At 36.8% G+C, this 288,358-nt stretch overlaps 1 protein-coding gene across 1 annotated transcript; it reads left to right on the top strand.

Annotated features, from left to right (window-relative positions):
• Positions 1-60,607: 60,607 nt before the first annotated feature.
• Positions 60,608-265,179, top strand: KCNH8 (potassium voltage-gated channel subfamily H member 8; the record flags this gene model as incomplete). Its single annotated transcript, XM_081971642.1, has 16 exons — positions 60,608-60,683; positions 146,255-146,488; positions 163,159-163,290; positions 170,795-170,922; positions 177,460-177,700; positions 194,483-194,640; positions 207,525-207,729; positions 223,295-223,492; positions 227,585-227,784; positions 228,085-228,334; positions 236,482-236,696; positions 249,107-249,145; positions 252,936-253,291; positions 258,710-258,816; positions 260,351-260,427; positions 263,806-265,179. 16 exons carry the CDS (start codon positions 60,608-60,610, stop codon positions 264,496-264,498), a joined length of 3,309 nt encoding a protein of 1,102 aa, XP_081827768.1. The 3' UTR covers positions 264,499-265,179.
• Between the last annotated feature and the right edge of the window lie 23,179 nt (positions 265,180-288,358).

Raw genomic sequence — 288,358 nt, 5'->3', positions numbered from 1 at the left:
TGTTCCAATTGTAATTGAAGCCCTTGGAGCAATATCTAAAGGGCTACCTCACTATTTGGAAATACTAAATTTACCTGACTTGAACATTCTGATTCTACAAAAAACCACCTTACTTGGAACAACTTATATCCTCCGACGTTACCTTAATAGTTCCTAGGTCCTTGGTTAGGATTCGAGCTGTTGAGCTACCAACCAGCCCCAAAGGCTGTGAATCTCACCAAAGATGATGATGATGATGATGATGATGATGATGATGATAATAATAATAATAATAATAATAATAATAATAATAATAATAATAATAATAATAATAATAATAATAATAATAATAATAAACTCTGGTGTTGCCGGTCCCAAGCCCGGAAGAGAAAGGAGGAGGGTTTAAAAAAACCACCAACCCATATAACATGGTGAAAGAAACAAATAAAAATTCTATACCGCATCGGTCATTGCGTGGGTTAACAAGGGCCGCGGCGGATGTTGAGGTCCCTGGACATCCGTCGACAAGTGGGCTACAAGTGGACCAGCCAACAAAACGACAAAAATATAGTGCAGATGAAAACCGTGCCATAATGGCCTCTTACTACAACTCAGAGCCTGGAAAAAGAGGTTAAATACCAGGACTTAAAAATCGAAATCCAATGATTATGGCACAAACCAGCAGTGGTAATTCCAGTGGTAATCGGCACACTGGGTGCTATTCCAAAAGCACGGGAATTACATTTAAAACAGTTAAAAATTGACAAAATCACCATCAGTCAAATGCAAAAGGCCGCACTGCTTGGATCCGCACACATATTACGAAAATATGTTACGACGTCCTAGGCCCCTGGGTGGGGCCCGACTAGTAATTAATGCCAAATCCGGCGAAACAACTGGCTGCTGTGATACAATTCTGTTGATGCAATAATAATAATAACAATAACAACTCCGCCGTTGCCGGTCCCAAGCCCGGATGAGAAAGGAGGAGGGTTGGGGTCAGGTTGGCAACCTGGCCCCATAAAAAAACTCGCCAACCCATACAACATGGTAAAAGAAAATAATAATAATAATAATAATAATAATAATAATAATAATAATAATAATAATAATAATAATAATATAGTGAAGTACAATATAATACATATATTTGGTGAATCAAAGTATTCCTAGTCCATTTCTGTTTTTCTCAAGTTCCTTCAATCATGTTATTTTTTTTAATGCATGAAAATTCATATTCAATGTTCTATTTAGATCATTTTTTTAACCACTCTCTCCAAATATGCAATTTTAATGCATTTTTCTAAAACATAAATGTTGAATTATACTTTGATATCTGAGGTATCTAAGGCTAAGAGTGTTTTAGATAATTCAAATATGTTTAAAGTCCAAAATTAGTCCGAAAAATGTGAAATTAGGTTGGTTCAGTGAAATCCTGGAATATTCCTATGTGTCTGACAGGTAATTCTTAGTGCTGTAGCTACACTGTCAATTTCATGTAAGAAAAGAGACATAACATAACAATTAAAGAAAAGCTATGTCTATGTTACCATCTTTCATTTCATTTATATCATTATATCTGATTAGGAAGGACTAAGGAAATCAAATGGTGTCTTAGCTCCCTATTTTAAATTAACATGCCCTATAGTAGAGAAGGCTTGCATTAAGATCAACTGTGTAGGACTTCAGCTCATGTGTAAAGTTTTCTTTGGGAAGTGATAAATATTTACAGTATATAATGAAATTTTATATCAGGAATTTGATGGCATTTACCGTGTTTTAATAAAAGCAGATCTGAAAACATTAGCTTTATTAAAGAAAATCCTGACATATTGTTAAAAATATTGCCATTTTCATGTTTGCTTTTTCTGCTGAGACCTGATAGACAAAGGCAGCTTTTCAGCTAACATCGTTATTATGGGAATTAGTCCCAATATAATGGAAATAATACAAAAAATACAATCCCTAATACATCTTCATTCAAGCTAGTATTCACCTATAAATTACCTTCTTTTCAATAGTGCTTTTAATTCTTGCCTTAGTTGCTTTTTTAATAGCCAGAATTCTTCTCCCCCGCCCTCTACTTCTCTCTAGGTTTCCAAGAACGGGAAAAATGTTTATTTCAAAGGACTGCCATATATCCAGAATTGTTACACTCAGGTTTCTACACATATTTTCCATATAATATAAATGGATATATATCACTCAATGTTATCCACCAATCTACCAGCAGAAAGGCAATTTAATCACATGTATTCTGAAAGCATTCCACATCAAACAGTTGATTCTGTGCCCAACTTTATGTGTGCAGCTATATCCTACATATACTTTGGAGAACTCCATAAGTTCAGAATATGCGCAATATGGTAATTGTCATGGATAATGGAAATTGCAGTCAAAATATTTGAAAGATATCTAAGAATATAACATTATGTATAGATGTATATGTATGTGTGTGTGCATATATATACTGTGTGTGTGTGTGTGTGTGTGTATATATATACAGTATATATACAGTATATATACACTGTATGTATGTATGTATGTGTGTGTGTGTGTGTGTGTGTACGCGTGTAAGTGTATATATATAATAATATAATGAATAAAATTAATACAGTATAGTTACTAAAAGTAATATATTACAACACACAGTTGACTGGTATATAGATTACCAAAGCATGACATGATCCCATGCCTCTTCAATGAAGACAAAAGTCTCAAATTCATAATAGTGAATAATTACAATTTCTTATCTCAGCATTATACAATCATGGTCTAAGGCTATCTACAGCCTGCTATCTACAGTCCTCTATCTGCACCTGTTACAGATATGTTGTAGGGATAATATGGAAGAATACCTTTGCCTAGGAAAATAAATGATTTAAGCAGTACAATGGCTTTGGAAGCAGGATCTGCTACTCATGTATAAATCTAGATATTGAAGTAACTGGGAATAATGGCTATTTTGCGTATGTGAGTGGAGTCAGATAATTCAGAACCTATTTCTACAAATAGGTTCCTTTTGCATTTTATTTAAAAAAATTAAAAATAAAATCACTGCAATACTAATTGTACGTATACATAGCATTTCATTTAATCCTGATAATGAATTCCAAGAATGCTTATGGACCTCTGGTGCATACATTTTCCTCTGGTAATTTTTATCTTGGCATATTTCTGGACATAAACCCCTTTGAATGCTGTAACATCAACTGAAATGAATTAAACGGTACCCTGGAAGGCAAGATCTGTTCCCAACTGAGTGCCAATGGCAACATGGAAATCATGTAAATGTCAACAGAGATAGAATCAATTATTATTTTCCAGTACAAAACAATGATATTTTATTTTGCTGTTGGATTTATTTCATTTTACTTGAACAACATTTTAACATACAAAAGGATTATAATTAGATGTTCTTCACAGATGATCCAGTAGGCTCCAAGTATTTCTCTTTCTCATAAGACTAAGATTTATATGCTTTGTAAAGCAACATCTTTCAGCTTTTGGGTAGAACCATTTATTTCAAAATAAAGTAAAACAACTAGTCTTCCTTTAGTGAGAGATATGTAAGAGATGAAGCTGGCCAGCTATAGTTGGTAACCTTTTTTAGGTACATGGGTGGAATATTGCAATATATAATACAATATTTCCTTTGATGTGCAGTATTGTGTAAGTATTTCCCTTGTCTCTTCCTAATGTGAGACTCCCTCACTTGGCATGAAGCCAGTTTTGTTCATTTTCTGCAGCTGGCATGAAAGTAAACTCATTTTTTTACAGAACTGACCCCCATTATTTCATTTCGGCTAATTCTAAATGTGTTGATGAGCTATAATGCAAAGCAGCACAATTAATTGTATAAGGCATGTTCGGTTAGCATGGAGTTGGTGATTGGCAGGTAGGGAGGAGGAGGAAGAGTTAGTCAACTTTAATGATGAAGCAAACATTTTCTAGGAAATTAACAGACATAAAAGGAATGGAAATATATAAAACTGTAGAAATGAATGGAAAACAGGACTAGAGATCTATGAAAAAAAATCATTTCTTTTAGGGTTATATCAAAGATGGCATGTCTTGGATATATCCCTTATATCAAAGCATATACCAGCATGTACCATATAAATTCAAAAAATCTATACAACTGCTATTTGTGTGAAATAATATTGTATGAAGTTATAGACTATAGGCTATATAGATAAATGACCTTATGGGATATCAAAAGGACAAATGAAGGAGTATATGGAGGTCCTTTCTGTTTCCAATGATCATCAGATATTTCTACATAAAAAGAAGGTTTGGTAGTAAGGCTTGAATTACATTACCTGGTTGATAGTCATTTCCTTTTGCCTGGAGTTTACTATGAACTGTTCATCCCTCACATAAAAGAAACATAGTCGTAACATGAGATACTGACAGAATGCCTCTATATGGCTGTACCCTCCATGCAGGGCCAAGCAGCCAAGTCTTGACAACTTTTTGAAAAGCCAAAAGATTGGGGACTTTTCTCACTTCTGAGAGCAAGATGTTCCACAAAGCATGGGCAGCATTGTGGAGCATTACTGATTATTCCTTTCCTTTTTTCTTTAACAACAACTATTGATTAAATATCCAGGAGACAAAAAAGCTACACAGAGGCAAGCTATCTATGTAGCTTAGAACAGTGAATTGTAGCCCCTTTCCTATCACTCATTGCAAGTTATTATGTAAGTTGAGCCCCATATTGTGCACTTCATTTACAGTAATTGTACAACAGCTGTATAATAGGTATAGTTTAAGGTATGAGTGTTGCTCAGAGTGTAGCTTAAATGTCCACTGTGAGATATGAATATGAATACGAATAATCCTGACTGCATAGTAATTGGTAGTATTACAGAAGAGAATGGGAAGTTACATATGGATTAATAGACGAAGCCTGTATGGGTTGTAACACAGGAGATAACGGCAAATTTTATTTCCTTTTTTTTTTTACTTCAAATAAATAGCTAGACAAAACTGAAAATTTAGGTTCTTTGAATTTAAACATATAGCCAAAGAGCTGTATATTATAAGACATTACAGTATTAAGTTTCAGGTATTCCTTACATGAATGAAACCTTTGAATAAATCCTTGAATCCCCTAAAAAAACTTTTTTTTCACTCGAATCATCAGCTGTAAGGATAATCAGGGATATTTTATTATTTACAGCTTGTTGTAATACATAAATGGAATATCTGAGCATATGTAATTTATATATATATATATATATATATATATATATATATATATATATATATATATATATATGTGTGTGTGTGTGTGTGTGTGTGTGTGTGTGTGTGTGTGTGTGTGTGTGTGTTGTATTTGTGCTGATAAATAAATAAAGGGAGACTAGTATGGATCCATTTCAAGCTATTTAGGTCTCATCAGCTAGCCATACCCTTACTGGGATTCGAACCAGGGCTGTATTGCATATTAGGCCGATGTAATTTATTTATTTATTTATTATTTATTTATCAGCACAAATACAACACAAATATAAAAAGGCAAAATAAAAAATAAAAATATGGGTTTCTGTCTGGATGGTTTTCTGTGATGAGCCGAATGACAGAAAGAGGGAGTAGTGAGCTCCCTCCCATATTTGGGCATACCAAGGGTTGTAACACAAATACATACATACATACATACATACATACATACATACATACATACCAGTGGTGGGTTCCTGCCGGATCGCACCGGATCGCGCGCGCTCCCTTTCAGCGCTCCACCTGGCTCGCACGCTCCCTTTCAGCGCTCCACCTGGCTTGCACGCTCCCTTTCAGCGCTCCACCTGGCTCGCACGCTCCCTTTCAGCGCTACACCTGGCTCGCGCGCTCCCTTCCGGCGCTAAAACCGGAAGTACGGTCTTGCCCCGCCCCTGGCGAAGCGACGACACCTGCCTGCGCTCCACCAGCTCGGCTGGGAACGGAGATGTTTCCTCTCGCTAAACATCTCCGTTCCCAGCCGAGCTGGTGGAGCGCAGGCAGGCGTCGTCGCTTCGCCAGGGGCGGGGCAAGACCGTACTTCCGGTTTTAGCGCCGGAAGGGAGCGCGTGAGCCAGGTGTAGCGCTGAAAGGGAGCGCGCGAGCCAGGTGGAGTGCTGAAAGGGAGCGCGCGAACCAGGTGGAGCGCTGAAAGGGAGCGCGCGCGATCCGGTGCGATCCGGCAGGAACCCACCACTGATACATACATACATACATACATATGCATGTTTTATGTATTTGTATGTGTATATACATACACACTTGAATGTCAATCTTACATTTATTGCAAAAAAAAAAACCCTCACGTTGTGCTTTACTCCAGCATAATGGAATGATCTCTCCAGTTTGAAAACCTGATTTCTTGTTCCTTTTCTCCAAATATCTCATTTTCATTTTCCTTTCTCCTATCTCTCTTCATCATCATCATTGTTTCATCCACATTCTTCTCATTACAATTTAAATTTAAACAAACAAATACTCCAAACTGTCCTGCATTTATTTTATTTCATATATGGATTTAGTAATGGAATATAGTGGAATAATTCATTTAATAGACACAGTTTTACAATGAAAAGGGATTGGAAATTAATTAGAGATTGACACACCCACCCCATTTGTCTTGAACATCTAATTGAATAGAACTGACCAATCTGAAATAAAAAAGGCTGGGTTATAAATTAATGGAATTTATTTGGGTAATTTGAATGAGAAAGTGTTGGCCTTTGATAAAATTAAAATTAACCCTGCTATTTATAAATTATCACATGCCAATACAAATTAGCACATGCAAGTTCCTAATAACAAGTTTATGTAGGACAGTGACTTGAACCATCTTAACCGATAGGACCTCCAAAATTTATTATCCTTAGAGTAGAAGGGATTTAGAGTGGAAGCTTTTTGAAGACTGCCTTTGGCACCCTTTCATTTAGAAATGTCCTTTGTAGAGTAAGAAACATGAGCATCATCTTTCTTTTGCTCAAAGAAAACCATCATCTTGGCTAGTGCAGAACAATCTGAAGCTAAAATGGATAGAAGAAAATTTACCTAGTTTTTAATGCTTATTGCATATCAAGTGGGAGAAAACATATCAGGTCCTTAGATAGTGCTTAGTTGGGGTAAAAGGCAAAACCATTTGGCCATTACATTATTATACAGAAACAGGCCTAATATCAGAATATGAAACCCATGAACTCTTAGTTATTTATTGACTCCAATCCTCTACCTGTCTTTTATTTTTTTCTCTGGAAATTGCTTTTTTAATGATGTCACAATCAGAAAGTTCCTTTTTCTCATCACCTGACACTTTTTCAAAGGCAGCCTACTGGAACCCATCAATTAAAGGGGGAGATTAACAAATGTTAGTTTGTTAAGAAACAGACATCCAAGAACCTATCTTCTTCCCAATGTGAAAATTTCTGTTTGCTTTGCTATTATTTAAAAAATACCTTCCCTTCATCTAGAAATTTTTGTATCACCTATTCTTTGATATATATTAGTTAGGATAAAAAATGTGGCTGCCCTTGCTTAAAAGCAAAAGCAGCTTTTAGTAAACATGATGCAGTTTCTTCCAAGCTTTCTGAGCTTAAGTTTATATTTATGTCTTTATGAAAGGATAAATCTCAGAGTAGGTTTAGGTAGTGTTATGCTGGTTATGATTTGGCCTGAAATGCCTTCATTTGTTATTTTGATTTTCAGTATGTCAGTAGAACATCAAAATCTCTTTGTCTTATAGTTATTATGTCTTATTTTGCTAGAGATAAGTACTGTCTAAAATAATGAGAATATGATACAAAACTATACCTATTTATGAATTCTAAAGAATAAATGCAGCAATATCAATTACAATTATTCATGTTGTTCTTCAAAATGACAGTACATGAAAAGAAAGGGAGGGTCACTTACTCTCTCTTGTTGTAAGGCATTCTTTGTTTACCTACTCTTCTAGTGATGACAAACTAGATGGTACATTTGCATAGGATAACTAACATATACAAACCATTTTCACGTCTGCATATACACGTGAGTTGCAGTAATTACACGTGACACCAATTACTCTATTACTTTGTATTAAATTATAATGGAAAATTCCACTAGAGAATTGAAACCTAATTGCATCTTAATTTGCATAATTTTGCATATTAATTACATCTCAGATGAATAATAAATTTCAGCAGATTTTTAATTTATGCATAGACACAAAACAAGTGGAGAAATAATTTAAACGGGGGGGGGGAGAGAAAGAAATAATATTACTTAGGGCATTTGACTAATTTTGCTTAGTTTAGCAATACAAAACTTGGTGTCTTTAACACAGCATCTTCAGTCTGATTGCTGTATATTTCACAATTCATCAGTCGTGAAAGAGATGCAGAGATTCATTTTCATTTACATCATTTTAAGTCTAAATACATTAAAATATTTCAAATAAAATACAGATTAACTAATACAGACATTTGGGATATATCAGCTGGACATGTACTTTATATAATTTCCAGTACAGCCTCGTAATGAGGCCTTTATAAAAATTGTAAATTGATTGTACTAATAAACAGCTTGTTTTTTTTTTGTTTAGAGGCAATTGCTTACAGAGTATAAATAATATTCATTTCAATGACATCATGGTAAGAAAACTGCTTTTTTATATATAAGAATTTAGATGAATAATTGACTGTATTAATGATTGCCAACAGGAATGTTTGTAGAGTCCGATGTTTAAGTTATTGCACTGGTCAAAATTACAGCTAGTTCTTTCATCCATCCCTTTGAACATAACTCTAAATTCACTTACTAAAGCACTTTTTTTGAATCAACAAGATCTACACATCTAATATTAAGAACAACTTTGGAGTAAAGCTTTATATGCTACCATTTATTTATCACAATTCCTCACATAGTCATTTCACATTCCAAAGAAACATATTGGTATACTTGCTGTGATAACAAATTGTGAAAAAATTTCCTACGTGTGAGTAGCTTTGCTTTGTAAAACAAAAAACCCAAACCAAATGACAACAAAAATCCTTTCCGACAGTGGGAGCATCATGCTGTTAGAATTTCCTCCCAGGACCGGCTATCATAATTGTCAGCCTACTTATGTTTCTTCAATCAAGTCTCTGAAACGGAAGTCCCAGTTCTGCTGTTAATTCACCTAAACCCCTAATCTGGTATTATTTCCTTTTATACCTGCTGCCAGAGTCAATCTGAAAATGACTGCACCAAGAATAAAGCTATTGATCATTTGCCAAGTGATACAAAAGAAGCAGACGTCAACACTGTAATAAATCAGGAAACTGCCAAGATCAATAAGAATAAAGCTCAAGCATTTTGCTGGGGAGGGAACCATCCATCCATCCAAAATACATACATCTTCAGACTTTTTTTTATAGTTTTCTTACTACATGAGCTGGATGAAGGACAAAACAATGCAAAATTCTTTGAAAGACCATTCTATATATCTTTCATCAAATCTTCCGGGTAATTTCTTTAAAAAAAATTGTAACAGGCCAGAAATGGTAAACCGGAGAAAATGGATATATAATATTAATGGATTGTAATATAAATATGACAGTTTTCTGTATCACTTTTCCATGAAAATTTCTCCAAATATCATACCAAATTCTTAGAAGTACTAAGCCTCCTCCCAACTCATTTTCCAGAAACAATCTATAGGTTTTATAATTGAACATCCAAATATTATTTTACTTTCTAAACATTTAATATTATTCTAGACATGCTTGGTGACATTAGAACAGAACAATTGCCAACTCTTAGCCAATGGATCCCTCTCCTGGTCATGGATGAGTCCTGCACTATCAGTAAGGTTTCTTTTTTAAAAAAAAAATCACGTGAAACAAAAATCAAGTTAATGTTAAAACGAATATTATTAATCTTATTGAGAGAGCCGAATATTTCATCACTGTCTTAGAACCTATTTTCTTTTTTTCAAGGGGAGGGAGCTTCCAAAAGGAAAATAAAATGTTCGGTTTTCTGTAGCAATATTTTTGCATTTTGTCATACCTGATGTTTATTTCTACATTTCAGTCAAATTATAGTACAGAATGCAACCTAATACTACAGAAAAGTTCATTGTACTGTGTCCAAACTGTATTTGGTTAGCATTTGAAACTCGGTGAGTTGACTCAGTGAGCAAAACTGTGAATCGATCATGGCAGCTTTTCTTTTAGGAAAAATAGTAAAAGGATCACCATGAGAGACAAAGCCCTCTTCAGTGAGCTTTTTAATAACCAAATATCAAGCATATAGTTAAAATTAAATTTCTGTGTAACATACCTACTTTATTATGAAAGAGTGGAAGACTTGGGTGAAGTCACAACAATTCAAAAGTAATCTGATAACTAACATTACACCTCTGCTTTGTGGTTTATATTGGCCTCCAGTAAACGTTTAGATGCAAATCGAGTTGCATGCTATTTGTGGGAATGCTTATCTTACATTAGTTACCATAATCCCACTAGATCCAACAGAATTTATATACTCTGGATCCTTTCTATTAAGTATTATCATTGATAGGATTCAGGAAACATGCCTTCTCTGTAGCATCTGTTTTGTGGAATGCTTGTCTCAAAAATTTAGATATTCCCAATCTTACAGAGTCTTTTTTAATATTCTAAAGACTTGGCAGTTCCTGCGGGTATTAAGCTAGAATATTGAATTAAATAGTGTTAGGTATCTAAATAATGTAATAGTAATATTGATTGGTGGCCTTATCTGCCAATCTATTTTGTTTTGGTACACGTTGTTTTTATGATGGATTTTGTTTGTATACCACCCAGAGATACTGTGTGTTGGGTATTTATATATGTACATTGAAAATATATAGTGTTGACAAATAGAAGTCAGGAAGAATAAATGAAAAGGAATTAGCACTGCAAAATTGTGCAAATATTTCAAAGTTTACATCAAGTCACATAGTTGAGATACAGGATGAATTTGAAGACCATTCATTTGAAATGTAGGTGGATATGAATGTGCACATAAAGAAAGCATGATTATACTTCCTGTCCCATCCCTGAAAGTTGTATTGTAATCAGACTCAGCTCATGTGATCAAAATTTCAATCATCATTTCTAGGTGTTCAGAGAAAGCCTAGCTCTGTATGTCATGCTATATGTGCTCAATATTTCTATCCTATGTTTTAAAAGGAAAAAAAATCCACTGGAATGGATTTTCATAGTGATCATTGGGCCACCTCAAGAAACAACTAGTTATGAAATGTGCAGTATATATGAAATTGTTTTCCACAACTCAAAGACAATATATACCATACAGAATGATATGTGCCAACTTCCAACCCAACCAATATAGATTGTAGAAATAATTGCTCATGTGATTCTTCGTTAAGTAAGATTAATTTGATGCCTGCCCTCATTTCTTTCTACTCTCCATACAAAAAAGGTAGACATTGCTTGCAGTTACATCTACAATTTTCTTTAATTATATAAAGGAAGGACTTTAATTTGAATTGTAACATAGGTTTCTTTTTTTTTCTATAGGTGTATAGCAAGGTGAACTTCTTTCATAGTTTCATACACCTGTTTCTTCCAATTTTGTTGAATTACATATACAATACAATAGCAGAGTTGGAAGGGATCTTGGAGGTCTTCGTGTCCAACCCCCTGCCTATTACATATGAATGATCTGGTTTAGGTATCACTGTCCAAGATTATCTCATAACTATTAAAAATGTGAAATATAAGGTTAGAAATACTACCACTGCTTTTATAGTTAAGATTTTAATATTACTAAAGTCCCCTCTCATGATAGTACATTTCTTCACCATATCTTCAATATATGCCTTTGTTTCCTTACTTAAACATACAAATGTATTATTTATTTTCCAACGTTACAAAATCTCATTATGATAAAAGTGTGATCAAGATGGTGAAACATCATAGAGATGTCTACATATAATCCAAAAGTGTTTTATAACCAAATAACTTCCCAGTGAAGATAGGAGCTGAACATTTTTCAAAGGAATTGTAATTTGGTTTATCATTTTATATCAGACTATAAGTAGTAGAGTGACCACATGGGATTCTATGATTTTTAAAATTCACAAGAGGCATGTGAACATTTTATCTATTCCCAAATCCCACAAAAGCAATTTGTCAGATGAAAAATATTCTTCAATCATTTTCCCATCTGCCAGTTTATATACGCTAAAAACAAGGAATGAAAATCATCCTGCAGATTTCAAGCCACCTCAACAAACCTCACTCCTATTTCATACCAATGGGCAATGAATATTTCTGTTCTCTCCATCTTACAGTTCCTTTTATATGTCTGGCTGTATGAAAATAAATCAGTTCTTCTGAAGAAGGAGAAAGCAAAAATTTCTCAAATCATCTTTCGCTTTGAAATACTTGCTAGCATGGCTGCAACCTAGCAACTGGGAAATCAAAAAAAGGTGAACATTTCTGCGAGAAAATTACCTACCCACAAGCTCCACGCAATTACAATTGTAAAAAACCAAGCTAATAGTTCACGTCTATTCACTTGTTAGACTGAACCAGTATGGTCTAGAGCTGGTTTGGAGTGGTACAAATATGACATATAGATGGTGTTAGACAGGCAAAGTATGAACACAAAAACAATTACAAAAGTTCCATCTTTTGCAGTTGATTTGGCCTCCCTTAAAGGTAATGTTTTATCTTTTCCATTTAGGCACATATATTAGTAATTTTGTCACCTATCTCATTAGGATGCCCAGTAAACTAGATAAACATTTAATATTAACTAAATTAATACATTATAAGATGGACTTTATTTATTTTTTTATCTTCACTTTGCTAGAGAACCAAAGACTCAGAAGAATAAGAAAAGATGGAAACAAGCTGATCTGAAACTGATAGAACACTTTATTTTTTTTCCCCCTGGTTGCTTAGCAGCTTACTGAACTTTTTAGTCTCCCATATTGCAAATAAAAAGAGTGTTTTAAAATTGCATTTTTTCTTCTGAAAACACCTTTAAAAAGACTCCATTACTTTAAATGATTTAGATAATTGTGTTCAATGGTAGCCATTATTTAAAAATATAATTAGTTGCTGAACTCAGGAAGGGAAACATTTTGCAGGTGTTTCTCATTATTTGCTGTGCATACAAAATACCTGCATAAATTACCTTGATGCCAGTGCAGAGAAGAGACAATGAAGCATTAGCCGAGAAAGAAAAACAGGGTTGACCCACAATCTGGCATGGTTGCATGGCTGAAGCATGCTTTGCTTTAGATCTTTAGATCCACGTGTGAAATAATATCTAAGATTGAAGATGGGAGGTAACACCTGCAGTACGGCTGAGCATACAGCATGAGTCTACTGTGGCAGTATTAATAATGCACACAATCATGCACATTCACAAACTCTGCAGTAATATCCCAGCATGTGTCTATAAATCTCTTTTTGTCACTTGGGAAATTATCAGCATTGATAGAATAGAGTGTTTTCTACATGTCATTTAAATAATGTTTCTTTGGATAAATTTTTCTTTTTCACTATAAAGCCAAGTTTGTGATTTATTTTCATTCTGACTGGAATTCTACAATAATCAACAAATAAATAGAAATATGTAGAGATAAACCTAACAGAATTAAAAACCAGGGTGTTGCAGACAAATTGCATTGAAAGACCTCATAAACTGGTGCTGGCTACACTATGCAGACTGGATTAAGAAGTGCTTTGCAAGAAGACTACAACTACTTTTATTGAAACCGGTTATATTATAAGAATATTCCAAGTCTGATTATATTGTACATTCTCGTCCTACTACTAATATATCAGTTAATTAGGTAGGTGTCTTTATGAGTTGCTTCTGAATATTATTTATTATGGATTTAAACTATATCAAACCCCTCTTATCCAGGCAATGGATTTTTCATATCTCTGTCTAGGTCATCTCTACTATGAGCTAATAAGGTCATTATTCGTCACTGAAAAATTAGTACTGTTAATAGTGTGCCTGTCTTATTTTCGGGGAAACACAGTAGGTGTTTACTGATTAGTTGCTTGATAATCTTTTCCAGAATCGTCCCTGATATTGAGGTCAGGCTGATAGATTTGTAGTTTCCTGGATCTATTTTTTTTCTTTTTTGAAGATGGGAACCAAATCAGCTCTTTTCCAGTCCACTGGCAGTTCCCTGGTACTCCCAGATCTCTGAAAGATATAGTTCAGTGGTTCTGAGATCTCATCTGCCAGTTCCTTCAGAACCCTGTGGTGTAATCCATCCAGTCCTGGTGATTTGAACTCATCTAGGATAGACAGGCGCTCATTTATCATCTTCTTCCCTATTTTAACTTGTGTTCCTAATCTGTTTTTTGTGGTGCTGCTTTTGATAGGTTGGTTGGACTGTTTTTCCCTTTGTGTAGACAGATGCAAAAAATGAGTTAAATAGTTCTGCTTTCTCCCTGTTGCTTGTCACCTTCTTGCCACTTTCTCCCAGCAATGGACCAATTGTTTCCTTGCATTTTTATATTAACACCTGGAAAAGAGGCTGCTTAGACAACCTAGCTCTTCCTATTTACTGGTACAAGCTGTGAGATAACAAATTTCCAGCTGTAAGTCCAATCATATAAATTATTTTCCTCTTTTGTCATAGCAGGTGCCAAGCATCTGCTAGACACTTAATGTGTGTTCATATCTAATCTTAAAAGGGAACATTTGTAGCTCAGGGTTGAACTGTGGGGTTCTTAATGCTTTCTGACTTTTGTTTTCTTGCAGATATTTCATTACCCAACTAGGTTATATGATCATTAGTGCATTGCGAGGACTCCACATATCTAACCTTCCTTTCCTGATGCCTATATAAGGCAGCTTTGGGGTGGAGGGGGAAGTGAAGTTGCAGGGCTATAAAACTTGCCAAATGGAAACAACCATTTTGTAAGTCAAATTCCAGAGACCACTTTTACCATACTGGATCACCATGACTGATATAGGATGGTCTCTTGATGCTGAATGTAATTAATATGGACAATGCAAATAAACATTTTGCTATTTGTCCCAGGATCTCCCTACGTTTTCTTCTGCTTCTGTAACCATCCTTCAAAGTTTAAATTAGCCAGTAACACAAGCATGTTGTCTGTTCATGAAACTTGTGGTGCTTACTTTTAGTAAGTAAAATGGCTTTGAAAGCTTTCATCAAGTGTCATACAATATATATCCCTCTTCAATAATAATGGGTCCATCCTTCACAGTTACAAAGCTGAGGATAAGCCTGTAAACAGAAGGAGTCTGGAGACTGTTGCAGAAGAAATGCTAAGTCTAAGTAAATTCCATAAGAATATCTGAGCAGTAGGGAGAAAGCAAACATGGGTGACAGTTGCAACGTAAAATAAAACCACAAAACCCCTATCTACTGGTTTTAAAGTTTCATACTGGAAATGTTCTTTTCTGAAGATAGCCTGAAGGAACCACAGAAAAGACAGCTAAGAACTGAGGGGCTTGGGATAAGAAAGTTGGCAAACAAAGTCACAAATCTTTTAGTGGAAATCTCTCAGTGGTGAGATTCAACATTTTTTACTACCGGTTCTGTGGACATGGTGTGGTGTGGCATGTATGGTATGGCATGTATGGTGTGGTTTTGTGGACGTAGCTTTGTGGGCATGGCAGGGGGAGGATACTACAAAATTCCCATTCCCTCCCCAACCCACTAACCTGCTTTCCAGCTCCATTCTCCTGTTCAGGGCAACAAAAGAAGATCAGCTGGGAGGCAGTGGGGGCAGGGCCAGCCTATCTGCCGGGTCTCCGAACTACTAAAAATTTCTGCTACCGGTTCTCCAGAACCTGTCAGAACTGGTTGAATACCACCTCTGCCTGTTCTACATTAGGAGTAAGGTTAGGAATGATTGTAGATCCAACCTGCTTTACAAAGTAATAAATAATAATAACAAAACAAAAAACTCATACGGATGTATTGGAAGAACAAATTTAAATTGTAAACTCTTTCTCCTAAAGAAAGTTATTTTTCCTTAAAAGAAGAAAAGCAATGAAACAGCCCATAAATATTATCCTAGAATGGGGGCACAGCTGCATGGCATTGGGGAAGGCATAAAGAGCCATCACATAGAAGACTTATTCTTTGCAGATGTCATGCCACAGAAACAAGGTCAGAAGCAGAATTAATTCTGAAGTTCATAAAAGAAAACCTCTGGATGAATTCCAAACTAGAAACAATATAATGCAGAACAATCCAGGCAAGTCAGTGAAATCACACTGAAAACCATAGATTACAGAACACAGAAAAAGGTACAAGAACGTGTTTCTGGTATAGACAGGAGGCCACTTAAAGAAAGACTGTTCCATTTGAGATCAGGACAAAAAAAAAAGTCTTCACAACATGGATGTGGATCAAAGAAAAGATTTATTTGAAAGAGAAGCAGACTCATTGCAGAAAAAAATGTGCATGATTTTTTTAAATGGCTACATTATTAAGTATTCCAATGAAAGATATTGTGTAAGTTATTTGGTAGGTTCCCAGTCTGCAGAATGTGCTCCCATCTGTTAATCACTGGCCAAGAAAAGTCCTCACATTCAATTAAAGGAAGATAAGTACACAAATTATAATGGAAGAGAAATCTGGGCCAGCATAATGGTTAATGGAATTGCCTTATTCATACATAGGAAAGCTACAAGTAAAGTTCACTGTGCATAACCAATCTAATACCTGCATTTACTTGGGGCTCAAATATCTGAATCATGGAAAACATAAGACAATTCAGGTGCAATGCATCTGAAAGGAAAACTCAAAGAAAAGCTGCTTTGAAGTCAAGCCAGGCTAGTGCTTCCAAACTATTGGACTTCATATTGTTGGAAGAAAATCCTCGGTTCAAATCTAGCTCGGTCCATGGAACATAAAGGGCATGTCACTGGGATCAGAGGTAGCTTATTTTGACAGCACAATGTGAAGTACAGCATCAAAAAATAGGCTATATCAATTGAAAGGGCAGTAATATTTATTAAAAGAGAAGGCTTTGATTGTGAGGTGCATATTCATATTGATTGAAGAGTTGTTGCTATGAAGTTGTGTGAAGTTCAAGAGAAAAGTCATTTCTCCCCCTGCAGGATGTGTTGATCTTTTTAAAGTGTGTAAATCTTTTATTTGTGTGGAATTTTTATGGGAAGAGAGTGTCTGGCATTAGGGATCTGGCATGGGTGTGCAGTATTGTAATTTAGGAGGTTTCCATTTTGTGATTTAGGGGATCTTGCTTTTTGATTGATTTGCTGGTATTGGCTGGCTGTGCTTTGTCAATTTCAGCTAAGAAAAGGCTTTAAGTGGTTTTTATAACCTTGCATGAGGGTCAGAGGAGGCTTTTACCTGAGGAAGGTGAGAAAAGGGCAGTTTGATATGTGGCTTGGCTTGCAAGATGTCTTACGGGTTTTTATTTTCAAAAAATACCTTTGATTATATATTGTCCAAAGAAGATAAAATATCTAGGACAATATAGATGAATTGTGATCTTCATAGATGACTTTACAAGATACATTGTAATTTATCTTAGGAAAAATGGGGAAGAAATATTGAACAAGAAGCAAAACTACATGGACATGTCAAATAATAGATTTCAGTGTATGCCACGTGTCAAACTGAGAAATTATGTGAGCTTCTAGGAAACAAAATGGAGGCCTTTCTGGCAATCCATGGAATAGATCCCAAAGTCTAAAAAGTCCATAAAGATCCATGTTCACCACATTCATAACAAAGTGAAAAAGCTGAAAATAATATCACACTTATTGTAGTGGTCAGGTGCATGCTACAAATTCAAGACAACAGGAGGAATGTTGGTATAGTGTGGTAGTCATAGTCACATAGCTACAAAATCAGTATCACCAACACATGAAGACCTTATATGAACTATGGCACAGAAGAAAGCCTAAGGGCTTTTTAAATTAGATGAATCAGAATCATTGCCACCACCATTTTATCACACTGACATCATTCCATTCTGTCAGAGCCCATCCAGGGTTGCTGGATCAGTTAGTCAACCATCAAGTCTGCCATTACATCTTTTGCTATAGGATAAATACTACAGTACACAAAAAAATAGCTAATTATAGAAAAAGAGCTGTGGTGGCACAGTGGTTAAAATGCAGTATTTTATTTTATTTATTTATTTTCCAGGATTTATAGACCGCCCCCTCTCCCCGAAGGGACTCGGGGCGGTGTACAGGCGTCTCATTAAAACAAATACAAAAGATAAATATCCTATCCCCTTAAAAACGAATTAAACCTGATACAGCTGTACAGAAAAGTAAGAATTAAAAGCAACTAAAAAGCATACCCCTAAAAAACTTAAAAATGCAGGCTTGAGGGACTAAAATTGGGAATTAGGCCAGGCCGGCTAAATTGAACAGGTGGGTTTTTAGCTTCTTACGGAAGGAGCGGAGGTACTGCAGGCTAACTGAAGGCTAACTCATTGTACTGCAGGCTAACTCATTGTTCATTCCAGGAATATGATTCTGAGTGGTTCAAGGTTGACTCACTTTCCTTCCGAAGTCAGTAAAATGAGGACCCAGATTGTTGGGGGTAATTAATATGCTGACTCTGTAAACTGCTTATAGAGGGCTGTAAAGCAATATGAAGCAGTACATAAGTCTGCTATTGCTATTGCTACATTGCTACATCCTACAGTTATTGTGGCAAACACAAGTATACGTTTCACATATGTAGCTCACCACTTGGTGATGTGGTTACTGGATATTAAACATGACTTTTTCCTAAAATTGAAATTTTACTAGCAATGCATGAAATTCAGAGTTGATCTTTATTTGTTTGTTTGTGTGACTTTGTCACGTAGAGGTTGCTCTGAGAGGTTTGAAACAGAAAACATATAACAGGTCTTCTACTCCAACCTGCTTCCTGTAGGCAGGAAACCCTACAATGTATTGCTTCAATGTTTACAAACATTGAAGCAATAATAAAGCATAATCAGTGGTGGTATTCAGCCATTTCGGACTTGTTTGAGCGAACCAGTAGTGGCGACCTGTGGGTGGGCCCATCCACCTGCCCTGGTACTATGCTTTCCTATTTAGCCATGCTTTCCAAGCTGTGTGCATGTGTGCAAGCCATACACGTGAGTAAAGTACCGGTGCAGAAGGCACACACATTCACAAAGTGATCATAATAGTAATAATTGATCATAATAGTAATAATTTATAATTAAAAGGTGGAAAGGAAGGAGCAGGATACACATGGATAGAACTGAGGTCTTGTCTTAATTTGTCAGCCACCTCCAATATAATGCACTCTCATTGGGGCCCTAGGCCATCTGGCAGAGCCAGGTCTTTAGGCCCTTACAGAAAGTCAAATGGTTGGGTGCAAATGTTGCAAAAGGCAAGAGCCATGGAAGAGAAGTCTCATCTCCTGGATCTCACCATCAATAATTCCTTGACCAACAGGGAATTGCCCCTACTGCCGGCATGAGTGGGGCAAGCCAATCCCATCAGGGTGAGAAGGTATAATTGATGTAATTCACATTTTTCTCATTAATGCTAAAATTATGAAGGGTTTTTTAACACAATTGCTTTATGTTAAAAGTTTGCATGTTCTCCTAGTAGTAGAATTTATGAAAAAAGCAAGTATTTTACATATATATATATAATTTTTATTAAGAATTTCTAATGGGAGATAATGAATTCTACTTGTCCATTAGGTATGAAAGTCAGCCAGAAGACTTAGAGATAGTCATTCTCTCTCAGTCCACAATGTTAGATTTGAGTGACAAATGGTCAATCAATTCCTGTTACAACTAATTAAACAACACTTTATTGATCTGAAAAAAAGGAGACCTTACACTTATAGGAAAATGCTAGTTGTCAACCATCCCATTTGGCACATTCAACAAAAGAAACTGCTGGCTCTTTAGGATTACCAAGAGTGTCGCTTTACTGAAAGATCCATCTAGGCACAGCAGAAACAAAGTCAGTTCTGGGATTTTCCTATGAAAACCACCATAGATAAAACTTCTTCCCCCCCCCCCCCTCTGGATCACCCAAAGTTCATAGTTCATCAATTGAGTTCAATTCTTTTGTTTTGAGAAAAACTGTCTGTGCTGCTCAGACAATTTTTAACTTTAGTGCATAATGCATCGCCAGCAACAGAAGGCCCTCATGTATTCCATAGCCTCCCCACTCCCAAGAATTCACCAACTCCCCTCCCATCATTGTTTGGCGAACTGCGAGCAAAAGCAGGTGCAGGCAACTATGGAGTCAAGTCAGATTTGACCTGCTGACCCTCCAGAAGAATTATAGCCCTGGAAAAGAAAACACAACAATGTACTCAGCATGAAACATAACTGTCCTCTTCTAAGACCTCCCTCACTTCGGCTGACCTGGATGCTTGGCATGGAACCTGCAGACTAACCTAGCTGCCTTCACATCTGTCACTGCCACCCATTCTCCATTAGCTAAAGGATAGATTCTCCATAATACTAAATTCTGTAGTTTTTCTCCATGATACAGGGAGTTAAGAATTTTCTTAATTTCGACTTCCGGTTCCGGCGGCTGACGGCGACGGGCAACTCGCTTGCCCGCTCTGGCTCCCCAGTGGGCTTCCCCACTCCTTGGGGGGCACAGGACGCCCCAAAGAGGTGTCCTGCCGGAGGGGTGGCATTGCGGGGGATTCCTGCATCGGCGGCGGCTGGCAGGAGGTCCCCTGCGCGCTCAAGGCACCGGGGAGCAGATCGGAGGGTGCGTAAGGCGTCTTCGCTGACAGGCTGTCCGAAGTGTAAAAGAAAGCTGAAGGATGCGGCGGTGGAGCGGTGAGGTGTAGACTCCTTTCATTCCTGTTACCAACTTTAAAATTTGCCAGTTGTGCAAACTTGAACTTTTGGCTAGAGTTGGAGAGGTGTGGCTGGAGGGGAGGGGGATTCCCCCCCCCTTGGACAAGCAGCTTGAAACAAGAGCTCTCTGCCCCAAGGGAAGGAGGAGGGGGAGAGCTAAATCTAAAGATGTCACACTCCTATTAAATGGATTTTCAGATTTTAACCTTTAAGGTTTAAGATAATGAGATCTGGAAGCCTTGGGAACTTTGAATTTTGAAAACTTTATTGTTGCCTCAATACCCGGAGCTGGCAGGGCAAGATGGCACACTTCCATTGTCTTCATGAACTGTGAAATCTGACTCCACCTTTTAACTTCAGGCTTCCGGTCTTTGTCTCCGTGCTACTTGGTTGACTCTCTTGTGGATTGTTTGTTTTTGAACCCCCTGGAGTGAAAAACGACTGCTCTTTTGCTAGGGTGATTAGAAAACTCCCCTGTGCCTGGACTCTCTGCCTCCTGGACTCTCTTGGCTGTTCTGTCCTTCTGATTGATTCATCTTTATATTGACTGGACTCTCTATTTCATAAACAATGGCATCTAAAAGACCACCTCCTGGAAAATCAGGCTTTGCTGCCTCTGCCCCAACATCTGCAACCTCCAGTCCTAGCACACAGTCAACGTTAACAGCCTTCAAGCAAACTAAATCTACGGACTTGGAGCTTTACCAAATGCTTCAACAACTTCTACAGGGACAAGAGGAAATAAAGAGACAATTGAAGGAAATGGAAGAAGATATTAGAGAGAACTTAAAAATTAATAAGAACTCACAGAGACTGGATCTTTTTGGAAGATGGGGTGGCTGAGATGAAGGGGGGGACAGAGGGTGTGCAGAGGGGAAACAAAGAACTTGACACCCAACAAATGAAAATAGAGTTTGAGAGAATGTCTTTTTACCTTAGATTTCAGAACGTGATGGAGACAGATGATGAAAATATAAGGGACATCATGACAACCATTTTGGCTGAGTATATTCAGAGGGAAAAACAACAGATGGGGTGGGAAATAGATCTGGCCTATAGAGTGAACTCAGCATATGCTAGAACACACAATGTCCCCAGGGAGGTACACATTAAATTTCTTAGGAAAAGCACAAGAGATGAAATCTTGAATGCACAAAGGGGGCAAGCTTTGACATACAAAGATAAGGAGATAACCATTCTGAAACAAATCCCCAAGAAAGTGAGGGAGAAAAGAAAACTTTATTCGCAATTGGCGAATAAACTATACCAGAAGGGGGTGTGGTTTCGATGGTTACTGCCTGAAGGTATGCTAATATTCTGGGAGGAGACAAGAGTTAGAATTAATATACCCATAGAGGTGCAGGCCTTTATGGAAAAAAATAAACTACTCCTAGAAAAACCAGAAACAGTAGATGTACAAGACACGGGAGGGGCCGGAGCACTGCCAGCTGGGGGAGATGGGGCGACATCAAGAAAGCTCAGATCACACAAATAAGTAAGAAAATCTTTGTGATATAAACTGACCAAAATTACCAATTGAATTTACCACACTGACTATATGCTATTATGTAATATTTGAATATTATGCAAATGTATACTATGAGTTTGGAGGGGGGGGTGCACCTACTGCTTTTCGCGGCTGCCAAAATTTGTAACCTTTCCCATACCTTTTCCCTTTGAAAAATACCAAAAAACCAATAAAACTTTGTTTAAAAAAAAAAGAATTTTCTTAATTTCATAGTGCTCCTCTCCTTTGACCAGACTGCGGGGAGGAGGAGGCACTTCTGTGGCAGGTCTTAATCCCTGTGAAAAGGTTTTAGCAGGCTGTAGTGAATTACTGAGTGGATTTCCTAAGGCTCTTTGGCAGCTGCAATTCTATAGTAACTGGATTTACAAACCAGACAATTTGGAAAAGTTCTGCATACTTGGTACCCAGATTTTTACAAGGCTGCCTCAGGTTGAGAAATTTTGTAGACAGGTATACTTTATTTCCTACCATGAATTTTGCCCTGTGGTGCCCTCTTCTTGTCTGCTTGCTTCTTTTATGTCTCTGAAATACTCTGCATATTCCATGTTTCCTTTAAAGTTTCCATCCATTCAGCCAATGATAGTGAGGATAGTTGTCCCTAAAGGGTCTCTGGCATTGGTACAAACTCCACCCCACTAGCTATCTTGAAATGAATAAATCCTATGCACAGAGTTATTATATGCCACTTCTGCAAAAGACAGGAACTTAGCCCAGTTGGTCTATTGGCAATTGACATAGTACCTCAGGTACTGCTGTAATACTAAATTCACAGGTACTGGGATGGTAGGTGAAACTAAGGCCCTGAGAAGAGCCGATCAACTTAAGGATTTTTTTGTGGTGAACTGCACCCCACAGTCTGGGATGATGTGTTTTGGGACACTATACACTCTGTAGATATGTTGAATGAACTGCATTGCCAACGATCTGGTGCAGGGAACCTTTGGGAAAGAAAACCTCATGGTTTTCACTTTCACTTTTTTAGCTACAGGCACAAAGTGGCTCTTTGCACTTTCCATGGCTCTTGCCGGTTACTGGCTCTTCTTTGCATCTGCCACTTTTCTCCATGCCAGCTCACAGAGGGGTTCCACTTATTCTACCAAGCCAGTCCTAGGACCATGGGTTCATCATCTTGGAGACTACAATAAACTTAACAGTCTCTACCTGACCTTTGAGCTGAATTGGCTTGGTTGACAGGTGGCTGGTACATGCCTAATATTGACCCATCTAATTGGGAAAACACCGTGGGCCACCTCAGTTTTCTTAGCCTCAGCCTCTTCACGACTTGGGTGCTGACCATCCACTGGATAAATCCAAAGTCCAGAAAGACTGTGTTAGTCCCCTTGCCCCTGAGGAAGGCACTGCAATATCCACTCTGGCCATCATGGGAATAATGATGCCACTTATCTCCTTGCTGTCACTCTCATAGATGACTGGACCCATTTGGGGTTGATTGAAGTTCCCTCCTTCTTGCTGGACTCAATGAGTTGCTGCCTCATGCATGCCTTCTCCTTTGGCTTCACCTGGGGTCTCCACTATGGTGGAAGCCATGATGCAAAGTATTCAGCTGCTTGATGATTCTTCTTTCCACAGGCTCCTGGGACTTGGTGAGGTCTACATTTGCCTATAGTGCTCCATGGGATGTCATGTCTGGGCTAAGAAGAGAGCCCAAACTTGCCCAAATCCCAGACTGTGAGGAGGGCAGTGGCAGTGGCCACTCAACATTCACCATAATGTACCCAGGCTGTAGGACTACTGCAGCCACCGGGAATGGATATTTTCAGGCCAGCCCCACAGGCCGGATTTAAGCACAGGTTGTCTTGAGTTTGACACCTCTGATTTAGAGAGAACACTTTTAGCTTTCTCTTTAGCAGAATATATGTTTTGAAATGGTTATAAAGTAATTATTTTTGAATTTATTTATATTCATAAAATAATAAGGTGGCAGCAACTGGCTAGTCTTGGTTGATCTTGAAAAGCTTATTAGCATTAATATTGGTTAGGAGATGACTAGGAAACCCTAAGGCTACCCTAGTCTAGACTGAGAAGTTGAAAAAAAGATTCTGAAAGAAGCAAAAGCAAATCAGTTCCGTACATTGGCCAGAAAATTAAAAAGAAGTTCCTATGATGTCACTAGTAATAAACACTATTCAATCTAGCAGCCCTAGCAACCACTTAGTTAGTATTCTTATCCCCAAACTTCAGGGCAGATTTCTTTTTTTCCCTCTTGACATTTGGTGCTGTTCAATTTGGTGTTCTAATTCAATGTTTTTGAACCTTAGCAACTTTAAGGTATCTGGACTTAATTCCCAGAATGCTCCAGGCAATATAGTGGCTGAATAATTATGGAAGGTGAAGAAGGCCAAACAAAGTTGCCAAAGTTAAGACACATTGATCTATGTGAACCCTCAATTTATCAATCCACAGGTTGCCCATACTCTGGAGCTGAGTTTGACCCAATGGAGAGTTGATTTTTCACAAAAACATTGATTGTGTGTACCATACAACATTGCATTAAGCCATAATGTGGCTTGTTTAGAGAGCTGTACAAATCTAGCAATTGTGTCGTATAATGTATGCTTATGGCTTTGAATGTTTATGTCAGTTTAGGTCAAGGGTGTCAGATTTACATCAACATGTTGTCATCACGTGATGTATCGCAACTTTTTGAATTCATTAAAATGGGCGGGGGGAGAGCGTGACGCATCTGGCTACAGGTTTAACACCTCTGGTTTAGGTTTTAGCAGTATATACTTTAAAACTAAGAGTATATACCTTTATGTTGTGCATATGTTCCCAACTCTTTTATTTAATAGTGGAGTCTGTGCCTTATTATGCAACTTGTATTATTGGAGCTTGACATAATATATCTGTTGTTCATATCTAAGACATCTGTGGGATAAATAGCATTCTCTATTGTCAAAGAATTAGTAATTCCCTGTTGCCAGTCTTTGATGTTTCAGTGCTTCCATGCCCTGCAGGTTTATACTGAAAGCATATTGATGTGTAGCTGCTTATTTACACAAGCTGTATATCACAGGATATTACTAAAACAATGTGCTCATTATTCCTCATGTATTTATGCAAGTCAATGGCTGAAATACAATTTGGGAATAATTAATAAAATTAAAAATGGATACAACTAGATATTGGAAGTGTATGATATAGCTGAATCTGGTTGCAAAAGTTCTGGCTTTATAATGAAAAGTTAGAAGAAGCTACTATTAGAAATTTTGCAATACCAAAGCTGAGATGGATAGAAATACAAATTTGACATAGTCCTCGTTTAATGACTGGCCTCTTAGTAACCATTCAGAGTTACAACAGACCCCTCCCCAAAAAAGATATATACAACCAGAAGTTCTGATGTCTGCCTCTTCCTTGTAGTGATCATATTTGGAAAATTGGCCTACAATTATGGTCATTTGGAGCATCCCATAGTCACGTAACTGCAATTAATAAGATTTTTTGCTGGAAATCAGTGTTTACTTCTGGTTTCAGTTAAAAAATGTCCATTTTGAAAAAAATTAATGACTGCTACATTCACTTTATAATTACTATATTTGCTTTATGACTCTTGCAAAAAATGTAAAATTGGATCAGACATATGATGATCTGCTTAATGATTGGCATGAATTACAACCATAATTGGACATAATTAAGGTTTAAATTGAGGACTACCTATACTATCAGTAGAAAAAGTGAAGTTTCTCAGAATGGAGCCTATTATTTAACATATCTTGGATTCTATTGGAACCAATATTCTGCCTTTTGGTGAATAATGTTATGATGTAAATGCCTTTTGAATTAATTCACTCATTAAATTCAAAATGAGATAATCAGTGTAAACATTTGAGGTACTTCTGGCTCAAATATTTGATCTAAAAGGTTATGAAAGAAAAGAAATGGATTTTTTTTATTAATACAGTGAAATCACTATGCTATTTGTTATGAATCTCTACTGGTTTTGGTTTTATGGAAATATGGCAGACATCTGCTGTTGTTTACATAAAAGAGAATATGTAATGATGGTTGCAATGAGGGACCTGGCCACTCAACACCTCCCAGCCTAATAATGAAAGGGATGGGTGGACAAATAGACAACTAGAGATTCTCTTTATATGCCTTTCTGTGAATTGCTATGCCTGCTCTTCATTTATGTGATTATTACATCACATTCTTCTGGTTTTCTTCCCAGGCACATGTGCACACTCTAAGCCTCCTCCTAATATATAGATTAAAAGAAGCAAGTGTCTGGGTATTTCCTATCATATAGTTATTTAAATATATTTTTAAAAATTATACTTTAACCTCAGAAGAGAATAATGGAGACCATTTCAAGAATGTTTAGTTGTAAACATATAGTACATGTTTTCCAGCAATGATAATATGAAGCCAATTTACAGACTTTGCCAACAATGTATGTACAAGTTTCAATTGTGGGAGTGGAACATCCTGATCCATGATGTTCATAATTAAGCATTTCAGAATGGACATAAAACCTAATTGAAATAAGAATGGTCTGGCTGGGTAAAGGCACCCAGATACCAATCTACCTCTCTACAGTGGAGTGAATTAGGATTTTTTTTTTCAGATTTCATGATACTTTTCAAATATAACAGTTTTGTGTTCAATGAGCTCTCATCTTCCCCAGCCAGATAGCTGCATGCAAGGGCAGATACTAAGTCTCAGAATTCCAAATTAGGAAATCAGCATAAAAATGTTTAGAACAGACTTCTTCAATCTAATGTATTGATTATCTCCAGTTTATATCAGTGACGTGCGGTGAGGTTTATGGCTGGTGAAGCTGGTGACGTCATCAGGATGGTGGGGAATGGGACCACGTGTGCAGGAGGCTGAGGCTGCCTCAGCCTCCTGCACACATGGTCCCATTCCCCGCCTTCCTGAGTCAACATGAAGGGGACCGCGGAGCGCGCTCCTTCATGTTGACTCAGGAAGGCAGGGAATCGGACCACGTGTGCCTTTTCCCTTTCCCCCTTTTTTTTCTTTTCATGATGAGAGCGGTGAGGCTCTGCCTCCCCTGCCTCCCCTGACCGCACATCCCTGGTTTATATCACTCCTTTATAACCTGCCTACTCAGTCAGTTCATAGATTTATAAGGTCTGCAGATATCTGACAATCTGGAATAGTTAGTTCCGCAGGCAACATAATATTTTCTTGAACAGAATTTGACAGACTACACTACTTACTTACTTACTTACTTACTTACTTACTTACTTACTTACTTATTACATTTGTATCATGCCTTCATTATTTTTGCAAATAGCTCAAGTGGCAAACATATCTAATACATCGTGCTCCTCTTATTTTCCCTGATAACAACAATCCTGTGAGGTGAGTCGAAAGACAATGATTGGCCCAAGATAACTCAGCTAGCTTTCATGGCTAAGGTGGGACTAACACTCACAATCTTCCATTTTGTAGCTGGTGTCCTAACCACTAGACCAAACTGGCTCTCATGCTTATAACTGGAATGCAGATATTTTCATGTAACCGTTTTTCCTAAAATAATTGCCCAGTGCAAAAATGTATAATTATAAGAATTCTCTATTTTATAAAGATGGAACAGTAATACTTTGCATCTCTCAATTAAATTCTATGAAAAAGTACCAGGGATGTAATAATCAATACCTTGGTCAATCCTTCCTGGACGAGATTATATTTATGTATCTTCAAATGATGCAGCCCCAGATTTTTTTACTCGGTTTTTTTCCAGTGCCTGCATGATTAACTATTTTTCATTTTCATTTCACAAGTAAGCATTGCCCTAATTATCTGTGTTTCCCAGAAAATAAGACAAAGTCTTATATTAATTTTTGCTCCAAAAGACACATTAGAGCTTATTTTCAGGGAAATACAGTACTAAATGTATCTGTCTGGCTGACAATTTTAACTGGGGCTTATCTTTTGGATAGGTCCTATATTACGAGCATCATGAAAAATCATGCTAGGGCTTGTTTTTCAGTTGGGTCTTGTTTTCAGGGAAACACTGTAGTCATTTAATGTAGTCTGCTATCTTTTTTATTATATTTAATAAGTAAGTAATTAGAGGAAAAGGTAGGCCTTCTAGAGATTTTGTGTAAAATATAAATTGGGGTGTGGCAATAGGGGAAAAATCTTTTCATGAAAGATTTCAGAGCAGAGCTTTGGATGTTTGCTGGTAGCACTAAATATATCTATATTTTCAGATAACATATCACAGATCTGTGTATTACATGAAGGTCCCCAATCCCCCGGTATTTGGACCAGCATTGAGTCACTCATGCCAGAACTGGGCCGTACAAGCAAAGCCCCATCCACGGGATGCAGGCAGCACATGAAACCATGCCCCTTCCAGTCCATGAAAAAACCAATCTCCATGGAACTGGTCCTTGGTGCCCCAAAGATTGGGGTCCACTGTATTATATCATCAAATTATATTAAACTATATTCTGCAACAGCAAGATAGATGACCACAATTATGACTGAACCATTGGAAGATCTGAAGGAACAGGTTGGGGACAGGTTGTCTTGGAGAAAATCTATATCTGTGTTGCTAAGAGTTGACACTGACTTGATAGCACATAGTAGAATTTAACATTCAATCTACTTTATTAATATCCTAATCTAATGGCTTCATTTTAGGGATAAATATGTGTGAATGTATAAGTGCTCTTGGAAGTAAAATATTCCAATTTAAATTTATTCAAAATCCATGCATTACTTCGCATTCAGACCATAAGTTATCACAATATGTTATCTTTAATGAAGACTTCTTGTTAAGTGTTCCTTAATTGTTGAAGGTAAATTATATTCTTAGCCACACTTGACATTAGAGCAATAAAGCCTTGCAAACAAATGTTCATTTGACCTGTTGCTGATTAATTTGTTTCTCCTGATCTATCATTGAAGTACTTCCAATTACCCAAAATACAAGTTTACTAAACTATTATAACTCTGAGTAACAGTTTAAAATAAAGCATAGGGTATTGTAAGCACGAAGAGGTGAATTACTATCTAATGAAAAGCAAAAGGCAGCAATCAATTTAAAATGATAATCTGCAGCTACTTCTGTTTTAAAACGTATTACATAATAAAAGTGCTTCCAGAAGTGATACTGTATATATGTCCTGAAACAAAACTTTTGCACTTGCAAGTAAAAACAGATAATTGGAAGTCAACATTCAAATACCATTTTCACAACAAACCAGAGCTATTTGCCAATGAAGGAATTCATTCAAAGAAAAAATATATTGATGATCACTTATATGCAAGAGAGGGGGCATGATGGCTCAGCAGCTAAGATGCTATATATGTGTGTGTATCTGTGTATATATCAGAAGTGGGTTGCTACCGGTTCACAATGGTTTGGTAGTGGTATATTGGCCTGAGTCGCAGAACTGGCAGCAACCCAGGTTGGCCACACCCCCAAACCGGTTCTCTGATCTCTGCTGACATTGCCAGCAAGGTTTTTATTAGTTGCTAATGGTCCTTGTGCATGCGCAGAACAATTTACATTGAACTGCGCATGTGCGAGCAATGCACTGCGATGCAAACTGGCAGCAACGCTGACAGCAACCCACTCCTGGTATATATACATATGTATTCATACATATTTATATACATAATGTGTGTGTGTGTGTGTGTGTGTGTGTGTGTGTGTGTGTATATGTATGTATGTATGTATGTATGTATGTATGTATGTATGTATGTATGTAAACAAATACATACCTATTCCCCTGGCCTTGCTGATAAGGAAGAGAGCCTGTGACTTAGTGGCAATTACATCGGCCTAATATGTAATACAGCCCTGGTTCGAATCCCAGTAAGGGTATGGCTAGCTGATGAGAGCTAAATAGCTTGAAATGGATCCATACTAGTCTCCCTTTATTTATTTATCAGCACAAATACAACATTACACACACACACACACACACACACACACACACAAAGGAAGATAAAGCTCATTTGGAATATTGTTATTTACATTTCAGTACAAAATAAATATTTTGTCAGAGTGAGCTTCCTGTCCAGTCTTCTTTGCCACAATCATTTGTTCTCAGCTTTGCACAATTAACTGCAGTGCAATTGCAGCTGCCAAATATAATAGATGTGATTCTACACTTTTTAGTTCACTGCAGAGTTTATCACAGCAGGTGGAAGCACTTATGCTTTTGAAAAATCTAAGCAAAATTAACACATTACTTCTTGGATGGGAGATTATCAGTAAATCCCAATACACTAAACTAAACTAGGAAATTCAAAAAGCAGTCCAATATACTTATCTGTTACAAAGCATCATCAGGTCCAGAAAGTCATCAGGAGCATGGCTCAAAGAAAAAGTTACTTTTTGTATCTATATTTATCATTTGAAAGCAGCTGCTAGGAGCTTCATATATGTTGGCTGATATGTCTTCCTGTCTCACAGACCCCTCTCATTTAACACAAAAAGAGTGCTAGCCCACTGCCCATTTTTTAACATCCAACCATATGTCAGAGCCACATTCCCTCTGAGTCTCATGGAAAAAAATGGTATGTTTCCCACTGTGCTGGTACTGTTGTACTCTGCTTTTACGGCTACTGGGATGATGCAATAGTCAAGCAACCAATATGTCTCAGAAGATCTTCCCAAATAGCACTCTACAGGCATGGGCTATAAGAGTCTGTAAACAGCTCAGCTGTATTGGTGGTTGCCTTAATCATTTGTAATTTGCAAGCTTCCCAGAGTAAGCTTGTTGGGGAGATGGACAGCATAGAAATTTAATAAATAAATAAAACCTTATTGATCACAGCAGTATCTGGAAGCAACTGAATCAAAGACAAGTTTCTTCATTGTGAAAATTCAAGCAGGAGTAAGAATTAATACTAAATAGAAAATGTTCATAGCAGCAAACTCTATCTACAGTCCAATGTGTATACACATTTTCCATTAAAGTATCTCAAGCAAGGTTTCTATTATTACGTCAATCAATGCCCTGGGAGAATCATTTGGATGCAATCAAAATGTACAATGCATTTCAGTAAGTTTAAGGAAAGATTTTCAAAGTTCTCTTTAATAGCAATTCATCCATTTACTTCTATGGCAAACCTATCCTGCAGTTGTATTGTTTTTATAACATCCACTCCCTAAAAATAAAAGAGAGACAATTTATCATTACTGAGAGCACATCAGAAATGCATAAATAATTTATGATAGTCTGGGATAGTTTAAAAGTTATTAAATAAGAATGGAAATACAGAGCCTATCATAATAACAAAGAAAGCAAAAGATAAAATTTGAAACAGGTGTTGGCTAATTTTTTACCTGAAGTCTTAAAAATATGTAACTACCCATATCCATTTAAGGAATTCTGCTTTTCATTGGAATACGTTTTAAATCCTATGTGCCTATTACCGAATATTTTAAAATATTGTGCTTCTTTTTATTTAAAGGTAAAACATAAGTTAATGCATAATAATTTAATATGCATTGTATTAACTCAACAGAAGGGAAACTTGAAAATGTATCTTTATGTTCTAATAATTTAAAAGCGTCAGGACAATGTCAAGAATTATTCTGTATTCTTGGAAAAAGTAAATATATGTATGTGTGTGTCAGTGGTGGGTTTCAAAATTTTTTAGAACCTATTCTGTAGCTATGGCCTTTTTGTGGGAGTGGCTTGGCAGTCATGTGACTGGGTGGGAATGGCTTGGCAGTCATGTGACCGGGTGGGCATGGCCAAGTTGGAAAATGTGGTGAATTTCACTTAACAATGCTCTTGCTTAGCAACCAAGATTTTGGGCTCAATTGTGATCATAGGTTATCTCCCTCTCTCCCTCTCCCTCCCTCTCTCTCTCCCTCTCTCTCTCCCTTCCTTCTTGTGGCTCTCTACCCCACTTATTTTCTTTCTTTCCCTTCCTTCCTTCCTTCCTTCCTTCCTTCCTTCCTTCCTTCCTTCCTTCCTTCCTTTTTGTCTCTCTTTCTCTAACTTTCTTTCTCTCTCTTTCTCATTCTTTCTTTCTCTCTTTCATTCGCACTCACTCCATTTCCCTCATGTCTGTCACTGACAGCTCTCAAAGAGAAGGAAGGACTCCTGCCTTGGGAAGGAATTAGACTAGATTACCTCCATGTTCCCTTGCATTCCTCTATGTTCTCTGTCCCATTTAGTCACAAACAGCCCCATTCACTTTAAAGTTGGTCGCAAACTCCACTCACCCTGCACGCGCCCTGGTCCCACCCAAGGAGGTGAGCTGTGGGGAGGGGAAAGGGGGGAGTCTGTGGCTCCACGTCTTTCGATCTTCTTCCCTGCCTCGGTTGTGCGGGTGGGAGGTGCTGTTGCTAAGGCAGCACGGTGGTGGCGGCAGGAGTGGCGGGGTGCTGCACACTACCCACAGCGAGCCCAGGAGCAGTAGCCGCCACCCTGTGCTGCCATCACTCACTCCCCCTCAGGCCTTCAGCCAGGCAGGCAGAGGGGGCATGTGTGGTGACAGCAAGGGCAGCTGAGTGGGGGCAGCACTTTGGTGGGTAAAGAAGAACCGAGATGAGATGAAAAAAAGCTCTGCCGGGCAGGGGAACAGGGTGGGTGGGAGCCTTTTATTATTTTTTTCTCTTCCCCTCACAAGAGTTGCACCAACAGCAGTGGTGGCAGGCGGAGCAACAGCCTGGTGTGCCCTCCCGATCTGGCCTGCCTGAGGAACAGGAGGGGAGTTCGGCTGTTTAAAAAGCCCCCACGTGGAACTCCTCTCTTGTTCGTTCTTTTGCTGCTTGAACAGCCATGTAGGGCATGCTGCCTTGTCTTTCACAGCCCTTCATTTCCAATTGGGGAAGGGAGATCCATGGAGAGGGAGGGAAAAGATGGATTTCTTCTTCCCCCCCCCAATTGGAAATGCAAAGCAAGGGAGCGCGCCCTACGTGGCTTGTTCAAACAGAAGAACTAACAGGAGGGGAGGAGGGCCAAAACCTCCCAGAAGGCTTCTACTGGCAGGCGAGTGGGGGGAGGGGCAGGCCAGGGGAGGGACCATTCCAGTTCTGGGCCCCAGAAGCCCCGGTATAGGAAGGCACACCAAATTCTTTCAACTGGTATGGGCGTACAGGTCAGAGCTGGATGAAGCCCACCTCTGGTGTGTGTGTTCTATTGTGACGTCACTTCTTGCTATTGAGTAAAGATTGAAACTCTGCTACAAAATATTGTAATTGGGGTTAGAACAGAAAATAAAATTGATTTGTTTTTGCCTTTATAGTAAATGTTATAGATATGCTGATTTTTGAAAGGGTACTTTAGTTCAACGATTGATATTCCCCTCAGATGCACAGTGAAATGGAAGTCTACTTCTGATTTTTGGAGCAGAACAGTTGTTTCACTTCAATTAATAACAGAGCATGAGTAGTGAATAAAAATTCCAATAACTTTTATCAAATGGAATTGGTCAATTGAATGAAATTATCTCCATTTTGTGGATGTGAGCCAAGTTGATATATTGATCATATCCATATATACTTGTTAGTATGATTACCTTCCAACTGAAGTCCTAGCACTGCATCGCAGGTTGAGATCCTGTCACTTGCCTCAGCTTCTGTTTATCTCGCAGTTCAAAAGAAAGTTCTTTGCAAATAGATAAATAGGTATCACTTTGGTGCTCCAACTTGTCAGATTGCAGGCAGTCAGATTGTGGTCAGATTCCTGCTAGGTCTGAATCTTCCTGGTTGCAATATCTGTTTGTGAGGTGGATCTGGTAGAATGATGGAGCCTTGGATGACACTGCAGGAAGAGCCACTCATCTTTCTTTCTGGTGTGAAGCTAGCTCGCCCTCCTGTGGCACAACTTGGGAAGCATGCAAACATGTACCCATCAGAGCTGGTAGATTAGCAGCCAAACTACTACTCTGCAATAGCAGTGTAGTCTCCTGGCTAATGTAACAATGCCATACACTGCATAAATAATATATCCAAAAATTATGTTTGGTAGGAAAATTTGGAAACAGCTAGAATTATAGTTCAAACTTTTGGTGACATCATTAGGACCTAAAGATTTATTTTGTGCAGGAATGAGAAAACTGCCCATCGTGGACCATAAATCGGCCCCAGCAGGCAGCTTTACTTTGTATTACTGAATTTTGGCAAAAGTCTGAATTTGGGGAATGTTAGCATAAGATGAAGTACTATTTCACTTTCTAGGGCACCAGTGAAACAAATAATAACTAATCTTATTTCTTCTAAATAATACTTATTGGATTGTCATGCAAAGAGAACTACCATATTTTTTGGTCTATAAGATGCACCCCCCCCCCCAAAAAAAAAGGTGGGTGAAAATGTCTGTACATCTTATAGAGCAAATATTGCATCAGCTGGGGGTTTGCCATACCTGGAGGAAGGGAGTTGGTGCAGTAGCGGCAACAGGCAGCAACCATACCCGCTGCCTGGAACAGCTGATTGGTGGTATTCCAGGAGGCTGATCCAACTGCCAATCAGCTGCTCAACTGCGAATGCTCCAGCATTTGCACAGGTGGGATTCAACAGATTGTTCACTTTGTGTGTGCAGTTCGGAGAAGTGGCTGATCCTATCACTGGCTGTCCTGGTGTGCTCTATGTCTGCCTGCCCTGCACGAGTTTGTCAAGCAGTTCACCAAGGATTCCCTGCCACCGCCTGCCCCCCCCCCGCCGCAAGTGCACCCTTCCCGGCCTGCCTGGTGGACTATGACACCGGGTGAGCTGAGAGATAAACAGAAAGAGAATGGATGACACTTGGCTTTCAGTGCTGGAGAGGATGGCCAAGGGAAGCGTCTTTCATTGGGGATCATGTAGTGAGATGGGGTTACTCTTGACGTCCCTTTCCCTTCTATCTCTGGGCATGGCATGGCTTCCTGCCCCTCACTTAGTCATTGTGCAATTTGGGGGTGGCAGGTGAGGATGGATGGGGTGGGGTGGGGCAGGGGAGGAAAGGAACCCAACTCCCGGGCCAACTGGCTTCTTCTCTGCAGTTCTTTCTCTGCCTTTCAGCATTGGCCATCAAAGACAAGGCTTTTGTGGGCAGAAGAGTTGCACTGCAATGGAGAAATGGGCAATGGAGCAGCCAGCTTGAGGGAAGGAGTCTGCTTTCTCCTCTTTCCCTGCTCCTCATCTTTCCCTCATGCCGGCTTCTCCATTGCAGTGCAGAACCCAGAATCTGTTAGCCAAGGGCAAGCAGTCAAAGCAGGGTGCAGCAGGGAAGCCTTGTGCAAAAATGCACAGGCCTGAAAGGCGAGTTGGTGATTTCAGTTTCCTGGCTCATGAAAGACTTTCGGGAGGCATGCTGGTGCTTTTGTGGTAACTCCAGCAGCAATGGAAGGCAGAAACACTGGGGCGAGCAAGAGAGGCAGTCCCAGCTGCCTGATCATTGGAACAAGCATCCATTTAAGCAAGTGTCCAGCAAGCGTCCATTGGAAAAGGTCTCATCTGCTCACCTGGCATAGTTCAAATCTGAAATCTGACTACCATTCCAATCAGCCATTCCTTTTTTTAGTTTCACTCACTGACACACAACACATGCACACACACACACACACACACACACACACACGGATGTAAGGGAGCACTGCAGAAACAAAATACTATGGTACCTCCTCAAGCTACATACAAAAATATCAAAGTAGAAAAGACACACATATAAAATTTATTTTAAACTGGAAGTAGTAAAATATGCTGAGAAAGATGGAAACAGCAGCGGAGAGACTTTTGGGCCACCTCCAACTGAAAAAATGATAAGAGAGTTGAGGAAACGAATCGGCTGCAGAAAGTAAAAAATAAAAGTAAGCAAAATTTTTGTGGCCATGCTGCAAAGTGGCACAGTTAGAGGTTGACATGAAATAATGGATCACATGTCACCGAAATAATGGTTTCTCAGTTTCTACAAAATGATAATATATGAAGCCAAATGCATTGCTGTAGACAAAGGCGTTCAGGATTTTACTGGATCATCATTGTGATGCTACATATTTATGAGGCGATGTGGTCTTGCTATGCGCACCAAAACTAGAATTGTGCAAAAAATGCAGAAGAATATGGATCTAATATTCTGTCTTTTCATACATTTGTTATTGATGCTAGGAAGCAAAATGATTTCGAAATTTGCCAGATTGGTAATATGGATGAAGTCCCGCTAACCTATGATGTGCCATATAGTAAGACTGGTGAACTGAAAGGTGCAAAAACCATAACCGTGAAAACCTCAGGACATGAGAAAATACATTACACAGTTGTGTTGTCCTGCTGTGCAAATGGCACCAAATCGCCACCGATGTTAATTTTCAAAAGGAAAACCTTTGCAAAATAATTGATTCCAAAAGGAGTAGTTGCCCATTTTTATGAGAAAGAATGGATGGACAAAAATGGAATGAGAGTATGGGTTGAAAAAGTGGTCCAAATGTCCTGGAGGGCTTCTGAAAAACCTGCTTTATTAGTGCTTGACCAGTTTAGAGCACATATTAGCGAAACCACGAAAAAGAGATTTAATGATGTGAAGGAAATATAGATGTGACTCATCTAGCTGTAATTCCTGGGGGGGTCTTACCAGCCAGTTGCAACTTCTTGATGTTTCCATCAACAAACCATTTAAAGTCTATATGTGAGAAGAGTGGGACAAATAGATGGCTGCTGGTAATCATGATCTGACACCTACTGGACGAAGAGACCCACTATCACTCAAGTTTGTGAATGGGTTAAAGCATCATGGCACTCAGTGAAGCACGAAATCGTTGCATAATCATTCAAAAAATGTGGCATTAGCAATACCTTAAATGGAACTGACGATAGTATCATATATGAAGATAGCGAAGAAAGTGATATCAGTGATTGTGAGCAACCGAGCTTCCTAAATTCTGACACTAGAGATGATGTGTTCTTGGGGTTTTCAGAAAATTAGAGGAGTGCTTGAACCTTAACGTTTTTCATCATTTGTTAATGACAGTGATGATGGTTCTTAATACCGCTGTTGACTTTACATGGTTGAAATATTATTCTGCTATATTTTATTAAATATATTACTACACCATTTGGTTCAGAATATTTTTTTTCTTGTTTTCCTCTTCTAAACCTAGGTTCATCTTATGGTCAGGTGCGTCTTATAGTCCTAAAAATGTGGTAGTTGCTTTTATGTTATTGAACAATTTTGCTGTGTGCATTGAAGGATCAAATAATCATTGTGTGTAAAATTCCCAGACATAGATTACTCATGCCATTTGTAAAAAACTTATAGCATCACTAGCTCATTTGTTGCTCAAAAGTCAATAATCAAGGAATATATGGGAAGTTGGAGGATAAGTAGTTACTTGTATAAACCAAGAAAAAAAATGACCATCTTCTTCCATCTCCTTTTGCATTAGTTTGATGAATTAAACTACTGACAATTTAAAACACTATTCCAGCAGCCCTGAGCTCATTTGTAGTTTTAACAAGCAAGGCCATTTAACTCCATCTTAGTTTTTTCACCTTAACCACCCTTAATTGTGTTTACACATTACATTTTAGTATCTGCAAGACACAAAAAGCACACTAGATGGCACTCTTGTCACACTGGCAACCATAACTCTGCTTTCTTTCTAACTCCACAAAAATGCCACTTAAAAAAAAACCCTTTGACATATTCATAAAATCAATGCTGCTGTTGTTATATTACCAGAAAACAGTTTTCTCACTTGGAACAGAAATGTCTGATAGTTTTGTAATTGCTAACCTGAAGCAGTTGATTCCCCTGAATCTTCTTTCTTCAGTAATATGTTGCATCAATGGATATTTTTCCTTTTTCTTAAATTCTTAATAAAAAGGTTTAATAAAGAACATTGGAGCAATATTATGTCCAGCATTCATTAATATTCATGCATGCATTGTCAATTATCTTTTTTTTTTATCAATCAGGCTTTCATTCCTGCAGTGTTGCAAATCAATCATGCCAGGTGATCCAAATCATCTATGTTTAGGGGGGGGGGGGGGAGAGTGTTAATTCTGTGTATTCTTCAAGCGCCACCTTAGAAAGCAAATAATTAAGGGAGGGAATTTTAAAACTAAATATAGCCCATGGTTTTTTAAAAGGTAAAAATTCTTCAGTTAGACAAGGATTCTTTTAAGGGTTGATAAATCGTACAATTCCTTTTTAGCTTCAGTGTCCAGATATCCTTTACAATGGACAGTCCTTCCCCCCCCCCAAAAAAAGATGTTTTTTAATTTAATTTAATTATTTTTCTCTGTTTTGTTCTTGAATTTTTCTTTGTAAGGCAAATTACAAAGTTATAAACATAAACAATTATTTTAATGAACATTAAAAAGGGGGAAATTCAGATTTCCCCCTTTTTCGGAGTTATTTATTTTGCCCTCGAAAATATGGACAGTGGGTTTTGAGGTTATTATTGGGCCTTTTATCTGATGCAGGCAGAACCGAACTTAGAACTGAATTAAAATAGATCAAAGACAAGTGAGCTATTTTATTTTCATTTGTCAATTCTTTCTTTCCTCTCTTTTCCTGATTCTACTAGTAATTGTAATTCCCAGTAATCAAAATAAAATTTAAATAGGTAGATTGTAATCTTGTTAGAAATCACCCAGAATTTAAGAAAGGAATCATTCAATGTTTCTATTCTCTTTTTTAACTATTCAAACAATCTAACAGTATGCATGCAAGAGGTACCACCCTGTAAAAGGCTTATAAATCAAGGAGTTAAGAAAGAAATACATTTTTAATTATCAACATTCATAGCTGCTGTAGTCAACCTGGCCAGTCCAAGTAGTTATTTATAAGGAAAGAAGCTTATTCTAATTCCAGGATGCTAACTGGAGTCGTGTATCCTACATATCTTTGACATTTTTTTTAAAATAAAGAGAGAATATCTTGAAAGAAAATTGCAGTTGCTGCCTTTTAGGATTTTGTAAGAAGGAATAGGCACCAAATAGGACTTCACAGTCTTTGGCCCTACCAAATTTTGGGATTTGCAATTCTAATGCACTTCTTAGAAAGGGGTGAAAATTACTTCAGAAGCTGCTGAAACCAAAAGTCATTTTTTTCTGAAGCATGGTTGTCACAGAATTCTCTTCAGCAAGAACTAATGTATCCCTATTACCTTGGACTTTTTTCCCTAGCAGTCTTCTGATAAACCAGCAAACTAACATGTGTTTTGCTGACAACAGAGTCACCTATGAATAATTGCTTAATAATAATGTGTAGGAACCAGCTCTTAGACTATAGTTCAGAATAGCTCTGAGTTGGCAGCTTGGCTTGGCTTTTATCACATACATTTTGCCCCTTCCAGTTCCATGGCACAGGGCCTAGCTACCTGCGGGATCGCATCCTCCCACACACATCCCTGCGGCCAATTCACTCTCACAGGGAGGGGCTTCTCCTGGTGCCGTCCACTAGGCAATGCCAACGGGCGACACTAAGGAGTAGGGCCTTCTCTGTGATGGGCCCAACCCTCTGGAATGACCTCCCCCCCGACATTAGAACCACCACTGACTTCCGCTCCTTCTGACAGAAATTGAAGACACACCTGTTCCGACTGGCTGGCCTGGTATAATTATAACGTCTACCTCCTGGCATATATATTTCTTACTGGTTTTTTAAGGGGATTGTTCTTTTAAATTTAATTTTCTAGGATATTTGTTTGGGGTTTTAAATTTTTAAATTTTAAATTATTTACTTAGCAGTACAGTTCTGTATATCTTTTTATCCTCCTCTTATTTATTTATCTATCTACTTAATAATTTTAATTGTCTAAATTTTATAGTTATTCATGATGTATTTCTGATATGGACTGTACACCGCCCCGAGTCCCTTTCGGGAGAGGGGGCGGTCTATAAGCACTAAGAATAAATAAATAAATAAAATTTAATCCTTCTAAGAATGTATAAGATTTAAACCCCCAGAGTAATTGCTTTGGAGGTGCCCATTCTGGAGTGGCTCTGAGGCCCAAAGGACTGATGGTAGGAAGCAATTTTTAATGACTGCCAGACTACCCGGTTTCTTAAAAATAAATATTTGATTTTAACAAATCAATTAGCTAACTGCAATGTTGCAGAAAAAAACACTATCTTCTTGTATTACTTTTGTAACCAATTGTGCCTCTGTTTCTCTACATGAAGTCCCTAGGCAGTCTTAGAAAATAACAGTGAGGCTGCAACCAGTTCTTTGCTTCACTTCTAATTCACCTAAAGAGAAATGTTGAGCTGGTCCTGCAAATTAGAGATGGTGGGTAGCAGATTCTCTATCTTGTCATCTCATACATCATTCCCACCCTAATATCTAATTTTGTATTACTAAAATTTTTCTCTTGGTAACCATTTATAAGAACCTGTATGACAAACTTTGAAATATACTGACCAGAAAACCTTGGTGACTGCATATTTAGAAATTATTGACCTAGGTGTGAACTGATATGGTCATGAAAATGTTTGCTGCTTTAATTTTCAACCCATCCAAATAAAAATAAAATTGTATATTGTTTGATTTCATTTTAAAACAATGTTTTTCAATGATGATGTTGGAGTTGTATCCTACTTTTCTACCCAAAAGGAACTCAAAGTCATTAACTCTAAATTAAGAAGTACCAGTAAATAAGAATAAATGAACATAATTTTAAAAAAATGATTAAAAAAATAAAATTTAAAAAAAGATTGATTTAAGTGATTTATAGGGTGTTCCATATTAGTTTATTGAAAAATTAAGAAAGACAGCCTAAACAGAAAACAAAACAAATTAAACTAGATCAAACTAGTTTTCAGCATGATTCCCTTCCTAAAATTCAGAATGAGTGCTGAATAAGAAGATAGCTTTCTCCCATATGTGGCTAGGTGTCTGAACAAATGAGGGTAAATTAGAACATTTTTTTAAAGTTACAAAAAACCCTACTAGTAGTTCCTATAAATATTTATTATCAATAAATCAACTTGATAAGCACATGTTAAGAGATGAATGAAATAATGAGTTATTCTATATTGCCTATATGTTGGGAAAGTGTCTTAATTTTATACCTAGAATGTCAATGGATACTACAGACTTATACAACAAAAAATTATTTAGAATTTATTGGCTTCTATTACATTTGTATAGAAAAGGATTGCATAGGATAGCATTTAATTGAAGATATAATGTGGATAATGGTTCTTTAAAACACATATTTCTATAAGATTCTGGGAGAAAATAGTAACTAGTATATAAATGTGACTATGTGACAAAAGTTAAATTTTTCAGAGGATAATATACCCTCAAATTACATACCCAATATATGGAATTTGACACTGAGGCAACTTAAATGGATTTCCTATGTCCTTATTAGCTAAAAGACTGATATTTGAAACATTGGAAATATAAATAATATTGTTCCATTTACTCAATGGATTGAAGACTTGATTACATTTGTTAGTCATATAACTGCTTGCTGTTCTAACATAAAGGCTAGAACAGATAAAAGAAAAACTATAGAACAAGAAGACCAAATAATACCCAATCAAGATATACTATCTAGAAATAAGTATTATTAAGAAAGCACTAGAAATAATAAAGCAGAAAATAATAAAGCTATAGTAGCCCAAACGATCAGCAGATACAAAGCTCAAATTGCAAATTTTAGGCATACTCTCCAAATTTAATCCAATCAAAATATTTCTGCCAATCTATCTACTAATTACTGAGTATTGGAGAGACCAAACTGGCTTACAAGAAACTCCAAATGCAGAACAGAAAACAGACAAAAGAAGACAAAGTATTACATGGCCAGTACATTATAAAAATAGTTTGCAAAGCAAATAATAAAAATATATGATAATGGTTAAGAAAGAAAATGGTGATCCAAAAGATAATGTTCTCTGTTCTCTGAATTTTCCCATAAAATAATGTAAGTCAAAATGACAGACCCAAAATCACCCTATAAGTTTCTTTGGATTTGGATCTCAATCTTATTCCAGGAGTTTACTGGTATACTACCTGGAGTGTCCTGTTCAACTGGAGACATGAAATAATGGGACACTTATTAGGATTTTAAAAATAAATACATTTTGTTTTAGAAATAGCTTCTACATCATTTATGGGTAACTTGCAATAAAGCACAAGGATTTCTCTTTTTTTTTGAACAAAATTTTATTGGTTTTTAAAAAAAAATATTCAAGGAAAGGGGTAATGGATGAAGTACAAATTTTGACAGTTACATTATGCAGGAAATGGCCCTCCCCCCCATTCTCATAATATTCATTTGCTAATACATTAGATTGTTATTACTTAGTAATATTTTGTCAGCATATAAACTTTTATCTTAAAATAGTTTCAATCACTTTATATCACACAGATTTTCAAGTTCATTTTTGTGATCTGAGTTTTCTCAATGTTGCCTCTTCTCCCCCCCCCCCCCCCGCTGGCAGAGCTCCGGCACCTCCCGTGTCCTGTATGTCCGGTGTAATATCATCAGGTTTATCTAGGAGGACCTTGTTTTTTTCCATGAAGGCCTCAGCCTCTATGGTTGTGTTGATTCTAACTCTCGTGTCCTCCCAGAATATTAGCATACCTTCTGGCAACAGCCATCTAAACCACACCCCTTTCTGGTATAATTTATTCGCTAAGAGCGAATATTTTTTTCTTTTATCTCTAACTTTCTTAGGGATCTGTTTCAGAATGGCTATTTCTCTATCCTTATATTTTAATGTTTGCCCCCTTTGTGCACTCAGAATCTCGTCTCTTGTGTTCTTTCTAAGAAATTTGATGTGTACCTCCCTTGGAACATTGTGTGTTCTAGCATATGTTGAATTTACTCTATAAACCAGGTCCATGTCCCACCCCATCTGTTGATTGTCTTTTTTAATAAATTCAGCCAATAAATTTGTCATAATATCCCTCAAGTTTTCATCATCAGTCTCAATTACATTTTGGAATCTAAGAAAAAAGGACATCCGTTCAAATTCCATTTTTATCTGGTGGTACTCAAGTTCTTGATTTCCTTTCTGGATCCCTTTCACCTCTCTCCTCATCTCAGCCATCCCCTCATCCAAAAGTTCCAGTCTCTGTGAGTTTGGGATCGCATGATCTTGATTCTCTCTAAGCTGCTTGTTCATTTCCTTCAGTTGATTTTTTAAGTCCTCCTGCCCCTTCAAGAGTTGTTCAAACATCTGTTGAAAGTCCACCTCAGATGGCTTAGGTTGGAATAAAGAAGTTGGTGTCTGTTGTCCACTGGGGCTGGACGTTGAGGATGTTGGGGTGGAGCCTGCAAATCCCGGCTTCCCCGGTGGTGGTCTTTTAGGTGACATTGCAATAATCAAAGCTCAGAGATAAAGTTGTCAGTACAGAGAAGAAACAGCTGGGGAGGTGAATAGCCGAGAGAGATCGCGAGGCAGGGAGCCCAGGCAAATAGTGACCTAGGCAATAAAGCAATAAAATCCTTTGTTCCAAGTTCAGGATAAAATGTAACACGAGACTTCTCTGAGTGCCACAGAGACAAAGACAAGATGCCAGCAATTTCTGTGGGTGGAGTCAAACTTCAAAGTACATGAAGATGACGGAAGTGTGCCATCTTGCTCTGCCAGCTCCGGGATCCAAAGGCAAAAGTTTTCAAAGTTTTCAAAAAAGAACAGATCATCACCTCATTTCACAATTGCAGTAAAGGAAATCTGTTGTTTGCTCCGAGGGTGATCCCATTACAGGGCTCCCCCCCTCCTCCTCTTCTGGGGGCAGGGAGCAAAACCGTTTCAAGCCGCTTGTCCAAGGGGGGGGGAAATCCCCCTCCCTCCAATCACACTTCCCAGCCACAAGTTGAAAGCCTTTCCAAAGAGCTGACAATCTTTTTGTTTTCATTCAGTCATCAAAGGGAACGGGGGGAATCTCCATCTCACCACACAGCAACTGTGTCCTTCAAATCCTCAAATCCTTCATCCGGCTGCCTCAACGCAAAGACGCCGCGGCGCCTCCCCTCTTGCCTCCCGGTGCCTAGGGCGATGCGCCCCCCGGCTGCCACCGACACAGGAGATCCCCTGCTACGCCGCCCCCTCGGCAGGAGCCCCTCCAGGGCGTCCTGTGCCCCCCTGGTCAAAGGGGAGCCCACCAGGAGTGCGCGGGGTGAACAAAGCTGCCCGTCGCGAACCGCAGCCGGAACCGGAAGCAAAGCACAAAGATTTCTGACTCCCATTTGTTTAACTATATTCTCAACTAAATATACCTCTAGAGTTCAACTCAATTATCATATCTGTGCTGCAAATTAAAAAGGGCAACAAAATTACAGAAATCTTTACATTAAATAAAGCAAGACTGAATTGACTAAAAATTGGAGTTCTTTTGTGGCATGACTTTAAATGTATACATTATGGACTGAAGAGTAGATTTGTATAGAATTTTATCAGAGATTTTTACACAAGTAAAAGATAAACATGAAAATACATAAATAAAAATAAAGAAAAGAAAAAGTGCAGGAAACAGTAGAGATAAAAAGAATGAAGCAGTTATTATCTGTGCATTATAGTGTTACTGGGCTGGAAAGAGACCCCTCTTGCATCCGACTTTGTATTTTAGACTTCCAAGGAAGTGACAACAAATGATAGCAACAATACACACACACACACACACACACACACACATCAATACTTGACAAACAATAAGTAATAGAAAAGAAAGTGGTATGGAAATAGATAAACACTAATAGGTAGTAGGGAACTCTTCCATTTAGTGTACGTTTAATGGATGCTAATGCGGAAGGTCTGAACCAGAGAACAGCATAAAGAATTTGCATTTTAGGCTATCACTTAGGGATTATCCTGGAAATCGAATATTGATGTGAATTTCCTGGATTAATTATGCCTCTTCTTCCCATCTGGAAAATTCAGTATATGAAAACTTACCAAAGGCATATAGTTATACTAACAATCATGTTTGCTTGATGAGATTAAAAACCTTAAGAGCAGAGCTATAATAGCTAAAATCCAGTAAGCAGGAAACAATTCAATTAATATACACCGAAAATATTAATTACAAGGACATAACTAGTCTTATTTCTTTTCCTAGATTTTTTACCTAAACAGATTCAGCTTTTAATGTTTCTGGAGACATAATTTTGAAGTGAACACCCACAACACACTAAATGGGAAATTCTATTGCCAAGTTAGTTTTTTCTGTTTAATTGCTAGTGTTCTGTAGTTTTCCACATCCAAGCAAAGACAGATTTAATTCCTGACAAATTCCTACAGATCTTGTGGGAGGAAGAAATTGAAAAATCTATCTTATAGAAGGATGTTTTTAGAGATAAATAGCTATGTCTATATCTGGAACTCTGCTTAGCTGCTTCTATATATGTTTTGAGTTGTCTTCTAAACATATTCTGGCTATGTGTCACTATCTAAAATTATAGGGAAAGCCCTGATTGCATTGAGTAATTATTTTGCATGGAAAGTTATTCCATGACCTTGTTTTTTTTCTATTTAAGACTAGCACAATTAAAGAACATTTTTGCTCAAATAACTGAAGTTTCTGTGCTGAATTGTTAGTCTACTTCTACTGCCAAAGTGGAAAGTATTCTTAAAGGATGCTTAAAGAAATTTTTCATCATTTCATTATTCTAGATTTCAGAGCTCTGCATCATAAATCATAACCATGTAATTTCAAATAGCAAGGCATTCAGTGACCCATATCCAGCAGACTCAGGTTTGCATTAACTAAGTAATGGAGCAATGTAAGTGCTGATAATGCGTTGTTCATACTGTATGTTTTCAGAACCAAAACTTGATGTTCCCTTACAAATTTGAAATGTGCCGTGATATGATTAACTGGTTGAAAGGTACAATCCAATCAAAGTGGAACTTAAAAAAAAAAAAACCTAATAAACTGGGCGGATGAACACATAAATTGTCTCCTATTTATTTCAAGCTGTAGAATCTAAGTGCAGTGTATTTGGATCCCATTGACTGAAACTGAAATTCTACACCATTTACCCAATATAAATACCAGTGAATTCAATGGACATATGGATAAATAAATACATAAGGGATTATTGTTTTTGTTGTTTTAAAATAATGTCTCATCTGATTCCAGCTCAAGTTCTGTTAGTTTAATTATTTTATTTTATTTATTTGTATTATTTATTTTTTATTATTTTCTTTTATTATTATTGTGTTTACCTCTTATTCTAATGTACAATCAAAGAATTTCCTGGTGGTCTCCTATCCTACTACTATTCAAGCATAATACTGCTTAGTTTTCTGAAATCAACCAAGTTTGTCTCATATGCATGCTTAAATAATTTTGTTAGTAATAGCTTAGCTCACTTTTTAGCATTCTACGTTCTATTTCATATGGTAAATGAAGTCCAGTATGCTGATATTAGAGGTAACAGTGGCTGCTGTGCTAGTCTTTTGTTATGATTAGATTTTTAGTAAGGGATGGTTATTCTAGCTGCAAATGTCTATAATTTCAGTTTCCCAGACATTTCTCATATATTTTTCTCAATTGTTATTTGTTATGTCTATAAAGAAAGTCTTAACATTTTTGCAACAAATAGTCAGAAGCTTTTCAAAAACAATCAGCACCCTAAACTGTCCCTGTAGTTATGGGTGCTACTTCGATCCTTAAAAAACTATGTAGATAAATGTATTTAAAATCAAGAATTTACACATGCTGTTATTCCTAGATCTGCTATATATGATTAATTATAATTGGTTAAAGGAAATATTTATGCCAAGTGACAAGCATATTGTTAGACCCTGCAAGTTTCTGACTTACTACAGAAAAATTATGGGGGGAAATATCAATTCAGAAACATCTCAGAAGCTATTTCTACTTTAATAGGAATATACCAATATTTATTGTTGTCTTTACATAAAAGTTATAGGGTAAAAATTATCCCATTATGATTTTACCATGTCAGAAATTCAGTAAGTAAATTGGCAGAGAATTAAATCTGATCTTGTTTTATTGGGATTAATTTTATTCCACATTGTACCCAGAGTTCATTTCTTTATATCACAGCATAGTGTTTCTCAGCCTTTAGAGTAGGACGTAAAGTGAGATTTGGACATAAGAGTGAAATCATTCAGGGATGGATTGGATGACCTCTAAAGGTTCCTCCATCTGCTATTGTAAGAGATATTTTCTGAGTCTTGAAGAAGAGCAGGAAATTTGAACACAGGAAGTTTGAAATGTCAAACCACAGAGCTAGTTTTTCTCACCCAGCCAAACTACATAAGTCAATATTTCCTGCATGATAATCAGCTTCTGCCTATCAATAAGGAGCTTAGCCAATAGAAATGTTTTAAGATATTTCCGTGTTTTACTGCTTTTGAACTATAAAACTTGTGTCTTAATCAAGATCTTTTGGTCAGTCGTTAAATGTGGATTTACACTGTCTGAGCCTTTTGACCAAAATAAAGCTTCTCTTGATCTCGAAGTCTGGGTCCTTTGATTTTCTGCAACACCTTGGAAGCTTTAAAAGTGTAGACTTCAAACTCTGAGAATTCCCATATCTGGGGAATTCTGGGAGTTGAAGTCTATATACTACAAATATGCTAAAAGAGGTGCTCCATGGGCAGAAGTATAAATTTGCTATTTGATTAACTAAGAGTGCTTCACTTTCTAGCCTGAAAACATTAAAAGTAGTGACATTTAGAATATACATTTTAAAGTATTTGTTGCTGTTGTTGTTGTTGCTGCTGATGCTGCTGTTGTTGCCTAATAGTATTAAAGACTGGATCAAAATAGGAGTTTAACAACTCTTCGTTTTTATTTGTTAACTGTTGGCAATTTTCAATGTGCAATGAGTATATTGATATGAAATATATACATGTACATGCTGTCATTTGTTCTGTAATCCATGTGCAGGTCTTTCTATCTTATCTTGCATGTATCTTTCCATGGCCCTTTGCACAATTTGTAACTTTTATATCAATTGTTTACAATATCATCAAGAGAATAAATGAATTGAAATGGAAATGGGCTGGTCGCATAGCAAGAACTGATGGCAGGTGGACCACAGCAGTCATATAAACTAATGTCATGGATCCAGTGACGTGCGGTGAGGTTTATGGCTGGTGAGGCACTGACACAGTGGTGGGTTTCAAATATTTTTAGACTTGTGGACTTCAACTCCCAGAATTCCACAGCCAGGCATGCTCAGTTCCGATTTAAAATGACAGCATTTGTTTTTCTCCTTTGCAAAATGTTTCCTTTTTTCATTTTCTTTTTCTTCTCCCTTCCCCTCTTTCCTCCCTCTCTCCTTTCCTCCACCTCTCTCAAACACACACACACACACACACACACACAAAAGTTGGATTGGATTATTTCTCCTACCCCCTTCCCTCTCTCACTCACTCTCAAACAAACACACACACATACACAAAAGTTGAATTGGATATCTTTTCCAGTGGCTTGAACGCAGCTCCTCTACAATCCCCCCATTCCCCTGCTGCCTTCCCCAAACACCTCCACCATTGCAAATGCAGCCTGCTGTCTGGGTGAGAAATGTCTGGAACACAATAAAGCCCACCCACTCACCTCCTGCTGGCAGGCTGGGGTGAGAGGAGAGGCAGAGAAGCCAGAGGGGAGCTGATCCGAGCCTTCCAAAACAAAGAGGCTGGGGGAAGTGTGTGTGCTACAGCATGGCTCTTTGCCTGGCTTCCGTGGATGACTCTGCTTAACTGTTAAAAAAAGCCTCTAAAAAGTGCCCTCTACTATGAGGCAGGAGAACTGTGTGCTTCACCTATGTCAGGAATTTTTAGGCTTTTAACTCTTGCTTAACTCTGCTCAAGTGATCATAAAATGCCTAAAGTCAGACTAGAGGAGGCATGCTGTTCTCTTGCCTCATAGTAGAGGGTGCTTTTTAGAGGCTTTTTTAAACAGTTAAGCAGAGTCATCCACGGTGAGGCAGCAACTAGCTCAGCTTTTTCCTTTTCCTTTTTTCTTTCTTTCCATGATGAGAGCGGTGAGGCTGTGCCTCACTTGCCTCACCTGACTGCACGTCACTGCATGGATCCCACTTGATAAAAAGCATCCACAAAAGAGATCTAAAACAAGATAGATCAATGACATCAGCAAGTATAACAGGCCCAATTGGCAAAAGAAGGCTCAGAACCGTATTAGTTGGAAACATGCAGAAGCGGCCTTCATCCTGCAGTGAATAGACAATGGCTAAAATGTTGATGAAAACACACACACACACACACACGTCTGTGTGTATATATGTGGACGTGGGTATATATATGTATATATATATATATATATATATATAGTTTTTCTTTTGCACATTTTTGAAGAAAACTTTTATTATCCTTAGTATTATCACTAAACACAGCTTTCCTCTCCAAAAGCTTTTGTTCCTGACACTGCCTTTATGCTCTGAAGCTTTCTGCTGCATAATCATTTTATGTCTGTTGATATTTACTAAGTATTTTGTATAGCTATATTGGCATTTTGGGAAGGGGGAGGGCAGAAGGAATTGTCTATTTTCTTCTTATTTAAATTGTTTGTAACTGTGCCTTTAGTATTACCATATAAAATGAGTCTTTTTGACATTAGTTTTCATACTCTGGTATCTTATATATCATTGCTTTAAATTTATTAAAATTGACTTTTTTAAAGACAGTGTTTGACTATGTTCATTTTTTTCTTTTTGATTCTCTTAAAATGAAACTTTCTGAATTATACAGATAGCTTTTCACAATGTTTCTGCTATTTCTGCTTCTTCAACAAGAATTCTTTATTGATTTGTATAAAAGAAGAATACCTGGTTGCTTTTTATATTCTTCTATCCTCCAGAGGAGAAAATTGTGAGCAAGACAAGTCACACATTTTCTGGAAGTACCACAATCGGCAGAGTGTGTCAGGGTAATTAAAGTCTCCTATCACTGCATTTTTATGTTTGTTTAAAAGATCAGCAATTTGTTTTTGGAAGGCAATATTCATACCTTATTCTTGTTTTTGCAATAGTATTTATTGTATTTCATTTCCCCTTATTTCAAATCAGATGCTTTTCTATTACAGTGGCAAGTTCACTATTTTGGAATGCTGAGTTGGAATGTACTTTTTAAATATCTTGTGCAACTGCTCCCTTCTTTCTGTTAAATTGTTCAGTTGTACAATAGTACAGTTTCATTTATAAGATTGCTTCCATGAAAGTGATCTGACCCAATCTCTATTATACCCATTAAATTAAGTTTGTCTTTCTGGAGGCTCAGTTTTGGGTGACACAAATCTCCATAAATTTCCTCTCACTCAAGAGCTATCCCCCACTCTGTTTTGTTAACAAGGCTGGTTGTTTGCTAGATTAACAGTTTACTACACAGAAAGTTAAGGTGAAGTGATCAGTGGATCAAATAAGTTTTTCTTGCAACAGGAAAAAATCCCTTGAATTATTCTAATGAGGGTGATGCTGGGGCTGGAGGTTGAAGAGATTTTTGACTTATGACTATAGCAATGGATTTAGCCATTGAAAACCCGATCTTCAAGATGGATGGATGATTTCTACTCCTTCAGTACCAAGAATTTCCATCACACTTTAGATCATCTGCAATGCGAATCCATGTGGAATTCTGATGGAGATTTTCCTAACTCTGTGAGTGTCTCATTAATGTATCTTGTACATGGAATTTTAAAAGTTAGGACTTGATTGTGATCATACTCTCTCCTCTAAGATGCTCTCCAGGATGTACTGATGTGCCATATGTGGAACGAAATTGGAGGACTCTCATTTCAGCCACTACCCTTCCTCCAATGCAGTGTGTCATCTTCTCTGTAAGTAGACCATGTGTTCAGGAACTGATGTTGGCTGAAGTAAGAAAAATTATCCCCACAGGAGGTCAGTTGGAACCTTCTTATTTTCACTGAATTGATATAAATGCTTCCTTTTAATCAGCTAAAAGATGGCCACTCATTGATCCAGTACTTTGACTTATTTTTAAGCACATCTAGAAGCTTGCATTTAATACAGATATATCTTTCAGGCAGGAATATAAGCATATTACAAACACTGCTATTGATAATTGCAAATGGTCCATTCATTTTCACTTTTGTTTCACAGAACACTTTTTATTTCTTCTTACTTGTTTTTCAGGTTTTCATGTTGGCTAAGTACAAATTCTTTACTTAAGGGAAAATGGATACACATATCTCCCTTAAATTCCCCTTGCAAAGTACCATTAGCTTTCTCTGATTATTCATTAGCAAGTCTACTGCTTAAAATATGGCTGCTGCATATTCTTTTTACAGACTCTGCTTACTCAGGAAGCATTCAATCAGCCAGACTAAGCAATCAACAGCTCTAAGAAAATACCCCTTACAACAAGCAATTATTTAGGATATTACCTTCTATTCCTTATAGCTTAGAAGTATGCTTCTCAGATATTATCAGTTTTGCAAAAAAAAAAAAAAAAACCAGTTTCACAACCACCAGAGCAAATAGATCAAGAAGATTTAATAACAAAATTGGATTTGTCATCTTTGATTAATGTATTTCAGCATTTTAATAAGTAATGATATGTTTTAATTATTTTCTAAGGAAGCAAGGCTATCCCACTTACTTAATAGTGAATTAACATTGGTGCCTACTTTAGTTTTACAGGGAAAATTCTCCATTTTTACATTGTAAATTTTATGGATGCAGAACCATCACTTTAGTTTGCTCCAATAGACTAAATCTTTAAGATATGGTCCATGTTTATAGGTGATATAAATAGACATGATATATTAATATGTCAAGTTTTTAAAAACATGAAATCCATGTGCAGATGCTTACAAATACTTACTATATTTTGTCAATGCATTCTATCTCTACCCAGCCCTTCTAAGACTCCAGCATTTAGCTGAATTTAAAGATGTGGAGAAGATGCAAAAAAAAAAAAAAAAACCAGAGGGTCAGTAAAAAAGGCACAGATCCCAGCATGCCTCTTGATCCTCTCAACACAAGGCAGGTACTGCTACTAAAGGCTTTGCAAAGCCTCATTGAAAAATTTTAGGCAGCTGCCTGTATGCCCGGGAGACAGTTCTGTTGGGTTAGTCCATAAGAAGCTTGTCCAGTCAATTCCATGAGGACCTCAAAGTAGCCTCACTGAGACTTCAAGTGGCTACAGTTGCTTTTCATACAGGACAAATGAATCATGTTTTGCCTGAATAAGAATAGTCTTCTCAGACTGTTAAGATGCATACAAAGCAGAGATGAGATTTGTAGTAACATAAATTATATTACAAAAGAATGGATGCAAAATGCATTTAGAGAAAATTGCACCTTAACATATCAAGATTAAATTCCCAAATCTCTCTTAAAGAAAACATTTGTTTGAAAATTCTTTCCTTCACTATCTAGTACATCATTACAGCATTACCTCAGTCACGACATTCTTGACCAACAGAGCAACAACCATGAAAATTGTGCTTTCTTGTTCTAGGAGATAATCAGCTTTATGTATCTTTTTGGTCTATTTTGTCAAGCTACAGCATGTGTTTTATATATAGAGATGAAGTTTGCTTCTTCCTTTTTACTGCAAGGGTGGGAGTAGCTATGAATCCATTCCTTTAACCATTGTTAAGTTTTCTTGGGTGATCTTATCTCCCACAGGGGCATATCACCTGGATATTTTGGGCTATTAATATCTCTTGTCAAGTTAGGTTCCACTTACAGAAATGCACAGAAGCTATAGATATACTGGAAAAGAAGCATGCATTTTTAATAACTGCTAATAGCAACAACTTTTATCTCATAATCTAACCTGAGCTATACTCCATATCAGGAACTGTTTCTTTGGAGAGTGCTATACCATTTTTGTTTGAAGGACAAGAAAATGAAACAGTCAAGCACTTTTTTTTCATTTCAGCTTTAATTGGGAGGCACATTCCACACCAGATACACAGAGGAGTACCTTACAGGTAGCTAACTACTGAAAGGGGAATAATAATACTTATTAAAAATTTCCTAGCTGCTGGGGAGAGTATGAGAGGCAGACTGATTATCTTCATTCTTCAACTATTAATGGATGAGGATTCTGGTTGAGAAGGAAACTTGGATGATTGAAAAAAATAAGTCTGCATAGTGAATGCCCTTGGACTGAATTTCTTAGGATAAGCTTAGATTGGTAAAAAGAATATTAGGTTGCAAAACCCAATGGATAAATGTTATATATGCCTGAATAGTGTGCATGCATGCATGCGTGCGTGCGTGTGTGTGTGTGTGTGTCTGTGTAGGCATGAACACACACACATACACACACACGCACACACACACTGGAATGCATGACCATACATCGGCAGATAAATATGGAATTAAACTGAATGAAAAATGTAATGGTAGACAGTCTGAACAACGGAAATATTATTGAAATAATGTAAACAATCTTGGGTCTAATGTTCAAATGTAAGTGGTAACAATACAATAACAATAAATAATCTAGGACAATATTTTTGAAAAGTGTGGATGTTCATATTTAAGGAAAATTTAGTCCAGTTGAGTCTGGAATTCTATGGACAGTTTTTGACAGTTATAGAGAAGTAACTTTCTCTCTTCCCAGTTGCAGCAAAGAAGGAAAGTCATGGGAGAAATAAAATGGACAGAAGTATCTTGGAATACGAGACAATGTTAGTGAAAAACAAGAGCCTTATTCTCCCTACAACTTTCCCCGACATTTTTGTGAGTATATATGCCACCTGTTGGGGAAACAAAATGTTTTTTATTTATTCAGAAAATGTATGGGACCACCATCTGACTGACTTACTGAGTGGCTAACAACCAGTTCACAAAAAACTAAATTAAGAAAGGACACTATAACTGAGGAAAGATTTAGTGAAAAAGATGCCAATTCTGAGAGAATGATGCCTCATTTTTATGGGTGTACAGGCCTTCTAGTCTGGGATATTGTTAAGATTGAACCACTTTGCTTCTTTCAAACCTAATGCTTTCCAACTTGCCAAGGAACTGGGAGGAAGAAAATGGAATGTGGAGAATGTATTCAGAGATCGGGAAAGCATGGAACTAGCAAGTTCATTGCTGCAGTTGCTCAAGAAAGAGATGGATCATTCTCATAACAAAAGACCATCTCATAATTGGACAATTTGATCAACCAGTGGTGGGGGGAATGAAAAGTATGGTTTAACCGGGCAAGCATTTATTAATCATTTTTTTATTAATCATTTTTATATGCCGCACCCTCTCCACCAAGGGACTCGGGGCGGCATATAAAAATGTACAGTACGTGGGAAGCCAGAGTTGGTTTTGTTTCTTCAGTATCAACATGGTGTATCCAATAAAGTTTTACTTTTGAGAATTCAATTCTCCCGAGAGTGTTTCCTTGTTTTGGGTTTGCTAATTGGACAGATTAGTTGACAGATCCTAGTTGACAGATACTAACTGAAGTTTCCTTGGCAAGATTTTTCAGAATTGGTTTGGATTTTCCTGCTTCCTAGAGCTGAGAGAAATACTAGCTCAAAAAGTCACCCAGCTGATTTTGTGTCTAAGACAAGATCGGAACTTGTGTCTCATGTTTTCTACACTGATGCCTTACCCCTGCACCAAACTGATTCTGTCACCAAACTGGCTTTCTATCAAAAAGTTAAAGTTATAAAATGACCAGTTGTAGGAGACCCAAAATGTCTACTCAAAAGGCTTTCAGTGCACCTGAAGATGTTGAAAGGTTAAAGGTTTTACCAGAAAAAAAACTTTCTCTATTTGACCGACATAAATTTATTGACAATTTCTATAAAAAACCCTTCTTAATTCTAAATTAGAAAATAGATAGGATTAGGAATAGATTAGTCTAATGATCATATCATAATCCACAATTGTGTATGCTTAGAAGCCCTTTAGATTGAAGACCTGAATTCAGAAGGAAAATTGCTTTCACTTAGCAGTTTGAAAAGTAAAGAGCTTTTAAGAGCTGTATTGTTGAAGCTTGAAAAAAGGAAGCTTGAGTAGAGTGCAGCAAAGTTAGTCATGCTGGCCAAGTGGCCCTAAGAAAACAAAACTGTTTTTTCTATATCTACATTATAACAGTATGTTGCTTAATACAGTAAAAATCCTTTGTATTGAATTGTTTATTAAATCCTATGAATCTACAGGAAGTCCCAGTTACAGGCAGAATACAAAAAATTGAAAGAAAAAGAAAGTAAGTAGTGGATGTGATCTGCTTTACAGCATTCTCTATATTTCTGATGTTCGAAAAGGGAACATATATGAATATTAAATGACAATTTAATTGTCTTCAAACAATTATGGATGTGACTATAGATGAGGATGAAATTATAATCTCATTTGATGTCATATCTATGGATCCAGAATTAGCCAAATAATCCATTACTGCATTGCTTCATAGTACACTTGACTTAATTTTGATCTTAATGAAGATCAAAGCATCCAGGATTATGGATCTCATAAATATCTGCTTGAATTTTCCAGTTGATGGCCAAATTTATCAACAAATTAAAGAGACACTTATCATCACCTTCAGGACTTATAGTGGAAGTTATCAAACAATATCAAGAAACCATAGCACTTATAAAACCAAAAATATGAATCAGATATGTAGATGATTCACCATAATAAAAAAACCAATTAGACAACACTCACAGAACCAACAATAGCAATAGCTTAAACTTATATACCGCTTTATAGCCCTCTTTAGGTGGCTTACAGAGTCAGCATATTGTCCCCAACAATCTGGAAATCATTTTACTGACCTTGGAAAGACTGAGTGAATCTTGAGCCGGTGAGAATCAAACTGCCAAACTTCAGGCAGCCAGCAATTAGCAGAAGTAGTCTGCAGTACTGCATTCTAACCACTGCAACACCAGGGCTCATAACATTTTTAAAGGAATTCAGTTTACTAGAGAAGAAGAAAACAACAACTCACTACCCTTCCTGGACATCCTGATCAGCAGAGAGCACAATGGCAAGCTAGAAACACAAGTCTACAAAAAAAAACCACCTATATTAATCAGGTGCTCTACTACCAAAGCAATAACCCAATCTCCCACAAGAGAAAACATGTAAGGACTTTATTTAAATGACACCAAACACACTGCAGCAACCCTGTGCTGTGGTTTCTTTACATTCTCTTATAATACACTGATTTTGATCTTTATGTTTCTTAATTAAAATAGTAATTATCCCCAGCCAGACCTTCCATTGAAAAAAAGACGTTAAAATAAGAATTTTTAGAAATTGGTTTTTTTTGTGAGCAATCCCACAATTACCTATGAATTAATTCCAATTAGATTTATGTTTAAATAGACATGAAGAGAATTATAAGGTCAGCTCGCTTTCGTTTGTTTTTTTAATTTTAATTTTTCATAATTCAAGACTTCTTTCTGTGCTTTTATGCCTTGTGTAGTATGTTAAATACTGTGATTTTTAAAATAAAAATTCATTGTAGTTCATGTTGTCTATATAGTCTGGATGTAAATTAATAATGCTAATCGAGAGAGTAGCTTATTTTAGTGCAAAAATAGTTTGTAATTGTAATTGGATGTTACAATTCAATTTCTTTTTCTCTTCCTTTTAATTTACAATCAATGATCTCTTCATTCCATGTCCCCATCTCTTATCGATAAAAAATCCATAATTTTTTGTCATTTAAAGCCTGGTCTCAGCAAAAGTTTATTGAAGGTTTTCCCTGTCCAGTTGTGACCAACTCAAGGAGATGGTGCTCATCTTCAATTCTTAGTTCAGGGAGTCTTTTGTTAGCTGATAGATATTGGTGGCCAGTATGAAAATACAGAATTCAATAACCTTTCCAGTGTATCTATGGTATCTATTTACCTACTTGCATTTGTATGCTTCCAAACTGCTAGGTTGATAGGAATCCATTAAGGGTTGTCAAAAATAACATTTTAACCTTGATCAAATAAACCAAGTTTATTTGATCTTTCTACTTCTAACAAATGTAAAATCTATTCAAGTAATGTGAGAGAACTTGTTTTTCTTTTCATTTCTTTTTTTATCCTTCCACGTAAGATTTATCTGAGCTTTAAACCCATTTGTAAACCCAATATGAAAGAATTATCTAAGTCACTCTTTGGTTTATTATATTTAATTCCTTTTTTATCATTAAGCATCAACCACTTTCTTTTGTATATGTAATTAAACGTTGTTTATGTCATACTTTTAGCATGTCATTTGTAAATTGGCTTTTGATGCCATCTCTATCTTGTCAGATAAAACTTGTTCCTCTTCTGTCATTTCTTCCAAAACATTTTTAGGACCCAGTCTATCCATAGAGCAAACATTGCTACTAACATTGTTGATGTAATTCCATCTTTCAAAAATATTTTTTGATATTAACAATGTTATAATTGATTGATTTTGCATCATTCTATCACTGTTAATTAGCTTTATTTATTCTTTTCTTTAATTAAAACAGTTAGTTCTTTCTAGTGTCCAATTATGAAATTGGTTAAATCTTTTATGTTCAAAACAAATTGATTTTGCCAAGGAAAGGAATATTTATAATTAATTCCAAAATCATATTTCAAATTTATTTTGATTCTTAATGTTTGTAAATTTCTAAAAGCAATTTTTATTAGCTTCTTGTTATTTATTTCAACGTCTAAGTTCTTAAGTTTGCAGTTTATTTTTCTTTCATTAAAAACTGAAGGCAAATTTGTCAATCCAAAGATTTCCAACAGCTGAAAAGTAATTAATAAGCAATGTATGAATATGATTAAAGACTGTAGTTTGAACAAGATGGCTATTCCCTTTTTTGCCAGTGCTCAAAACCTTTCAGGGACTTCTATCTCATAGTTTCCTCAAAAGCAGCAACTGTCTGGAGCTCTAGTTACCAATCTCCCATCCATAGCTGGAGTTCTTCCTTCATCCACATTCTGCCATTTCTTTCTACAGAAGTAACATTATTCCTTTTTATGTACTCAAGGAGATGACATTGTTCAGGCTCAATTTATCTCAGTTATGACAACTGTGTTAGATTGCCTAGGGCTAAATGAAATTGATCAGCCCAAGATAACTTTCATGGCTAAACTGTGATTTGAACAGAGTTTTTTTTAACTTTTATTCTGATATATCATCCTCTAATTATTGCAGCATATGTAATGTTTTTATTTCTCCCTCCAATGCACTTATAATTACTAAGTATACTCTTATGTCTCATAGACTCTTTAGCACAGATATAGGATAGAAAGAAATAGGAGTAGGACCAAATATACTTCACAGTCTTGCAGAATATGAGACTAAATCTAGATATTGTTGTGTATACATGATTGATCCATAAAACTGTAACTCCTTGCTAATGCTTTGGAGAATAAATCTCACTGAACTCACTGGGACTTATTGCCAAGTAAACATTCACAAAAGCCACTACAAAGCTATCTTACGAATCTGCATGAATGTGAAGAATACAAGAAAGGTAGAAAAAGAAAAGTTTTGCTACATAATCTAAGAGACAATGGACTGATACTCAAAAAAACACATGATGTATTCTTATTTATCATTTATTTGTATGAGTATGTTATTGGTTGACATTTATTGTGCATATTTTGATATTTGGTTGGGATATATAATCTTAGATATAAATTTAATAAATAAATAATATTGCCCTCCTGTCCTCCCGAAGAGAGTATGAGACCTCTTTTCACAGATAAAATTTCAAATTTAGTAAAGCTTTGAGTAGCAGACTTAGTTTAGCAAATTTGAATACACAAAATCAGTCTGAACAAAGTCATGTTTCTTCTTGAAATGGAATTCATTATCAGTATTTTTTTCATATTCAAATGTGTTTTGGGGCTCCAAAAATCCTATTTGCCATTTGGTTTTAACAAACAAACTATTTTACTATTAAATCAAGGTGCAATTATACATTAAACTAAGAAATTGTGAGAAGGGTCTCAAACTTCAACTACATTCTGGCATGCTTTCTTATTTAGGCTTGATTTTACTTGTACACAGCCCAGAGTCCCTGGGACATGTTCAGTTATGAAATTTGAGAAAAATAGATAGAGATAAATTTGCATGAATGAAGTCTGAATCCTGGCACTGCAAATGGACTAGATGAGAAAAGTAGGAATGGTGATAATTTGTAACAATTAAAATGTACTCTGTATATGCTCAGTAGTTCTATTATGCATGAGTTATAATCTAAGTTTTGGATACTTATTTATCCAAAATGCAGTGAAATATTTATTATTGAATTGCTATGGCAGAGGAGAGAGGAGCGCCTTTGGTAGAGTTTTATGCCATTGCTTTCAAAATAAGTTAGTTGGTCTTTAGTTTCTAAACACTCAAATTTGGGAGGGGTGGTGTACAGTATCAAGACTCCAAATAGAGCTGGACAGGAACATGGAGGTCTAATCCAACCCCTTGCACAAACTGGAGACTCTGTACCATTTCAGATAGGTGTCTGTCCAATCTTTTCTTAAAAACCTCTAGTGATGAAGCACCTACAACCTCTGAAGGCAAGCTATTTCATTGGTTAATTGTCCTCACTGTTATGAAGTTTCTCCTTAATTCCAGGTTGTTTCTCTCCTTGATTAGTTTCCATCCATTGTTTCTTGTGTTGCCTCCTGGTGCTTAAATGTATTGACAGATTCAGACAGAAAAATGTTTTCTATGATTTTCATCGAAGATGATTCTCCCACAATTAAAAATGAAGGAAAAATCTATGTGACTATAATATAGTCCTTTTGGGGGGAGGGGGGAGAATGACAATTTTTTATTAGTGTACTTTTCCCCCAAAAAAAATATTTGGCACCATCTGGAAAAGTTCAAATAATTTCCTGTTTGCCAGGGTCTTATACTAACTGTCTAGGGGCAACAATAAAGGAACTATCAACGAAGGCATAATGACTGTCTACTATTCTACTCCACCTTCCTATATAATTTAATTACAGTTATAACTATGACCCTACAATAGATTCTCCACTGTATTGTGAATTGTTAACTTTGTGAATGTAAATTAAATAGTGGCTGGTCAGGGTGAGGGAATGTTTCCTCCACAGGCTCCCTCTTCAAGAGCTCTCGCTCCTCCACCAGAGGCTTTTAACGCCCGCCATTTCTCCCTCCCGCCAAAACGCATTTCTTTCTCTGATTACAGGCAATAAGTATCCCGGCAATGCAGAGAGCATGGCTTCTCCAGATGCCGCCCAGAGCGTCTGATCCCAAGAGCTAGGGGTACTCAGGGCAAAGCGGGGGCGAGGTAGGGGGCGGTGGTTAGTTTGAGCGCGCGCGCAAGCGTGTTCGCGGCATTGGTAAGCCGGGCGCTTTTGTCGGCTTGGCTAAAGTCGGCAGGAGCGGCGGCAGCGAAAGTAGCATCCATTCCCGATGCCGGAAAGTCCGCGGTGCTCCTCCTCCTCCTCCTCTGCCCTCCTCCGACAAACCATTCTTTCCTGGCAAACTTTGATGGAGAATTTCACACCGTGCTGTAAAAATGCCTGTTATGAAAGGATTACTGGCACCTCAAAATACCTTCTTGGACACGATCGCGACTAGGTTTGACGGCACACGTAAGTCTTGCAGGGAAGCCTTATCTCCTTATCAGAGGCGGGGAGATTCTCGTGGTACAGAAAAAGAAGTATCCTGCTGCCTCTAGCCCAGGGTCCAGTTGTGGTTTGGAAAAAAGGGATCCATGAAATAGTCGGGAAATAGCTTGGATCAAACTTTACTATTTATTTGTAAAGGGTCTTTTATTATCTTCATTCTCGTTGAGCTCTTAGAAACGTTGGCTTACACAAAAGAAACTATGATCCAAGCTACGTCCCCTCCCCGTTTCTCCTAACCTCCCGTCGCCCACCTGAGCACCGGTTTTAGATACAGCGTGTTTAATCTGCATCTAAGTATGGTATATTGGGTATGGGAGAGGTACAAACGAGCACATTTGAATTGCGGATTTGATTTTTTAAAAAAATCAAAATCTCTTAAAAGATTAATTCTTAGAAACTAGATTTTATATTGGCTAGACAGCTGTTGTCGGAGATCTGAATGAAGTCCATATCCGTCCGCTTAATGAATAGGTTTATTATGGCAGTGGAGAAAGAGAGAGAGAATGGCAAACATTCAGGACCCTGGATAGTTCCAGTCCCCACACCCACAACCTATATGTAAACCTATCTTTGTCAAGCTTCTTTGTACCTTTGTTTAATATTCTAGCTGTTCTTAGAATTTTTGTTAATGAGTTACAAAGACATTTTTTCTTCCATTCTGAACACACACTGCTGCTTCAGTTCATCTCTATTCAACTGCTTCCTTTTGATAAATTGAATTCATATACAAAAGATATGCTTGTTTATGTATGTCTGAATAATTGGACACATACATAAGCTGACATGCACATCCATGCACATTTTCAATGTATACCTATTTTGTTGTTATCAACCTTAATATTTTGGGTGTAGCTATTTAAATAATAAATAACAGTGCATACATAATATTGGTAATTTCATGTTTGTTTCTGAGAACAATCATTATTAATGAGTTCCACTATTAAAAATGCTATATTTCTTAGAGGGACAGTTGGCAATGAATATTGTGTTGAAGTTACCATTCCTAATCAATAGGTGATACCGATACTGGTTCTTTTGTGAGTTTTAATATGTTAATTGCTGTCCTAAGAGACAGAAATCAGTTGTAAAAATGAATTGTATTTTCTACTAATTTTGGAACAGTAAAATTCAATTAAAACCTTAGGCTTTTATTTTGGCATAAAATAATCACTTTGTTCAATTTGTTTCAGTCTTACTCCATTTTCATCATTTTAGTTTAATTACAGACTATACCCAAGTATTTCTAACTGGAAGCTAATCCATACAGATAAAATCTTGCAGGATTTGACAAACTAGTGAAGCATTGTCTATATAGTTAATATTCATGCATTTTGTTTATCACAAAAGGGAAAATATAAATGCTACACACCAAGTTAGATTTACTTACATATGTACATTAAATTAACATATCCACATTAAGTTGTGTAGAACTATTCAAAGAAACTTGATTCTGAAGAATTGAATGCTGCATCACAGTTAATTTAAAGGACAATATATCTACAGTGCAGCTAAATATAACAAGTTACTTGACTTTGGATGGACTGCCTACTTCTGTTTCTAATGTGACTCGTAAATATTAGTATTGAGGGTGGAACATGATTCAATCAAAAACACTTTTTACATATTTCAATGGAGAAAATTTAAAGACACAAACAACTCTAAAATGAACATCAGTGTGAGATATATATTTTTAAATTCAAAAATTGGTTTCAGGATAAATTTCAGTTCTTCATTGATAATACTATTGTGATGCTGTAGATACTAAATTTAGATTATATAGTAGCAACATTGCTATAATTAATGGAATTTCTTTTAATTTAAACCTTTGGGGGGATATATTATGTTGTCATCAGTAAGACTCTAATCCAGCAATACATCTTTAATCCAATGGAGAATTAATTCTAATTCTGGGCAATGGTATAGGAAACAATTCTTGCTCATGTTGAAAAGTATGTTCGGATTGATATAGCACTATCATTAAAATATAATATTATGGGGGAATAGAAATCAATGATATAAAAATCAATTTTACCTTTTTTAACCAGCATGAATTTCTCACATCATAACTTGAGTCAAATCTCTTGAATTTAATTGAAATGGTGTAGACAGCAGCAGAGTCTAATAAGTGAAATGTAACACTCATCCATAAAAATATGGTAATTTATTAGATGAGATGAAATATCTTCTTTCCCAAAGGCCATTTGAGAGATAGGCCATACTGATGATGTCCCCCTACTACAGTTTGAAGATTTTATTGATATCTAATATTCCCAGAGGGAATGCCGTGGTATGCAGAAATTTGAAATTCATATAAAAACTTTTGTGACAGTTATGGTCTCAAATTTTCAATATGGTTTCATTTGCAATAACATGATACACATAATGCCATAATAGAATTTTATTGTACTAATTGTTCATTTTAATTATGTTGTTTAATTGTTTGCTATCCCGATCCATTTGGAGTGGTATGGCTGAAAAATGCTAAGGAACACTAGTATTAATTGTATAAATTAAAAGTAGTTTGATTCTCATGTTATGAACCCACTTCTTCATATGGATTGATGCCACATCCAACATGTGGCATCTGGTGTCACATCCAACATGTGGCATCTGTAGCAGCCAAAGAGCCATATAGTTCCTTGAAAACAGTACCTACCATCTGTTTGAGTTGAGGCTGTTTTGTTCTATCCATGTTGCAGCTTCCAGATATTGGGTCAAACCTATTTCCAGCATCTGGAAGGGCAGATGTAGATGTAAAATTAATTATATTCACCACATAAAGAAACTTCAACTTAAAATGATGAAAATAAGTTTCATAGAGATGTTTTAAAAGTATAGGTGAATCTTTCAGATCCTAGTAGTCTCTCTTTCCATATCAATATTGGCTGATGCTATTAAATTAGGAAGGAATACTGTTTCCTACTCATAATCCTCGGGCAATCTACTAGGATATCAGGGTCCACAATATTGAACATTGCTAAGAGATCTGGAGATACCCTATTATCTAGGTTCTATTTAAATTATTTATGAAAACTTAATGGTGTTCTATTTCATTTCTAGATTTCTTATCGAAAGCATCCAAGCAATCTACTTCTTCTAGAGTACTTTGTGGGCGAAATAGCCCTGTTTTCTAAAGAACTTTTCCTAAAAATACCCTGTTTCCCTGAAAATAAACCCATCATGTTTTTACATGTGTGCCTAACAAAAAAATACAATACTGATCATTTTGGGCACATTTTGCTCAATATGCCATAATCAGAACTAATATAGGTTAGTTATGGAATAAGTTTGTTTAAGGCTGAACATTTGATGTAGGCATAATTTTACTTTGTCTTCCCATAGGTGTCTGTTTAAAACAAAGATGGCCCAGTTCTGTGTGGAGTTGAAATTGATTGTCCTTGTATCTTAATGTATCCTCTAGAATCCTCTAATTAAAACTTCATTTTAGTCACTTTTCTCTTTTCTGATATGTGTGAGAATTAAACTGAAGTTCATGTTATTTGTTTTTTTTCTTGTGAAATACTAGAAATTTAGACTGGACAGAATTATTTTGAAACATTTAAAGGCCTCTTTATTTTATTTATTTATTTATTATTTATTACTTGAACTTATTAGTCGCCCCCTCTCCCCACAGGGACTCGGGGCGACGTACAAAAGTATTATATAGCGTACAGAGGAGGTAAGAATAAATAAATAAGTTACAATACCTAAAAAAGTTAAAACCCCAGTGAAATTAACCCTTAAAAACTAAAATTACCAATTAAAAATGCCCTGGGCTGGAGAGATTGTAGTATTATGCCAGGTCAGCTAGTCGAAACAGGTAGGTTTTCAGCTTCATACGGAAGGAGCGAAGGTCGGTTGTTGTCCTGATGTCTGGAGGGAGGTCATTCCAAAGGGTGGGGCCCACTACAGAGAAGGCCCTACTCCTGGGCGTCGCCCTCTGGCACTCTCTGGAGGACGGCACCCGGAGTAGTCCCTCTCTGTGTGAGCGGACGGGTCGCAGGGATGTATGGGGCAGGACACGATCCCGCAGGTAACTAGGCCCTGTGCCATGGAGCACTTTGAAAGTGGTAACCAGCACCTTGAAGCGCACCCGGTAGGCCACAGGAAGCCAGTGCAGTTCGCGCAGGATGGGTGTTATATGGGAGAACCTCGATCTCCCCATAATTACCCGCGCGGCTGCATTCTGGACCAACTGCAGTCTCCGGGTGCACCTCAAGGGGAGCCCCATGTAGAGAGCGTTACAGTAGTCCAGGCGAGACGTCACCAGCGCGTGAGTGACTGTGCGCAAGGCCTCCCGGTCCAAAAGGGGCCGCAATTGGCGCACCAGGCGAACCTGGTGGAACGCCCCCCTCGCCACGGCTGCCACGTGATCTTCCATAGACAGCCGGGCATCAAGGAGGACGCCCAAATTGCGCGCCCCTTCCACCGGGGCTAATTGATCGTCCCCGATGGCCAGCGATGGCATATGCTGGTTGAACCGGGAAGCCGGAAGCCACAGCCACTCTGTCTTGGAGGGGTTGAGCCTGAGCCTGTTGTCATCCATCCAGACCCGTACGGCTTCCAGACACCGGGACATCGCTTCAACAGCCTCGTTGGGGTGGTTTGGGGTGGAAATGTACAGCTGAGTGTCATCAGCGAACAGATGGTATCCCACCCCAAAACCACGGATGATCTCGCCCAGCGGCTTCATATATATGTTGAACAGGAGAGGCGAGAGGATCGACCCCTGTGGGACCCCACAGATAAAGGGCCTCGCGGTCGACCTCTCCTGCCAACACACATTGCGTCCGGCCAGAGAGGTAGGAGCGGAACCATCGTAATACGGTGCCCCCGACCCCCAACCCCTCCAGACGGCGCAATAGGATACCATGGTCGATGGTATCGAAGGCCGCCGAGAGGTCTAATAGGACAAGGATGGAGGAACAACCCCCATCCTTTGCCCTCCAGAGATCATCCACCAACGCGACCAAGGCTGTCTCCGTGCTGTGACCGGGTCGGAAGCCGGACTGGCGCGGGTCTAGATAATCAGCTTCCTCCAGGTGGCGCGGAAACTGCTGAGCCACCACACTCTCAACAACCTTCGCTAAGAAAGGAAGGTTGGAGACAGGACGGTAATTTGCTAGCTCCGTTGGGTCCAAAGAAGGCTTCTTGAGCAGGGGCCTCACCACCGCCTCTTTCAAGGCGGTTGGTAAAAGGCCCTCACCCAGCGAAGCGTTCACCAGCCCCAGTAGCCAGCCTCGTGAGCCCTCCCAGGAGGCCAGTACCAACCAGGAGGGACACGGGTCCAATAAACATGTGGTGGCTCGCAGTCGCCCACGCAACCTGTCCAAATCTTCGGTGACAACAGGGTCAAACTCCTCCCAGCATGGTCTCTCAAGACTAGCCTCGGACGTCCCCACTGGAGCACTGAGGTGGGTCCATCTCCTTCGGATCCGATCGATTTTATCCTGCAGGAACTCTCCAAATTCCTCTTTGACAACAGACAAGCATTAACACAATTCTGAAATTGTGCTAACTGAAAATATGCTAACTTTGACAAATCTTAATTAATTTTCTGAGTAAGCAATTTCCAGTAAGCTGAAATAAATTGCATAGGAATATTAATATCAGAAATTTTATAAGGATCTACTGCTGATAAATATTTCTTAGCATTTTCAGGTGGTTTATTTCATCCTAAAATCCTATTTTTTCTATTCTAGTATTTTAAAAATCATCTACTTTTAAGAGATGGAAGAAAAGTAATAAATGCAGCTTTTATTAAACCCACACCAGTTTACTCAGAATTAGTGCTCACTATTTTCAGTAAACATTTCTTCAATGAAATTGTAATAGAGTTTTTAAAAATAGATGTTGAAAATAACATTATTAGTACATTCATTAATAAAATGAGCAAATATGACTTTCATGTGACTTGCTTTGGCTTTCAGGAAGCCAGCAGCATGTTGTGCTTACGATCTAGACTAGGAGTAAAGACATCCAATTACTTGGCCAAATCAAGTTAGCATAGACAAACCAGCTTTAAAGAAAACATATCCTTGTAGCTTCATTCATATAGCAACACCAAGTGGCTCTTGTCATCAAGTAAGTCAAACAGAAAGAAGAACTTTCTAAGAGTTTTGAAACTCTTAAATGAGGGAATTAAAAATAATGCTTTAATTGTTTTACATTTTAAGCTTTTTTTCTAAATCTTAGATACCTCTGTTTTTATATAAAACAAGCAAAGAAACAAATCTTTGTGTAGATCCAATTTATTTAATTGCATCATAGATATCAACAATCAGAACCTTTTCAAGAATGCAGGTGGATACATTAAAAATTACAGGTCTCATTACACATTTTAATTTGAACTAGGTCAGCATATATTCTGCTATGATTATATTATAATATTATATATTATATTGTATAGCAGCCAATCAGAATTAACAGTCAATCAGAACTACAACCAATATGTAAGCAGAGGTTTCTTAGCCAACAGGGGCTCCGCTACTGCAAGTAATTGATTACCTCACACTTTTCTTTTTCACACTATAAACACATTTTCTTTTTCACACTATAAACACAAATTCTTTCGCATCATAATGGCAACAGAAGCTTCTGATCTCTTGGCATGGCAATACTTTATTCCATTTACTTCATTTTATCTCCTCTATCAAATCCTGATAACTAGTTCTTATGTAAGGGGGTCACAAACTCAGATTTTATCATGATAAAAAGGACATAAGGACAAGGTTGATTTTTTGGTAGGAGATTCAATAATTGTAGAAGCCTTGTCTGGTTATATTTCTGGCCCCTTAATTTCTCTACTTCTCAGGGAATTAATAAATGGCTTCTTTGGATACCATTGTATGTGCTGTATATTTGCTGCTTTAATATATAGGGATAATATCTTTTAATGTGGAGGATATGCAAACCATTTTTTTCTAATAATAGCCCTTCCTCTCCATTAACACTGTAGAACCATCAAACAACAGAGCTACCAGATGCGGGAGCCAATTTTTTTTTCTGAATAGGAATATATAGGGCCAGCTGATTTTTAAACTAATTTTAATATTAAACCAGTTTGGTATATGACATAAAGATTGTTGCTGAAATAGTAAAGAAAGTAAAGAACTAATCAAGCATGGGTAAGAGCTTTTATTTAGAATTAAACTGCAGTGATCAGTGCCACATGATTATTTTCCCACTCCTTTCATGTCTGTAGATGGGGACAGCAGCACTGCCAAAAATAAGCTAGACCTCTAAGGTAGGGTTGGCCCTGAAGAATTTGTCACTATGAAAATGGGAAAACACTTCAGTTTAAGCAACCAATACAGAGCAATTGGGTTTTAAGCATGTTGGGATCTGAAGACTTTCTATTTCTAATTCTGGACAAGGCTATTTTCTCATACACAGAACTGATAGATAATTTGGCTTGTGGTTCCTACTTTAAAAAATTGTGAAGTTAGCACTCATGCCTCTCTCTTGCATTACTGTAATGCATTGTACATGGGCAGTCCTGGAAGAAGAAGCTACAATTGGTTCAGAATACATAGTACACCTAGTTTAATCTGAATCCATCAGATTAGAGCTGGAAGAGACCTCCTGCTCCAGCAGGAGGCCCCATACAATTTCAGACAAGTGGCTGTCAAGTTTCTTCTTATAGACCTCCTGTGATGAAGCACTCACAAATTCTCAAGGCAAGCTGTTCCACTAGTTAATTGTTGTCACTAAAGTTTTTCCTTAATTGCTTGTCTTCTTGATTAGTTTCCATCCATTGTTTCTTGTCTTGCCTTCTGGTGCTTTAGAAATAAGCTGACCCCTTTTTTTTGAGGCAACTCTCAAATACTGGAATACTGCTATTATGTCACCCCTAGTCCTTCTTTTCTCTAGACTAGCCAAACCCAAATCTTGCAACTGTTCTTCATATGTTTTAGTTTCCAGGCCCTTAATATCTTAGTTGTTGTTCTCTGTACTTTTTACAAGGTTTCAACATTTTTTTGTAATGTGGTGACCAAAACTGGATGCAGTATTCCAGGTATGGTCTTACTAAGGTTTCATATAGTGATTCTAATATTTCATGTGATTTTAATTCTATGCCTCTGTTTCTGCAAACAAGGTTTGTATTAGCTTTTTTGGCAGCTGTTGCACACTGCTGGATCTTCCACTAATTATATAACGCATTTATTTTCTGGGATGCAATTCAAAGTGTTATTTATCATTTATACAGTTATTCATGGCATAGGGCTTCTGAGATCACCTATGTCAGTTCTGTTCTGTTCATCCCTCCCCTCCATGAAACAAAGTTATCTATGGAAACCAGAAGGTATGCCTTCCTTGTCATTGTGCCTGCCTTTTGGGATTGCATAACCCTGTGATTTAGATGTCCAACTCTTTTGGCCTTTAGTAAACCTGCAAAAATTGTATTTTCCCCTAACCAGTGGGATTTTAGGTGAGCCCATCTAGAAAATTGGTTTAGGATTTTGAATAGATGCTTTTAGTCCTTATGCTATTTTAAAATAAGTGGTTGTGAGTTTTTAGGTTACCTTGTTTTGTTTATAGATCTATAAGAGTCACATTTTGCAAGTTGAGTAGCTATACAAATTGTGCAAAAAACCCAAACATCTTGTACCCTTATTTGAAAGAACAATATAACAGGGTAAAAGATTAAAATCAATTAAAGCTGTAAAACAAAATCTGAACCATCTCAAAACATGTTTAGACTGTTTTGCCTGAGTATTTAAAGCTTGTCTTTTTTTACTTTTTTTAAAAAAAGTTTTTTTATTTTTTATTTTCAAAACAAACACAACACATCCTTCTTTACATACTGTAGAAAGTGTATCCGTTGGTTACAAAAAGGCTTACGTGCATCTCTTCCACAGTCATCAAACATAATTCATATTAACTCAAGTATTTTAACTCAGATATTTATATGTTACCATCATCATACCTCCATTTTCATTTGACTATAATTGTTTAAACGTCCTTCATCATAAAATATACCAAGATTTAATACATAACCACATACTGGCATTTCATTTACTATTTCTAAAATCCTCCAATAACACTAAATCCTTATGTCCTATTCTAGCTAAACATCCATAATATTTAATAACAAAGTTTTCTAATCCTTCTTTTCAAATCACTGTTTACAATTTACATCCCATTTCCTTATGTTGTACCCATACATATATATACGTTGTTATCATTATCCGTCCTTTATTTAACTGTATCCTGTATCATATCATTTCCCCCCCCCCCCTAATAATCAAGACTTAACTGTATCTAACTTAATTCTTTTTTAATTAACCTTTATATATATATAATCCAAAAGGGTTTCTAATCTTTCTTTCACGGGTACCATTCAATATTCATATCCAGTTATTACTTATCATAACATTACACATTGTATACATTATTATCATTATCAATTATTTATTTAACTATATCTATTGTTACTACATTTCATTAAGTTTAACTAGTTTTAAATTATACTCTTCCATCTGTCAACCTGTATCTTTCCAGTAGCAAAACAGTCTCATATCTTCTGCCATTTGTGGTGTCAGTCCTCTAATCATCTCCTTAATCAATTTTGTATGGACTCGTCTTAGCAACTCTTTGCTTATAAAATCTCTCATGTAATTTCGATGCCCTTCTTCTGTTTCCTTAATCAGCTTATCTTTGATTGTCGGTAGTGTTATCAATGATATTGCTAATAAAATTTCTCTCTTTAAATCCATAAATTCTTTTGTTTTCTCTTCTTCTATATCTTGCCTTCCGGGGTAGATTTCCCCTCCATTTAATTCCTCTTTCAGTATTCCACTCTTTCCCTTTTCAGAGACAAATCAATCCCCATAAATATCAGCAATTTTAATTTCTTTATATTAATTTTCCTCTCCCATTTTTAGGACTTTAACCACCACTTTTATCCGTTTGATTAACATCTTCAACTTCTTCATCATATTTTTCTGTTAGATGCACTAAGTCTTCCAACTTCTCTATCCTCTCATGGGTATCTGATAATTTCTGTATTTCTGAGAATATCTTTTGCAGACTTAAAACTTCTTTCTGCTGTTGAAATTGTGCCATTATCTCCAGCTAACAAACACTGCTGCTCTAGTTTAGAAGGTTTTAACAGGATTAAGCATAGATTCACAATAACATTTCACCTTTCTCTGGTTAAAAATACACTTCAAATGAACATGTATGCTTTTCTTCTTATCACTCTCTATAAACAAGCTGTGAGACCTTGAAGTGCCAAGCCAAGATAATCAGTGAAAAAAAATAAAAGTGTTTCGTTTCCAATACACAAACCTCCAGCTTTTGAGTAGCAGTGTTATTGTTGCAATGTTGCAATTTTCTTTATTTCTTTTTGTATCTTTTTTGTATTTCAAGTTTTAAAAAAGTCCGATTCTTAAATGAGTTAGAAAAACATCCACAGTAATGAAAAAGGAGAATTTTAGTCCATAGATTACAAAGAATAGTGAAAGAAAAGAAATAGAACAAGGAAACTTAACCCATTCGTTTTATAAGGCTTGTATAAATTCCATCTGTAAAGATAGCATTTAAAAAGTAAGATAACCCACTGTCCAAAAGCATTCCAAATTTAATTCCGCCCCTTATTTCTTCTGTTCTCCAATTTAAATTAATTTTAAGTTTTTTATAGGCAGTCAGTTTTAAAACAGTAAAAATTCCTCACCAGCTGGAAACACTTTCTCTTTCCATATCCTTTTGTTTTGGAGCCACCCCGACTTCATCAGCCAAATGGCTGGATTTTTTGTCCCCGGTTTGAAAAACTTCTCTTGGATCAATCAGGGACTTTGCGATGTCCCTGAGATCAGCAAGACGTATGCTTCCTGTTCACCATCTCTGCGGGACGGTTTAGGTCCGTTTGGACCACCCAGTGGCAAAAGTATCGACTGCGATCTCAGAGCATTGAGATCGTACATCGTCTCGTTGTGACTTCGGCTCCTCCCCTCACCTTTTTTTTTTTTTACTTTTTGACATTAAATTCCTCCAAATTTCTCCAAGGAAACAATCTATTTATTTCACCTTACAATAATCTGGAAAAATAAATAATGCTGAGAGAAATGAGTGGTCTATGTGAAGTGCCCACTCTTCATTTATGGACGACTCAAAGGGATCCATAAACTTTGGAAAGCTTTGCCTCAGCAAATCTTTGCAAATTCAGATAGGTGATCAGAGACTCCTGAATGAGAATTATAGATCATATTAGCATTTGGTTGGCTGCCTAAACAAGATGGAAATGACCATCTGATCTTTACCCAGAGACCTTCAGAGAAGAATTGTCCCATGTGTTTGTCTTCATTGCACATCTGCAGTTACTGAGTAAATAACATAAATAAAATAGTAATTCTTCAGTCCTAGTCTTATTTTCATATCTTCCTTTTAGTGAGTGGGTAGCTATATTTACTGTAGTTCTTAAATTCTTGAATAAGCACAACACTGCTTCTAAATTCCTAAACTTAGATGGGAATTATATTTTAAATTACAATTGATAGTTACTTTCCATTTAAACATGAAGATGTTTATCATTCTTTTTATCAATTGCCTTTGTAATTATCACAGCAACCATTTAGTGCTTTCTTTAGTGCAGATAGCAAGAGAAAATCATGGCTTTCTGTAATGCTTACAAAATTGAATAGTTTAATTAATATTAAGATAAAACTGTTTGCTCCTCTAAATCATTGAAAGAAAATTCTTAAATAAAGATAATAATTTATTCAATGTGATTATCATTAATTTTTTCTTTACTGAAGCTACAAACAAGTGTTCTGTAAATAAAACAATCTTAGTTTTACTATAATTAATTTCTAATAATCACCTAAAGCTTGTAACTTCATCAAAGACCAACCCATATAAGAAAGCCTTTTATTAAAGTATAATTCCATAATGAAATAGTGGAGAGGCAAAATACTTCCTTATTTTCTCATTACATGGTCAGCAGGGACCTCAATTACACTTGCTGTAATCTGATTAACACATATGCATCTTTACGGAGCAACACAGTTAAATTGACAAGAGAGTGATCCACTTTCCTCATGTATAAAAAACTTCAGCGTTATACTTAGGTTTGCTAACTATCATGGAAATAGCTATATCTCTATTGCAATTATGCTATTCGGGGGCAGAGGTTTAAGTATTGTGCTTTACAATGCACACTTCTAAAATAGTAGAAAACTGGCAGGTAATTTAATCCAGGTTTTTAAGAAAAATGTTTCACTCTCTCATTGCTTATCAAATACCACCCTGAAACAGGAGTAGGCTGCTGGGAGTTCGCAGGGGTTCAGGAGAACCTCTAGCTAGGATTCTGTGCAGGTCAGAGAACCCTCAAATTCCACTCCTGGCTGGCCCTGCCCACCCCTCCCAGGAGTCCCCACATAGCCCATTTTGGATGCAGGTAAGTGCAGGGTGCATGTGGAGGCTCGGGGAGGGTGAAAAACGGTCCTACCAGAAATTCTGGGGAGGCTAAATTCGCCCTCCTGGAGGCTTGAGGAAAGCCTCTGGAGTCTGGGGAAGGCAAAAATACCCCCCTGTCATGGTGCAGAAGGCTGATTAGACCACACCAATGATGTGCGGTGAGGTTTATGGCTGGTGAGGCTGGTGACGCCATCAGGAAGGCGGGGAATGGGACCACGTGTGCAGGAGGCTGAGGCAGCCTCAGCCTCCTGCACACGTGGTCCCATTCTCCACCTTCCTGAGTCAACATGAAGGGGACCACGGAATGCGAGCCGGCAGAGCGCGCTCCGCGGTCCCCTTCATGTTGACTCAGGAAGGCAGGGAATCGGACCACATGTGCCTTTTCCCTTTTTTTTTCTTTTCATGATGATAGCGGTGAGGCTCTGCCTCCCCTGCCTCCCCTGACCGCACGTCCCTGGACCACACCCACCATGGCCCTACCCACCCAGCAACCAGGAAGAAAACCCTTGCTAAAATTTTTGAAGCCCACCCCTGCCCTGAAAGTGAAACCCTGAAAGTATATCAGTAGAGATATTTGCAAGGGTCAGTCCCTTGAAATATTGGTAAAAATAATTTTCTTGGTGGGGGGAGGAGGTGATGGGGAAATATTTAACTCTTTTAATTATCCTCTGTAAGCTAGACATCTTAGCCAAACATTTTTCTTATTGTGAATCCTTGGCTCAATTTATAGTAATAATGGGGCACAGAAAGCTATATTTATTTATTTTATTTATTATTCGTATTTATAGACCGCCCCCTCTCCCGAAAGGGACTCGGGGCGGTGTACAGTCACTAAAATGCATTATAAAATACATACATAAAACAGTTAAATAATTAAATACGTAGGTGGAGGAGGTTGCAAGACTGTATATAGAATAATAAATATAGTACATTAAAAACTCTAATAACCCAAGAGTTAAAATATTACCCAAAATTACCCATTAAAATATATCCATCGGGAGGTAAAAACTAAGAATGTGCCAGGCCAGCTAATCGAAACAGGTGAGTCTTTAATTTTTGATGGAAGGAACGGAAGTCAGTGGTAGTTCTAATGTGGTAGTTCTAATATGAGAATTGAAGGAGCACATGCTAGATTTAGATTCACAGAAATCTGAATTTATAATCAAACTCGACTAGGATGGAGTTTCTCACTAATGTAATAACACTATTATGAATATACCTTTTTATTCTTAATTACTTATATAACGTTATTTCCATTTCACACAGAAGAGTGCTGATACTTGACAGGATTTTTTTTCTATTCTATTCTTTTACTTTCCTCCCTTTATTAGATTACTATGTAGCCATAGTTGTCAAGTAATGGAAGACTAACAAGGTCACATTTGCCCTTGTGCAAAAGCCATTTCACATTTTGTTGAGCTTCATTACATCATAGATGGCCCTTTGAATTAATATAGCCCCCATCTCCCATACAAACTCCCAGCTCTACAGCACTGCTGCAAGAAAGATGCTATATTGCTCCTGCTAATGGAAATTCTCCAGAAATCTCTAAAAATGTTGCAAAATTTTTCTCAGTCACGATAGCTGTAAGAAAACTTGGGGTTTAAATAGGATTGGTTAGATCAGTTTTGTATTAGTTTTCTCTTTTATAATTTTAACCCAATTGTTTTAAACCATCATCTGTTTAAAACTGTTGCTGTATTATGCATCACATGGAACCTTCATCTATGATTACAAATAAATACATATCGGTATCTATTCTGATAATAAAGCATGGAATGGAAACAGATGCCAAAAGAGGATAATTTTAAATGGCATGGCAAAACAAAGAAAAGAAATGAGTGTGATTTTAAAAAATCCAAATATAATAGACCATCTAGGGAAAGAACAATGAAATCACCGCACAAGTTCCTACAGTGACAAATGAATAGCATTAGTTTACTGTGTAGTAAAAATAAATGATTTCCTATAATCAGTAATTTCAACATTATCTTCAGGAGCATCTTTTGGACAAAGAGTAATATACTTGTTCTCACTTAAATAAATGTTAGTTTTAGTTTTTCATTACTGATGAATCTTAGTAAACTTACTTTCTTCTTTTTTGCAATCTTTTTTCATGTCACGAAACACAAAAGGGAAAAAAAAAACCTTTTTTTCACCCTGATCACGCATATATTTTAAATGACCATATCTTTTTAAATGAAATAAACATAATAATATTTGGGAGTATTTATATGATTATTTTGGTAGAAGAAGTGAAGAATATATTAAATGAAAATAAGTTAAAAATCTGGCTCAAGAAAATTAAGTCATTAAGGAATGCTATTTATCTATACAAATATAAATAAATGACTATCACAGTTACTCACCTGCAAACAAAACATGGAATTATAAGCTAATAAAGTGTATTAGAAGTATAATTTACAGAATTTCTTTTAAAGAGTCATTTCCAATGAATCTGAGATATTTAAAATCACTGTTGAGTTACTTAAAGGAAATATAGAACTTAAGCTTCTCTCAGCTCACTAGTATTATCACAGCCAGGAACTCACTAAATCCTTTGTATGTTTTGAAAAGGCTACATTATTTCCTCAAGTTACTTTGTTGTATATAATTAAAAGCAATATAATCATAACAATTACTCTAATGACACTTTTCTTCTCAAAATTCAGTTAACAATAAAGAATTCATGCAACAGCTGATTTTATTGCACTTCTACTAGATTTCCAGACATTAAAATTTAACATGTTATTGCTGGTCCCAGCAAAATGATTATTTTTAATGTTGAAATTATTGTAACAGTTTGAATGGTGGTTCAATTTTTCCAGTTCATTTACTATCCTTAATTTGTGGCTTACAGCATTAGTTTGTAAATGGCACAATTAAGAAAAAGCAATAAGAGGACAGATTGCCACAGAGATTAGTTGCCTGCTGATACTACTGGTTGAGAATCTAATTCAATGGAAAATATATATCAAAGGTTTTTTTTAAAGCATTAAAGGTCATAAGGCTTTTGAAACAGCTTTTACCTTTCTAAAATATGGAATTGCAATTCAAGTGCTAAATATAAAAACAAAGAACTTTATATGATAACAGAAAGAAGTACACTTCAATTTTTAATATATAGAGATGTTTCTCAATAATTCATGTGGAAGAACTTATTTTGTGGGTATATTTTAGATTACATCAAACTATCTCAGAACATTTGGTTAAATGATCTCAGAATATGTTTTTCTGCAAAAAAAATCCTCTCATCGATATTCAATCCAACATATCTAATTTGATATATCTTCAAATGTAATTTTATAACAGCTTTGTTATGTATAAGCTGCACTGACTTCAGAATTGAAAGTTTCTAAATTTGTTATTTTCAGTTTTTAACTTTGCTTCCAATTCTTACATAGACAAACAGCCATATTTTGCAGCTTACTTGGTTCAACTTATTGGCTCAATCATATGTGCCTTAATGTTACATATTCATAATATTTTAATAAAACAAGTCGGACAACATGCCTAATATAATCTAATATTATTCTTCATGGACTGTGAATATGTTACACTTTTTAATAAAATAACTATAGTAACACTGACAGGAAAACAAATTCAACCAAGATGATTAGGGGTGGGGATTCAAAAAATTACAGTAAGCAAAATCTGCTAACCACATGTTTACTGAAGAGAAATTCAAATATACATAACTTTTTATATATATATATATATATATATATATATATATATATATATATATATATATATATATATATATATATATATATATATATATATATATATATATATATATATATTGAAGGACATTGATGAGAGCTAAATAGCTTGAAATAGATCTAAACTAGTCTCCCTTTATTTATTTATCAGCACAAATACAACACACACACACACACACACACACACACACACACACACATATTGTGAAGGGCATATTCATTAAGGCATGAGTTGCCAAGGACCAGGCATAAAAAATGGAGGGGGGGGGGGAACTGAAACCAAAATATTTTAAACTTTATATGCTAAAATTACCCCTTTATTTCTTATTTCCCCATCTTCTCTTTAATACATAGTATATAATAATTTTAAAGTAATATATATTATCTTAAGAGAACTTGAAGAGCATCCTATGTGCCGTATTATATATCTATATCTTTCCCTTTATTTTGAATTACTGTGTTATCATTGTTCATCTGTATTTTTATTTTAATATTTCTTCCTTTTGTTTTTAACATACAATATATTATTTATTTTGTTTGCAATATTTGTGATATCAAAAACTATATATTTTTTCTTCTTTCTACCATGTTTTGAAAAAAAATGTAAGCAGAGAAAGGAGAAGAAAGAAAGTTCCCTAGCTTTTGAATCTTTAAATGATTTTTTTAAATTGTCAAGACGTAAAGAAAAATGCATCAACACATCATCTATCTGTGATAATAATAAAAAATAATATTTTTGTAATTTTCATTGGGAATAAATAATATCTTATTGGAGGTACATGATTGTCTCTTGTCACTGCTTCATACGAACACAGTTGTTTATTATGTCCACTAATATTCCTGATTGAACACATATTAATTATTTTTTACATTGTAACTAAAAACAATTATAAGATGCAATGTGATATTTGTTTGAAAAAGAGAGATGGAGAAAGTAAGCTCTAGTTTGTGTTAAGCTCATATCAGCTCACATTCTATTGCTGTTAACTGGATATTCTTTCACTCCAAAACTGAATCAATATCTTGCTGAGAAGGAAAATTTTCAGGTCTTGATGCCATTAGGAAAAAGGATAGCCAGAGTATGTATGTATGTATGTATGTATGTATGTATGTATGTATGTATGTATGTATGTATGTAATACCACCTTTCTCTTTCTTCAAATATTTATTTCTGATTGCACCCCACATACTTATACATTGACATCACCCCCCAATAGGCTCTATCAAACCTGCAGCCCCTGCACAAACCACGCTTCTTTTCCCACCCACAGCAGCCACTCACCTGCTGCTGACCTTAGACATATGTTCCTGCTGGCTTCTCCATTGACTTACTCCCTGTAAACTTTCCACAAATAAAGTAAATAGAGAACATGGCAGAAATAAGAAGGGAGGAGGCAAAGAAAGAACAAAATTAGAGTTGGAGAAGAGTGGGATAAGGTAGTATCTCTGAAACAATAAGGGATAAGTAGTCTGTTTAAAATATTAGAAATGATTTTTTTAAACCACTGGAATAGGAGCAATTGGGCTTTTGAAATTCTCTACCAAACCTGTGGGTATAGAAACTGGCTGATTTCTCTGAATTTTTCCAGGGGAAATAAAACATTTCTAGGAATTTCTCAAAGACAGGATTGCCACAGTGCCTCTATTATTTAAAAACCCCTATGAGAAAAGTTATCTCAGGCTGTCTTCCCTTGGGACTGAACTGATGAATAGTGAGTCAGGAAGGTTGCAGACCATTGAGAGATAATTGTATAATGCAAAACAAGATATTCATACAGACTTCTTGGCCACGTTATAATGAAATAAGCACAACACCATATTCCATTAATGAGAATTTTAGTGGAATGAGAGCTGATGGGAAAAGCATTGATGAAAAATCTGTTTAGCTGATTGCATAAAATATGCAAACTTGGGATGAAGGAACAGTCTTTTTTCCAAGCCAGTATTGATTATTATTTCAAGAAGGTCTACAGTATGGTATGCCTGCATAAAGATGCTGCACTTCTTTAAAACCAATCCCAGATTTTACCATATTGGCAGTGCTTGAGAAGGAGACCATTTATTTCTAGCTTAATTTCAGGATGTTGAAAAATTAGGCAAGTAAGTATTTTGTTTTTCAACAATTGCTTGTACACCAAACTGGAAGTAATGCCAGCAGCAACCCACCCCTGGTCCTGTCTGTAAAGAATTGCACATAATAGGATTTAGAAAAAGGGCCTCCATAGTGGTTCCCTGTCTCCAGAACAACCCTTCCTCAGAAATAAGGTTTCTCCCCCCCACCACTACTTTTCCTAAAGTCCTTGAAGACATAGTTTGGTCAATGGGTCTGGGGACCCCAGCTGGATTGGAGTTGATCAAATGACTTGCATGATCATGTTTGTTGTTGCCATGGAGGATGGGGTGAGGATTTCTAGGATTTTTATATTGTTAATTTTTAATGCTGTATATTGCCCAGATATTGTGTGCAAGTTGGTCACATAAATCTATTTAATAAATAAATAAAATAAATACTTCTTTATTTATGTTTCATGTTTTTGCCTATGCAAAGAAATAGATTATATAACCATATTCTATCATTGATCTGACAGAAGTGAACAAGCCTGTTTAAGTCTTTTTTTTAAAGTATGCTTCCCTAGTTTTGTTTCCAACCCAAAGATAAAGAATAAAGGGGAGATGTTAACTTTTTGATCATATCTGTCAAGCGGATCCACAAATGTTAGAAGCCTCATAACAGGAAACAGGCTTTGCATGCTTAAGCTTCCAGACAAATTCATCCTGGAATAAGAATGTACAATGCTTTCTAGTATATTAGTCATCCAGGTGACACAAGAAGAATCCCAGTAAAATAATGATGATCCAGGGTCATTTGGTATTTTCTTTTCTATCAAGACTAACCAGATGCTTTTGGAAGCTCATTCCAAGTACTTGAAAACACCTACCATTTAAAACCCTCCCACCTCATACATAGGCATATAGTGTCTTCTTCCTCTTAATCTAAACAATGTAGACACTAGCTACTGGGAAAAAAATGTTCGTGTTTTTTAGCAACTCATGCTACTCTCAACAGCAGCGCCCCCCAACCTTTTGGGCACCAGGGATTGTTTCCATAGACAGAGGTTTTTCCATGGCCTGGAGGGGACATTTTTTCATGTGTTGCCTACATTCTGCAGATGGCTTTGCTTATTTCCGTGGCCTATTTTCTGGCATGCTGCGGACCAGGGCTTGGGGACTCCTGCTCAAGAATATCTGCCCACCTGACAAGGTCCCATAGGGAATGCATGCTCCAGTTTTTCTTTTCTTAAATGTTGCCACTTTATTGGAGCTAGGAAATGTGCCTGCTCAGTAGCTGCTCTTGTTCTCTGAAACAATTTCTCTTCAATATACAGTATGATAGTCCCCAATGTCCCTTTAGGAAAAGTGTTACTGCTTGCTTTTAGGAAAGCTATTTAAGCCTGGCTTTCTCCCAGGTATTTGGGCTCAATTGAGTGGATACTCTTTTGGGTGTTTCATTTATGTGTTTGGTCATTATCATCTTTGAGGGAGATGGGTGGTTTAGAAACATGAAATATAAATGAATACATTGTATATCTTGTACAGGTAGTCCTCAACTTACAACAGTTCATTAAGTGATTGTTCAAAGTTAAAACAGTACAGAAAAAAGTGACTTATGACCATTTTTCACATTTGCAGCATCCCCCTGGTTCAGTGGTGGGTTCGGGCTGGCACGCCCTGGTATGGGTACCAGTGCCTGCTGGAGGCAGCAGGCACCATTCTGGTATGGTGCTTCGGAGGGCCCACCTGCCCACCCACTTTCCTTACTTGTATTTGACCCAACCGGGCCATTTGCTCATGCGCATGTAGTGTACGGCACCTGCACGACGCTCTGCTGAGCAGCTGGAGCATCACAGGAGGTGGATGCGCATGCACATGGTGGATGCCTGGCCCCATTGCAGCGTTCCAGTTGTGACGGGATCCGGAACCCACCACTGTCATGGTTATATTATCAGAATTCAGATACTTGGCAACTGACTCATATTTATGCCCAGTTGCAATGTCCCAGGGTCACGTGATCCCCTTTTGCAACCTTCTGACAAGCAAAGTCAATGGGAAAGCCAGATTCAGTTAACTGCCCTGTTACTAATTTAACAACTGCAGTGATTCACTTGACAACTGTTGCAAAAAAGATTGCAAAACGAGACAAAACTCACTTAACAAATGTTCCACTTAGCAACAGAAATTTTGGGCTCAATTGTGGTTGTAAGTTGAGAACTACCTGTATATTGGACATATTTAAATGTTTTTGTGGTTCTTTCAATTCATTCCTTGTTTTTCTTTTATATGTTTTCCTGAGTCACATTGTCTCATACAACTTTACCAAAGACTATTAAGGTTGTTTTTTTTAAATGAGCTTAAATCACTATATTCGCTATATTTCGCTATATATGAGTTTTTAGAATGCCCCCTCCAAAAAAAATCCAGGGGAGCAAGTGATGATTTATATCTGACTCAATGGCTATGGATTATTTTTCCTTTAATAAAGGAAATCAGAAAATAATTGAACATTTAATCTGTTGGATTTTATTGACACACAGAAATCTAACCTTTAATTTCCCCAAAGTTTTCTTCTTCTCCTATGAGAGAAGTTCTGTTTTACAATTTTGGTTTGGTTGTGTTTTAAGACCTTAACGTATTGCTGAAAAAAGGGGGAAGTTTGGGTACTGCCTCTGATTTTCTATTCCATATTTTTTGCGCTTGTAATTTGCCTGCAAGAAATTTGAGAACTCTTTAACTCTTATAACAGAGGTGGGTTGCTCCTGGTTTGGCCTGGTTTGGCAGAACCGATAGTGGAATTTAGGCCTTGGTCACAGAACGAGCAGCGACCCCAGGCCTGCCACACCCCCAAACCAGTGTTCCCTCGCTGATACTGGGCTGCCACCATTTTGGTTTTTAGTGACTGCACGTGCACAGTTCACTGTAAATTGTTCTGTGCATGCGCAAAGAACAATTTACATTGAACAGTGCACGTGCGCACAAGTGAAGCGAGCGCAAGCACACATTGCGCGCAGGTTGCAAACTGGTAGTGAAACTGGCAGCAACCCCCCCCCATCTATAATCTAACCATATTCCGTTATGTACCTCATTTAGTTTCAAATCATTATTGTACATATGTTAATATCAACTTTAGAAACATGCAGTGCAGTAGTTAAAAATTCAAATAGTACAATCCAAAAACCTGAGAAGGTTTGCTGGCAAACTTTTTGGATTAACACATCTTATTAAAATACATGCTTGTGTGAGATATATCACACTTCCTTGTCTTTGGTGGAGTTGCTAAACTGATAAAAGATTTAAATTGGTGTGGGATAGAAGGAGGAAACACAAGGTGAATGTCAACTTTTCTTCTGATTAAAAATAATAATATTAGAATTAATACATGTAATAAAAGTACAAATAATCAAAGGAAAGTTAAGGAAATAAAGATGTAGAATTATGATTTCCATCCTTCTTTCTGCCAAGTAGTATCATTTTATTATTTCCCCTTTGTTCTTTTTAATTTCCAAATGAATTCCCTTTTTAATTCTCAAATGAATAAATCTTCAATTCAGTCTTTTCTTTTTTTCAGTAAAAAATCCATATAAGATTTCAGTCTTTTCTACCCTAACTAAACTGGTCAACTTTGCCATTTCTACAATTTTGTAATGCAATCTCTCACTGAATTTCATTATTCTTCCATATGTATACATATATTGTTGCAATTACTATATATTTTTTCCTTATTCAATGTCTATAAAACTAAATTCAATATACTTGTTCTGCATGTATTTCTTAGAGTAGTTTGAGACCCTTGGTATTCACTGGAGACTTTCAGTACTAACCAGGCTCTATCTTATTTATCTTCCAAAAACAGACATTGTCTGGTTAGTTAGAGGATGCCATTTGCTGAGATACATTTTTCTTCCCCATGTTCACACTAAAAATGTTTCTACATTTAGAATATGTTAGTGCCAAGCAGCGAAATCCCAGTTTGCTGTATGTGCATGTTTGTGTGTTTGGGGATGCATGTATGTTTTCTAATTAACTTTTCTTTTTGTACTTTATTTCAGGGCTACATATCTGCAGTATGCATTTTTCTTGTTTCTCTTGATTTTATATTATCTATTCTATAAACCCTTTTAAGGGAATAGGAGAATGGAAATATTTACAACTAAATAATTTCACTGATTAATGATTGGTAACAAGGGAGCAAACATTCAGAAGGACATCTCCTTTCAAGGTTTGGCTTGAGAAAAGTTAGGTAGGAGGCTTAATGAACTGTAATCAATATTTTCTAATAGCAAAAGCGTACAGTTATATCTCATATGTTCAAATCATAGCCATATCTCCTAAACCCTGATTTTATATGCTATATCATTATCGGGATGTCTGGGGAATTCAGGGACTTGACAACATTGTGGAGGTTTAAAAATATTCCTTATATCATTAATAATTAATCATTTTCCTTCTCCCTGCTTTGGAAAGCATATTACATTAAATAAGCAACAACAACACCGTGTGTGTGTGTGTGTGTGTGTGTGTGTGTGTGTGTGTTGGCTTATTTAGTGTGTGTGTGTATACATACATACATACATACATACATACATACATACATATGTGTGTGTGTGTGTATTTTCGTAGATTTTCATGGGTGTAGGTATGCTGGTCTTGTTGTATTCAGGTCTTTTCCCGTGTAGGATTGCTACATCAATCCTACATGGGAAAAGACTCAAATACAACAAGACCAGTATATATACATATATATAAAATTGTGACACACACACACACACACACGTGTGTGTGTGTGTGTGTGTGTGTGTGTGTGTGTGTGTGTAACTGAGCTTCTTGGACAGTTGAGCACTAGGCTAAAATGTCTGCTTATTACTTTTAGCCCTTCCTGAGTCCATTCACCTTGCTTCAATTTCCCTGGTTATTTTACTGTAGGTTTTTTGCAGTGTAGGCTTTGTGACTGTGACATGCATTGTTCTCAAGTGAAACCTTCTATTCCACATGTGAGTGGCTGAATGATAAGAGCACCTGTAAGTATAATGCAGGCTTTCAATGATGAATCCATTATCTCTCTAGACCAGGCTGGCTTCTTTTAACACCGACATAGTGGAGGTATGGTGATACCGTTTATTGGAGCAACTTCTACTAATGAGACTATCGCAGTCCCCAGCAGATGTTGTTTTATTTGGAGCTATGTCCTGATTCCACTGCTTGGCAGGAACCTGTTCTGTTGTTTGTTTGGTTCTAGGCAATGCTCATGTGCTTTTTTAAAATTAAAAAGCCAAACTTTGATTTTCCTAACATAGATGTACATCAGGACTGCAGTGTTTAATGAACTGACTTGCTCACTCAGCCTTTCCTTGCCCTCTGGATGCATTGAGGTTACTGACTAAGATATTTAGAAGTTTTCATTATTTATTTATCAAATTTAGAAACTCCCCATTTCCCTCCCAGAGGGACTTTGAAAAAATAAAATCTTAAAACATAAAATAACATATATAAAATTTAAAAGAGGCAAAGATTATTCAAATCCAGCATTAAACCTGGATTAAAAGGTGGGGGCAGGGCCTTTGGGGCAATAATCAACCCCACATGCTTCTCTGGGAGTCCCAAGCAAAGGCAGTCTTGAGTTTTTGAAGAGCATAACACTTCTCTACCTTTATTATGTATAATTTAGTTATTTCATTTATATTTCAATGATTTGTATGGCTCCCTTCAAAATCATTTGCAGGCAGTGGCCAGTTTTGAAAATTGACGCAAAGGTACGCACAAACACCCTTAAACTTTATGTACTTCCAAATCTTTTTGAATTCTACTTTCAGTTATGTTGCTCATTCCTACTGACAGAATCCAGCAACCTGAAGTTTCAAGTTAAATCGCATTGTTAGTATTTTGTGTTTCCAAAACACAATTTCCAAAAGAAATTGCTTTTGAATAAGAGAGAATTTTACCACTCAGAATAAAAAGATAATTTTAGCTATATAAAATGTTATAAAATATAACATTTTAGCATATACAATGAAAAAGTTTATCAAATATTAAACTAAATTTCAGAAACAATTTAAAATATTCTGCAGTAATCACTTATAATGTGAGTCAGTGAGAGGAGAAATAACTTAATTCCAATATTAAGATTGCAAGTAATTGTTACATAATACACAGTGTATTTTCCCACTTTTTTTTTAACTGTATAAAGCTGTATAAACCACATAAAACTTGCAAGGAATAAAGAAAGCCAGAGTTCTCAATTTGCTAGGAATGCTTTGTTTATTGCACAACACACATAATCCTTTTTTTAAAAAGGGTGGGAGAACCTGTTTTTACGTTAATATACCTCTTTTTATGCTAATATAACATGTACCTAAACAAATAAATCACTAAGATGACTAAGGGAAATGACATGCTTTCACACAATATATAGTAGCTAGTTTTATAAACTCATATTATTCAACTTTTTATCTTGAAAACTCAGTGACTGGATGCTATGGTTATTCTGTAAATGTGTTCTATTGCTATTCATGAAATAATGAAAAATCAATATTTACCTAGAAATGCAATTTTTAATTTTACTAAAAGGAAAGCTGATCAGTATGTTTTTGGCAAGCCCAGTGACTCAAAATCTTATTTAAAAGGTGCTGAAAATTACAGTAATATGGGGAAGATTAGCCATTCAGGCAAATGTGGTTCTTAAAGTTGTTAAACTTATGCAATATGTAATGTTTCTTTGCGCAAGTTAAATTGAATATTTATTGGATCGCCATAAAATAGAAAATCTAGAAAATAATGCAAAATCCCAATTGTTTTATCTTCCACATTATCCATTTACAGTATTGCACATGATTTTTTTAAAAAAATGATTTTCAGAGGGATTTACAGCTATATAAATGTGCTTACAACCTCAGACAATTTGCTTCCCAAAAGCTCTATATGCCAGCCTCTGATTCTCACAAAGGATAAAATGCTGTTAGTGCAGTTGAAAACCTATAATGCTGTGAAACATATTTGCCATCTATTTTTAATGATATGATTACCTAGCAAGTATGTCAATTCCTACAATTTTTTCCCCAAAGGCTTTTAGGACAAAATGTGCCATAAATATCAGAGCATAAATAATCTACCATTATACAACCACCTCATAAAAAAAGCATGAATCATAATGTAAACGTCAGCATGGAATGTCCTGCAAAACAGCTTTTTAAACAGTTAGCCACAACAAAATTTTGCAAGTATAGTTGCTTGTGCTATAATTAGAAGCTTAGGTAAAGTAAATGAGTGGAGGATGAAGGGAAAAAAGGGAACACCCTAAGGCACTAGCTTTATGGGGTAATTTTAAATATATCTTCGATATTGCAATCTTCTTGCTATATTTCCACAGCACCATTTTTCACTTATGGTCAATTTGAAGATATTGTAAAAATTGCAATCCATTTTCTTCGCTAACAGCCTACATAGAAATGTATAAAACACAAATAATGAAAAATCTCAATATTTATAAAATTTAGAATGGGCCCATCTCTGTTCAACCCTGCTAGCACAGTTGCAACCATAGGTCAACAAATTTTCCCCCAAAAAAGGATGCTATCTTTGTACAATGGTTGAAAAAGTAGCTTAGATTATGGTTGCAGTACCTAGAGTAAAGTGCACAACTTGAATATCCAGGATTGTATGTGACATCAGAAAGCCTTGGGTGTGCCTCCAAATGTTTCCAGGTGTATTTTATTATATGAAATATATTAAAATAATTCTTGTACTTCTGACCTGCTTTGGAAATTAGATCCCTGGCATTTCACTAAAAGGCCAAGCATGACCCAAAAGAGCTGCCATTTTCTATGTATGCTGTTAAGTCTCTCCAGGATTAATATGGGAAGTCATTCCTCATCCAAAAGGATACATTGGTTAATCTTTTAAATAGTGATAGGGCATGAAACAATAACTGAAAAATAGTCTTCTGTAGAGGCTATTGTGTAGAGTTATTAAACTATTTCCAGAAATTTGCTGCAAACATTAAGTTAATGTATGAAGATTCTTTTGTACCAGCATTAAGTTCTTTATTAGTTCTGCTCCAAACTCTTACATGTAGATTAGTTCTTGTTTGTCAAACCACCTGAAAATGTCAGGATTAGCTTAGAAAATTGAAAAAAAAATATCTCAAAGACAGTAATAAACAAACCACTTCTGTATTATTGCTAGGAAACAACACTGAGATATCTATATAATAACCAGGCTTGAGTTTGACTTGAGAGACTTTTATTTCATATGAAAATGATCAACTAACAAAGGTGTGTGGGCAAACATTTCATTTGTGATACTTACTTTGTAATTGTTGTTGTTTGCTAGGGCCTGAAATTCATCAACCCGATGCAAAATAGCGATAGGAAGAGGGATGCAAAACACTGTGGATCATTTACTTGTCACGCTCCATAACTATTTGGTATCTTCTGCATTTACAAGTACAAAACTACAAATCAGCAGTAGCTATGGTTTCTGAACCTAAAGAAGAAAGAAGCTCTTTCATTCAAAACTGCTTTCATTTTGCAAATTGTTAAAAAATATTTTTAAGGTACCAAAGGTACCTGCTTAATTTTAAGGACAATCTAATAATAAATCACAATATCTAGAGAACTTTTGAATACAAATGGCAATAAATGTACTTTTTTACATAATATATTCATTGAAAACCTGTGGTTTTCTCTGTGTTTACAACAAAATTGGCAGAAATGGCCAGCTTCCCAGAAAATAGTGTTATCATAAAATATACTTTGTCCAAAAGTCTAGAGTTTAAATAAATAATTTATTTTTCCATGTTTAATTTGTCAGAGACTATAGCAGTGTTTATGGCAGGATATAATATATCCATTTCCAGTAGCCAGGCACACGGCTATAGACATATAGTAGAGATTTATTATTAACTGATTTGGTGATTTCATCTCAGTACTAAATATAATTTTCTTTAATGCTATTTGCATTATGCAAAACTCAAAACAGCCTATTTACATAAAACTACATTCAATGAATCCTTTATTTCCACAATTCAAAAGAAGAAACTACACAGTTCCTGAAATTAAGAAGCATCAATGTAAGTTTATGTCATATTCTAAGAAATGTCCAATGAATGACTTAAAAGTGGTTGTCCTATGAAGAGCACATTACAATAATGCCAACTTGGGTTGTCAATACATAAGTTATTGAATTCAGATGGCTTTTTCAAATAGAGACACATCTATTTCCTTAGCCAAAGGGTGGGTAGGGAGCCCATCTTGCCACCAATTATACAGTATATGACTAAACAGCATATGAGTTGATTGTTCCTCTATTTCTACACTACAAAAAGAGAAGTAGCTATTAAGGCTTCTTCATTTTAAGCATGTAGCAAATTGACATTATTATAATATGTTCTTCATTAGATAATCTTTGAAAGTGATCTAAAAATTACACTTGGTTTAGAATGCAGCAGTAAAGTGGGGAGATTTTGGAGATCTTACATTGTCTCAATAGTTAAGCAGGTTCATAAGTTTCATGTTGCCAATTTAATAAGCTCACAATAGTGTATAAAGTCTTATATTGCTGATGAAAACTATTTAATGGACTGCTTTCTCCCAAATATTCTCTCTATACTTTAAGACTTCTAGCAAACATTAAAAAATTAAGAAAATGGGACAAAAGAAAACCAAGGGAGAAAGAGAGCAAGATATATGCAACAGGCAATAATTTATATCTATATATCTTCTATATCTATAAAAAGCAAAGAACTATTGGAAACAAAACAATGGACTGTTCCATCCAAGAGCTCTTGATTATTGCAATTTCAACCCTTTTAGGTATGTAACAACAGCAGAAGAGAGATGAAGAAAGATAACAAGGGATTCATCCTCTATTCTGCACTTTGATAGCAAAATAATAAAAATAACTATTTAAACCTGCAGTATTTATAGTATTATATGTGACCTGAATTTGAGAATCTTCTATATTGAAGAGAAGTGCATGTAAATTCATTGCAATTAAATGTATTGTAATAATAAAGTCTCTTATTAAAAGATGTATGCTCTTTTTAATATATTTGTCTTTCCTATTGCTTTTATCCTTTTATGAATTTAATATCCAGCTCTTTACAGAATTACTCATTTCTGTGACTTCTTCTTGCTTCTATTTAATTACAGGAGTACAGGTTTTTTTTTAATGAAATCTTCATGAGGATGTCTATGCTAATCTACCTAATTAGACATATTTTAATTTAAAACCATGGGCCCTTTTCGTCCTTCATATGAAGTCAATAAACGTTTTAGTAGCTCACAATGTCAAATGTCTTTAAGGCTGCTAATTAAAGCAAAGGGTTTATGATTATCTCAATAGTGTCATTCTGTACAAACATGACTTCTGTGTAAAGTACCCAATTACTAGTAAGAAAGATGAATTTACAAATATATAGATTTATTAGTATATATGGTTCTAAGCCGAAGCATAGTATGTAAAGGACCAAAATAAATCACTATAATTTAATATAATATAAAAACAGCTTTTGCAGAACAGCTGCAAAAACTGTTCTGCCACACTTGCAAAAACTTGTTGTGAGGACTGGTTTGATGAGATGATGATGTGATAATTAGTAACACAGGTAAAGCTAGGACTTTATTTTTTACAGTTTTGATTGGTAACTGAAACATTTGAACCTTCTTTCCTTCTTCCTTTCCTCCTTTTTCCTCCCTCCATCTCTCCCTTTCTCCCCAATGATTGCCCAATTTGTCCTCATTCACATTCAACAATGTCATACTTATAGAGTTCACTTCAGCATTTGTAGGCCAGGACTCCACAGCCTACTGTTTAATTCAGAAGAGTACAGCATATCACTGTCCACATTATGGAATGGGTGTATGTGCTGCATTGCTTGCCTCACAAATGTCTGATGGCACTTTACCAACCCTGATTTTCCTGCCTCTGTTTCTTGCAATATAAAAACCTTTTCAAGGTTTTCCCTATCTTTATAATGACTGAATAAATGGATTTATCTTTATCTGGGTACAGAGATGAGATTGCTTTAGTATATTGTATCAACACTTCGTACTAGGCATGGTTTTTTTTAAAAAAATGCTCATTCTGTCAGCTCCAATTCCTAAAGGGTGTTGTGAAAGCTAAATAAACATATTAGTTGGAGAGAATTAGGAAGCCATATACATTTTAAAAAGTTCTTTGTCTAGCAGCAACAGATATCCAACTGTGTATATATATATATGAGGTCTAGATCTAGAATTTCGTCCTTTCATCATATTGAGCCAATGGATTTTTGACAGTTTATTCTTTGGCCCTGAAACTCTTTGCCATCTGTTCCATAAAATGGCTATTTCTGCATGTAAATCAGAGTCTCACTTCATCAGTGAGACAAAACTTTATATATGGTGAGACAAACATCCCTTACAACTGTTCCCATTGTGTTCCATAATCTTATTGTAATTTCCTTGCAATTGAATAAGAGAAATCCTGAATAGGTACCTTGATTATGCTCACACTGTGATGACTTCATCAACCTACCTGTAGTATTCTTGGCCTAGTGGTCTTCCATATAAGTAGAAACTGATCCTGTTTATGGCCCTTTAGCTCACAGCCAGAATCTGCTACTTTAATCTGAGATTAATCCAGGGACGTGCGGGCAGGGGAGGCAGGGGAGGCAGAGCCTCAACTCTCTTCATGAAATAATAGTATATAATATTATATACTATATATATACTATATATATTATATATATATATATATATATATATATATATATATATATATATATATATATATATATATATATATATATATATATATATATATATATATATATATATATATATATATATATATATATATATATAATAATAATAATATTATATACATCCGTCCGGGCGTGCCCGGGAGCTGAGGAGGCAGAAATGTTGTCGGCGCTGCCGGATGACGAAGGTACGAAAGCGACAGTCGCTTTCGTGCCTTTGTCATCCGGCAGCGCCGACAACATTTCTGCCTCCGCCCTCCGTAGCTCCCGGGCGCGCCCAGATGGAGGTAGCCAGAATGGCGCCGAGGCAGTCCGGCGGGCGAGCGAGGCAGCCTGATCCTCGCTCGCTCGCCCTCTAGACTGCCTCGGCACCATTCTGGCTACCTCCGTCCGGGCGCGCCCGGGAGCTGCAGAGGGCAGAGGCAGAAATGTCGGCGCTGCCGGATGACAAAGGCATGAAAGCACAGCCGCCCTGAATGGGAAAGCAATGAAAGGGGCTGCGCTTTCACCCCACTCAAGCCTTGCCGCCTGCATGGGAAGCCGCCTGAATGGGTAATGGGAATGGGAAGCGCAGCCGCCTGAATGGGAAAACAATGAAAGGGGCAGCGAGGGCGGGCGGGAAAGCAACGAAAGGGGCAGCGAGGGCGGGCTGTGGCTGCAGGCAGCAAGGCTTGAGCAGAGTGAAAGCGCAGCCCCTTTCGTTGCTTTCCCATTCACCCTGCTCAAGCCTTGCCTGAGGGAGCTGGGGATCGGGCTTTGGGTTGGTGGGAGACCTTGAAGGAGTGGGTGGGGGAAGGGACTGGCGCCGGTGGAGGAAGCAATGCTACGCGGATCAGTGCACTCCGTGGTCCCCTTAATGTTCACTCAGGAAGGCGGAGAATGGGACCACGTGTGCTGCCTCAGCCTCCTGCACACGTGGTCCCATTCCCCGCCTTCCTGATGACGTCACCAGCCTCATCAGCCATAACCCTCACCGCACGTCACTGGATTAATCACAACTTGTTCCCTGTATTTGTGTGTGTGTGTGTTATTATTATATATATAATTTCCACTTGTTATAATGTGTTAACTGTGAGAAATCAAGACACCTCTCTGTCAAGACATTATAGCAACAAGGAGGAAAGAGATGAAGTCATGGAAGGAACTGTCAAATTTAATTTTAATTACTCTTACTCCTCTGGCTCAGAAGAAAGTCTGATTGCTCTCCGAAAGTTCTTCACCGATTGCTTTGAAATTTTGACACAACGTTGCATTCAAATACACGCATGTTTATATATATATATATAGATGTCACACCTGTGACAGGTAAAAACATGCTTTTTTATAAAAACATGCTTTTTTGAAAACCAGCACCATCTGCTGGACATAAAAACAACACACGCTATACTAAATATTTCACATTTCCATTTCAATGTTTCCGGTTGCATTGTTATATTGATTTTCATGCATTTCCATTAATTTTCATTTTGATTTAATTATTTCGTATTTCTTAGATGCGCCAGGAGGAACTGGTAAAACGTTCTTAATTACATTGATTCTGGCAGCAATTCGATCCCAAAATGACATAGTCTTAGCTCTTGCGTCGTCGGGAATAGCTGCAACATTGCTACCAGGTGGAAGAACTGTTCATTCTGCTTTGAAATTGCCATTGAACATGCAATTCATTGAAACTCCCACGTGCAACATTTCCAAAGCATCTGGCATGGGAAAAGTATTGCAGAAATGCAAACTTATTGTTTGGGATGAATGCACAATGGTGCACAAAAAATCGCCCGAGGCTCTTGATCGATCATTGCAAGATTTGCAAGGAAACATCAGACCATTTGGGAACACATTAATATTGCTTGCAGGAGATTTCAGGCAAACATTACCTGTAATTCCTCGATCGACACCAGCAGACGAAATAAATGCTTGCCTGAAATACTCTACTTTGTGGCGACACGTAAAGACATTAAAATTAACTACAAATATGTGTATCCAGCTGCAAAATGATTGATCAGCTGAGATATTCTCACATCAATTGCTGGAAATTGGGAACAGAAAAGTGCCGGTTGATCTGACCTCAGGACAAATTTCATTGCCTTATAACTTCTGCAATTTAGTGACATCAAAAGAAGAATTGGTTGAAAAAGTATTTCCCCATATTCAAACCAATTATAAGAATCACGATTGGCTGAGTGAATGAGCTATTCTTGCGGCCAAAAACAAAGACGTCTACAAACTTAACAATATTATTCAGTCTTACATTCAAAGTGAGGCAGTCACATACAAGTCCGTCGACACTGTTGTGGAAGCAGATGAAGCGGTTAATTATCCAACAGAATTTTTGAATTCACTCGATCTGTCAGGGATGCCACCGCACGTACTGCAATTGAAAATCAGCGTGCCAATTATCATGCTGCAAAATATCAACCAGCCAAAGCTTTGCAATGGCACGTGGCTTGCAGTAAAAAAATTAATGACCAACGTCGTAGAAGCAACAATCTTGACCGGACATTTCAAAGGTGAAGATGTCCTCATTCATCGTATTCCTATGATTCCAACGGATATGCCATTTCAATTTAAGAGATTGCAATTCCCAATTCGATTGGCATTTCCAATCACCGTCAATAAAGCTCAGGGCCAATCTTTAGAATTGTGCAGTTTAGATCTACACACGGATTGTTTCTCACATGGACAATTATATTATGCGTGTTCTAGAGTCGGCAAACCAGACAATCTCTATATCTGCACACACAATGGAACAACAAAAAATATTGTATACCCACAAGCATTGTGAAATTAAACATATTAGAAAATTGCATTTTCTCTTTTCTTTCTTTTCCATTTAACCAGACTGGGCCACAGCAACGCGTGGTCGGGTACAGCTAGTACCCAATAAAAAAGTCTCTGGTTTAAAGTCTAGGCGTTTCTGTGTCATTTTTTCCAACCACGTGTGGATTTTAGTCCAATACCTTTTAGCTTCTGTGCAAGTCCACCACATGTGGTAGTATGATCCTGGTGTCTGATGACATTTCCAACATTTTTCCGATTTGTTTTTGGACATTCTTGCTATTCTCGTTGGGGATAGGTGCCACCTGTAAAACATCTTATACAAATTTTCCTTATAAGCTGTTGACATTGTCATTTTACAATTTCTCCCATTTCTCTAGTTCAACCCCATGTCGAAAGCTATCATAAGTTTTTTAACTTGCTCTTCTTTTAACTTAACCTCTAGTAAATGTCCATATAGTTTTAAAATTACTTTTTCATCATTACCTGTCAAAATTTCATCTAACTCAGCTTTTTTATCATAAAAACCTTCCATTTTGCAGTCTTTGTCATATCTAGATTGTATTTGCACATATGAAAACCAATTCATTTCTATTCCTTCCTGTTTCAGCTCTTGCATAGATTTGAGTTTACCCTCTGCATTCAAAATTTCACCTTATCTAACCGTTTGTTCCTTCTTATATATTATTTTATATGAAAAAGCTTCAATAGTTGATAGCCAGATTGATATTTTTAAGTAATATTGTTTTTTAATCTTCTTCCAATTCAATAACAAAGCTTCCCTTATGTCTTCTGAAATAGCCCTGTGTTTTAGTACCTTTATAGCATAAAAAAGCATGCCATCCTAACAATAAGTCATGTCCTTCTAGAGTCAATAATCTAGAATTCCATAGTGTTATCCACTCCTTAACCCACATTGAGCTAGTTGCCTGATGATATAATTTCCAATTGGGTAGGCCCATGCCTCCTCTTGATCTAGCATCTTGTAACGACTTTAATTTTATTCTTGCTTTTTTCTCCTGCCAAATGAACTTCAAAATTATTTTGTTTAATTCGTCAAAAAAAATATTCTAATTTTCTAATAATCCTAGTCTAATTGGAATTGTCTGGAACAAATATAAAATTCTAGGTAAAATGTTCATTTTGATTGTAGAAATTCTCCCTATCATTGATAGTTGTACATTTTTCCATTTCATTAAATCAGATGCAATCTGTTGCTTAAGTTTATAATACTTATTCTCTTTAAGAGTACTATATCTTGCAGTTAAATATATCCCTAAATATTTAACTTTATTTGTAACTTGGATCTCCAATGCTTCAGCCAATTCTTCTTTTTGTCTCAGTGTTATATTCTTTGTCAAAAATTTTGTTTTATCTTTATTTACTTTCAAACCAGCTACATTCCCATATTCCTCTATTCTCTCAATCAATTTAGGTGCCATTTCAAGTAGATCCTCGAGAATAAAAACAAGTCATCAGCGAATGCTTATAGTTTATATTCTTCTTTTTTCATCTTCATTCCTTTTATTTCTTTTTCTTCTCTGATCTTTCTATTTAATACTTCTAATGTTAAGACAAAGAGTAAAGGTGATAATGGGCAACCTGTCTTGTACCTTTCTTTATTTCAATGGAGTCCATCAATTCTCCATTATCATTATCTTTGCTGTTTGTTTATGCTATATGGTTCGAATGGCTTGTGTGAATTTCTTACCAAAATTCATCTGTTCCAATTGTGAGAACATAAATCGCCAATTCACGTTGTCAAATGCTTTCTGGGAAGCTAAGAAAATTAAAGCCATTTGTTTTTCAGGGTGTACCTCATAATACTCCAATGTATTCAAAATTATTCTCATATTGTCTTTAATTTGTCTTTTTGGTAAGAACCCATTTTGGTCGGGGTGAATAAAATCATTTAAATATTTTTTAAGTCTTTCTGCTAGAATCGAAGCAAATAACTTATAGTCTGAATTCAGCAAGGAGATGGGTCTATAGTTCTTAATTTGTGATAAATCAGCCTCCTCTTTGGATAGGAGCATAATATATGCCTCTGACCATGATTTGGGTATCCTATTCTCTTGACATCACCTCGTTCATAACTTCCAGTAGTGGGATGGACAAATATACTTGCTTTTTTGAAGCCCCACATATATTCAACTATGCTTAGTGTTAGTTTCCTGTAAAATCAAAATTACATAGTGACGTTTCCCCACTTTCCCTGCATCTCCCATTTTCTCATCTAAAGGTATACCCATCCTTATGATTTCAGGTTGTCCTATTCTGTACTGATGTTGACTTGTCTCTAAGCTTCTTCAAGAAAATCCTGTCCAGACTGAGACACTTCAGCAATAGCAATAGTATTTAGTCATTGTCCATTCCCAATGAACAACTCCATGTACTGCTGTGACCTCACATCTTTCTGCTCCAGGAAAATAACTACTGATTGCTTTCATTCACTTTCCATTTTCATGCACATATAATGATTACCACTCCAAATTAAAGAACTGCAAGATGGAAGATTCCTCATTGATGCTATAACCACCACAATGGTCTAGTTTTAGGGATGAGAGAGTAGGGATAGAGAGAACAACTTCCCAAAGATATCCATGTCTAAAGATCAGAACCCAGATCTCCATGTTGCTAATCCAGTACTTTAACTACTATACCAATCTGGCTCTTTCTATTCATGCATGCAAATACCCACACATACAATCACATATACATAAACAAGCATAAAGTTAAATGTATGCATGCATAAATCAAATTGCATGCGCGCGCACGCACACACACACACACACACACACATATGCAAGCATAACTACCTCCTGTGAAATTAAAAAATCAAATCTCTGACCTTTGCCCCCAATGTACTTACATAAATTTTACATCTTCTGTTATAAGCTTTGTTGATGTTGATGATTATATTTGCTTAGTATAAGGAAAGTTGGCAATGTAATACCCAGCAGACAATTTTTAATTATTTTTCTTTTCTTGAATAGCTAGTTTCATACATTTTTTTTTTGAATAAGTCCGCATGTGCATGGTTTTACTTTTTTTCCAGTCATCTGAGAAAGGTTTCTTGCTCTTGGTTGTTCCCGTCACTTTATTCGGTTTGTTCCTTTGTTTATCTTTCTTAATATGGTTGCTTCTGTCTGTATATGTAACTGATCCTCTTTTTTCTAAAATGTAAAACTTTCCTACTAAGTTATGGCTCCTCACTATTCAAATACTTCACTAAGGATCAATATGAGTTTGTATTTGCTACAAATATGCTCCAGATTGTTTTCAAGTAGGTAAACAAATAAGCCTTAAGTAATGAAGGTCACAATTGTGGAACAGCTTCTGTTCAGCTTTACTTTTGCTTTCTAAGGCTCCTCAGAAAGATTCTTTCCCAAGCGTTCACATTTGCTAAACATAACAAAACAAACATTTTGACTTTGACAGCAAAATTGATAGAAACACCAAGCTGATTTCCCTAGACATATTACTGTTAAATCCCCTTTCTGAGTGAATTCACTTCTGGGAACCAGGCTACTTTACAATTACACGGATTTAAGCTGCTAGTTCCTGTGATGAAGAGAACTCCAGAACAGGTGCCTCTCTAAGTCAATTATTGATTGGTTCAGAAAGACAGAAAATAAAATAGAAATTAAACTGGAGCACAGTTGTATATGGGCTTTGCCATTGTGTACAGAAGTTACAGATATTCTTTGAGTGCATGGCCTCATTTTTTTTGAATGGGTCATATTTGTGACCTTCTGTGAGTTCTTAAATAAGGGAATTATTGTGTAGAGAACTAAAATATGCCACTGAACCTGTATGAAATCTGACAATAACCTTCACAGTCACTCCTTACCCAGCAGGTAGCTGAGCCATCCAGTCAACCACAATGCCCAAACAACAGATTTCAAGACACATCTCTTATATTCAGCAGTTATTTAAAACCTTTTCAATAATCCTTGTGAAGAGTTTCTCTGTCATTTTTCTCCTTTTCTGGTCACTTTCTTTCTTTGAATGCCTATGATAACCATTTGTTAGTTTTCACTTCTATTAAGGTATACTGAATGAAAATGCTAACTTATCAGAAAAGGAAATGACAATGTCAGGCATGCCTCCTTCAATATCCAAGAAAGAAAAACCTCAACTCCATGTTAATAGAGATAAAGTACTTTTACTAGATATGAAGTGAAAGCAACTAAAAGAAAAGTAAGATCTGAGCCAGAAAGGTGGGAACATATACATATCAAACGTTTACCCAGCACCTCCCCCCAATTCCCCAACCGAGTGTCCAATCTGCAACTCCCTAAGGTGTCATGTGGGGTGCATCTTCAAACAGCCTCATCAAGTTGGTATGTGAGACGGTTGGCCTTGATCAAGTCCAAACATCAGCCACCAGCATGCGCAGAAGATGGTGAGAACAAAACTCCTCCAGTACAATATTATTCCCTTCCCCAATACCATGCCCCCCGTTTCCTATGGCAGCTGATAGTAAGCAAGCATAACAAAGCAGCCATAAGCAAGTAACCAAAACAGAGGCTGACATCCTGTCCTCCTTCAGAAAGGGATATCATCCCTGCAGGAAAAGAGAGAGGAAAAACAATACAAAATAACAATATAGCATATACATCTATTATAAAATCAAGGCTTATCAGGATAACTGGTGTAGAACTTCTGCAAAAGTCTGGGAGCTCTAAAATGAGATTTGTCAACCCATTTCAGCCTGGGAAGGGGGAAAATGTTTCCAGGAGACCAAATACTGAATGTGACCCCTATGTTTTCTGGACTCCAAGATTTCTTTAACTTCAAAATGTTGCTCTCCCTCAATAAGAAGAGGGACTGGAGGTGAAAGTTGAGGCAGATGAAAGGAAGAAATATGCTCTGGTTTCAACAGGTTCACATGAAACACAGGATAAATTCTGCTAAGGTTTTTCAGCAGGTCCAACTTCACCGATACCAGATTTATGATTTTTACAACGGGGAACCAACCTACCTACTTCGACCCCAACTTCTTCATCTTTTGGATGGTTTGCAGAAACTTGGTGGACAAAAGCACTCTATCTTCAACTTGGTACTCTTTCGGATTAACCCTTCTCTCATCTGCTTGTCATTTGTGAGCCTGGTGTGCCGCATCTAAGGCTTTGCGGGTCATGGGCCAAAACTGCTGAAGTTGATCACTCCATTCAGACAAGGACAAAATTTGCGGTTTCCCCTGAGGAAATTCAGGAATTGGCACAAAGTCCTGACCAAACACAACTTTAAAAGGGGTCATGCTGGTACTGCTGTGTACTGAATTATTGTACGCCACCTCTGCGTGTGGTAACAGTTCAGCCCAATTATCCTGTTGATAATTGATGAAACATCAGAGTTACTGCTCCAAAACCGAGTTAATCCATTCACAAGCCCCATTAGTCTGAGGATGGTGGGGGTAGCTTAGCCCCTGGGCAGAGCCAATCAATTTCAGGAACTCTTTCCAAAAGAGGGAAGTGAATTGGACCTCCCTATCCGATATAATGCGTTCAGGCACTCCATGCAACCTACTGTATATACATGTGAAATAAAAAATTTAGCCAACAACTTCGCTGATGGGATCTTTGAACACAGTACAAAATGAACCTGTTTGGAAAACAGATTGGTGATAACTCAAATAACGGTGTTCCCCAGACTTTCTGGTAACTCGATAATAAAATCCATTGATATCTCTTTCCATGGGGCCCCAGGATGAAAAACACTTTGGAGGAGACCCTGGGGCTTCCCCGGTGGTCTTTTTGTGGCCGCATGGATGGGACAACTGGCTATGTAGGACTCAATGTATTTTTTCAATGAAGGCCACCAAAATTGCCTCTTAATCAGACGCAAAGTCTTTACAAATCCAAAGCCTGCTATTCTCGAATCGTGGGCCCGTTGAAGTATGACAGGTTTCAGGTCAGCTGGAGCATACAGTTTAGCTCTTACCCACGCCAGTCCATCTTTCATGGTGAATTCATCAGAATGTTCCTTGAACCGGTCATTGGATTCAAGGCTGTCTTTGAGTTTGTTCATTGGGTCCATAGTTACATCCAAGTTTACTGGGCCTTGGCTCCTAGTAATCATTGGGGCAGCAATATTTCTAGCTGGGATGACCGGATGAATCACGCTCAGTTTAGAGCTGTTGTACTGCGGAAGCCTTGACAAGGCATCAGTCATAAAGTTCTTCCCCCCGGGATGTATTTCAGAGTAAAATTGAACTGGTCAAAGTGTTGTGCCCAATGCACTTATTTAGGTGACAGTTTTCGTGTGATGTTCAATGCTTCTAAATTTTTATGATCAGTCCATACTTTGAGGATTTTCTCTTCTCCTTTAATCTTTTCCTGCACTGCAGCAGCTAGGTTTGTTTCGGCATTGGCTATGTGGGATGTCCTCCCCTTCCCCTCAGGAGGTTTTGTGGAATGAATGCACAACCACCCTTTCTTCCAGTTCACGTAAGGTTCCATTTCTGTAGCCACGGTAATCCCAGTATGAGGGGCCAATCCATCCCTGGTGCCACAATGAAACTCAAGGTTTCTTGGTGATCCCCTGTCCACATTTCTATGGTTCAGTTACAAAATGAGCAAGGGTACCCCCAGCGATTGACCCATTCAACTGGCAAAAGGCAATGAGCACTTTCAAAGTCCTCAGTCTTAAACCCATTTTCTCTAACACCTCTGGGCTGATTACACATCGGGTGCATCCAGAGTCTAAAAGGGCCAGCATCTTCCCCTGTGCTCTAGTTGATGGCATTTTAATTCTACTAGGATGGTCATGGGCCCCGATCGGGGACTCACCGAGTGGTCATCATCTGAATCATTTTCACTTTCTCCTGTGGAAGAGGAGGGTTCCTTCTCCTCCTGGCCTGGAGGAAGAACATCAGCACCTTCCACTCCTTCCAGGGCGGTTTCGCAGTGTCTCCCTAGCTGCCAGCCAGGTTCCTCCCCACCAGCCGGGGTCAGCATATGCACAAACAGCTCACGAAACTTCTGTGTGTACTCAACCTCAGGTGTCCTCTCCTGAGTTAACGGTTTCATCCTGCTTTTCACCTTTTGATTTAGGAGGGGGTCATCAAAACATTTCCTCAGGGCAGTCATAAACTCCTTGTAATCCCTCAGTAGGAGGGAATCATCATTATGCAAGGCTAACATTCAGGCAGCTGCTTTGCCTCCCAAAGCCATAGTAACACTTCTTATTTTGGCAACTTCCAATGAGAAAACTTCCCCATACTCTTGCATATAATCCCAAACTTGCAGTAAACCCCCGCCCCCCAGTTCTTTGGGATCTCCTCTGTAGTTCACTCCAAGTGGAGGAATCTGAGGCATTTGGTGCCTTTGGGGGTTTTCCCCCTCCTTGGGGGAGCTCAAACTTCTGCTGCTGTGGCTGGGACCCCTCCCTCTTGCCCAGCTCCGGGAGCTTTTCCCAGGGATGTTTCAGGGCTAACCAGATCTTCTGCCCCCCACCCTCTGCCTGCTCGGCTAATCCACTCTCCCTTTCCATGAGACTTACACAGGCGTGCCGTCATTCCCAAGCTTCCTGAAGAAAGTGCAAAGCATGGGTCATCATGAGATCCTCTCTTTCTGCTGCCTGACAGTCATCTTCTGGTTTTTGACTGGTTGTGATCCTTGCCATTCTTTTCTCCTGCTTATTGCAGGGGTTAGACATTTGGGTGCTCCCCCCATGGAAACTTTTAACTCCGGGTTGGGTGCGAAGTGTGATCTTGCTTTATGTCAGGCATTCCTTCTTTAATATCCAAGAAAGAAAAACCTCAACTCCATGTTAATAGAGATAAAGTACTTTAATAGATATGAAGTGAAAGCAGCTAAAAGGAAAGCAAGATCTGAGCCAGAAAGATGGGAACATATACACTATATTGCCAAAAGTATTCGATCACCCATCCAAATAATTAGAATCAGGTGTTCCAATCATTTCCATGGCCACAGGTGTATAAAATCAAGTACCTAGGCATGCAGGCTGTTTTTACAAATGTGTGAAAGAATGGGTCGCTCTCAGGAGCTCAGTAAATTCCAGCATGGAACTGTGATAGGATGCTACCTGTGCAACAAATCCAGTTGTGAAATTTCCTTACTCCTAAATATTCCACGGTCAACTGTCAGCTGTATTATAAGAACATGGAAGTGTTTGGGAACAACAGCAACTCAGCCACAAAGTGGTAGGCCACGTAAACCAACAGAGTGGGGTCAGAGGATGCTGAGGCTCATAGTCCGAAGAGGTCGTCAACTTTCTGCAAAGTCAATCACTACAGACCTCCAAACTTCATGTGGCTTCAGATTAGCTCAAGAACAGTGCGCACAGAGCTTCATGGAATGGGTTTCCATGGCAGAGCAGCTGCATCCAAGCCACACATCACCAAGTGCAATGCAAAGTGTTGGATGCAGGGGTGTAAAGCACGCCACCACTGGACTCTAGAGCAGTGGAGACGTGTTTTCTGGAGTGACAAATTGCGCTTTTCCATCTGGCAATCTGATGGATGAGTCTGGGTTTGGCAGTTGCTAGGAGAACGGTGCTTGTCTGACTGCATTGTGCCAAGTGTAAAGTTTGGTGGAGTGGGGATTAAGGTGGGGGGGTTGTTTTTTAGGGGCTGGGCTTGACCCCTTAGTTCCAGTGAAAGGAACTCTGAATGCTTCAGCATACCAAGACATTTTGGACAATTCCATGCTTCCAACTTTGTGGGAACAGTTTGGAGCTGGATCCTTCCTCTTCCAACATGACTGTGCACCAGTGCACAAAGCAAGGTCCATAAAGACATGGATGACAGAGTCTGGTGTGGATGAACTGGCCTGCACATAGTCCTGACCTCAACCCGATAGAACACCTTTGGGATGAATTAGAGCGAGACTGAGAGCCAGGCCTTTTCATCCAACATCAGTGTGTGACCTCACAAATGCGCTTCTGGAAGAATGGTCACAAATTCCCATAAACACACTTCTAAACCTTGTGGACAACCTTCCCAGAAGAGTTGAAGCTGATATAGCTGTAAAGGGTGGACCGACGTTATATTGAACCCTATGGATTAGGAATGGGATGTCACGTACAGTAAGTTCATATGCGAGTAAAGGCAGGTGAGCGAATACTTTTTGCAATATAGTGTACATATCAAACGTTTACCCAGCACCCTCCCCCCAATTCCCCAACCCAGTGTCCAATCTGCAACTCCCTAAGGTGTCATGTGGGGTGCATCTTCAAACAGCCTCATCAAGTTGGTATGTGAGACAGTTGGCCTTGACCAAGTCCAAACATCAGCCACTAGCATGCGCAGAAGATGGTGAGAACAAGGCTCCTCCAGTACAATATTATTCTCTTCCCTAATACCATGCCCCCCCCCCAGTTCCTATGGCAGCCGATAGTAAGCAAGTGTAGCAAAGCAGCCATAAGCAAGTAACCAAAACAGTGGCTACATACACCAAAGATGAAAACTAAGCATAAATGTGCTACTTTTTTTATCAACTATCACACATATCCTAAAATGATAGATTCATATGCTGTGAAGTTACAGTAATGAAGACAGGGCAGTTATAGATTATGTTTCCTTTATCTTGAGTACCAGGAAGAAGGATAATTAAGTTTAGCAGGTGTAAATGAGTGAGAAAATATCCTGATCAATGATAAAGTGATTTGTATAGCTCAGAAGATCTGTGGATATATGAATAATGCAAATATAATTTTGCCATAACTGGAGAACAGAGAGAAATTAGACTAATACCTGTCTAGTAGTAGGTTTTCTTTGCTTGCCAGCCAAAATGTATTGGATCCATCTGGATTAAGGGACTTCATGGTTGAGTGAAGGAAGTAGCTTTTTGAGATAGGGACATTCCTTGTTAATGTAAAAAATGTCCTGATGGTTCAAAATTTAGCTGAAAGTTCCTTTTTTTTGCAGTTGTTATGCTAAATATTTGATGCAACAATATATTATTTAATTATTGTATTATAGCTCGACAATTTGACACTAAGTAACCTGGGTATTATTCAGTGGCGGCATTCAATTTTTTTTACTACTAGTTCTGTGGGTGTGGCTTGGTGGGTGTGGCATGACTTGGTGAGCATGGCAGGGGAAGGATACTGTAAAGTCTCCATTCCCACCCCACTCCAGGGGAAGGTTACCAGATCAGCTGGGACTTCGTAGGAAGAGAATAGGGTGGGGCCAGGCAGAGGTGGCATTTACTGGTTCTCTGAACTATTCAACATTTTCCACTACTGGCTCTCCAGAACTGGTCAGAACCTACTAAATACCACCTCTGGTGTTATTCTTCTGGACCCTGAATGAGTGACAATTTTACCTATTTTAACTATGGAACATAAGGACTAAAATATGGACTTAACTAAAGTAGTAAAATTAGTATTTATCTTAACTAAGGTAAAGAAAGCATTTATAATTTACGGTTAACCACAGAAGTTGGTTAAGATGAACATTTCAGCCATTTGATTTCTCCTGCCTCCTGGACCAAAACTGTTTGTTTGCTCTTCAGAAAGTCATCATTGGTAGTTCTGGTTTGGACTAACCAGAGAAAACATTAAGAAAACCTTCAAAAAGCTATGACTCTGTTATTTGGTACTGCATTTTAGTAGGTGGTAACTCAAACGTTAAATAGAGTCTGGACTGATATTTTAGGATAGGATTCTGTATAATCCTAGGGTTATAAAATGGATTGGAAAGTAAAAGAAATAAAATCTGAAAAACAAAATAACTATAAAATTGGATGCTTGTACAGTGATCATTACAAGTTGCCCTTGACTAATGCACATTTTTATTCTTATCTTATAATATTTAGTTTACCGGGAAATGCCTTTTTTTCTTGATTTCAGATAGCATGCTTAAATACAAATAAATCACTAGTGAATGGTTCGATACCTGAAAAAAATGAATACCTGCATCTTGCTTTCCCTAGTATGTAGTTTGAAGGATAAATATAGGCTGCATCTAAAGTCAGGTCCTATAATTTATATAAATGTTGTGTTCTGAAAGCTTCCTTATTCATTTGCCACATGACCTCTGAACCTTTCTAAGTACAGTAACATTTTCTCTGAATTTTTTTTTAAAATAAAGAATATTGTAATTGGCCTTTGGGAGCTGATTTTTGGTACACCCTATTATTTATTCAGCTGCAGTGAAAGCAATATGCAGTAGGAAAGCTGCATGGACAATTTATTGGATTTATTATTTCTTTTTCATTTTAATTTTTTTTTAAAAAACCCTAATGTGAAAGAATCGGGGATCTTTATTATTTAGTATGTAAAGAATAGTCTTTTGGGTGACCAATCAAAGATAACATTAGTTAGACATTTTTAATTATTTTTGGCAATTTGGAAGTTTAGGGATTTTACTGTTAATGTTGATGAAAATATGACGGCTTTCAGTCTCTTAATTTGCTTTTTCTTCCCCCATTTCCCATTAAGTATCAGTGAAAATTGCACCTTCACAATTCACAGCTTGGAGGATTTAGAACTGCAAAAAGGAGGTTCGGAACCTGGATGTGGTTTGTGGACAAAAGGTTGGCCACAAGTAATAGATCATTTTCATAAGGAAAAAAAAATGAAGAAAAGGGGAATAAAACAATGCAACAAATGTTTTTTGGAATCAATAATTCAGTCAGACATAAAATTAATTGAATGTTACATTCCCTTGTAATACTATATTCTGAACCACAGGTGCTTTATTACCATCACTGCGGTATTCTTTATTTCTTGTTCAAAACCATGAGAATATCAGGAAAGATAAAGGACATATCTCCTAAATAGCCTTACATAGCATAAAATCTATCTAGATATAAACCACTGGGATAAATTAAGATTACGAGTGTTGTTTTGCAGGATGAAGGCATAGCATCAAGCACCTGTATAATCAATATTATTGTCATGTTAGAAGAAGGAAATGTGTTAGGAGTATTCTCTACAGAGCTATAATACGTACAAGTAGCAACACAACAATGCTGTGTACAGTAAGCTTTTTAAAACACAGCCCACAATAAAAGGAATACTATTACTCCCTGTGTCATAACAAGCTTGCTTTGAGTCATGTCCAAAATTATCACAGTGCAAAACAGCAGATGAATTAATGATGGCCAATAAACTCAAATTCAACTTCCCTCTCCTTTTCTGTCTTCTTGTCATTCAAACACAAACAACACAAAAAATAACAAAGCATTATTTTTGAAAAGAAAGACTTGTATGAAGATTTACTCCCAATCTAAAATCTAATCATACCTTGGCTTTATTTTTGTCTTCTTGGTGAGAGGGAAGTATTGAAGTGACAGATGTATGAAAAGTTTTAAAATGCCAACCTGCCATTGTAACTCTTATTGCCCAATAACCAAAAGAAAAGCACCTTCAGGAGAAGCACTGCTAAGCAAGGGTCTAGAACATGGATAGACTTATTTTTATACAAACATTTGAGATGCCTCAACCTGAAACCCAAATGCAAAGCAACTACATACATAATGTATACCATTTATTGATTAAATTTTACCCAGTGCCCATTCTCTGAATGCTGCATGTTGTACTCTTTTCATGCAACCCATTTGTTTATTGTACACTTTGCTTTTTGACTTTAAATACTACATGAGTTCACAGTGAATTGATGCATACCAAATAAATAAAAATCTTTAGATCTTCTGGCTTAAGGCCTATAGGGCAAAACAGTGATAGTTAATCTTGCAAAATTGAAATATAAATTATGCATTATAATTCAAGTATATTATCAGATTTGTTTGTGTAGATTTATCTGTCCGACTCTGCCTGATCTGGAAAAAGCTACTAGATCTATGTAGGTTAATACTTTGGTAAGTACTATATTTGATGATGATGATGATGATGATGATGATGATGATGATGATGATGATATTATTGATTGCATCGTCAGCCAGATGTTTAGATGTATTTGGCATTTTTATCTACTTATTGAATCTTCCCATTGACCTGGAAGAGGCAGGGGCTGTTTTATGGCGTTAAATGTATTGTCACCAAAGGTAAGCTGTTCCAAGTAAAGCTGCCTCTTGCAATTGACTGATGGTTATTTTTTTCCAATGCTAATATTGTTTAAATGTCGCTACAAGGATTGCATCCAAGATTGGTATTGGTATTCTTACTGCTTTCTTCTACCTTATCACTCTACTTCTATTTTCAAATTCTCGTATTTTGTGAAACAACCGCCCCCCCCCCCTTAATTCTTTTTCTTATATTCGGCTGTCTCCACGTACTGCCATATCCACTATCCGGTTTTTTTTTTTTGTCATTCTTATTAACAACTGTTAAGTTTTCGGTGTTATGTGGAAGGTCTGTTTGAATTTTTAAATCTCAGAGCACTTTAGCTTCTTCATTTTCTGTTTTGTGATTCCATCAATTCTTATTTGCAAGCAAATAGTATTCTTGCAGATCTTCCAATGCACCATTGTTGCTATTTTGTCATGCCATTGTTTGTAGTCAGTCTGAGAGATCTTCTTGCAGCAGATAAATGGGTGGTCCACTCTTTCTTCAGCTTCTTTGTACAAGTGGCATCTGCTGTCTGGTGCTGCCTCAATTCCGGCTTCATATGTATTTGTTCTGTAGACTCAATCTTGTGCCATCTGAATTAGCCCCTCAATCTCTCACTTCTACTTTCCTGCTCTTAGCCAGTGCAAAGTTTTGTTACTAGCTTCTTAGTGTACTATTTTTTAATGTACTGGCCATGTAATACTTTGCCTTGCAATGTCTATTTTTTATTCTTTACATGGACTTGTAAGCAAGTTTGGCTAAGTTCTAGTTTTATCTATTCTAGCTTGCATGCATGTAATCTTAGCTTGCATATTTTATTTTCTAGCCTGATCTTTCATGGGGGTGGGTGGGTGGGGGTGTTCTTGGGTTTTTTTCTTCTTCTTTGTTGAATTGCATTCCAGGTATTCAGTTATAGTTTCAGCTATGTGGTACATTAGTTGTTTTTATTTCTTGCACTGAGCTGGTGCTTATATTTGATGTTATGATACTGCTATCTATTAATACTTATGCTAGCTGTTTCTTTGGAACAGGTTTCATGGCAGGCGACTTTATTCAAAATAATAGAATAACAAAATTGGAGGAGACTTGTTAGTTGTTCCCACTTTTAGGAAATTTCTCCTTAGTTCTAAGTTGTTTCTCTCCTTGATTAGTTTTCGTCCATTTTTTCTTGCCTTGCCTTCTGGTGCTTTGGAAAATGGGTTGACCCCCTTGCCACTAATAATCTTTGTTGCTATTCTCTGCACTCTTTCCAGAGACTCACTGTACTTTTTTGTACTGTGGTGCCCAATACTGGATCCAATATTCCTGGATGCAATATTACTAAGGCTTTATGAAGAGCTACTAATACTGCATGTGATCTTGGTTCTATCTCTCTACTAATACAACCTAAGATTGTATTTCATTTTGTTAAATATGGCCCAGTATTCAAGGCTGTCAAGATTCATCTGGATTGTGATCCTACTGTCTGGGATGTTGGCTATTCCTGCCAGCTTAGCATCATCTGCAAATTTGATTCTGTTCAATTTGTCAACTACTTACAAATCTATCTGGTGATAATGCTGTCTATTCCATATTTTTCTAGTTTAGCAAGAAGTAGCTTGTGGTCTACTTTGTCAAATGCCTTACTTAAATCCAAGTATACTACTGTATATCCACAACATTTCAGTGGTCCACTATTTAGTCACCTTGTCAAAGAATGAAATAAAATTTGTTTGGCGTGATTTGACAAACCCATGTTGGTTTCTGATGATAACTTTGCTTGCTTTTACGTCTTCACAGATCTGTGGCTTGATTATCTTTTCCAGGATCTTCCCAGATGATGTCAGTCTATTTAGTCTGTAATTTCTTGCATTCACCTTTTTGTTGCCTTTGTGCTGTTCTAAATGCTCAGTTATTCTTTGTTTCAGTTCTTCCAATTTTTTAACTAGAGGACTTTGTTCTTTCTGAGTAGAAAGCAGAGGAGAGAGTGCCTAGTTTGGGAGTAAATAAATCAGGAACTATGTTGGGTTCTCTAACTCTCCTTGATTTCCCTCTATAGTCTGACCTACTTCTGAAAAAAAATCAATTTCTTTGTCCAGAGTAAACTTTTGCAATTCTTTCAATTCTGCTTTTGTAAATACTTTATTTTGCACTATAAATCAATTTTGTTACCTTCTGTTCTGTGTTTTCTGATTTAGGATTTTGTTCTTCCCAGATCTAGTGCATTCTTTTCAGATATTCTCTTCTTTTTAGACCTGATTAGTAATAACATACCATTATTCCTTTCTCTTATATTTGCAATTTATAAACATTTTTTTCTTCCAATACCCCTGCAGCTGCTGGCCCTGGTTGCTCAGCTAACAGCCCTGAGTCCTTCAGCTCATTTATCAATAGATATCTAACATGGGTCTTGCTGACCAAGGAACAAGTAACCCAGTATGGTTTCTGTAAATTACAGCTCACCATATTGAGATACACTTTTCATCTGGCTTCTCTGATGAAATATGGCTGTGCAATGCGGTTGAATCTTTTGCATAAGTTTTATGTTCCACAACAACATCAAGATAGTGCTCCAGTGGGGGATATTATTATACTTTATATTTCTATATGTAACTCAAGATAAAAGAACATTCCTGATATTCCTGCATCCTGTTTTCCCCAACAATTACCCTATGAGATGGGTTTGGCTGAGGGAGAGTGACAGGCCCAAAGTCAACCAGTCTGCTTTCATGCCTAACGGAGGCTAAATTTTATAGACTGCTTGTTTCCAGGTTCACCACTTTTTTTCTATAAAAGCATATAGTGAGCATTATTTAGTTCCTCTGCTGCCAGAATGGGTCGGCAACTAGTTTTGGAATGCAGGAACAAACAATATCACTTTGCAAACCGGTATATACCTGTCCCATCATAAATATAACCTGAATAGAAGGATTTCAAATTAATGAAGAAATGAAGTGGTGTATCCCTGGGATTATTTTTTTTTAAAAAGACCATAAGAAAGAGGTCGGTCAGAGAACAAAGATTAATACGTTTCAGACCAATAACTTCTATTCACAAGGCACAAGGCGGAACATTGGCTGTAAGAGTAGCTCTAGAATTTATTAGACTAGGGCGGTAGGAAAAGATTTTTTTATTTTAAAAGTTCTTGTGTGCTTACATGTATGCACATTTTGATGCTTTACATTTATATATACTTTATCACTTCCATTTAAATTTATCTGTGTACATGAATATTGGTAGTTATATCTACGTATCAATTTATCTTTCTATCAATCCATCCTATATTTTCATATATAATACTAGGTCTGACCAATAAGACTCACCTTCAAGATGGAAAGCAATTTGTAGCTGCTTTTCTAGAATGGCAGATTTGGAGGACATCACTTGACTGTGACTTGCAGCTTTCACTGCTGGCTTCCCCATTGACCTACTTGTCGGAAGCCAAATGGAAAGGTTGCAAATCATAATAATGTGACTGAAGGACCTAGTATTATCATAAATGAAAGCCAGATATCAAACAACTGGAATGCAATCATGTGACTGCAGGGATGCTGCTATGACGTAAGTGTGAAGACTGGTCATAAATCACATTCTTCAGCACTGTCGTAACTGAATGACTACTAAACAACGAGATGTATCTTCTGTTTTTATATATCAGTATGTGCAGAGAAGGAATTTGTTACATAATGCCATCAGAAGTGGCAAGTAAAAGACTCATTTGCCTGGAATTATTCCATGCTATACTTTCCAAAACCGTATAATGAAAGTTTGAGGTATTCATAAATTAATTTTAAAATATTAACTTCCTCTTTGTGTAGGAAATGACTAGGCTGAGCCTGAGAACAGGGTCAAACACACATCATCAGTCTGGAATACTTACATCCTCAAAAGAGACCTAAGTCCACATCTACCCTCCCTTGAAACCAGTTGATTCTTATTTGGCACCAATTTGCCTTGACTGTTAGTAGATCAGATCTTGTGTATAGGTTGCATGCAATAAAGGTGCAGTGCTTGCTGAACTTCTGGCTCCTGGATTCTTGCACCTGACACTTTGGGCCCTTTGGAACCCTGATGGTGAAGTGGTTAGAAGGCAGTATTGCAGGCTAACTCTGCCACAAATTGGAGTTTGATCCTGACCAGCTCAAGGTTGACTAAGCTTCCATCTTTCCGAGGTCGGTAAGGACCCAGATTGTTGGGGCAATATGCTGACTCTGTAAAACTCTTAGAGAGCTGTAAACAGTGGTATAAAAGTTTAAATGCTGTTGCTTTTCTATTTACATAGATTATCAGCTGCTGGAAGAAAGGAAGATATAATATAACAAATAATAATAGTACATAGTAAAATATTTCTAGGAAGATAAACCTAATTGCATTAGCTTCATGCATCCACTTCCATTTGTGAATCAATATTTAAATCACATTCAAGTCTTTTATGAACTAAGAAATTATAGTTTAATCTTCAATTTCTAGCTAAGCAGGTATGAAACTAGAATTAGAGGTTCAGAGGCAATGAGTATTAATAAACACAAAGGCATTATATAGTATGGTGTAAAACTGAACTGAAGGTATTGTTCACTCTGCATATATTTGTTTGTTAATCATTGGCAGCATTTATTTGAACTACTGTAGCATTAAACCAAAACATCAATGCAGTCATAATAATTGCTTTCTAAATTCTTCTACAATGTAGCATGTTCTAACACAAACATAATTAAGGTTATTCTTCTGGAAATGTTTTATTGTGTATTATTTCATTTGCTTCATTTATATCCTGTCTGTCCTTTAGGACTTTGGCTATCAAGCACTCTATTCTCACATTTATTTGCTTATAACAACCTTGTATAAATACATTGGGCTGGGGGGGGGGGAAGCAACTCATCCAAAGTTTCCACAGCTGGACCATTCTGGTTCCAATCCAGCATCTTAAGCACTATACCACATTGGTTTCAGGGTTACATTCTTGCATAATCTCCATTTTGATGAAGAGATTATTTCTGTATGGCATATTAACTGTTCCTAATGAGAGACAAAATATGTTCTGGACAATCTCGACAACAACTTTAGAATCTGTGCTAAAGAGAAGATATCTCAAACTGGAAGGAAGGCTACACTAATGCTAAAAGGAGCAGGGAAAACATCTGCTGTCACCATCTGTCTTTAGCTTCTAAACAATACTTCAAAAATTATAGGCACCAAGTAGTTATTTTCCTTTTGTGAGATCCTTAACCTTCTATTACTTTGTTGAAATGATTGCTATTATTGCAAGCATGTTATGAAAGGTACAGATATCATCACTGGGAAGAGTTTTATTATTAAACATGGGTGAAAAGGGTAACCTGCAAATAAAAATTTGATATGCGTAGAAGCTACACATTTTAAAAAGTGCAGAGTCTGTATTATGATTACACTACAGGATTGAATGATAAATGTGTTTCTAATCTTGTCCTTCCTTCTCTAACATTTCCAAGAAAACTTTAAGAAATATAATAAATATCTGGGTTTTAAACAGAAAATATTTTTTTGAATTTTTTATTTAATAAAAGCACATCTTTCCTGTCTGGAGAATAATAGTACAAGTGACCTACAATATATTAAAAATACAAAAATTTAATACTTTTGAAAAAGTATAATTATTGGTTAAAACAGCAATTACTAAGACACAAGGAATGACCTCCCCCCCGACATTAGAACTACCACTGACTTCCGTTCCTTCCGTCAAAAATTAAAGACTCACCTGTTTCGATTAGCTGGTCTGGCACATTCTTAGTTTTTACCTCCCGATGGATATATTTTAATGGGCAATTTTGGGTAATATTTTAACTTTTGGGTTATTAGAGTTTTTAATGTACTATATTTATTATTCTATATACAGTCTTGCAACCTCCTCCACCTACGTATTTAATTATTTAACTGTTTTATGTATGTATTTTATAACGCATTTTAGTGACTGTACACCGCCCCGAGTCCCTTTCGGGAGAGGGGGCGGTCTATAAATACGAATAATAAATAAATAAATAAAATAAACATAGATCTATAAAATAAATACATTTTGTAACATACAAATGAAAAGTTTATTCAAACTTTTGTTCAGTCCCCAGTTGTGATTGAAGATTTAAAACAAATATATAATTTAATCTGTGAATTAATTCCATAAATGGATGCCATATCCAAGAAATATCTTTGTCTTTTCATCAGCAATTAGCCAATAGTACAGAAGGGAGAGAAGAGCTGTTTTTCCTTTTTCAAAGTACAAGTTTTTAGGAAATGCTCAACTTGTAGTCTCAAGAATATATGATGCCTAAAATCTTAGATGTGATCCCAGAGCTCTTCAAATAGTGTAATTTAATGTGATGAAAAATATTATAATAGTCATAAAGAATCCTTATTGCAATGATCCTGGTCCCATCCATTTTTTTTATTGTTCAAATTTTATTGATTTTAAAAGTTTTACAGGGAAAAGGGATTGTAGGGTTATAGAACATTTTGACAGCTACATCGTGCGGGGGGGAGAAGCCCCGCCAGGTCTCACAACTTTTACAAACAAAAATAGAAAAATATCAACATTTACATAAGTATTAGCAGTTTTGAGTTTAACACAAAATCATCAGTATGTTTCAATCATTTGTTTTGTATCACTTCCATAAAGGTACATTGTAACAACAATTGCAATAATGTTTCAAATCACTTTTGTGATTTGAGTCTTCTAGTTGTCGCATCCTCCCCCCCGTCCACTGGCAGAGCCTCAGCCCCTCCCTCCTTTGTTTCTTGTGTAACATCCCCCATTTCACCTAAGAGAGCACTGTGTTTTTTAGTGAAAGCCTCTGCTTCCACTACTGTGTTGATTCTAATTCTACTGCCCTCCCAGAAAATCAACATGCCTTCTGGTAACAGCCACCTGAACCAGACCCCATTATTGTATAATTTTTTTTGCTAAGAAGGAATATTTCCTTCTATTATCTCTTACTTTCTTTGGGATCTGTTTAAGAATGGTTATTTCTTTATCCTTATATTTTAATGGTCCTCCCCTTTGAGCTCCTAGAACCTCATCTCTTGTAGTTTTTCTAAGAAATTTAACATGAACTTCCCTTGGAACATTGTGTGTTCTTGCATAGGCTGAATTAACCCTATAAATCAGGTCAATATCCCACCAAAGCTGTTGTTTATCTTTGTTAATATATTCTGCTAGTATTGTGGTCATAATCTCCTTAAGATCTTCATTCTCAACTTCTGGCAAGTTTTGAAACCTAAGGAAAAAAGACATCCTTTCAAATTCCATTTTTAACATCTGATTTCCAAATTCTACATTCCCCCTTTGGATTGTCTTCATCTCATCTCTCATCCCAACCGCACCCTCCTCCAGTACACCTATCCTCTGTTCATTCCATATGGTTTGTTGTTTTGTCTCTCTCAGCTGATCATTTAAGTCCTGCAGTTGTTTTTTGATTTCGTCCTGTCCCTTTAAGATGACTTGAAGCATCTGATGAATAGACAAATCCTTTGCACTCTCTTCAGAGGCTTTAGGTTGTAGAAAAGATCCCAGTTGTGACTGGTGAGCAATGGGGCTGGATGTGGAAGATGTTGGGGCCGATGAGGCCTTACCAGGCGGTAACTTCTTTGGGCCCATCATGAAGCTCAGAGATAGTTATTGTTCTATACAAAGAAATGGTGTCTGGGAGAGCACAGCTGGTAGGGATCACCAGGCAAGCAAGTCCAAAGGAGAATAAATAGTCTGATACAAAACTAAAGCAAATAGGTGGGTCAAAATATTCCAAATCCAGGGGAAAAACGTATTTAAAGAGGCTCCTGGAGATCTCTGGGGTGGAAATTAGTTGAAAGCCATAAAGTTTTCCAGGGGAGGAATCTCATTCATAAAGACAAAGAAGAAGGAGGAAGTTGGCCATATTGGCTCAGCCAGTACAGGTGGTCAGGAAACAACAAAATCAAAGTTCCCATAGATAGTTTAGAGAAGAATCAGTTTAGCCATCCTTTCTCTCGCAGTTGTAGTCAAGAAAAAAAAATTCCCCATTATTTAAGGGAAGTGAAAGTAGATTTTAAACTTTCTCTCTCCCTCATAAAAGGGAGAGATTTTCCAAGTGCCGCTTTTCCAGGGGGGTTGGAATTTCCCCCCCTCCAATCTGAACTCCTCCAGAGGTTGAAACAAAGTCCCCCCCAAAAAAACTGCAGAATAGTCAAAAGAGTAAAGACAGTAAAAGACCTGGGGAGACCCCTCACCTCACCGTGCTTCAGCTGTTTCATTCAAATTAATTGTTTTCTTCCAGGCTGCGTTCAGCGAAGCATGCGGTGGCATTCCGCGTGCTCCCTACGCTCTCCGGCTTCTGGGGCAAAGCTGGAAACCCCCCCGCAGCCACCGCCATTCCAGGGGCTCCCAGCAAGCTGCCCCTACAGCAGGGCACGCCTCCAAGGCACCCTGTGCTCCCCCTAGACTTCAGGGGAGCCCACCGAAGCAGCGAAAAGGCGGACGCACGCATCCGTCACCTTCAGCTGCCGGAAGTCGTCTCCGGTCCCATCCATTTTTTAAAATCAACACTGGTTGTTCTGTTATGTTTTCATTACTATTATTTTACAATCTTGAATTAAGGCTTTAAAAAAATAATTTTCAAACTGCATTCAGAAACTGACTCATCCATAAACAATGAATTAATCAAATGATACAATAAAGAAATATGATGGCTGTTAGCACCCATCAACATTTGATAATGCAGTAATGTCTATATTTAATGCATTGTTTTGCAGGAAAGGTTGCCCACTACATCAAATTTACAAAATTTGTTTCTGGATTTCACACCATTTGACAGAAAAGTTTACTAAATTTTAAACAAAGCAAAACAGACTTTTGAAACTTGTTCATCAAATGAGGCTGAAGTATGAGTTTATATTTGGTTCATTTCATATAAATTTCCCAAATGAAATCCAATAAATTTACTGAAATAAATTTACTAATTGAGCAATTTACCCTAGCAGTTAGTAGAAAAAAACAGATTCATGCTTCTTGGAATAGTGCATTTCTTTAGAACTTTGATAATATATTGTGGCCTATTATCAAAATACTAGTCAATTCAATATTTTGGATTCCAGAGCCACAGCTATAAAATAGTAGACTTGGTCCTTTTAAAAAACAACAACAAATACTGGTGTTTTTTTAAAAGCTTCCAATTTCTTTATTTTTACACAAAACAATTATTTCTCCCTGTAAGGACAAGAATGAAACTTCAAAGGAAGTGTTCATGGGCAAATTCATGCCTGGGACATCATGCTGAGAACCTCAGATATGGAATAATTAAACTAATATAGTGCCTAAATTCTGGCTCATTCAACCTAGACATTTGTAGGTTATTAACAGAAAACCAACTGTTCTGTATAGAAATTTCCGGAGCAGATGCATTATAACTCAGTAATTGATATTGTAGAGTGTAGGTATTGATTGTCCCCTGCTTTAATCAGATACTGATTGCTGTGGGGGGAAAAAAACATGTTTCTTGAACTGACAAGAACATTTTGCTTTTAAGATCTGGAGAACTGCTGTTAGTTAGAAAAGTCAAAAGGCCAGATCATGGATGCATGAGATTCCTTGGTTTAAGGACTGCATTAGCCTTCCTACGGTATGCCAAGGACCACATCACAAAAAAGAAAGTCAACAAAAAAAGATAAAGATGGAACACAGTACAAAATTCAGTTACAGAAATTAAATATTAATGAAAAGAATCTTACACAGAAATCCTGCTTGGGTGAAGGTTGAAGGAGGTAATGCCAGGTTTTATTGCACTTTAGGTAAGCAAATAAATAATCAATGTTAAAAATATGCACATTGATGTTGAAGATAACTATACAGAACAATAACAAATGTGGAAGTAGTATGAAAAGTGGCAACATTGGTACCAGCAAAATATGGTGACAGAATTTGGGGAATGTCAATAATAATATTTGAGCACAATTGAGGCTTGTGTGGACTCGGTGGACAACTGACTCATAGCTCATATCAGGCTCAAACTATATTCAGCTGAGAGTTGAAGGAAGAAAACCAGGCACTTTTGTCTATATCAGAAGTAGGAAATATGAAGGTCTACAAAAGGAAAGGACATTGCAAATGTGGACAGGAGTATATTTTAGGGCTTTCTTTGTTTTTTTAACAATGAGACAGCAGTTTTAGGATTTGCCCAACGTTGTATGTTTACAGCAATTATGGTCAGAGGATCAGAGATCTTACCAAAAGATAACTTTGGGACCACATAACTCAGGAACTTCCAAAGCCCATTCTTAATTGCAAAGTGGCTAAAAAAGAAATGTGATTTCAGGATTCTTATTTAATGATACAGAATTAAGAAAATGTGTTTGAGTGTGCATCTAATTTAAAACTTTAGATCTAGGTGGAAAACACATACAACAACTAGATGGCACCAAAGAGAAAACTCTGATTTTGCTATGAGGTTTGTGTGTTTATATAGCCCAGTCCATATATGTAAATTGTGTACATGTGTGTAGGGATGCATGGGTAGATGTGTGCTTTAAACAAAAGAAGTGTTTTTTCGGCTTTAAACAAAGGTATTGTTTTTCTCCTCTTGTAAACAGAATGTTTGCTGAAGGAAAAATAATATCCAGAGAATTTATACCCAGAAAATCTTTGAAGTGATCTAATAAATCTTTTATTTTTTTCCAAAGCACATTTCTGTCTGTTTGTTAACACAGTGTGATTCAAAATGTTTTTACAATGTTGTCAGATGATTTTGTATTCTAAATAGTAATGCCAAAAGATCCCCCCCCCCACATACACACTCAGCTCAATTATGTTGCTTCAAATCTGGCAATTTCGACTGGGATTTCAGCTAAATTTAACCAATAACTTTCTTCAGGTTGCTTGTTGCAAAAAGTATGAGTAAATTCTTAGTCCTTGTCAGGGTGTGAATTCTGCCCTGTAATTAACGAGGTATGAAATTGTGGCTTCTCCTTGAAGTATACTTCTAAATAAGCAAAATAAACCCGAGGTATATTCTAAGAAAAACATTTTATTGTAAAGAAAGTAAAAATACAAACTTACTAGCTAAATGATTATATCTTGGCAAATTTCCTGTCTGCCTTGGCAGACGGACAAAAGAAAAAGAAAAAGAAGTAAAGTGAAAGTATGGAAGAATGTGTGACATGCCCAGTGAAGCTTAGATATAAGAAATCAGTTCATTCTATCATATAACTCAGAATGTGGGCACAGCTGGCAAACCAAATAAACGCAGTGACAGTCCCCATATAATTTCTTCCCATCTACAACTACTAATGGAAACATGCCTCAGAGGAAGCACTACACAGCTGAGCATTTAGGCTTCCCTTCTCAAAGAAGCCTCCCAATACAAACCTATTTAGCTGTTCACAGCATGTTTGCAAAATAATCATTGCGTTTTATACAATGAAAAATAATTTATAGTAATATGTATGTTTGAAATTATAATGGATTTAAAATAGATAAAATCTATGAAACAATAATGGTAAGAAAGGATTTGTTCCACAGATAATTACAAATATTAATACTAAGATTGATTGATCAATCTTATTTGTCTACTCTCTCCAGCCAAACAGACTTTACATGCTGTATAGTTATCACTACATCTCTTTGGTGTAGTGGTTAAACTGCTGGCCTAGAAACTAGGAGACTGTGAGTTCTATCTAGTCCTGCCTTAGGCGTGAAAACCAGCTGAGTACCTTTGTTTCAGTTACTCTCTTTCAATGCAACTAACCTCACAGATTTGGTATTGTGGGAAAAATAGGAGTAAAGAGTTTAGCTTGAGGAGAGGTTGGCTTGTACCAGACAAAGTTTGTAACTTGAAAGTTCATAAACAGACTACTGAATATAGAAAAAAAAGGGCAGGGTAAAAATCTTAAAAATCATAACATTATAACAAATTATGTTAAATTTGGAATTAGCATTAGCTTCCATTGCTCTGCAAATATTATTATTTAAAAAGCTTCGAAAAGCCGTAAGAATAGCAGCTTATCTTGTCTTAAAGAAGGAAAAGGAGGGGTAACTATTATGAAGAAAAATATTTCTAGTATAGGACACCTGCTGTGGTGCTACATCTCTTCATATAAGGACAGTAGGCAGCCCCTGGCTTCTGGATCACAAAGTTAACAAAGCAGAGCTAACCTTTTCTTTCACAAAATTTGATTATTTCCCCCAAGATTTTGGACTAGATGGCTAGATAATTCTGCTATTAATGATGTGATTTGGGATTAATATTTATTCTTGGGCTGGAGGGTATCTTAGTTATCCAAGATTGTAAAGCTAGTAAGCATCACTTTGAAATGGATCCGAAAACTATTGGCAACCAATGCTATACCTGCATTAGCAGTATAACATGACCATACTGTAACTGTCCAATAAGAATATTCTTTTTGATGTTTTTGGATGGTCGTACAGCCCTATGTACAGCTCTATGTGCAGAGAATTACAACTAAAATTTATCTTCCTCAGTGCTAGATAAGATTATAGTGGCATGCCAGCTGAAGATGAGCAAAGGCCCTTTTGAAACAGGAGCTGTGAGTTCAGAAGAATCAGATAATTTCCTGTAAAGGACCAACTTTAATGAGAGTCAAACTCAGAACTATTGTGCCATCAGGTTTCAAATTAGCAGCTACTACATCTTGCTTATGGTGTATCTGAGCCTATTTTTCCCTATCCAAAACTTGGTAAACTCCAGGAAAATGATGAATTTGTGTCACTTCAAGGAGGAGATATAAATAACAAATAAACACTCTTAAAACAGTGTTTGTGTTAACCTATAACATAATTAAAGAATCAACAATAAATATGTGAGAATGTAAAAAATCATATTAATTTCTTCAATATTTTCAATTAAAATGAAAAGTAGCATCTAACATGGAATACTCAATACTAGCATTTATTCATACTATCCTCTTTATGATCCTTGTCTCAAATGTTAATTAAGAATAATTTAGCAGCACATTTCCATTATATAAGAAGGATTACAATTTTAAGAGCAACTTAACAGTGAAAAATATAAAATTTCTAAATTCTATTTCTGTAAATTAAAGCCTCAGTTCAAAACTACTTTCTTTTAAGAATATACAATTGAATGTTGAGGTCATATGAAAGCTTCATCTAACTAACCAAAACAGGCACAAAATTTTAGATTGTATTTTAAAAGATACCTGATATAACTCTCAATAAAATAAACAATACCTGAAGAATAACAGGGAATTTCCAAGAATTTCCAACTTTATATACACCTCTAGCATATTATATAGGTAGTACCATCTGGAAAATAGATACCTGAAGGTGCATGTTAGAGAAAATTGTAGTTCAGGACCTGATCATTATTCAGTGTACGAGTCTAGACTAAAGAATAATAAATCACATATACAACACAAAAATAGTTTAGAAACAATGAAAGGAAAAAATAAGGTATGTTGTTATAGTAGAAAGAAAATCATAATTCTAGAAAGTATCATCTTCTTAGAAGCATATTAATTCAGTACTGCAAATTAAATTCTTGGAATACCAGTGAGCTTTCTTGAAGTACTATAATGTAATTTAATTTGTAGTACATGTGCAAAATTCCTGAATTTACTTTCTGGTCATATTTAGAAGTTTGCTCATTATTAGTAAACATGAACAACTAATCATTCTTTTTCCTTCATGACCCACATAATTGGAAAACTGACATTTTGGTTGGCCTAGAAGGTAAATCTTGAGTTGATGAATCTGATGACCACATGTATATTCTCAAGCCTTTTGTTCGTTTTGACAAAATAATCTGGAAGTCATTTGCTATTGCATTCTTTGGGATTGATTTTTTTTCCACAGCTAAAGCTCTGGGAGTTCCCATTGGTTTAACAGCTTTTTGGGGATAAATCAATGTTATCTAAGTGTGGCTGGTTTTACAGGTCTCACTATGCTATACAAACAGAAAGCTGGACACTTCTGACTAAAAATATCACCATAAATAAACATAAAATAAAATATTTAGATACACTCTGGTTTGTTCCTTGCAGAAATTCCATGTATTCCTCATTTTCAAGCTATGTGTACAGTATATGTGTAGAAGTTGGGTGCACAGGATTAGGTTTACTACTATTTTTTTTTCCATTTTTAACATTTACTCTCTGTGCAATGTGTTTCATTGTATTTATTTCTGCTGGTTTATTCCCTCCTGGTGAAAAGTTAACATCATCTGTATGCTATTTCTTAAGAAGTAAATTGCTTTAAAATTATTTTCAAGTTGCACCTTGTTGCATAAATTCAAATAATAAAAATACAATGTGTGGCCTATACGTTAGATGTTACAAGTCAGAGTAATGAAACATTATTATAATCAATTGCCTAATGTATTAAAATTTACACTGTTGTAATAAGAGATAGATAATACTCAGATCTTCCACATCTAATGACTTGTTTCAAAAGCAGCAGCAGTACCTTATTTATGTAGATCATGGCTAACAACTTCCATAGAAATCTCTGTATACCACTTGTGCACCTTCTCAGATTGATGACTGTAGGACCAGTGGAGGTTTTTGATAATTATCTGCTCCTTACATGCACCTGGAAAAGTACACAAATGGAATCCATCGCCACTGCTATGTATTGTGTACTGATTATTATGGTAATGAGCAATGGTAGGAGTAGAGAAATACCAAAGTAACTAGTGTTCTTGTTGCCTTTTTTACTTGAAAATTTCATATAGGAGTCTCATAAAAATCTAAGAATACATACCCGTATTTATTCGAGTATAACGCACACACGTGTATAACGCGCACCCCCTAATTTTCAATTAAAAATCGGTATAAAATTTTGTTTTATACAAAAAACGTTGTTGAACATGTGCGGCCATGATAAAAATCATTTATTGACAACGTAAACTGGTATAAACACAATACCGAAATAAAATTACCGGTAACAATATTTATTTAAAATGCTTCAAAGTCAGACTCATCATCAGATACACCAAAGAGTTGTTCCCATTCTTCTCAAGTTAATTTTTCATCAGTGTCCCAGTTGGCAGGAACATCTCCAGTTTCTCCAGTTTCTTCGCTTTCTTCTGAGTCTGAATTCCACAGCAGGTCGTCTTCTGTGCCATCCATTTTATTGCTGATGCCTGTCTTCAAAAAACTCTTGATGATCATTTCTTTTGGTATGTCTTCCCATGATGTTTTAACCCAGGATGTCACGAGAGATAGGCCAGGTTTCTTGAGGTTTCCTTTTGCAGTCAATTCTTTGTCGTTGGATTTCATCCAGGTAATCCACTTTTCCCTGACTCTGTCTTTGAAGGGTTTGTTTAAAACGACATCTAGTGGCTGAAGAATAGAGGTTAGTCCACCTGGAATCACAGCTTGAAATGTTTTTAGACTTTTCAGTTTGTTCTTCACAGTGTCTGTCAGGTGTGAGCGGAACTGGTCCCATACAAGCATGGATTTCTTCAGTAGTGCGCCTGGTCTAGTATTCCAAACTTTATATAACCATAAAATGATGCCCTTTTCATCCATCCATCCTTTAGGATGACAATGGATCATGACACCTGGTGGAAATTTAACTCCTTTTGGAATAGTCTTTCTTTTAAAAATCACCATTGGTTTAAGTTTAAAACCGTCTGCCATACAGGATAACACAACGGTAAAATGAGTTTTCTCATGGCCTGTGGTTCTAATCTGGACTGTGTGCTTCCCTTTGCTGTCAATTGTCCTGTTGCCTGGTAGGTCAAAACACATGGAGGTCTCATCCATATTGCCTATCTGTGAAAGTTCAAAATTAATCTGCTTGCGTTGGTTGATTATAAAGGTATGGAATGAAGCAATCTTCTCTTCTAAATCATTAGGCAGCTTCTGTGCTATCTTTGTTCTCTGGCGTATTGCAAGTGCATGCCTTTTCATAAACTTTTGTGTCCATCCATTAGAGGCTTTGAAGTTTGAATCTTTGCAAAACTTTTGGGCTTGAAGTCTAATGTGGAGTGATGTGACAATGTACCCACTACTTCTTTGGTCAATGATCCATTCATAAAGTTCCTTCTCCATGTCTGGGTACATGGCTTGTCTCCCTCGTTGTGCTTTTTTTGTTTTATTCATATCTTTCAGGACGACTTTCTGTTTTCTCCATTCTCTAACATTCGTCTCTGGTACAGTGAATTCTCGGCTAATTGCTCGATTTCCGTGAATTTCAGCATGATCAACAACTTTGAGCTTGAATGAAGCGTCATATGCAGAACGCTTTCTCTTGATACCCTGAGTTGCCATCTAATGGGCAATGCTTACTATCTAACGTGTGAGCGAGGTGAGGAAATGAAATCTCACCCCCAGTTCGGGCCGCCCACTGTACACGACGAGGGGACGTTTTTTTTCCTTCACCCTCACGTACACGTGTGAGCGAGGCGAAGAAATGAAGCGGCGACGAGGGGACTTTTTTTTTCTTCGCCCTTCGCTGCAGCTGCAAGCGAGGCGAAGAAATGAAGCGACGACGAGGGGACGTTTTTTTTCTTCACTGTGGCTGCAAGCGAGGCGAAGAAATGAAGCGGCAACGAGGGGACTTTTTTTTTCTTCGCCCTTCGCTGTGGCTGCAAGCGAGGCGAAGAAATGAAGCGACGACGAGGGGATGTTTTTTTTTCTTCGCCCTTTGCTGCGGCTGCAAGCAAGGCGAAGAAATGAAGCGGTGACGAGGAGACGTTTTTTTTTCTTCGCTGTGGCTGCAAGCGAGGCGAAGAAATGAAGCGGCAACGAGGGGACTTTTTTTTTCTTCGCTGTGGCTGCAGCCCGGAAAAGGCACAGTGCGAATTCACAATTCGCCTGCGCCCTCAATGGACCGGCTGCCACTGCCACCCCAGCCCAGCCCTCATTTATAACGCGCACCCACACTTTGATTCCTTTTTTTGGTACAAAATTTTGCGCGTTATACTCGAATAAATGCGGTAGGTCACACATGCATGAATACATATTATTTCACATGATCAGGGGTGGGTTGCTGCCAACGTTGCTGCCGGTTCTCTTCGTGTGTGAGTTGCTCACACCCACACAGTTCAATGTAAATTGTTCTGCACATGTACAAGGACTGTTAAAAACTAATAACTAATAAGAAACATGGCAGCAACAGCAGTTGAGACCGGGGAACCAGTTTGGAGGCATGGCCAACCCGGGTTGCTGCCGGTTCTGCAACTCAGGCCAAAATACCACTATTGTTTTGCCCAAACCATAGCGAACCGGTAGCAACCCACCTCTGCATATGATTATGTGGATATATTAAATGATCAAGTAAAGCATGTAGTTAGTTTAGTAACCATTTGAATTCTATGTAACTATGTGACTGCAGCCTAAGATTTAGTTATTTATAAACTAATGATTTCATATGAATATAATGAAGTGAATAAACTTCAATTTGGCTGTATATGCTTTCCTTATTTATTCAAACAATAGGCTGAATATATATTTTAGGGAAACTGGACTGGAAAAAGAGTATAGTTTAAAACTGGAGGAAAAGACTTGTCAGAGTTCCAAATAGCAAATCTGCTTTATGCTGATTGTCAGTGATTGATCAGTGGTTTCTTGGATGCTATTATTTATAACATTTGTTTCAATTGTTTCAATTCCATTCTTAAACATATCACTAATATCATTTGTATAATGTTTTACTTGATTGTTTGCATAGTTAATTCCTGGGTATTCTTTGTGTAGTTCTTTTCACCCACTTTCAAATAATTGTTTAACTTCTATCAAAGTCATTGTTCATTTTTTTGCTTTTTTAATTTTAACAATTCCTTGATGTCTTTGACTGCATTCTGCATTCTTGAATATTTCACTATCTGTAATTATTTTTGTCTTTATTAATTGTCTTATATGCATTTTTCTTATCCAGAGCTTCTTTCACTTCATCACTCTCTAAGCATCCTTTTTAATATTTTTTCCTTTCCTTTATGCAGCTCCACATATTTCTGTAGCATTTCGCATCCTTTTTCTTTATATTCATATTCCTGCATTGTATTGGAAAATTCATTTATCTTCCTTTTTTTCCATATGCAATTCATACCTCTTCTTCTTGCATTAATTCTACTTTCATTATATTTTATTTCAATTATTTCTCCCCCCCCCCCCGCCGCAACTGTTTTTACCAAGTTAAAAATAAGGATATGTCCCATTTTCAAACCTCCTTTCACTGGTGAGTTCTCTAATTATCTTAATACCTAATTATAATCATATCAATCATGATTTTAGACTGACATTCATCCATTTTTGGTGTATTTACACTATATTCATTTATTCTTTTTTTGGTAAACTTTTTATTTTATTTTTAAACAAACAAGTACAGACACACATAAAACATAAAAACATCTTCCAGTTCTGTACAGTGTGTTGATTGGTTACAAAACTTTTTGTACATTCTCACCATAGTCATCACACTTTATATAAAATCTCATATTATCAATCTGATATATATGTAAACAATTATTATCATGATTATGCAATTATTTGACTATAATTGTCATTACTACATTTTATGTGAGATATTCTACATTTTAGATAAATTTATATTACGACATTTCATTACATCATCCAAAATCTATCCAATAATAGTACCTCTTTATAAAATACTTTGTCTAACCATTGTTAAGATAATTTCCATTTTATAATGGAATTTGTTTATCTTTGGTTACCAAACTTTTATGTATCCTCTCCATAGTCTTCACTTACAAATTATATAAAATCTCAAATATCAATATATATGTATATAGTATTATCATTATTAATCATTTATTTGACTATAACTATTATTACTTCATTTTATACAAGATATTCTAACTTTACATAAATTTAAATTAATTTTTATTATAACATTTCATTACATCATCCTGTATCCATCCAATAGTAGTACAATCTTTTATTTCTTGCCATTTGTGGTATTTGTATTCTAATTGCTTTCTTAATAAATCTTGTATGGACATCTCTTGGCAACTTATATTTCACTGGGTATCTTGTGAAGGCTCGAAGTCCCTCATCTGTTCCTTCCATCATCTTCCCTTTAGTTATCACCAATGTTTATGCCAGAATTTCTACCATTACTTCTGCCAAATTTTCTCCCTTTTCTTCTTCTATCTTCTGAAATCAAGTCTATCGATCTCCCATTCCAATATTCCACTCTTATTGTTTTCAACAGCACACATTCTGCTGTCAATATTTCCAATTTTCTATCTCTTTGTTCATCTTTTTCTTCAGGTTTTTGATATCTATCTCATATTTCATCATCATTTCATCTATTTTATCTGTTCTTTGTCCAATAATCTCCCATCTCTTTTCAATGCTTTGTTCTTGCTTGTATTTTTTTGAAATGTTGCATAATCATCTGCAATGTCACTTCCCTTTCTTTTCCCTGTTGTGACATCTATATTGATCTTTTCCTTCCAATAGTGCACACTGCCACTTTAAAATCCAAGGCTCTTTTCCAAACGAAGTTAACTGTTCTCTTTCCCAATTTGTGCAATTTCCCTCCACCCCAAGCTTTTCACTCTGATAGTACCTAGAGAAGCACATGTATAAACATCCATGCTCTTCCCACTATCATTTTCAGTAAGCAAACTCAAAGTTCTTGAAGAGTAACAAAATCTCTTACTTTGCACAAAATTATCAAATGCTCAAACATAGAGAACAAAAACAATATTTCCAAGCCTCCAAGCCTCTAAGTGGCAGTGTTATTTCCCTCTATTTTCACTTCTCTCTTTATATTCCTTATTTTCCAGGAAAGAAAAAAAATGAACAAGAAAATATTATAGAGCGTTGAAAAGAAAAAAAGAATGAAAATCTTTTTAAAAGAGAGAAAGATAAAATCAGTCCAATTTAAAAAAAATATGTGTTTGTAAAAATTCCAGCAGTAAAAGGATTAAAGAAAAATAACACACGAAGTTTGACTCAGGCTTAATCTCGCTGCTTGACCTCTTCTGTCTTCAATTTTAACTTTACTTTTAATCTTTGGGGTGTTCTCTCATCTAATAGTAAAAAATTATCTCACCAATTCAGCACACTTTATCTCCTGCTTATCTTCCATTTCTGGAGCTGTCCCAACTTTCAGCAGCTTCAATGGCTGCTTCTTTGTTGCCAGAAAAAAGGGCTTCTCCTGGATCTACCAGGGTCTTTGTGAAGTCCCCAGGATCAGCAGGATGTGCCCTTCTCTATCACCATCTCTGGATGGTTTAGGTCCAAAGGTAACATCCAGTGATAGAGATATCGACAGCAATCCTGGAGCTCCAAGATCGCACGTCGTATCATCGTGACATCAGCTCCGCCTCCATATATTCATTTATTCTTAAACTACATAATCTTTTCTGAAACAATACTTAGCAATTGCATCGTTATTAATCCTTTCATGTAACAATGCCACAATGTCTTTTTTATGTTTTCTTGTCTTATTACAACCAATCCATCTTTCTTTCTATATTGCATTCATTCAGTGTGATGCATAATTCTTCACCAAACACATATCTTTTCCTCCGAATTATTACTTTACGATAGAGCATACTATGCAACTAGCACCAATTTATGGATTTTTTACTTTCATTTGCACTCACAAAAAATAGGTCACATCAATTCTGTGAGAGGGACCTTAGAGTCTTAGTGGATGATCACCTGAATATGAGCCAGCAGTGTGCAGCAACAGCCAAAAAAGTTAATACAATCCTGGGTTGTGTAAACAAAGGCATAGAATCAAGAGCATGTGAAGTATTAGTATGCTTTATAAAACCCTAGTAAGACCACACCTGTAATACTGCAATGAATATTGGTCACCATATACAAAAAAGATGTTGAGATTTTGAAAAAAGTTCAGAGAAGAGCAACTAAGATGATCAAAGGCCTGGAGACTAAAACATATGAAGAACAGCTGCATGATTTGAGTTTGGCTAATTTAAAGAAAAGAAGAATTAGAGGTACCATGATAGCAGTATTCCAGTATTTGAGGGGCTGCCACAAAGAAGAAGGGGTCAAATTATTCTCCAAGGGTGCCTCCCAGGGCATTCATTATATTCTAATTCATATTTTATGACATACTTTTAATTATTTCATTCATAAGTTTCACTTCCCTGTATGTTTTTATCTAATCATTACAAACTCAAATCATCTTCATTTAGATCAATAAATTCCTCCATTATTCTTGGTTTTCCAACACAAACATATAATCTATTCATTCTTGAATTCAGTTTCATTCATTAATTCATACTTTTTATGAATTACACATTCAATTGATCAAGTTCCAATCTTCTTTATGTTATGGTCATCCACAGTTGGACCCATAAATATTAGCCTCTTACAGCTGTAATAGTTTAGTCAATCAAAAGGTGTGTGTGTGTGTGAATGTATGCATATACATAAGGATGAGTCATAGAATAATTTAGCAAATAAGTGTTACTGGAACTATATGCATATTTCATGAAGAAATCTGTTTTTGATGGCTGCAGAATATTCACATAGGACAGTCCAATTTTTCTTTCAGTTACCTTAAAAAGATGTGTTCACCACATAACGTACCCAGGGAGGTACATATTAAATTTCTTAGAAAGACTACAAGAGATGAGATTCTGAGTGCACAAAGGGGGCAAGCGTTGAAATATCAAGATAGAGAAATAACCATCTTGAAACAGATCCCCAAGAAAGTGAGAGAGAAAAGAAAAAATTATTCGCAATTAGCGAAGAAGCTATACCAGAAGGGGGTGTGGTTCAGATGGTTGATGCCTGAAGGCATGTTAATATTCTGGGAGGACACAAGAGTCAGACTTAACACAACCATAGAGGCTCAGGCCTTTATGGAAAAAAATAAAGCACTCCTAGATAAACCTGATGATTTGACACCAGATTTACAAGACACGGGAGGGGCCGGAGCCCTGCTGCCGGGGGGAGAAGGGGCTATACCAAGAAAACTCAGATCACAAAAATGAGTAAGAAAATCGGTTTGATGTTAATTGATTGAAATTATTATCTGAATCTACATGCTGACAAGTTTTTGTTATTTAGTACTGAATTTTATGTTTAAATGAATATTATGAGTACGGGGGGGCGGGGACACCTCCTACATGTTGTAACTGCCAACATTTGTAATCCATTCCACCATCCCTTTCCTTTTTATTTTTAAAAAACCAATAAAATTTTGTTCAAAAAAAAAAGATGTGTTCGCATAACTCTACCTTACAAAGAACTTTCAACATACATACACAAAATGAGAAGAATATTAAAATGAAGAGTTATCATCGCTGGAATAAACTAAAGCCTTCCTGTAGGGTTTCCACTACATAAAAAATGCAACTCATTCAGAGTGTTTAAAACTCCAGTTCTATGTATCCTTTCTTGGCAGCAAGTCTATTGAATTTAGGTGAGACTTATATCTGGGTAAAGATATAAAATTGGACTATTTAAAAATAAATATATTGCAAATGTAACAATATGTGCCTTGATGGAAGTAGACTGTAGAGGGCAGTTTTCTACTATTAACATGCTATGCAAACTAATTTTTCTTTCTTGACTCTGCTTGAGTCACTTATTTTTTAACAGAAACTTCTGGGGGAAAACCTCCCTTTACAGGAAAACAAAGAATAGAAGATTAGAAATCATTATCAGGATTTTTTAATTGATAATCAAAGCAATGATTTTTTATTAAAAAGTAAAATATTTATTTTAGTACAAATCCATTGTTTTCACAGCTATGTAACAAAACACCTGACATTTCAAAAAATATATTCAATATATTTATTTTAAAATGATTGGATTTATACAACTAATCTTTATGAAAAAGTTGTTTTTTTATTAAAAGTGAGTAATTTTCGTACCTTTCGTATTATTTTATTGATGCAAAACAAACAAATAATTTATTGTTGCAACTATCCTCCTCAGACTTAATCATGGATGCCATATCTTAAATGTGTTACACAGTAATTCATTTTAAACCTCAATCTGAACTATATGCTCCCAGATCATAAATTCCTATATGGTGAGGGGGGGGGGGTGGCATTTGGGTATGTAATTCAAAGGATAGTGGGCCTGCTTATATTTTACAGTCAATTCTTATGTAGAACTGCTGTAGTTCTGTATCTCAACCACTTTTTGGATTTGGGGTAATAGATGAGAAGATCTTCCAAATGACATCTGGATATTTATTAAGGTTATGTTCAAGCAAAGTACATGCAACTGCAAGCTGTCACTTTATAAATTCTGGATAGCTAACATTGTTAAAAAAAATATAAAAGCAGAAAACAAAACAATACGCATAAAACAGCAGCTAACGTGAAAAAAGATTAATCACAACAATTAACCTAAGCTCTTAACTCTCCAGATCTAGTAACATATGAATTTTAGGTGATGTTGATAAATCGATTAATATTTTTTGATTAATCTGTTCATTACATCTTAATATCACTAAGCATTTTTGAAACAAGATGTAAAATTGGTTTTGAATGATGCATATTAATCTTTTAAAACAGCAGTCTACAACTTGTGCAGCTTAGCATCCATGCTGGGGAGAAAGGGAGACTGGGCTGCACAGGTCATGGGCTGGCACACCGGCACATGTGCACACCTTGACTTTACCAGCATGCATGTTCCCCCCACCACTGAGGAGTCAAACTGTATAATAATAATAATACCAGCAAACCGCTTGCGTGGCCTGGTTCCAAATAGGGCATGGTCCCTAGTGGGCTGGAGCCAAGGTGTTGCAGACTCCTGTCTTAGAAGACACATTTCTCCTTTTTGTAATAAAAGGAAAATGCTTTTTTTAGATAGTGCTAATGATTTCCTATTTGTGTAAACCAGCAATGGGGTACTTTCTACCTTCCAAACGTTATTGCATGCCAGTTCCAGCCTGATTCAGTCCAAGTGATTTTTGTCTAGATTCACACTAGAAAAAGACAATGAATAAGCCAATTTGGTTGAACCAAACAGGATGCACACTTAATGGACAGCTCATTAGCTATGTAGGTTACATTAGTTATAGCTGAGATGTCTGGTTTCTTAGAAGAAATTATGTTCCTGCACATGCTTCTTTACCAAGCATTTTTACAACTCTTAAGATGAGAGGGAAATACATCTATGAAATCAGTAGGGATAAATACCCTACCAGAAGTCATTCTTTCCTTGTTTTTTTCTGCTGCAGATTTTGCTAATAATATATGTTGGTAAAATTTACATATAAAAATAATTGAGGACTGTCTCTTGGAGACATACAAAAGGAGAAAAGCACACATGGACAAATGTGATACCTTTTCCTTCCAAGCTACATCTTGGTGCTCATTTTAAAAAGACCTACCTACTCATATGCATGGGCAAACTGGTGTAACATTAGACTGAAAATGTAAAGCTTAAGGTTATATTAAGGACTTTTTACAGCAATTCTTATCTCAACATTTGTAATATTTCTGTCTTTCTGTTACAGTTTCTATGAAGATGTAAATGACACCTACTTTCACATAAACTTTGTCCTATGAATATTATTCCCATAATGAAACAAATATCAACCCAATTCATTAGATTCCATAGTAAAGTTCTCACATGAAACAATTTAAGAGCCAGTTTATGGTTAATGTGTTGGTTTAGAAAGCAGAACACAATGCGTTCTAGTCATATTTCAGTCATGTAAGCCAGCTAGATGACCTTATGCCACTCATTTGCTCAAGCCCAACCCCTCCTCATAACAATTATTGTTTTGGGCAATGGAGAACAGAGGCATATTATGTGTGTTCTCCATCCTGTTATAAAAATAAGGTGAGACTTAAAAAAAAATTAAAAAGTGCTGTGAGAATAATCCAAGAATACTCTATGGCCTATGCTGTCAGGAAACACTTGTAAGTGGTGGTAGAATATATTGTTGTCTTTTGAATCTGATTGACTTGTCAAAAAAGCTAAAGGTCTATGGAGATCCTTAATTATCCAGGTCAGATTGCCCAAAAGGTGCTTTTCCAAAAGGCAGCTGAACTTTCTTGGTTTTTGTTTGTTATCTTTGTACTGCAAATGGGAGACAAAGAACCCTTGTTCTTACTTTAATTTCAGTAAGATTCCAAGGCAGAAGTCAATGTCAAAAGATAGATTTTGTGTTTAGTAGTTCATTCTCTATTGGAAAGAATAGTAGCTTGGAATGAAAACATTATATATAACTATAGCATATAAAAATATAATTGGAGAAGTGATCCCAGGTAAAGAACAGTAAATATATGCAAAAAAGAGATATGAGAGGAAATTCTTAATAATTATTTCATGAGGAGAGATACAGGGGACCAGCTTGAATATGTTGCATGACAGAAACTTGATCTAGAGAAGAAAGATTTTCAGTTTTCTTTGAATAAGTCCTAGATTATTCCTGGGTCAGTTTCTTGACCTATGATTGATTCCTTGAATAGTTGTTTTGATTAAAAACAGTGCTTCCCTGCCTCATCCAGAAGAATGCTTTATTTCCGCCTCCTGCTGAGGTCAGTCAGTCTCCTCCCAACAGGACTCCCATACACGTTGCCTTGTTTCCCTGAAAAACAACACAGTGGAAACAGCAGTTTTTAGCCCCATTAAATGCCAAGCTTTATGCACCGACTGCGGAACAATAGAGACAGCAAGAAATGTCGTTTTGTTGTTGATTGGAGTCCAAAGATATAAAATTGTCATGGGCTTGTTTGAACATTAAGGATGACGTCTCATTATGAGTCAGCATATAACTCATGAAAGACATGAAAATCTTCAAGTCCCCATTGTTTCCTTTAATGTGGATAAAAGTTTGGAAAAAAATCTTTGGTTGTTCTCTTTTCTAAAAACGATTTCCTGTCTTTTCCTATCTCTCTAGCTGTATTAAATCTTCAAATTGGTTAGGAAGCCTGTACTATTATTGGATTCATATAATTTGCTCAGCATGCTGTATAAACAACCATTGCAATTTTGGTGATAATTAAGATTAAAAGAACCAGTTTGGTTTAATGATTGGCACCAGACTAGAATCTGGGAGACAGTGACTTCTAGTCTAGAATCAAGCCAAAAGCCAGATGGTGACCTTGGGCCAGTCACTCTCTCAGCCCTAACAAGCAAGCAATGACAAACTACTTATGAAATGTTGCCAAGAAAACTGCCAACACTGACTTGAAGATACATACACAAAATTAAAATGACTATGGCAAAGGTAAGCAAGGATAGTACCAACAGTAATAGGTGCCTTTGGGTGCAGTCCCAAGTCCTTAATAAAGTCTCAATAGGTAGACAAAAATGCCAAACCTAGACTGAACTTCTGACTGACTGTGCAATGAATAATAATAGTAATAATAATAATAATAATAATAATAATAATAATAATAATAATAATAATAATAACAACAACAGTATAATTAATTAATTAATTGGAAATACACTCAAACATGTGATCCTAAGGATAAATATTTACATTTCAATGATCATGTTCAATAATTTATATGCAGTATTTATTATAATAGCTGAATTTGTTCTGCTTTGTGGAGATTTTTGAACATTGGTGCTATTATTGTTTCACACAATTGAAAATACAGTTGATATAAAGTCATGCATACTTTGATTTTCCATTACTTTATAATGAAAAAGCTGGCTGTTAATTTTAAAAATGAACATATATTGTATTTATTGATAATTACAAGTTCAGTGACCATTCAAAACTCATGACAACATTGAATAAGTGGTAGTTATGACTGGTCTTTAAAGTTCCAGATGTTGCTGGACACATGTGATCACATCAGGTAGTATTCACTTCCCTTCCCTACCGGTTTGCAAATGCATGCATGCCCTCAGCCTTTCGCCCATGCTTTTTAGGCTAAAAAAAGGGTCTAAATGGAATGCCATAGAGTGAGGGCAGGTGGGCGAGACCATCTGTGATTTCCACTACCAGTTCATGTGAACTGGTCCAAATTGGTAAAATACCACCTCTGGGTCACATGATTATAATCCAGGAGCTTGGCCGCTGCACATATTTCTAACTATTAAAGCAGTCTATGTTCATGTGAACACAATTTATTGATTTAAAGCTGCTTTTGATTCTATTCCACATATCACATTTGGGAGGAAATTAGCTCAACCTTCTTTGCAACTTTTCCACAAGCTAAGTTAGTGGGGAAAGCAGCAAGAATTGTAAATTAAGTCACTGCAAAGTTTTTTGGCAAACAGTATATTTAATAGTAATATAAGATTTAATTCTATAAAATTTTCTTTCTTCCAATTCTTTCTATTCTTCTTGTTTTAAAAAGTGAATGATCAAGGGCATTTTTGTATTCTGTTGTGCCTCTTGAGAGATGTTATTACTGAAACTGTGATACTATTATAATTTGCAACATGTAAGTATGACTTTTCTGTTCTATCCTTTTTCTGTCACAGTTACCAAGATTAGGAACTGAAAGGAGGAAGCATACATAATGTAGCGAAGTTTCTTAAGTGGCTCCTAATTAGATTTGCAGATAAACATTTCCATCTTAAAATAATCACACTAAAATATTGTATGCATTTAAATTAAACAGTTGATATTTAATTGAGGTTAGATGGCTAAATTAAATCAATTTTAGAAATTACAGTGATGGCTTCTGCGTTCATTAAAAAATAAAAAGGGAAAAGGATAGGCTTACAGTTTTATATGCTTCTACTCTATTTTGCATAAATTCAAGTGTATTTTAGGACCAATAATAGAGATTATTTTAATAACTCCCAAGTATAGTAATAGGTAAGAGTTAGACAGCTACATTTTCAACTCATTTATCTTTAATGAAACCTTTGCATAAAAAATCTCAGGAGTTGATATACATTCAATAAAAATATGATTTGATAACTTTGGCTTTAAAAATCGCAAGCTCTATTCCAAACAATTAAAGAAATTATTTGACAGATACATGAAAATATACCAAAGATACATTTGTTAAACATAACAAAAAATAATTGCAGTTAATTCCTGTCTTTGAAATAAGTGTGTACTTGAACAAAGCCTATTAAATCTACTGGCATTTGCATTGAAATAGATATTCTTAAGAAATATTTTAATGACTGTAGATATATTTATCTCTCCTTCAAAGCAGTATAAATATTTCTTCCCCCTTTCATTTATCCTCCATTCAATTTCCTGAGATCGTTTAAATAATCTGAGAAGTAGTGATTGCCTTAAATTAACAAGCAGTTTTCAATATTCCATGGAGACTTGAACCTGACTTTCTCAAGTTATATGTATCACTTTTGTTGCTTAGTCCCCCAGTGATATGAACTTCACATTTGAAGGGATCTCCAGAATCTATTCCTTGTATCCACTTTTATCTTTCTGAATGGGAACTAGACCTACGTATATGTATAGATATAGATGAAACAAAGCCAGCACTCCACACACCCCAGCCATGATTTATAGAAAGACGGCAGCTCCAGCCACACTTTAAGCCAAAAACACCAGCCTGAGGATGGCGAGTGAAACCTTGCCAAAACGTTGCCAAGACAATCTCAATCTTACACAGGAAAAGACCTGAATACAACAAGACCAACATAACTACACCCATGAAAATCTATGAATGTGTGTGTGTGTGTGTGTGTGTGTGTGTGTGTGTGTGTGTAACCAAATCTCTTTGTGTGAAAACCAGCTGTTGATTTAATGATCAAACCTTGCAGTTGCAGATAATTTTAATGCTAGTATGGGACTCAATGAGATGTTTCCAGCATTATAATATCCCATGTACCTCTTTAACTATAATTCTTAAAAATATAAAGATAATATATAGGGGTTGAAAAGATGGACATTGCTCTAATTGGTGGTGAAATTTGGTTTGCAGGTTTTAAATAGTTCTATTTCAGATGGAGAATGTATTTTTAGAGCATTAGAATGGCCTTTTTTCATATTATCTTTTAATATCTAATTATTTAGCTTCATTGAATAGATTTTAGTATGCTTTTTCATCTTGATGCTCATTTTATCACTAAGCAGCTCTCTTTGAAGGGGTGGATTGAGCAAAAATAATACCCACAACACCCACAAATTCAACTGAGAGATACTATAAACCACTACTGTCCAAAAAATGTGTGAGCTGTTGTTTTCCAATTCTTTGGATCATCATAGGCTAGCCATTTAAAACCAGTTATTGGCATAACTTACAATATTCATTAACTTTTTTTTATCATTTTCCCAAAAAAAATATTAGGTTTCTGTTTAAAATCTAACCACGTTTCTTTTTTAGCATAAAACCCTAATAAGAATTCCAATAGGTTTATCATATCCTAGTCATGGCCCTAATAATTTCTGCCAACAGAAATGTCCAACTTTATAACAATGTGTTTACATGCAATTTTCAATTCATTAAAAATGTTCAGAAATAAAAAGCAAAGTTATTCACTTGTGAATTGGTCAAGGCTCCAACAAGCAGTGACAAATAACAATTATTTCTATTTTGTCTTATCTCTTGAGTCTAAGTTAAACATCTGTGGAAAGTCTCAATCATCCAAGTGATGGTTGTCCAAAAGAGATTTTTCCAAAAGGCAATATGATTTCTTGGCTTTTTTTTTCTTTGAAAACATTTTTTTCATTTCTTCAGTTCTACCTGACTTTTCAAAGAAAAAAATCTAAAGAAAGTCCAGTTACTTTTTGGAAAAGCACATCCTTGGCAGCCTCAGTTAAACATAATTCCACCACTAGTAATTCAATTTCAATTGAGTTCTGGATCACAATTTTTTATAATTTATTCAGTACTTCTCTCTTAACTTCTATTATCTGATCTTCCCACACAGAAATCAAAAACTAATTTCTTAGTTGAAAAATGATTAAACCTCAGGTAAAAATAAAATTCTTCCAGAATTGTTAAAAAAAACCTGATTGATGGGCTTTCCTGCTAGCCCCTTGCTTTATTGCTATTAACAATTCCCTAAAAAGTTACTTAATACCATGACTTTTCCAACATACAAAAAAGATAAAAGGCTGGATTCCAATCAGTATTTTGAAAATAATTTACAGTAGATTTCTTCACCATAAACTTTCAGATGGGATGTACCCAGGAACACCTGGACCCTGAAGTCGTAGGATATTCCACTAGGAATCAATATGCAATTCTGTATCATTTAACTGAGAAGTATTCTAACTATGCTAAAGCCCCCCTTTATGTTGTCTTTATTAATTTAAGGCTGCCTTTGATTCTATTTGTCATAAGACATTTGGGAGGAAATTAACTGCAACATCAATTGATCATAGATTTTCTGTCAGATCATCTTGCTACAACAAAATACTGACAAATAAATTAGATGTAACTGCAACAATGGCTTAAGAGCCTTTTTGCTGTTCTTAAGAAAACAAGAATGTTTTCCACCTTTCTGTTTAATTTATATAATAATGACATTGTTTGACCCATTCTAAGTTAGAGGGTTGCTCTCCAACCATTGTCCATTGACTTATCTCTATTATTCTTTATGCAATATTGGGTTAATTTTTAATTCACATTGTAGATGCCTCACTGAATTAATCTGTTACTCTATGAATCAATTTAATTTAACTATAACACTTTTAAATCCATCTGTTATATGGGGAAATCAATAAAATAGCAGTTAACTAGATAAAGAATCTTAAGCATCTAGATGCCTATCTATTGGAATAATTAATTATCCATTAAAAGCTGTCAATGCTTTCAACATGATCCTTAAATATGTGAGTCATTTTGGCAATAACTATATTATTGCAACAACTAAAATATAAAAAGATAGGGTTTTGGACTTGCTATTATCCAATACCTAGCTATTTATCTTTAAGGAATTACACAAAATTCACTTTAAGTTTCTAAAAGTTATATTTCATATTCCTTGATTGACCTCAAATGCCCTTACTCAATTAGAGTTTGACCACATCACTCTTGGGCCCATCTAAGCCTTTGTTATCTCAGTTTTTGGGTGAAACAAATTTGCTAATTTGTATCTCTGCTTCATCTTCATCTATTCCTTATATTTTCCTCATCTCTGAGTAGACAAGTTAATTCTCACTTGGCTTATTGTGCCTTCTTATTCCTAGCTATATAGTTTCTGACCTACTTAAATCCTTGGCTGAACTTCAAGAGAGAATTTGGGATTTAGATTTTAAAATGGCAGGCTAAAAGTATTCATTTTCATTGTGATGTAACTGCAGCTTGATCTCCCATTCCCCCAACAATCTCTAGTCTAGATACTTTTAAAACATTGTTCTGGAATTTTTTTTAGCTTGCTTCATGTTCATGTACTACTCATTATGCTACCATTGCAAAGACATACTCTTCTTTAATATTATAAGTGTGTGTGTGTGTGTGTGTGTATATATATATAAATAAATAAATATAACACAGACTGACAAAATATCTTTCACATTGTCAAACCATCCAGTATGACCAAGGCATCTAGAATTTAATTTGTCTATTTGTCAAAGATTCTAGTTGTTTCTCTGACAAAGAGGATTCAGACTTCCTTCTTCAAGACCAAACACAGACAACCTTTAAAACAATTGCCATCTTCTTAGCAACAGACATTGCTTGTGGAAGCTGAATCGTCCCCAATTTTCAATAGTAATTGTTTTAGACTTGCATTGTTATGCATTTTTAAGTTTTGTTTTTATATTGTATTGGCTTGGGACCCTAAATAAGTAATGAAAATATGTAAATATGTATAGTGCTCAACTCATAGCAATCAAAAGTATATTCTATTGAGAAATGTACATGCATATGTGGCAAACAAGTATACTTTTTTCAGATTGACTTGACTCTTGTGTTATTAGAGTGGTATGAGTGAGATATTGTATGCATTAATATCTAAGAGCAGATATTTTCCTGTGTGTGTGATCCTTGTTTAGAGCTTAAGTTTATGTACGTGAATCTTAAGATAATTAGAAATATGGCTTAGAAATAGAAAATCCAAGGAGGTAGAATCAATGTCAAGCTGGGAATTGAAATCCTTTCCATATGTGATTGTGATTGTGTGTGTGTAGCTGTGATTGTGGAAAAACATCTATTTTCACCTGAATCATTGTCATGTCCCAAAGAGGCTGTACCAAGGGTCCCTAACCCCTGGGCCATGGCCCACTACTGGACTGTGGCTCATTCAGAACCTGGCTGCATAAGTGATGGGCAAGCATGCACACATGAGTAGCTCCACTTGCATGAGTGACCGGTGCTCATGCTTGTGGGCAAAGCTTAATTTGTGTGAGTGCCAGGTGTTTGTGCTTGTGTACAAAGCTCTATTTATGTGAGTGGTGGGTACCCACCGGAACCTTCCTCTCCCCACTCCACAAGTCCTCCAAGCTGAAAAGATTGGGGACGACCTCTCTGTACAGTTGACCTAATGCAAAGATTTCTAGCCAGCATGGTAGTTGAAGATCATAATTGATGGATATCATCATTGAAAAAATCAAGTTATAAGTAGTGATGTGACACCAGGCAAATATAATCAGGCAAATATCATGATTACAAAGATACATCAAGATATTTTGTATTCAATTCATGGAATTTGCATTATATCATAATACACGTGTTTTCATTTATTTCCCTTCTCCTGCTGATGCCTGTAATAACAGGCATGATAGTAGATGGTAGATGTGGGTGAAAGGAAAGACTTTATTTATTATTACTGGCTATATGTTGCAGAAACACAAGTATTAAGCATATTTTGCTAAAGCAACCAAGTGCATTGTCACATGCATGCTTATGCTTTTATATTGTCTGTTGCCTTTCACTTTATGCAATGTGTCTCCTGCACATTTTAGAAACAAATCTTTCCTTTTTATATAGTTTAATACCATCCTTATCCTATAAATATGATCAGAATTTAGATGAACCTGAAGACAGTTGTTCTCTAAAGACTTGATTTGTATCAGAAACATATCTGAGAAAAGGGCATTAAAAAGTTTTTAATAAATTTGCAATGAATCCATGTGTCAGACTTTGTAAACTGATGTTAAATAAATTTCAGAAAGTTTTAAACAATATCAGATATGAGTGGTCACATGTGCTACATTTTTTTTAGCAGTGGCAGAATTATTATCCATAAAGAAAAATTAAAAGAAATAGTCACAGTAGTCATGAAGCAAATGTTATAGTACACTTGTATCTACAATAATGAGAGATATATTTAACAGCTGTATTTAAAAAATTGTATCATTGGACTATAGCTACAGAAGGGAAAATTATCAATAATTAACAATTTGTAAAATAATGTTGCAATTACCATTAAAAATTATGAAACCAAGCAACATAGTTACTGAACAGTCAATCAAATCTTTATTGGATCATAAACATGCACATGCTCTGGAAATTGTTCTGTGTGCATGTGCTTAACAATTTACAGTGAACTGCGCATGCCCAGTCACTAAAATCCAACATGCCAGAGACATCAACGGCAATGAAGGAACTGGTTCGGGGGGGGGGGGTGTCAGGCCTGGATTGGTTCTGTGACCCAGGCCAGAATTCCACTACTGGTTCGGCCAAACTGGGCCAAACTGACAGCAAACCACCTCTGACTTCAACTCTTGTCATCCACCTATAACCCCATCCCTCTATGTCCTTTTGACCACCCTCTTGCCTTGCCAATTTTCTAGTGGCCATTTTCATAATAGTAATAGTAATGTCTCAAACAGAGAAAAGAAAAGAAAATCTGTTCCTTTCCTCCCCTTATTATACTTTTGTGATTTTGACAGTTTCTTTTTAATAGTTCTGGATAGCTTCAGTCATAACACGTTTTACTCCATGGCAACTAAACATTATAGTCTGATTCTTTATTTTATCTTTTGTTATGTAAGACCTACTAGTTAAAATATTTAAAAATAAATAACAAGCATTCCCACGCAGGACTTTAACCAGCTTAATATGAATTTATATCAAAGCACTTTCATCCAAAGTAAAATTGATAAAAATAAAAATAGAAAAAAAGATTGCCCTCTTGTCCATTTTAAAACATTCTTACATTTTCTCTTAATTAAGCTTTTTGCAAATAATTCTCATATCTTTAAATCAAAGTCTTTTTTTCTTGATTTTCCTGTAGTCTCAAAAGAAGACTATTTTTTGCTACAGGGGAAATTTCTCTTGATCTGTAAATTATTTGCTTCCCAAAGTGATTAAGAAATGGGGAAAGCAGGACATAATGTTCATATTGGTGCAATCACCGATAGGAGCATAGGTAGAATCCCTGGACAACTCAACTCTCAAACCAATTGCAAAAACCTTTCTATTTCTGCAATTTAATCTCACAATCTCCCTTTGATCCAAGTTGTGTTGGCCAGAATCTGCCTTCCAGCTAGCATTCTCAACTGCAGTGTCTCTTCAATCCTTTAGGGAGCATCAGCCACCATTATTCTCCACTAGAAGTTTGTCTTTCTTAAAATATCCTTTAATATTTTAAAGGATATTCATTCTATCACAATTTCTATTCCCAAATCTCTGAAAAGCAGTTTGAAGCCAACCTACATTTCTCTCCACTTTTTTCATTCCTAAGAATACTGTGGCTAGGGCTGTGGCACTTAAAAATGCAATCCTATTACTAATTAAAATAGCTAAAGCTAAATAAATAACCAATACATTGATTTAGTTCCCAAAAGCAGCTGACTTTATAAAATTGGACAGATAGTGGTGATTCTGGTTTGGTGTGTGAAAGTGTTATACATTTTTTTTTCATAAATAGGATTAGAGTCGACTGCATCATTGTAACTTCTCTTTGTTCACTCTTTGATTCTCAGTGGCAAAATATTGCAGCTAATTTGAGAATTAACTTCGCGATGTCAAGAGTAGACAGAAAGTAAAAAAGATTTCAATTTTATTTTTTTATGGTTCCTAACATATTAGGGAAATATGTTTTTTCTATGATAATAGAATTTTTATATATGTAGAAAAGGGCATGTGATGCACAATTGAACCAGCTTTTTGGGTACCCTTCACCCTTGTTGCATTTGCCTCTGGCAAATAAGTAGATGGAATGTTATAGACAATAGCAAGTACATAGTACATAGACAATAGCAAGTTTGCATTATACAAATTATTTCATAATTTTACCCCCTACCTTCCATTTACTCAGTAAATGGCACAAATGTTCTGTACACCTAAATTATATCTCAAAAATGTACATCTGTCTATATATTTCATAGTTCCATAAGTATACCTAGATGCTTTGCATGCAAAGTATGTGATTATTTAATGTTTTTCAGTATGTTAATACTTTATATGCATATTACATATTTAAAAAGAGAGCTAGCATCAGGGTAAACAAGGTCAGGAGTTTAATAAACCTGACCTGGTATTTATATTTTCTTGCTCTGTCCCAAGACTTCTAGGTAGTGGTGTTTTAATTATATTGCTATCAACATTATCATTTATTTAATATCCACAGTGTGCCATATCTATGCATAATGAATGAAGCTGTAATTGAACTAAGGAAGCACAGTTATGGAGCCTTGTGATATTAAGGGAGCATTAGCTACATTTAGGCAAATAGGTTGTCTGAATATTTCCATACTTTTGATGCCACCAATTATCTTCCTTATTATTGTATCATCATTGTCCAATATAAAGTTTTATCAGGAAAAATATTCCAAATCAGAAACTTACAAGATAGCTGAATGTTTAAGATAAGATTCTGACCAATTGCTTTATCTTGAAAATTCCAAATTTGTACATCCTCATTAAAGTCAACCCAGTCAGTTTGGTTTAGGTTTAAGCAAGCCAAGTTAGTGACTTAATCGGACATGCTCTTTCAGCCCTTAAAAGGCCATGACAGCTCACTTGCATGACTTGTTGTGTAAATCACCAGTTGTCAGACAAATGTTAATGCAACCATATAACAAAAATGAAAAAGAAAACTTCCTTGTGCCAATCATGATTACTTCATAGTTGGAAATAATTTATTTGCTTCATTTTGGTTCATTTTGTATAATAACCTACCAGCCATCCATTAATAATTTGGAATAATCATTAAAATCAGATGCGGGTTAAAATGAAATGTGGACTCAGTGCTCAGTTCTGAAAAGATTCAGACCTCGTATATTTAGAGATATTGAATTAGTATGCCATCTTTTCTTTCGACAACCTTCACCTTTTTTTCATCAGCTACATTGCAGGAGGTGTAACATGGTTTTCCCTATATGAAAATACTAAATTGATTGAATGTGGCCAGTGCAGAAGAATGAAGATTTGATTCTCATAATTTCTTTGATAAGACTCTAGCAAACTTGTCTACTTTTGTTAAAGTGGAAATTATGAATCAGAATGTTAGAATAAGATATAATATTTTCTTTATTTTGAGCTAGAAAATATATACATTAACCAAAATATTTTCTCTTTATATGCCTTTGTATGATATTAAAAAATATTGACCTTTGTGCTTAAAAGAGTTAGAATACAGAACTGCAAGCTAATGCACTGCTAACTCCAGTTCGATTCTAAGCAGTCAAGTTTGACTCAGCCTTCCCTCCTTCTGAGGTTGATAAAATGTGGACCCAGATTGTTGGGGGCAATATGCTGACTCTCTAAATTGCTTAGAAAGGGCTTTAAAGCACTATAAGTCTAAGTGGTATTGCTATTAATTATTGAATGTTAAATAATATTAAAAGTTCTCTTTGTAAAATATGTGCATGCTACATACCAATGATTTATAGGTTTCCATGTAGTATAAAAATCTTTGCCTACAATTTCAGAGTACATCATAATGGCCAGAAAACTATTTCAATAGTATGTAAATTTATAGATCAGCGAGGTGTTCATATCCTAGAGGATTTATGCAGACATTCTAGATCTACATTAATAAAACTTGCCAAGTTTTTATACTATTCCTACATTCTTTTGGCATTTTTATGCTATAAAAGATGTTGAAATCCTTTTATAATTAATTAGCATGGCCTAAAATCCCTTTTAATCTATTCAGTGTTCCTTTGTGCTTCGTGTAATTCATACTGAATTAACTGAGAGAATAAGAAGAAATCCAGGAATAAATTAATTTGAAAGTTACAGATGATTTTTAGATAACATTATCATTCACTATAATACAAGTCTCAGTCATCCATTTATAGAGCAAGCATATGATTTTAATTCTTGTACTAGTATGGAATCTGATTTTGTTTTGACAGCAGAAGCAGCATATAAAAAGCCATCTAACTGATAATAATAGTTATTTTCCATTTAGGAAAGCAAAGAAGGGGTTAGCGGAGTCAAACAATTATTGAATTACATAGCTTGTGGATATATATTCAGCAAATGAAATCTGTTTAAACATTGTGAATAATTCCAGAAAGAGCTTTTGTATATGTATTGTCAGAATCAAGAAGAGGAGCAGTAGGTTTGGTTTTAAAGGGCTAATAAATGTGTAAGGACCCTATAGCACAATGCAAAAATAATCTGAGTTTATACAGCCTATCAGTAGAAGAGTTTGCATCATAAATTACATACTAGATTTTAGAATAGAAATATTCCATAATAATAAATAAATAATTTTAAAATGTTAAAATAAAACAGGCTTAAGCTGAAGCTATTTGAAATTTTAAAAGGGGAAATAATTTTTCAGCATGATCACTCTTCAACTAGAATTAATGTATGTTTGCTATATGTATGTCCTGTGTCACACAGTGAAGTATGTGCTGTATGTCCTGTATGTCCATACACAGTGAAGTATATGTTGTATGTCCTGTGTCACACAGTGAAGTAGATATCCATGCAAAATAGGAATATTGTCATCCTTTGATTGCTTTATTATAAACTGGTATATAGAAATGGAAAACTGATACAGAGATATTTTTCTGCCTAAATTATTGAATAGCAGCAGCATGTATTTGAATGTCCATGGATCAATAAAGACGGCAGAGAAAACAAAAGTCTTCTACCATGTTTACAAAATACGATTCTACTGATCTGATAGCAGGGCAGCTGATTTCTGGGGAATTTACTTTTTCTGAAACTTTTTTTTCCTGATTACATACACCTTTTAGAATGACTGAAGCAAAGAAAAGCTTTGGGGATTATTTGAACCAGAATCTTGAAGATTTGAATCAAAGATCTGATACCTTCAATTTGAGAAAAGAAAGGCAGCTGAAAAGTCTTATGATTAATTCTATAAAACAAGAATGACACAACATTAAAGCCCTGTTATTTTTTTAAAAAAAAACTTTGAACAGATGAAAAATCTCTTAAAAGCCAGAAAATATCTTTAGGATGAAATTACTTGTTCACATGGTTTTTGTCAAATAAACAATTCATACATTATAAATATCTATTTCACTAGTACGATCAATTTTCATGACAGAAAGGGATCAATTTTTCCTTTTTTCTAGCTATGTTTGTTTATTCGGAATATTTTGGGGAGATTAAAAACGAGTATTATTGCAAGACAATATGCAACTTTCTTCTGTGATGATTATTCAATTCAAAAACTAGTTAAAATCCTACTGACTGTGCAGTAGGCATATACACGATCATGGCATGTAGACAACAAGCAATATTGCCCAGTTATTTTTCCTGCCCACCTAACTTGGTTTTGTAAAAGCTTACTAAGTAGCAGGCAATATTAAATTACTGACATCACTGGGATACATTATTATTTTATTTGGTAAAGTAACACACTTTGAATGGGGGCTGGCTTTGAATGCTACTTAGGAACTGGGAGTGCTAATTGCTGTAGAGTCCAACTGGCGAGTGAGAACCAACTTAATCTTGGGACAGCTATACCAAGAGACAGTAGATAAGTTTCTGATAAGTTTCCAAGTAAAATTCAAATTGATTTTTATACTCCCTAAATCAGGACTACATTCTTCAATACAGAACCTGAAAATGTTAGATGACCTTCAGAAACAGGACGGTGCTCAGAGCTGGTGTTTCTTAATAGCAGTTCCCATTTAATGGAGGAGCCTTCCCCAAGAGTCTATTTGATAATACCATAAACACATTAAGAAAGGATTTTCCAAATGGTTTTTGGAAGTTAGTGTTCCTTTAACTTTCGGTTGATTGTTTGTATTTTATTTTTTCCTATTTATTATAGTTTTTAATTGCATTTTCTGGTTTTAATGCCTTATTATTACAGTAAACCTGTAATAAGATTCAGTAGTATAAATATACATTCATAAAAATTAAAATCAGTAGTATGGATAGTATGGATGCAGGAAAAAAATATGCAATTGGTTCAGCAGAGGCATCTGGAAGAATTCTTGCCTAAATCGTCTTCACACTTTTCTTATTAACTGGATTAATAGTAATAAGCCACATCCTTTCCATGACTGAAAATGGACTTGTCTCTTCGTCTGCCAAGATGTCTCAGTGATAGTTTCCTTTTATTTTTAATTTGATGAAAAATAACTTTGTAAGAAATTTATTGTATCCTATAAAATGGCAAAACTTTGCTTTCTGTATATTTGTGATCCTTTTCAAATATCCATTAAGATCATTCAAAACATTAATATATTAGTAGCTACTTTGGAATTTCTATATTATTCAGTTGTGAACAATAGCAATAGCACTTAGGCTTATATACCGCTTGAAAGTGCTTTACAGTTCTCTCTCTAAGAGATTTACAGAGTCAGCCTATTGCCCCCAACAATCTGGCTCCTCATTTTACCGACCTTGGAAGGATGGAAGATTGAGTCAATCTTGAGCTAGTGAGACCCGAACTGCCAAACTGCTCGCAGTCGGTGATAAGCAGAAGTAGCTTGCAGTGCTGCATTCTAACCACTGCACCACCATGGCTCTAACAAGTGTTTGAAGTAATATAACACTGTACTTTTTTCAACCAGCCACCTTTAAGATGTTTTGACCTGAACTTCTCATTCCTAATCATGAAATATTCTGCCTGGTACTATTGGGTTTTGTGGTTTACAGTATCTGGAGGACTTCCTTTGGGGAAAGTATGCTGGGCATGGAATAAGCAGGTTATATTTATAAATATTGTATTTTTGTCTTTTTTTACAGATAGTAATTTCATTCTTGCCAATGCTCAGGTGGCTAAAGGATTCCCCATAGTTTACTGTTCCGATGGCTTCTGTGAGCTTTCTGGATTTGCACGAACCGAAGTCATGCAGAAGAGCTGCAGCTGTAAATTTTTATATGGTGCTGAAACAAATGAGCAAATGATTCTCCAAATTGAAAAGTCATTGGAAGAAAAAATGGAATTCAAAGGAGAGATCATGTTTTATAAAAAGAACCGTGAGTTTTATTTTATTAAATAGTGTTTACATGGATAGAAATTTAGGAGAAAGATGGTGCTGGCATTAAATCATGTTTTGATAATAATTAGCTACTCCATTAGGTTAGAGCTAAGATAAAGTCAAGATATCATCGTATAAATACATTGGTATACTTTGATATACATTATTCATATGTAGCTTATTTGAGAAATAAATAACATTAAAAGTAAAGTTATAAATTCATTTTACTACCAATGTTCTTACCTGGCCATGAAAATATAAGATAGATAAGAAAAATATATATCATCACTATCCTTGTCTCTAGTGCTGATCCTTTACATATAGTACTATATATCATTTACCAAAGAGACTTAAATGTATTTAATTGATTATTGTACAAGAGTTCAAAATGTTGGAACATAGTAATAAATAATGTGAAACTTTTTTTCTTTTAATTTTAAATCTTGAACTGGTGCAAGGTTGACCTCCTATAATTAGGAAATGTAATAAGCCCAGATAGTATATAAAATAGAAATAAATGTATATTATGGTATGCATTTGCTTATAATATATTCAAAAATATAATTCAGCATGTTTTTATGACTTTTTTTAACCTAGTAGGATAGAATCTTGATTTGAATTTAATCTTTTGCCAGGTGCTTTAAACCAACTAACTTTTCTGACAAAATAATGCTAGTGTGGAAGTTATATTTCAGTCTATCTGAAGTGTATCAGGTTAGGCATGATTGTATAATACTAAGTATGCTTCACATTCATTTTTTTTATCTTCCTGAGTCTTTGAGAATATGATCTGCAATTTCATATAAGTAGTTTTCACCAATCAGCAGTTGAAATATATATAATATGCTGGTTAAAGTATAATTTTAAGGTATATCAAAATTAATTTGTACCAATTCATAATAAAATGAATTCATAAAAATTTCAGAAGAATAATTCTAGCCTTATCTTTAATATACCTGATATAGCATAAACTTCAATAATTTATTATTCTGGTGTATTATTCTGAAATACAGCACACATAAACTCATGGTTAGTCAAGCAGGATAATAATAAAAGTGAGGTCAGGCAGAACAATGTGCAGAATATGAAAATAATGACAAATATTTTCACACTGTAGTCAATCACAAAAATTTAGTACTAGGTCATTTACCATTTTAAATTAATTATTACATTATTTGATAAGAAACCTTTGATGCTATATAGCTTCAAGCACTGTCTTGAGAATAAAGGATGCCAATTCAATATGCATTAGATTCAATTGCCCCAAATCATAACCAACAAAACCATCATAACCTTGGTTTTGTTGGTAAGCAACACATTTGGAACACATAAATTGGGGAGGGCAGAATATAGAGACTAGTGAGCCAGGTAGAGCATTTTTCAGATTCAATATAATAAAAATTCACATAAATTCAGATGAGGGCCTAGATCAGCGATGGCGAACCTTTTTTGGCTCGCGTGCCATAAGTGGGGGGAGCGTGGGGGAGTCGTGTGCGGGCGTGCCGCACCCATAATGCAACGCGCCCCCCAGTGCGCATGCGCGCACAACGCGCCCATTTTTGCATGCTTTTTTTCGCCCTCCCCAGGCTCCAGAGGCTTTATAGGAGCCTGGGGAGGGCGAAAAGAGCCTCCCCCGGCCCCCGGAGGCCCTCCGGAGGCTCCAGGGAACGTCCGAAGGCTTCCCTGAAGCCTTCGGAACACTTAAAACCACCCTCCGAGCAACCCGGAAGTGACTTCCGGGTTGCTCGGATGGTCGTTTTAAGAGCTCTGAAGGCTTCAGGGAAGCCTCGGGACAGTCCCTGAACAGGCACGAGGCGGCAGCGATGTGAAGGCCGGGCGAGCGCGCAGAGGCTGGGCGGAGCGCGATGAGCAGGAAGGGAAATGAGCGCTGGCCACTATCCCTCTGCCTTTTCGAGGCAGCGGGGAAGACTTCTTTGCCAGCCTCTCAGGTGATCAGTCCCATCCAGCCCGTTACACACACACACACACACACACACACACACACACCGCTTGTTGCCGCGCGAGACCAGCGCTGCTGGGGAGAAATCTGGGAGGGGGAGCAGAAAACAATCTTCTGTTAGGGATGGTCTTCTCCCCCCTCTCCCCCTGATTTCTCCCCAGCAGCTCTCACCTTGCATGGCAACAAGTGGTGTGTGTGTCTTGCTCCCTCGCCACTTTCAGCTAAGCAGGGCAGGCAGGGCCTGGGCTGCAACCAGCAGGGAGGGGGTGGTAATGCTCCTTCCTGCCGGGGCAGCGGCGGCGAAAAGTAAGGGAAGCGAATGCCAGCCAGCATCTCTGCCTTCTTCCTCCAAGCGCCGCTTCTTCGCCAGCCTCTCAGCTGATCGGTCCCAGCCAGACCCCCATTACACACACATGCACACACACACTTTGCTGCCGCGTGAGGCGAGCGCTGCCAAGGCGTCCCAGTACCAGGGCTGAAGGGGTGGCGGTGGCGAGGACGGGCGGCCAAGGGCTTCCCTCCCTCCCCACCCAAGCGGACTTCTTGCACGGCTCCAGCCTGCGGCTCTGATGAGGATCCGCGGTCAGGAGAGCTGCTGCTTCCAGCGGGATATATTCTTCCAGGCCCTTGGCGGCGTCTTTTTGCAGTTAGCTCACCTCCCCACCAGCAGCTCCTCCGCCAGCATCCCGGGTGGAAGCAAAAGGACAACAGCCGCTGTTGGGGAAGGGAGTAAGGGGTGGCGGTCACCTGTTCTCACCCATATATATCCCGCTGGAAGCGGCAGCACTCCGGACCGCGGATCCTCATCAGAGGCGCAGCCTGGAGCCGTGCAAGAAGCCCACTTAGGTGGGAGGGAGGGAAGCCCTGGCAGCTATCACAGTGCCGCTTCTGGCTGGTGTGGGAGTGGCTGCAGGGACCGGCTGGCCGCTCCTGCCCTTCCCCTTGTGGCTGCCGCTGCTTTTCTGAAGTGCCTGAGCCGGCCAAGCCCTTCGGACTGCAGATGAGCCATGGGCTGGAGGGCGAGGGCCACGCAAGAAGCCCACTTGGGCAGGGAGGGAGGGAAACCCCGACCACAGCTCTGCTCTACTAAGCGACGGCCGGGATCCCCTCTCCACGTCTTTTGGCACGCGCGGCCCTTGTTCTTCCTGTTGGTGTTTTTTGCGTGCGCATGTGCACACTGAAAACAAGGTCATTTTCCTGGCGTGCGCATGCGCACCGGGCGGCTCCTCTTCTGTTTTCTGGCACGCCAATGCACGTAAAGACCAGCTGGATGCTGCGCCCGAACCCGGAAGAGCAACTGGTGATGGCTCCGCGTGCCAGGAGAAATGGCTCTGCGTGCCACTTCCGGCACACGTGCCATAGGTTCGCCATCACGGGCCTAGATTGTTCAGGGCAATATGCAAATAATACTTACATTGCAAAACATTCAGAGAGTTCTCTAAAGCACAATGGAACTTTAAGCATAAATGCTATTACTATATACTTTCTATGCAGTTTTCTATGCAGAAATTCATTTTTTTTACTACCCGTTATGTGGGCATGGCTTGGTGGGTGTGGCAGGGGAAGGATACTGTAAAATCTCCATTCCCACCCCACTCTGGGGCTAGCCAAAGGTGGTATTTGCCAATTCTCCAAACTACTCAAAATTTCCGCTACAGGTTCTCCAGAATCTGTTGAATTTCACCCCTGTTTCTATGTATGTGTAGGGCATGCAAAATTATGTTCATACAATATCCCCTGTGTTGGCGCTATATTTGCTTCTCTTCTGAAACAGAAAGTAATAGCAATAATGCTACTGAAGCACATGCTTCTGTGGCCTTGTGTATGGCCAATTGATCCTGAATATAGTAATCTGCCTTTAAAAGATGCCAATAAGCCTACATATTGTTAATATGCATAACATATTACATCAGTTATATATACTTAAAAATATGAAGATGTAGGTTGAATTAAGGTAAAGTTGTACTTTTAGAAGTTGCCAAAAAAGAGTGGCAGAGAATGGATAATAAAGAAAAAATAGTAATGTTGGAGTGACTTTTTAAAACATTCTGGAAGTGAGTAGAGTTGCAAGAGTCAGAACACTAGATTGGGGAGAACATTGCTTAAAAATCTGGACTTTGAAGTAATATTTCTGTGTTTCAGTAAATTCAGTAAATTCCGAATTTTGAAATCAAAATCAAGGGATCATACTGAAAATAATAAATTGTGTCATATTCAAACTTTATGAATAAATATATCTGGACATCCTGACAATGGGGAATGTAGTTTGAATATTGTTTCTTAGATGTGCATGTCAGCTTTGTCTCTGCTGATGTTTTTCAATAAATGTCCATATCCAGAATTTTGATTATTTTTGGCCGCAAAAGTAGAATTACTATACCAAAGTGATATAAAGAACTAATCAATTTAACCACACAGACTCCAGGCTACAAATAAAATCTATTTAATTATACCATTTATTAACATATTTAATATTTCTATGATGATCTCTCGGCTGTAATATCACTTAATGTAAGATTTTAGAACCAACAAATATGTGACTAACCAGTGTGTTTAAAAATGCTCAAAATGATTTATAAAAATAATGTTGCTCTTAAAGAATCTCCTACATAAAACTGGAGGTTGTAAAATGAATTATGAGTGCTTATTTTTAGAAAGCATTTCCTAAAACTTGTGCAAGAAATAAAGCCAGTTTGGAACAAGATTGGATCAACTTAAATATATGACTACTTTGGCCCAGTTTTTAAATAAAGAGAAATAAGTGTCTCTACAGTAAAATATTGAAGTATCTTTATCATATAATCATCCTTCCCTATTTTACATAATTTTATTTGAACAATTTTTTAATTTGGAAGCAATGAGACAACTCTATGATCCATTGGGTCATCCTTTGAAAGAGAGATATTACTATCTGATGTGGCTAAATTAACAATCTAACCTTTAGAATTTTCTTTATCCCAATGTTGGATAATCCTATATCAGTATTTCATAAATATAAAAAATAATTTAATGGCAAATAAATTTCAATAATAAATTAATATTTATTTACCTAAACAGAACAACCACAGGTGAGCAAAAACAAAACAAAACAGCAGGAGCAGAAGTGACTTATGACTTTCTGCCAGATTTCTTATGGACTTTGCTTGTGGGAAGCTGGCAGTATTAGAAATCATGTTTATATCACAGTGGGAACATTTGAATGTCACAATGTTATGAATAAAACTGATGTAAACATCATGAAAATTTCAATTTCACAGGAGAAATGGGTTCCAAATTTTTAATGCATTCTTTAAGTTAGCAGATTTTAGGTACCTTTATTCAAAATTTGTTGTTTGAGTTAATGTGACAATACAAATATACAAATAAAAATAAGCTTTTGCAGTATATAGGTAACCATGTCTTACAGATATGTCTTTCATCTACTAGTAGAATCTCCATCCATATATTTATTTGACAGCCCAAACTGTCCCATTTATAATCAGATATTTCTTCATGCCTCCTTTGTCAGATTCTCTAGCAAAGAACTGGTTTTTTTTTTCTCAGAAATGTTCAGTGATACTGATATTTTTCTACAACAGAGATTGCACTATACTTCTGACTTTCTGACTCCTTTGATATGCTTGAACCTAGGGCAGATACAGAAACTGCAGTCCAATTTCTTAAATTATTGGGTATTATGCATGCACATATACCCACCACTAGGACAGTTCACTTCCAATACCTCGTATCTATTTCTGCCAAACTATATGAAATGTGGCATTTGTAGACAGCAATGTGTCCTAGATAATTCCCTAATTGCTTACAAGAATTCTTATTCTTATTTTTTAAAAATATTATTTCATTTTTGAAATATTTGGCAACTGGGAATTTTTTAAGTGAATTAAACTTTATGCTACATTAAACAAAATTTGGATCTTATTTTTACTATTGAACATATTTTTAAAAATTACAGTTTTGGAATTCAGCAATTTCCCATTGATTTTCAGCAGCAAACTTGTGGGGTTAGTGGCAGTCTTGTGGTTTAAAAATAGAAGTGTAGATTGTGGGTTCACTGTCTCTACTCCATCCTCACCCAAATTTTGTACTGGAAAACTTTCAATATAATATAATGCAATATCTGTTTATCTCCAATATTCTTTTTCCCTGCCTATTTCAAGAAAAAAAGAATCCTTCTTCTCACTTGATATATTTACTTTCATGAATTAGACAACAAAGTTTATGTATATGCAGTTTACATTATTTTTAAATTTTTAAAAACATTCTTAACATAGAAAATGAATAAAATAAAACCATTCAAAAAAATTTAAATTTCCTTCCCCAAAGAAAAATTTAAAAAATTAACCTGAATCAAGGTCCAAATATATCTAAGAAAGAAAAGAAAAGATTACATTATGTGTTATACTTACTCATAGTCACTATTTCAAAATATTATTGTAAAATATCACAAAACCTGAGATAGTAGCACACATTGCTGCATCCTTTAATTAGTAGAAAATGCTTCCTTTTCCAAGAAATGTAGATTACACATTTCAACAGCAATTCTCTACCATCTGGAATAACATCACATATCTAAATTCTCCATATGATTCTTTTAGTTTATACCCATATGTCAAATAAACTGTGTTTATATTCCAAAACTTTGGTATATAGTTCAACATCATATTAGCATTTTTAACTTTTAAAATTTCTCCTATTCATTGCCTAAATATACTATTTATATTAAATCTACTTATATAGTGCCCTGAAAAGATACCAAATTGCTTGCTTGGAAAGCTGGATTTAATGTTTGACACCTTCAGACTTATTTTAACTTCAGTTATAGGCTGAAATGAGAATTTACCCAGTAGAATTCTTGTTTGGCCTAACTTAAAAATTATTATTCAGTAATACTAAATTTTGACAGTATTGTATCCCACGTTGCAAGATATACTGTATTTTGAAATTATGTTGTACATAACTTTGTGTGCTTTACCCATAATAATAATAATAACTTTTATTTCTAGACCGCACCCTTTCCTAGGCAGGACTCGGGGCGGTGTACAGTCATGTTAAAACCATATACAAATACATAGACATGAACATAGACATAGACATAGACGTGGACGTAGACGGAGGAGGTAAAAAATATACTGTACAATTCTTAGTTAAAATACAAATATTAAAATTCCCTTAAAAATTCCCCAATAAAATGTTTGCCAGGAAGTGGAAGATGGAACTGTCAATCAGCTAAGCCAGCTAGTCAGAACAGGTGAGTCTTGAGCTTCTGTCGGAAGGAGCGGAGGTCATTGGTAATTCTAATATCGGGAGGGAGGTCATTCCAGAGGGTTGGGCCCATCACAGAAAAGGCTCTACTCCTAGGCGTCACCCGCTGGCACTGCTTGGCGGATGACACCTGGAGGAGTCCCTCCCTGTGAGAGCGGATAGGTCGTAGGGATGTATGAGGTGAGATGCGGTCCCGCAGGTAACTAGGTCCCATGCCATGGAGTGCTTTGAAGATAATAACCAACACCTTGAAACGCACCCGAAAACCCACAGGCAGCCAGTGCAGCTCGCGCAGGAATGGTGTTATGTGGGAGTATCTTGATCCTCCCATGATAACCCGCGCGGCCGCATTCTGAACTAGCTGCAGTCTTCGGGTGCATCTCAAGGGGAGCCCCATGTAGAGAGCATTGCAGTAGTCTAGGCGAGACGTCACCAGCGCATGAGTGACTGTGCGTAGGGCGTCCTGATCCAATAGGGGGCGCAATTGACGCACCAGGCGAACCTGGTGGAACGCCCCCCTCGCCACGGCTGTCAGATGGTCATCCATCGACAGCCGGGCATCAAGGAGGACGCCCAGATTGCGCGATCGTTGCACGGGGAGCAATAATTCGCCCCCTATGGCCAGTGATGGCATCAACTGGTTAAATCAGGGTGCCGGTAGCCACAGCCACTCAGTCTTGGAAGGGTTGAGTTTAAGTCTGTTGTCCCCCATCCAGACCCGCACGGCTTCCAAACACCGGGACAACATTTCGACGGCCTCGATGGGGTGGTTTGGGGTGGAAATGTACAGCTGTGTATCATCAGCGTACAGATGGTATTCAACCCCAAAACCACGGATGATCTCACCCAGTGGCTTCATGTATGTGTTGAACAGGAGGGGTGAGAGGACCGAACACTGAGGCACCCCACAAGTGAGTGGCCTCAGGGTCGACCTCTGCTCCCCTGCCAACACACACTGCGTCCGGTCGGAGAGATAGGAGCGGAACCACCGCAAAACGGTGCCCCCCACGCCCATCTCTTCCAGCCGGCGCAATAAGATACCATGGTCGATGGTATCGAAAGCCGCTGATAGATCTAATAGGACCAGGATAGAGGAACAACCCCTATCTCTGGCCCTCCATAGATCATCTACCAACACGACCAAGGCCGTCTCCGTGCTGTGACCGGGTCGAAAGCCGGACTGGCGCGGGTCAAGATAGACTGCTTCCTCCAGGTGATGTGGGAACTGTTGCGCCACCACACTCTCTACAACCTTCGCTAAAAAGGGAAGGTTGGAGACAGGACGGTAATTAGCTAGTTCCTCCGGATCCAGGGAAGGCCTCTTGAGCAGGGGCCTCACCACCGCCTCTTTCAAGGCGGCCGGCAAGGACCCCTCCTCCAGTGAAGCGTTCACCAGACCCAGGAGCCAGCCTCGTGTAACCTCCCAGGATGCCAGTACAAGCCAGGAGGGACACGGGTCCAGTAAACATGAGGTGGCTCACAGTTGCCCACGTAACCTGTCCAAGTCCTCGGGGGTAATAGAGTCAAACTCCTCCCAGCATGGTGTCTCAAGACTTGCTTCCGACGTCTCTCCTGGTCCACTGAAGGGGGCCCATCCACTCCGAATCTGATCGATTTTGTCCTGCAGATATTCCCCAAACTCCTCTGCTCTACCCTGCAAAGGGGCTTCCCGCGACCTCTGAAATAAGAGAGAGCGGGTCACCCGAAACAGGGCGGCAGGGCGGTTATCCGTGGACGCAATAAGAGCGGCACAGTGTCTACGTTTGGGCGCTCTTAGAGCCACAAGGTAGGTCCGTAAATAGGCTCTTACCTGTGTTCGGTCAGATTCGGAGCGTGAGGACCTCCACCTGCTTTCTAGGCGTCTCTTGTGGCGTTTCATCATCCTCAGCTCCTCGGTAAACCAAGGAGCCAGGGTGGTTCGTTGCCGCAAGAGAGGCCGCAAAGGCGCTACCCGGTCCAAGGCCCCCGCAGTCGCCTTATTCCAAGCAGCCACTAGGTCCTCCGTCCGGGAGTGGGTCAGGACTACAGGAAATGGCCCAAGCTCCGTCTGGAACCTATCCGGTTCCATCAGTCGCTTGGGGCGGAACCATCTGGGACAATCAGGTTCCGCCTCCCCGCGGTTGCCTAATGTCTATGCATATTTACCCATGTTGTACAGCTGCAGTATTATTATTATCCTTCTTATCTTCTTTACTACCCCCTTTGTTGGTATTTGTATTAGTATTGTGATTATTATTACTCCGTTTTTTGCATGTACACTAAGAGTCCTGCACCAGAGACAAATTACTTTAAAAAAAAAGAATTTTATTGGTTTTTAAACATTTATGGGGAAAGGTAAAAAGGTACATAGAAAATTTTGGCAGCTCCCGTGCCAGTGGTAGAAATCCCTCCAAATCTCACAATTTTTACAATGTTAAAGACAACGTACAAAAGATAAGCAAAAACAGAACCTTGTTCTACATTATATCAACCATGTGTTCAATCATCTCTTTTTTTGTCACTTTCTAGTATATCAACAATTACAATAATATTTCAAATGCATTTATTTTTGTGACCTGAGCCTTTTCAATATTGTTCCCTCCTCCCTGTCCCCAGATGGAGCCACAGCCCCTCCCTCCTTCATATCTTGTACATTACTACCTTTTTCACTACCTACTTTCGCTTGGGGCGGAACCATCTGGGACAATCAGGTTCCGCCTCCCCACGGTGGGGGGTAGCGCCGGGAAAGTCGAGCCGGAGAGAAGAGTGGTCTGACCATGACAGGGGTGTGATAACTAGATCCCCTATTCCCAGATCACTCGTCCACTGTCCAGATACAAAAACAAGGTCCAGTGTGTGCCCACCTTCGTGTGTGGGGCCCTGAATTAATTGGGACAGGTCCATGGCTGTCATGGAAGCCATGAACTCCCGAGCCACCTCAGATGCTTCACCCGTCGACGGCAGATTGAAATCCCCCATAACCACAAGTTTGGGGGTATCAACTGCCATCTCCGCGATCAGTTCGAGGAGCTCGGGCAGGGCCGCTGATGCATAGCGAGGAGCCAAGTATGCAATCAGCAAGCCCAACTGCCTCCCTGGGCCCCATTTCACACCAAGGGACTCACACCCGGAGATCTGTGGCACAGTGAACTCCCTCGGTTCAAGACTCTCCCGTATAATTACCGCCACCCCGCCACCCTTACCCTGGGCCCACGGCTGATGAAATGCACGGTAGCCTGGCAGGCACATCTCCACGAGGGGCAAACCACCCTCGTGGCCCAGCCAGGTCTCCGTTATCCCTGCAAGGTCCGGCTCCCCCTTGCGATCAACTCATTAATGAGGGGGGCCTTGTTAACAACGGACCTTGCATTGCAAAGCATCAGCCTCAGGCCCTGACTCTGTAGGTCCTGACCACCTAGGCTGCGAGGGTTGGTACAAGCGACCGGGTGTGTCCAACAGCCACAGTCTCCCAACTGACTACGAGATTTTATTCGGTCATCGCATCCACCCCTCCCCACGACCGTTGGAATAAAACAACCCTCTGTAGGAATGTCATTTGCCCTCCCCCTCCACACTCCGCTCACTTCCTCCTTGACCTCACCTGTTCGCCTGGCTACAGTCCTCCTCCTGGCCTGATCCCTCCCACCCACCCTGGAACCCCCTAAAAAGGATAAAAAGCATTTAGTTAAAAAACCCCTGATTCTTCGCTTCCTCCACCTCTCGGGGTTAACGAACCCGTCATTAAGGTGGGCCCTTGAGAGGGCGAAGGGCCAGATCTGCAAGAGGGGGGACTCCCGCAGCTGGAGCAAATCCGATCTCGAATATATGCTGGAATATATGCTAAAAGCGATGCAATCAGGGCCAGGGTGCCATGGATGATAAAATGAGACAGCAGGCCAGGTTCCACATCAGATGGTAAATGAAGAAATAATGAGAAGACAGCAGGAAGATGGTAAAAAAGATGGAGGCCAGGACGCAGTCCATGATGTAAGTAGGCAGACGAATTAAATGTTTGATGGGTTTTTTCCTAGTGGGCTGATGAAAAAAATGGTGGGGGTAATCACGCAGGCACACACAGTAGTTGGCTCAGAGTCAGATGTAAATAGTCACAAACAAAATGGCAAGTGGGCAGGTAGTTGTACAAAGATGTTGGTGGTTAACGAGGGGCACCTGGGCACAATCTTAGTCTTAGTCTGAATAAAAATGAATAAAATTATACTAAAATAACATAATATGAAATAAAACTAGCTAGTAATGTTTAAGAAGGAATAAATTAGACATTGAGCAACAATATGACCATGATATCTATAGTTGTCTACTCAAATTGTTTTGTCTATTTCACCTTTTTCTTTTTAATCTACCTTCATATTATGTATGGATTGTTTATAACAATATTGCTAGTTTATATTGCTGTTAGATTGCTAATACTTGAGTCGGACTATATGATTGCTGATATTTCTGTAACACTGAAGATTACCTTATTACTTTATTTAATATAGCAAAATAAAAGGGAATCTTTATATAGTGGAATTGAAAATTGTGGACTTTTTTCTTTCACTGGAAAGTTTGGGCTTTGATTTTTTAGGAGCAAAATGGCATCTTTTTGAGGGTTAAGAAGGAAGATACATTAAAGCTTTCTAAAGCTTAAAGCACCAGTTTTGCTACTTAAGATCAACAAACACAGAAAAGAATTCAGAAATGTGATCCTACCCATTCTAATAGTATCCCATTACCAGGCAGTATACATTCTTCAGTCATCCATCAATATCAGGAACATGAAGCAATGGGTCCATTTTAAAGTACTTGCCCTCTACTTGTAGTTTCCCATAATAATATTTCATTTCATTGAACTGTCTTCTCATTCTTTTGTCAGCAGTCACTGTATTTAGGAAATAGTGCTGGAAAAAGTGACTTAACAACTAGTCTTCACACTTTTGACCATCATGGTATCCCTGTGATCACATGACCATGTGATTTGGATGCTTGGCAAATAGCATGTATTTATTATGGTTGCAGAGTGTTTATAATTCTTCCTGTTTTATACTTGCATGTTAACACCACCACATTCTCTTATGAAACAAACAGAACTTGTGTCACAATGAGGCAAAGTTGCTTTCATCATTTTAATAAAAGTGCTAGATTCCTGTGGATGCTTTGGGTGTAATCAATTCACAGATATGGGAGATTCTATAGAGCTACAGTTAAAGCCCCTTTAGTCTTTTACTAATCCATAATCAGGCAGGAAATGGCATAATCCTCATCCTATGGTATTACATTTGAAACCAAATTATCCTATCTGCTGTACCTGGTAATTTACAAGACTTGATTGGCAAGCAGGGGACCAAGGAGACTCAGACACTATTCTGGATATGAAGTGATAGTAGATAAGATTGTTTTAAAGGAATGGGGAAAAGAGACGCCATGAACACTTCTTTTTTTTCTGTTCTATAAAAACATATCCACAACTTTCCTCAATCTCTAACCTCGATTTTGCCTGTCTAGTCCATGAGAGTAAGTCCAGCTGCTAATTAGAATGTACATTGTGGAGAGAAGCTAAAACATGAGTAGGGCTATTTGAAAGTAGCAAGTGGCTTTCCAGTGCCAGTATTCATAATTAATCAATTAATAGTACCATCTGTGCTTGGATGGAAGCTGAAGCATATTCATCATCAATAAGTGCACTTAGATCCTGGAATACATTTGTTTTGTAATCCAATTGTTTGTACTTCGGATTGCATTGTGAGTTTTTCCCTAGAACCTCTTGACCTTTGCCTCACTATGATCACATCTCTGTTTCTGTTGGTCCAGAATGCGGCCGCGCGAGCTATCATGGGGAGTACTAGATACTCCCACATAACACCTCTCCTGCACGAGCTGCACTGGCTACCTGTGGTTTTTTGGGTGCGTTTCAAGGTGTTGATTACCATCTTTAAAGCGCTCCATGGCACAGGACCTAGTTACTTGCGGGATCGCATCCTACCCCATACATCCCTGTGACCAATTCGCTCTCACAGGGAGGGACTCCTCCGGGTGCCGTCCACCAAGCAATGCCAACGGGCGGCGCCCAGGTGCAGGGCCTTCTCTGTGATGGGCCCAACCCTCTGGAATGACCTCCCCCCCGATATTACAACCACTACTGACCTCCGCTCCTTCCATAAGAAACTCAAGACCCACCTGTTCCAATTAGCCGGCCTAGCCCATCTATAGTTCTAGTCTTATCCTCCTGGCAGTTATTTTTAATTATTTTAATTTTGGGGTAGATTTTAGGGGTTGATTTTAACGTTGTTCTTAATTTTATTTAACTGTACAGTTTGTATATTGCCTCCTCTATCTATATGTATTTATGGTGTTTTTATTCTGACTGTACACCGCCCCGAGTCCCTTTGGGGAGAGGGAGCGGTTTTATAAATCTAATAAAGTTAAAGTTAAAGTTAAAGTTTCAGTTTTCACAAATCCTCACTGTTATATTGTTTGTCTCTTTGACCTCTTATTCACTACAGCACTTATATCGCTCAAATCCAGTCCACTAGTAGGAACTGACTTAATTTGAATGGACTTGCCTTGCACATTAACTGAGAGTGCCTCTTTAATTTTAAAGATTGTACAGATTTTAAAAACACAGATTAACCATATATAACCTAATCATATCTAGTGGCCCCTTGGTTGAAAAGAATTCAGTTCAATGCTGGTTGAATTCTAATGCAATGATACTATGATTTTGTATGGTATTAATTTTTCATTATTTATTATATTTTACTTTTTGGATGTACTTAGTCATCAATGTTTAAGTGTATTTTGAATCTGAAGATTTTATTGTGTTGAGGTGTGGAAAAAATGTATTCTTGGGAAAACAGCTAGAAGGAAGAAAACAATTCTTAAATAATTCTTAAATTCTAAACTGAAGTTGCCAGACAATGATTTTTTACAGTGGCAGTTCCTTTTTTGCACACAAGTGTAGCCAAAAAGGAAATCTTTTAACTTTAGCCTTTTAAAGAGAGATAAACTATTTGAAACAATGTTTAATATGCCTACATATCCATAGGATTTGTAATTTTCAAAGACACAGAGATTTTAAAAAACAGTCTAATAAATGTATCTAAGCAAGCATATATATTTTCAAAGTAAAGATTCACATACAAATTCAATTGTTGCCATAATTATAATCCTTCCAAACTGCAGGTTTTGCAATAAAGAATAAGCAGCGAAATGTAAAAGGTGTTTATGTAAATAATATCTTGGATTGGCAGTCCAATCTCTTCTTGAAAGTCTCAAATGATGAAGCTCCCACAACTTCCAAAGGCAAGCCGTTCCATTGGTTGATTGTTCTCACTATCAAAAAATCCTCTTTGTTTCTAGGTCGAAACTTTCCCCGGTTTCCAGGAATAGACAATTGGAAATGAATATTTATCTAAACCCAATAAATAGCCCTTGTTAGTAAATTTTAGACTACAGAGAATTTGATATAACTCGATTCCAAAATACTACAATAATGTATTTGTGTAATGGCAGCAAGCACTGTTATATTATTAGATTACTTTAGAAGACTGTTTCTCAACTTTGGCAATTTTCAGATACCATATTTTTCACACCTTAAGATGCACCGTACCATAAGACGCACATTAGCTTTTGAGGAGAAAAACAAGAAAAAAAATATGTCTCTGCCTCTCAGATCCATCCGGTATTCATCTGCCTAGCATCCTTACAGCAAACAGCCTCAGCTGTTGATCAGCTTCAGTACGTTATCACAGGGGGAGAAGTGTGTCTTATAGTGCAAAAAATACAGTATATAGTCTTAAATTCCGAGAAGCCTCAGCTAGCATGAAAAATTCTGGGAGTTGAAGTTTACACATCTTAAAGTGTTGTAAAGTAACAGCCAGGACAGAAGGAGAGACCAAGCAGGAAATTAATCCTGAGTGCTTGTTCAGCTGCAAGAGACATAAATCTGACCCAAACCTCACTTCAAAATCTATGAAAACTTATTTGCCTCTTCTCAGGGGAAGGAAGGCAATCTAGAAGATTCTTGAATATAAACCCAATTAAGTCAATCAAGAAGTCAATAGAATGGCTCTATTTGCTCATGCCAGGCATAAAGTTGTCAAAGTTGAGAACACTTGCTTTAAAAAGTAGAGTATACCAAACTCATACTTAGAAATATTTACTTATTTTCAGTTGCTTGTTCAGAAAACAGTATTAGTTTACTAGCCAACCAGCTCAATAGCCCAAGTGCTGTGGACCTTTAAAAAAAACCCACAATAACCTTAAATTACTAAGGAAACAAGTTGCTCTAATAAAGTCCATGAAACTCAGTGAAGCTTCATCCTTGTTGAACCATTTTGGTTCCACACCCTTCCTAGACAACAGGATTTCACAGCAAAGTACACATATGATCAGTTCCCAAATATTGTGTATATGAGATATGGGGCTCATTTTTCAGGGAAATATGCTAAGGAGAAAATGGCTGATATTGATAGGCCTGGCTCCGGGTTCAAAGGTTTCAATAGTTGGCTCGTGTGCACTAGTTTGTTTTCTTATCTTAGTAAGGACATCACTCAAAAGTAATAATACATTGCTTAGTAGTGATAGTGAATATAGTACACTCGGTATATAATGGCATATTGAATCTTAGCCAAACCTTCCAAAGAGTTTTATCTGCATTTTATGTATTTTTGGATTTTGTTTATTGATATGGAAATAAAATTTCACCCCATTAAATACTTGATAATGAAAAAATAGTTAAATGCATTTCTTTCACTCCCTGGAAATATCTATGTAAATGATATTTATATTAATCCTGTTAAATAATATTATTGAAAGTATAAAAACCCATTATACATAAATATCTGTCTATAAATAAAAAATACTGAGTTAAACAAATGCAATAATAGTGTTTTAAAGAAATATCTTTAAACAATCTTATCATGGTGCCCTAGTGCAATTAACATAAAGTGCAAAAGACATTGTAGCAGTTTTTTCAGGATACCGAAGGATGTTAAATATATTCCTCTGTTAAATTTGTTTATTTATTTTTAGCTTCCCTGCATTTAATAAATCAGCTACAAAAAGCTATATTTTGCCTTCTATTTTAAGGTAAAATATTATTAATTTTAATGTATTTAAAACTGTACAGAGATCTATTAGACATCTAGACTCAGATAAAAGGCTACGAGTAGAGATGAGTCTATACAGAGAGAATAAGGTAACCCAAACATAAGATCACTTCATAGTCTTTTTAAAAGATAAAGTTCAAAATAAAATGATAGAAGAATATTTATAAGATTATTATCACAGTAGATATGTGCTGCATTTAAATGAATACTATACTTTCAGAGAAAACAGTATTATTGCATAACAACAAATGAAGGAAAATGATTTTTTTTTAGTTTTGATCTTTTCAATTGTATCATATAATTAACTATATATACATACAGAATTATATGATATATGTAATGGATTTATTTTTCTTTCAGGGTCTTCATTTTGGTGCCTATTGGATGTTGTCCCAATTAAGAATGAGAAAGGTGATGTTGTTCTGTTTCTATCTTCTTTCAAAGACATAACAGATACAAAAATAAAGATTTCTCTGGAAGAGAAAAAAGATGGTAGGTATGATTTTTAGGACAAAAACAAAGATTTTCAGAGCACAATATGTGATGTATGTGTGTTGTTATTGTTGAGGCTGTTTGTTGTATGGCTGTTTGTTGTTTGTATGGCTATATGCAAAAGGGCCATGAATTCATATCATTTGTAATGTCACAAGGATCTTTTATTTATATTCTGATTGAATGAAAACATTATTGCTGAGATACAGAATAAGACACTTTCCTGTTTTACCAAAAGTAAATGAGCACTGAATCAATGCTAAAAAAATCATATACAGTATTGAGGAATGCTAGAAGAAATTGTTTGGTACTTTTATTCTCTTTGTATAAATATCATTTAGGCAAGTCAAAGAAACAGCATTGCTTACAGTCCTTTATTCAGTTCAAGGAACTATGGGATCAGATGGAGGAGGAAATAGAATGACTTTATTTCTAATACACTAAACTTGAATTAGACTAAGGTGCCTTCCAACGGTGTGTAACAATATGATCTATTTCTTAATCAGTTCAAATTAGTCATTTGAGTTATGATCATGAATGTGCTCAAAATAAGACAATTGGCACTGAGGAATGTGCTTTTATATTACTTTCACAAATTGTCTATTTGTTTGTCTCATGTGCTGTCAGCAGAGATGCTGTCAGCAGCGTAGTATTGGCCTATTTCCAATTACAATCTTTTACAGATTTTGTCTGAAACTCAGAGATGATAATAAATCAAGCTAATATGGTACTTCTTATTGCATATTGAATAGAGTAGAAGCAGATGCTCTTGTATAGCTATTATGTTTATGATGAAATATGAGATGCCCTCATAACTTTTTTTTTTTAAAAAAATCATTATACCAGGCAAATTCACTTTTGCCATTTTATTTTGTTAACACTTAACTTTTCTGCGCACATGAATCTTTGCTGATCAGTAGTGAACCTAAGCAGTCTTGTTATGACTAGTTGTCCAGTTGGCTATAGAACAGTAAGAAGTTGAGAGAATCAGTCACCAACTCAGGCAACAAGACTCTAAAAAAAAGTCTCTGGAGATTGTTAATCATACAGGTCATTGTTGTCCCAAAGGTGCCTTTTCAAACAGCAACTAGATTTTGTTTGTTTTCCTTGAACACATTTCACTTCTCATTCAAGCAGATTCTTCAGTTCTGACTGAATGGTGGGGAATGGAAGGATTTATATATACATGACCTTAATGTAGATGGCTTGTATGACCCTCTTTCAAACCAACTGATTTGAAAGAGGGGATCAGAGGCCATCTACATTAAGACTGAATTTTCCTCAGAGGGATACAACAATACCTATTTCCTGTCTAGAACACAGTCCTTTGAGCAATTCCAAGAAGGTTCCATATCTATTTGCATTATTCAGGCAACCCTGAGGGCATAATTAAACCTCCAGGTGGCCTCACTCTCAGAAAGAGTGCTAATAACCAGATGACTGCAAGAAATTTAAATCCTTCCGTTCTCCACCATTCAATCAGAACTGAAGAAGCTTCTTGGATGAGAAGCAAAACTTCTTCAAGCAAAACAAAGAAAGTCCAGTTGTCTTTTGAAAAAGCAACTTTGGGATTCTCACAAAAAGACTTTACATAAGTTACTTATTAATGAAAACTTCTGCTTCTTTCTTGTGAGCTAACTAGTAGATTGCTTTCTTCCCAATGCGCAGGACGTTTTGGAAGTCCAAACCAACTCCTGAATTTTTGTCTGATTGTGAACAGACATTACACAGAACCTGGTGGATACTTGAATAATAGCTTACTCTATTTAAGTTAATTAATTAAATTAGTTTCATCTATATAGCCAATAACACAAACTCTTATTGTCATGATCTTTAATTGGATAAAATGGTGCAACATTTTTTAACCAAGATATCTCAAGTGGCCTAAATTACAAAATGTATCCAAACTCCTGGATCTATGGGGGAATGAAATTTGGGAAAGTCATATACTGGCTGCTGATGTGCTGCTGCTACTATGGTCATTGATCTTTATTTTCAACATTCCATGACAGCTTTCCAGTCAGTCTTTGAGTTCCTTGTTCATTTCCCTACCTAGCAGCAGCATTTACCATCTTCTGAGGAGGGGAGGGAAGGAAGAGAAGGGAAGGGAAAAGGAAGAAAAGGGGAGAATTCCATTCTCTTTGCTTTTTAGTCCACCTTTAGTAATTTCACCAGTCTTCTGGGATCCCCAGGCCTGATGACAAAACTGGGTTTTGAGAGATTTCCAGAAAGTTAAAAAGGGAGGTGCCAGCCTCACTTTGGGAATAAAGACTGTTGCTAGATCAGGTTTCCGAAAATAGCCATCTCTCCCTTTCTTTTCTCAGAAAGATTCTTTAAATGGGAAGTTTACAAACCTTTACTGTTTTGAGCAAAAACTGTAGTCCAATGATTGAAAATCAATAATTAAAATTATTAATTACATTGGTAATTCAGGACAGGAGCTTTAAAACAATATCTCAAATCTTAAAAGGTCATAGTACTGCGTACTTGTTCTGTAAAGTTCCTCTCTAAGGGCAAAATTAAATATAAACCAAACCTGATGGAAAATCTCTTCAAAAGTTCCTTTACAAAGGATTCTGTATGGTTGAGCAGTGTAGTTCTGCAAATATATTATTCTATTAACATTCTGTATGAACATAATGGTATCCTATGCTCATTATTCAATGGAGGCTTTTTTTTTTTAAAAGAGAGACTATAATTATGACATGGCATGTTAACACCATGGTAATCCTATAATCATTCCCACAGAAAGTAAAATACGGCTAAAGAAAAGGTATTTTCTTCACAATAAAACTTTGTATTTAACCAAATTATAAATTGAAAAGAATAATGGGGAGGGGAGGGGAGAAATATCCAGCCATACTGGGTGTCCCCATTGTAAATCTATTACCTGGTAAAAGAGATACAGATATGGCATGTATTTACATCTTACTGCAACCTGCCTTTCAGCAATTTAAAAATAAAACAAAAAATAGGTAAAAAAAATAAAAGCAGGAGTCAATTTTCAGCACACCCTTTAAATGTATGGTTGCCAGCATTCCTTTTGCTTCATCCAGAACCCCACAGGATGGTCAGACCAGAGTCAAACTTGTGTTGTTTTGGTGTGCATTTACCTTAAGACTTACACACATTGATAGAATTCATTTCACTCTTATACTCTGAATTTTGCTAACTCCATCTGCTTTCAAAGTATGACCCTTGATATGGAATAGAAAAACTGAAGCATACTTTAAGGTTATAAAAGCTATATTTACTTTAAAATATTTTTTGCTTGTGCCTGTAATGGCGTATTGCAGTAAAAGATTTATTGGAATTATTATTAATAAAGTTATTGAAGAGACATGCCTAGCCATTTATGCTATACCATTCTGCAGCATGCTTTGATGGGGATGCATTATTTCTTCTCAAAATCTTACGTAAGATTTCTTCCTGCAACAATTTCATTTCTATAAACTCAGCCACATTGCTTCAATACTTTGAGATGCAGCAAGCACTGTTTTAAAATGTGAGATTTTTAGAAAAGCTATGAACAAATAACTAGCTTTGCTCCTGAATTATGTATAAGCATATTGGTCTATCATCTTCCAGGGACTAAAGCTTCACTGCAGGAGATAAACGGTTTCTCAAATAAGAAAGGTCAGGTAATAAACAGAGAACTAGATTCTGATGCTAAACTAACTGTATATCAAGGGATATATTTCAGCAGCATGTCATAAAAAGGAGAATCTTCAAATGTATTATGGAAGAAATGAAATCAAGTTCTTTGTCTCAGAGTTGATGAAACTAATGGTAATTCCCCCCCCCCTGGTTTTGGCAGCTGATTAGCAATAACTGCTTTAATGATATGGTTACCTTCAGAACTTACATCGTTTATTTTCCACAATCCTTAAAATAAATATTATGCCAATGAAAACAGTTTCTACATTTAGAATTCATAACTATTTCTTTGTATGTTGGCATACTTCTTGGAGTTCCTTCTTGGAGTTTCAAGCTTCATATTTTTTTTTAAAAAAATGTAAATAGAGACCAGAGAGAATAAAATAGAATAGGATATATGCATATAAATGTTATCACTGAAGGCTGCATATTGACTTCCACTCATCTTCACCAGTACTTATTTATTTGAGATGGCTGGCATATAAATTTTATCAATAAATTAAAAAATTAACTCATTGATGGAAATTAATTTTCAGTTTCAATTTATATAGCTGGGCATCTCAAACATATGCATTTTGAGAGCTAGCAGAAAATTAAAGCATGTTAAAAAATACCATATAAAGAAAATAAATAATAAATATTGTAACCAAGATATGTAACCAAGGTATGGAATAATGAGATAAAAGAAATGGGTTCAACTGCACACCACATACACAATTGTTCTTTTGCGTTTTGTTGCTACACAAATGCTGCAACAGTTGCTTCCTGGATCTTGAGTGGATAAGTTGGAAGGAGAAAGGAAGAAGGTCAACTTTGTGTTTCTGCTTTGGATTTTCTATTGAAGCATAGGTTTTCCTCACCCATCCATCCCCCCCCCCCGCCAAAATAAAATATCCTAGGTAGAAATAGTGGCAAAGCTGCCTCTATGAGTACTGGCAATGAGTAGAAAGCAATTCACCATGCTACTTTACCTAAATTCCAGAAAGAAGAGAATGTCTGAATTCCTGACAGCATGAATCTGCCTTTTCCCGTCAACTCCCGTTAAAGACTACGAAACTGTTTTAAGGCATTTACTCTGAAGCAGGCATAATATAAGTAGACCTTGCTTACAGACTGCCTTATGTAGCAACTGTTCAAACTTACAATGGTCCTGAAAAATAACTATGCAATCAAATTGTGCATTTATGACCTTCATATTGTCTCTCAGTCACATGTTCACCATTATAGTTACTACACACATTCTCCTGTTTTCGTTTTCTTTTTTCTGCATCTCAAAGAGCAGAGAGATAGGAGACAATGAGATTATACAAGAATAAGAAGGCACCCAATGGGAAATACATATTGAAAAATGTGCTATCACTAGGGCATTTGCCTAGGGCATGGGGGGGGCTGAGAGCATGCTAGTGAAACATGCATTAACACATTCCATTCAATTTGCATTTTCCATTATGTGCTTTCTTATTCTCTTTTAATCCCTTCCTCTTCAGTAAATGTAAATATAATTGTTAATTTCCTTCTTACTAATTACCCAGTGCTGGGTCAAAATTTGAGGAAGTGGAGAAAAAAGAAGCTGCTGTCAAATCATAAGCACAGTTGCACTCATGTGATTTTCCACTTAGCAATTTAGTTGGTGCTCCCAAATGTGGTTGCTAAATGTACACTCTCTGTAAAGAAGTCCTCTGGTATCATGAAGGAGCTTACATGCAGAAAATAGAACTAAATCCAAAATTCATATCCTAATCAGCTCTGGGATTATACTTCTTAAAGGTTTTGAACATCTAACATTTAGGTTGAAGGCTGACATTTCAGAATTGTCATAATTAAATCCCAGATAATTCTGGATGCTAGGAGAGAGCCCAGGGAACAGAACTGAAAAGGAAGTCTAAAATTTGCACAATCTGAACATTGCCCAATCTGCATTGGTAACAGAGCACAATTATGTATGACTTATACTTTTTCAGCCACAGATTGTAGAGTATTATACAAGATTTGGAATTGCTTCCCAAAAGAAATATGCCTATACTTGCTTGGTTTTTAGAAGAAATACTAGACCTACTTTCTTATTCAGCCTCCCCCTGCCCCCCGTGAGACAGCTGTATTGACCTATTTTTTTAGCAGTACTAGGCTTTCTTTCTGATAAATCTGTCCTCAGCATTCTCTTCTAATTGTGAAGCATTACAAACATATAAACACTTAATAACAGTTACAAGAGTAGCTGTAATAAACTATGAATATGAAGTGTAAAATATAAACTATGAAATATCAATTATGGATTTATGCATCTTTAAAATTCAAACTTATATTCTTAAAAGGCGTTTGATTTAACACAAAATAAAAACTCAAATTTCTCATTAGTCTTTAGTCTAAGTTCCTAGGATCTATGGTATTAATACTATAATGGGAATTAATACCATAATACCAACTGGGGATGTTGACAAAGACAAATATTGAAGCTCCAGCAAAGGTTTAAAAAATGTCACAGCTTTAATTGCACAGTCATAGCTGCCATCTTGATTCTTTTGAACCCCCTCCCCATGTAGGCAGCCTTGTTACTTTGCTGCTGGCAAACCACTTTGGAAGCAGGAACATGATTATATATTTAAAGGACATCCTTAATTTTTGTTTCCAATATCATGCTTTGCTTACATCAAGTTCATTTTAGCACCAAGCTAACAGCCTTGGTATGATTCCCCTGTCACTGCTGTTTAAACAGTTTGAGAATGCACAAATGAGAAAAAAGAATGTTCCAAGAGGCCATTATTTATATAGAAAAATGTTGAATAATGATAAATAACCTTAAGGCAGATATTATTAAATAAAGAGTATTACCTTGAGAACTGAATGGAAGGGAAAGTATACATAAGATAAGGAAGTTTGAAAATTTTATGTGATATGCAATGATGGGGAAGTAAAGAAAACCCTTCAGATTTCTACATTTGTTTTATAATGGTGAGTATCTAAGAATTTTTAAAAACTGTTATCACATGTTATCACATGTCTTTTTCAGAGCTTTTGTGCATATTGACAATTTGCAATTAGACAGAATTCTGCTAAAAGAAAATTCTATTCTGCAGTGGAAAGTGATACAATTTTTAGTAACCACGATCAGTGTGGCTACTTTATGAATAATCAATATCCTTACATGCACACTAACCAGTTGATTACTGATCTAGTACATGCTATCAAAGTTGTAAATGTGCCCTCTCCACCTGAAAGATTAACTTTCTCTTTCATGAAAAGGTTTGAAAAACCATGCAATATGCAAATTTTGGAAAAGTAAGATGCTTCCCCCATTTTGAATGGTTTTATATGTTCCAAATCTTCAATAACAAGAATGGTGCCATTGTTCCCAACATTTTACAGTGATGATAGATGAGAGAAGATAGATAGATGATAGATTGATAGATTGATAGATAAGTTGATTGATGGATAGATGGATGGATGAATGACTGGATGGAAAGATAGAAAGATAGATAGATAGATGATAGATAGATAGATAGATAGATAGATAGATAGATAGATAGATAGATAGATAGATAGATAGATAGATAAGATAAGATAAGATAAGATAAGATAAGATAGGTAGGTAGAGGTAGATAGAGAGATAGATAAAATAAAAAAAACCAGAAGAATTTCCCAAAGAGAAAAGAGTTTGCTGGTGGCCGCAAAAACAATCTATTTTTAGAGATATCCCTGGTTGATAGGATTAATTTTGTAGAAGAAAAAAAGCAGAAAAAGAATGAAAGAAAAGCTATCTGAAACAATCAGGGTATGCAATTCTGGACTATTAGTTCACTTTCCAGAGGCTGCATTTAAGCAAATATAATGTGTCATCTGTATTCTTCAGAAAAATTCAAAGGAAGAGGAAGAGCAGGATCACATTTTGATTCAGCCCGCAGACGGAGTAGAGCTGTCCTTTATCACATCTCCGGACACCTACAAAGAAGAGAAAAGAACAAATTAAAAATTAATAATGTAGGTATAGAGAATCAAACTATTTTCATGCTATTCTATCTGAGGTGGGGGGGCTGTGTACTGCTCAGAAGATTTAGATTAAAGGGGGAAAAGTAATTGCTTATAATTGCCCCTTTCTATTTTGAAGATATGTTATGAACTATAAATATAGAAAATAAAACCTTGGCCAATACAATGTTTCTTGTAAGTGAATACTGTACAATTTCAAAGAGAAAATGCAATGGACAGAGTCTAGGATCCATATATCTGATAATGATGTTCATATGGTTTAGCATAAATGTCTAAGGCTCAACCCAAACATTATGCTAAGTCATGTTTGTTCTTTTATAAAACTTCATAGAAAATGTTGGCAAAAAGAACTTTAATTCTTTCCTTTCCCTGAGCCATGATTCAGATTCCCTGCCACACAAACACTTTTTAGCAGCAAAACCCTAGTGAAAGCTCTTTCCTCTCAAGCTAATAATAGAGGGAAGTGCTATTTTCATCATGAACCCAGCAGGAAAACTGCATGAACAAACTAGTGTTTGTTTGTTTATTTATTTATTTATTTATTTAAAGAAAATACATTAGGATTAATGGCATGTTCTACATCAATCTATAAAGCAATGAAAGTAGCATTACATTCTCTCCTCTCCAATTTATTGTAGTACTTTGATCTTACTGTGCTAGTGAGCAAACTTCATTCACAGCACAAAAAAAGTATCAAGTAAATATATTGTACCACCTGGAAGCTAAAAATAGGGATCGTATGATGGATTCCCATCACTGCAATCTTTTTTTAGGTACCATATTTTCTGGCATATAAGACAACTTTTTAACCCCAAAAAATTATTTCAAAAATCGGGGGTCGTCTTATACACCAGGTATACCAAAAAACCAAAACAAAAGAAAAAGCAATGCCACCAAGCAAAAAACTGTGTTGCCACCAGCGCAGACACCAGCTTTTCAATTGATAACCTTGGTGCTCCTCGCCTGGGCACATGGATGGATGAGCGCTGGGATGGCTTGGTAAGGTCTGGCTGGAGGTCTGAAGGAGGAAGGTGAGCTCAAACTATGAAAGCCCGGCAGCATGGAGGCCTTCAGCCGGCTCGCAGGCGCCTGAAAGTAGGGGGTCGTCTTATACGCCCAGTCGCTTTATAAGGTGGAATATACAATATATAGGTCATGCAAGGCAATATCCTTAAAAGATTCAGAATGTATTGTTATTTTATTGTTGTTAAAGGGGCAGAAAAAGCTTTATTAATCAGTTATTGACCAATTTTCTAAATTTTATCAGTTTATTACCTAAAGCCCCTCTCTATTAGAAAATATTGGGATTAACTTGATAGAGAACTTCCCAAAAAAATATAAGTTTCGTCCAGTCTCCAACCTCCCCTTCTTGGCGAAGGTTGTTGAGAATGTGGTGGCGCAGCAATTTCCACGACACCTAGACGAATCCGATTATCTAGACCCATGCCAGTCCGGCTTCCGACCCGGGCACAGCACTGAGACAGCCTTGGTCGCGTTGGTGGATGATCTCTGGAGGGCCAGAGATAGGGGTTGTTCCTCTATCCTGGTCCTATTAGACCTCTCGGCGGCTTTTGATACCATCGACCATGGTATCCTATTGCGCCGGTTGGAGGGGATGGGAGTCGGAGGCACCGTTTTGCGGTGGTTCGGCTCCTACCTCTCCGACCGGAAGCAATGTGTGTTGACAGGGGGGCAGAGGTCGTCCCTGAGGCCACTCACTTGTGGGGTGCCACAGGGGTCGGTCCTCTCGCCTCTTCTGTTCAACGCATATGTGAAGCCGCTGGGTGAGATCATCCGTGGTTTTGGGGTTGAGTACCATCTTTACGCTGATGATACTCAGCTGTATATTTCAACCCCAAACCACCCCAACGAGGCTGTCGAAGTGATGTCCCGGTGTTTGGAAGCCGTCGGGGTCTGGATGGGGGACAACAGACTCAAACTCAACCCCTCCAAGACCGAGTGGCTGTGGTTACCGGCACCTCGGTTCAGCCAGCTGACTCCATCGCTGGCCATAGGGGGCGAACAACTGTCCCCTGTGGAGCGGGCGCGCAATTTGGGCGTCCTCCTTGATGCCCGGCTGTCAATGGAGGACCATGTGGCAGCCGTGGCAAGGGGGGCGTTCCACCAGGTTCGCCTGGTGCGCCAATTGTGCCCCCTACTGGACCGGAGTGCCCTGCGCACGGTCACTCATGCGCTGGTGACGTCTCGCCTGGACTACTGCAATGCCCTCTACATGGGGCTTCCCTTGGGACGCATCCGGAGACTGCAGCTAGTTCAGAACGCAGCCGCGCGGGTTATTATGGGACGTACACGTTACTCCCACGTAACACCTCTCCTGCGCGAGCTGCACTGGCTACCTGTGGCCTTTCGGGTGCGTTTCAAGGTATTGATCACCATCTTTAAAGTGCTCCATGGCAGAGGACCTAGTTATCTGCAGGATCGCATCCTACCACATACGTCCCTGCGACCTATCCGCTCACACAGGGAGGGGCTCCTCCTGGTGCCGTCTGCTAGGCAATGCCAGCGGGCGACACCTAGGAGTAGATCCTTCTCTGTGATGGGCCCAACCCTCTGGAATGACCTCCCCCCAGACATTCGAACTACCACCGACCTCCGTTCCTTCCGGCAAAAGTTAAAGACTCACCTATTTCAATCAGCTGGCCTGGCACTTTCTTAGTTTTACCTCCCAGGGATTTATTTTATTTTAGGGTTTGGGGTTTTAATTGTGATGTTTTTAGGTATTTATTTCTTAGTACAGCCTATCTCCCCCTCCAAATGTATTTTAAACGTAGCTTAAATGTATTTAATTATCATGACTGGTTTTATTGTATTGACTGTACACCGCCCCGAGTCCCTTTTTGGGAGAGGGGCGGTCTAAAAATCTAAGAAATAAATAAATAAATAAAATAAATAAGTTTATGCAAAAGGGGCAGCATTTAGTTTACAGAATCATAGTACTTGGAAAGTGGCTGGAGATTTAGGAAATCTTCTAGTTCAGTCCCTTATTCTGTGCTGATATATGTTACTATGAGACTCCCGAACAGGTGGCCATGCTTAAAGTCTACCATCTCCCAAGGCAGTGTATTCCACATTGAAACCTCCCAGCATTAATGCATATTTTTATGATATTCATCTGAAATCTGCTGCCTGATCATTTAAGCCCACAATTTCTTGTTTGACTTCCAGAACCACAATGAACAAGTCTAGTCTATCTTTTGCATGGCATCCCTTCAGATCCTTGAAGACAGCTATCATGGGTCTGCAATATTCTTTTCTTCAGGATAAATATACCTAACAATACCATTATAAGTTCCTCATCAGTTTTTCTTTCCTTTTTTTCATCCCTGTTATTAGCTTGGTTGCAATCCTCTGGAAACACTCTAGTTTGTTAGTGTCTTTTCTAAAATGTGGTCCCCAAAACTGAATGCAATATTCCAATCAATGTAAAATAGAAGGGAACAATGACTTTGATGAACAAATATCACAATGCCCTATTTGCCAAAATTTCTGCCCCAATGAGATGGAAGAAGTGGAAATTTTATGTCTTGGCCTCTTGCATTATCCTTAAATTGATATGTCTTTGATAACATCATTCTACAAAGTTTGTTAGGCATAACATTTCTAGTTTTATTTATTAATGAGAAAATTGGCCTTTTTTGGCAATGTTGCTGCTGTAAGTTTTATAGTTTTTTGTAGGTAGTGCAAATTACTAAATTCTGGTTTGACGAAAATGTTTGAATATTTTGAATGAGCCAAAGTAATAGTATTAAAATATTTTTCCAGTAAGTTACACTATACAATGCTCTTACAAAGATAAAATAAGTATTTATAGCTGTTTATTACTTGCAGTCATACCTTAACTGATAGGTCAAATAACTTGTAAATAAAACCTAGACACAATTTCCTTGCAGAACTAAAATAGATGTGTAGGTAAATAGAATACAGAAACTGATTTGCATCTATTTAGTGTAATACCAGTAGTCTCAGCTCTAAAATGTCCATGACCCTCATCGCTAAGTTACTACAGCTGACAATTTGAGCAAAAAATACATTCTTTGTTTTAACTTAGCTCAGCATGAGCTAATTAACCCTGACACCTTTTGGAAAGGAACTCCTATATGTGGGAAATTGGCTGCATGTATCTTCTGGTAAATAAATTCCTTGTGTTGCATTTCCACTTTTTAATGTCTATTTTCAATTACCTTCATGAATGATGCCTGAAAACAACTTCTATAATCTATAGCCGGTGGCGAACCTATGGCATGCGTGCCACAGATGGCACACAGAGCCATTTGTCAGGGCACGGAGGCGCTGCCCTGTCAGCTGGTCAGCGCGCATGCGCGCACTGGCCAGCTAAGTTCACCCTTTTTAAAGCCATTTTTTGCCCTCCCCAGGCTCCAGAGGCTTTATAAGATCCTGCGGTGGGCGAAAAGAACCTCCCCTGTTCCCCCCCCCCCCCGGAGGTCCTCCGGAAGCTTCATGAGCTTCCTTGAAGCCTCCGGAGTGCAAAAAACCTGCCCTATGGGCAAACTGGAAGTTCAGGAACAGACTTCTGGTTTGCTCGGAGGGTCGTTTTGAACACTCCAAAGGCTTCAGGGAAGCCTCCTGAAGGTCCCTGAAGCCTTCAGAGCGCTTAAAATGACCCTCCAAGCTAACTGGAAGTGATTTCCGGTTTGCTCGGAGGGTCATTTTGACTGCTCCAGAGGCTTCAGTGAAGCCACCTGAAGGCCCCTAAAGCCTACAGAGGGCCTCGGGGGGGGGAGGCTGTTTTTGTCCTCCCCAGGCTCCTATGAAGCCTCTGGAGCCTGGGGAGGATAAAAAAAGCATGCAAAAATGGGAGAGCACCTGTAGTGGATGCATGTGCACTGGGGGCACGCGCATTGCACACGACCCCCCTGCGCTCCCCCACTTATGGCACGCGAGCCAAAAAAGGCTTGCCATCGCTGATATATAGAATTCTCTGTGGAATATTCTATGGAATCCTTATTTGTGTTCAGTTAAATGATTTTATTTCCCAGAAAATAGATTCTCTATACATTATGGTAACTGGTGGTTCTTTAGTTATAAAGGTAGTTCTCAACTTATGATATTAATTAATCTCAAAATTTATGTTGTTAAGTAAGAAATTATTAATATACTAGGAGTGAGTTAAATAATGTTTTACTGATTTCTGAATTGTAATTTAATTATGCAAATATGAATAGCATATTAAGTAATAAAAACCAGACATTAATTAAAATAATCATATGAGGGGGAAAATATAAGTATTTACTTAAATTTTGCATTGAAATTTAATGAGATTTGAAAATGTTATCCTAGTGAGATTATGTTTAAAACTAATACATACTCTATCAGAGTTCTAAAATGCTACTTCTAAAAACAAAGACAGATTTAGTCATTCTAAGAGAAGATTGAATGAAGTCAATGAAATCTGGTTTCAAGAGCTCCATTGTATACATCTGGGTGTAACATGAAATGACTGTTTGGTTTAAAAGGACTGTTTGTAATAGATTTTCACAGATGGATGTATCCAGACTTGAAATACCGATATATCCTTCAATTTAGGACTTTCACTGTAATGATTGTTGTTTTGAGTTTCTCTGCCATTGTATGATAATTGCTTCTTTTCATATTTTCTTTCATTCTATTGAGAATACAAATTTTGGTACAAATATATTAATACAGCATGTAGATTATAATTCTAGGAAGCCATTAGACAATAAATGAATGCTAGAGAGTGTCCTTTCCTTCTCTTCAAGCAGAATTAGCAGAATTAGCAAGTTCATGCAAGAGTGTTCCAAAGTTGGGGGAAGCAAAGATAGGGTCCATAGTTAGCACATTTCTAGAAAGGTGGTGACTTTTGCCCAGGGGAAATTATGAGCAAAGTGAAAGAAGAAATTGGAATTGGAATTACAGGAATTTGCAGTAATAAGATGGAAGGCAAAGAGCAGAGGTTAAATCTACTATCTCATTGAAGCTGTGTTGAGACAAGGCTCCAAAAGTAATACATACAGTAGCCTGCTAGTGTTTTGCCAGTTATAACATTTTAACAAGCTTCTAAGAGACGCAGATTTCAAGCATCCCCTTTGTTGAATGAGAATAGCTGTCTTCCAAAGGAAATACAGGTTTCAGGAACCATGCAAATATAAGCATCTTATCTTTCCTACTAAAAATTATTGTCTCCCCCCTCCCATCCCATTTTCACCATGTATTTATTTCATAAAATCATAGGTACTATCGTGATATACAATTGTATTTTAACTATGAAAAGTATTTCTTATTCAATTCTAAACCCAAATAAATCCTTAATTTTATTAAGAGGAAAGCTGCACAAATTCATCTCAGAATTTATGTTACTTGCAAAAGAAACCATGAAAGGAGGATTGAATGAATATCAGGACAAACATACCCAAAATATAGACAATAGATATAAAAGCTTTCAAAACAAGATTGCTAAAATGATTCATAAATAGTCAGCCAAAGCACCTCAAATTAGTCTGAATTACCTTTTTCTCTTTCTTTTTTCAGAATGTTTTTGTAGATAAACCAGCATTTCCGGAATATAAAGTTTCAGATGCAAAAAAGTCCAAATTCATACTTTTGCATTTTAGCACTTTTAAAGCTGGCTGGGACTGGCTTATATTACTAGCAACGTTTTATGTTGCTGTAACTGTACCTTACAATGTTTGTTTTATTGGCAATGATGATCTGTCTACAACTCGAAGCACAACAGTCAGTGACATTGCAGTGGAGATATTGTTTATTATAGGTAAGGTATTTCATTTTTTTCTGACATTACCATTATTAGTTCTGCAAATAACTAGATTTTCTAACATAATTCTGTAAGGGTAAGCATTGCAATGTGATCAAAAGTTGTGTATCTATTTTCTGTCTGCATTTAAGCATCGGTTCTCTACAATTTAATGGATTTTGATTGTGGGTGAAGATTATTTTTTAGTATGCCTACCCATACTATTTTTTAGTATGCCTACCCATACTATTATGCAAAATAAAGCAGATCAGATGTGGATATAATGTGCATTGTATATTGACAAATAATTTTGTCTCTATTCCCAAGGTTCCTATTAGAACCTTAATTGTTAAAAGAAAAATCTATCAAATATAATGAGATTTTTGAGTTTTTCTTTTCACTTTTAACACCAGAGATGCCATTTTGGCTTCAGTAAGAATCAATTTAATAACTTGTAATTCCTGCTCTTCAGAAAATAAAAATAGCCTGCTCGCTACCATTTCAGAGAATTTTATTTTTCATTTTCACACATATCCCTCCATTACTTCACATTTATTTATATACTGAGCCATTTTTGCTATTAAAACATACAATTGGTGAGATTATTTTTTCAACCCTTGTATGTGTCTTTGGCATGACCCAATTTAAATAATGTCATGTTTTCCCTTAGGCTAGGGGAAAGTTATCAAAAGGGATTCTTGGGGATGAGCAAAAGTGAACTAACCAGGTAGACCAAAAGAGAACCTGCAGAAGTACAATTTAATGCAAGTCTTGTTAAATGTCCTTACTGGAGCAGAGTAAGAGAAGCAGAATCCATATAAGTCACTGCTTGGTGTCCACGAGTATTTTGTTTTTGCAATACTTATGAGGTAGCTATACATGCCAGTTCTAGAAACGGAAATTGCTGAGTTTTGCTTTCTGCCATGATTACAATTATTCTTTAATTCTTTGCTTTCTTTTGCAAAATCTGGTATCAGATCCTAAATAGATCAAAAGATTTTTCTAAAAATCTACTTTTAAAAATATATTGTGCTCTTTTTCACTTACACAATTTCTATCCCTATTTCCCACTAAACTATCAAAAAGTGTACCATGTTTGGGATAGCTCTTCATATCAATTCATATACAGATCGGGGGGGGGGGGAGTTTAATTATGATGAAGTGAGAATTTCATGATAGTGTCTGAAATCTGATATAAATCTTTAGCAATGGCTCTGCACCCAGATCTGCAGCATGCCCATTCCACTAGATTGATTGGATGAGTAGAGACTCTTATAAAAAGGTGATTTCTTTTCAAAACTGGTTCCAAATCTTGTAGGGCTTTAAAGGTCATAATCTTGAATGGCACCGAGAAACACACTGGTAATCAATGCAGCTCATGCAGAAGTGATGTCGCAGGTGCATATATTTGGCATCATTTACTACCTGTATCAGAATGGGCCAACTTGCCATGGCTAATTCACTGCGACCAACTTGCCTCAGGACAACTCGCTGCATGACAATTCAACAAATACAAAAGTTAAATTAATTCCAATAATAACAAAATAAAGGAAGTCAATCCAGAAATACAAGAGGTATGCAGCAAATTGCTGGCAAGTTCACTGTAGTGAGTTATCCTTGACATAGACTGAGATTGTAACCATATAGAAATCTTGGATGGAGGAGACTAGAGTCAAATCTCATGGTGAATATACTTTGAAAGTTGAATTAGACCAATCTTGTCCCTTTTCTCTATGTGTTTATATAACCTGAAAGAACTGTACTTGTACTTTTATAGTAATGATAGCAGTAAGTCTCTCAAGAATTGGGTAGAAAAGTTTGGCTTAGATAGATAGTTTGTCTCACATAAACTTCCAATTAACAGTATCTGCATATTTATATTTGTTAAAGAGATTTAAATGTGTTCAGAAACTTAGCGAAACAGCAAGGATAAAAGATAAATAAGGCTAATAGTTTTCGCAGAATATTACACATAGTGTAATCTTATTTCAGAATAAAATTCATTGTATAAATAATATAAACCTACAGCACAATTAATAGTTGTCTCATACTATAGTTTTCCATAGTTACAAAAGTATGGGACATTGTATTTATGATTTGTGGTGGCCCAGTGGTTAAAATGAAGTATTGCAGGCTAATTCTAATGACTGCAGCCTGCCTGTAGTTTGGCAGTTTGATTCTCACTGAATCAAGATTGACTCAGCCTTCCATCCTCCCAAGGACCTAGATTGTTAGGGGAAATATGCTGATTCTGTAAACTGCTTAGAAAGAGCTGTGAAGCAATATATAAGTCTAAGTGCTGTTGCTATTGTTATTGCCATTGCTATTGCTATTCTAAAAGAGATGTAATAGATGCTATGAAATTGACTATTTAAAACATTTAGGTGAATATTACCTACGTTATACTTGGCATACGGATGCTGCAAAAAGAGTATAGAATATTGATAGTTGTGCAGGTTTAGTTTGCAGATGGGAAATCACATTTTAAAGATGTTCAATCTGACAAGTTCCTAGAATAGGAAAGAGCAAAAGGTTTTTAACATGCTAACATTTTCTTTAAAAAAATTCAAGAAATATTTAGCAGTTGGAAGTACCTTAAAGGTCTTCTAATCCAATACCCTGCTCAAGCTGTATATCACCCAAACCACAACACACACACACAGCCAGTCAAGCACCACAATCCCAAATCCTTTATCACCATTCGCACTGACACCAAACAGCACCAGTTCAATTGAAGCAAAAAAAATAATCGGCCATGCTACCACCTGCTACACTTGTGAGTTCATCAAAGCCTGGCACTCTACAAGCAATTCCATCAACAGACACATTGATCTACCTCCAGCTTACGAAGCTCTCAGAATTCAAACAGCCAACAAGAAACAGTACCAACCCCCAATCAACCCATGCAACCCCCCACATCAGCAGTTCACCTCCCAATGACCCTAACCTGATGTAATCTCCTTATCACAAGACCTATCACAAGACTCACTGATGACTCACATCTGACCCATCACAAAGCCCATCAGAAGAACTTCATTTGACATACCTACACATAAAGCAGAACAACAGAACATAAACCGAAGAACACACACTGATATCTCCTAAACTCTGCTGAAGATTTTACCTAGCCTTGTAATGAAATATTCAGAAACCAAGCCACAGCTAGGAGACTGAATCTTTGCCCTCATATAAATATGCTCTGACATGAAGACCGAATGAGTTTGTTGCTGGTCAGAGCTATTAGTAAGTTCAACTTGAAGAAGTTAAAGAGGTTCCTTTCTTGGAGATGGAAACACTTCAGGATTGGGATAGCTTTCTCATCAGGATCGTGTCCTGGACAAATATAAAGAACTTTCACAAGTCAATTATCTGATTAATGAGTTAGCAGTATAGGCTTGCATGAAATTGTAATAAAGAAAAGGTTTTATTATCAATTTGGACAGTGTCTTGCAGAACTTTACAGAGGATGGAGCCATTTGCAAATATTCCATTCTAGGATGGTAACAAACCTGTGCAGCAATGAGTGAATTGATCTAGTAACACTTTAAAAAATCCAAAACTGTTAATCACAACTTTCATAATTGCTACTCAGCATGGGAATTGTAGTCTAACATATCTGGAGAACACTAGGTTGAAGAAGACTGCGACAGCAGGCAATGGTGTGGTGTAATTTTAGGGCCTGGACATACCTGTCTTTCAAACTCATCATAAGTGACCTGAAGACATAGAATTTTTAGTTTTAAATTCATCTAAATCAGTCCATTATCATGACTAAAGGAATATAATAAATTTGTTCTGGCCTCATAAGAAATATATTAGGGAAGAAGCATCATTCTCTTGTAGGAAGTATAGCATATTGTTTAAAGCAAACATAATATAATTAGCCTCTTTTGTTTTAACTAAGTAAATAAACAAATGAAAAGAGAGGATGTAATTGCCAATCTAATGAGCTCCAATGTGCTTGTGTTGAGATGCTAACATTGGCCCTGTTTGTTATCCCTCCTGCCAACGATCACAGGAAGAAAACTATTTTCGCAAGGGTAGCTGCTCAGTGCCAGAATTTGTTCTTCTAATTTTCAACAGCAGCAGCAGCTACAGAAAAGACTCTTGGAAAGATATTTGTTGAGCTTGGGAGATGGGAGGACTAACTGCAAGAATAGCAGTCAGCCAGCCTGTACAGCATACCTGGGATCTCATCAACTAAATACAAGAGACCAGTCATTGTTTCATGTGATGTTGATGCTACAACTATGAATAAGTCCATTGCTAAAACACACCCAAGGTGCTTTTACAGGAACAGAAAAATTATTAGTGATAAAGCACATTAAAAAGGCTTTGGTATTTATTCCGCATCAGTGGAATTATTTGAGGGATCCAGTTGTTACATTAGGCTTGAATTGTTCAGGTTCACCTCCAAGGTTACTAAATAGCAGGAACTGTTTACAGTATTGTGAATTATGCTGGTATGCATCACTGAGAATCCCATGCATATATTTTCTGGAAGAAACTGTGAATAAAATGTGGCCCTGCACAATCTGTCTTTGTTCAAATACAATGATAGCACTATAACACCAAATACAAAGGGCACTATATCAGTATAGATCAAGGAAGGTCTGTATTTCTAAATCCATAATAGTGTATGAGAATCATAAAAAGCTTACAGATTATTATATTATGGAAATACTAAATTCAATTTGCAGGTCTTGAGAAACATGCTTGAAAATGGGTATGTGTTTAAAACCTTTCTTCTTTTGCTTAGAGGATGTTTAAAAAATTGAAATGAAATTAATATAGTGAAATGAATTTATATAACTTCATATAAATAAAATACAAATCCAACTAATAAAGCAAGTTTTAATATTGTCCTGATTTTATTTCAAAGTAGGCTGGAAAAATGTAGCTCAACTGAAAAACTGAAGAAAATATATATGGAAAATATATCAAAATCTTACATGCCTCAGTGCCTAAAAGAATGCCCTTCCCCTCCCTCCAAACATTAGAATGGCAATGAGACCAATTAAATATATGTGTCAGTTTTGAGATATTCAGAAGCTCAAGTCTAATTAATCATTTGTAAATGTAAATTTGTAGGATAATGGCTATTCATTTATAGTAAAAATGTAGAGAAGAAAGCTTTTAAGCATTCTTTTATTACTGATAATAAAGTTGAAAAAAGTTTTTAAACATTTTTTTATTACTGATGTGATGCAAGTGGTGACAGGGAAAGTGGTAAAGAACAATAAGCCCAAGAGAAATGTTCCAAATTTGTGACTGTTTTGCATCAGAAGCTCTTCAGTGGCAATATTCTTCTGACATAATAGATGGTCACAAAAAGGAACTTCTATCTTATGTATATTTATAAGCAAATCAGGCAGTAGGACTGAGAAAAAGCAATTATAAAACCTGACATGCTTGTCAAAAACCATATTAGCATCAGATGCTGTGTGTGCACATTCAAGGATGATATTTGCACACCTCTGGGCATAGAAGCTGAATTTGCCCATCTCTCTTCTGCTTAGCTGCCTATGCAATCACTGTAACCACATCCAGTGAAGGTGTAGTAATTTTCTACAAACTGATTTGTGTTCTGTCAAATTTCCTTCCTTCCTTCCTTCCTTCCTTCCTTCTTTCCTTCCTCCCTCCTTCCCCCCTTCCTCCAGCATTAATCCTAATTTAAAGTGCTGCAGTCTCACCCACAATTCCAAACTGACTAAAAATAAAGTAAATCAATTAAAAACGTTAATGTGAAAATAATTACCATTATTTTATCAAAGCATGTCGGTGGCCAGTCAAATTGAAACCTTAGTGAAGAGTTGGAAATGTTAGTGCCTCTAATTATGCTTAATTGCAAATGTGATTACCATGGCCTGTCAATTCATTACTTAAATTGTGATTTGCAAGTATTTGCTTATTTTTGAGAGTTACAGTATATTCCACTCTATCAATGAATCTCAATAATAATAATAAAATGTAATCGTGAAATAACCATTTAAAAAAACCTTAAAAGCAGGGATAACGTTAAAACCATTCTTAATACATAGAATAACACTTTGTCATGCAAAATGCAACTAAAAAAGCTACTCTTAGGTGCCTTACTAAGGATTATCATAAGGGGAGCCATAAGAAGAATATTTTGTGGCATAATTTTCAGAGAACCAAGAAGGCCATCAAAAATTTCCACCTCTGAATTCCCACCATTCTGACATTCTTTGTGAGAGGAATCTGAACATGCAGAGAGGGATAGACTCCACTTTAAAAAGATGGTCCTGCAAGGACTCAACTCCAAATGACTTTAAATTTACCCGGAAATATATTGTCAGCCAATCAAGGACCTCAGTATGTGTTACTCCAATAAAATAGTTTTCACATACCAAGAAATAGATGGTGTGAGATGATAAGAGCATAAATTGGAGTATCCTATTGCACACACACCCCCGCCCGCCTCCCCTAAACATCCATACCTGGTGTACCAACCAAAGCTGGAGAAAAGGTGCCTTGGTCATGTCATCTGTCTGTAGTTCAGAAGCTTTAAGTCCTCTATTTTATTCCTTCAGGGGTAGAGCAACTCCAGTCCAAAATAACATGAAGCCAGAACAATTAGCTACTCTATCTTGCTAGGATTCAGCATCTGCCTGTTTTATCCCAGGTCCCCACAGCATTCAAATACTAAGCAATGATCTTCCACTCCAGTTCCTGGCCAAGTCTATGGTTAAAGATATTTAGCTGGATATCAACTATCACCTTTAATTGTTTTATTAGCTTTTCATATAGATACAAAAATATCCATGGCTCTTATCTTTTACTACTACTAATTACAACCACATATCTTAATATATTTTGGATTTCTTGGTTATATGATTGTTGGAAACAATCATAGCTTTCCTAGGGCTATGGTATGAAAATGTAGTAAATAAATAAATACCTAATGATATCACTCAAACCATTTAGGCCTTTAATAATAATGAAAACTAACAGCCTGAAGTGGGTGAGCAACTGAGAGTGAGGTTCTATAAGAACTATGATGACAAGAGTCAATTCTAGATAAACCAGTCAGTATGTGAACAGATACATTTTAATGATGACACATTATTAACTGAAGTATTTCTAAGGACAGCCATAGGCGAACCAAAACTAATTTATATTTTGTTCACTTTATGATGTGTAATTTCCAAATAATAAATCAAATGAATGCTGATAACTGAGGAAAACAATAAAAATGTGTAACTTTCCTGCAATTGCAGGCTTTATCTTTTTTTTTAAATCAGCTAAGTGTAGATCCATTGTTGTGACAGGATTGATTCATTGGCCTGACATTTTAGGTTGAGAATGTATGATTGGCCCAAAGTCATCCAGCTGGCTTTCATGCTGAAATGAGACTAGAACTCAGTTTCCTGTTTTCTAACCTCTAACCTTAACAATTAGTCCAAACCTGGCTCTTACTTGGAAAAATGTAAGGATTGATAAAAATTATGGATCAGTGAAATTATTTGGAAAATATCCATATTAGGCATACATACGCTCATAAGGATATAAGGATAAATGTTCATATGTGAATTTGTTTTGAGAAGTATGTAAAACTGGACAAATTGAAAATGATAAACTGGACTCCAAAGATCTACCTGAAAATTTGAAAATGACAGAAACCTGTTTTTGACTGCAAATACCTGGCTTCAATTGAAGCAAGAAATAATATTAAAGCAAAAAATAAGAACATGCAGAGTTTGGATTTAGGAGAAATAATACCAGCAACTCCAATTTCTTGCAAAATCCCTTTGATCTTTGGAATTTGACATCCACCAGAATTGTATGATTAGCTTAAGGGCAATATATGTTTCTTATCTTGTAGGATATGAAAATATTAAAATACCTGTCATGATTTAAACATTTATTTGATAGTTAATATGCTGTACCTTGGATTTATCAGTACTGTAGCAAAAAGCAATGTGACTATAAACCTAACTATGGGATGCATAAATAATAGAAATTGCAAATTGTAGATACTGATCAATAGTTTCCTATTTTACAATATTTTAACAATTTTAACTTTTTCAGCTTTTCAATTCTGAATATAATTTTACTATAATGTTAGAACATTATTTTTAAGATGGTTATTCTATATATTTTGTATATTAAATTTTTATAAAATAGCTCCTCCAGTCTCCAGAATGTTGAATATCTTTCTTAGCAAAAATCAGATTTTTCCATTTATCAAAACCTGAGAGCCAATGGTTTTGTCTACCTTAATTCAACAGATGTTTATAATTGCATTGTCATGTAAAGAAGCATTGGGTGTTTCTGATGTGCTAAGATGGGTATATGGAAATTCTACCACAGGTTCACACATTTAAATAATTGGGGTCAGTTCACTCAAGTATATGGAATGCTGGTCAGAATCAGGTGGTGCAATTAGCCTTTAGGTGGATAAACACTATTTTTTTTTATATTGGTGGAGAACACTTAGTAGCTTTAAAGCATTGATTCAAATTCATTATGAGGCAAAAAAAAATCCCCAAGAATTTATATGAAGAAGAAATTGCAAGAAACTATGCAGATAAATTTTTTTGCAGTCATTTTTAGCTGCTCCCAATGAAATTCCAAATGCCCACAGGTCAGAGACTGGGCTATAGCAATTGTACTGTATACTGACTTCATAACAATTCTTTCCACCACCACCACCCCCACTAGTTTTAATAAATTTCTCCTGGAAACAGACAAGGGAGCATAGGTTAACTTCATATGGGCTGTTTCTATATTATTTTTAATATCAGTGGGCTATTATCAAGACAACAATTAATTATCCAAAGAATAATAAATGTAGAATTTCAGATGTAAGTCAACAGGCTGTTCCAACATGACAGAATGCAGATAAATAGGAATATATGAGAACCAGTTTATTATCTTCAAAACCTAATATTATCTAAGTTTAAAATAACATTTTAAAAAAGTCAGATGCAGTGTTCTTCCATCCAAGGCATGTATAGTAAAATCTGCATAGTGGAGTATATTATTTTATTATAACTATATAACTAGAATTATAACTATATTTTCTAATCCCCCTGGATAATTTTTAAATTTTAAACTAAGTTTGACTTTGGGTATTTTAATTGTTTTAATTGCATTATGTTGTTCTTAACTAATTGATTATTTATTTATTATGTATTGTACAATGTTTTGTATATCTCCTCCTCGTTATTTATTTGTTGTGTAATGAATTGTACGCCGCCCCGAGTCCCTTGGTGGAGAGGGAGCGGCCTATAAATTGGATTAATAAATAAATAAATAAATATATCTGTCTGTGTGGCAATAAGGAACTAATCAAGGAGAGAAGCAACTTAGAACTGAGAAGAAATTTCCTGACAGTTAGAACAATTAATCAGTGAAACAGCTTGCCTCCAGAAGTTGTGAATGCCCCAACACTGGAAATTTTTAAGAAGATGTTGGATAGCCATTTGTCTGAAATGGTATAGAGTTTCCTGCCTAGGCAGGGGGTTGGACTAGAAGACCTCCAAGGTCCCTTCCAACTCTGCTATTGTATTGTATAAGTTGAAAACAACTTGCACATATTATATTGCAAATTTTGTAGATTTATATTTTACCCCTAGCAGATAAATACCAGGCACATTAGGCAAATTTTATATGGATTATATTCTCCAGGATAAAAAACCTATTACCTTGGCAAATGTTGTGTTGTTACAGTGAAAACAAGACAAAAACATTAAAGAAGTATTATTTTAGAAAGTTCTTACTTTTACCCTGAATATCACTTTAGATAGTTATTGCATCAATTATACATTGCTAGGGATATTTATATTATTTTTAATTGTTAAATATATTATTATTGGTTAATTAATGTATTAATACAGTAATAGAACAATATATTTAATACCTATATATGGTCTTTTTTAGTATATGCTGTATCAATTTGTTTTACTCTATTTGCTAATCATTGACTGACTAAATAAATAAATACTACTACTACTGTACTTCTACACTACTAAAATCTCTGTTACCAAATAAGTATAAGTCACATTTGCTTTATTCTGAAATAAAAATAGTTTCTTGATAATGATTAATTATTCAACACTGATCTGAATGTCTATGGAGATTCTCATCATCCATGTTAGATACTAGCTACAGTTATAATGTTTCTACCAAGGTCCTCTGTTCCGGCGGGAACAGAGGTTTAATCTCATTGGTCGAAGGGTCTGACAGCTCCCTATAAAAGGGCTGCTGTCAGACTCAACCTTCACTGGATTGTACATACTTGTTCTGTTACAATAAAGAGCTGTTGTAGCCTTTAGCCTGTGTGTGCCTTTCCATTACCCAATCTAACACTGGCGACAAGGATGAGATTGGAAGGCAACTAGGCAAACCAAAAAGAGTGTAGCAATCCAGAAAGTAAACCCAGCCTGGAGCTCAGTGCGGCTTCGAGCAGCCAACTTTGAGCAGCAAACTCAAAACACCCTCAGAACAAAATGGCCATGCACGCCCTACCAACTCCATATGATCCAGTTACCGAACACTGGGAATCGTATATGTTGAGGTTTGACTGCTTCCTCAAAGCCAACAACCTCATGAAGGCTGCCCTTCCTGAAGGCCGGAAGAAGAACATGTTCCTGGGTTACTCTGGATGGGAAGTGTTCAAAACAGTCAAAGACCTATCTGAGCCAATGCCGCTATAATCGGTCACTTGGCTAGTGCTCCAACAGATGCTGAGGACACACTACACTCCCAAGCCGTATAAGCATGTCCGCCGGCACAAATTTAATATTCGTAATCAGAAGGAAGGTGAATCGATCAACGAGTACTTTGCTGCGTTAAAGAAGGCCCCAGCATACTGCGAGTTCCAAGACCTAGACAAACTTATACTAGACCGCATTATATGCAGTGTGCGGGACATTAATTTGCAGAGAAGGTTACTTGCCAAATCTAACATCACTCTACAAATTGCCTTGGATGAAGCCAGGGCATCCGAATCGGCCGTTAAGTCTACAGAAACCCTGCAGTACCAAAGCACTCCACAAGACATGTGAAAGAGCGCATGTGTACATTGTGAAGCTGCAGAGGCCGAGAGCTCAGAAGACAAAGATGACAGCTGCCACATGTGCAGTAGTCAGCCAACCCGGCGCGCAAATTTGAACCATGTTTCCCACCTTGCACAAGCTGCGGAGGAGACCATGCCAGATCATCTTGCTGTTTCTGTGAAGCTATCTGCCAGCGCTGCAAGCTAAAGGGGCACATCGCCAAGGTTTGCAGAAGCGAGCACCCCACAATGACCTGGCAGCCCAGAAACCGGCCTAACTGCCAGCAGAGGCCCAACCAAGAGGCATGGCAGCAACCACCACTATGCTCAGAGGGCGACACAAGAGTCACCTACCACACCTCAATCGGCCAAGTCCGCACTAGGCGGCCCAAAAAGCTGAAGGTCACAGTCCTCATCAGGAGCTCTCCATGCAAAATGGAAATCGACACGGGGTTATCACTGACCATCATGCCATGGTCTATACTCTAGTGGGCTATCCCTAGCCTGAAGAAGGAGCATCTATGCAGCCCTGACATCGCCTCGTAGGCCAGGGAATCCTAGAGTCGGTTGATCACGCATGCTGGGAGACATGCTATAATGACACCTGTCAAATCTGACGGGTCTGTCTGCATCTGCACGGACTACAAATGCACAATCAATAAAGCTTTACAACAAAGTGCTCACCCTGTACCCATTGTACAGCATTTATTACATTCTTTAGGCCCCAGCAAAGTATTCACTAAATTGGATATGGCGCAGGCATACCAACAATTTCCTGTACATGGCACTACGGCAGAGGCTGTTAGGGATGTAACCAAACCATTGTGACACACAGGGGTGCATTCAAAGGCAACTGCCTGCAACTTGGAGTTAGTATCACCCCTGGACTGTTCCATAATGTCATGGAACAGCTTTTGTAGGTGATTCCAGGAGTCGTCCCCTATTTTGACAACATCTTGGTATCGGCTGCAAATGAGGCACAACTTTTCAAATGCTTATGAACTGTTTTGACCAGAATTAGAGACAAAGGCCTCTGTTTCAAAAAAGAAAAATGCTAAATTAACATGCCAAGGGTTGAATTCTTAGGGTACCTAATCAATGGCTCTGGGATTCACCTGACCACTAAAAAAATCCAAGCAATCCAGGATGCCTCTACACCTCGCAATATAACCAAGCTGCAGGCATTCCTCGGGCTCCTTAATTTCTACAGCGTCTTTCTTAAACAGAAAGTCACCATTGCTGAGGCCTTACATCGTCTCCTGGTGAAGAACGTGAAGTGGTCCTGGGGCAGAGCCAAGGCAGCCGTATTTGCCTTGGTAAAAAGACTTCTGTCAGCAGACACATTCCTGGTGCAGTACAGTCAGACCCTGCCACTGGTGTCGACTTGTGACGCTTCCCTGTTTGGCATTGGAGCCATCCTCAGCCACTGCATGCCCAATGGAACCGAGGCTCCCATAGCCTATTACTCAAGGACTTTGTCTGCTGCCGAGTGGACCAACAGCCAGCTGGACCGTGAGGCTTTGGCTGCAGTGGTCAGTGTAAAAGCGTTCCATGAGTATCTCTAAGGCATTGATTTTGATCTAATTACAGACCACAAACTGCTTCTGGGCTTGCTGGCTGGGGACCTACCTACTCCTGTGTCATTATCGCCGCGGATAAAAATGGACTATTTTCCTAGCAGCCTGCACCTATCATCTCATCCATCAACCAGGCTCCACTTTGGGTCATGCCAACGCTTTGAGTAGCTGCCCACTGCCAGAACTTCTTGTTGACCCTAGCCCCAAGATGCCAGTCCTTCTTATTGACTGCTTAGAGACTGGTCCTGTCTCATCTAGTGAGGTTGCCCACCACTCTGCAAAAGACTCCACCATCAAACGAATTTTGAACTGGGTGTGGAGGGGGTTGCCAAGGGGCCTGTTGGGTCTGATTTCAAAATGTACTATTGTAAGAGAGATGAATTGTCTGTTATTAATGGCTGTTTGCTGTGGGGGGACTGGGTCATTGTTCCAACCAAACTGCGAGTTGCAGTATTAGAGGCTTTACATATAGGGCATCCTGAAATTGTCAGGATGAAGTCTTTGGCCAGGAGTTACGTGGCCTAACATGGACAGGGAGATTGAAGAATGGGTGGCTACCTGCACACTGTGCCAGGAGTCCAGACCAGCTCTCCCAGAGGCGCCTGCAAAGGAGTGGGAGCGACCTCAAGCACCGTGGTCTAGGATGCACATTCATTTTTCTGGCCCAGTTCTGCCAGACATTCCTAGTAGTTTTGGACGCCTACTTGAAATAGCTAGAGGTAGTCCTCATGACCTCCACTATGGCAGAGGCGGTCATCAAGGTACTACGGAGACTTTTTTCACACACGCCTGCCCAATGTCCTGGTCTCTGACAATGGGCCCCAATTCATGCAATTTGAGACCTACTTAGCAGCACAGGGAATCAGACATGCCCTGGTTGCGCCATTCCATCCAACCTCCAATGTTCAGGTAGAGAGAATGGTGAGATCTGCAAAAGAGGCCCTATCTAGGATGGGCCCAGGAGATTGGCAAACACAGGTTGACCATTTTCTTCTAATTCAACACATCACACCAAGTGCCACTATAGGGAGAAGCCCCTCTGACCTTCGGATGGGTCACCAGCTAGGGTCCCACTTAGACCAGCTACACCCAAACTATTCTGCTGCATCGCCCCAGACTTTGGAATTTTAGCATAAGGGATTCAGTTTACACCCACAACTACGCCGGGGGAACTCTGTTGATTCCTGCCACAGTGATAGGCATCATTGGGCCTCGATCTTATCTCATAGAGCTCTAGGATAGTTGGAATTGGAGAAGGCACATTGACCAATTCCGTGGCTACCTCTACAACTCCACTCTTAGGCAGCCAGAGGTAACTCCTGCACGAGTTAGCCAAAGCCCTATCCAAAAGGAGCACAAAGTCACTCCTTCCACAGCCAATTCAAATCCAAAGACACCGGGATACTTAGCTACTTGTGTTGCAGGCCCGCATCAAGCTCCAAGCAAACTGGCTCTAGAAGGGCCAGCCGCAGCCTGTGAAAGGTTCCAGGAGCTTCCACCAAGCAAAGCTGCAGAGCAAATAGGTTCATCTGACCTGTCCGAAGAACACCCTCTGACTGAACTGTGCAGGTCTGGCAGAGCTACCAAAAAGCCCGCCTGCCTGCATGACTAAGTTACCAGTAGGATGATTCCATCTAAGAGGGGAGGGGTTTTAAATACTAGCTACAGTTACAATGGTTTCCACCAAGATCCTCTGTTCCGGCGAGAACAGGGGTTTAATCTCATTGGTTGAAGGGTCTGACAGCTTCCTATAAAAGGGCTGCTGTCAGACTCAACCTTTGCTGGATTGTACATACTTGTTCTGTTACAATGAAGAGCTGTTGTTGGCTTTAGCCTGAGTGTGCCTTTCCATTACCCGATTTAACAATCCAGGTCATAGTTGTCCCAAAGATGCTTTTTCAAGAGGCAGTTCTGGTTTTTCTTTGAAGATGTTTTGCTTCTCATCCAAGAAGCTTCTTCAGTTCTGATTGCACGGTGGGGAATCAAAGGCTTTATACTCCTTGCAGACAGCTGGTTATTTGCATTTTTAGTGAATCATTTAGGCCAGTCATTTACATGCTAGACCTCTGTCTGACCATTACCTATTTAAATGCAATTAAGATTTCTACAGGCAAAAATGTCTGCACCATAGCTTCACCTGTGCCCCCCATTGTGCCAATCTCTATATGGAAGAGGTAGAAACCAAAGTCCTAGACTCTTTCACAGGAATTTTACCCCTCACTTGTATAGTTATATGGATGATACTTGAGTCAAGATCAAAACACAGGAATTGGAAGCATTCACCAAACATACCAACTCTGTGGACAGATACATCAAATTTACATGGAAAGATGTTAAGAAAAATAATATTCCTGGACTGTGTAATACACATGAAGGAAGACAGAAGCCTTAACATTGAAATTTATAGAAAAACCCCCCACACAGATCAATATTTACATTCTGATTCTCACCAACCATTGGAGCACAAAATGGAAGTCATCAGAATTCTACACCACTGAGTGAAGGACCGCCTACCAGCAAAGATGGGAAAGACAAAGAACTAAAACACATCAAGGAAGCCCACTGAAGATGTGGCTATCCCAAGTGGCCTTCATCAAATCTCAACAAAGATCCTAGAGAAATTCTTCCATAACAGACATTAAAGAGAACAATAATTGAAGCAATATTGTCATTCCATCCATTGCAGAAATATCAGAAAAGTTCAGGAAAATCTTCATCCAACACAACATACATGCACACTTTAAACACAAGAATACACTAAGGCAGAAGCTCGTCCACCCCAAGGATAAAACACCCAGTCACAAACAGAGCAATATGGCATATGCACAATGCAGTGAGCATGTGCAGATGTGTACATTGGAGAATCAACCACCATAAATGCATGGCACAAAAAAGGAGAACAAACCCATCAGAACTAGATTTAGCAGTCCATCTGCATTTAAAAGACAAAGGCCACTCTTTTGATGACAGCAAAGTCCATATTTTGAACAGAGAGGACTGCTGGTTGGAAAAAGAAGTCCAAGAGGCCATCTATGTCAAAATTGAACAGCCCTCTCTCAACAGAGTGGGAGGAATACAATATCATCTACCTCCAGTCTACAACATAGTCCTTTCAACAGTTCCAAGAAGGCTCCACACCAATTTGCACCACTCACGTATCTGATGACACAGATAAATCTCCAGATGACCTTAACAACTTATTAAAAGAATGCAGATGACAAGCTGCCTGCAAGGAGTATAAATCCTTCCATTCCTCACCATCCAGTCAGAGCTGAAAAAGCTTCTTGGAAGAGAAGCGAAACTTCTTCAAAAAAAAACCCAGAAAGTCCAGTTGCCTCTTGAAAAAGCAAGAGGGACACCTATCTGAATGTTCTAAATTTCAGTAACAAAGCTGTGAAATGTAACAATTGGTTTTCATTTTTGCCTTAATCTATAAGGTTTGTTTTAGAGATGGAACTTAAATTGGAAGTTCATATAAAGAAAAATATATAGAGGGACAGAAATGCTTTACAAGCCATAAGTACCCTTTCTCTGGCCATTATAACTTCGAGTGATTGTTACCTGTACTCCAAAGATCTTGTCCTTCCCAGTAATATTTATTGTCACTCTCTTATCTACATCTTGTCTTTACTGCTAGACACAAGTTTTGGTTTTAGTTTTCTTTAATATTCTTACTGGGCACTTGATTTTTTACATCTTCCTGTTTCTCTTCAACATGAATGTCATCATGGCACGGTGCAAGTTGAAACTGTCCTTATGAATTAAGTTAGAATAAAGAATAAAGGAAAAAGAAAATAAAGTTGGTTAGTGCATAGAGCCTGCATTTTCAAGTAATAAATTGAGCATTTTTAGATCTACATGTGGTCTCAATCTTGAAGTATATTTTCAACTGTTTCTATTCTATGTTTAGCAAGATAGGAAATTAAGCATACAGCCTAAAGTTATGAAACTTAGCTTCATACTGGGAAAACTACAAAAGAAAGTCAATGCTAAAATGGGGAAGAAACTAGGAAATACCAATGGTGATATTTGATGCAAAGTTATAGTACTGACAAAAAACATGAATTTGTTTCCATTAAAATATCCTCTTTTAATTATAGTTGACTGATTTAAATGAAAATTAAAAAGTACACAATATTCTTTTTTACCTCTTGGAATCATTTGGAATTTCTAATACTTACTTTTCTCTTTGTCAAGCAGATATTATTTTAAATTTTCGAACTACATATGTCAGCAAGTCTGGCCAAGTAATATTTGAAGCAAGATCTATTTGTATCCACTATGTGACTACCTGGTTTATCATTGATTTAATAGCTGCACTTCCTTTTGATCTTCTTTATGCTTTTAATGTCAATGTGGTAAGTATTTCTGAAACCACTAAAATAATAATTATAGTATTTACCTCAAGAAATCCTTTTTGTGAATGAATGAATGTATTACTCTACGCAGGCAAATAAAAAGTGTACAGACTGAACTGTGTGTGCATATGCATATTGTTTATTGAATGCTGGTATTTTTCTATTCCAGATGAAATACTAGTGTTATCTGTTTCCTATAAAATACTCAATAAACAATCGGGGGGGGGGAGCACAGTGAGAGTAAAGTTAAAGACATGCAAACAGAAAGCTGAAAACATTGGAAGCTTTGAGTAAGATATACCAAGAGCCCTTAACTTATGAATGTAATTCAGCCTATATACAGTATGTGATCATAAATTGTGCTCATGTATAATTTTACGATCTTTTTTTCTGATTGTTCACTTATTAAATGAACACCATGGCTGTTAATCAAGCCCATTGTCCATAATAGGAGGTTGTTGTTGTTGTTTTTTACTGGAAGCAAGCAAATAATAATGTCCATTTCTGGCAAAAAAATATTCATAATTGTGGGCCTATGACTGCAAATTTTGTAAATGTAGGTCAGTTGTCATTTAACCAAAATTACACGACTGCAGGGAGTACAGCCATCAAAACTTCAAATCTGGGTCAGACCTTTTTGGGAGATCTGCATAACTTTGCCTAAGCAGCAGATTATAAGTCAAGGACTGCCTAATGCAGTGATGGCGAACCTATGGCACATGTGCCACAGGTGGCACGCGGAGCCATTTGTCAGGGCACACGAGGCGCTGCCCTGTCAGCTGGCCAGCGTGCATGCACGCTAACCAGCTGAGTTCACCTTTTTAAAAGCCATTTTTCACCCTCCCCAGGCTCCAGAGGCTTTATAGGAGCCTGGAGAGGGCAAAAAGAGCCTCCCCGCCCCCCCCAGATGCCTTCCGGAGGCTTCAGGGACCGTCCGGAGGATTCCCTGATGCCTTCAGAGCGCTTAAAACAACCCTCCGAGAAAACCAGAAGTCACTTCCATTTTGCTCGGAGGGTGGTTTTAAGCGTTCCGAAGGCTTCAGGGACCATCCGGAGGCTTCCCTGATGCCTTCGGAGCGCTTAAAACGACCCTTCCGTTTTGCTCGGAGGGTGGTTTTAAGTGTTCCGAAGGCTTCAGGGACCATCCGGAGGCTTCCCTGATGCCTTTGGAGCGCTTAAAACAACCCTTCCAGTTTGCTCAGAGGGTGGTTTTAAGCGTTCCGAAGGCTTCAGGGACCGTCCGGAGGCTTCCCTGATGCCTTCGGAGCGCTTAAAATGACTGTCCGAGCAAACCAGAAGTGACTTCCGGTTTGCTCGGAGGATCCTTTTGAGCACTCCGAAGGCTTCAGGGACCGTTCGGAAGGTCCCTGAAGCTTTTGGAACGCTTAAAACGACCCTCTGAACAAACCGGAAGTCACTTCCGGTTTGCTCGGATGGTCGTTTTAAGCGTTCCGAAGGCTTCAGGGAAGCCTCCAGATGGTCTCTGAAGCCTCCGGGGGGGCCCAGGGGTGGGGGAGGCTCTTTTCACCCTCCCCAGGCTCCTATAAAGCCTCTGGAGCCTGGGGAGGACGAAAAAAGCATGTAGGAACAATGGGGGGATCGAGCGTTGTGTGCGCATGCGCACTGGGGGGTTGCGCATTGCATTATGGGTGCGGCACGCCTGCACATGACCCCCCCTGCGCTTCCCCCACTTGTGGCACGCGAGCCAAAAAAGGTTCGCCATCACTGGCCTAATGGGTACATTACATTTTTAAGCATCATGCTGTGGTGGTGCAGTGGTTAGAGTGCAGTACTGCAGGCTACTTCTGCTGACTGCTGGCTGGCTGCAATTTGGCAGTTCAAATCTCACCAGGCTCAAGGTTGACTCAGCCTTCCATTCTTCCAAGGTGGGTAAAATGAGGAGCCATATTGTTGGGGAAATATGCTGACTCTGTAAACCACTTAGAGTGGACTGGAAAGCACTGTGAAGTGGTATATAAGTGCTATTGCTATTGCTATCATGCAAACCTAAAATACTTTTGATGGATTGAACTAAACTTAATTAGTGGAAATAATTTATTTTCTTACGTTAAAATAAAAAAAATGAATGTTATGATATTTAATTTTCTGTGAATTAGAGACATTTATTTTCCTTAATAATTTAGTCCCTGCCCCCAATGGTCTCACTATCTCATCATAATAGGGCAGTGGGAGGTGTTCCTGGGAGGAATGAGTAAATAAGAAACTTAGGTGTGGCAAGTGACTCAAAAGGGATCTTTCCTTTGGCTGCAAAGACATCAGGGAGAAATACACAGTCATACTGGCAAGATTCTGTTAATGTAGTCTTGCAATAAAGTAGATTAGTACATCTGTGCCTGCAAATATGAAATAACATTTTCCCTTGTTACCTGTCTAGCTCAGGAAATTAGAGGATTCCTTCTGAGACATTTGCTACTCCATATTCCTTTCACAGCCTAAACTTATCTTATTGTGACTCTTTTCCTTGTCTCCCATATCATTCTCAGTTCCATTACAACAGGCAGCTACTGTGGTAAGAAATTTCAAAGCGGTTTACAATCTTTTGAATATACCCACACTGTCATTTTCTGGCATGCAGGAGATTTAACTCCATCTTTAAACTGGTTCACCAATGTTCAGAAAATCAATAAGATACGTTCATTTTGTCAGGCTTTTAATTGCTTAATAGCTTCAGTCAGAACAGTGACAGCACTTAATTACCTCAACTGACCTCAAAAAAGTTAAGCAGTGTCAGATTTATTTAGTAGTTTGATTGTAACCACCAGAAAATCCCAGAGCTGTTTATTGGTTTGAAAAGTTAAAAAACAAAGGAAGCAACAGAAAACTATTTCCTTATTGTTGCTAAGAAAACTATTTACATACTCACCGAGAACTGAAATTAACTCAAGCGGCTGCACTTTAAATATTCACTCATATTTTAATTTTAATCCCTCTCTCTCTCTCTCTCTCTCTCTCTCTCTCTCTCTCTCTCTCTCTCTCTCTCTCTCTCTCTCTCTCTCTCTCTCTCTCTCTCTCTCCTCCCTCCCTCCCTCCCTCCCTCCCTCCCTCTCTCTCTGTAAATTTTTACTGAAGTTATACATGCCTTTTTTTCCTTATGGCTCAGAGAGGTGGCAAAATATAGCCAACCTCCAGAAATCTGAAAATGTTGTGTTTGATATTACTTGTAAGAAAAAGTTAACCACTTGCTTAATATTTGGATGTGAGAGTAATTCCATGATTTAACTGGAGATACTGACAAAGTGGGAGGAGGGAAAAGAGAGATCCTGGAAAAAGAATTATTTCTGTATAAATGCCAAGAAAATTCTATGAATGTTTCCATGTAATCACCAGTAGTTAAGCTCAGTTAAAAATAATATTTATTTAATTTGATTGAATATTGGCTAAAGTCACTCAAAAAACTTCCATTCTTATATAGGACTAGAACTTACAGTATCCTAGTTTATTGGCAAACCAAATATAATTATCACTTCCTTTGAAAATATATTCCAAACCAAATCAAATGCCTTTTGTATGTAATGAGATTCAAGTACAACAGAGTCCAAATCCAGACTTGAGCGGGTGGATTATACATAAGAAAATGTCTGCCACCACCAAGCCAATAAGATAGTTAGAATCTTAATCCACATTAATTAATTAAATAGACCTACAACTAGGATAAGATTTAGGTTCTTTGCTTGTTTTTAAAAAGCAGCCTTATGTAAGTTTTACAAAATGATGGAGCCCTTTACCACTCTTCAAGGATTAATCATATATCTCCAAAATTTTCAAACACTTTGTACGGTTCTTCGGTTTTACCATTTTGCAATGTCTGTATCAAATCAGATATTTCTAGAAGTGACAGAATTGTTCACTACAAACATTGAAAAACTCCCTTAATCAATGATACATTTTCCTGCAACAATTGTAATATAGAATTTCCCTTTCAAAATCTGCAGAGTTTGGATCAGGCATAAAGGGTAACAGCCCCCTGTGTGGAAAGAAAGCTAAAGATGGTTCTTGCTCCATGAGGTCATATTATCAACATTATTATTCTCCCCTGCTGTTTTTATTTGAAGAATACAGTTGCATTTTATGGATATTGAGAGTTAGAAAAGTCACACGGTGTAGGAAGCAGCTTTTTAGAACATGTCTTCATTTAATGACTTCTATAAAATTCTAGTCTATTCTTTCATTTTATTGTAAATTTTTCATGTTGTGAGCTGCCCAGAAACATTGAGAGTTAGTGGCATACAAATTTAACAAATTATTTTTATTGTATATTATTATATTATATGCCTTGCAAGGAGATTTGTGGGTCTTTTAAAAGCATTTATATTTGGAGGCAAGGGGGAGAGAGAAACGATTCATTGCTTTTACCCATCTTGATTCAGTGGTCTCTTTATTACAGTTCAAGCAAGCTTTCCTTGATTATAGGTCTGCCTCTTGTAGTGGAGTACAGGCAGAATCTAAGGAAAAGCCAGGGAAGAATCTTTTAATTGTACATGGTTACACGTACAATTTAAAATTATTGTAAACAAACCTGTACCAAATTTTCAGTGGCCCCAGTTTGTGTAAGTTGGAAGAAAAGCTTCCAATTCTGTCTCTGTGAGTATGGGTTCCTCACAGGACTTTGTCTTGAGTCTGCTGCTGTTCACCTTGATGACCCATGACTGTTGTGCCAAGTCTGCTACGAATCATACTGTGAAGTATGTGGATGACATAGAAATGGTGGGTCTTATCCAGTGTTGGGTTTCAAAAAGTTTAGAATCTATTCTATGGGTGAAGCCTGTTTTGTGGGAGTGGGTCAGCAGTCATGTGACCGAGTGGGAGTGGTTGGTGGTCATGTGACCGGGTGGGCATGGCCATCTTGGAAAATGTGGTCAAATTCACTTAACGACGCTCTTGCTTAGCAACCAAAATTTTGAGCTCAATTGTGGACATAAGTTCCCTTTCTTTCTTTTCTTCTTTCTCTTTTTCTCTCTTTCTCTTTCTGTCTTTGTCTTTTTTTCTCCCTCCATTCCTTCCTTTCTTCCTTCCTTCCTTTCTTTCTTATATGTATCTCTCCCACTTTCTTTCTGCCTTCCCTCTCTTATTCCTTCATTCCTTCTTTCTTTCTCTCTCTCTTTCTCTTTCTCTTTCTTTCTCTTTCTCTGTCTTTCTCTCTCTCTCTCTTTCTAAATCACTCTAATGTTTGATGAAAGAAGTCACAAGTTTAGGGTGAATTAAGTCTTTCTCCAACAAAAACATTTAGGCCAGCATCAAATTAAGTTTTTGACTTTTATCCAGAACCCACCAGCTTCAAAAGTTCAGGACAGACCAGGGCCCGATTTCCCAAATAGGCCTGGCAATCAGGAAACCATGGATGTGTGTCACCTCTGAACCACCCTTGATACTACAAGAGAACTTATTGATGCTCAACTATCATGGGCTTTGGGAGAGTGGCCACCACAAGGGATGGAAGCCAAGCAAGGCTAGGCGGCATCAGAAAGGAAGGCTAGATTGAGGGATGTCTATGAGGATTATCGGTCATCCAGATGCTTTTTTTCCCCAAGAGGTAGCTGGACTTTCTGCTTTTTCTTCGAAGACCTTTTGCTTCTCCTCCAAGAAGCTTCTTCAGCTCATCCAGAAGCTTCCTCAGAGCTGAAGAAGCTTCCTGGAGGAGAACCCAATCATCTTAAAAGAAAAACCAGAAAGTCTAGTTGCATCTTGGAGGGAAAAAAGCACCTTTGGAAAAAACGGATAAGGGCACCCGATCCTAGCCTGTGCCCCTCGTGTCCGGGCATCCATCCCAAGGAAGGACTCAACTCGGCTTGAAAAAGGGCCCATGCCCCACAGTCAGCCAATCTGCAAAAGCACAGAGGATGGCAGGGGGGGCGTGCATGTCCCGCATTCAAGACCAATCACGCCCAAGTTCCCACAACATAGTGCCGGACATGGGAGGTAGGTGGGTGGCACTGGGTGAGGGATAAAAGTTGTGGCATGGCATTCCCTCCTTCCCCACAAAAAAAGCGTCCCTGCCTTTGCATCGGGCAGTTTCTTCAACCTTGGCTGTGCTGCGCTTTTGCAAAACAAACCTGCCCTCAACCAATAATGGGTGAGTGGGGAGCCACCATTGCTACTCATGTTGTTGCCGAGCTCCTGAAGAGTCATGCTCATGCTGGAGATCCAGAGGGCAGGGGGAAGAAGTTTCTCTTCTGCTGTATGACCTCCTCTCCGCCTCCTTTACCCAGTGAGATAGAAAACCTCAAGGTGGCCCAGGGCCAAGGTGCCCTATTTTAAAGTTGAGCCCATTTTCTGTGCCAAGCAGGAAGGAGCCTAAGCAAAGGAGGAGATGAAGAGCCAGGCAGAGAAAGGTGGAAACCTGGAGAGGGCTGCTTGCTATAAGCCAGGTTGATCAGGGTAGCGTGCTGCTGCAAGTAGCTGTGCTGCTGCTGCTGGAGCTGCATTGCTCTACTGGGTTCCGAAGACGTCTGCCCCTCATGCCACACTTTGCAGCCACCAGAGCCCCGTGTGGACCTCTATGGGGTACTGGGCAACCTGGTTCTGGGAATCCCCCCCCCCCACACACAAATGACCGATCACCTATCGCTCTGGTTCTTGCAGGTTTTTTTCTTTTAAAAAACACCTCTCCAGACAATCTTGAAAACCTGTGAGGCTGCTTTGGGAGGGGGGCAGATGGGCAGCATTTCCCCCCCTTCCCGGACACCTGCAGTCTCAGAGCCTGCAGCAACTTGCACAGTAAAGGCAATTAAGAACTTCTCACACTCACAAGAAGATTTTCTTTACTGTGCAGAGGCTTGTTTTAAGGCTACAGGCTCTGAGGCTGCAGGTGCCCAGGGATGGGGGGGAATGCTGCCCATCTACCCCTTCCCAAAGCAACCTCACAGTTTTCAAGATCATCTGGAGAGGCTTTAAAAAAAAAGAAAACCTCAAAAAAGCCGCAAGATCTGGAGAGACTGGCAGGCAGTCTTTTTTGGGGGGAATCCCCAGAACAGATTGCTCAGCACCCTGAAGAAGTCCAGGCGGGGCTCCGGTGGATGCAAAGCATGGCACAAGGGGCAGAAGCCCCCGAACCCAGCGGGGAGCCTAAGCAAAGGAGGAGGCAGAGAGCTGGGGAGAGGAAGGGGGAAACCCTAGCAAGGACTGCCTGCTGCCAACTCAACTCCCTGCAGAGCGGTCTGCAGAGGGTGCCATAAGGCAGGTTGATCTGGGGGAGAGGGATTCCCAGAATCAGGTTGCCCAGCACCCAAAGATATCCATGCAGGGCTCTTGCAGCTGCAAAGCACAGCATGAGGGGCAGAAGTCCCCAAACCCAGCAGGGCAACACAGCTCCAGCAGTAGCAGAGCGGCTTCTTGCAGCAGCATGCAGCCCTGATCAACCTGCTTTATGGCACCCTCTGCAGCCAGCTCTGCATGGAGTCATGTTGGGGGCAGGCAGCCCTCGTTAGGGTTTCTCCCTTCCTCTGCCCAGGTCTCCACCTCCTCCTTTAGTTTGGCTCCCCGCTGGGCTCGGGGGCTTCTGTCCCTCATGCCATGCTTTGCAAGTGGAGAGAGAGATATATATCAAGCGGCGACCGGGGGGAGTGAGCAGGGGGGCAGGCCAGGGGAGGGAGCTTTCCGGTACAGTGCCACCGGACCAATGGGTATGGAAAGGCATGGTAAATTTCACCATCCGGTATGGCCGTACTGGTGCGTACCAAGTGAAACCCACCCCTGGTCATATCCAGAATGAAAAGGGAGTTTCTTATAGGCAGGAGGTGAAGGCTTTGGTGGACTGGTGCAATAAAAATAATCTGGTTTTGAATGTGAACTAAACAAAGGAGATCATTGTTGATTTTAGAGTCAGCATAGTTATACTCCACTTTGTATCAAGGCTGCATCTGTGGAGGTGATCAATAGTAATATATATATATATATATATATATATATATATATATATATATATATGTGTGTGTGTGTGTGTGTGTGTGTGTGTGTGTGTGTGTGTGTGTGTGTGTGTGTGTGTGTGTGTGTGTGTGTTACAACCCCTGGTATGCCCAAATATGGGAGGGAACTCACTACTCCCTCTTTCTGTCCTTCGGCTCATCATAGAAAACCATCCAGACAGAAACCCATATTTTTTATTTTAATGTTGCCTTTTTATATTTGTGTTGCATTTGTGCTGATAAATAAATAAAGGGAGACTAGTATGGATCCATTTCAAGCTATTTAGCTCTCATCAGCTAGCCATACCCTTACTGGGATTCGAACCAGGGCTGTATTACATATTAGGCAGATATATTAGCCACTAAGCCACAGTCTCTCCTCCTTATCAGCTGAGCCATGGAAATGGGTATGTATTTAATTTACAACCCCTGGTATGCCCAAATATGGGAGGGAACTCATTACTCCCCCTTTCTGTCTATCGGCTCACTGTAGGAGACCATCCAGGCTAGCTGATGAGAGCTAAATAGCTTGAAATAGATCTATACTAGTCTCCCTTTATTTATTTATCAGCACAAATACAACACAAATATAAAAAGGCAACATTAAAAATATGGTTTTCTGCCTGGATGGTCTCCTGCAGTGAGCTGATAGACAGAAAGGGGGAATAGTGAGTTCCCTCCCATATTTGGGCATACCAGGGGTTGTAACATACATACATACATACATACATACATACATACATACATACATACATACATACATACATATATATATATATACACATATATACATACATACACACACACATATATACATATACATAGATAGATAAATAGATAGATAGATAGATAGATAGATAGATAGATAGATAGATAGATAGATAGATAGATAGATAGATAGATGATAGATAGATAGATAGATTGATAGATGATAGATAGATAGATGATAGATAGATAGATAGATAGATAGATAGATAGATAGATAGATAGACACACATTTGAACAAGGCTGTGATATTTCTCTGTATCGTATATGTGTGTGCTTGTGGGTATATGCATAATGGTTATGAAAGCTGAATGCAACAAAATTTCATTTTAATGTATGCTGATTAATGTCCCTTTAAAGTGACAATAAAGTTTTTATTTTATGCTATGCTACGCTACACTATGCTATGCTATTCATTGCGTTATTTTCATTGTTCATTTGGTGTGAGGGTTTTAGGTTAAGTATGTACATTAAGACTTTTTTTTCTTTTCTACTCAGTCATGCCTGGTTCTTGGAAATTCCCTACACAAGTCCCTGCAGTTGTTGTTTGTTTGTTTTTTTTGCAAGGTTTTCAGAGGGAGTGACTGGACCAAAATCACTCAGCTGGTTTTGTGCCCAAAGTGGGTTTAGAACTCACAATCTCTTGATTTTTATCTTAACCTTAACCACTACCCCAAGCTACCTCTCACACTAAGTTTATAGTTTATATACTAAGTTTATATACTAAATGATTCCATGGCAAAAAGTTTAGAAATTCCTGAGATAAAGACTGAATAGAAGGGGAGGTATATTTATCTGATAGTTATATCAGAACTGAAAAGAATCCTCACCTTCCAATCTATGTTCAACTTATTAGGAATGGAATTAAAGTGGTTGGCTTTGTAGAATATGCTGATGCTGCTAATGCCTTAGGATTGTTTTGTTGTTGTTGTTGTTGTTGTTGTTGTTGTTTGCCCTTTCTGGGGTCAGATTGTAGTTCTATCTGATTTTGCTGATATAAAAGTATGAGACATTATTTGCAATGCAATCCTTGATTGGATAAGATTACCTATCTATCTCATCTAGAAATCACCCCCTTCACTCTAAATCAGTTTCCTATTCATCAAATTTAAGACATGATTCATGCTGTGTTCATGTTCATTCTAAAAAGGAAAGAGAAGTTCTAACAATAAGCAGTAGAAAATAAAGGAAATCATGGCACTAAAGTGATTCCAAAAGAGATGGAAATACAACAGTTTTATTCTAATCAAAATAAAATCAGAATTATTCTCTCCCATGAAAACTACTTTTAAAAGCCTAAATCTTTTTAAAGAATCAGATTACAATAAATTAAGTTAAAATAATTTAGTTTGTAACTTCGCCCTGTTAATAGAAATCAGACCAGGGTTTTCTATAAATCCTGAAAGGTACTCAGTTATAAGCTGTGATGCTTATCCCCCATCTGGTTATTTTAGTTTCAGCTGTGATGTCCTTTTTCCTTTTCCTATCCTGAAAACTACAATGCTTCTTTGATTTATTAGAATTCACAGTTGTTGAGGTAAAATGCACCCAAGTTCTGATTACAGGAAGTCCTGGTTTATTGACTATAATAGGGACTGGTAGTTCTCTTTTTAAGCAAGGCAGTCACTAAGAGGAAAATCATGAGATTGTACTTTCCTTTATTCCATTCCCCCATCTATAGGAATGCTTAACAGGCACTACGGTAGCCATCTCAAAACCCTCAGGGCTAATCAATTTCATAATTTCTGCTTTTGTTTGCCACCCAACCATTCCCCCACCCTTTGGAATGCTAAATTGGGTACTGGGATAATTAGCAAGAAGGAAATTAATATCTGTAGTTACATTCATAAGAGAGGAAGGAATTCCAATAACATAAGCAAGAACATAGTGGGAAATACATTTTAGAAACAATGTTCAGGGCTGGCAACAGTGAACACATGATTCAAACAACCAGTTTATTCCACAATGTGCCTTCTTACTCTCTTGTAATCCCTTCTTCACCAATCTCTCCACTCTATGAGGTGGAAGGGAAAAAAAATAGGTCAGACACAAGAAAGATTGTTGAAGGAGATTGCTTGCTTGCTTGTTTGAGTGTTGTTGTTTTGATTTGTTTTCTTCCTCTGTAATCCTACTGGTTTAAGCAACCTTACCATTTTGCAAGAGGTGGGGAGGGGGAGCAGGATGAAGACTGTTGACTACCAGTGCCACTGCAATTTTAATGTGTATTCCCCATTGTGTGCTTGTTTACTCTCTTGTAATCTGTGCTGCTGATCTTTCCGTTCTGTGAGAAGGGAGGAAAAAGCAGGTCAGACATAGGTCAATGTGTGCTAAATATGTTGAACAAATAACCGAGGATGCTGTGAAAGTTATAAATGCAGACACTAACCATAAATTTATTTTTTCAGGATCCTTCTAATATCAAATGGTTGTTGAATGAGGCAGTCAGTAACCAAGGTCTACTGTACTAGAATTAATTTACATCATAATAGGCTATTGAAGTACATTTTTGACAATGCATATTGCGTTGAAGGCCGAATGTTTCCCATGAAATAAATCTACCATACGCAACAAGCAGCATGCAAACCATAATGACATGAAAAGAACAATAAGCATACAGAGACATTATCTCACAAAAATACTAATTACATATTATACATTTGATGCAAATGCATAGTATTTGAAGTAGCTTTTCTCGTGACATAGCATACATATCTACAAAGCTCCATTCCTTCTCTATATAAAAATTGACCTCTGATCTGTGTTCTTACAAGATCCATGTAACAAACTGTGCAATGCTACCTAATTTATTCTTTTATTTAATCATTTATTCATGTCCCCTCTGTATAAATAAAAAATCGTGTGGTTAATGAAATAGGTTCTTGCCTATTTAGACTATGTTATAGTGGCTGAACTGCATGGCTATTAGTTGCTTTTGTCTTACGAAATTTTTGATTGAAAAGTTTAACCTAACTGATCAAACTTGATGAACCATAAAATGAAGTTCAGCAGGTCTTGTATTTGTGAGCATATCAAATCCAGCCAGGCACAAGAGACAAATGCTGACTCTTCATACCTTCTTGTCAAATATATGGTTGTGAAAATGTGTTTCTAAATGTGTTTCAGTCCTTACAGGAAGAGATGGAACAATGAAAACAGAGAAAAGGCTTTTGGAATCAATAAAAAGAAATTAGACTTGATTTATTACAGTCGTTTATAAAATTGCATGATTATTTTTATAATTTGGTATGTTTAGTTTGGTCCACTGCAAAAAAAAGAAAAGAAAATTAAATTAACTTCACTGAGGTATACAGAGTCCCATCCTATCCCTAGATTTGCTCCTCTTCCTTTTCTATTGTAACTTTCAGATTATAATATAATATAATCTGTGCATTGAAACATGCACAGCAGAAAGGCTGTTTCAGTATATGGACAACCTACATTCTCATTGTTGTATCCCACAATCCCTCACATTTTTGCTTTATTATATTAATTGGCGGGGATCTCCCCATGGAGATCCCTGTGACCACTATTTGCAAAAATCATCAACACTGTTTCCCACCAAAGTGAAGAAAACTGAATAGTGTACCATGATCCATGAAATAAAATTACCACTATTGCCTTAAAAGAAAGTCACAAATCAGGTGGGAAAAAATCTCATGCAGCTCTATATGCACTAATCTATCACTTAGCAGCACCTTCCGAGACAGAAAGTCTCTGAAGAAAAAGGAGACTAATGTAGTTTTAGGCCATCAAAAGATACTTAAATTTTTATATATGTATAAAAATTCAGGATGTCATGTTGAGGGCAGAGTCTGTGTCTTTTTTCAAATTGTGCTAAGTGTACACAAATTCTAGCTTTGAGTATGTATTCAGAACAACAGAGCAAGAACAAATGGAATCAGAATTGTTAAGATGGCATGTTATCAGTAGCAATTTCTCACTCTTTTTCCAATGACTATGTTAACACATTTTTCACGTTTTTTAAAATGCAATAATATTTATATTTTACCTTGGTTTTGGTACTATTTAAAAGAAGCAAATAGAATGGATGCATTTTATAAAAAGACAGTGTCAATTTATAATTATAGTTGATGTTCATCCTAAATTATAATACATGCCTAAGTGAAAATAAGTGGGCCAGTTTTATTCTGTTTGGAAATGCATCTATAACATGATCTCACTTTCTTGCATGTTTAGGTATCAATTGTTCATCTTCTCAAGACTGTACGTTTACTACGCCTTTTACGTCTACTTCAGAAATTGGATCGTTATTCCCAGCATAGTACAATTGTTCTGACATTGCTGATGTCTATGTTTGCACTGCTGGCTCACTGGATGGCTTGCATTTGGTATGTCATTGGAAAGAAGGAAATGGAAAAAAAACCACTCACATGGGATATAGGTAAAGATAAGCTTTTTATTGAAATTTTAAAAAATTGCACTGTAAAGATTGGAAAATTATAGTTTTGCATAAGCCACTGCAGATGTCATTAGAGATATACTGTAGCCTCACTGATTTTGTGGTACAGTTGATTAGGCCCTGTAATCATGCAACATTTCAGACTTTCCAGTAAGATCAGAAATACTCAAATCAATATAACTAATGTGCTCCTACAGTCATCTAAATAGGTACAAAACTATGTTAGCTTTAGAGGCAGAAATTACAGCCATTTCCATCTATGTACTCTGCAGCAGTCTAAGGCAGCTTTGCATTGTATCTTCAATATTTTCTTCGTTTTCAGGAAATCTTGCTTCATCATATCTCTGGATTTCCTCCTAAGCAGGTCTATTGAGAGGAATAATATTTTGTTTATCCTCTGTTGATCCTCTGTTGATATTGAGTTTGGCAAAAAAAATGAAGATAATCAGAGATTGCATTCAAAGTGTTTGGCCAAGTTATGGAGCAGAAATAGCATTGGTTGCACTTGTTGATGAGTTCTGGCAAGAGTGGAATAGGGATAGTGCATCTGCCTTTGCTTTCCTTGCCCACAACCTTCAATGTCCTCAACCATGGTATCCTTTTTGGCTAACTGTGGGATTGGGTGGTCAAATCTTCTGCTGGTTTGGCTCCTTCCACCAAGGCCTGTCCCGATCAGCATTGATAAGGAATGAGAGGTTCAGTTCACTTCTTGGGGCATGTCACAATGTTCAGTATTCTTTCCACTCTTTTTTAACATCTACATGAAGCTGCTGGTTGAGATCATCCATCACCATGGGATGAGGTACCATCAGATTTGATGATAGTCACATTTAAATTTCCTCCACCATCCCCAGTGACATAAATGAAGCTGTCACTGCCCTCTTGTGGTGCCTGAAGGCTGTGGATGTCTGGATGGGAGACAACAGGTTTTGGCTGAGCCCTGACAAAACTGAGTGGCTTTTGGTGGGGAACTTTGTGTCTGGAACTTTAACATCTTTAGTTCTAGATGATAGGGTTGCACTACACGAAAGAGATTTAAAATAGAATTATATTACGATGCTTTAGTTGTGTTACTAACACATGTTGGTATAACAGAACTGATAAATTCAAACATTTAATATATTACAGTGTGATGAAGTCATGAGGGTTTTCTAGATAATTTTGAATTATTATGAAAGGTAATTAATATTTTTGGTCATTATTCATAAGTTACTTGGGTTTCAAAATCTGTTAAATGGGAATTATTTTACATGTAGAAATCAGCTGAAGAGTTTCAGCAGACTAAAAGCATCAAGGAATGTAATTTTAAGGTACTTAGGAAAGTAAGGAGCAGATAAGCAAATATTATAATGTGGAGATTTCAGTTACTGAATGCCAAAATATGGAACCTACAGTACCTATGACATACATGAGGAGACAAAACAGCAATATTTTTTTTTATTGCTGGCCATTCTTTTCAAGCTGCTAATCCATCTGCAAATCAAATAGGTCATAATAAACTGTATATGGATTAAAGTAATTTACTAGTGCTTTGCAAAAATTCGGACATTAGCAATTATACATAATTTTTTTCAGTCGCCAGAATTGGCTTTTAATTAAAACAATTTTATGTATTCTTATTCTTCTTTTCTTATCTGACTTTAATTAGGGTAAAAATCTTTCACTGAATACTAAAGACCTTTACTTTTTGTAACCTAGAAATAATATTTTAAGGAGGCAATCTTATTAAAGATTGGCTGCTAGTTTTTTAAAAAAAGCAGAAACTTGGCCAAACTTGTAATTGATATTTTGAGGCATTATGTCTTTATAACTAAAAAGTCAAAATAATATATGTAAATATATTTTACAAATATTGATAATTAATCTGGTGTTATTGTGTGTATATAATGAATAAATACTAATAACCAATACAAATACAGCACCATTCCACCAATTTTAAGACTTAGTTAAAATAATTTATTTTAAGCAGAGTGCTCTGCATTGTTGATTAGAGGGGAATTCAAAATATTGTTTTGTTATTCTAACATTCTTATCAGCATAATTCTGTTAACAATCAGCTTTTGATTTAATGCTAGGAGCTAACACCTTTTGACTTTCCTGGGCCTTTTATTTTTTTTTAAAATTATGAACAGAGCTATTGGGTTGTATAATAAATACAATTGACAAATACACTAGAATCTATGCATTTCATTTTTGTTGCTTGCAAGATTATTTGTTTTATTATTTTTATTAGTAACTCAAGGCGAAAAAAGTATCAAACACATCTTCCTCCTCCTATTTTTCCCACAATAACAACAATCCTATGAGTTGAGAGAGAGTGATTGGCCCAAACTTACTCATCTGATTTTCATGGCTAGGGCAGGACTTGTGATCTCCTTTCAACACTAACGTTAATGGCAAAGCTTCTATTTTATCATGATATAGATTGAGATTTTTGAAAAGACATTTTGAAATTTTAAAAAAAACCAACCCTCTGGATTCTTAGGAATATAGCTATATGTCACTTAGATCTGTGCCAGTCAGTGAATTCATTATTTGGAAAATGTTCTTTGCTAATAACTATATTCTTGACAGTAGAACATCATGATCTTTTTTAAAATGGACAGCCATGGAAAGCAGGTTAATATGAGGTCAAAGAGTCAAAAAGCTTCTTCCTTGGGATCAGCAAAGCTGCCAGAAATAATTTGTATAACGTCTTATAATTTCACCACCAGCTTTTCTTTCTTTCTTTTTTAAGAAAGTTTTTTAGAAGTTCACCCTGAATAATATTTGATATGTAGCGCTTACAGAAAGATACATTTCAGAAGGATTGCACATATATCTACACTTTTTCTGAAATAATATAGTTTTTGATACTGCTATTACTAATACATTGTATTTTCTTGATGGTTTCTTTTTGAGCTTTAAATCAGGGGTCTCCAACCTTGACAACTTTACGACTTGTGAACTTCAATTCCCAGAATTCCTCAGCCAGTATGTGAGTACACACACACACACACACACACACACACACACACACTGTAAATTTGTAATGCTTCTTATATCTGTTCTGTCAAGATACTCAGGACCTAGGCTAAATTCCTTTCCATAAGCATTATCATCACATACATCATATCCTAAGAATACTGACAGAAAGATTTTAATGGCTAGAAAGTTGTCCCAGGTGAATGCTAGTAGAATGTGAAGCATTCATCATTCTCTTCATTAGTAGTTTTGCAGTCACCAGATATTCTTGTCAGCAATTCTGAGGAGGCATTTTGAATATATCCTTGAGGGCATGCACTTGTCTCTCTATCACCATTAAAATTCAATCATCCCACCCTCAACTAACCCCTTGTCCTCAAAATTGTAACCCGATTAAGCATATCCAGCAAAGCAAGAGACATTATATCATTATATTGTTTTAAAATGTGGATTTAAAATATAACATCCATAAATCAAACTCATAGAAACCAGTAATTTAGTCTAGTTCAACTGTTATCTTTTCAGGTTACCAATGCACACAAAAGTTGGAATTCAGCAATGTGTGTTTGATTAGATAAAGAACAACTTGTCTCTTACAATGTAACATATCAGAATATAATAGCGCATGCACACTATATTTAGAGCTGATTTTCAGGTTCATAAAATGCATGATATACAGTATCTGTTTCTAATTCCTGTATTATCATTGAACTGCAAGATTTAATATTTATCACACCCAAACTCATTGATTATGAAGATATGCCTTATAAGCCAGGGGTGAAATCAACTTACCTTCGCTACCGGTTCGCAAATGTGAGCTCACACACCACCTCCGTGCATGTGCAGGGGCTTCCACACATGCGCAGAGCATCAAAAATGGATTGTTATGATGTCCGAGTGGGTGAGTAGAGCCTCCCATCACCAGTGCAACTGGTTCATCCGAACCAGACAGAACCGGCTGAATTTCGCCACTGCTATAATAAGCTTAAGCTTCTCTTCAAGTGTTTTTAAATATGCACATTATTGTGGGAAGGTCATAAGCTGGTTCCAAAATTCCCAATAATTCCTGGAATGCTGAACCATTTAAACGAGATACAGACTGATGGGTGACTTTGGATGTCAGACTTCCCAGATAGACCAGACAAGAAACATAGTCATAATCTTCTTTGTTGAACAGAATCATGCAAATGTGAAAATACAAATCTCTCAACCTCTTATTTTATAGCCTAATTAGTTAGGGTGATTCTCTTCGAAGTTTCTTTTTCTGCCTGTTATTCAACTATAGGCTTCCACCCTCTTAAGTGATTACTCCCTAGGCAGAATTTTCACCCTGTTCTTATTTCCTAAGGTCATTCCCACATATCAATGCATCAGGACAGTCACTGTTAGGCACCAATCTGGCAATTTTAAGAAACAAAAATGAAATAATTTTACTTTCTCAATAAGACAAAAACCATACATGGATTCAAGAAAATGTTGTCTATGATGTTTGGATGTTTAATAGCTATTTTCAGAACAATTATGTCTCAATAATATAATTAGTAGATCTTATTCAAAGTGTATATAAGTCTAAATGCCACTGCTATTAAAGAAAAAACAGTTCTGTGGCTATCTCTTTCATATTTTTGCTAACTCCAACTCCAATTCTTTCCCAATTTTTCCTTAGTTGGCTTCCAATTCCACTTCTGATAAAGAGGCAGGACCTTTCGTTTTATATGTTATTTCATGTTCCACCTACACCATTGCAATTATGTCATAAGATGATGTATCTTAGCATTTAAATATCACCAAAATCTTGGCATAATAATCTAGTTTGGCCAGCAACAACAATCTAAACTATAAATAAACAAGTAATTTCTATTATGCAATTTTCTGCCTTTGCATAAAACTTCAAATGATTTGTTTCAAGTGCTTACTTCACCTTTCTTGGTAGCTTTTGCACTGGATGGTATTTATGGAAAGCTAATGATCCAATAAAACTGGAATGACAATATTAATTGCATTTCCAATCTTAGCAATACCTTATATAATTCATCACATTTTGATTGCCTGACATTCTTTTAATTTCAAAACATTAGTTATGAAACACTCTGCAAAGTGACAAAATCATATTTAGCAGGACATTGATTAGCTTCATCTTATTAAATTGTTAGTAGTGAGGAGAAAATCTGTCCAGCTTCCATTTATATATTGAATGTAAAAGATTTGGCTGTATATTTAAAAAGAGGAATACATAGAAAAATGTAAATGTTTTCATTAATTTGTATACCATAGACATCGAAACAAAATATATTTTGAATAAGCTTCCACATTTGCTAGATTGATCTACAGAAAATAAATATACAGGCTGAGTATACAGGCTGGATAATATTCTGCTTTGTTTCAAGGCCATTTTAAATACAATTTTAAAATATTGTTTCTACTAGTTGAAGAGCTGTTAAAGTTTAATTAATGTCAGGTGCAAAAGTCAGGAATCAAGGTTATTCAAATGAGTACAAGTTTACTCCATGCTATGTCTTCTCAACAGGGCTGTCAAACTTGTGGCCCACAAGCTGGATGCGTCACATGCTGGCCACACCCACAAACAATTTACTGAAGGGGGAAAACCTTGATTCTTGATTTTTTGCACCTGACATTAAAAACTGATGCTTGCTTTTCTAATTTCCCTTGTTATAAATAATCTTCATGCATTTAAAGAAAGAAAAATGTTACATCTTTTATTATTATAATTAAATCTTTTCTTGGTTTTCAATTAAATATATGTACTCAGAGTGTAGATACAAAGCAGAAGCATGAATTCATCTTGAATATATAGCATTTTACTACTCCAGGTTACACATCAGGATTCAAGTGTTTAGATGTTCCTTTGAGGTTCAAAAAAATAAGCACAAAGAAACAAGTATATGAGAAGAAAGCCTGAACCATGAGCTTTTCCTTTGATCTGTTACCTCAAGCAGTGACCACAGAGACTCCTGGATCTGACACAGCTGAGGCCTTTCCTTGAGGCATACCTTTATAGTATACCAAGGTACTCGGTAGAAAAAATAATTATGTTTTTAAAGAAGCCTTTTTCGACAAGCACTTGTTTAACTATAGAGAAAAGAAACTGACAGAAAAACTAGAAAGCAAAGTAAAACTGAAAAGCTGAAGGTAGAAGCAGTAATAGGAAGATGAGTTGTTTGATGGAGAAAGAAATTACCTGCAAGATACCCGAGTGGAAATAAATAAATTATAACAGAACTTATTGGGGCAGAATTTGACTATGTGTATGTTGTTGTCAATGTGTAAAATTAGGTATTTTATGGAAATGCCTAGGAAATCTATAGAATGCCAAAAATGGGATGTCAAAATAAGAAATTTCTCACATTTTTGAGGCATTCTATACAATGACAAAATGTATAGGCAAAGTATAAAATAATCCAGCTAAAATCCATTCTAGCCTTCCTTGTTACAATAAGTAGGTCAATACTGGTATTTTTGTCTTGTTTTTCTTTCTTTTTTTTCAGTAAGAAAGTCGTGTACATTTATTTTGCTTTTCTTTTGTTCATTTTCATATTTGTCTTTTCAATAAAGGGTTAGGGTTTGCCTCTAACCCTAACCTTAGCCCTAACCCTTCCATGAATATTTTCTCATACTTTATCTAAATAGTTCTTATCATTGTGCATAATGCCTAAGTAGTATATACAATGCCTAAGGAACGCATATAGCATATTAAAATAACACAGACATTTCATACTTTGCCTAAAAATTCACACATCCTATAGATTTGCTAGGCATTCTATGTAATGCCAGCTTTTCACAGATTACTAATAACATATATAAAACTGGATAAAAATAATGTAATTGTGATGTGATGATGTAGTGGTTAGAATGCAGTATTGCAGGCTAATTCTGCTGACTGCCAGGGGTTTGATCCTCACTGGCTCAAGGTTGACTCAGCCTTCCATGCTACCAAGGTCAGTAAAATGAGAACCCAGATTGTTGGGGGAATATGCTGACTGTGTAAACTGCTTAGAGAGGGCTGTAAAGCACTATGAAGGAGTATATAAGTCTAAGTACTATTGCTATTGTAAACCTCATATTTATTTGAAAGATAAAAATAAATGTAGAATAATTTATTTTGAGATTATGAAGAAAATTAATGGGCTCATCTTCTGTAGAATTGGGCAATCTGCTGGAATATGACAATTCATATTATGCGAGGAGAATCCTGCCTTGTTCTCAGGTTCTTGAATGTTTCAAGTTCTTTCAGCTTCACCAGTTTTCTTGCTTTTGTAAACTTTCTTGCACCATAGTACTATATTGAATGTATAGCACCATAGCACGATATTGATTGTTTGTTCAATATAGTGGTCCTCTACTTACAACCGAAATGGAGCCTGCCAATTATGGTTGTTGGTCATGACAATCATAAAGCCATTCATCACATGTCTGATCCAATTTTAAACTTTTATTCATAGAATAGCAACCATGATGGTCATAAGGTAAATGTCACAGTTGTAAAGTTATCACAGCAGTCATTAAGCAAATGTATTGTTTTCTGTAGCACATTTTTGGCAAAAACTGGAAAATGCCAGTTTTCAGCAAAAAAAAAAAATCATAAATACCATGGGATATAGCCATAACTGGGACCAGTTACTGAGCAAACATAGTCACATGACTATGGGCAGAAGCAGCTGCTGGAACTTTGGAACAGAACTGTATGTTTTGGAGTCCATCATAACTTCAAATGGTTTCTAAGTAATTGATATAGGACTACAATATAGGACTACTATATGATTTGATATTAGTTTCTATATTATATATATTATATTCAACAGGGTACATTTTTCAAGTGTACTTTTTTGCTGCATATGGAACAGACCTTTATTGTTTAGATATTGTTCCTTGTGGCAATCTTTTTGTTGTTTAGATATTTCATTCCCTTCATGATGGCCAAAATTTCAGATCTTTAGATGCACATTTACTGTCATAATGAAAGTATGACTGTTTTGCTTGTTTGCTAATTAATACTTTGAGATCATTGCAAAATGTCATAAATATTGATTATGTCTTTTTCCTTGATGAAATCTGTTATTTTTAAACTAATCACACTATGTTGGAGAAACCTGTCATGCTTTTAATGTTGTAGGATTGGCAATCCTTGTTCAAAAAGAAAAGAGACCTTCTAAATTGATGGCAAGCTGTGACAAAATGAATGCTTTCAGGTTAGAATAAAATATATGGAAAATAGCATTGTAATGTCAGAACCAAATTTAAGTGAACTAGTTCTATTCTTTGTTGTTGTTGTTGCATACTATCTACTGAACTTTCTTCATTCATCATAAAGAAGAATCTCTAATAGTGAGCAGTGCCCAGTTTTCTTTAGTTTTGCCTTTTGGAGTGGAAGTATAAAAGAAGACACTTATCTTTATTAAGTCACTCTGGGAAACCTCTGATGAAAGGCAAGCTAAATTTCAAGTAAATGAAAATGAAATGACTTCATTTTCAAGGCTTGAATTTTTTTTCAAGGCTTAGTTGAGACACAATGACAATCATAAAATCAAGTTATTTTAAATCTTAGCTTTCAAATCATTAAAATGTAACCAATGTTTATTTGATATAATTCAAAGAAATGTAGTTGGAGAATAATAAAGTTGTAACATACTTACTGAAGAGTAGGTTTTATAGAAAACAGTTATTTCCATGTAAATAGGAACAAGTGGAGTGCACTGTGAAATCTGTTACATCACAGATGTCTATTTTATTATTTATCTATCTATTATTTATCTATTATTTATCTATTTATCTATTATTTATCTATTTATCTATTATTTATCTATCATTTATTTATTTATTTTATTTGTATTGCTGCCTATTTGCCCATGGCAACTCAAGGCAGCTTACAGAATATCAAACCACATTTAAAAAAACTAACAAAAAGAATCAAATAAATTAATATAGTACAATATAACAAAATCACCTCCCACCCACCCCATCCCAGTGACAGCAAATCACATGAGCCATTTAATGGGCTCCATCTCACTCTGGGTTCCCCAGGCCCACTGGCAGAACCAAGTCTTCAGTGTTTTCAGAAGAGTATTAGAGTGTGGGCCATTCTAATCTCTGGGAGAATGATGTTCCAGAGAGAGGGAGCTACCATGGAGAACGTCCTTCTTCTGGGTCCCATCAGGTGTATCTCCCTCGGGGATGGGACCCGCAACATTCCCTGCCTCCCCACTTTGATGGGTCAGGTAGATGTGACTGGCAAGAGACAGTCCCTCAGATACATTTTGCACTCTCTTTAATCATTTCTAGGAATTCAGTGGCCAAATTGCTGTAGGACTTGAAGTAGATATCTTACATCTTTAGTCAATTTCCTCTTACCAGAAATAAGAAGGTAAAGGCTGAATATATTCAGTTCCACTCTTCAATAGTGTCAGCATATGACTGAAACCAACAAAAAAGCAAATTCCAATCAAGAAATGTAATTGACCCTACATTATTATTATGTGTGAAACAGTAGGAAATATTTTTATTTCATTAATTTTTCTATATATTTCAATATCATCTTGTTTCCTTGGCTTCAGTGATAACAGTATTAACTTTCTTCATTCTCCTACATATGTTAAGCTCTTTCATTAAATGACTTAGAATTATGCACAGTGAATATATCTTTCTGCCTGACAGAACTCTAGCAATTCTTTTTCTTGGATAATCACTAACTCCAATAAAAACGTGGGAAGAGAGTAGGTGCAAATTATGGCCAGTGGAAACAAGAAATAAATATCAAGAATGTTTATAGATGATCAAAAGATTAAAGATGAGCAAGAAAACCCATAAACAACGTGGCTTAATGGGTTTTATGCATTCTGCCACCATCACCTTCAGAAAAATAATAATAATGGCACTGACAAAATCACCACCAAGCCATTGCAAAAGACAGCTGTATACAAAATACCTCATATTCTGTGATGATATCTTTAACACCATTAAACATCTACATCTATCTATCCTTGGGAAGGAATTGATAGGTAGACAAAATCCAGTCTGAATATCTAACTGACTGCATGGCAAACCATAATAAAGCCTGTTCAATAAAATGGAGCCCAATTGCACTTCAAATATGTCTAAGGGAATACAATTATTCTGGAGACACTTTTCTTGATGGTAGTGGATAATGTCATAGATCATGGTGTCAGTAATGTCACTTTTCATCAGGGATGATAATGATGTCATAGCTGTTATGATGCCCCTTTCAGCTGTAGTCTTTTCATTCTTTTCATTTAATTCATTCATTCATTATTTTTCAAACTTACAAGTTTTGCTATGAATAAGAATCAGAACCACATACAATTTATTCAAATGTGTTCTTATCTTGACATATTCATCAGGTCCCCAGGCCATTTCAGAGGCAATATTGAGTACTACCTAACTATTTAACTTTTAGAAAAAATGTTTTTCCATTTCCACCTTTTGCCTTGGATATAATCTGGTACATTTCATTGACCACTGTATTGTTCACATGAATTGGCTTCTATGGACTATGGACTTCAGTTGGCTTTATGGACTATGATAAGCCAAGCTCCTAGTTACCATTTTAAACTTATCCCATTGTTAAAATGTATATCCTCCCCAAGCCCATACTAAGAAAAATGACTGCTAGAGATTTTTTTTCCTGATGCAAAGGGAGAAAAAGAGAGCTGGGGAATCCAATAATCCCTGTCCTTAAAATGCTCTATAAATAAAGACAGCATCATTTGCCTGCATAATAGCTGTGGCAAAATAGGGATTACCAGTGATACTAGTGCATTTTCTAGCAACATTGCTTTCCTCTGGCTTAATGTAGGTAGCATTTTACCTCTTCCATGGGGAGGAGACTTATGTTGGTCCAGAATGTAACAAATGTACTGTATATCAGTACATGCTGATGTACAGTACAGAGATATACATTTTTTTCAATGTATTTTTTTCATACTGATTGGGGGAACTATATAATTATCTGATTTAAGACTCTTTCAAGTTAAAATGCTAAAGACTAATGCAAATCAAGTCATGTACTAATTAGTGCAGGAATCTGTTCAACTATCCTACCTCATGAATCCAGAAGGTGTTTGTGACCTAGTGATAACTTCATTTCTTTATGGTCCTTGCTTGTCTGATTTCTATGGGACTTCATGTAGCTTTTTTGAATTTTTTAAAATCATCTTGATGCTTTTCATTGTCGGACTGTTCATGCCCTGTGTTGCTCCAGTATTGGGTTATAGCAAGTTTAGGATTTAGAATTCTCTACTTGATGCATACACTCTCTTAGTGCTTGTATTTCACACTTGATAAAACTATTCTAAGAAGGTATGAATGCTGACTGTACAAGCTTGAGTCCAGAGATACTATGTGGTACTATATATCAGTACAATGCCCATGTTTTGTTACAAAAAAGACTTAAGACTGCACACTTGTATAAATTGGTTATTTACAATCCTGTTTAACCAGTTTTTAAAAAGCCTCACATAACAATTTACCACAAATATATTATTGATGTTTCAAATCAATGAATTCTGCTACTGTGAAAGAAAGACTGTAGGAACTTAAGTTTTGCCATGCCGTACAAATAATTCTAAAAGAGATTTTTTTAATTCTAAGCATTTTGGTTTTTCTGTCTGACTGTATGTTCAAGCATTAACATTTTCAATCTTTATCTGCAGTCAAAAGTAGAGTACCCAGGCAGGAAAAGCTCTGAAAGATTTGTTCAAAATAGGTCAGAATATTATGCTTCCAATATAAGATATGCAGAATCTAGGTCTTCAAAACACAAAAGGAACTGTTCCAGAGAATCAAATTGTTCTTCATGACTTTCACATTCAATTCATTTTGTGAACCAAAAATCCTTGTAATATTTTTCCTCATGCCTTTTCTTTGTCAAATATATAGAAAAGCTAACTTCTATACTCAAATGCTGGTTTCTCTTTTAGTGTAAGTATTCAAACTCTAGCTGGGGAGCTTTCCCTCTTCATGTGACAAATGTACAGAATAGTAGAATTTGTCCAGGCTCCCTGATTTTGTAACAATGATTAAAATGAATCTTTTGATGGCATCATAAGAGCTTTCTGTCTAATTGTGATTGCTCTGGTTCTGATACTTTTTCAACATATGTTTGAAATGTAAGAGCTAATTGCCCTTTAAACCTTTTGAGCAAGTACACTGGGCTGATCTGTGTTATTTGCAATCCATTATGTAGCTTAGCTGATCCCTGAAAGTCACATGCTTCAGATAAAACTACATTTCATTTCCATCTGCCTGTATACTGGAAAATAACCAGAATGATTGTTGACTTATAATCATACTCAATTTGATTGCCGCCCAATGTACAACGATTTTTTTCTCACTTTAGATTTAATTTCTATCTATTCCAATTCCATTTCTCTAATGTTTTCTTTTAGAAATGAAGTCTTTTTGCTTTTCTTTTAGAATGAAGTCCAAAGAAGAGCCATATTATCTAGAACAGAAAATATGGAATAGTATATTTATTTTATTATGCTGTTTGGGGTAAAGAAATATTTGGGATTATGGATGTTAAGTATTTGGTAACAATGAAGTAGAAGTATGCAAGTTTCTATTTGACTTTACTTTTCAATACTTTTCATTGGTAAGTAAAATAAAATTAAAGCTAATATAAAAGGGTTAAAAGATAATCTAGGTAGGGTTTGACAGAAAGTAGAAAAGCCTTAGAAGTGTATGATATTAATTGTTCTAATGAGTTATGTACACTATACAGCAGTTTTGCAATGTTTTTAGCATGATACGGATGGACATATTTCTTTTCATAACCCTTTTTTCAATAATGTTGTTATGCTGCAACAGGTTGGTTAGGTATTTTGAAAATCCTATCTGCTCAATTATATGTATGTATGTATGTATGTATGTATGTATGTATGTATGTATGTATGTATGTATGTATCTAGCCAATTATTTATTTGGCTGACCATCTCACAAAAAGTCCTCCAGATACCCTACAATAGCAGCCACCAACCTTTTGGAACAAAGGACTAGTTCCATGCAGAGGGGTTTTTCAGCAGACCAAAGGGGTGTGGTTTAGCATGCAACGCAGTGGTGGGATTCAAAATTTTTTACTAGTGGTTCTGTGGGGATGGCTTGGTGGGCGTGGCATGGCTTGGTGGGTGGGGCTTGGCGGGCATGGCAGGGGAAGGATACTGTAAAATCTCCATTCCCTCCCTACCCCAGGGGAAGGTTACTGCAAAATCCCCATTTCCTCTCAATCAGCTGGGACTCAGGAGGCAGAGAATAGATGGGGGTGGGGCCAGTCAGAGGTGGTATTTACCAGTTCTCTGAACTACTCAAAATTTCCGCTACCAGTTCTCCATAACCTGCTGAATATCACCTCTGATACAACATGCATCCTACAAATGGGGCTTCATTTATTTGCATGGTCTGGTTTCTAGCATGCCGTAGCCCAGTGCTTTTCCGTGATCCAAGGGTTAGGAACCTATGGCCTACAACAATAAGTAGAACAATACATATATAAATAAAATTACTATTAAAAATAAAATAGTAACTATTTTCAAAATAATACAAACATATCACTTACTAACATTAGAATTATGCTTTTTTTCTAAATCACATCAATTTCATGTGCATTCTGTTTAATTTACTTCTCATTCTGTAATTTAAAGCACACTAATATATAAATAAGATTAACAAGGAAGAAATCATGGTCTTCTTTGATACCACCTCAATTGACATTGACCTGGCTTAACAAACCATACACCATCTACTCAGTAAACACCATACCACAAAGATGATGTCACCACAGAACATTCACTGTACACAGAAATCATCATGAAATTTCTGGATCTATGTCTCAACATATACTTCAGGTTCAATGGAAAAATCTATAAGCAAGTACAAGGTACTCCAATGGGATCATCCATATCCGGCCTAATAGCAGAAGCAATCATGCAACCACTTGAATCCATAGCTGTATCCACATCCAACCAAAATTCTGGACATGTTACATCAATGACATCTTTATCATCATCAAACACTCCCAAATAGAAGAAATACATTATCTATTCAATAACATATTCCCTGGGATCAAATTCACAAGTGAAGGGGAAACAGACAATATACTTCCATTCTTTGACATCGACATATGGAGATTAGGCAACAGAGAACTGGAAACCCCATCTATTGCAAACCTATGCACATGGACCACATCCTCAGCTTTGCAAGCAACCATCCCACTGCATACAAAGGAAGCTGTGTCCAGACCAGGACACACTGCAGTACCAAAACACTAAGAAAAGTGGAAGATGAACGGTTGCTTGACATCTTTCTCTGTAATGGTAAAAAACTTCACCTTCTAACACATAGCACCCAAACCACCACACAGCCAACCACCATGCAAAAACTAACCCTACCATACACAAAAGGGGTGTCAGAAATGATAGCCAGAATTCTCCAACCTCTAGGAGTAGCAATATCCCACAAACTCACAGCCACACTCTGCCAGGAATTATCCATAACCAAAGGCAAGATACAGAAGGATGAAAGAAACAACATAATCTACAAAATCAACTGTAACAATTGCGACCAATTCTATGTGGGGCAAACATCACGTTAATTAAAAAACAGGATCCCCGAACACTGACTACCTGTCAAGTGTCACAATCCTTAATCTCTACACATACCAGTACCAAACATTACCAGTTCAATTGGAGTAACACAAAAATCATCAGCCACACTACCACCCAGAACACTCATGAGTTCATTGACGCCTGGCATTCCACAAGCAATTCCATCAACAGACACATTGACCTACAACCAGCCTATGAACCCCTCAGAATCCAAATCAACCACACAGCTAATCAAAGATAGCAGCCCTCAACCAACCCACACAAGCCCCACAACCAGCACTTCACCTCCCAATGATACTCACCTGATGTAACCTCCCCATCACAAGACCCATCATAAGACTCCCACTGGTGACTTCCACATGACCCATTACAAGACTTATTGACCATATGAAGCCCTTATAAACAGAAGAACACTGACACTGACATTCCCTAAAGTCTGCTGAAGATGTTACCTAGCCTACTAATGAAACATTCAGAAACCAACCCATAACCTCAGAGAATAAACCTTCACCTTCATCCTACAACTGAGCTACAGATATTCACCACTATTGCAAAAATATACACCACATATTTGTGATTACTTAATTATATAGTTTTTCCAAATCCATACAGTATAGCATGTTATTTTCTTTGATAGATCATGTCAGAGTAGGTCTCCATAGTTTGTTAGCCAGCAGTTTTGAGCTGAAATTTGTGTCATTAAGTTTGAAGTGTGTTTGTTTTGTTTTTTGTTTTTATTGGATTTATATGCCGCCTTTCTCCCAAAGGACTCAGGGCGGCGTACAACATTAAAAAACACACATCCCAAAAGTGTAATCTGAGATGCAATCACATTCTAACTGATATATCATTCGGGAAGTGCAAATGAGGTTAAATCATTTTAAAGTAATTGATTAAACAATATTTTGTGTCTTATATATACTATGACAATTTTGCTTCCTTTTCTCTAGGTTGGCTTCATGAACTAGGAAAACGTTTGGAATCTCCATATTTTGGCAATAACACATCAGGAGGCCCATCACTCAGAAGTGCCTATATTGCTGCCCTGTATTTTACACTTAGCAGCCTCACCAGTGTTGGGTTTGGCAATGTTTCAGCCAATACGGATGCTGAAAAGATTTTTTCCATTTGCACGATGCTGATTGGGGGTAAGTAAATGAGTTTAAAAATATATTAACATCATTTCATGATGTTTTCATTCAAAGATGGAGATGAGCAAAAGTCATTTTGTTTTTCAAAACACTACTTTTTTTAAAAAAAAATCCAAATAGTAAACAGTTGATTCTAAATTAGGACCATTCATTAACACTGAAAGTAACATTACTTTGCAGGGAAAATATTACCTTATCACTCTTTCAATAGATAATAGGTACATATTTAATATATTTTCTAAAATACTATAGCTAGGAGCACTCTAAAATGCTAGTTCACGTCATACATCTAACACCATATATTTGATTAATCCATAGCCTATTCCCAAAAAGCTTACACAAGTCTATACATTTAGAGGAATTGGAAATAAATTTCATAAATTAATCTTGACACCAAATGTATTGGGTTTATATTTATTGAGAATTTGAAATGGAAGAAGATTACAATTCAGACAATTCCTGTCATTCTATGTGTTGCCAGTTAGAATTTCAAATATATTTGCTATATTTGTTTCCTGTATGAAATCAGCATGTCCAGTAGTCTTTTGATAAACAGGAAGTGGCTATGGATGTCAACACAGTAACAGAAATATTAGTTTAGCTACTCTTTTTATTTCTATATAGCCATGATGGCGAAACTCTGGCATTCATGCCACAGGTGGCATGCAGAACCTTCTCTGTGGGCACGCAAGCCGTTGCCCCAGCTCATCTCCACTACACATGTGCATGTGTCTCCCACCAACCACCTGATTTTCAGGTCTCTGCCATGCATACGTGAGACACGCACACATGCGTGGAGTGCAAGAGGTCATGTGTGCATGCGTGGGAGCAGAGTGAAGTCCAGGGGGTACTGTGCATCCCCCCATACACCCAATTTTTGGTCCCAGGAGGCTTGCTTTGCATTAGGGGGGTTGTCCCATGTGCATTGCATTATGGGTGTGGGCATGCACACGCACATGTGTGTTGATTCATGCATATGTGCACTTTCGGCATGCAAGGACAAAATGGTTAGCCATGCTCTATAGTATATCAAAAAATCATGCTTTCTTCGTAGCTTAGTAGCTATAAACTCAGTAGCTATAGACAGATTATTTAATTTGACATTAAAGCTAATCCAAAAGTCTTCACCAAAAAGTCTTGGAACAAACAAACAAACAAACAAACAAATGTACACATTAAAAGAAGAAATGAAAACTCACATATTTGTGTGGATACAGTTTAATGGAGATAACATATGGCTTGGGGGAAAATTATGAAATAACATTCTTGTAATTTTATAAACAAGTAAAATAAATCATTTCTTTGCTTAGAAATACGTATGTGAAATTTTTCATAATTAGACTTTATTGTTCAGTGGTTCCTGATAGGCAGAACATTGATGGATATTTTTTGTTAGGTTCTAGCTAGAATAGCTAGGATAAATGAGTGTTAAATTAAATATTTGTCTTTCCTGAAATATTACGTAGATAATTTTATACATACACATTGGCAGCAAAGCAAAAATAAACATTTGCTGAACAATTACATTTTTACTACATATGAAAATAATTGATCAGCAGAGCAAGCAGGTACAAGAAGTCCTTGACTTATGACCACAGTTGGGACCAGAGTTTCCATTGCTAAATTATCCTATAAATAAGCAAATCTGGCTTTCCCATTGACTTTGCTTATCATAAGCTTGCTGGGAAGGTTCCAGATGGTGGTCATATGATTCCAGAATGTTGATAATACATCTCAATTGCCAAGCACCCAAATTTTAATCATATGACCATGTGAATGCTACAATGATTGCAAGTGCAAGAACTGATCATAAATCACTTTTTTCAGTGTAACTTTGAACAGTCTCTAAATGAATGGTTAAGGACACATGTAGATAATATACTTTGTCCCATTTAAGTTAGTGATATGTTATATTTTACAATTTTTAAAAATAGATCTACAGCATTTAATGTTGTAAGTCACTTCAAAATGAGATCGGTGGCAAATAAATGTATACATAAATAATAAAAATTAAATATTTATTCCTTATGTCCTATCTTCTTGTTGTCTTCATCATGATTAAGATAAACCTGCTAATTAGGTGAGATGTGGGACCTATTGGATTGTTTTGTAACCTGCCAGAATTTTTATAGATACGGTAGCCGATAAATATTATGTGAGACAGTTTGGTGGAAGGTGGTATGTAAAGGCAAATCATTGTATGAGAATTATATAATAATTGCGTAATAATATAATAATTATTCAAATAATTGATCAATACCATAATACGTACTGATAGACAGTATCTATAAGTCTGTCTGGTAACAACCGTAACAAAGAAGAATGGAAGGGGAAGGGGAAGGGGAACGGAAAATCGGAAAATTAAGAGAAAGCAAAAGAAAGTAATGAAGATGAGTTGGTCTTAGTCAGAAGGAAAACGTATAGGCTTATTATCAATAAAATGTATGTCAGAAAATATGAACTTCTGTTATGTATGCACTTTTAAAGGCTTATAACTTTAAGAAATGCCTGAGTTGGTGATAGTTGCATATTATAATGTACTGAATGTTCACAATGGAGGAACAAGATATGATTTATAGCAAAAAAATATGCTACATTCAGAGTATATGTGATCCAAGAGAGAAAATAAAAGTTAACTGAAAAGCATACAGATCTAGAAAAAATACATGTAATAAAATGAGTGCTTAAAAATGAAGATAAAGAAAAAATATTATCTAATTGTTAAAAAAAAGTAAAAATGGTTGCCAATAAGGACATGCTGCTTCCTGACTTGTTATATACAAGTGAGGAAGAAACTAAAATTAAGTTGAATGCAGTGGGAATGGGATACTGAGAAAAGATATGATGGCGTAAAACAAAAATCACTGCACCATATTTGTTAGTATCAGAAACAGAGGTGGTATTCAGCCAATTCTCTCTAGTTTGGGTGAACCAATAGCGGTGGCTGCGGGAGGCTCCACCCACCCACCCCAACGTAATGCGCAAGCAGTGTGCACGTGCAGAAGGCAGTATGCATGTGCACATGTGGCATGCATGCTCATATGTGCAAACCGGTAGGGATGCTAAGTGAACCCCACCGCTGATCAGGAACAAGTGGGGGATGAATGACCATAAGTTAATACAAAACTGAATGGCCCATATGAAAGTGCATTTCATTGTATAAAAACAATGATCCAGGATCTAATTTCAAAGCAAAAGTATATGAAGGAATTATAAATAGGTTAAAAACTGGAAAACTGAAATGATGAGATCAATAAAAACAGATAATTTTTTTAAAACAAAAAGATAATGTATGATTGGGATATTGATCCAATGGAATCAAAATGATTTGCAAGGATAAAAAGTTTTGAAGCAGGATGGTTTGCAAGGAATAGAAAATTAGTGAATATTATAAAATTCAGTTATATTTTCTTATGTGTTTTAATTTCTTTGGCTTAACATTTCTCACTGCCTTCTCCACTGCATACCAACATTTAGCTCAAAAGAAAGTAACACAGCAAAGTGATGTTCTGAATATACATTCTATATATGTGACTCTCCAATATTTTAGATCTTTTTTGATCTCCTCTAAGTTATTTATAAAATTCATAGACATATTTATGAATTTCTATTTTTCAGACTGTTTTCTCAGCAAATCATTAAATGGTATAACTCATCTGTAAAAAAATCAGTGAAAATTCTGTGAAAATGAGAGGGAGGGAGGGAGGGAGGGAGGGAGGGAGGGAGGGAGAGGGAGGGAGAGAGAGAGAGAGAGAGAGAGAGAGAGAGAGAGAGAGAGAGAGAGAGAGAGAGAGAGAGAGAGAGAGAGAGAGAGAGAGAGAGAGAGATTCTACTATTTTTTATCAGTTGAGTTTTAGTGGGTAATTTTTAGTTATGATCAGCTGAAGGGTGCAAGGCTTCCCTTAGGCTCCTTTGATTAAAGCATTGCCTTCCAGCAACACAAAGATTTGCAATTTTAGAAAGATTCAGAAGTGTTGGTGTTTCGAAGCTTTGGTGCCTAGTAGGCCAGTGTCTATTTGGCCTTAGTTTAAAGTCAGGCCTGTTTCAATAATGTCTTTCACTCTATTGATATACTTTCTATATTCATAGCTTTAATGCACGCCTTGGTTTTTGGTAATGTGACTGCTATCATTCAGAGGATGTACTCCAGGTGGTCCCTTTATCACACAAGAACTAAGGATCTCAAAGATTTTATAAGGGTCCATCACCTGCCTCAGCAATTAAAGCAAAGAATGCTGGAATATTTCCAAACCACTTGGTCTGTCAATAATGGAATAGATTCCCATGAGGTAAAATGTTTTTGTTTTATTATTTCAATTTTGGAAAAGATTATTTAGTCATTTTGGTTGAATGTTATAAGCAGATATAATAAATAAATAAAACAGATATATAATTCCAAATTTGTCTCCCAAATTTGGCCGCTTCTCTCCTCATTGAAGATCCCTTAAATCAGTAAATAAATCAGTAAATGCAACAAAATTTTATTTTAATAAATGTAAAAATAGGTAAGTTAGCATAACAGGATAAACTGTTCCATGCATTAACCATTCAACTACTGAATTAAAATATGTCTTTCCCCTTCTGGACAGCTTCTTAAAGATTTTCCAGATGAGCTGCGCTCAGACATCACCATGCACTTGAACAAGGAGATTCTGCAACTCTCCCTTTTTGAGTGTGCCAGTCGGGGTTGCCTCAGGTCTTTGTCTTTGCATATCAAAACCTCCTTTTGTGCTCCTGGGGAGTACCTCCTCCGGCAGGGAGATGCCTTGCAAGCTATCTATCTTGTGTGCTCAGGTTCCATGGAAGTTCTAAAAGATAGCATGGTGCTGGCAATTCTAGGTAAGCTTTCCTCTATGCTCATTATTGTGAAAAATGATAAAGGATTCAGTGTGAGAGAAACGAAGCAGAGCAACAACAGCCTATATTAACCATTGCTGGACCTTTCCATTTTACTGGTGACCTTTTCCATTCCATTCTAGTCCTGGGCCTTTCCCTTCTACTGGTTGCTAGCTATTTGAGTTGAAATGGGAATCTTGGAAGTTGAAATGTATCATTCTCTTCCAACCAAGAACTATGCCCTGCTACATGATGACTTCAGTCAGACAGTTGTGGCTACGATCATCACTTTTTTTTTTTTAATAATAAAATTTTATTGGGTTTTCAACATTTATAGGGAAAAGGGTAAATGGACAGGTCTACAAATTTTGGCAGTTGCAAAATGTGAAAGGCGCCCCTCCCTCCATACCCATAGTATACATTTATATATAATGCATTGGTATATAATTGATTACAATCAGCATATTAGTTCTATTACTAAATTCAATCAGATTAAACATTACAGTATAAAATCCAAGTATAATTCCATTATCACTTTCGGTCAATTTATAATAATATGATTTTCTTGTTTATTTTTGTGATCTGAGTCTTCTTGCTATTGCCCCATCTCCCTCCACTGGCAGAGCTCTGGCCCCTCCCGTGTCCTGCGTGTCCGTTGTAATGTCTGGTGTTTTCTCTAGGAGTGTTTTATTTTTTTCCATAAAGGCCTGCGCCTCTATGGGTGCATTGATTCTGATTCTTGTCTCCTCCCAGAATATCAGCATACCTTCAGGCATCAACCATCTAAACCACACCCCTTTCTGGTATAATTTATTCGCTAATTGCGAATAATTCTTCCTTTTTTCTCTAATCTTCTTAGGGATCTGCTTCAGAATGGTTATCTCCATATCATGGTATGTCAATGCTTGCCCCCTTTGTACACCCATAATTTCATCTCTTGTGCTTTTTCTAAGAAATTTAATGTGAACCTCCCTGGGTACATTGTGTGTTCTAGCATAAGCTGAGTTCACTCTATAAACCAGGTCTATATCCCACCCCATCTGTTGTTTTTCTTTGTGTGTGTAGTCAGCCAGGATGTTTGTCATGATGTCCCTTATGTTTTCCCCATCTTCTTCTATAACATTTTGAAATCTAAGATAATAGGACATTCTCTCAAATTCTAATTTCATCTGTTGGATGTCAAGATCTTTGTTCCCTTTCTGCACAGCTTCTACCACCCCCTTCACCTCCTCCACCCCCCCCCCTTCCACAAGGTTCAGTCTTTGTGAGTTCTTATAAATTTGGGCTTGATTTTCTTTAATTTCATCTTTCATTTCCCTTAGCTGTTTCTTGATTTCCTCCTGGCCCTGTAAAATTTGTTGAAGCATTTGTTGAAAGTCCATCTCTGTAGTCTTGGGTTGCATCAGTTCTGTTATCTTTGACTGTGTGGCTGGACTGGATGTTGCAGATGTTGGAGCAGACGTGGCAAAGCCAGGTTTTCCAGGAGGTGGTCTTTTGGATGCCATCCTTTATAACGTTAAAAGTTCAGTCCATATATAAGATAAACAGTTAGAAAAGAAGGGTAGCCAGGTGAATTCCGGGAGCAGGAGAACCAGGCAGAAGAGAATCTCTCTAATAAGTCTGGCAATAGATGAAAAGTTTCCCCTAGAAAGTTCAAAAAATACCAATCCACAAGAGTTTCCTCTGGGAGACACGGAGACAAAGACCCGAAGCCTGAATTTTAAAGGTGGAGTCAGGTTTCACAGTTCATAAAGACAACGGAAGTGTGCCATCTTGCCCTGCCAGTTTTGGGCACAGAGGCATAACAAAGTTTTTAAAAAAGTTCCAGAAGTCCTCAAATCACAGTAATATATAAAATTAAATTGAAAAGAAAATCATCTCAACCTGGGTGAGGCTTCATTCGTTGGCTCTCCCCCCTCCTCCTCCCCCGGGGGCTGAGAGCAAAATTGTTCCTCACCGCTTGTCCAAGGGGGGGGGAAACCCCCCTCCCTCCAGCCGCGCCTCCAACTTGCTCCGAAAGTTGTTTTAAAGAAAGCTGAATAATCCTTCGTGCAGAATAGGGAGTGAAGAGAGAAGCAACCTCACCGCACCGCAGCTGCGTCCTTCTATTGTTGCATTCTCCGGTCGGCTTTAGCGAGGCGCGAGGCGCAGAAACGCGAAGCGCCCTCCGATCTTGCTCCCCGGTGCCTTGGGCGCGCGCGAGACCTCCCGCCGGCCGCCGCCACTGCAGGAGACCCCCGCGATGCCGCCTCTCCGGCAGGACCCCTCTGCGGGGTGTCCTGTGCCCCCCAAGGAGTGGGGAAGCTCACCAGGGAGCCGGAGCGGGCAAAGAGCTGCCCGTCGCCGCCGCCGGCGGAACCGGAACTCTATCATCACTTTTTCTAATCTTCCCTCCCCACAATCCCATGCTGAGATTGTTGCAGCACTGCTGGTTTTAGATTGGATTAGTTTATGACTCTATATAAAGCAGGATAATTCACTAGACAGATGTTTGGCCTGATATCGTTGTGTTTTACACCATGGCAATGCTGCAATGATCATATGGAGTCTCTATGTGTCAGCACTGCTTTAGTCACTAGAAATGATAAATGTTACAAACAGAAAAGATCTCAAGGCCACCCCATAATAGTGGATAAGTGAATTCAATTGCTACTCCATTCCATCCATGGAAGAATAATAAAACTTTGCTTCAGACTCTTTCTTTTTTTAATCAAGGATCCACTTGGAAACTCTGCAGTGAATCCATATCAAGTACTTTTTTCTGTAGTGAAATATCCATTTTTTTTCTGTAGCAGAATCTATAGTAGAACACTTTTTCTTTTCTCCCTCCCTTTTCTACTTTCTTCCTCCTCTCCTTCTCCTCCCTTCTTCCCTTCCCTTTCTCCTACTCCTGCTCTTCCTCTTCCCCTTCCTACCTTCTCTCCTTCTCTTTCTCCCCTTCCATCCTCCTCTCCTTACCTCTTTCTTCTTTCCCTTGTCTTCCTTTCTTTCTCTCCTCCTCTCTCCCTTTCTTTTTCTATTATTGTTGGTGTATATTTCAAAACTCAGTTTATGTTTCCTTGGGATGGTATTTCCGCCAACCCAAATATAATTTAGTATCATTTCTTATTCTCTTACATTCGCTAGTCTACCCTAGTTATGTTTCCCCCCATTTATATTTCGCTCTTGAATATATACTTATATATTTAATATTTTCTGGTTTTCCCTTCTCCCCCCCCCCTTTTCCATTTAATAGTGCGTCATCTGGGTACTTTATCTTCTCCCTACTTTCTTTTCTAGATTGCTTTCTCTAGCCAGTCATAGAACCTTCCCCATGACTTGAAATACTCCAATTCCTCTTTATCCATTATTTTCATTATCAACCTAATCATCTCTGCACAATCTAATATCTCTTTTATTATTTCTTTATCTGTTGGTAGCTTATTTAATTTCCAAGTTTGGGCAAATACACTTCTCGCTGCTGTAGTTACATGTATAATCAAATAAGTATCCTTTTTCTTGGATTCCTTTGGGATAATACCTAGTAAAAATACCTCTGGTCTCAATTGTATTTCTTGTTGTAACATTTTCTTTAACCATACTCTTATTTTAGTCCAATATTTATTTGCTTCTGCACATATCCACCACATGCGGTAGTATGAACTTATTGCTTGTTGACATTTCCAACATTTTGCTGACTTGTCTTTAAACATCTTAACTAGTTTTCCCGGTGACATGTGCCATCTGTAAAACATTTTGTATAAGTTTTCTTTGTAAGCTGTTGACATGGTTAGTTTATAATTCCTTTCCCATAGTTGTTCCCACTTTCTAGTTCAATCTTATGGCCAAAATTCTTTGCCCAAGTTAACATTGTCTTTTACCACTTCTTCTTCTAGCATAGTTCTTAATAGGTAGTTATATAATTCCTTGATTATTCTTTCTTCCGTTCCCATAAGTATCTTATCCAACTCCGAACTTCCTAAGTTAGAACCATACTCCCTTTTATCTTTTTCATTTCTTGATTGTATTTGCAATTGTGAAAACCAACCTTTTCTAACTTTTGTTTTTGTTTTAGTTCCCTCCTTTCTGTTAAGATACCTTTGTATCTAATAATATTTTTCATACTACTAATATTTGGATATGTCAATGCTTCCATTGTTGAAAGCCACATTGGTATTTCTGAATAATATTTCCCTTTCACTATTTCCCATATTGTTAATAATCCATTCCTTACATAATGTCTTTGAGAATAGCCATGTTCCCTACTTTTATCATACCACAAAAAAGCATGCCAACCCAGTTGCAAATCATGCCCCTCCAGTGTCAATAATCTTGAATTTCTCAGTAAAATCCATTCTTTCATCCAAGCTAGACCCGCTGCTTGATAGTACAATTCCCAGTTTGGTAATCAAAATCTACCTTGAATCCTTGCATCTTATAACATTTTTATATTAATTCTTGCTTTTTTCCCTTGTCATATATAATTCCCCACTATTTTGTTCATACTTTCAAAGAATTTTTTCTCTAGTTTTATCGGTATTGTTTGGAAAAGGTATAACAATCTTGGTAATATATTCATCTTTACTACTGCTATTCTTCCCATCAGTGATAATTGTAGGTTTTTCCATCTTTCCAAGTCTATTTCTATTAGTTTTCTCACCTTATAATAGTTATCCTCCTTTAGTGTTCCACATCGTGATGTCAATTGAATACCCAAATATTTCACTTTTTTCACCACTTGTATGTCCAGTTTCCCCATCAAGTCTCTTTTCTGTTTTTCTATAATATTTTTCACCAGAATTTTTTATTTTAAATTTTTTTTATCTTTATTAATCTTCAAACCCGCTACTTCTCCATATTATTCTATTATTTTAACTAGTTTTGGCCCTGTTTCTATTGGATCCTCCATAATAAACACAAAATCATCTGCGAATACTTGTAATTTATACTCTTCTTTTTTTATCCTCATATCTTTTACCTCTTTATTTTGTCATATTTCTCTATTAAAAATCTCTAGTGTCAGTATAAATAATAATGATGATAGTGGACATCCTTGTCTAGTTCCCTTCGTAATCGCTATCTTTTCTGTCATATCACCATTTACCATTACCTATGCCGATTGATTGTTATATATAGTTTTAATCATATTTATAAATCCCTCACCAAATCCCATCATTAGAAGTTGCATTATCATGAATTGCCAGTTCACATTATCAAAGGCCTTTTGAGCATCTAGAAACAACAACCCCATTTGTTTTTCTGTGTGGGCTTCATAGTACTCTAGCGTATTCAATACATTCCGCATATTGTCTCTGATCTGTTTCTTGGGAAGAAATCCATTTTGGTCTATGTGTATTAATTCATTTAAAAGTCTCTTTATTCTTTCTGCCATTATTGATGCAAAAAATTTATAATCCACATTTAATAGTGAAATAGGTCTGTAGTTCTTTACTTGTTGTGAATCTGACTTTTCTTTTAATACAAGAATTAAATATGCCTCCGTCCATGTTTCTGGCATTTTTGCCTCTCTTAATAAGTCATTGAATAGTTCCAACATTACATTGCATTGCATTACATTACCATCTGGTCCTGGTGTTTTCCCCTTCTTTTGCCTTTTGATGACTTCTGTTAACTCCATCATTGTAATTCTTTCTTCTAGTGCCTTCTTAAATTTTTCTGGGATTTTGGTTATTCTAGTTTTCTCTAAATATTGTCTTATTTTCCCTTCTGGAACTCTCTCATGCTGATACAACTTATTGTAGAAGTTCTCAATTATTGTTCTCAGTTTTTCATTTAAATATTGTATATTACCTTCTTCATCCACCAGTTGACTTCTCAGCCATTTTTCTCTTTTCTTTGTAAGCTTTGTAAGCTAGCCAATGTCCTGGTTTATTTGCGTTTTCAAAGTTTTGTTTTGCTTATTTTATTTTATTTGCCAAGTCCTAATTTTCTATCAGGTTCAATTTATGTTTCTGCAGTTCCATCATATTTTTTACTTTTTTATTTTGTGGGTTTTTCCGCAGCTCCGTCTCCAGACTTTTGTACTCTGATTCCAACTTCATTTAGATTTGTCTGTTCTGTCTATTCTTTTTCCATAAGTATGTCATTGCAAGGCCTCTGATTATGCTTTGCAAGTGTCCCATACATTCTGTAATGATGTGTCTTCCTTTTTATTTTCCTGGAAGAAATATGTCAATTCTTTTTCCATATGTTGCTGGAAACTTTTTTCTTTCAATATTATTGAATTTAAAGTCTATCTCCCTTTTTTCCTCTGCCCCTTCCAAGTCATTGTTGTTGGATTATGATCTGCCCATATACTTATATCTATGTCTATCTAAGTTGTTTTGAGCGTCAGCTCTGTTGACACCACATCATATCAATTCTTGACACGATAAATGTCTATTTGGGTAGAATGTATATTGTCTTCCTTTTGGGTTTTATTCTCCAAGCATCTTGCAAGTTTAATTCTTTCACCATTGTGAAAAATGTTTTGGGTAGAATTTTTTTTGGCTTCTTGTTCATCTTTGTAGATTTATAGTCTATTTCATTATTTACAGTTGCATTAAAGTCTCCTAGACTTTATATATCTTCATAGTCATATTCTGTTATTTTTTTGTGCAATTTCCCAAAAAATTCTTCTTGTTTGTCATTTGGAGCGCATATTGCTACTAATAATATCTTTCTCATGTTCATCATTATTTCTACCATCAGTATTCTCCCCTCCCCATCTTCAAAAATTTTATTTGATTGTATTGTCTTTCTAATTTATAACGCTATTCCCTTTTTGCTTTGGTCAGTCAGGGTCGTGTATAAATTACCAAGTTTTGCCTGTTCCAAAAATTTTCTGTGTTGCTTTCTAATATGTACTTCCTGTAAGCATATAATGTCCAATTTCAATTTCTCTAGTTTATTGAATATTCTTCTTCTTTTTGTTGCTGAATTTAATCCGTTTATATTAATGGAGATTACTTTTATGTCTTCCTCCATGTCATTGGTTTATAGGTTTAGTTGATCTAATCATTCTTAACTCCCTCTGCTCCTTTGTCTCTTTGGCCCTTCTCCTTCTCTTAGCGCTTTCTCTTCCTGTTTTTTTCCATCTTTGATCTTTCCTCTTAGCTTCTTGGTATTTAGCTCCTCTCTCTTCTCTTACTAGTGTTCCCTCCTGTGCTGCTATATTTTGTTCATAAAATAATTCTGCTTTCTCTAGCATTACTAATCTATACCTTTGTTCATGCCAGTTTACCAAAATCCCTTCTGGAACAAGCAATCTAAAACTCACCCCTTCTTTAATCAGACTCTTAGTCAAAAAGTGGTCTTATTTCTCTGACCTTCCTTGGAACTTGCTTCAACAGTAGTATCTCTCTAGATTTGTATTTTATTGTAGTACTTTTTGCTGCTTGCAATATTTTGTTTTTAGGTTTTGGGTTTTTTTTGACAATTTTACATGCACCTCTCTGGGCATGTTGTTTCTCATTGCATATCTTATATATAATCTAAAAGTTGCATCCATTCCGCCTAGAATATATTCCTTACTCATTTCTGTAGCTGCTGATAGAATTTCTGCGATCTTCTCTGATAAATTATCTCCTTTTCCCTCTTCTATGTTCTGGAGTCTTAGATAGAATTCAGATCTTTCCGTCTCCCACAATATGTTGGCTCCTTCCTGTTTTTTTATCAAATGTTGTCAGCCTATAATCCATCTCCTCCACTTTTTTCTGTTATCTCTGCCTTTTCTTCCACCTTCTGCAGTCTTTGTTCTTGCGTCATTTCCTTGACTTGTTTCCATTCATCTTCCACGTTGCCGACTTTCTCTTCTACTCTGTTTATGTGCTCCTTGATATCCGCATGTACGTCTTGCAACATATTTTTTAGCTCCAAAATAGCTTTGTCTTGTTGTTTCCTGTACCTGCTGGTTTCTGTGTCACTGAACAGGTGGGGTAGCTGTTGCAGACACATATGATGTTATTTTCTTCATCTCGATATTTGGATCTGACATTGTTGTATTTAATTTGTAATCAAGTTTTGTAATCCAAAAAAAAATAGGTTAGTAAATTAATTACTATAATAGAACTCTTTATAACACCTATCAGCATGCTTAGGTTTTGCCTGCTGGCCTATAAACACATTCTTTTTGCTTATTGACATCCTGCTTTTTCTATTTTTTTGCATAGGTAAAGGAGATTTAATTGGAGCGAACCTCTCAATTAAGGACCAAGTGATTAAAACAAATGCTGATGTGAAAGCTCTAACCTATTGTGACCTCCAATGTATTATTCTCAAAGGACTTTTTGAAGTGTTAGATCTTTACCCAGAATATGCTCATAAATTTGTTGAAGACATTCAGCACGATCTCACTTACAATCTTCGGGAAGGCCATGAAAGTGATGTAAGTAGTGTCAACATGACTGCTGCTATATCTAGTTTCAAAAATAGATTTTGTTTGGCAGTTCATTTATCAGAATAAACAAACTATCATTTTTCTTGTGTTTGGTAATTCATTTGCTACTTAAGTTATTGATTTTTAATGTACTTCAGATTATTTTTTTATAATAATTCTCTCTAGTGTGGGTTTTGTGCTCATATGCTTTTATTTTGCTATTATTTCCAGCTCCATTAAACATGAATTCAAAGTAATGTTAATATAAACTTTTTCATATCCAGCTGAAAAGCATAATGCGATTATTATCGCTGAAGGGACCTATACTGACAAACTCATGGACTTTAGAGTAGAACCCCCATACTATAACAGGTTAAAATGTACCTGTTAGTATATTATCATGGGAGAATCACAGTACAAAGGATGGCTTTTAAAGTGTAATGAACTCTTGCAACCTAAAAACCAATTTATCATTTGAAAATAGTCCACTCAAGAATGGGAAGGAGATTAGCTTTGTAGCTAGGGGGTCTGCAATTCCAATAAAACCCACTAGCCAGAAAAGATTAAAAAGTAGGTTTTTGGGAAGTGAAGAGACTTGTTCGAATCAAAATTGGCTTTTTGCTTTTCTTCCAGTTAAGCTGTACTCTGTGCCCCAGAGTCTTAAGGGTTTCTCTGAAAGGCTCAAGGAATATTGTAACTAGTTTTTTATAGTAAGTTAGAGTCCATCTATATAAGCCATGGATTTTAGGTATCAGCTATACTCTGTTATATTTTTCTAGCAATAGGATGAAATGTGTTAGAGGATACAGTAATATTTTGAGCATCTCAGGAACAGCTGTTATATTATTCCCTAATGCTTGGCAACTCCTATAAAAGTTCCAGTCATTGTCACTCCACTAACTTCAAAATATGGAAATATATAGGCGGGGATATGAAGCAATGATTTACTTCAGTTTCATCATCCCATCCTATTCCCAATAATCCAAAGAAAAAATAGTATCATCATCTTCTTGAACTCAGTTTTAAGATTCAACATACATCAAGCAGTAATAAACTATTGTTATAAAAGAATAGGGAACCCGTTACCACCTAATTTTGGTAAATCACAAATCCTAACAGACTTAACTAGCATGGTCTAAGATGAGGAATGCTGGGAATTATTGTTTAGCAAGTTCTGGAAATTCATGTTCTTCCCAGGCTTGGAGAACTCAGGAGCTGTTCCCTGGTAATTGAAAGATCGAAATATGCTTTACAGACTACTAATTGTAAACCAGAATAACAAGTAATGTTTATCACTAGTCAGACTAATTTGCTGTGAAATCAAAGTTGAAAAAGGTATATCATATCAGATATTCAGATATGAAAGAACAAAACTATATCAAGTCTTACTCTCCCTGCTGATCTTTAATTGGGTTTTTATATCTGTTTTCCAACCATATAGATTTCTCTCTGGTATTTGTTGATCAGAACAAATTTGCATAAACGAATTGGCTAAATCTAAATCCAATTGCTTCATTTATTTCAACCTGATAGTAGCTGATTTAGAGAAACCAGCTAGGTTGCAGCTGGGAATAGGTTGAATAGGGTGGGGCTACTCTCTAGAACCAGTTACAGGGGTATCTATTGGTATGAACAAAATCCTAAGGAGGTAACAAAAATAGTATGATCGAAGCTTCACCTAATTTTTATGTACATCATATGTGCAACGTGATAAAAATGGGCAGAATTTTAATTTCACTGTCATGGCCATCATCTTGACTACTATATTTTTTGACATCTCTGTATTTACTTGATGCAATTTGCATCACACAGAACAAGTCAATATATGAACAATATGTGCATATTTTTATGCTTCCCAGGATTTGTCTCATAGAGAGTTTGAATCATGGAATTACCTTAATTGGTCTTCATGATTTTCAGTCCCTTTGAACAGATGGGTCCTTGCATTATGACAAAAATGGAACTGCCAGATGACCTGACCATATCTGCCAGTTATATTTTAAAAAGGATTTGTGCATAACATAATTTTTAAAATAAATATTGAACATGTTAAGCTGATTTGGAAGAAGCAGATTTGAAGAAGTTACAAGACAAAAAAGAATATAAGCAAAAGTAAATAGATATGAGATGTACAAGTTATTATTAAATTAAGTACACATTCTCATAATAATATCTGAGTTCTACATATTTAAATACATTAAATCATTTTAGAATTACTGATCGTTATTAAAATTGAGTTAGTGTACTCATTACTGTTGAGTACTCATCAATGTAGTACATGAATGTAAATTAAAGTGAAAAAATAGTCATACCTAATAATCAATATAAATCCTACTCTTGTTTAACAAATTATCCACAACTTAAATATTAAAACATTAGGATAAGTAAAGTGCAAACCAATGTCTAGAATTAGAGTCCCAAATAATTTCCATGTTGAATTAAATTCTGTGTCAGATGTATTGTTCAAATACAATACAATATTCTTTGAAAGGACAAGAATACAGAACAAACCAATTTCAACTTCTCTGAGAAAACGTACAAAATTAAAAAGATGAGCCAAGAGGACCTGATGATACATAGAAACAATAAAGTCCTAGTGGTTAGCAGACTTTTCAGAAGCCAGGATACCACCCATGTAGCATTTTTGTTGTGCTACTTCCCTGTGGATTATTGGGACGGTTGAAGACTAGAAACATTCTTTTTAAAGAAATGCACATGAGGAGATACATATCTGCATTATTTCTATGTAGAATATATTATTTCTGCAAGTCATTCCTATATTTATATTGGTGCTACAACAATTTATGTTTGTGTCTATTTAAAAACATCCTTTATTCCTACTCTGTCATTTCTAGGTTGTTGGGAGTGTAGCCACATGATGGCTTTGCAAACTTTGATTACATCTACATTGTAGTTTTAAATTGATTGCTGATAGAGTAGCACACTGAAATTACAGATACCTTTCCACTTTCAGTGCTGCCAGGCTGTTGCTGCTTTAGTTCTACCAAGCTGCTGCTGCAGCCATGTGATCTTCATTTTCAATATTCTGAGGCAGTTTCCCAGCCACTCTTGCAATCCCTTGCTTCCTTCCCACCCAACTGCAGTCACTTACCATCCTACTGGGAAGTGAATGGAAAGGAAGGGAGAGGGAAAGAAAGAAAGCAGGGAAGGGAAGGACAGAAGGAAGTGAGAGAAGGGAAGAATTGGTAAGAAGGAACCAATACCACCCATCCCAGCTCACACCATCTGTCTGTGTACTCTTCCAGCCTAAGATGCCTCTGTGTAGCTTCTGTAACCTGCACAGTACCTCTTACATATTTTCAAAAAAACAAAGGGACAAGATTGAATACATTATTCTTAATAAATGCTTTTAGGCTATTCCATCTAGATTAAATCATTAAACACAAGTGGCCTTCCAACATTGCCCACTGAATTTTCTGCCCATAACTGAGAATTTGTCTGAAACCCCCCCTCCCCATTGGAATAGGCAAGCCATGTTAGTCTAGGGCAGTGATGGCGAACCTATGGCATGCGTGCCACAGGTGGCACGCGGAGCCATTTGTCAGGGCACGTGAGGCGCTGCCCTGTCAGCTGGCCAGCGTGCATTTTTTAAAAGCCATTTTCCCCCTCCCTAGGCTCCAGAGGCTTTATAGAGTCTGGGGAGGGCAAAAAGAGCCTCTCCCGCCCCTCCGGAGGCCCTCCGGAGGCTTCAGGGACTGTCCGGAGACTTCCCTGAAGCCTTTGGAATGCTTAAAATGACCATCCGAGCAATGACTTCCAGTTTGTTCGGAGGGTCGTTTTGCTCGGAGGGTCGTTTTGCTCGGAGGGTCGTTTTGCTCGGAGAGTCATTTTGAGCGCTCCGAAGGCATCAGGGAAGCCTCTGGACCGTCCCTGAAGCCTCCGGAATGCTTAAAACGACCCTCTGAGCAAACTGTGACTTCCGGTTTGCTCGGAGGGTCATTTTAAGCGTTCCGAAGGCTTCAGGGAAGCCTCTGGACTGTCCCTGAAGCCTCCAGACGGCCTCTGGGGGGTGGGGGAGGCTCTTTTCACCTTCCCCAGGCTCCTATAAAGCCTCTGGAGCCTGGGGAGGGTGAAAAAAGCATGTAAAAATGGGGGGAGTGCCTGTTGTGCGCGCATGTGCACTGGGGAGATCACACATTGCAATATGGGTGCGGCACACCTGCACACGACCCCCCTGTGTCCCCCCACTTGTGGCACGCAAGCCAAAAAAGGTTCGCCATCGCTGGTCTAGGGAGACAAAATACCTCTGGTAGTACTACTTCTCAGATTAACAACTACTATTATGCATTTAATGAAATCTGTTACTCTGAAAAGGTGTTTGCAGGCTCTTTCTATTCCAGATGAAGGAGAAATAATCCAGCATTTTCTTAAGGACAGGTCTCCCATTAATGATACTAGTACTGGTACTGAAAAAGCTCAGTGGAATAAGTTTCTTCATTATATTTCTTTAGGAGTAGGAACCAGAGGTGCTACAGATGATTGAAGAGATGACTGAACAATTAAAGAAAGTACATTCACCTTCAGTCCTGCACTGTGCAGGAAGGCTATATTTCACCCATGAGAATTTCTCTGAAATGTTCTCCTTTGAAAGAAAGGATTTCTAAAGCAAATTGCTTTTCATCAAACTGAATGTGAACCATTAGGGGGAAAATATAGGATAAATTATTTTTAACAGATATTGTGCTGTTTATTTATTTTTCAGTAAAAGCTTCTAACCTCTGGATTTAAAAAAACAAGGATGGCAAAGTAAATGAGTCATTATTAACTATTCCTGGTTATGAAATTTGCTAATTCTGTTTGGATACCTACTGTTTTGCTGACAATAACCTTGAATTGATTAGTTAGAAGACACCAAGTGAAATTAATAAGATGCTCCAAGAAATATAATTACTACACTTTCTCCTATTGCTACAAGTTGCAATTCATATATTAACACCAAGCACCATAGCATTCTGAGTGACTCACAGATTTCAAATGCCACTGCACAAATATTAATGAACTCCCAAAGGATAAAAAACCTTGGGGAAAGGCACTACTGCTTTGCCTTCAGTTCAGTTGGATACCATCAATATACATGATTTTGTGGTGGAATAGAGGGCTTACTTGGATACGTAGAAATCTACATCTGTGGATTTGATGCTTATTCAGAATGATCCATTTCTCACATATTTGAAATATGTGAGACTGCATGCCATGTACTGCTTCCTCTGCACTAACAAAATAAGCCATTTGAAGTAGAAAAAAATAATAATTGTGTAGGGTTGAACTTTATTGCATTTTATTTCATTTTTCCCATTTTTATGTTGAAAATAATTGTTGGAAAGGAAAGAACAGGTATACCTTATGGAATGTTTCAGTTGTTTAATTGAGTATAGCTTTTCTCAGGACATTCTTTTCAGTTGTATTTTCTGTGTTACTTGTGTTTAGTGTTGCATCTTGTCAGCCACCCAGATTGCAACAATTTAATGAATAAATAAGCACAATTCTCATTGGTGGAAAGGATTTTGGCCTTTATTTAAGTGATGAAATGACCAAGGGATTTGATATACACTCAGTCTTTCATTACATTCTTTCCAGCAATCTGAGATTTCTCAATTTATTACACTTCAGTTAACTCCTGAGGAAACACATCTAAAAGGAACTCCTCTCTGGAATGCTTTCCCTGGAATGCTTTCAAACGAAAAAGGGATGATGGTGGTGAAGGAGGCTCCAAAGCATTGAAGACATTGCTGGGGGGGGGGAATAACCACCACCACTAACATTGAAAGAAGTTCCATTTTTCATGTGTGTAACCAAAACTGGAGAAAAATATGAGCTATGTTTGTATGGCCAGGAGTTGGCTAAAAATTCTAGGAGATGTCATCTGAGTGCATCTGAAAGTTATCAAATGGGGGAAAATGAGACACATTATGCAAAATTATATCTCATTATATAATGTGTGATCCCATGACAGTAAGAAGTCTTGTTGGGTTGAAGGATGATTTCACCTAGGTTGTATTATATGCTAGGTAGCCATTGTGGACAAAAATGCAGTAAATTGGTAAATAGCTGATATCAAATTTCTATTCAGTAACTGCATAAATGCTTAATATGTTTCCTGGAAAGAACTACCATGTTTTCCCAAAAATACGATTATCATGTCCTGATAATAAGGTAATGCCACATTTTTCTGGTAGGCAAAAATATAAGCCCTCCCTTGCAAATAAGCCCCCTGGACAACCCCCCACCTCCGAACAGACAGAGCGCCGCTCACCAACCTAGCGGTATCCTAAAGGTGCCAAGCCACGGGAACCGGGTGGGAGGCAAATGTGATTGCGTTGCTTGGTGCCTTTGGGTTACCACTAGGGTGGGGAGCAGTGCTGTGCCCAGCTGAAGAGGGGGGTTGCCAGGTGGCTGCTCTCTTGCGAGCTGCTCCCAAAGAGCCGGGCACAGCAGCCACCCAGTAAACCCCCTTTCCAGCTGGGCACAGCACCATTCACTGACCTAGGGATATCGCCAAGCTGCATGAGCACCTGTTCGCCGCTGCCCAGCTCCTGTGGCTTGGCACCTTTGAAATGCCAGTGAAAGGCACTCTGCATGGCTAGAGAGAGGGGTTGTGCGAGCGGCTGTTCCGATCTCGCTCATGCGCCTCCCAGCCTCACAATGCCCTGGCCCAGCTCTCCACGTAGAGCCAGAGCACCTCCGCTGCTGCCGCTGCCATCCCAGCATGGCTTTTTCGGTGGCTTCCAAACCGAGTCTTCCAGCAGTGGCCGCTCTGGACGCTCTATGGTTGTGAGTCAGCTTCCAGCAGAGCATACAACATAGAGCATATGCCCAGAGTGGCCACTGCCGGAAGACTTGGTTTGGAAGCTGCCGAAAAAGCCATGCTGGGATGGCGGTGGTGGTGGCAGCAGTGGAGGTGCCCTGGCTCTGCAGGGAGAGCGACAGCACAAGACAACCATTCGCCCATGAGGCTGTGCCTGGCTCTCTGGGAGCCCGCTCGGAAGAGAGCAGCCACCCGGCAACCACAAAACAATAAACCCTTCCCTCATAAAAAGGCCCAAGCCATATTTTGTGGGTAAAAAGAAAATAAGACCCTGTCTTATTTTCGAGGAAACACGGTAGAAAAAGAACAGAAAAACCTGTCTTTGGCATACAAAGTTTTAAAGAGGATAACTAACCATAGGCAACGGAAGATGACATGGTTTATTTCAGGATACTGCAAGTCTTATTTCTAAATTTAAACTTACACTGTTACCTGTTTTAGCCTTGCAGTGTAAATGTACTTGGAGAGCTGCAAAGAATTAGATGTTTTTTTAAAAAAAATTATAATTATTTATTTCATTGACATGTTTATACAAAAGACATAACTTTAAATATCTTAACTCATACACCATCTCTTTTGCATTAATATCTTCAGTTTTAATATACCCTTTGATCACTTTCTCTATAAATGTTCATTATGAACATGCTGTGGAATGGGGAGATGAAGTACTTTTTTACTTGCTGTAATTCTGCCTCCAGCAGCAATAAAAAAGGGTTTATTGAATAATCAACAATTGACTGAGTTTTATAAACAAGTAAACCACACTTTGCTTACATTTACATATTACAGATGGATCACACCATATAATAGATTCGATTGGGAACAGGATTAAGGAGTGGATAGTTTGTAAATCAACATGTTGTGAGACATTATCTATTATCTAATACATTGTTTGAATTAGACTATTAAACATAACCGCAATATAGCTAGCAATTGCTTTTATCAACCAGATTTATAGTTAGCTTGTTTCATGAACGTAGTTAGCCTGCTTGATGATCCTAGTCCAAATACAAAGTTGGAGTCTTTGTTTACAACTGACTCTGCATTTCTTAGTACACAATGACTTCCAGCATACAAGAATAGATTCACTCCTTTTGCTTTCAACTCAAAAACATCAAGCTAAAACAGCTGCCACTTGAGTTTAGTCCATATTTTTTTGCTTCCCAGCCTGTCAGGTGCAAAGAATCAGGATTTGTAAGGTTGTAGCATAGAAAATGTATTCAAGCTTATACATAAGTATCTGGTCAACTAAAATTCAATAAAAAAATTGGTGCCAGATAAGGGTCAATGGAGTTCAGGAGAGGTTGGACTTGGAGTACTTGTGGTAAAGCCATGACTCTAAGATGATGATGGGATTAATTCTGCCAGTCCAGCTCTGCCCGCTCATCTTGTACGCATTCCCTCTTGTGGGTCTGTGGGAATGCGGGCTGGAGGACAGGCAGTCATTGTATAAGGGAGATAACACTATTCTTATTCATTCCACAATGACTCCAATCCTGCTCAAGCAATCAGTTGTTTGTTGTATGTTAAAAAGTAAAGCAGAAATGACAACCTGCCAACTACCACAAGGTTGTTAGGGAGCTTAAAAAGTGATTGCACTGATATACATGGAAATGCCATCAGTTTCCTTGATGTTTTGCTTCCAAGTCACTAGATAAGTAATTTACATCGATTTATGCCAGATAGGCCCTGACTTTGATGCAAAGTTAGCCTTAGGATTAGCACAGTATATTAATGTTTCAAACTCTTATGTTTAGTAAAATATATCTATTTAGGAATCAATCATTTAGTGTGAAACATATCTGAGAATGCAGGAAATGTATCAGAATGTTTATCATAAGTAGTTAACATTGCCCAATGTATCTGAGAGGAGGGGGGGCACTTGTGAAATTTCTGTCCCATTTAACTGAAATAGATATTTGAACTGACCAGATTTTTGGGATGCTTCAAACTGATAAATTAAAAATGTTATTAAAATCCACATACTAGATTAATACTGAAACTCGGCTGGTAATTGAAATAGTAACAAAGTTTGGGTATATTAGTTTTAGTTTTTCAACCAGTCAGAATTTTCTCTTTGATTCAGCTCATTTTCTAGGATTATGATTGAAGCATCTGATTATAAAGCTTAACTAGAGGGTTGTGGTATACGTGCATGTATGTGTGTTATTTGTGTGTGTGTGAGAGGAAATCCACAAGCTTACAAAGCTGCTTATCTATGTTTTAAAAACATGGTACCCGAGAGGCTGTAATGCACAGAAAAACTTATCTTAGTTCCATTTTTTTGCATTGTAATGCAATTCTGTTCTACAGGCATTGCTATTACAAAATTAACTGCAGTATCCCAAGAGCCTTAAGTGAATTGCAGCACAAAATAGGAAGGGAGGGAGGGAGGGAGGGAGGGAGAGAAGGAAGGAAGGAAGGAAGGAAGGAAGGAAGGAAGGAAGGAAGGAAGGAAGGAAGGAAGGAAGGATTGTACAACTAAAGGGCAAGTAATCAATGTCCCCAGATGTCAAGAGAATCATTAAATTGCTTTCCTGTTTTAAAGAGCTACAAGCTTTAATTTTCAGATTATGGCAGGATAAACTACAGTCAAGATGTAGAAAACAACCTCCAGTCTGTATAGAAGATAAAACAATATAAATGAAGTTTCTGTCACTTTTATACTGAAGGGAGAGTTGGAAGACCGTCGCCTGATAAAGTCTAAACTGTCTCCATCTCACTAAGACTTTTTTGTCAAAGTAGTGCTCTTTGATAGCTGTGTTGTCTGCAACATTGAGCTCTAACTTGCATGAGGCTTGTTTATGTCTGTGTACAACAGTCCCAAGATTTGAGCCTGGCTGGTCCTGTTTTTGCCCATAGAATGCTGATATTCCTACAAAAGCAAGAGAATGATCTTTCTGATATACAATGGCTTGATTGATTAATTAAGTGCAATCCAGGTGTTGCTTACTGTTAGCAACTACATTGATGGATTTTCTCTATGACAATTTGTCCCTAACTTAGTCTTTCAGGTTTTCAAACGAAACATTCATAGCTACTATAACGGAATTCATCCAACTTGTTCCTGGCCATCCCCATCTTCTCTTAGGTCTACATTTATCAGCATTGGCAATTTGGTAGTAATTATTATATATAAAACTTCCTTTTCTACAACTATTGCATATGTTTCAGCAGAAATACTGTCTGGATCAAAAACTGTGTCTTGCTTTATCTCAGGATTAGTAAAATGGTGACTTTAGGGGCAACTTGCTCAAAATACCCCTGGTAAACATCTTCAGAATCCAAAATAATATTTAAAAGTAAATGTATTTGAGAGACTAGGGAGATCAGAGAAAAAACATGTTATAAGAAGAGAGCTAGTAAGACAAAAATATGGGGATACTGAAAAAGGCATTCTCAGTCTCAATACTAAAACTGACTTATCCAGGAGTTAAATGTCCATGAGTTCATCCATTTATGAGAAACAAAGGGTTATCTGAGGACACTGGAAGCACAGCAATCTCCTTTTTTAGATAAACACCTGTGCAAAAAAAATGCACAGGAAAAAATGTTCTAAAATTAAGAAGGGATTACAACAATTTCTCCAAACATCTAATTATCCAATTATGCTTTAATAACTTCACTATAAAATATAATTATCAATTGAAATATAAAAGAAACTGCATTTTGTTTCTTTTTAAATTTGCACCATTTTTTTCTTCGCTAATACTAGGGAGCAGCTGGAGTGAGGCATCAGCTTTGTGTTATCTTGCCCATTGGAGAGCATAAGAAAGCAACAGAATAGAACAGAAGCTACAGTTCAGACAGAGCAAGCTGATGAAGTAAAAATTAAAATTCAGAAGGTGCTCAACTGGGAAATTATCTTGAGAATATTATATTCAATTATTGACTTTAGTTACATTAACAATTCTAACTCACCTAAGAGGTCCTTCAGATTGTATATCTCTCAATAGAATGCAAGTACAGGATTTACATATTTCATTAAAAAAATCACTCTTTCCTACTTGAAGAAAAATTGGAGAGATGAGCATGTATGAGTCATTAAGCTTTTAGGTAATACAATAATCCCTTGTCATACGCTCCTGTAATTTCCATTACAACACAGAGGGAAAACTATCCTCAGGTACAAAGCGTATGGCATTTGATCTACATACTATTAACAAGGTTCACAAACAAAAATGGTTTCAGCCTTTTAAAAAATATTAACCACATTAGCATCCCAGTGTAAATCTAATTGTAAGGCTGATTTTTATTTGTGCATATTTGTAATGGCATAGAAACATGCAGAACACAAAGCAAGGAATTGAATATATATTTTAGGTGACACTTCACAAATCCTTCTTTAACATTTTATTTAAAATGTGACATGATTGTCTATTTGGTACAATGCTCTTAATATACTTTTAAAAAGACCCAAAGTAATAAAAGTCAAGGACAAAGATAAGGCATCTGCTTTCCAATAACTGAATAAATAACAATACAATAGCAGTCAAAACTCTAAATTATTTAATATAAAGCAGAAATCTGGAAGAAAGTCGTGAAAAGTCAATGATTCTTGGCAATTTTATTGAAGGCTTTGGGTTTTCCATTTCAAGTACATTTTAGAGATACATTTGGCAGAAGCCAGTACAAAAAAGGTTTCCTTCTTCAAACTCATGGAATGGATTGCTCCTCAGAAGCTAGTTAATGAATAATTTAAAATATAAATCAAAAATTGATAGTCAGCCAATACAAGACACTTACAACATACTGTAAGTGTTCATATCAATACTCAGATGCCATATTCTGTGCCAGTTAAATTTTCCAAACCATAAACAGAGCATTTACAGGGATACAGCATGAATGTCACTAATGGAAGTATATGAATGGATAAGTAGATTTTTGGCCTTATCTTATTTCCAAACATATTTTCTGTTCCTTACCGATTTAAGATTGGCTTTGCTTGATATCCATCAGACCCATCTTTAAAAAGTTTATTTATGAGCAAGTCAATCAACATGAACAAGAAAATGTCTTAAAATCACACCATTCACCAGGGAAGTTCCCAAGAAATAAGCAATAGTTAATTCATAGGATTAGACCCAAGACATTTTGCTGCCTGAAATAAAGACCATGATGATATCTGTCTTCAATCCATGAAAAGGCAGAGATAAAAAAGAATTTGAATTATAGTTCAATGATCGCAGTTGTATTTCTAGGCTAAATAGTACATACAACTCATATATTTAGTGGATACCAGGAAAATGTATATGCTAAGCATAGATCCCCTTAACAAGTACCAGATAAAGTTCTATCTTGTTTGTTCACTATTTCACTTCACTAAGAAATTACTTCAAGATGAGTGTAAGATCTCTCCATTCACCATAAATACAACCCTCCTAAAAAAAAAAGGAGCTTTGGTATAAATTGCAAGTCCATTACTTTTTAGTTTTTCACTTTCTGCAAAAATATTTTGTTAATGTCAGAAAGAAACTTGAAAGGCATCTGATGTGAGATTTCCCTTTTACATCATGCTCTAAATTCATTCTGGAAACCACTCGTGTGTACAAATTCTGGTATTCGCCATTTCCTCTATCTGTTGTTCTTTCAGGTAATCACCAGATTATCAAACAAGTCTTCCATCTGTCAGGTATGGATGTCCACTTTTAATATGAGATTACCTATATAATTAACCCCAATCCCTTCTGAACAAAAAAAAATGGATACTGTTTTCGGAATCTACCAGGGACTGATTTTTTTTTTAAGGACCTTATATTTAATTGATGTAATTAAGCAGGCATGGATAAGCTTGTGTGTTTGCATGTACCATTGCTACCCTTCCCATTTGAAATTTAAACTCTGCATGTTTGCCTATTAATATATGTGGACCTATATTTATGTACAAAACCCTTTTAATTGAAAGTCTGTCTCATTTCATGGTACTATGTGGTTATTTGCCTGTTGGTTCTAATGTTTATCCTTTGCATTTTCTATATGACTGTCAAATCTGAAGTATTAGGTTTTCCAGGGTTCCTAAGCAAGGTATTCTTAATGTCATATTAAATCAAAATATCAAGTTCAGCATCCTGAATGCATTGAGAAAAAAGGAACTAATTAAAATTTACAACACATGACAAACATTTTCAGTGGTATTATGAACATAGCTGACAATATGCCAAATGGCTTTTTCTCACAGGGCTGATTGCCTCAAAGTGGCTAGACTGAAGACGTTTTAAAATGATCTGACTAATATTTACAAATGATCTAGCTAATACTTACAAAAATAAATCAAAATAAGTAAATATTTCCTTCCATGCAGGAATTTTTGTGCTATTTCTCAGATGAGGCCTAGATAATGTTTTATGATTTTCTGAATATAGGCTGTATTTCAAACTGTATTTATATAGATTCAACCAAAAAGAAAAGTGTAATCTGGAATGATGCTTTCCATCCATAGACAAATCTTCATATTTCAGTACATATAACAAACACAAACAAGTATCTTGACCCTAGATCCTAAATATAGCATTAGGATTAAATAGTGAGGGTTATCAGATCTGGGCTGTAAAATTCCAGACAATCACCACATGGGAGCAAATAATTAGAATTTGCTATTTTTTCTACTGTCTTTTAATGGCTGCTGCTCTTAGTATATTATAACTACCTAGTGAGTAAAAAAAAGAAAGACATTAAATGCATAGAAATATCAAAATCTGTCTATTATTGGATCAAATTATCAGTTCTTCTAATCCAGAATTATCAGCACCGCTGGCACAATTTTCCATGATTTTAGATAGGACTTTAAGTCTTACCTGGAGATACCAGTTATTTAAACTGGGCTTTCCTTTTTGCACAGCATAAGCTTTGTGGTGCTGTGCATGCTTCTAAAATGATTCAGAAGTAGTGCTGCTTTAAACTCTCCACATGCAAAATGTTTCTGCTGCTCATTAAACCAGCCTGATGTTTTAAAGTTTCCATGTAACTCAGGGGTGTGGGGAGTGGAGGAGAGAGATGATCAAGTTTTAAGGAACCCAATCAGCAAAGTTAATACAGCTATTAAAACACCAGGACCATGTTTTCAGTCTACTACAGGAAGCTGAAAAGAGTTTATCCGTTTTAATTAATAGTAGAAAGGTTTCCCACTCACACCTGCATGAAGTCCAAAGCATTTAATCTACCAGGACCCACAGTGCTCACAGTCAGCAAAACGGAGTATTGTCTGATGCAGGCTCCACCTTTTTGTATGTGCAGCAACATGGCATTCCCCACCCACCATATTGCCAATTTTGACACTGCTATAGATGCCATCTGCCTAACCTGAATCATTTTCAAAGCATGCTTGGTCCCCATGTTCTGTTCTGCACATGCTTTCTCTTCTTCTTCCTGATTACTATTACACCATTACATCATTAGATTTAATCTGGATACCAAATACTGATTTTTACATTAGCATGCTAATGTATTTGAATACGTTAACAATTTAAGATGAATGTTGCTGGCTACAATTCGAAATGAGTTTCACAGTCTTTGTTTTTTTTCTAGCTAAACTTTTGATCTGAGTAACATGACCCCTATCCATTTGTCCATCCATTGTCAAGATGCTATGGAAGTTAGAATTGTAGTTGAATTATAGTGTGTATGCAGAGATAGAAATATATAGATATAGATTAAAAACAATGCAAGTTTTGGATTAGATTTTAAACTTTTAGCAAAAATCCACTCTGAAAAAGTTTATTTATCTTTCTTTATTATTTTTATCAATAAACTCAGGAGCGCAATTATATTCTTCCTCCTATTTTCACCATAATAGAAACCCTGTGAAATTAGTTGGGCTGAGACAGAGTGATTGACCCAAGTCTAAGGTGGTGCTACAACTTACAGTCTCCCACCTCTAGACCTGGTGCCTGGTGTAACCACTAGACTAAACTGGCTCTTTTAATGTCTCTTTTACATATTAAGAAAACTGAAGCTGAAGCCATTTTTTTCTTTAGAGGTACCAGTAATTGTCATAATATTTGAACCTAATGTACTTTGTAAGTTACTTGTCAGTACAAAGAAAGAGAGGAATCTTTGCCATTTCCATAAAAACATCCTCATACAAATATGCTATTTAAGGATTGAACAGGTCATCACAAACTATTGTTATAGTATTTGGTTAACTGTTACTTATTTAATGAGTTTATAATACAGTGTGGATTGTATAAGAAATGGGTATAGAAAATGACACAGAGTTCATTGAAAGAACTAGGGTTATATGTAATTTTAAACCAAATTCCATTTGTAGCATTAGTCATCTTAACATACAAATGTTACCACTTTGATTCCTGCATTTCACAATATCTCTGTTTTGAATTATTCTTCATGAATACTCACAAATTGTAATGAGACATTTTGCTATTCAGCACTACTATGTTATTTTAGTAAGCTATCAACCTTTCTGCAGGGAATCTTAATATAGCCTGAAATACAACCAATTGTACTTTTTCTCAAAGAGGCCACTCACCTGCTATTAGTATTATGGAAGGTTCTGGTTTATGCTTATGCTCCTTTTGTTCAGGATATGAAGACCCGGAACACGGAACAGGATTTAAGGGGCTGTCCCAATTAGACAACAGCTTCTCCCAGTGCATTCATCTATATTAATTCTTTTTTTTTATTTAACAATTATATAATGGCTACCTCATGCTACTTCAAATGAAATGCAAGGCTAATTAAAATGTTGATTATAAATTGTTATTTTTCATGTTGATCTCTTTTATAGCTTGGATTTGTTTTAGGACACATGGTTTTTTTTTAATCTTAACAAAACATTTCTTTGACCAGACATAGAAAGTTGGTCTGATTACATGTGTCAGGATTTGATATCACTTACTATCTGAAGAAACCCATTCTCCAGGCCAATATTTCCCTGGTCTGCTGTTCATTGTCTTCCACTTGCCTACTTGTCTACTTGCCTCCCCAAAGCAACTAAATATTGATGGAAGGGGCATCTTGTCTTCTTCCTCTCCTCTCTATTTGCGTACATTATGAATTGAGCTTAAAAAGAAAGAATAACAACATAGGAATAGATAAATAAACAAGAGCAATGAAAGTTAATTTGCCCACACATTTAAATTGGAGTCAATGATGCTGTAAAGACAGGATATAAAGCTTTAATTTTTATTATTGAGGATATAAATCTATCAGAAGGCACTTGTTTAGTTTGAGCTAAAATTATAAAGCATTTCCAATTAAATGCATTGATTATTTTCAGATATATGTTTCATATGTACTTCATTCTTTTAAAAAATTCCCCAAAACTAATAAATGCGTAGAAATGAATCTTGGCTGGGATGCTGGTTTTAGATTCAAGTGGTTATAGCTCAACAACTTATGTACCTACAGAACTAGCTTCCTTTCTTTTGAAAAAAAAGTTTAATATAAATGATTCATTATTTTAGTCAGACTCCAAAGGAAATGGCAGCATAAATAAAAGACTTCCATCCATTGTGGAGGATGAGGAAGAAGAGGAAGTTATGGCAGACGAGGATGGAGCAACTCTTTCTCCAATTCACACAAGAAGCACAGCCTCTCAGCAAAAGAAATCGGGAAGCAATAAAAGCTATCTGGGGATAAACTTGAAACAGTTGGCCTCAGGTACTGTTCCCTTCCATTCACCCATCCGAGTTTGCAGTTCAACCTCATCAAGAACCAAGCATGAAACCGAACTCCATTACTATTCCAAACGAAAAGAGAAGAATCTGAAGCTGCCTCTTTCATCACTTAACAGCATCATCCCTCCTGACCTCAGCCCTCGGTAAGCATCAGTGAAGCCTTGCTGAAATAGACACATTTATGTGCCATTCTTTTTTCATTTCACTAAAACATATTTCTGTTCCTTGGTGTTAATTTCAGTTACATTGCTGTTTCCACAGGTCTAAATGATGTGCGTTATTGGTATTGCATTTTGGTTGCAAGACTACAGTGCAGAGTGTCTTTATAGTCATTAAATGGGGCTGGAACACATATAAGAGTGGGCCCAAAAATTATTATTTGACCACACCACAAAATTTGCCAATGACATATTTTATTAATAATAAGAATAATTAAAGCTCTTATTCAATTTTTTTGAGGTGTTAGAATGCCATGTGCCTTAGACAGCAGTATGTCTTCAGCCATCACTTATGGAACCTTGTTTTTAAATTATTGTGGTTATTTCATGTGTATGTGTGTGTGAGGAGAGAGAGAAATAGGGAGAGATGCCTATCTCTATTTTGATAGCTATGATAAAATCTAATTAAAATCTATATATAAATCAGTAGAATATTGATTTGCCTCATTTTACTTTTAGTATTCCTTTAAAAAACCTATTGCAATCTGAAATACAGCATCCCACAGATTTATCTGAATGATTTTCATAGAGAGAGAAAAATCCCATGATGTATAAAAATGATATGACAGGTTTTAAATAAATTGCTATAATCAGGGCACAAACAGGATTAGTGGACAAATATATTCACATGGCTGGTTTTGTCATCCATAATATCCTGTTGCCTAGTTGCTGTTTAAATTTGCTCCTTGTGACAGAAAAGCAAACCAATAAGGCACTGCTAATTGTAGTTTCCCTTTCTAGCTGAATCAGAAAACTATGGCTAAGCATTTTGAAATAAGTTGGAATATAAAGCTGTTCGCCTCCACAGCCAGATTTGTTTATGAGACATACACTGCAGTTTTCATCTCAGACTAAACAAATATATATTATTAACTCTGCTTCTTGATTAATTTTCCCATTCATAACAAAGCAAAGTAACTGCATATGGCTGCCTCAAACTAATTAATTTCACAGCTTAAGCCAATTCTTGATCATTTTCATGTGGCCCTATATGACCTCATTTGAAGATGCAGTTATGAGTCTTACTGAGTCCACTTTGGGGAACTCACTCCAAGCTTAACTCATGATCTAACCACATGTAACATTTGCACTGCTCTATGATTGCCTAAAGGAGGGCATATTGTTATTACCACTAGCAGCTCAACTGATTAATTTCTGGCACAGCAAGAACATAAGCAGAAATCGCTGCAGATACCATGTTGTACCTAAAATACCAGTGCCTGGAAATAAGTGGTTTCTCATTAGTAATTCTTGCTTCATATGTCCTCTTGACTTACCTTTTGACTCTCCTACATTTGGGGTTAATTTGTACAGAGAAGCATCTATGGCCGGTTTTCCCATTCTCTTAAAGTGAATCAAGGATGGCCTTGTGGCTCTTCTCACATCAGTTGGTCATTTTAAAAAACTACCAAACTAAAAATAGCATAAAGTTGAAAAGTGGCTGGCTCATATTTTTGGTCTATGGTCAGATGTTTGGAGCATCTGTCAGGTCATAATGGTGCAAAAACTCTGCCTTTAAGCACAATTTCAGGATGCTGTGAATACCGTTGAAAGGTTGATTCATAAGCAAGAAAATCATGATACATGCAAGTATCACGTTCAATCAGAAAGGAAAGGTTCCTTAGGTTTTATTGAATACTTGACTGCATATTTCTCTAAAGTCCAAAAACAAAATTGTATGTATTAAACAAAAGTTTACATATAAGCAGCAATTAATTAACAATATCTTGAACAAAAGTCAAAATATTCATTTTTTTGGAATCTGCATAGTTCGTGTTTAAAATTGTATCTTTTTTCAATTAAATTGAATTCCAAATTTATCAAAATAAAAAATAGTTACAGAGCTAATAAAATATATTCCCATTTTCCTGGGCTTTCACTGAGATACTAAATGCAATTTAGGGGGAAGTTCATCTGTGAAAAGTTCACTGAAATTATCAGAACTATGAATGCATATGATGAGACGCTCCTTTTTTCATTTTAAATTGACTGATAGAGCATAAAATAAATTATACAGCGTAAAATAGTTAGAGCGATCTCCACTGCTATGTTGCTGTATTTAGTTTTGGACAGATAGGAATTAAAGCAATCTTCCTTAATGAATATTTTGTAACCTGTGTAAAAGAGTTCAAGAAGTTATTGTTCCATCATGCTACTATTCTATTTTCATTATGCTAAATATATCTGTGAGTACCATATAGTTGAAAACATACATAAATATTTATCAATAGGTACACATTTGCAAAGTTTGCATAAATATTCATCAATAGAATCTGCTTCAACAAATGATGATGTCCCCAATTTTATACCTTTGCACAATCACAGTAGAGGGTATTGTTGGTTACCTGCTGCATTAAAAAGGCATGTTTTTAATGTGTTTGAGAAAGAAATGTCTCCTTATTCTCAATACAGAATTGGTGTTCAGTTTTGATAAGGTTTAATAGCAAAGGGTATATTTTCAAATGAACTGGAGAAAATATAATAATCAAACATGTTTTTTTAATATTCTCATGCAAAATACAATTTCAGTGATAAGACAATGATGAGAAAAGCTTTCTTGCTGTATCTCTTATAAGATAAAGGCAAGGCAAGGCAGAAGGGAGGGAGGGAGGAAAGAAGGAAGGGGGCATGTGTGCTAAACTGTAACAATTCAGAATACAGTAAGTGTAATATAGGTAGCAGTGCTGAAATTCAAATGGCATTGAATTTCAGTGTTCTATTATACTCACTGCATCTAGAGCTGTGTGCATATAATTATGTGAAAGGCAGGGGTGGGTTGCTGGGGGTTTGCAGGTGTTTGGGAGAACCTCTAGCTAAGATTCTGTACAGTTTGGAGAACCCCCAAATCCCACTCCTGGCTGGCCCCACACACCCCACCCTGACCCTTCCAGGAGTTCCCACATGGCCTGTTTTGGATGCAGGTAAGTGCAGAGCATGCATGGAGACTTGGGGAAGACGAAAAACAGGCCTAGTGGAAGTTCAGGAAGGTCGGAAATGGACCAATTTCTGGCTCCAGAGGGCCTCTGGAGCCTGGGGAGGGCAAAATCACCCCCACAGGATGGTGCGGCAGGTTGACTAGGCCATGCCCACTATGGGCCACACCCACCCAGCAACCAGACAGAGAACCCCTTGCTAAAATTTTTGAAGACCACCCCTGGTGAAAGGGTCTTATGTGAGTAGATAGATACTCATAAATATATATGCATTGTGTTGAGATGAAATTGCTTCTGCCATGTTGCATTTTACGCATAGGTAGTCCTCACTTAACAATAAGTAACTTAGTGACAGTTGGAATTTATACCAGACCTCCCCAGAACCCAGTTCCAAAATTCCAATGGCTGCCAATCCCCATTGGTAGTCATGTGATCACATTTTGCATCCCTTCATGCATTTATAGCATTTGCAGGATACTGCAAATCACATGTGGTCTTTTGTATTTTCTGGCTTCTGGTATTTACTTCAAATTTCTCATTGCAACTGTTACAAGAAAGTTTTTAAAATCAGGCAATCACAAGGTGATCCATTAACAACTGCTACAACTTACAGCTGTAATTTGAGGCTCAATTACAGTGGTCAAGGATTACCTGTACAAGAATATATACAGTTTTAATATTTGCAGGCTAGAGATAGTTCTAAAATTCAGTTGAAACTTCATTTGTAAACTTCTATTGTAGTTTGAAAATATTTTGAGAAATTAGAATCCATAAATGTCTGTTATATAGTGAAGTTTAATATTCATTTATTTGCTATTTTGCAAACAAAATATTACATGGCAAATACCTATTGTTTTCCTGCATGAAGCAAATATACCAGTGAAGCCTCAGGCATTCTTGTAGCATTCGTAGCACAGTGATCAATTTTCCAGCTGAAGTTCTCATAGAGTAACACAGCTGTTTCTGTGCTTAGGGCAATTATTTCCTCGAAGAGAAAACTTTTTGCCCCACATTTACCTCTGTTTATGTACCAAAGTCTGGACAATCATAAAACAGGAATGCAAACATTGAAGCCACTGGAACATATACAGAGCCATTTCATTTAAGAACCTTGAACACAGTTCTAACCCTAGCTAACCCAGGATATCAGGCAAACAGTAAATATCTACATTAGCTAGAATAAGTTTTTCCTATTCACTAATAAATAAAGAAACCCACCAACCATAAGAAAGGCCAAAAAAAAAAAAATCCAGCATGTACAGTAGGCCAAAGTCTGAGTGCTGCACATACTTTTGGTGAGAGAGGAAAAATCTGTGTTTTGTTTTGAAAATCCAAGCAGGTTTTTTTTCTAAGATCAATTAGAAAAATAACTCGGGATCCATATTTCTGAAACCTTTAAGAAATACTGCTGAGGTGGAGGGGGGGGGGGAATCTGGTCTCTAATAGCTTCTGATTAAACCAGAATTTCAGGAGAAATAGAGAGCCAGGTTAAATGAAACAAGGAGTAGCAGGGAAGGGTTAGCTAGGATGGTTCTCCGATATTTGGGATCGGATATCTATTTTATAATCTCCACACAAGGTTTAACTAAGACTGATATATCATTAAAAGCTTCTGTCTAACTACCTCTGAAAATACTTGGCACTCATTATGCTCTCCTGATCTGCTCTCAATCTTGTCTTTCTGGAAAGTTATCCTTTGAGAACTCTTCAGATACTGTGATTTTTAGCTGCACTATAAGCTTATTTCTTCAACATTACTTGTTGTTGTTTTTTTTGCATGAATCCACCTAATTAAATTTTTAAATTTTCTCTTAATGTTAATAAGAAAATAATTACCTTATATTTTTCTATATTATAGGAATTTTTGCCCAAATGTTTTGCACAAACATTTTTATTGTTTGCATATTGTGGCTCAGAATTCTAAAACGTACAGATTTTAATTAAATGTTGTCAGGTATTGCTTAAAAATGACAAATTCTATAAGTCACATTCAAATGCAAAATGTACATTTCCTTCATCCCTAGAGAACATTTTAAATGTTTCAATTGGAATTTTAATAATAGTAGTAATATTAGAAAAACCAAATAAAAATAAGCCTCAAGATTAGCATTATTGATAAAACCTCAAATGATACCAATAATATTTCAGTTAGATGACCATATTCCATCAATGATAATTGCTTAAAAAACATACAAATTGAAGTATCACTAATCATCAGTCTTATTTTACTTTGTTCTTGTAAGAGTTTAGGTGCAAATAATGAGATTCATATTGTAAATATTATATTGCTCCAAAAACGTATATGTTGTTTATACTATATTATAGGATGATGGATCAATGAGATTTCTGTAAAAATAGTTCAAGCTTATATTTTTTTTGTTTCATTTTGGTTTTTTTCGGGGGGGAACAGGATTGTTGATGGAACAGAAGATGATGGCAACAATGAGGAAAACCAGACATTTGAGTTTGGCTCTGAACAATTGAGGCAGGAATCGAGATCATCTGCTATCATCGGGGGTTAGTGCTATATTGTACTTCACAAATTATTCACACTGCATCATTTTGGAGAGGAAAGCCTTTTTTGTATTGCATAGCGTGAGAAAAATCCTTACGTGTAAGTAGAGTGGCATATCAAGTCCTACCAGAATAAAAGCGTCAGGAAAAAAGTGCAAAGTCCTTGTTTCTTAGATGATTTTTCTTGTCACTTAATAAATAAATGAGCAGATTTTGATTATTATAAATATTGTTGTTTCAAAATCTAAGCTACATTCTGAAGGACTTTAGAAGCTGCACAAAAGTGCTCATTACAATAATAGTAAATTAGGACAGTAACATGTTTGTCTAACAATTGACTATTTTGTGTAATTGACATAATTGATTAATAGTGTACAGAATGAAATGCTTTAAAGTCACTTATATAGACAAATTTAAATATTTAGCTTTAAATTTATTTGAAGTGTAGTACATGCAATAATAAAAGAATAATATCTTTAAAATGAAAATAAATATTTACTAGATTAAAACATTATCCAGTAATATTGACTATTAAATAACTAATGTAGATATATTACAAAACGTTGTTTAATAACATTAAAGTATTAGTTTTGACAATTTAGCTTTCTGCAACAAAAATATTCATTAGGTGAATTTTGAAAATGAATTGTTGTTTTACATATTTGAAATCTTTGAAATATTTTACATGTTTGAAAATAGACATTGAAAATGACACTAAGGTTTATCTCTATCAACTACCTAATAATGTTTTATATCCTAAGTTTTGTTTGTTTATTTGCATTAAAAATCAGGTTCCTTTTCTTGCCAGTAGCCCTGCAAAGACCTCACTGAAAAAAAGAGTAAAGCTATCTAGACCATGTTTCAGTCAACCTGAAGATATTTAATAATTCTCCAGGTCCTTCAAGAAAACATAAAATGATTGTGTAAAAGATAGGAAATAGATCAGGAATAACTACATATCTTGTTTATTATGGTTTTATGCATCTTGAGGCAGGTCATAATGTGAGCTGGTTTTGGCTGAGCCTAATATATGAATCAACAAATTATAAGTTATTATAAAGGTGCTTTGTACTGTTGAACATACCCAATATGGTTGCTAAATTAATTGTCTGGCTTGATGAATTACAGTGCATTATAAAGGAATCAAAAGAAACACACACACACTCACACACACACATACACAGAGAGGATGTTGTGTGACTATAAGGCTCTGAGTCCTCATTAGAAGCCACATAGACTTCTGATCTGATGCCATAACATCTAACACAGAGAACATATGACATCTGCAGTACATCGTTTAAAGATCAATTTCAGCTCCCAGTTCAATTTTTTAATATATTTTTGAATCTGTACTCATCATGATCTCTCCTATCTTTATGAAATTCCAAGTTGTTGGAATTGCACTTAGTTTTAAATGCTAGTTTTGATACAGTCGGTACACAGTTGTCTCTCTGATTATAAGAAAGCCAGAAAACAATATTAAGCCTATACATTAATAGTACACAACTTTCCTTCCTATGCATTGTTGTGATTACAGAGAATGAAGTTGGTGCTGCTGTGTTAGTTATCAAAGCAGAAGAAACGAAACAACATATCAACAAGCTTAATAATCAGGTAAGTTCTTTTTGTATTTCATTGAAATTATTCTGTAGATTCTGATAGCATTGTAAAAGCTAGCTACGCTCTAAAGTTTCATAAATAGCAGCTTTGGGGATAAAAGTGGAATATATGTGCATTCATTTCTTACTTTAGTAGGAATGAGGATGTATTCAACAGCCAAAAAGTTTTTTTTTTCATATGATAGAATTAAGACTGCAATTTTACAATATAATACCCAGGAGTTTATCACATTAAACTTTTTTGCTTATTTTCAAATACATCCATACAGTAAGATGTATCAAAACCCCAAGAGTATAAATGCTAATCGATTCAATCATAATGAAAGTACTATGCTTTTATTAATAAATACAATTTCACAAGGAAATTTTTCTTAACATATTTTTCTTCAAAAATATTTAAATTATCTGTATTTCTTTAAAAGTATTAATTCTTAATCCAGTAAAGATTTGTTGAAAAAATTGCAGTACTCTACAGCAAACAGTTGAGATATAAGTTTCTTCAGAGTATATTCTCTTACCCTGGAATTGGAACTATTTTCTATGATTCACTGGAAAAATCTCCAAAATGATCCAACCTCAAAAACATGAATTTTAATTAATCTTTTCGGGACTTTTGAACATTCTGGAGATTTTTGAATGAGGTGACCATGCTCGCCACTTCCTGCACCTCAAAAATAATAAGATCTTCCCCAAAATAAGGCCAAGCACTTATTTCAGGAGTCAAAAGAAAATAAGATCCTGACTTATTTTAGGGAAACACAGTAATAGCAGTCAACAATCAATAACCCAAGATCACCGAAAAAGGCAGGGAACAACAACAGACACACAAGCTCAGATTTTAAAAATATATTTAAAATAGGACAATAAATATTTTTATAGTGTTTTATTCATATTGTGCATAGTTTGGTATAGTTTTATCCTTTTAATATAAACTGCTCAGAGTTATGCTGTGGTAAAGTGGATGGCCAATTAATTTAATGCATACATACATATGTACATACGTCCTGAAAAATGAGGCTGCTACTTTATGTAGTCACCTCTTTAATACATATGCAGTACAAAAGAATTGAAGCTCCTGCTGATTAAAACAGCAATGATTTCAAGCTTCCTCACAATCCTGAAAAATGAGGCTGCTACTTTAAATTGACTCTTAAACTAGCCACATCTTTCTTTCAGTTTCATGGAACTTGGAAATAGGAAGAGCAATATAAATTAATGCTACTATTCTGGAGCACTCTTCTAAGCACTGTTTCAAAATCCAGAATGGGACAACTCTCTGCAACCAACTCTCTGCAGGTCAACTCACCAGAGGACAATTTAACAATTCAACAGGATAATTCAAGAGAGGGGCAAGTGAATTGCAGCAGGCCTTAGCCTAAAGCAAGATAAGGCCTGCTGCAATCCATTTGTCCTTCTCTTAAGCTATCCTACGTTGAATTGTCTGCAGTAAATTGTCCCACAGGGACAGTTGGCCATGGTGAATCAGCCAGGGTGAGTTAGCCACAGGAAGTTGTTCTAGACCTTCCCAAACCCTAAAGCAGGTATCAAGCTCACACACACTGGCCACCCTCAGTTTACCAAAGGGGGGGGAGGCACAAACATCACATGATGATCTGACACTGCGAGTTTGACATCCCTGTCTTAGAGCCTACACAAAGCTTATTACTGTATGATCCCTTGTCTATATACAAAATCAAAGACAGTTCTTCAGATTCTTTGAAGTTATAATACAGAAAAATGAAGTTATAATATAAAAATATAGATTTAAAAGTTACAGAATTACAAAACCATTAAGATTCAATATCTCACTAAACCTCTCAATTCATTCAATAGAATAGAATGGATAATAAATTGTTTGCAAAAGAAAATAAAGAAATATTATTACCCATTTTCAATTGAAAGGTTGTGTGTGGTTTGAATCAGCCTGAACTGCCATTTCAACAACTCCAAAGATTCACAACAAGGTTTCTTAGGTTCAGTTTTCTATCCCCCAATAGAAACCCAACAGTTTGGAAAAAGGAACATATAATATAACAATATTTCACACACTAGTAAGACAACCTCCACCCAATTAAAGAATTGCAAGTCAGATAAAGGGAAATAAAATATAAGTTTACTGAACCAAATATAATTGATATTATTTTATAATAAAATGGTTCCTCAATCAAAGTCTGGCAAATTTGCTTTTCCATCATATTCCTTTATGCCATATTAAATACCATTATAGACATTAAAGTCTTTTATGTACAAATTATATTTCTGAGTTTGGTTCAACCTCCAATTACTTTATGGGCATATTGTTTCCTAGACAGCACTATAAAAGTGGCTTGCCAATGTCTTCTCTAGAATATAATATATCCCAATTTTCTTACAATCAGGGAATTCATAAGGGGAAGTGAGTGCTAGAAAGTCAACCTAATAGTTGCAATTGCACAATTGAAGACTTATCCTTTTTTACAGGTTTTGCCACATGTAAAAAGAGATGGAGATTCAATCACAACCACTATCTTGATTTAAAATAGAGATTTTAGAGAGAGAGAGATCCTTGTCTACACCTCTGACATTCCTTGGAGATCTCTTATCAAAATACTAACCATGATAACCCTACTTAGTTTCATCCAGGCAAGGATGTCCAGATGCTGCTATCTGCTGATACATGAAACAACATTTGCAGAAAAATATTCGAAGTACACATGGAAATATTTTGCACCGCAAAATATACTTTCGATATCAACAATAATAAAAAATAAATAAATAAATAAAACGCAACCTTTCAGTCAGGTTCACTTTAAAAAAAACAGAAAACCTTGTTTCTAATTTGTCAAGCATAACATTGACGAATGTCATATTCAAACATGAAGAAATGCAAGAGCAAACCAACAAAATGGGTCTTTCTAGCTTTGCTCCTCACAAACAAAGGGCTCATTGTCAATCTGAAATAATCTCCCTTATTTCTAAAACAAAATCCTCTACCTGAATAGTAGCTGTGCTCAGTCCAGACTAACCCAATGGGAGAAATGCTATGTGCATAAAAGAGGGTTAATTTATAAGGAACTTCTATAGGCAGGAAAATAACTAGACTTCATAATCAAGAGACTCGAAAGGCCAGATTAGCCTTGACCATTCTTTTTGATCTTGTCACACATTTGATACTAAAGCTGCCAAGTTCCTGAATACATTAACTTGAAGACTGGCACCATAGAAGTAATTGGTCTTGAAATAGCATTTTGGATCCCATATATTCAAGGAGATATATCATATTAGGAATGTTTTTATGACTCAATTCTCCTTCTTTTCTTATGATATCTGTGTGTGTGTGCATATATACAATGAATGAATTATTGATTGATTAAATAAATTTATGACATTCTAGGTCACTGCTTTGAGCCAAGAGGTCTCTCAATTAAGGAAAGACATGAAGAGTGTTACACATCTCCTGGAAAACCTATTGGTGGCCCAAAAATCACCAGATTTCTGTGCAATTCATGGCCCAGTGACAAGTCCCAACATGGAAAGCTTACAAAAGAGAATGACATGGACTACACAGCAACCCTGCATGCATATGCAGGTACCAAAAGTTACTTGCACCAAAGCACAGCTCTGCCATTCCAACACCATTGTAGGAATTTGGAACATGGATCCAACCTCCGTTAGCAGCAGCCCACAAAGAACTGAATCCCATGTTCAAAATTCTACGGATAGTGAATTTTATTGTACTTCAGGCTTTGAGTATTCACCCTCCCATTACCATGTTATCCAAAAAGATAATTTGCAGTTTGTAGGCTGCACTTCTCCCCATTCAGATACTACTTTGACTCCTCTCCAGTCTATTTCAGCAACTCTGTCGTCATCTATCTGTTCTTCATCCGAGACATCCTTACACCTTGTGTTGCCCAGCAGATCTGAGGAAGGCAGCTTTAGTCAGGGAGTTAGTTCATTAAGCCTTGAAAACCTGCCAGGATCTTGGGACTTGGACGGAACAACAGGAACTACACTTGGACAAACTTCAGAAGACGTTAGGACCAGCACAGAGGACATTAGAGACAGCAAAGCCATAAATGCATAATGGGACTGATTGAGTGCTATTACAAGTAAGTCCCATATTTGTAAGATCATCCAGTACTACATGACAATTTGCCTTTTGTTAGATGATCATGAAAACCCAAAGGCAGAGGCTGAAATGAAATGATTTCTAAATTTCAAAAGCACACAGAAAAGTTTTTTGTGTGTGCAATTACTCCAGAATTTTTTGTCATTCTTCACTGCTCCTTAGAACCAAAGAATTTGGACAGCTAGGACTAGGGAGCTTTGGAGTAGGAAGATGCTGCTGTGTGAAGTGAAGGTTTTTTGTTTTGTCCATTTTATTTTTCTTTCTTACTGCTTGATTGTTGCTTCTAGATAATACCCATTTCCCTTCAGGTGATTGAGACTCTTGCTAGTATTTATGTCAGAGCTCTAAAGGCTGAAAGACATCACCACTGCATGTCATCTCCTTGACAATCAACCAAATAGATCTGATAGAAGTGGTTAATTGTTGCACGTTCTTTGTTATATAAATCAGACCTCTTTATCAGAAAAAAATTATATATGTATATATTATTTTTCTATACTTGATAAGAAGTATGTATTTAAAATGTTTATAAGGATATTAAAGGATTTGAGGAGTTACCTTGCTTGCAGTCTTCAAAACTAATGCATTCCCATGTACATGCTATTATAAATTAGATCAAATTGTTCTTAACTTCAAAACTTATCATTTCTCTACCGCATGAAATTATAATGAATTTATCCATGCCAATAGAATGCAAATAAAGAAGAGTGATACTGTTTTATTCAAAAAAGAATAAAAGCAGAATGGTATATATAATATTCAGATGGTCTTTGAACTCTAATACTTTATCTAAGTATGATGCTTTTATTTATGTCATTATGTAACATCATCATTTTCATTTTAAAAAAATATAGATCTAGTAACTGTATCAGAGTAAAACCCTTGCATATGTTCTTCAATCAAGATAATAACCTGACAGTTGGGTTAAACTGTAAAAAGGAAATATTTCTCCAATAATTTTTTCAGAAATAAATATATTTGTTTCACCAGCATAAAAATCAATAATCAATAAATTATAAGATATTTATGAACCCGCTGAAATATTTGTACACAAAATAACTGTATAGAGAATCAAAATAGGTATGTATTTGAATTCCATAATATTTCAGATAAGTTAGTGCTTTGATGATCATTTTGAATGTGCAGCATCTATATCATTTTTCTATGCTAAGTGGTAAAGAATTATTTTAGGGCTATGCAGGATAATATTAATAGTTATAAAAATATAATTGATGTCCTATTTTTATGAGTAATCAAGCCAATGTTATGAAACATTAATGAGTGCAAAGGAAGAAATTTTAACTTTGAGTCATTGCTAAAAGCTAAAATATACTAATTTGAAAGAGGACTAAATATACTATTTTGTGAATTACATGCATCATTCAAATATAACTAGTACTTTGAAATAATGAAATAACTATTTTTATTTCAAATATTATGATTGTAATAAAATTCTATGGGAATAAGGCCATCAAATATTTCTGTATAGAGAATAATCTCCTTATTGGTTAAATGTCCTCTGCTGAGTCACACAGTTCGTCATCCATTGAGAAATCTGCTATAAGTTATAAACATTTAAAAGAAAGATTCTATTTCAAATTCCTTCTTTTGTATGTATGCCCACCGAACTAAAAGAAGAAGCAAGAAGAAGCATTAAAAATTAAAAATAGAATTCTGAGAATTATTTAGTATAAAGTTACTCTGATGAAAAACTAACTTTTTCAAATTATAGGGAAGCTATGGGATACAGATGATTGATAAGATGTAAACAAGATTTATATGATTACACTAAAAAGTGTGTGTGTGTGTGTGTGTGTAGTACAAAGAGAAAAAAGTCTATGTTATTTCTCCGATTTTAAATTATGTCCCTGAAAAAAGGTAAAATCATTTATTATTCAAATACCTGTAATATTTTTTTTCTTTCAGTAATCTGCAACTTTTATGAATATGGGAATGTAAACATAATTACAACTTCTAATTTAGCAACAAAATTAAGCCACAATTTCAAAATACAACATCTGTATTCAAATAAATGTTATCTTTGAAGACTAGATAAAAAAAATAGTTCTGGATGAGAAACTTTCTCTCACATACCTAAATAAAGTTCACTACTGAAAATTAATTACATCAACCTAATGATGGTGGCTATCAAACATTCTTCAATGGAACCTAATTCTTGAATGTTTTTAATAATCTGATGGATCATTAATTTAAAGCAAGACTCCAGAGAAATATGAATGGATACTTCAAAAGCTACAAAAAAGAAAGAAAAAAAACATAAAACTCTCAGAGCAATTTGTCAATATTAAATGAAAGCATATAAGACACAATTAACTGGTTGTAATTATATCTTTTTGGTAAAACAGCTCACTTTTCAAACACTGGTCTAGAATGATTTATATCACATGTAATATTATGTATCACAATCTAAACTTGAAAGTTAGAATATGATAATATTTCGTAAACAATTTGGAATGGATAAGATTTATGACCTTCCCAAGGTTAAACCTAGTTTGAAAAAAACTACTGACAATAGTTTTCCTCCACAATAAGTAGGAATTATGAAAAAAGACTGTTAACTCGGCAAAATAATACCGCTCTGAAACCTGGAGTTGTTCACAATTTAAACCTATCTGCCCAAATAAGGTATTTATCTCATTTGCCCCAGCTGCTCTCCTGCAACCACATGATATATCAGAAAGCATAGAAACAAAGACCCTCTATTCCTTTGTCAAGGAACAATTAAGATAAGGAACTTGGCATCCAGAAAAAGAAACTGCAGTACCTATTTATCACTGCCTACAGTAAAATGCACAGGGACACAAACATCAGGGGTATTTTTAGATCAAAGCTTTCTGCATTGTCAGTCAAATCATTTTTGTTTTCTCTTCTCCCCCCTTTTTTTTCATTATTTTGTTACAAATTATTGTGTTGTTTTCATACATTGATGTTTATATATTATTAAATATTCTATTATTTAAATGACCTATTATTTAAATGACCTAAGGATATCATTTCTTTCTTTTCTCTAACAATGTCTAAATATTTTATCAATGTTGATTATCATTGACAGGTTATTGGTAGCTCTGATATCACCAGGTGAAAAAACTGGCTTTTTGCTTCTCTTTGAAGTTTCTTCCCAGAGATTTTATTAGTTGGTTAGTTTTGTTTTGTTTTTCTGAGAATCACTCCAAGGCTGAATTTTATATCACCAAATCAATCACTTCCAAACCCATCATCACTTTTTTTTCTTAACTCTGAAATTCCTCTATAACCTCCAATCTTTTGAATTTAATATTTTTCTACACTAGTATATTTGATTCTGCTAAACTTATTAATTTCAAACTTTTTTTAAAAAAACCTTTTTTTGCTCACAATTGTCCATAGGTTGAAGAGATAGAGAAGTGGGTTCAAAATCTGCTGGATCCAAATCCCACCCTTTTCAATATTTGCACATACAAAAAGGTGGGTTGTTTATACTGTAAGGTCCATCATCTTGCAGATTTTGTCTCTTCTAGCATCTTCCCCCATGGACACTGCTGCTCGTACCATTAAGCAGTAAAATTATCTGCATTTTTTTATAGTTTCTCATTCATTTTTATGGAATAGAATTTATCTTCAATTTTCTTTCAAAGGGGAAAAGCATTCCTGAGAAATGGAGAGCTATGTTATGTATTAAACTCAAGGTAGTCAAATTCTTTTTAGTATTGTAGAGGGATATCTAATCATTGTAACCTAAGGAAAGGAATTTCATGGGACATCTTCTGGAGTAATACAACCATTGTATTGAAAGGGAAATCCTACTTGAAAATGGTTAAATAATCTTTTACCTGGAGAAATCTCCTTCCTTATTCTCTACTCTGGTGGAAAACTTTAAAAGGTCATTGTGTCCACTTTTATTTTCTGTCTTCTGTTGTTTTTGAAATATAGGGAGGAGGGGGAAGAGGAGGGAGGAAAAAACACTGGGAATCTGTATTAAAAAAGCAAAATGCATAAAAGTATTAAGGGACAATAAAATATAGGAATAATAAGCAGGATGGCTGACAAATTTATATACATAGAATAAGAAAACAAGAAAGTTAAAACACCAAGTAAGAATAGACTCCTAGACCATATTTAAAGTATGCAAGGCAGCAAGAATTGCAAGAATGCTTAACCAATAAGTAAAACCAGATATTTATGCTGTAAAAGAATAATAAAACATACCGGTAAACATGATAAAACATAGACATACACACTAAAATAATAAAGATCTATCAGGAAGTTTTTCCATCTGAAATTGTACCAATATACATATGGGGTAAATAAAAACAAAAGAAATGTCAAGATGGCAGCCATCAACTTGAGTTTTTTGACCTAGCCCTTGCCAACACCCATGTGATATTGTGTATTCTATAGTTTTATTTAGCTGCATGTTAAGTCTACATTCAAATCCCACATGTGAAAGTTGCCACTATGATATAGGATTCGTTTATTTGGATTAGATCACCTTCAAGAACTTGATGTCAGCTGCAAAAATGAATATGCATCAGTTAGAGAAGATTTCGTAAGGAAGTCTTGACAGTGAAATAAACAGGCCTTTGAGAGCAACCTATATATTCCATCATCACTTTCTCAGAAGCTTGTCAACTCGCTTTCACCAGCCTGTGTTTACATAGCAATTAAAGTAAGCTTATAATGTCTTCACCTACTCATATAATCCAGAAGGAAATACATGACCTTAACTCATCCATTATTCATCTGACTGCATGGTCGATAGGTACAGTAGGGCATTTATTTTGAGAGTTTTTTATGCCAGGTGCTGAAACCCAGCCTGTCCCAATCCACCTTTTCCCCAATGTGTTAATATTTACTGAAGCTATAAAAAACTATTATGTTTGGCAGTGGCAGGGGTGAGGGGGAAGGAAGAAACAACCTGAAGTTTTGAAACTGGAATGCTTCAGCTTTGAACAACTTGAGATACTTAAGGCTTATGAAACTACCATTGAGTAAAGGAAAAAATCAGATAAGGGCTACTGAGTAATTTTTTTTAAAAAAATATAACCATATCCCAAAAGCCTTGACAGTAGAAAAAGCATAATGTTGAATATACTTAACTGCAGTTCAAAACCAAACAATACAGTTTATCTATATAGGGCTGTATGAATAATGACCGGGAACCTCTGGCTTTGGAAATTTCTTACATCTTATGCTATTGACAGACTATTAGAATTGAAGCTAAAGGAAAAATAATTGATGTCCCCTTTCCCATTCTTGTTTTAATATGTCATAAAAGTACTTCCTCCCACTGCAAGTAATGGGAATGGGTGAGAATTTCATTACACCTTCTCTTGAGTCAACCTAATTAATTCATATGTTTTGGGATCTGACAGTGGTGAAGCAGATAACAAAGATATGGACCAGCGGTTCTCAACCTTTGGGTTGCAACCCTTTTGGGGGTCAAATGACCCCAGGGGTCGCTAAGACCATCAGAACTCTAAACTTTAAACTCCACTTCGTGTTCCTTGAAACTCCCCGTGGATGGGCTCCAGAGTCATCGCCAGCTGTGCAGAGCGTTGCTGTGGCTCCACGCCATAGAAAACATTGGTGCTCGTGCACACCCCATACAATTACAGCCTTGGAGACCTCGTAATGGCAGGAAAGTGTCCTCACTCTGACAAAGTGCTGCCACTTGAGAGAGACACACAGAGAGTGAGTGAGAGGCAGACAGACAGACAGACAGACACACACATACACAGAGTGACAGAGATGGGGAGGGAGGAGAGCGACAGAGAAATACAGAGAGAGAATGACAGAGAGAGACAGAGGGGGAGGGAGGGGGAGAGAGACAAAGAGCCACACAGAGAGAGACAGACAGACAGACAGACAAACAGAGAGAGGCAGAGATAGAGAAACAGAAAGAGAGAGAAAGAGAAAGATATATTCTCTTAACATATGTATATTAAGAAATATTTCACAATATATAATTACATATTGTTTTGTGATTAATCACTATGCTTTAATTATGTTCAATTTATAACAATAAAATACATCCTGCATATCTGATATTTACATTACAATGCATAACAGTTGCAAAATTATAGTTATGAAGTAGCAACGAAAATAATTTTATGGTTGGGGGTCACCACAACTTGAGGAACTGTATTAAAGGGTCGCAGCATTAGGAAGGTTGAGAACCATTGATATGGACTTTAATGTTTCTGTTTTCTATAAAGTATTCTCAACTTTCAAAACTTTCACAGTAGCAAAAGTAGGGTAGGGCAGGAGCAGGGGCAAAACTTAACATTCTGAACAGTTAGTAAAAGACTATCAAATGTTAGAATTCAGATACCTACCGTATTTTCTAAAAATAAGGGTAAAGGTTTCCCCTTGACCAGGCATGTTTGATTCTAGGAGGCAGGTGTCATCTGAGTTTCCTAGCTGAGGAGACCAGCATTGTCTGAAGAGGCTTCTATGATTGTGTGGTCAGCATAACTAGGTATATATTGAGGCACACAGAATGCTTGTGCAAAATCCTTTCATTTGAAAGACCTCCAAGGAAGAATCACAGCCACGATGTACTATAGGTATCCCAAGACCTTTATTTACGCCTGGGCAGAGATGATTTCTTTAAGTTAGCACAATTTGATTTTCTTATAAAGAGAACTATGTAAAGGGAAATGACTGAGGGTTTCAAGCAATAACAGCCAAATGAGGATTAAAAGATAAACAAATATAAATTAGGCCATGTGGTATCACAATTAAGGAATATTTTCACGAATAGTATTTCATTGTTTGTCAAATTGCTGGTACCATTCTATGTCAAGATCTAAATGAAACCTTTCTCAAGCCACATCAAAGGATTACTATATGTCTATTCCATACAAGTCCAACTTCTCTTTCTATCTATCCTAAATATTCTACTTTTGATACCAGTGTAATATTTGTTAGTTCTGTCAAAAACCAAAATGCAAATAGAACCTATAATATTCAAATAGCCAAAAATATGTATATAGATAGTCCTCAGCTTACAACCACAATTGAGCTCAAAATTTCTGTTGCCAAGTGAGACATTTGTTAAATAAGTTTTGCCCCATTTTATGATCTTTCTTGTCACAATTGTTAAGTGAATCACTACAGTTGTTAAGGTGATAATACAGTTGTTAAGTGAATCTGTTACCCCATTGATTTTGAGACACTGCAATCCTTATAAATATGAGCCAGTTGCCAAGTATACCAACTTTGATCATGTGACCATGGGGATTGAGGATGCTGCAATGGTCATAAGTGTGAAAAATTGTCATCCTTTTTTCAGTGCCATTGTACCTTTGAACAAACTGTTGTACCTGAATAAACTGTTGTAAGTCGAGGACTAACTGTAATTCAAGCTTTAAAACTCTGTTTCCTGTATTATTTATTTTATTATGAAGGCTTACCTTTCAAGTATTATGGAGAAACCAATAACATAATGCGTGGATCTGCTCCATCTTCGGGTTTTTTCACAGGGGGCAGGGCTGCTGCTGAAGATGCCGACGAGCCCCTGCCGCCACCAGAATAACAGCTGCCTCCTCCTCCTCCTCCTCCTCCTCCTCCTCCTCCTCCTCCAACAGCACCACCACATTTGCTGCCCGGCGCTGCGGCTGAGGTGAAGCCGGCAAAGCTCCCGCTGGCGCCCCCCGCCCATGGCAGCAGCAGCGGCGCATCCCCCTCCACTCGGAGCACCTGAGCTGGGCACCGCATTACCCCTGCTGCCTTCTCCTCCTCTGCTGTGCTTTTGAGAAGCCATGAGGCCTTTTCCCCCCTGCTCCCGCCCCCCTCCGCCGCCTTCCTACTGGCTCCCGTGGCCTCATGGCTCCTCAAAAGCACAGCAGAGGAGAAGGGGACAGGGGTAACACAGGGTGCTCCGAACGGAGGGGGAGGCGCCGCTGCCACGGGCAGGGGCGCTGGCGGGAGCTTTGGCGGCTTTCACCTCGGCCGCAGCGTTGGGCAGCAAATGTGGTGGTGCTGTTAGAGGAGGAGGAGGCGGAAGCAGATATTCCGTTAGTGGCAGGGGCTTTGGGGGTTTACTTTAGCCACAGCGCCGGGCACAAGCAGCTAGGATTGGCCGCCAACAAAGGACCTCCCTGGGCTTGCTTTGCTGAACTCAGTTGCCGCTGCCGCCCCCACTCATCAAAACAAGTCCAGGGAGGTCCTTTGCGGGTGGCCAGTTCTAGCCATCTGAAAAGGACCTCCGGCGCCTGTGACAGTAGAAATCACTGTGCGGCAGTTGGAAACTGCTGCACGGTGTTTTCTTGCCATGTGCACGGCCGCGCAGCCGCACACCTTAGAGGGAACAGTGGCTACAAGTGGTAGAAGCACATCTTATGACTATCTCTGAATGTAAACAATCTAAAAGCATGCACTGAATATTATTCTCTCACTAAAATCAGTGAAACTACAATATTGCTTTCTCTTTACACAAAAGTGCTTGCCAGAAAACAGAAACTATACATTACCTATATGCTTCTGTTTCATTTCCCCTGGGCCAAGTAAATAAAATGCAATATGCTTTCCCTTTAATTCAATATAAATAAACACCCCTAGAGCATAAAATTGCCAATTATTCTGGGTAGTTGTTTATTTTGTCTATAAAAATAAAACTCACAATAATACTTAGTGCTGATAAAGCCTGTAGGTTTCTATGTTTTCATTTTGAACAGGCAAATTGTTACTGAATTTGTGTCTGGTTTATAGTGTAAGTCATCTTGAAGGCTTGTTTGCACTGTTTGCATGGGTGAACTTTCAAAAACAAATTGCTAATGCACTTTTGGCACACAGATACACCATGATCAAGAGAAATCTTCATGCAACTTGCTGAAGACATGTTCTCGTGTTCTCAAGCTGTCTATTCCTTTTTTTAAAAAAAACTTCCAGGTGGATTTTTTCTGGCGCATTGTCATCATATAAGCAGCTCCTTTTATCCTGCTTCTAACATAGATCGTTTTCATTTAATCTGTTTACTTATTTAGTTATTTAAAAAAGACAGCTCTTGGAATGCAAGTGTTCAGAGAATGACCTGTATGTTTATTTTTCTTTGGTTTCTTGATATGCCACCCTCCTGGCTCAATTGATACAGCATTTGTGTCAGCAGGTGTAATTGTCCCAGGAGAGCCAAGCCATCACAGCTGCTTCTATGCCACCTTAGAATATTATTAAATTGTTTTAATGCATCTTGTCTTGCACATCTCAAGGCAATTAAGAGGTTGCAAAGTCACTTTCACATTTGAGTATAAAATTACATTTCAGTTTGCTGCATTGTCACTCTTATTAAGGAAACTTCTTATTTTCACCATAAAAGGACGTTTACAAAGCCATAGATGTATTTTTATATGAATGAAAGCAAATATACGTGTCCTCAGGATAATGTCACAGGATCCATTCTGGGTCAGCCATCAGGACCAGATGTTTTCTAACAATTTCCTTGGCAATGTTTTGGCACTTACCTTAATAGTTTTAGGTCAAAGTGGCTGCCATTGGCCTTTCTGCTACACAATAAATAAACATCTTGATTATAGTGGAATGTGAGTCTAATCATCAAAAAGGGGACACTGATGGCTTATATGATAAGGAAAAATTCAGACAAAAATAGGAGTTAGCTGGAGAAAGGGTTTGTTTCTAGTAGGAAAAAAGAGGTCCAAGGAGTTTAAATAATAAATATAACTTGGCTACTATAAATAAATTGATTATAATTCAACTGGAATATTCCAATCAGTTTATTAAAAATCATTGATTTATTTTTGTTTTCAAATTTATATCTCGGAATGTGTGCATGTGTATGTATGTGTGTAAAATTTTACTGAAGCGCAGGAAACCAAGGAGGCTGCAGATTGCTAAAAAGAAGGTTAAGCAGTAAAAGACATTTTCTCCATCTAATTGAATGTGGATGGTTATATAAATGTTGAAGAAATATCTGGCATAACACATTTTTTTTGGTAATTGGTTAAACTGAACTTTTTAATTTTTTCACCTTGTAATGTTTGCATCTACGAAGAAATTAGGGAACCAGATGGTTCCACAGTATTAAATCTCTTTTTCAGATTGTTAGAACAACCAGGAATCTTCACCCATGATGGGTGCACAGTTCCACACACTTCAAAAAAGCTGCTGTCATCTGATTAAATCAATTAGGTTTAGGAATGACCGTGACATTTCCTATTGCTTTCCAGCCAATTTGCACATTTCGGAAAGATGGTTTTGAATGCTATAAACACCTGCTATGCAAGCAATAAAACAAGGGAAGAGGGAGAAGGGATTTCAAACACATGCTGACTGTAAAGACAACATGTCGGTTATTCCTTTCAATTTCTATTATAAATACGAGGCTTTCTTTACCCAACTGCAGATGTCTCTGATTCCCGTTTGAGAACAAAAGAAAGTTAGCAAAGCTTCTACATACTCCTGTGTACTCTTAGCTCTTAGAGCTTGTTGTGTTTTGTCCAACTCCACTAAACTGAGATTATAAAACATAGCCAAATGTCCCAGAATTAATCCTGGCATTTATCAGTATCTTATGTTATATTTATTTATCTGATTTGAGTCAATGCTATTTTTCACCAAGAGCTTGAAGCAGCATCTGCAGAATACTCTCTCCTGCATAATTTTTCTCCATAATAATAATAGTAATAATCCTGTAAAAGGTTCAGAATTGTCCCATTATAGGGAAAGGCCCCCAATTGAAAAAAGTAGAGGGTCTCCAAGATGTCTCTCAATTATACATTTCTGAGATACGTTCAGTTTCAATCCAGCCTGATTGTGTATGGATGCATGAAGGAGAATGTAAGTGAATTTGTTTTTACAAAAGGGCTAGCTGAGGGATTCTGGGAGCTAAAACCCACATAAGACTGAAAAACACTGTCCTATAAGAAAGATGGGATTGATATGTGTCAAATCTATCAAACAATATCATCTTACACATCTCTCCCTCTTCCCTCTCTCACTCTCTCTCATTCCTCCTATTCTATTGTCTATCTATTTATCTATCCATCCATCCATCTATCTGACTATTTATCTAATCTATCTCATGTGCATGAGAAACACAAAGATCCTTATTCAAAGTTTCTTGATTACTAAGCAAAAACACAGAAATAAAATAAAATAAACATGCTTAAGTATTTCAATAACATAATAAACTGCAACTTTTATTTATTCCCTTTTATTTAAAGCTCTTGGGAAGTCTCTAAATTGAATGGTTTTTATTTTCATAAAATAATATGAGTTGTCCATAATACAACTCATAACTGCTAAATTGCACTAACTCTTCATTAATTATGTCCGCAGAAAATTATTTTAAAGATTTATTTGCAATGCGGTAAAAATGTGGACATTGTTTCATTTATGAAATTATGTCTAACATGTTTACAAACACTATTGAAAACTTATCAGATATAACCAAAGAAGTTGTTTTCTGCCCTGCTCGGTGTGTTCTTGATTATATCCTCAGAATCCAATAGATTGCAATGATATTATATCCAACAAAATAAGTTAAAAACTTTGTCCTTGGTCCAAAGAGATGCATACTCTTTGTATTAAATTAATATGACTCAGCTCCATGAACTTATCTCTCTTGACTTTATTTTCCTGAATAGTAAAATGCAAAATTTGGGTTATATATCCTTTCAGTACATTCACAAATTAATATTTATAATAATAACAAAAGAGACATATTCGTGTACTGAGTAAGACATCAGGTTAAAAACCAGGAGTCCATTAGTTATAACCCAACCTTAGGCACAAAGCCTGCTCGATGGCTGATAGAGTCATACTCTATCAGCTCTAGGAAGAAAGACAGGGCATCCTGTTCTGAAATACTACCAAAAAAAAAAAAACCTCCAGGGACTTCTCCATGAACTCACCAACAGTTACCATTCACTCAGATAAAATAAATAAAAACAAACAAAAAACAAAAAACAGAAAAGAACCAGGCCAAGTATGGAGAAAAAGGTTTCCTGATGAAGAAGCACAAGCCTGAAATCTTGAAAAAATAAACCTTTGGACTGGATCCCACCCATTATCCTGGGACACGTATTTACCTTCATTCCCAAGAACCAAGAAATGTCACCAATCTTCCCAATGCCTCCATTAGAACATTGGTGTGCTGTAGAAAGTGACTATTGTGAAACAGTAATTCTTCAGTGATGATCATCTCTCATCCCAATCTTGTATTGTACTTCTCTTATTTTGAACATAAGAAAAGCCCCATAAATAACCTGGGTTGGCCAATCAGATACTTCCATAGAAAATAGGCAATATATATAATCTTAAGCTTCTCTTTCACAAATTTTATGTAATGTTACAGTGAGACATGAGAAAGGCATTTCCCCATGCACTCTCTCTCTTCTATGACTAAACACATCAAATCTTCATTTCTTTTGATATCTCCATGAGCTTCCCAAGATTGGGATAATGTAATTTTGATTGACAAAGACACAAAGTAGTGGGTTGTTTAATTAAAAAAAAAATCTTACTAATCTCCAAACAGAAATTTTCTTTTTCTTTTTTTAACTGAATATCAAACCCATGGTGAATTAATTTAACATCAAACAAATCCTTAGCCAAATAAGGCATCTCCTGTACAAGATAAAAAGTAAGAAACTACTCAGTGAGATAATGCATATCTGGTCTTAGGAAGAGAAAGGGGAACAATGAATAATTGGAAGAGGGGGACAAAGATGATTGATTGGATCCTAACAAAGTGAAAACTGAAAAACAAACTCAAAGTGACTCTGCCTTGATTTTGTTTGGTTCAAGATATAGCAGATAAAAACTGAAGTTATTCAAGATTCTATCCTTCTTCCCTAAAACACTAAAGTTCACTCCAGAAATCCCTGTTGCTTCTGTTTCTTGATTTTTACCTACCTCAAACAGCTGACACAATCAGATGTGAGATGCTGGACCTTTTCCATTTGCAGAATTAAAGGCCTGCCTACTCATTGTTCAGTGAACAGAATATATACCAGCATGATATTTGCTGGGTCTTTTGCCAGTCCTTACCCAATCTCTGTGATCTCTGTTCCAAGTCATTGGTCCCCAATGTCCTTCTAAAATAAAGAGTAATAAAATCAGTTTTTATACACAATACATTTTCCCCAAAACACTGAGATCCTGTGTTATATGTTTCTTAGAAAATGAAATAGCAGTGGTATATCATACAAAGAAAGTGTGATATATGAATAGGAGACAATTGTATCATAATGAAAGGGGAAGAAACAATCCAGATCAATGAATTTCTTTGTATTAAATGAGCAACTTGAGATCAGTTATCGTGCAACTTCTGGATATCTTTGTATTCCTTTCATTTATGTGGGTTTTTAAGGCATCTTAGAAGACAGTGTGGAGCTAAATATCAGATAATTACATTCTAAGAGATGTGCATAACATTGGTGTTCCAAATGTAGTTTTTCTCCTCAGTAGTGTCTTTGGAGTTCGAACTGAAATCCCTTTCCTGTTCTACTATATTTGAACAGGGCATATATACAGTTTTGGAGAGATAGAAGTCATCAAGTTGGAAAGACACACTTGATCTTGGATATTTGGCTGTAGGAGATGACCATTTGTTTTTCTTTTTTTACCATGCAAATTGGATTAGGTTTTCTTGGCCCAGTACTGATAAGCAGGAACATTCTGAAAAAAAGTGAATGAACGTGGCTTTTCTAAAATAATAAGAAAAGATGGCACAGTCCAAGGAAAATTTTATTTATTTAAACAGTCATTTCAAACTGTTTACACCATTGCTGACAAATGTCAAGGTTCTGCTTACAATAAAATACCAAAGTTGGAAGGGATCTTGGAGGTCTTCTAGTCCAACCCCCCTGCCTAGGCTGGAAACCCTATACCGTTTCAGACAAATGGTTATCCAACATCTTCTTAAAGACTTCCAATGTTGGAGCATTCACAACGTCTGGAGACAAGCTGTTCCACTGATTAATTGTTCTAACTGTCAGGAAATTTCTCCTCAGTTCTAAGTTGCTTCTCTCCTTGATTAGTTTCCACCCATTACTTCTTGTTCTACCCTCAGGTGCCTTGGAGAATAGTTTGACTCCCTCTTTTTTGTGGCAACCCCTGAGATATTGGAACAATGCTATCACGTCTCCCCTAGTCCTTCTTTCTCTTAAACTAAACATACCCAGTTCCTGCAACCGTTCTTCATATGTTTTAGTCTCCAGTCCCCTAATCATCTTTGTTGCTCTTCTCTGCACTCTTTCTAGAGTCTCCACATCTTTTCTACATTGTGACAAACAAAACTGAATGCAGTATTCCAAGTGTGGCCTTACCAAGGCATTATAAAGTGGTATTAACACTTCACGTGATCTTGATTCTATCCTTCTGTTTATGTAGCCTAGAACTGTGTTGGCTTTTTGGCAGCTGCTGCATACTGCTGGCTCATATTTAAATGGTTGTCCACAAGGACTCCAAGATCCGTCTCACAGTTACTACTATTGAGCAAGGTACAACCTATACTATACTTGTGCATTTCATTTTTCTTGCCTTACTCTTTTCACCATTGAATTTCATTTTATTAGATAGTGCCCAATGTTCAAGTTTGTCAGGATCCTTCTGTATCTTAAGCCTGTCTTCTGGAGTGTTGGCTATTCCTGCCAGCTTGGCATGGAATTTGCGTGTCATCTGCAAATTTGATGAGTTCCCCATTTATTTCTTCATCCAAATCATCAATGAAGATGTTGAAGAGTACTGGGCCTAAAACAGAGCCTTGGGGTACTCCACTGCATACTACCCTCCATGTAGATGCAGTTCCATTGAGAACTACATGTTGAGTGCAGTTGGTCAGCCAGTTACGAATCCATCTGGTGGTGATGCTGCCTAACCCACATTCTTCTACTTTATCTAGTAGTAGGTTATGGTCTACCTTATCAAATGCCTTACTGAAGTCCAAGTAAACTATATCGATGGCATTCCTCTGGTCCACTAATTTTGTCACTTTGTCAAAGAATGCAATAAGATTAGTCTGACATGATCTGTTTTTGACAAACCCATGTTGGCTTTTGGCTATTACGTCTAACTGTTCGCTAATTTGTTGCTTGATTATCTTTTCCAGAATTTTTCCTGGTATTGAGGTCAGGCTGATAGGTCTATAGTTTCCTGGGTCTATTTTTTTTCCTTTTTTGAAGATGGGAACCACATCAGCTCTTTTCCAGTCCTCTGGCAGTTCCCCGGTGCTCCAGGATCTCTGAAAGATATAGTTCAGTGGTTCTGAGATCTCATCTGCCAGTTCCTTCAGAACCCTGGGGTGTAATCCGTCCGGTCCAGGTGATTTGAACTCATATAGGGTAGACAGGTGCTCACTTATCATTTTCTTCCCCATTTCAATTTGTGTTCCTAATCTGATTTTTGTGGTGCTGTTTTTGATAGGTTGGACTGTTTTTACACAGACAGATGCAAAAAATGAGTTAAATAGTTCTGCTTTCTCCCTGTTGCTTGTCACCTTCTTGCCACTTTCTCCCAGCAATGGACCAATTGTTTCCCTAACCTTTTCTGGTTTTTAACATGTTGGAAGAAACTTTTTTTGCTATTTTTTACTTTTGTGGCAAGCCTTTCTTCATTGTGAGCCTTTCCTCACTTCATCTTTACAGGCTCGGGCTATTTGCTGATATTCTGCCTTAGTTATGTTGCCCTCTTCCCACTTTTTATACTTAACTTTTTTGTCTTTCAATTTGTCAGAGAGTTCTTTATGCAGCCATGCTGGTTTCTTTTAGGAGCTGTTATTTTTCTTCTTCATTGGTATTGTGCTAGACTGAGCTTTTGCAATGTCATTTTTTAAAATTTCCCAAGCTTCTTGAGTTGTTTTCCCCTTGAGGATTCTCCTCCATGGAATTCTTCCCAAGCTCTCTCTAAGTTTATTGAAATTAGCTCTCTTAAAATTCAAGACTCTAGTTTGACTTTGTTCTACTACTTGTGTTTACATAATGTTGAATTCCAATATTGCATGGTCACTTGCCCCCAGGGTTCCTATGGCTTCAACACCTTCTATCATTTCCTCTCTGTTAGTGAGAATTAAGTCTAATATGGCCAATTCCCTTGTTCCCTTCTCTACTTTTTGGGAAATAAAGTTCTCTGTTAGGTTCGTTAGGAACCTGTTGGATCTTCCACTTGGTGCATCTATGTTACATGCACTGATAACCCTATGAGTTTTAAATTTAACCCTATGAGTTTTAAATTTACAATTGTTCTGTATCAATTAATTCTCTGTCCCTGCTGTTCAGTTTAAATGCTTATCCAGAAAATCTGTGAATTTACTGCCAAGTAACTCAGTCCCTTTCTTGGATGGGTGCAAACCATCTCTTTTGTACAGTTTTTCATTGGAACAGCTGCAGGCATCCTGACTAATAAAACCAAAGTCTTCCCTTTTACACCACTCCTTTAGCCACACATTAAACTCTGCTACACCCTGGCCCTTCCATTTTTGTTCCTTATTGTGAATGCATGACAGTAGTTTGGTTCAGGCCTTGTTGAAGCTGAAACGAAAGTAGGCCATGAGAATGTGACCTTTAACATACATAGTGCTTGCATAGGTTGATGGTTAACTGCAAATATCTAACTGTGTATAGGATGTTTGCTGACCACAATATTTAACTAACCGTTTATCTAGCTTAGCATAGCTTTGTATAGGTTGTTGGTTAACTGCAAATATCTAACTGTGTATACAATGCATTGTTAGGGATGTTTTTGAAAACCCCTTAACTGCTACATACCTATTAATTATTTTCTTGTGGAAAATTGCTGAATGTACTTCTTTGTATGTGTCCACTCCCCCGCCCTAAAGAAACTGCTTAATAAAAAGGGTCTGTACAGAACATGTCAGGAGGAATGTAGCCATACATCCTCCAAGCACTGTGCTTGCCTACCTCGAACTAACTCTTTGTGTGGTGTCTTAATTTGCGGCCTTCGTCCACGTGTGGACCCTCCAAATTCCCGGTGAGGACCGGGGCTCGTTCTCCCACCCAAGGGAGAACCCTGAAGGCCCAGACAGGCGAATCCGGACTCAAGTATGTCGCGAACCTTGCAGCAACATCTGGGGGCTCGTCCAGTCCTGTATTAGCGACATCTGGGGGCTCGTCCAGTCCTGTCTTGGCGTCTTCATGGGCACGATCGTTGTCTAGCGGTGTGCTCTCCTTCACTCCTGTGAACTTACCCGGCCGGACGCGCCACTGTGCACACGTAAGTCATGGGCTCCTCGGGCTGAAAGGTTTCTGCTCATCACCGAGAGGAACTTTTCGCTCTCGTGAAGCGTATTAATTCTCTCCAAAAGATTAATAGCATCACTGTCTATCCGCTTTCTAAAAAATCTATCGCTTACTCTCTATCCTAATTCTCCTTCAGACGATTCTTCTGTTTCTTTTGTTCCTAATCTTTCTCCTTCGGACGAAACCCCGAAGGTTTCACCACCTCCTTATGAGGCCCCCAAAGTCTCAGTCGCTTCCTCCGCTCCCCTGGCGGAGACTTCTGCTTCTTTTCCTACTGAAACTCCTACTGACTTTCCTGACATAGATCCACGGGCTGGCTCCTTTTCTGCCTTTGTTGCCTTGTATGTATGTATGAAATGAAGGAAGTTCCTACTAAAGGTTTGCCTTCAACCTGAGTAAAAACCCTCTGCACATTTTTCTGACCAACCTACTCTATTAGTCCTAAAGTAAAAACCTGGCCTCCAGAAGGCAGTTTTGATTTAGATTTTGTCAACAAATTTGCTGATTTTTTGGCCACCATCAGATGAATCAAGGGCCCCACCCAGATGCAAATGATGTGTTAATGAAAGTCTCCATACATCTTGGATCTTTAAAAATATGCCAGCATGAGCCAACCTAGAACCCTGGCTGAATGCAAACAATGTGTGGACAAACATCTCTGTACATTGTTTTTATACATCTTGATATTTAAAAATGCCAGCGCGTGCTGGGATATCAAGATAGAATTTGGATCTTTAAACCTTAGCCAGCATCCGCTGGCAGATCCAAATTAAGAAACGAACACCCCAGGGCAGAGACAGGCATTAACAATCTAGTATGTGATCATCTCCAGACCTGGAGGGAAGTTGAGATCCTTTAATAATAGAAAATGGAGCTCATTGGCTTATGTACAGCTCCTTGAAGTAATTGTAATAACTGCCTTGCATGAAGAAAGAATGAAATGGGATTTTTATATGTGAAATTAATGATTGTAGTGCAAATGTGAGTAGGTTAATGGTAAAAGTTGGTATGAATGTAGTTTGATTCCCTTTTATATAAAGAATGGTATGTGTGTGTATGCATGTGTGTTATCATTTCCAAGTTGTTTGGCATGAGCAAGCATGAAGGTTTGATTGCAGTATGAATGTGAATATGTGTCTCCCATGTCCCAGGGAGTGATAAGTGAATGGCTTCAGAGGTCCACGTGATTGCCTGTGTGAATTTCCCCCTCCTCCCACCCACTCTTCCTTCTGGGTTATTCTTTGGAGGGAAGCAGGAGGAGCGGGGAGAATGAGTGTTTGCTCATTTTTACCATGAGTGTGTGTATGAAACGTCCCAGTGATACCTGTGAATGCCTCTAAGAGCAGTTGGTCAATGGAACGGCTTGCCTCCAGGGGTTGTGAATGGCCCAACACTGGAGGTCTTTGAGAGGATGTTGAATGGTTATTTGTTTGAGATGGTATAGGTTTCCTGCCTAGGCAGGGGGTTGGATTGAAGGACCTCTAGGGTCCCTTCCAACTCTGTTATTGTATTGTATTGTATGAATTGTAGATTGTTTTAATAAAGCATGACTGCATAAAATGTTATAGTCTTTTTTGTTCCAACCTTTTTTGTTTGAAAGGAGTTATTTTGCTAATTAATTTATGGCAGCTATTGGGGAATCTTTGTTTGGATTTGTCCGTTTTTGTCTGCCGCTATCTAAAGTTTTTTATTTGATTTATTTTTTCTTTTTTTTGTGCCCTTGCCACAGTTCAAAAGATTAATGAGATTTTGAGCATTCCATTTGTGGTTTGCGTAACTTGTCAGCTAATTCTTTTGATGTTTTTTTTTAAAGACAACAGACTCCGTTTTAAAATGTTTTGCCATTTTTTTAGGCAGTTAAATTAATAACCTTGGGTTTTTTGTAGAAATTGGACTGATTTTATTAACATTATTTTTTCTATTCCAAAATTTGATTATTATTTTTTTTCAAAATAATTTTTTTTCAGTGTCTTTTAATTGACTATGTGGTCTGTATGACTTTTTTGCTTGCCTATTGTTCTCAATTCTTTGCTTTCATAAGACTGTTTTTTTTTTTGGATGGAAGATGAAATTGTTTATAAGGACTCTTATGAAAGTTTCCTACCTTGCAATATTGTTGTTCTTGTAACACTAAAAATTGTTTTTTGCTATTTTATTTTTTCACATCTTTTTTTAATAAGCTTTTTAACTATATTTCTGACTTTTATTATGTGTGTCAATTTATTTTTAATTTTTTAGAAACTATGTTTTTTTTTCTTTACATTTATTTTTAATTATTTTTTTTCTCATCAAAATGCCTGGGGACTGGCACAATTTTGCCATATGCCACTCAACCAGGCCAAGCAAATTGTTTTATTTTGTTCCCAGTGTTTTGGGGCATCCCCCTCTGGGGACAAAGAAGTTCATTTTTATGATTTGGCCTCTAATCACTATGGCAAATGGATGTCACCTATGTTTTCTTTTTTTTGGCTCCTTAGAACTAAATTCATTTATTTAGTTAGGGGGTTGGACTAGAAGACCTCCAAGGTTTTTTCCAACTCTACTATTGTATTATTATTGTATTATCTATTTTTCATTTTTGGCCACATTTTTTTTTCAGCCTTTATTGCCTTGGGCAAACTTTTTTTAAACAAAACTGACAATGGCCTGGCCTATTTTTCATTGGCCTTTTTGTAATTTTGTACTAATTGCACCAGTTTTAATTTTTGGGTTTTTCCTTATAATTCCACAGGTTAAGCCATTGTGGAACGTGTTAATTGGTCCTTCAGGGACTGTTTTTTCAAACATATAAAAAAGGAGGGATTTTGGGTACCTAGTAATTTGGTGTACCCCAATTTGGCTAATTTGGCATAGGTAACACAATAGATTTAAAAAGTTTGTTTGCCTCCCCCGCAAGGGGGACGAGGATATGCTGTGCTTGTTTTTACAGATTTTTATGGATTCTAGTACGTGATGTTTGTCTAGACAAGAATATTGTCGTACCAGTTCCCAAATCCAGTTCCAGAGATGACCAAGATGACTTTACAGACAGCACAATGGCCAATACGATCTTGCCAAAACAGCTGTCCAGTGATATGAAAAACCAAAAACTACCAAAGCAGTGCTGAAACAACGACACGACAACTTATGTGCTGCCATTTTTGCCAAGTTTTTAGTCATCATTAGTCATCATTTGTTTATGTTTACTTGTTTTGTCATCTCACCAAAAAACTCATTTGAACAGTGACTGCAATAAACATCTATGGGTGCAACTAACATTACACACACTGACTTGAACTGTACATGAAACATTTGCTTTTTATATGCTTGGATCCTGTTTGAATTTTGCCTGCAGTAATTCAACACTTCATTGGTTCGAATTATAAGACTATCTTTCATTGAGGATTAATTGCTTATGATCCTCCCTCTGAAAAATGTAACATGTGTTAATGTAGTTAACTGTATATTTTTAAGTAATAAGCCTTATTGTCTCTTATTTCTTTCTCCTATTTTGCTCTTAATAACAGTCATGCCTTTCCTAATGCTGATCCGGAGTGCTGGATGTGCCTTTTTTTTCCAACCACCATTTTATGAGGCCATAGGTTCTGCCGTACCTTTTCAATCTATGGTTGCTCTCCAGAATTCTCTTACTTCACTATCTGAAGTTGTTTTACAGAATAGAAGGGGTTTGGATTTGTTATTTTTGAAACAGGGCGGTTTATGTGTAGCTTTAAAAGAAGAATGCTGTTTTTATACTGATAGTTCAGGCATTGTGCTTGATTCTATGGCAGAATTAAATACCCGATTGAAAGATAGAGAGTCAGAACGCTCCAAGTCTCACACATGGTATCAAGGAATGTTTAACTTTTCTCCATGGCTTACAACTTTGCTTTCAGCCCTTATAGGTCCTTTGATTTTGATTTTGATTGCTTGTATCATTGGTCCTTGTGTTATGGGAAAACTGCTCAGGTTTTTGCGTACTCGCCTGGGTGATATAGATAAAGAAGTTGATGCTACTCGCAAAGATTTAAACCTACTGCAACACTTGTTACCCTCCTCGTATGACACCTGCAAACAACCATTGTTAACATTTTCGGATTCAGACTCCGATACAGAAAGTGAGCTTCAATTCCCGGATAAGGTGAATGGTTCTTCTCACTGCCTGCCGGAGGGTGGGCTGTTAGAGGAACGCATAGCCTTGGAGGGATATTGACCTCCTTTTAAAACAAAAACAGAGGAGATGTGAATGCATGACAGTAGTTTGGTTCAGGCCTTGTTGAAGCTGAAACGAAAGTAGGCCATGAGAATGTGACCTTTAACATACATAGTGCTTGCATAGGTTGATGGTTAACTGCAAATATCTAACTGTGTATAGGATGTTTGCTGACCACAATATTTAACTAACCGTTTATCTAGCTTAGCATAGCTTTGTATAGGTTGTTGGTTAACTGCAAATATCTAACTGTGTATACAATGCATTGTTAGGGATGTTTTTGAAAACCCCTTAACTGCTACATACCTATTAATTATTTTCTTGTGGAAAATTGCTGAATGTACTTCTTTGTATGTGTCCACTCCCCCGCCCTAAAGAAACTGCTTAATAAAAAGGGTCTGTACAGAACATGTCAGGAGGAATGTAGCCATACATCCTCCAAGCACTGTGCTTGCCTACCTCGAACTAACTCTTTGTGTGGTGTCTTAATTTGCGGCCTTCGTCCACGTGTGGACCCTCCAAATTCCCGGTGAGGACCGGGGCTCGTTCTCCCACCCAAGGGAGAACCCTGAAGGCCCAGACAGGCGAATCCGGACTCAAGTATGTCGCGAACCTTGCAGCGACACCTTATATACTGGTAAAACCTCTGAAAAGATTAGCCTACAACCTACACTAGTTCATACCCCAAGTTCTGGAAATCATTCTTCACAGAAAGTACATCATTTGTGCCGAGATGTATAATAGCATTAACGTCACAATCCTTACTTGCATTCTTGATTATCTTAAGAATACGCCTCTTGTCTCTGCTGGCAGTAGCATCTGGCAGACACCTGACTTCTTTTAAAACCTCCATATCCTTTCCTAAATTTACATCCCTTATGATTGAATCACCAACCAGAAAGTGACTTCTCTTTTTGCATACCTTAATCTTCTTGTGCGACTGATGTGTGATACCTGGGTCCCCATTTTGCCTTTCCAAAGAACCGTGATCCCCTGCTTATTTGAGTCTTCATTATCACAACTACCTTGACCTGTCTCTTTAGTGTCCCCATTAAGGTCAGCAAGGGCGCTGTATGCTGGGTCACAGCAAAAGCTTTGTGTTTATGGTTCACAGCTATCACCCTGCCAGATCCCACAGTTGTCCAGATTTATTAAAAATAAATACTAAATTGCCTTATGCTATACTACTTTTGTTGCTTGGTGAAAATGATTCTGAACAGTTGTTTATCTAGCCTGATCATTCTTGATTTTAATTATTAAAATGAGCTATTCTATATTACTTCAGTTTTATTCAAAAATTACTGAATTCTTTATTAGAGTATATCAGGGTTTTCTTTCCAAGTCTATCTATAACTTTTCCATATTTTGGCTGCCCTCTAGTTGATCTTTTTTTGTCTTAGAATATAAGAGTCTCATTTTAAAAACCAGCCTTTTTAGAACTGTCATTTTTGCTGCAAACCAATTCTACTAATTTAATAGTGTTTAAAGAGAACAATGTTCTCTTTCTCAAGAAAATCTCATTTTAACAAAGATACTTTTGTTTGTTTTCACTCCCATAAAACTGTATAATTATTTGTAATACTTATTAACAATGATCTGATGACAAAGAAAAAATTGCAACAATTTGTCACAATTAGCTTTGGATGGCTTCCTTCACACTGACACTCCTTCCCTCCAAATTAATATCATTCTGTGACATAATGGACAGAGATAGTAGGAACTGCACTCTAGAAAAGCAATATACGAAAGGCTGCTTTGAACTAGGCTAAGAGTGGAACTATAAGTAACTTATTATCACAATGAAATAGTTCTGATTAAGGTGCTGAATCAAAATCCAGGACATGGTGAGTTCTAGTTCTCCCTTAGTATGGATGATAGCTGAGTGATTTTTAGATCAGTCACTTTCAACCAAACTCAACTGGAAGAATTGCTGTTGCAGAGAAAATAGAAAGAAAAAAAATGTTATGCATGATGTCCTGAATTGTACAACATAAAGGTGAGATATACTGTAAATCAAATAAATACATTTTGTATTCATGGGTCTGCTATTTATTCCAGGGAATGGAAGAAGAAAGGCCCATGTAATTATAACTGAAGGAATAGTGTTTTATTTGGTTTAGATATCAAAACTGTATTATCTAGATATCAAAACTGTATTATCTAGATATCAAAACTGTATTTTACAAATCAAAAGGTACAAATATATACAATTTCGGAATTACCAATCTGGCACAGTTATATTGAGCCAATTCTGTTATAGAAGCTGTGCAAATCTGAACATACAACCTTAATTTAAAAGTTTCTACTATTTACATCAAGGTTTCCAGTACTATTTTAATAAGTAGTGGATTTTAATAAATCAAGAATTTTGTGAACAGTGAAACACACAGAAAAATCGTAAAGATAT

This window comes from Natrix helvetica (genome assembly GCF_964273705.1).
Source record: "Natrix helvetica genome assembly, chromosome: Z".
NCBI lineage: Eukaryota > Metazoa > Chordata > Lepidosauria > Squamata > Natricidae > Natrix > Natrix helvetica.
The sequence above is the reverse complement of the archived record's forward strand: the minus strand, read 5'-3'. Positions and strand labels throughout refer to the sequence as shown.